Source organism: Ziziphus jujuba, chromosome 2, assembly GCF_031755915.1.
Source record: "Ziziphus jujuba cultivar Dongzao chromosome 2, ASM3175591v1".
Taxonomy (NCBI): domain Eukaryota; kingdom Viridiplantae; phylum Streptophyta; class Magnoliopsida; order Rosales; family Rhamnaceae; genus Ziziphus; species Ziziphus jujuba.
This window is the reverse complement of record NC_083380.1, coordinates 25,587,903-25,876,260: the sequence shown is the minus strand read 5'-3', so window position 1 is coordinate 25,876,260 and position 288,358 is coordinate 25,587,903. Positions and strand designations below refer to the sequence as shown.

General features: G+C 32.1%; 25 protein-coding genes and 4 pseudogenes across 34 annotated transcripts; 16 read left to right on the top strand and 13 right to left on the bottom strand.

Moving 5' to 3' along the window:
* The first annotated feature begins 12,534 nt into the window (after nt 1–12,534).
* LOC132799151 (stearoyl-[acyl-carrier-protein] 9-desaturase, chloroplastic-like) lies at nt 12,535–15,562 on the top strand. The gene is made up of 3 exons (XM_048473064.2): nt 12,535–12,693; nt 13,444–13,963; nt 14,957–15,562. The coding sequence occupies exons 1-3, from the start codon at nt 12,584–12,586 to the stop codon at nt 15,512–15,514; spliced, it is 1,188 nt and encodes a 395-aa protein (XP_048329021.2). The 5' UTR covers nt 12,535–12,583; the 3' UTR covers nt 15,515–15,562.
* Nucleotides 15,563–51,960: 36,398 nt separating this feature from the next.
* On the top strand, nt 51,961–55,003 carry LOC125422246 (uncharacterized). Its single transcript, XM_048472929.2, has 3 exons — nt 51,961–52,396; nt 52,933–54,468; nt 54,715–55,003. The coding sequence occupies exons 1-2, from the start codon at nt 52,084–52,086 to the stop codon at nt 53,097–53,099; spliced, it is 480 nt and encodes a 159-aa protein (XP_048328886.1). The 5' UTR covers nt 51,961–52,083; the 3' UTR covers nt 53,100–54,468; nt 54,715–55,003.
* An 11,810-nt stretch (nt 55,004–66,813) lies between these two features.
* LOC125422667 (acyl-[acyl-carrier-protein] desaturase, chloroplastic-like) lies at nt 66,814–77,273 on the top strand (annotated as a pseudogene).
* Nucleotides 77,274–92,301: 15,028 nt separating this feature from the next.
* LOC125422459 (acyl-[acyl-carrier-protein] desaturase, chloroplastic) lies at nt 92,302–98,611 on the top strand. The gene is made up of 2 exons (XM_048474205.1): nt 92,302–92,724; nt 98,054–98,611. The coding sequence occupies exons 1-2, from the start codon at nt 92,320–92,322 to the stop codon at nt 98,609–98,611; spliced, it is 963 nt and encodes a 320-aa protein (XP_048330162.1). The 5' UTR covers nt 92,302–92,319.
* A 9,233-nt stretch (nt 98,612–107,844) lies between these two features.
* On the top strand, nt 107,845–114,742 carry LOC125422455 (acyl-[acyl-carrier-protein] desaturase, chloroplastic). Its single transcript, XM_048474204.1, has 3 exons — nt 107,845–107,882; nt 108,358–108,877; nt 114,185–114,742. The coding sequence occupies exons 1-3, from the start codon at nt 107,854–107,856 to the stop codon at nt 114,740–114,742; spliced, it is 1,107 nt and encodes a 368-aa protein (XP_048330161.1). The 5' UTR covers nt 107,845–107,853.
* A 3,721-nt stretch (nt 114,743–118,463) lies between these two features.
* LOC107419189 (uncharacterized) lies at nt 118,464–121,510 on the top strand. Of its 2 annotated transcripts, none has more exons than XM_048473572.2 (5): nt 118,464–118,619; nt 119,918–120,120; nt 120,258–120,367; nt 121,113–121,255; nt 121,342–121,510. In XM_048473572.2, the coding sequence occupies exons 2-5, from the start codon at nt 119,979–119,981 to the stop codon at nt 121,382–121,384; spliced, it is 438 nt and encodes a 145-aa protein (XP_048329529.1). In that variant the 5' UTR covers nt 118,464–118,619; nt 119,918–119,978; the 3' UTR covers nt 121,385–121,510. The 2 variants fall into 2 exon arrangements, with proteins under 2 accessions (XP_048329529.1, XP_048329530.1); XM_048473573.2 differs by having other exon boundaries at nt 118,467–118,619; nt 119,967–120,120.
* A 400-nt stretch (nt 121,511–121,910) lies between these two features.
* Nucleotides 121,911–125,387, bottom strand: LOC107419203 (galactoside 2-alpha-L-fucosyltransferase). Its single transcript, XM_016027948.4, has 2 exons — nt 124,929–125,387; nt 121,911–123,528 (listed from the first exon to the last, which is right to left on the bottom strand). Exons 1-2 carry the CDS (start codon nt 125,176–125,178, stop codon nt 122,012–122,014), a joined length of 1,767 nt encoding a protein of 588 aa, XP_015883434.2. The 5' UTR covers nt 125,179–125,387; the 3' UTR covers nt 121,911–122,011.
* A 3,043-nt stretch (nt 125,388–128,430) lies between these two features.
* Nucleotides 128,431–133,642, top strand: LOC107419187 (ribulose-phosphate 3-epimerase, chloroplastic). 2 transcript variants are annotated; one of them, XM_048474036.2, is made up of 10 exons: nt 128,431–128,821; nt 129,981–130,095; nt 130,324–130,464; nt 130,550–130,663; nt 131,494–131,572; nt 132,154–132,263; nt 132,391–132,447; nt 132,740–132,809; nt 132,906–133,116; nt 133,405–133,642. In XM_048474036.2, the coding sequence occupies exons 1-9, from the start codon at nt 128,706–128,708 to the stop codon at nt 132,953–132,955; spliced, it is 852 nt and encodes a 283-aa protein (XP_048329993.1). In that variant the 5' UTR covers nt 128,431–128,705; the 3' UTR covers nt 132,956–133,116; nt 133,405–133,642. The 2 variants fall into 2 exon arrangements, with proteins under 2 accessions (XP_048329993.1, XP_048329992.1); XM_048474035.2 differs by having other exon boundaries at nt 128,433–128,821; nt 132,906–133,011.
* A 1,370-nt stretch (nt 133,643–135,012) lies between these two features.
* LOC107419192 (NEP1-interacting protein-like 2) lies at nt 135,013–137,946 on the bottom strand. Of its 2 annotated transcripts, XM_016027933.4 has the most exons (5): nt 137,433–137,943; nt 136,578–136,756; nt 136,155–136,238; nt 135,555–135,713; nt 135,013–135,301 (listed from the first exon to the last, which is right to left on the bottom strand). In XM_016027933.4, exons 1-5 carry the CDS (start codon nt 137,533–137,535, stop codon nt 135,179–135,181), a joined length of 648 nt encoding a protein of 215 aa, XP_015883419.1. In that variant the 5' UTR covers nt 137,536–137,943; the 3' UTR covers nt 135,013–135,178. The 2 variants fall into 2 exon arrangements, with proteins under 2 accessions (XP_015883419.1, XP_015883420.1); XM_016027934.4 differs by lacking the exon at nt 136,155–136,238 and having other exon boundaries at nt 137,433–137,946.
* Nucleotides 137,947–138,428: 482 nt separating this feature from the next.
* LOC107419199 (putative pentatricopeptide repeat-containing protein At1g74400) lies at nt 138,429–140,616 on the bottom strand. Its single transcript, XM_016027942.4, has one exon. It carries the CDS (start codon nt 139,999–140,001, stop codon nt 138,577–138,579), a length of 1,425 nt encoding a protein of 474 aa, XP_015883428.2. The 5' UTR covers nt 140,002–140,616; the 3' UTR covers nt 138,429–138,576.
* A 179-nt stretch (nt 140,617–140,795) lies between these two features.
* LOC107419193 (pentatricopeptide repeat-containing protein At5g61400) lies at nt 140,796–143,275 on the bottom strand. The gene has a single exon (XM_016027935.4). The coding sequence runs from the start codon at nt 143,125–143,127 to the stop codon at nt 141,193–141,195; it is 1,935 nt and encodes a 644-aa protein (XP_015883421.3). The 5' UTR covers nt 143,128–143,275; the 3' UTR covers nt 140,796–141,192.
* Nucleotides 143,276–143,442: 167 nt separating this feature from the next.
* LOC107419195 (pentatricopeptide repeat-containing protein At5g66520) lies at nt 143,443–147,301 on the top strand. Of its 3 annotated transcripts, none has more exons than XM_048473391.2 (2): nt 143,443–145,363; nt 146,720–147,301. In XM_048473391.2, exon 1 carries the CDS (start codon nt 143,607–143,609, stop codon nt 145,263–145,265), a length of 1,659 nt encoding a protein of 552 aa, XP_048329348.2. In that variant the 5' UTR covers nt 143,443–143,606; the 3' UTR covers nt 145,266–145,363; nt 146,720–147,301. The 3 variants fall into 3 exon arrangements, with proteins under 3 accessions (XP_048329348.2, XP_015883425.3, XP_015883424.3); XM_016027939.4 differs by lacking the exon at nt 146,720–147,301 and adding an exon at nt 145,789–146,398; XM_016027938.4 differs by lacking the exon at nt 146,720–147,301 and adding an exon at nt 145,755–146,398.
* On the bottom strand, nt 145,751–146,992 carry LOC107419197 (lignin-forming anionic peroxidase-like; annotated as a pseudogene).
* Nucleotides 147,302–150,672: 3,371 nt separating the features above from the next.
* Nucleotides 150,673–152,135, bottom strand: LOC107419186 (lignin-forming anionic peroxidase). Its single transcript, XM_016027925.2, has 3 exons — nt 151,872–152,135; nt 151,575–151,763; nt 150,673–151,230 (listed from the first exon to the last, which is right to left on the bottom strand). Exons 1-3 carry the CDS (start codon nt 152,133–152,135, stop codon nt 150,673–150,675), a joined length of 1,011 nt encoding a protein of 336 aa, XP_015883411.2.
* A 4,275-nt stretch (nt 152,136–156,410) lies between these two features.
* Nucleotides 156,411–158,087, bottom strand: LOC107419200 (lignin-forming anionic peroxidase). Its single transcript, XM_048474368.2, has 3 exons — nt 157,824–158,087; nt 157,492–157,683; nt 156,411–157,150 (listed from the first exon to the last, which is right to left on the bottom strand). Exons 1-3 carry the CDS (start codon nt 158,085–158,087, stop codon nt 156,593–156,595), a joined length of 1,014 nt encoding a protein of 337 aa, XP_048330325.2. The 3' UTR covers nt 156,411–156,592.
* Nucleotides 158,088–162,898: 4,811 nt separating this feature from the next.
* On the top strand, nt 162,899–165,606 carry LOC107434790 (nuclear pore complex protein NUP98A). Its single transcript, XM_048474158.2, has one exon. It carries the CDS (start codon nt 162,983–162,985, stop codon nt 165,266–165,268), a length of 2,286 nt encoding a protein of 761 aa, XP_048330115.2. The 5' UTR covers nt 162,899–162,982; the 3' UTR covers nt 165,269–165,606.
* Nucleotides 165,607–173,667: 8,061 nt separating this feature from the next.
* LOC107419185 (protein NEN1) lies at nt 173,668–178,290 on the top strand. Its single transcript, XM_048474059.2, has 6 exons — nt 173,668–174,049; nt 175,013–175,170; nt 175,703–175,749; nt 175,840–175,903; nt 176,649–177,352; nt 177,862–178,290. The coding sequence occupies exons 1-6, from the start codon at nt 173,770–173,772 to the stop codon at nt 178,091–178,093; spliced, it is 1,485 nt and encodes a 494-aa protein (XP_048330016.2). The 5' UTR covers nt 173,668–173,769; the 3' UTR covers nt 178,094–178,290.
* A 2,674-nt stretch (nt 178,291–180,964) lies between these two features.
* On the top strand, nt 180,965–183,323 carry LOC107419201 (two-component response regulator-like APRR1). 3 transcript variants are annotated; one of them, XM_016027946.4, is made up of 4 exons: nt 180,965–181,302; nt 182,172–182,333; nt 182,446–182,513; nt 182,833–183,323. In XM_016027946.4, the coding sequence occupies exons 1-4, from the start codon at nt 181,125–181,127 to the stop codon at nt 182,986–182,988; spliced, it is 564 nt and encodes a 187-aa protein (XP_015883432.3). In that variant the 5' UTR covers nt 180,965–181,124; the 3' UTR covers nt 182,989–183,323. The 3 variants fall into 3 exon arrangements, with proteins under 3 accessions (XP_015883432.3, XP_015883430.3, XP_048330017.2); XM_016027944.4 differs by having other exon boundaries at nt 180,981–181,302; nt 182,446–182,579; XM_048474060.2 differs by having other exon boundaries at nt 181,164–181,302; nt 181,417–182,333; nt 182,446–182,579.
* A 10,236-nt stretch (nt 183,324–193,559) lies between these two features.
* LOC107419202 (two-component response regulator-like APRR1) lies at nt 193,560–199,892 on the top strand. Of its 2 annotated transcripts, none has more exons than XM_016027947.4 (6): nt 193,560–194,798; nt 195,875–196,036; nt 196,171–196,304; nt 196,719–196,886; nt 198,063–198,198; nt 198,279–199,892. In XM_016027947.4, exons 1-6 carry the CDS (start codon nt 194,591–194,593, stop codon nt 199,226–199,228), a joined length of 1,758 nt encoding a protein of 585 aa, XP_015883433.3. In that variant the 5' UTR covers nt 193,560–194,590; the 3' UTR covers nt 199,229–199,892. The 2 variants fall into 2 exon arrangements, with proteins under 2 accessions (XP_015883433.3, XP_048329593.2); XM_048473636.2 differs by having other exon boundaries at nt 194,639–194,764.
* A 2,810-nt stretch (nt 199,893–202,702) lies between these two features.
* LOC107419191 (vesicle transport v-SNARE 13-like) lies at nt 202,703–206,226 on the bottom strand. 2 transcript variants are annotated; one of them, XM_016027932.4, is made up of 6 exons: nt 206,008–206,226; nt 205,773–205,892; nt 205,585–205,643; nt 205,157–205,345; nt 203,293–203,463; nt 202,703–203,112 (listed from the first exon to the last, which is right to left on the bottom strand). In XM_016027932.4, the coding sequence occupies exons 2-6, from the start codon at nt 205,864–205,866 to the stop codon at nt 202,960–202,962; spliced, it is 666 nt and encodes a 221-aa protein (XP_015883418.3). In that variant the 5' UTR covers nt 205,867–205,892; nt 206,008–206,226; the 3' UTR covers nt 202,703–202,959. The 2 variants fall into 2 exon arrangements, with proteins under 2 accessions (XP_015883418.3, XP_048330486.2); XM_048474529.2 differs by lacking the exons at nt 205,773–205,892; nt 206,008–206,226 and having other exon boundaries at nt 205,157–205,368.
* Nucleotides 206,227–208,661: 2,435 nt separating this feature from the next.
* LOC125422507 (phosphoribosylformylglycinamidine cyclo-ligase, chloroplastic/mitochondrial) lies at nt 208,662–211,708 on the bottom strand. Its single transcript, XM_048474425.2, has 8 exons — nt 210,964–211,708; nt 210,682–210,776; nt 210,496–210,597; nt 210,347–210,406; nt 209,715–209,887; nt 209,475–209,577; nt 209,196–209,354; nt 208,662–209,050 (listed from the first exon to the last, which is right to left on the bottom strand). Exons 1-8 carry the CDS (start codon nt 211,304–211,306, stop codon nt 208,886–208,888), a joined length of 1,200 nt encoding a protein of 399 aa, XP_048330382.2. The 5' UTR covers nt 211,307–211,708; the 3' UTR covers nt 208,662–208,885.
* Nucleotides 211,709–214,023: 2,315 nt separating this feature from the next.
* LOC125422666 (pentatricopeptide repeat-containing protein At4g02750-like) lies at nt 214,024–216,054 on the bottom strand (annotated as a pseudogene).
* On the top strand, nt 216,031–217,347 carry LOC132800763 (pentatricopeptide repeat-containing protein At5g61370, mitochondrial-like; annotated as a pseudogene).
* Nucleotides 217,348–238,668: 21,321 nt separating this feature from the next.
* Nucleotides 238,669–240,894, bottom strand: LOC125422521 (pentatricopeptide repeat-containing protein At2g13600). Its single transcript, XM_048474475.2, has one exon. It carries the CDS (start codon nt 240,885–240,887, stop codon nt 238,707–238,709), a length of 2,181 nt encoding a protein of 726 aa, XP_048330432.2. The 5' UTR covers nt 240,888–240,894; the 3' UTR covers nt 238,669–238,706.
* A 566-nt stretch (nt 240,895–241,460) lies between these two features.
* Nucleotides 241,461–243,183, top strand: LOC107419198 (pentatricopeptide repeat-containing protein At5g61370, mitochondrial). The gene has a single exon (XM_016027940.4). The coding sequence runs from the start codon at nt 241,461–241,463 to the stop codon at nt 242,937–242,939; it is 1,479 nt and encodes a 492-aa protein (XP_015883426.3). The 3' UTR covers nt 242,940–243,183.
* Nucleotides 243,184–248,065: 4,882 nt separating this feature from the next.
* LOC107419204 (probable xyloglucan 6-xylosyltransferase 5) lies at nt 248,066–250,074 on the top strand. Its single transcript, XM_016027949.4, has one exon. The coding sequence runs from the start codon at nt 248,501–248,503 to the stop codon at nt 249,878–249,880; it is 1,380 nt and encodes a 459-aa protein (XP_015883435.2). The 5' UTR covers nt 248,066–248,500; the 3' UTR covers nt 249,881–250,074.
* A 4,104-nt stretch (nt 250,075–254,178) lies between these two features.
* On the bottom strand, nt 254,179–255,937 carry LOC107419190 (uncharacterized). Its single transcript, XM_016027928.4, has 2 exons — nt 255,238–255,937; nt 254,179–254,521 (listed from the first exon to the last, which is right to left on the bottom strand). The coding sequence occupies exons 1-2, from the start codon at nt 255,802–255,804 to the stop codon at nt 254,441–254,443; spliced, it is 648 nt and encodes a 215-aa protein (XP_015883414.3). The 5' UTR covers nt 255,805–255,937; the 3' UTR covers nt 254,179–254,440.
* Nucleotides 255,938–257,430: 1,493 nt separating this feature from the next.
* Nucleotides 257,431–272,182, bottom strand: LOC107419194 (probable receptor-like protein kinase At5g61350). Its single transcript, XM_060815028.1, has 20 exons — nt 271,826–272,182; nt 270,884–270,985; nt 268,782–268,864; nt 268,540–268,624; nt 268,359–268,445; nt 267,499–267,560; nt 267,174–267,367; nt 267,021–267,081; nt 266,200–266,377; nt 265,833–265,871; nt 265,666–265,727; nt 265,392–265,428; nt 264,192–264,241; nt 264,036–264,105; nt 263,447–263,522; nt 262,449–262,528; nt 262,288–262,356; nt 262,146–262,182; nt 261,788–261,850; nt 257,431–260,123 (listed from the first exon to the last, which is right to left on the bottom strand). Exons 1-20 carry the CDS (start codon nt 271,883–271,885, stop codon nt 257,446–257,448), a joined length of 4,173 nt encoding a protein of 1,390 aa, XP_060671011.1. The 5' UTR covers nt 271,886–272,182; the 3' UTR covers nt 257,431–257,445.
* A 12,724-nt stretch (nt 272,183–284,906) lies between these two features.
* Nucleotides 284,907–286,656, top strand: LOC107406451 (uncharacterized). Its single transcript, XM_016013572.4, has 2 exons — nt 284,907–286,175; nt 286,404–286,656. The coding sequence occupies exons 1-2, from the start codon at nt 285,215–285,217 to the stop codon at nt 286,481–286,483; spliced, it is 1,041 nt and encodes a 346-aa protein (XP_015869058.3). The 5' UTR covers nt 284,907–285,214; the 3' UTR covers nt 286,484–286,656.
* Nucleotides 286,657–288,358: the final 1,702 nt, after the last annotated feature.

The following is a 288,358-nucleotide window of genomic DNA, read 5'->3' as shown; positions in this document are numbered from 1 at the left end:
GTACCTAGAGGAACGGAATTTAAGAGTGTGAGATGCTAATCATCTCAGTGAGCGACCCTACTACTATACCATATATTATCACAGTAATAAGTATAAATAATAATTATTTGGAAATAATATTTTCTCTCAAAACCCTTACAATTCTCTCAGTTGGAAAGGTTCCCCTTTTAAAACAATTCCACAAAACCCTTTATCCATATTCCCCGAAAACCAAGACATCAATTAAATACCAGAAGCGGTAACAATTATATTTTTAATTCCAATTCAGTTTCCAAACATTTTATTTTTAAAACACAGTTCTGAAAATCATTTGATGCACCCACTATATACCAGTGGCGCCAACAGTACCCAGCGTCCCAAGGTACCGCCAAACAGGAGGTTATAGAAAGAAACCGGCATACGGTCGCGTGGCGTCCCACTGCGCCGCTGCTAACCTGGTGTCCCGGCCAATGGGGGGTGGCCACCCTCTCCGATGGCATCCACAGGACACCCTCATAATATCACCTGCGCGCTACTCACACCCACCTGCGCGCTAATCATATCCGTGTGCACAATATCCATATCACATATACCATATCAAATAATCAGAACACCAGTACGTGCACGGTGCATCTAAAAATCATAAAATCCACAATTTAAATTATAAAACAAATTTCACATTTTTCATAAACATAGCGGGCATAATCCATCCGCTTGAACCGGGAAATTCTCCACAATTTCCTTATAATTAATACCATAAATCCCATGATTTTCAAATCCACCAACTCCCAAATCCATCAATTCAAATATCCACATTTTTTCCAAGCATAAATAATTTCTCGAAATATCATAATCAAATCCCATAATATTTTATGGGCATATTTTATAAAAATTGAAATCACCAATATAACCAAATATTTTTCTTGAAATATTTGAAAATCAAATCGTGCCCAATTTACCATTAAAACCACACCAATTTCAAAATCCTCAAAACCATAAAATAATTCCACATGGCATAAATTGTAGAATTCGCATTTTCTTAAATCCAATAAATTCATAAATAATTCTACAATAAATTCAATAAATATTTGGCACATAGAAATTAAATTCCAAATATTTAATTCACACATAATATATTCATCAATTAAATTCCCCAAAATTAATTTGAAGGTGGGTCACTCACCTGGAGCACGCAATTAACCCATGATCCACTACGGGATCAATTCTACGACTCACCGGTGCTCCTAGAACAAAATTCACAGACAGTCAAATAAATTAATATTTTATTCGGGTAAATAATACCCGGTACCCGGGGGGTCAAAACACAAACGATATCTAGAATTTACGAGTTATATACCGAATCGAAGCTCGAGTGATGCTAATCACAGATCCGGTCTTAATTTTCGATGATCGTACCCGACGGGGTCGGAATTTTATCGGGAAGCTTTTCGGGTTTCGGCTCTGCAATTCTCCCAAACCGTCGCGAATTGGTGGAAACGGAAGTCGGATTTGGGTTCAGGAGGGCGAACACTGCGGACTGGAGCTGGCCGGAATTTTCGGGTACTTGACGGAACAGTAATTTCCGGCGGGCCTCCACGTCACCGGCAACCGTCGCCGGAACAGTAATTTCCGACGGTGGCCGTTTGCTGTGAAATTTTGCAGATTTGTAGATCGTGAGGAGAGCAATCCAACGGGACCGACGGTGAGCAAAACGGAGGTCGGACGGCGGAGAAATCACCGTTTGAAGATTTTCGACCCCTCGCCGGAAAACGCTCCGATCCCGGCGCGTCGGTGGTCCGATGGCCGTGATTTTTGGTGGGAAGGCCGGACTTGAGGAGAGGATGCTTGGTGTATGGCGCGTGTACTGTATATCGGCCGGAATAGCGCCGATTCGCGGTGGCCGGCGGTGGAGGTGGAAAAATCGCCGCCAAACTTCGGACGTCCGATCCGGGCGCGTCTGGCGGCCGTTCGCCGTGAAATTTGGAGGTTTTGCTGGAAATGAGGTGGGCAATCTGGCTGGCCGGCGCGTGTACAGTAACTAGGCCGGAAAAACATGAAAATGACCGGCGGCCGGCGGGTCCTCTCTCTCTCTTTCTCTCTCCTCTCTCTCTTTCTCTCTCTTCTCTCTCTTTCTCTCTCTTCCCCGAGAGTTTTTTCAAAATTAAAACCCTGCGTGACACTGTTCATGCCACGTGGACCACTCAGAAGCTGACACGTGGCATTTCACTGTTCACGACCCAAAAACATTAAAATAATACGGTATCCGGTAAACTTCAAACGTCCATAACTTTTTAACCACATGTCCGATTTAAGCGTGCCGCTAGTCTATGAACTCGTATCGACGAGTACTTTACAACCATACAAGAGTCAACTCACAATTACATCACAAGAAAAAGTCAACTCCCGGCACCTTTTAGACAATTTACACTTCAACTTGTTTTGCCCATAACTTTCAAACCGTAGCTCCATTTTCGACGTGCTACTAGTCTACGAACTCAGGGCGTCATGCACTTCGCCACGGTACCCTGGTCAACTCGAAATTCCCACCGAGTCAAAAAGTCAACTTTTGACCCCTTTGGTCAACGGTCAACGTCGGTCAACGTGCACGGATTCCGGTGCGATTTGGGACGGGGTGTTACACCCGCTGTGTTTATGCAAAATGTGAAATTTGTTATGTAATTTAAATATGTGGATTTTATGATTTTTAGATGCACCGTGCACGTACTGGTGTTCTGATTTTATGTGATATGGTTAGTGTGCACACGGTTGTGATTAGCGCGCAGGTGGGTGTGAGTAGCGCGCAGGTGATATTATGAGGTTGTCCTGTGGTTGCCATCGGATGAGGGTGGCCACCCCTCCATGGCCGGGACACCAGGTTAGCAGCGGCACAGTGGGACGCCACGCGACCGTATGCCGGTTTCTTTCTATAACCTCCTGTCTGGCGGTACCTCGGGACGCTGGGTACTGTTGGCGCCACTGGTATATAGTGGGTGCATCAAATGATTTTCAGAACTGTGTTTTAAAAATAAAATGTTTTGAAACTGTATTGGAATTAAAAATATAATTATTACTGTTCTGGTATTTATTTGGTTGGGGATCTTAAATTGGTTTAATTTTCTCGTTACTTAATTATTCAATAAATTAATTTCCTTTAAATTAAAATTGTCGGATGCTTGACTTATTATATTCTATTTGATATTTAGTGAATTAATTGATGTCTGGATTTTCGGGGAATACGAACAAAGGGTTTTGTGAAAAGGTTTTAAAAGGGGAACCTTTCCAACTGAGAGAATTGTAAGGGTTTTGAGAGAAATTATTATTTCCAATTAATTATTATTTATCTACTTATTACTGTGATATTATATTGTATAGTAGATAGGGTCACTCACTGAGATGATTAGCATCTCACACTCTCAAATTCCGTTCCCCTAGGTCCAGGTTGGAGACGTTGATTGTCCGGGGCGAGCCCAATGTCTCAGTTCGTTGCCGAAGGTTTAAGAAGTTTTTCTTCCCTTTTTCCTCTCGAACTTGTATTGCTTCTTTATCTGTCATTTTATAAATTCCACATTTATCTGTATAATGCTCTGTATACTATATTGGACGTGTAGTTGTTCTTATGCACTGGGTTGCTGCTGTTGTTATTTTGAAGTGCTGTAAATTTGTGGAACCAACTTGTAGTACTGTGGGAGGAATAAGGGGACAATTATAGAAGTGCATTTTCAGTGCAGGGAATTTTGTTGTAAGTCCATCCCTTAGGGGAGGTTCTGCCGGATTTTCCATAGGAGGGTCTGGTAGGGTTTCCCTGGGATCAGGGCTTGTCTAGGGTTCCAGTGGGGAACTTTGGACGGGTCCTGACAGTCAAGCAGTAGGAGGTTCTTCGGGATTGGCCCAACCGTCTGCAAGATCGAGTCGAGGCAGAGAAAGGATGCCCCAGCAAACAGGTTAAGGTCGAGTGTTTGCTATGACGCAACAGGAAGCCCGGGCCACACCTGACGTTGTTACAGGTACTTTGAATATTTTTAGTAATAATGCACGTATGCTTATAGACCCGGGAACAACACATTCGTTTATCTCAAAGGAATTTGTCACTAGGGTCGGTATGACCCCTATTCCTTTAGGATGTCTATTAGAAATAGCCACTCCTGTAGGAGAATCCTTGTGGCCTAGCCAGTTAATCAAGGAGTGTTTCTTCTGCATCGAAGATCAAATGATGGAAGCGGACTTGATCCTATTGGATTTATCCGGACTTGACGTAATCTTGGGCATGGATTGGTTAGCAAGGAACCATGCTTCCCTAGATTGTTTTAGCAAAGAAGTTACATTCAGGAGGCCAGGTTTGCCTGAGGTGGTATTCCGTTGGGAAGTTGGGAGGCCTTTGCCAAGATTGATATCTACCCTCACCACCAAGAAGCTACTGAATAAGGGTTGCCAAGGATATTTAGCTCATGTGATAGATACCCGAATAAGTGGGGTCAGGTTGGAAGACATGCTCGTTGTGAGGGATTTTCTGGATGTATTTCCTGAGGAGTTACCAGGATTGCCTCCGGAAAGGGAAGTTGACTTTCCCATTGAATTAATTCCGGGTACCGTGCCTATTTCTCTACCACCGTATCGGATGGCTCCAGCGGAGTTAAGGGAGCTAAAGGTCCAATTGCAAGATTTGGTAGATAAGGGGTTTATTAGACCAAGCATATCACCATGAGGAGCTCCAGTGTTGTTTGTGAAGAAGAAGGATGGTAGTCTAAGACTGTGCATCGACTATCGACAACTTAACAAGGTAACCATCCCTAATCGTTATCTGTTGGCAAGGATAGATGATTTATTTGACCAACTCCAAGGTGCCAAAGTGTTTTCGAAGATCGACTTGAGATCTGGATATCATCAGTTAAGGATCTGAGAGTCGGATATTCCTAAGACTGCCTTTAGGATGAGGTACGGACATTACGAGTTGCTAGTGATGTCATTCGGACTTACTACCACCCCAGCAGCTTTTATGGATTTGATGAACCAGGTGTTCCATCCGTACTTGGATCGTTTTGTCATTGTACTTATGGATGACATCCTGATCTATTCTAGGAGCCAAGAGGAGCACGTGAGGCATTTGAAGAGAGTGCTCCAAACTCTAAGGCAGCATCAGCTATATGCTAAATTCGACAAGTGCGAGTTCTGGTTAAATCAAATGGGTTTTCTGAGACATATCGTGCCAGCCGAAGGTATCTATGTGGACTCTGATAAGGTGAAGGCAGTGATGAATTGGGAGCGCCTTACCACTGTGAGGGAAGTACGATGTTTTCTTGGATTAGCGGGATACTATCGTCGTTTTATAGAAGGATTTTCGAGAATTGCTGGACCACTTCATAACTTAACACGAAAGAAGGTTGAATTTCGCTGGACGGACAGGTGTGAGCAGAGTTTTCAGGAATTGAAGCAAAGGTTAACATCCGCACCTGTCTTAACTTTACCTAATGGGAACAAAGGTTTTGAAGTTTATTGTGATGCATCCCATCAAGGGTTGGGTTGCGTGCTAATGCAGAATCAAATGGTGGTAGCGTATGCATCACGGTAATTGAAGCAGCATGAACAAAATTACCCTACGCATGACTTAGAATTGGCGGCAGTAATATTTGCTCTAAAGAAGTGGAGACAGTATATGGGGCCACATGCCAAATTTATACCGACCACAAAAGCCTCAAGTACATTTTCACTCAAAAGGATTAAATATGAGGCAAAGAAGATGGATGAAGTTATTGAAGGATTATGACTGTGTGATTGATTATCACCCAGGCAAGGCGAATGTAGTGGCAGATGCTTTGAGTAGGAAGGCTATCGGATCTCTTGCTCACATTCAAGCCATCCAACTACCTTTCATGGTGGAGTTGAAGAAAATGGGGGTGTTAATGCATATGCATCCTTCGGGAGTTCTTATGGCTAGTTTTCAGGTGCGACCGGTGTTAGTGGATTGTATATTGGAGACTCAAATGGAAGATCCTAAATTGAGAACAATTAAGAGCAAGCTACAAGAAGGTCTTGATCCGGAGTTTTCCATAAGGAGGGATGGGGCCCTCGTGTATAAAGGATGACTTTGCGTTCCTGATATTCCAGAACTCAAGAAGGAGATCTTAGAAGAGGCGCATAGCTCGATATATGCGATGCATCCTGGGAGTACCAAAATGTACCGAACGCTTGTTAAGTATTATTGGTGGATTGGCATGAAGAGAGAGGTGGCAGATTTTGTATCAAAATGCCTAATTTGTCAACAATTAAAGGCAGAAAGACAGAAGCCTTCAGGACTACTCCAATCCTTACCTATTCCCATGTGGAAGTGGGAGGAACTCAATATGGATTTTATGGTCAAGCTTCCCTCTATACCTAGGAGATATGATGGTGTTTGGGTGATCATTGATCGTCTTACCGAGTCGGCACACTTCTTACCGGTACGAGAACGTTTCTCACCCGAGAGGTTAGCCCAGTTGTTCGTGCTACGTATTGTGAGTCTTCATGGAATACCGCTAGCCATCGTATCCGATCGAGATTCACGTTTTACTTCACGACTATGGCGAAAGTTGGCTGATGCATTAGGAGCAAGACTTAACTACAGCACCGCCTTTCACCCCCAATCTGATGGACAAGCTGAGCACACAATTCAAACATTAGAAGACATGCTAAGGTCTTGTGTTATGCAATTTCGCGGTAGCTGGGATGAACAATTGCCATTGATAGAATTTGTCTATAACAACAGTTATCAGGCGAGTATTGGGATATCCCTGTATGAGGCTTTATATGGGAGGCAATGTCGGACACCTTTGTGCTGGAGTGAAGTAGGAGAAGAGAGACTCCTTGCAACGAATAATGTAGTTGGATCTGAGTATTTAAGGATGACCTTGGACAAGGTGAAGATCATTAGGGATCGATTGAAGGTTGCCCAAGATTGACAGAAGAGTTACGCCAATGTGCGTAGGAAGGATTTGGAATTCGAAGTATGAGATTGGGTATTCCTAAAGTTATCTCCATAGAAAGGAGTAGTACGCTTTGGTCGACTAGGTAAGTTGGGTCCTCGTTATATTAGGCCTTACGAGATTACAGAGAGGATTGGCCCCGTGGCTTAAAGATTAGCATTACCGGAAGAGCTAGCCCGAGTGTACAACGTATTTCATGTTTCGATGCTACGGAAATATATTGCAGACCCATCACATGTACTCGAGACTCCTGACATAGAATTAAGGGAAGATCTTTCATATGTAGAGCAACCAATGCAGATTTTGGATCGCGAGGAGCGGGTGCTACATAACAAGACTATTCCTCTAGTTAAAGTTTTATGGTGGAATCATTTAATCAAGGAAGCAATGTGGGAGCCCGAAGGGCAGATGCGTGATCAGTATCCCTACCTGTTCTAGTGACGTGCGGAATTTCGAGGACGAAATTCTTATAAGGGGGGAAGGTTGTAACACCCCGTTCCAAACCACATCGGAATTCTTGCACGTTGACCGAGGTTGACCGTTGACCGAGTGGATCAAAAGTTGACTTTTTGTTCCAATTGAAATTTCTAGTTGACCGTGGTACCGCGGAGAAGTACATGATGCCCCGAGTTCGTAGACTAGTAGCACGTCGAAAGCGGAGCTACGGTTTGGAAGTTATGGGCAAAACAAGTCGAGGTGCAAACTGTCCAAAAGGTGCCAGGAGTTGACTTTTTATAGTTGTATAATTTTGTTTTGACTTTCATATGGTTGTAAAGCACTCGTCGATACGAGTTCATAGACTAGCGGCACGCTTAAATTGGACATCTGGTTAAAAAGTTATGGACATGTGAAGTTTTCCGAATACCGTAATATTTTATTATATCTGGCTTAAGTGCATAGTCACACCACGTGTCGACACCTGAGTGGTCCACGTGGGTGAACAGTATCACCCACGGTGGCTTTTATTTGGCAAAAACGACAGGGGAGGAGAGAGAAAGAGAAAGAGGAGAGAGAGAGGAAGAGAGAGAATCGCCGGCCACCAGAGTTGTCAAATTTTTCGGCCGATTCTTTCCACACGCACTGGCCAGACGGGAGCGCCTCTCCATTCCCGGCCAAACCCCAAAATTTCACAGCCAACCGACCGGCGAAGCTCCCGGATCGAGGCTTTTTCCGGCTGTGGCGCCGAATCCTTCAATCACCGAGATCTCCACATTCCGGCCTCCGTTCTTGTCACCGCCGATACTGTTGGAACCCTCTCCCCGCGATCTACAAAATCCCCAAAAATCTCAGCCACCAGCCACTGTACGCGCCGTTGGCGGCGACGGTTGCCGATGACCGCGATGGCTCGCAGGAGAAATCCCTGTTCCGGCGAGTACCCAGTCCCGTCTCCGGTCCCTCTCCACTAATTCCGACCCCCTAAATCCAAACCCGGTGTCCTTTTTCTCCAATTTGCGACGGTTTGAAAGAATCACAGAGTTGAATCCTGAAAGCTTTCCAACGAGATTCCGACCACCTTGGATCTGATCGCCGGGAAGTAAGACCGGATCCGTGATCCTCGTCACTCAAGCTTCGATTCGGTATATTACACGTCAATTTTGGTTGTCGTTTGTGTTCGGTCCACGCGTACCCATTTGGGTGTTACCCGATTAAAATATTAATATATTTAGTTTGGTGTATTATGATGTTTTAGGTGCACGTATGGGTAGTGGAGTTGATCCTGCGGAGGATCTTGATTGATATACGTGCTTAAGGTGAGTAACCCACCTTTAAAAATATTTTAGGGTAATTAATTATATTTATTTGGTGTTAAATTGATATCTGGAATTTTGCTAATGTGGTGGAAATTTAATTATAATTGTGGAAAAATATTATTTTATAAGTACGTATATGTTTATTGGTGCTAAACGGAATTTTGGGTTATTAAGAAATTTTCGATTATTATTTTATTGTGATTTAATTTTATTTATTACGCATGAGCAATGTATTTTCAATAATAAATCGTATCTGGATTTTAATATTATTTTTGGGCATAATTGGTTTAAATATTTTAAGAAAATTATTTGGTTCAATTGGTGGTTTAAATTTTATAATTATGTCCGTGGAATATTGTTTGTTGAACCTCCCGTTATGAGAAAAATTATTTGTATATCGTTATCGATGGTTTCGTACCAGAAATGTTAAAAGAAAATGTGGGATGGTGAATTTGAAAACTGGTATATTTCCTACGGTGATTTTGAAAAATCGGTACGGTAGTAAGAAATTTAATAATTATTTTAGACGCACTCATATAGTATTGGTGTTCTGGTTGTATATGTGGTTAGCGCGCAAGTTATTATGTCTCCCGTGAGTTGCCATTGGACCGAGGGCAGGTAAGTTTTATATAGTGCACATAGCCGTCCCCCTCCGTGGCCGGGATGACGGTTTCAGCAGCGGTACTGTTGGGGCGCCGAAGTACCGTATGCAAGTTTCTCTCTTTAATCTCCCCACCAGTTGGTGCTGGCATCACTGGTATATGGTGTGGTGGGTCAAGTATAAATTTTCAGATAGAAATTTCAAACCCCAAAGTGTTCAAAAATTATTTATTATATTTTATTACATTTTATTTATATTTGGGGTATTTATCTAGTGTTTACTAAATTAATTGATCTCTTAGTTTTCGAGAAATACGAATATCAGGTTTTGTGAAAATGTTTTAAAAAGGGAACGTTTCCAACGGAGTGAATAGTGAGGGTTTTGAGAGAAAGTATTATTTTCAAATGTTTATTATTTATTATTTATCTAATTGTTGGTATTAATTAAGTTCCTTTATTTGTTATATTATTAATATTAAAAGTGTTCAGTAGATAGGGTCACTCACTGAGATGATTAGCATCTCATTTTTTTTTTTAAATTCCGTTCCCTTAGGTGAAAGGGGTGGTAGACGTTCTTCCGGGGCGAACATAATCTCCGTCGCTGTCTTAGTTCGCGAAGTACCTTTGTCTTCATTTATTTCAATTGTAATATTTCTTTCATCCTTATTGTATTCTATGCTTAATAGTACTTCATGAAGCTCTGTATATTGTCTCGGACATTTATGTATTAATTATGCACTGGATTACTATTATTCATTTGGAGTGCTGTAACTTTGTGGAATCAACTTGTAGTATTGTGGGAGGAATAAGGGGATGAATATAGAAGTGTGTTTTCAGTGCAGGAAATTTGTGGTAAGTCCAACCCTTAGGGGAGGTTCTGCCGGATTTTCCATTGGAGGGTCCGGTAGGGTTTCCCTGGGATCAGGGCTTGTCTAGGGTTCCGGTGAGGAATTTTGGATGGGTCCTGACACTTTTGGCCACGTGGAGATTACTCTGGACCACCGAAAAAAAGCAGCTCTTAATCTGAAGGAAAATGCCCACTTGTTTGGTACCTAAGCTGATGACGTTTTGCAGGTCATTGATGTCATTGTTTTTTTTTTTTAATTTTTTGGATTTTTTGTTCACACTTAAAAGGAAAAAAAAAAAAAAAACCAATGGCTCACAAATACTAACCTTTAACCTAAGCTTTAAATGGATTTGGGATTGCCAAAAAGAAGGCCTAGACGATGGAAGCAATAGAAGAATATCTAGGGCTAGAACGATGGTGTGAGCGGGAGATGGTGGATTTTATTTGGGAACTTCAAAACGGTGAGAGATGGTGGATGGTAGATTTTGTTTGCAAATGTTGAAACGGTGAGATATGGTGGATATTATTTGGAATTTTGAAACGGTAAGAGATGGTGGATTTTATTTGAGAATTTTGAGAGATAGTGGATTTTATTTGAGAATTTTGAAATGGTGAGGTCTATGTGAAACAGTGGTGCGCGGGGGAAAGAAAAGGTTATTTTAAAGCAGAAAGGTTGAAAGAAATTTTTTTGAAGTTGCAATTGTCTCACATGTGACAGCGAAGTATCTGAGCCGTTCATTGGATAAGTTGAAATCCAATTACTGGATATTTTTCCATATTTTTGAACCGTACCATTTTGGTCAAGATTGACCTGATCATAGAAGGACTATATATATACATAAAAATTTACTAATTTTATTAAAATAAGCATATATACCTATCCTCCAAGTTTGTATCTATATTTTAATAAAATAAGATATTCTAACGTGATCAAATTTTTATATAAAATCATCATGATTTTTTTATTAGTTTTATATCACAACTAAAATTAAAAAAGACATATATAATTAATGTTGTAATAACTTAATTATTCAAGTTAATAGCAAAACTTAATTTTGAGTGACTTTTCTTCTACACAACCCATATGCATATATGCAATAATAACAAAACTTAATTTTGAGTGAATTTTCTTCTACACAACCTATATGCATATATGCAATATGTCATTCATTACACCACCAATATACAAAAGAACAATTCTAATATCAAGATGTTCTTATAGTTTTTCCATTAAAATTTCACTTTTTTAGTAGTTGAATTATTTAAAGATATGTGAAATTACTTTTTAGATTTAAATGAGCCCAAACAAAAGTCACTTTATCATCCTGATTTTAGCACATTATCTCAACTCACTTAAACAACCTAGCATTTTTAAATCTTAGACAATCAAACATTTTAAAATCTTAGTCTTGAATCAATACAAAAATTAAAAATAAAAATCCTGATTTTTTTTTTATAAGGATTGTTCTTATAGGAAAAAAATTGATATATATATATATATATATATATCAGTGCTGTCACAACACTGGTCACTCTAATTAATAGAACGCTGGTCACTCTAATTAATAGCTATACCAACTACTTACATAATTAAGAATAAAAAAAATTGTGCTGCCGATCATTTTTTGGGACTAAGTTTGAAATAATCCCCTATTCTCAGTATATATGAAAGAAATAAAAAATAAATAAAACAGAAAATAAAAGAAATAAAAGAAATCAACCACCTTAGTAGGCATCCTAACGTAGTAAATTAGTAATGAGTGCTAGAAAATAAATTATTGTCAGATCGATTGGTTAGAACTCACACAATATACCATTTAATTCCACAAAAGTAAATTATTAATATACACCAACATCTTAGTTGGTATTGCAAATAACATGCCACGCTCATCTTTTTATACAAGTGGGCAAATATAATTTTAGCTCCTCTTTTTGTAATTTTTTTTTTCTTGCATAAATACGTTTTTGTTTTGTTGAAAATTTTCACTATATATATTATTTATCATCCTTCATTTTTTTTTTTGTTTTCACTCAAATCTGTCTAGGCAAGCTTGGACATGTGTCGTTTTAGGTGTTTTTAGAAGTCAAACTATTAGTTATTTAAAAGAAAAAAAAACCATTTTATATATTTGATTTAACAAAATGAAACTTTTGATCTTTTTATTTATTTCCATTTATTATTTAAATTTATTTCAAATAGCAAGCATTTATGAATGGACATACTGTGAAAATTAAGAAATAGGTGTCCATGTTATATATCTAGCTAGCTAAGTCGCTGTGACGAAGACCCCTATCTTTAATATCTTTAAAAACAAATAAATAAAATAAAATAAACTTGTACTCGATTACTTGTATATATAGGTAGAATGAAGGCGTGTTGGTTCCATCCAAACCCAAAAGAGAAAGATTCTTCGATTGATCAAGGCAAAAGATTGAGTGTCAAACTAGCTATGAGTCAATCTCTTAATAAATGGCCAACTTTTTCTCCGCAACCAATCGCCACATCAATAATCCCATCTCCAAAGTTCTTCATGTGCTCCGCGCTTCACTTTAGCACCAAGTATGCTTTCTTTCATCTTATACCTCTCTTAATCATATTCATTTATTTTAAATCTATGCCGTATATATGCAGTCAGTCTATCATTAGACTATTATAATGGATTTTACATTATAATTTTATTAATTGGTCCTTGCATCTTTTTATATTTTTTTAAAAATTCATATTTAAAGATGTATTTGAAATTTTATATAAATATAGTAAAATATTAAAATTTTAAGATTTAAAATAAATAATATCTAAACTCATATAAAATTTAAATATATTATTAAATTTTAGTTATTGAAAAGATTTAATAGCTCATAAATAGGACAATGATGGAAAATCCATATTACTATGCTCTAATAAAATTTAATCCTCTACATGGAAAAATAATATTTTATCTATTATCTATCTCTGTACAGGGAAATGCTAAAGATTCCACAAATTCCAAGATTTTGGATTTAAGTTAAAAAAAAAAAAGAAAAAAAACACAAAAAATTGTCAGTGCATCAAAGCAAATATTCTACCTTTTTTTTTGGGGTCAAAATTACTATTGAGAGAGGAAGAAGATGTGCACACCTAGAATCTCGAAGTGAATGTATCCTCGGTGGTTTTGTAGGATCAAGCCTACGAGTACATTCTTCATAGCTCATGATAGTGGCAATGTGCACAAGAAAAACAAGCATATTTTTCTTTGTGTGTATAATTAGAGATATATAATTAGTTGATTGAGTATGATGCTAATTTGGTTGAATATATTATGTTTTACAGGGAGGCAGAAAATTTGAGAAAGACCTTAACCAACATTAGTCCTCAAGGTCCAAAGAGAAATGATCTCGTAGCTCAAGCTCCACCAAAGGAAAATTTCGATGAAATTTTCAAGTCCATGGAAGGTTGGGCTAGGGACAACATTTTACCATTGTTGAAACCAGCCAAAGAATGTTGGCAACCTCAAGATTTCCTTCCAGACGCTTCATCAGATGGCTTCTATGACCAACTCAGACAACTTCAAGAAAGAACTAAGGGAATACCCGACGAATACTTTGTGGTCCTTGTTGGGAATATGATCACTGAAGAAGCACTTCCGAGCTACCATTCGCGTATAAACGGAACGGAGATCTTCCACGACAAGACCGGGGTTGATGACACTCCTTGGGCTATTTGGGCAAGAGGCTGGAGTGCTGAAGAAAACAGGCATGGTGATCTCCTTAACAGGTATCTTTATCTCTCTGGCCGAGTTGATATGAAGCAAGTTGAGACTACCATTCAATATCTTATTGCTGCTGGACTGGTAAGTATTACAGTTTATATACCTCTTTGTAAGCTTGCTTATAACGTAACAATAAAATTATTTTCATATTTCATGGACTAATTAGCTGATACTATGATCCCTCAACACACACACACACACACACACACACACACATATTTATGATTTTGATTAAATTTAAAATATTCTGACTTTATTAACATCCGGATACAATGCCTATCCATATGTAATAAGGCGTACAATCCGGATTATTCATCACATGCTATCTCTTGGCGGAAACAGTCTACATAGCCAATCTCTAGGTGGAAGGAGATAGCATATAATTAATTCATCCATATTTATTGCAATCAAGATGAATAATGCGATTAGAACTATAAGTATGTACATATATATATATATATATAGTTATTCTCACATTAGGATATACAGTTATTTGCATATCAAGATATCATGATTTTTTCATACAGGGTTTATTGAAATAAGTATATTGTAAATATTCTCCAATTTGGAAAACTCTAACATTATTAAATTAGGAATTCTTAAATAGCATTGACACAACTTATTTTAAGTTTTTAGATTTAAATTTAAATAATTATTGATAATTCATCAAACTGATAAGCATTTGCTAATTAAACATTTAGTTCTAACTGAATCAAAGACTCCCTATTAAGAGACATACTCCATAATGTAATAATATATATCCATATATATAAATAGAGGTTATTTGCATTTTTAATACTCCAAATTCAGGGTATTTGACAATTTATATCTATTTTTTTTATTTATAATTTTGTCATAATTAAGAAACAAACGAGATCAAAATACTTTTATATAATTTGATAGGAAAATATTCTACTAGATGATGTAGTATACATGGTATGCTACCCGACGCTGCATCCCAAAACATATTATCGGATGTGATCGGGCAACATATCTTAGATTCTGTGGCGGAAAATGGAATTATATTATATTATATATAATTGCTAAATTTTAAAATTGTCTACCTATGTATAGGATGTGGGCATTGCAAATAATCCATACCTATGGACCATTTACACATCCTTCCAAGAAAGGCAAACGGCTATAATTCATGGGAACACAGCTAGGCTGGCCAAGCAGCATGGACATGCAAATCTTGCCCAAATATGTGGGACTATTGCTGCCGACGAGAAACGCCATGAAAGTGCTTATACCAAAATGGCTGGGAAGCTTTTCGAGCTAGATCCGAATGGGATGCTCATAGCATTAGCATACATGATGAGGAGGAGAATCGAGATGCCTTCTCATTTAATGTATGATGGGTTTGATGATCATCTTTTCAAGCATTTAACCCAAGTTGTGGCACGTATAGGGGTGTATAATTTGTCCGAACACAAAGCCATGTTTCAGCATTTGATGAGTAAATGGAAAGTTGAGAAGCTCAACGGGCTTTCTAGTGAAGGGCAAGAAGCTCAGGATTATGTTTGTGGGATAGTTCAGAGGATTACAAGGCTGGAAGAAATAGCTCCGACTAAGGCGACCAAAGAAGCTCCCACGGTCTCTTTCAGTTGGATTTTCAATAGAAAAGCCTAGCTATATATATATTTTTATATAACAAATTATGTGTTTGTTTTCTATTTTAAGCCCTAATATTAAATAATATATTATTTGAAACGTATCCTATAATATATTATAATATATTGTTCGATGAATTGAAGGATATAAATGGTTATTATTGCAAAATTATATATTTATTTACTATATATGTCTATGGGATTGCCATTTAAAAGATGCCTATGTCGGCTTATGTGCCAAGTGGTACCATCATCAAATCCAACCTAAAATGTTAGGCTTGAATTGAAATAGCAATTATCAGTGTGTGTAATAATTAAGCATTCGTTATATAGGCCTTCTTTATTTGGTATTTCTAATAAGAGATTTATTAATACTCCTTGAATTTGTTGCCATCTGTTCAGTCACTTACCACCTGGTGAAGACATTTGCCTTATTAAATACATTATCCAGCTCACCATTTTTCTATTGAAAAAAATAAAATTTTAATTAAAAATATTTATTCGTAACGTTTCTTATTCCAGAGTCTGTGGTTTTCCTCCATGTTTAGTTAGAGCTGCCGCTTGAAAATATCTTGCTGGTCATTCAACCCAGAAAGCATTACTAAAACTTTGGTTTGGTAAAGGGGATTTTTTATTTTTTATTTATTTTTTTTTTTTAGCTTTGTTGCTTCTCTTGGAGAAGTTTCTTCTTCTACTTAATTGATAATTTCTGTTTGTCTAATCTCAAATTTAATTGATAATTGTTTGTAAAAATGATAAAATAAGATTATAATATCTAGAGCAGACTATTCACCTAGATACAATTAAATTTAAAATCACCAAAAATAGAAACTCAAAAAATAAAAAAAATCCCAAATCTTGCAAATCCAAAAAAAAAAAAAATTATATAAAAAAAAGGAAAATACAAACCCCAAAGCTTAAGAAAATGTCGAAGTAAAAAGAAACTGATCACTTTCAGAAACCTCAAGAAAAGCCTTGGAAATCTGTAATATGACCCACACATTATGCGCTCTCTTCAACGTACCAGATTTTAGATAATACCCTCTATTTTCTTGGTCATTCAACCCAGAAATCTCGAAGACCAGATTTTATTTTGGAGACCCAAACTATATACCCTCTCTTCTCTTCCTCCGGTCTCTGGTTTCTGGAAGGAAGGTTTACATGCTTGAGGCCGTGCAAACCCAGAAGCAGAACTCTTCTTTGTTTGGTTTCGGTATTCCATTTTTTGTTATTGTTTTCGGCAGTTTCTAGAGTGATTGCACTATTAGTGATGCTGAACACTATAAATTGCCCTTTGGTTGCAACTTTTTTTTTTATAATAAATTTTTACCTTTTTAGAAAAACAAAATGATGAGTTGGATAATGTTAAATTCTACAAGGCAAATGTTTAACAGATGGTAATAAATTAGTTGGAGTGGTATCATATAATGTGGTAACAATTAACACCAACTCATGCAAGATTTTGCCCACGAGAAGAAACACCCTTCCACAGGCATTAAATGAAATATTTTACAAAGTTTCAATTTTAGAAAGCGTCTAAAATTGAAAACGTCTTATTGTTTTGATTTCCATATTTGCCTTTTAGCTTTTTGAACGTCTTCCACGCAGCTGCCAAACTTAATCCTTTTGTCATATATATATATATATACATCGGTATGTATCCTGATCTTGCCTATTAAAATTATTTAATATATTTTTTTGCTTTATATCAATACTAAAAACTGAAAAACAGAATATTAGATCATATGGCTTTTGTATTTATGAAGTTTAGATTTATTCTTATATTTAAATCCATTTCTTTCATATATTGGTGTATTTTTGTTTTTGTTTCGTCTATTATCATCTAATCAAGTAATGAAAAAGCTAAAAAGACTAGGTTTTATATATTTTTGTTTTCTAAAAAATAATTGTAATGTGATCACTTATAGAAGTTATCAGTAACGGTTCAGGAAAAAAAAACAAAAAAGATAATATTTATTATATTTTAATCAAAGAAGTAAATATGGTGTTTATTATATCTAATAAAAAAAGTAAATATTGAGTTAATTATACCTTTTGAGAATTCATTAAAAACAAAAAAGGGCAACACTTAATTACAAAATTTTTCTCCATACAACGAAATTTATAACTAAAAAAAGAGCAACATTTATAATATTTGCCAATGTCACATTAGCATGCTTCATTCAATTACAATAATCTTGACTGTTACAGTTCTTTGGTAGAACCATAGTATCAATTACAATTTCTGAATTTTCACTTAGATTTTGTCACAAATGTCCTAAAAATTATGGTGCCAAATAATCCCCCTCATGTTTTGCCCAAAACTGTGATGAGTTTTTCAATTTGTCACTCAATATTTTAGAAACACCCGTCCATAAACTTCAGATTCATACAAGTAATTGTCTCTGTTCATGAATAATGCAAAATGCAGTGTTTTGGCCTCCAGTTCTCTGAAGAAATATAGCAAATGTAATTAAAATATTTAAAATATATTTAAAAAATTGCAAAATGCAACGCTTTTTGCCTCCACCTTCTAAACAGTGCATTTTTGACATCATAGCAGGTCCAAAATTTTTCTAAGTAAAATGTCCTCATCTTCTCTAAACACTCACACACACACCCAAAGCACTGCAATCACTAATATTCCTTCTCCCTCAACACCATCCATTGCTCTCTTACTCCATTGCTTTCCTGCCTTCACTTTTGTTTTGCTTCTACTATTATGCTCTGATGCGCAACCTTTAAATGGTAGATTAAGCCCTAAATGATTGTGCTCACACTAGCCATACTACAAAAAAAAAAAAAAAAAAAAAAGGAATTAGCGACTAAGCAGTCATTAATGAAAAAATAATGATCACTGAATGGATAAAACAGTGACCGATATTTAGTTGCAGAAATGATACTAACATATACATGGAGAATTTTGGTTGACCTCTTATGGTGAGTACAAACTTGATCACAAATATTAATTTTCACTGACCAAAAACTATTTAGTAGTTAAAAACGTAAGGCAGGAAGCTTTCCCGCATTTTTTTTTTTTTTTTTTTTGTGGGAACAAAAAGTTTCAACAACCAACCCCTGTTGGTTGCTCAAAGTATTTATCAAGGACCAATATATTGATCACTAATAATATAAGCTAAATTTTTTTTTTTTTTAGGAAAAATAGCAAATAATGTTAGTACAAAGTATTCCACAACCAAATTATTTTGGGTCATCAAATGTTATATTTGTGACTGAAATATTGGTCACTAAAGAAAATTTATAATAATATAATATAAAAACAAATTTTATAATAGGTTTACTTTAATGCTGTTAGCCACCAATTATGTTTGGTGAGTAAATGCAATGGCGGGAAACCATCTGCGTGATTTTCCATTTTGGCGGGAAGTGAGAACCTTGACTAAATGTAAGAAAAAGAAACATGAAATTCGTAATTTAATGGTTTGAGCTACCATGTCAGTGGCTATTAAATAGGTCCAAACAGTGTTAATAATAATATTAATAAAATAATCCACAATGACCAAGTTTTTATTTGTAAAAATAATTTTTGAAGTTTAAAAATCTTTAGATCTTATACAAAATATTGAAATTTTAATTTCCATATAAAACCATATCTACAAATTGAATTAAATGCTTATAAAAAATATTGAAATTTTAATTTTCTTATAAAACCATATCGACACATTGAATTAAATGCTACAATTTGACCAAAAATATTTTAATTAAAAATATCAAAATGATAGCCAACAGTAATAAAACATTTTAATTTGCAGCAATAAATTATTAAATAACAACAACAAAAGATTTAGTATCTTACAAATGATTTTAAAAATAAAGTTTTTTCAATTAATAAGTGATGCAGAGATTTTCTAAAAATTTTCCATTTGACAATTTTAAAGTAATTGTTCAATTTTTTTTCCCTCATTCCCTATATTATATTTTTTAAGTAATCATTTTTAAAAATAAATATTTACTTTCAAAAAAACAGTTTTAATAATTGTTTTAGATTTTATTACATATATAGTCCCTAACCTATATTAAACTGCATTTCGCTTCCTTCAAATTTGTACATACATACTTACTTGACAATTTTTTCAATATTTTTGGATGAAATTCATTATGCACTAATGATAGTAGGCAATAGAGTTTAGGGTAAAATGATAAGAAAAAAATTTAAAATCAAAGTGTGAATCATGGTATACTCAACCACCTTGTTTAAATAAATGTTTCTTAATAATTGTATACTTGATTAAATTTGTGTGAAGTAATCATATTAACCATTATCCACACATATACTTTTAGTTAATAATTGATACTCTATATATAATTAATAACATTATTATATGAATATTTTATATTGAAGCATTTCTCATATAAAATATCAAAATTGACTTTTCTTAAAAAAAAATTAAATTTTTGCAACCAAATTGCAAATATATCCTTTTTAGGTGAAAAGCTAAAACCAATGAATAGTTTGATAACGCTCCACATAGACCCATAGATCATTTTATTTATTTTTTGCATTTTTGGTTACAATCCCCATAAAACCCTTTAGATGATAAAACTGCATCGGCCCTATTTCCTTTCTAAAACTCCCTTCAAGAGTTGTGCGGCTCATTTTGGATTGCCTCACCTCTCTGACCTTCTCATTGCTTCTATGACTGCTTAGATTGACATCTCTTTCAAGTTCCATCACAGGTGTGTTTCCTCTCCCAATTTCTCTCTGTGCTTTTTCTTTTCTCTGTTTCTTCATTTTTCTCTAAGTTGCTAATTCCATGAAATGTAGGTGAAGGATGGGTTAGTTCTTTGTTATGTAAGAAAAAGTGTCAGGACCCGTCCAGAATTCCTCCTCCGGAACCCTAGACAGCCCTGATCCCAGGGAAATACCACCGAACCTTCCAACGGAAAATCCGGCAGCACCTCCCTGTACAGCCCAGACCACCCGCATCAGGATATTGTCCTCTTTGGCCCAGGGTTCACACCCTCTCTCCCCCCTGGCCTCAAGGTTTTGCTCACAAAACGCGTCCTGAAGGGAGAGGTATCCACAGCCTTATAAAGACCGCTTTGTGCCCCTCTCCAACCGATGTGGGATGTTACAATCCTCCCCCCTTGGGGCCCAGCGTCCTCGCTGGCACACCGATCCGGGTACTGGCTCTGATACCACTGTACAGCCCAGACCACCCGCATCAGGATATTGTCCTCTTTGGCCCAGGGTTCACACCCTCTCTCCCCCCTGGCCTCAAGGTTTTGCTCACAAAACGCGTCCTGAAGGGAGAGGTATCCACAGCCTTATAAAGACCGCTTTGTGCCCCTCTCCAACCGATGTGGGATGTTACAAAAAGAGTCAACCGGATTTAATGAGCTGATAAAGGAAGGATTAAAGGATTTATTAGGGATGTGAGAGGAAGCAAATCTGTTCTTGGTAAGAGACATCTATAACTTCTTCTTCTTTTTTCCCTCTATGTTTGCTGTGGTGTTTTGTTAGAGATAGGTATATTGAGTGAGAGAAGTCTCTGTTCCTCAATGTTATTTGTTTTTGGCAGTGTAGTTGATATTTTCAAACAATAAAGTTCTAGAAATTTTTGCCACGTGTTGATACATAATTGCATTTTTATCTTTTTTCCTATGTTCTTAACATAATGTAATGAGTCTTCATGGATTGGAATTTTCTTGAACTGCTCTGTTGCTTTTGAAAAAAACACAAGCATCATAATTTGATTGATTGAGATTTTTTGTTTTTGAGAGATACTAAAGCAAAATGTAAAAAAGAAAAAAAAGGGTAACCGAAAATGGGAAAAAAACTTGAGTAAAGAAGTAAATATGGTTTTCCAACCTATTAACAAATAAGATAGTTTCTAGATTTTTACTATATTTTGGTGTTTTGGATTGGGACTTTTAAGAACTTCTAAATTGCCGGATGTTGAATAATGGACTCTGTAACCTATCTAATAATAAACGCATAACATAGCAAAAATCTAAATGAATATCAATATATAATGTTATTGCATATTGGGAATTGAATGGAGAAATAATTAGAATAACTCCTCTTGAATATATATAACTAATTGTCTAATTATTGTTTATGATCACCTTGTGTAGGCATGGTGCATAATTTGTGGAGATTGGAATACTTATGGCATCCTCCATCTATATAAATGTATATACATATATAAATATGTGGGTTTGAGAAATAGAATAAAAAGGGACTATAACATTTCCATAGGATTAGTGGTGATTGTTTCATTTATGCATATATACATGTATGTATATATATACGTATAACAAAAGAATTGAATGGTTAAGATTATTGACAATATCAATCCCTTAGATATAGTATTGATATTATTTTTTATGCTTGCAGGATGGTAATATAGGGGAAACAAAAATTGCCAAAATATTACTTTAAATATGCCACCTAAGAGATTAAGATATGTACACCAGGAAGAGAGACTTTGGTCCCTAGGAGGACACCATCACAAAGCGAGAATTTGGTTCCTAGGAGGTCTTCTAGGAAGAAAGCATCATCTAGAAGGACTCCATCGCCTATGGAAACACCATCCCCTAGAGGTCGACAACCTATGCAAACACCAGATCATTCCACAACACCAACGCCTAGTGAGACATTAATACCTAATGGTCCAAAGTATGTGGAAACACCAATTCCAAACATTACATAGTCTAGAGGTCATTCTACTATAGATCGTATAGATGAGAATACTGAAGATACACTTGTATTGATACGAACCTAGAATAACCTGCGCCTAAATCCGTATTCTATTAGCCCAGATCTAATTATGTTCAAGTTCTAATGGTCACCTTGACTGCGAACCAACTTGTGATTAGAAACCTTGGTATATAATAAAGATGCCACAATAGGTGATGGAATGCCTATTGATAAGTCAAACTAAAACACTCATTCACTAATGGTGTTTTAGGTGCTCAAAAGAACAAAGAGAATTCCATCTCACAAATAATTTTCTGTATAAAATTCAAGCTTGATTTCTGATTGAAAATAAACCTTCAAATAAGCTTTGAATGAACAAAATAAAATCCTAAAAGGATTAGAAAATTTTAGCCAACATAGAATCCAATTAGGAAATTGCCTAATTTCACACCCTTTCTTAATCTAATTTGGATTAATTAATTTCCTTAAATTGAATTAGGAATTAATTAATTTACAATGGAAATAATAAAATAATAACTTTCCTAAACTTATTTTTCCAGAAAATAAATAAATAAAAACCAGCAGGTAATTTCCTAAAACAAAAAGTAGAAATTAAATTAGGAAACTAGAATACTAGCTTTTTGACTAAGTTGACTTTAACCAATCTTTGACCAATTTGAACTCAAAATCAGCTTCTATATGCTTTGAAGGATGCCAAATAAGATTATTATGGATTCCCACACATTGCCCTTCTAACACCCCGTCCCGAACCATGTCGGAATTTTTGCACGTTGACCGAGGTTGACTGTTGACCGTTGACCGAAGGGGTCAAAAGTTGACTTTTTGACCAGGTTGGAATTCTAAGTTGACTGAGGTACCGTTACGAAGTACACATTGGCACGAGTTCGTAGACTAGTAGCACGTCGAAATCGGAGCTACGGTTTGAAAGTTATGAGCAAAACAAGTTGAGGTCCAAATTGTCCAAAGGGTACCGAGTTGACTTTTTATTCATGCAAGGTTGAGCTTTGACTCATGCATGGTTGTGAAGTGCTCGTCGATACGAGTCCGTAGACTAGCGGCACGTCCGATTTGGACATGTGGTTTGAAAGTTATGGACCTGTAGAGGTTTTCAAATACCGTATTATTTTAATATTATTTTTGAACGCGTAACGATGTGCCATGTGTGACTTAATGGAGGTGACCATTTGTCACCATGTTGAGAAGCCACATGTCAACCATGTGTAATATCAAGTTATTTTTATTATTATTTTAAATAATAATATTTTTTTATTTAATTATTTTTATTTTTCCTTTTTCCTTTTTCTTTTTCTTTTCCTTTTTCTTTTCTTTTTCTTTTTCTTTTTCTTTTCTTTTCCCCACGTGGGAAAACACCTCCTTTTTCTTTTCTTTTCTTTTTTTTTTCTTCCCTTCTTCCCCGAGCCATCAAAACACCAGCAGCTTTCTCTCCTCCCTGTCGTCTCTCTCTCTCCCGTGTTTTTAAATTCCGGCCACCCATAGTCCTCACGCGCCAGCCAGTGATGAGCGGAGGGAGGAGGCGAGCTCAGCTGCCAATTTTCACAGTCACCGGCCGCCGGACGCGCGCTTCTCCGGCCGAAAAAATTTCTCTCTCCTCTTTTCTTGTGTTTTCCGGCCAGCCCAGTCCAAATTAAACCTCCTCTCCCCCTATTTTGGGTCCTCTGAGTTCAAAAATGGCCTCCAATCTCAAAAATTTGAAGTGGTTTGCGAGATACGTGGAATTAAAAACCGGCCGAATCTTTCCGACCAAATTCCGGCCACCGCCGGTCAAATTGAACTCAATGGAGGTCGGTAATGTGATCCTCATCTCACAAGCTTTCCATAGACATATAATTTGTCAATTTTGGATAACGTTTGTGTTTGACCACCCGGGTACCAGGTATTATTTACCCGATTAAAATATTAATTTATTTGGCTGTCTGTGAATTTTGTTCTAGGAGCACCGGTGGGTCGTGGAATTGATCCCATAGTGGATCTTAGGTTAAATGCATGCTCCAAGTGAGTGACCCACCTTCAAAAATTATTTTGGACAATTAATTATGTTTAATTGGTATTTAAATTATGCTCATGTGGTACAATTTGGTTATGGTTTAAGTTGGTGGTTTAATTTTATAAATTATGCCCGCGGTATTTTTATGGTTGCATCTCATACTTTGAGAAAATTGTGGTTTGTTGGTTATCAATGTTTCGTACCGGTTTATTAAATAAAAATATGTGGGATGGTAAGTGTGAGAATTTAATGTATTTCCCACGGTAATTTTGGAAAATGGTACGGTTGGTTAATAATGTTTATTTTTAGACGCACTCAGACAGTATTGGTGTTCTGGTGTATGGACACGTGGTAGCGCGCAAGTATTATGTGGTTTAGCGCGCAGGTATTATTTCTCCCGTGGTTGCCATTGGACTGGGCAGGCAAGTTTGATATTGACCACAGCCGCCCCTCCCTTGGCCGGGATGATGGTTTCAGCAGCGGTACTGTCGAGACGCCGAAGTGCCGTTTGCAAGTTTCTCTCTTTAATCTCCCCGCCATTCGGTGCTCGGGACGCTGGGTATCGGAGGGCATCACCGGTATATGGTGTGGTGCGTCAGGTGTAATTTGCAAATAATGTTTCAAACCCCAAAGGTGTTCAAAAATTATTTATTATAATTTATTACATTTTAATTAAATATATTGGAGTATGTATTTATTTATTTATTGTTTATCAAATGGTTAAATCCCTTGGTTTTCGGGAAGTACGTACATTGGTTTTTGTGAAATTGTTTTAAAAAGGGAACATTTCAAACGGAGTGATTGGTGAGAGTTTTGAGGGAAATTATTGTTTCCAACAGTTATTATTTATTATTATTTATTTATTAATTGTTGGTATTTATTCAATTTCCTTAACTGTTATTATTATTATTATTATTATCATTAAAAGTGTTCAGTAGTTAGGGTCACTCACTGAGATGATTAGCATCTCACGCTTTTAAATTCGGTTCCCCTAGGTTCAGGTTGGGAGACGTTGATTGTCCGGGGCGAGCCCAACGTCTCAGTTCGTTGCCGAAAGTTCAAGAAGTATTTCTTCCCTTTTTCCTCTTCATCTTGTATTGTTTCCGTATCTGTCATTGTATAAATTCCACATGTATCTGTATAATGCTCTGTATACTGTATTGGACGTGTAGTTGTTCTTTATGCACTAAGTTGCTGTTATATTTTGAAGTACTGAAATTTGTGGAATCAATCTGTAGTATTATGGGAGGAATAAGGGGATGAATTTTTGAAGTGTGTTTTCAGTGCAGGTAATTTTTGATTAGTCCTACCCTTAGGGGAGGTGCTGCTGGATTTTCCATTGGAAGGTTCGGTGGTATTTCCCTGGGATCAGGGCTTGTCTAGGGTTCCGGGGAAGGAATTCTAGACGGGTCCTGACAGCTCTTGCTTGGGGGAAAGAGAAAAGCCAACTCAACAAAATACAGTAAAGTCAGCAAATAATATAGCAAACCCCGGCCATTTTCTCTCTCATGCGCACACCTCTTAGATGACTAGCAAAGCTTCGGTCTTGACCAGCTCCCATGACTTCTTAGTGATATCAAGTGAATTCAAGAAGATCTGAACCCATTTCCCGCTGCTCGGCATCCATAAATGCACCAATATCAGCTTTCACAAATTGTATGCTCAAAACATGCTTTATATCTTCGGGTATGGACAAGCCTTTTTGAGAATGAATTACCCCCTGAATAAAGGCAACAAGGTTATCCTTAAACCTTTTAGCTTTAGCCCTAGTGATCGGCCCGGTCTTCATCCATATCGGGTCAACACCCCAGCGAGTTGTCGGTTGTGCGAGTTCGGGCGGATTCGCATCATTTCCCTCCTCTTGAAAAGGATTTGTCCTCAAATCAAGATCGTCACCTGCACAAAAGGAGATAAATCAGCAAAATTAAATATGGCACTAACATTATACTCACCTATTAAATCAAGTTTGTAGGTATTCTCGTTAATCCACTCAAAAACTTGAAAAGGTATATCCATGCGCGGCATAAACTTTGGCTTTCTTTATTTTTGAAACCTCTCCTTTCATAAGTGCAACCAAACCAAATCTCTTGGCTCAAACACTATCATAACAAAATCTAAAAATATATGCTCATTATGGAAAAAATTACATTTTTTAAAATTAGCAAATAATTTCTTCCAAATTTTCAAATTCCACAAAGTAAAGCTTTCAAAAAGGCAGATAAAGTTCTATACAACGAAAATATTTTTAAATAAGCATCTTTATAATTCACGACCAGCAATAGTTTCTTACTCAATATGGCTTTATTAATATCCCCAAAACTCAAATAAATATTTTTATTTTTCCTTTCTTTTCTTTCTTTTCCTTTCTCACTCACGGTTTCATTGAATTTTGCATCAATCTTGGCTTTTTCTCCAATTTTCTCACTCTCGGGTTTGTTAAAATTTTTCCACTCAACCTGGGTTTTAGAGGACTTACCTTGGACAGCAAGATCACATTTCCCCTCTTGAATGGATGGGGGAACCGTTGGTGCCATACTAGCCTTCTTTTTTAGCCTCTTGGCTTCCTTCCTTTGTTGTATTTTTAGTTGGTCTTTAAAAACCTCCTTCGAAGTCAATGGCTTCAGCTTTGACCTTCTTACCTTTAAACCTAAAAACAATACAATTCTCTCGACCATAATAAGTAGTATCTTTTTTATCAAATTGCCATGGTCTACCTAATAGAATATGTCCAGCATGCATAGGCATAACATCACACAAGACAACATCCACATATTTATCTATGCTAAATTTTACTTTGACTTGTTTATTTACTTTCATCTCACCACTATCTTTAAGCCATTTTAATCTATAAGTATATGGATGTTTAATAGTTGGTAAGCCTAGTTTATTAACCACAATGTTACTAATTACATTTGTACAACTCCCACTATCAATTATCATACTATAAATCTTACCTTGAATTTTACATCGGGTGTGGAAGATGTTCTCTCCTTAAATTTGGTCCTCATCTTTGTATACAGTTAGAACCCTCCTTGCTACTAAAATCAAATCAGCCCTAGATGCCTTGAGAGTTTCGGATTCATCATGCCCATCATCTCTAACTTCTTCACCATCAATTTCGATTTCAGCATCACTTTCTTCACTTTCAAATTCTAGTTCGCCATTACCTTTCAGAACCATGATCCTCTTCCCTGGCACTTAAAACACACAACATCACAAGTTCTAGAAGGTTTAGGATCAGATTTTACCTCATTCTTTGGTGCCTTTGGACTCCCTTTTTGGCCGATTTGAACTTTCTTCACCTAGTTTCGGTACTAGATTTGAATCATAGATGGGATTGCTTTTCCAAGCACTTGGATTTGACCCCCCGCTGTTTGTAACTCCTCTAAACCATGAGCTTATGCCCCTCCTCTTGAATTGATGTTCTAATTTAATATCCACATACAACATCTCCTCCAATTCCACATATTGTTGCAATTCTAGTTGGTTAGCTATTTCACGATTCAAACCACCAAGAAACCTTGCCATGGTTGCTTTTCTATCTTCATTCATACTTAATCTCATTATAAGCATCTCCATCTCCTTGAAATAATCCTCCATGGATCTAGTTTCTTAAGATAAAGATTGAACTCTTTGATGCAGTAACCTATGATAGTGTGATGGTACGAACCACTTCCTCATAGCTTCTTTCATTTGTCGCCATGTAATGATCAAGTCATCACGAACTTTCCTTCAGGTGTTTTTCTCATTGGTCCACCATTGGAGTGCATAATAACCAAATTCCATTGCTGCCAATTTCACATTCATAGCCTCCGAATAGTTGTGGTAATCGAAGATCATCTCCATATGCTCCTCCCATTCAAAGTAAGCCTCCGGATCACTTTTTCCCCATGAAAGGAGGTATGTTTACCTTGATGTTGGCAAGATCATCATCTACCTCCTCTCTCCTATGCCTTCCATGACCTAGACTCTCTTGGACAGCAAGTGTTTCATCCATTCCTTCCTCGAAATCATCTTCAAAATTTTCCTCTTCAAACTCTTCTCTAGGTCATCCACAGCCTCCTCGACCTAGACCTCAACCTCCATGGAACTTTTACCTCAAATTTGGTCCACCATGAGATGTTTCTATTATATCCATCCTTTGATTTATGTGGTCAAATTAAGCATTCATCCACTGTAATTGTTCCAAGACAGCCCTCATGTCCATTTGCTCACCATTCCCCATAGTGCGGGAATCACCATGGAATCCTGCAGATTCTTCTTCATTGATTGTAGTGGTGGATCTCCTCTCCTCAACCTTGAATCTGCCATATTAGTATAAATAATGCAAAAATAAAATATATTCTCACCAGAAATCACTTCCTCACGGGTTTCACTCAATCAAGGTCTCAACACTCCTGTTTTCACCCTAGTTTCAGTTTTCATCCTCTTTTAAGCTCACACACTCTTGCATTTTTTCACTCAATAAATTATCTCAAAGTTCTAATTAAAACATCCACAAAACAGCAATTAGATCACAAGTATGTTTTAATTTAACTTATCAACAAAACAATAGCAAAAGCAAGCAATACTGAATGAATTGGCGAAATCTAGTTTTCGGCTTTTCTAGACAAAATAAGGCAAATTAACAAGAAAAATTTCGGAATCAATAAGAACTGGACCAGATGTAAGAAATTAAGGATTCAAGAATAAAAGTTTAGAAAAAGAGTTTCAAACACAAACAAGAATTAATTCGAACAAAATTAAAGAATAGTATTGGTTGTTGTTCTTGTAATTCAAATTTTGTATCAAATCCTTCAACTAATTTTAATCCAAATAATTTAAGCACCCAAAATTCAAATATCCAGCAACAAAATAATTCTCCAGCAACTCCAAATATTGAATAAATAATCAACAAACCGAAATTTTTTTTTCTCTTCTTTTTTTTTTTTTTTTTTTTTACTCACATAACATAAGACAACTGCAGTAGCAAGAATCAACACCAAAATTGCAATCCCAACACCAAACAATCACCAAACCCATGACCTCCAAAACAAAATACAAATTACGCAGTTTTTTTTTTTAATATATATATCTGTTCGGCTTTTCTTTTTTTTCTTTTTTTGAATATATGAATGCAAATATTTAAGACTAAAACAGAAAAATAAAAATAAAAAATTAACAAGAACAATAATGACAGACAACCAACAAACTAGGAAACAAAAATACGGTAAAATAAGGAAATCCTAATTACTAGGAATGGGGTTTTTTTATTTATTTAACTTTTATGATGCTGAAGGTGTATAGGATGGATGTAATATTAACCTAATGCTAAAATTGCATATTAACACAAAAACAAATAAATTAAATAAAGATAGATCAAACCTGAACAAAATTCGGCTCTAATACCAAATGATACGAACCTAGGACGACCTGCGCCTAAACCCATATTATATTAGCCCGGATCTAATTATGTTCAAGTTCTAATGGTCACCTTTATCCCAAACTAACTTGTGATTAGAAACCTTGGTATATAATAAAGATGCCACAATAGGTGATGGAAGGCCTATTAATAAGTCAAACTAAAACACTCATTCGCTAATGATGTTTTAGGTGTTCAAACGAATACAGAGAATTCCATCTCACAAATAATTTTTTGTATAAAATTCAAGCTTGATTTCTGATTGAAAATAAGCCTTTAAAATATGGTTTGAATGAACAAAATAAAATCCTAAAAGGATTAGAAAATTTTGGCCGACATAGAATCTAATTAGGAAATTGTCTAATTTCACACCCTTTCGTAATCTAATTTGGATTAGTTAATTTCTTATTTTGAATTAGGAATTAATTAATTTAAAATGAAAATAATAAAATAATAACTTTCCTAAACTTATTTGTCCATCAAATAAATAAATAAAAACCAAAGGAAAGGTAATTTCCTAAAACAAAAAGTAGAAATCAAATTAGGAAACTAGAATACTAACTTTTGACTAAGTTGACTTTGACCAATCTTTGACCAAGTTGAACTCCAAATCAGCTTCTATATGGTTTGTAGGATGCCAAATAAGATTATTACGGAGTCCCACACGTTTCCCTTGCTTGGAGAAAAAAGAAAGAGCCAACTCAACAAAATACAATAAAGCCAGCAAATAACACAGCAAAACCCGACCGTTTTCTCTCTTGTGTGCACACCTGTTAAATGACTAGCAAATCTTTGGTCTTGACCAGCTCCCATGACTTATTAGTGATATCAAGTGAATTCAAGAAGATTTGAACCCATCGCACACTGCCCAGAATCCATAAATGCACTAAAACTGCTACCTGGGTCCTATCAGCTTTCACCAATTGTATGCTCAAAACAGGTCTTGTATATTCGGGTATGGACATGCCCTTTTGAGAATCAATTATCCCCCAAATAAAGGCATCAAGGTTGTCCTTAAACCTTTTAGCTTGAGCCCTAGTGATCAACCTGGTCTTCATCCGTATCGGGTCAGCACGCCAGCGGGTTGTCGATTGTGCGGGTTCGAACGGATTCGCATCATGTATCCACTGGTATATTCGTAATCTATCATATATGTTATGTAAATTTAGAATCTATATTACATAGTATTATTAATTAACATTATTTCACTTTATAGGTCTAACGAAGAAAAATACACGCGGCATTACTCGAGGATTGGAAATTCTTAAAACAATGGCATCCAATACTAAACTTCGTGTCCGAGTAAGTGATGGGGATATGCATGCATATGGTGACCATTTTCTCCCTTTGCCAATTAGATCGGCATTGCTATGCATAACTTTGTTTCACCAAGATTGAAGGGATGGAAATATGCTTCTAATGATGAAAGGAAAATTGTCTATAAATATATTGCTATGAGTAAAACTTAGACTCTTATCATTAATATACCATATCAATATTATAATAACTAACAAGATTTTATTTTCATTCTGTGTATAAGGATCAGTTTGACATTAATCTGAATGATCCTCAATGGATAGAGATTGTTGAGAGGCATTCTCGTGATAGGTACAAAAACAATATGATTTATTGCAACAATCATTTCAAGCTGTGTAAGATGCAAGGCAAAGACCCATTGCAATGTAGACCAAAAAGACTATGATGTCAAGAAGATTGGGAGTGGTTGTATGCTCATTTTGAGAGTCTAGAATTTTTGGTGAGTTAGAACTATTTAAACTGTTTCAATTTTTTTTTTTTAAATTCATGTTTATAGCTGTATGATATTCTAACCCATTGATTTTACATATGCAGAAATGTTCTAAGGCAGGGCAATATAATAGGGCTAAAAGGCTATATAATCATCATGCTGGATCAAGATCGTTTATTATAAGAAGGGTAGAGCTAGTTTGACATTCTTCAGAAATTACTTTAGTTATATTTGAGAATGGATTATTCTTTCTTTATTATTTTTCCATATTATGGTAAATTGTTGGTTCATAAAGTGCTTGGTAAGTGAAATTGCCAATTGCATTAATATCTTTGATATCTTAGTGTTTACTTAGCAATTTTAAGGATGAACTTCTTGCTCATGAATCTTATTTCTATTGAAATTTAGTTGTCATTAGATGCTTTTGGATTTTTACTAGTTTTGGTCCTTTGATAGTTTATAATATTTACCATGTATCTATAGTAGAATTGGGTTTGAGCTTAGAATTCCATGGCTTTAATGACTATTTAGTTTCATTGCCATGATAAAAAGGCAAAAAAGTCAACAGTATCAACTAAACGGGACATTTACTATTACTACTTTTGTTATTCCTACAAACCGTTTATGCTTCGACTTTGTTGATATTGGATTTCTACTGCCTTGTACTTATAGTTCTTTGTGATTCTATTGATTTGTTGTTACCTTTGTTTGTGAGCTGTTTCTAAGCTATCAATCTTTGTGATTCATTGGAATTTTGAATTGAAGTTGGAGATTATGATTATAATGTTATATAAGTGTCTATTTATACATATATATACATACAGAAGGTTTAGTCCCAAATACGAAGGTGACTTTCCCTTTGTTTAAGTATGCAAGTAAAATTATCTTTCTTTTTATTTTGTAATCATCTCCAAATGAACCAATTGGTGAGATTGAGTTGTTTAAGAGAATACACTGGACACAAAAAAAAGGATGGAATATTGTTATAGCTTAATCAAGATATGTACGTTTTACTTGTCACTCCTTAACTGGTTTAACATACTTGTAATATCATATAATGACATTTTTATACCTTTCATGTTGTTAGAATGATATGGTTCAGCTACAAGAAGCACAAACGTAGCAGACACAAGATGATGCTTCTCTTGATGATACTACTGCACTGGATTTTTTGACAGAATCTGACTTTCGTGCAGAGGTCCTAGGTAGAAATGCTGTATTTATTTCTGGTGTTGGACTAGCTCCAAGAAAGAGCTACATCAGGCAGCTTAACTAACCTACCCCTCAGTTGGCTATACAATTTGAAGATTACAAGGTTGAGGTAAAAAGACTTGCACAAGTTATGGATCAATAGGCAGAACTCATTGCCAGACTTTTTGTATTATGGCATGTGAGTCAGCATCCTTCAAGTTCCAGCCAGCTGCCGCCTCCATCGTTGCCGCCACCACCACTATCTATTGCAACGATGACTTGATGTTATGGTTTCTGCTTGTGATATACATAGTATTAAAATTCACTTATACGTAGTTTTTTTATAGTGTACATAGTTAGAATGCAAAATATTTGCATCTACAGGTGAATTTTTGGTACTATGCATGGTTATAGACATTTGCAATCACAAGTCTTTTGCAAAACACATACAGTCACAAGTGTATTGTGACATTATAGGTGATGTTCAAAACATTAGAAATCAAGTTGTGTATATGTATATATAGGCACCTTTTGATATCCTACTTTATGTTTGTAGTGTAATTATATAAATGTATGCAATGACAATTATGTGTAGGCAACGACACTACTTTATAATCCTATAATTATGACATGGATTTTGACTAAATTTGATACTATGCCCTCTCCATAGCAGTACAACATTTAACTGCAATGTTTTAAAGGTTTATAAGGTTAAACGAACTTGAGGACAAAAATGCAAACTTAAATAAGTAAATTAAGGATAAAAAATGCAAAATAAAAAATAGTTTGTGGGATTCCATCTCTCCCCTGCATGATTTTAATTTTGTTTCTTTGTTATTTTTTGTTTTACATTTTATTGTTTTCAATAACAAGAATAAACATAATGAGAAAAAAAAAAAGCTTGTTTATATTAATGTTGTTTAAACTCGAGAGGAGGCAAGCTGCATTTTCTTTATTTTGCACTAGTTCTACCTCTTTTTTTTTTTTTTTCACTAACTTTGCTGTTATACTTATTTTTGAAGTAACTTATTTTTAACTGTTCATGGGTAAAATTATATGTATACACTAATATATATATATATATATATATTCTTTTTTTTTTTCCTTTTGTGCCTCAATGAATGCTTAACTTTTAACTATGAATTTATAATAAACGTGTTGTGAATTATTAATTGGTTCTATGCCAGCAAAAACACTTTTAATGTAATTGATTATTATTTGTCAAATCTTTTTGTTTTACTTAATATTGTTATCATTTTTTGTTTTCGTAAATTAGTGACACAATTATTACCGACATAATGTAATAATTATTTATGATTAAATATTTTTTATTTTAATAATTAATTATAAAATTTGCAAATTCTTGCTCCCTTAATGATTAATTGTGAAATTTATATTTATAAGTTGTTGGAAGATATTTTAATAGTACAAATAGTTTGATGGAAAACGTCTAACATTCATGGTCTTAGTGTAATTTTCTAACATCAAATTATAACAAACCGTATTACAAACTTTAAGGGCTTAGATGTATTATAACATTGTTTTTATAAGTAACTATATGTATATAGGGGAATGTATTGTGTACAAATTAGGGGTTCAACACATATCAGTGATTCTTAACTATTATTAGCTAATGGTAAATAATCGTTTATTTATATTAAAATAGATAGTAAAAATAATTATTTTTCAAAATTATAATATATTTGAAATAAAACAGTTTTTAACTATTGAATGATCCTTCAATTGCTAGTGCGATTTGTCAAACATATTTGTCAAATATTTTTTATAGAATCCGACCCCATATATATATATATATATATAGTCCACAATTTATTTGAGATACTATATATAAAATATGTGTTTATAGTTGGACATTAGATTTAACATAATAACGAAAAATCTATATGGCCGACAAACTATATAGAATCACAAACACTTTGGTTTTTTAGTACAATCACTAAAACTGGTTATTTTCTATTTAATTATTATGATTTTGATCTCTTTTTTTTTTTCTCAAGGAACATTTGTTATACTATTATAGTTTTTATCATACAAAGAAAGATGTTATTTACATACTAATCTACAAAGATACTTGTATATTTATATATATATATATATATATATTTTATCATTAGGTGTTTAAATTCAAACCCATGATCATGGTATCAAATAACTGCAAATGGAAATAAACTTTTCTGATACTTAACCACATTATAAATATATTTCCTAATAATTTACAATTGATTAATTAAGATGGACAAAATACATTTTTCACTTTCCATACATATAGCATTCATTGTTATTTAACTTATATATATATGGACATTGTTTTATAGAAAATGTATATTACAATAGTTGTCATATGAATATTAAAATTTTTATATGGTTAATTCTTAGGTTCATATGATTTGGATAAAAGAAAAAAAGAGAAAAAGAAGGACAAGAAAGAAAGACAGAGAAAGTACATGAAAATTTATATTGGAAAGTGAAACCCGAATATGAATTTCTATTTGGTGGGAAGTTTTGCCGCCTTTTTCCATATTTCCCATTTATTTCATTTTGCTAAAATCTCAATCTCTCTCTTATTTTAACGTTTTAGCCAAAGCAAATCCATATTTCAAAAGTTTTATGTGAAAAGTGTCCACCCCTCTATGCATCCATTTCGACCAGTAACACTCTTAACCTTTCTCTCAGTTTTGTTTTCTTCTTTTCAAAATATATTTTTCAGTCTCTACTGACCTCTACTACCACCTATTAAATTTCGTCCAAGTCTAGAATTTTGGCTGAATGAAGAAGTCATTCTTCGTATGTATTTTTGGTCAGCTTGTAAGGTATTTTTGTACATGAATGATTGGGTTTTATACATATCAAACGAAAGCAATTGGATTGAGGAGCTGGATGGGGAAGTAGATGGATGTGATGAGTTGAGAGGGAAAAGGTTCTTCATGACATAAGGAAGGCATTCTTGGTAAGAGAAATTTTCTTTCTAATTTTGTGGTGTCTTTCTATAAACGACAGAGTTCTAGTACTGTAAATATTGAAAAATATATCAAGTTTTTATTTTTGGGTTCATACCAAACTACATGATGAGTCAATAGGAAAACAAATATATATAACCTACATTCTTTGTTGGAACAACTTACAGCTTATCGCAGCATATATAGGATTAGGTGGATAGTTTTTGTTACTATGACTTATACAGATTACATTTTCAAATCCTATTTGGTTTTCATAATTTCTAAGCTTATATGTCATTTCCTGAAATTATGGTTTGGTTGTTCGTGGATGAGGTGATTTTTTCTATTTGACTTACCCTCCAATAAGATTGAAAAAACTAATTCATTATTATGGCAAAAACAGTAAAAGTAATGAATCTACACGAACTTGAGCCCAAAAATCATGTGGCAAAGCAATTGAAATCACCAAATGCAGGGATACTTGCCAAACTCCAAATTAGCTTGTAAACCAAGTCAACATAGAAACATAATAATGTTGTCCACATTCTCTTTAAAATATTATGTTGCAAGATAACTCTATATCATAAAGTTTAGCCATAACTTAATGCCGAGTAAGCTAGAAATTTCTATCCTTTTTTTTTTTTTTTAAAGAAAGTATATCTACATACATGTAATTTTCATATGCTAAATAAATATATATTAGCAGCTCTTGACATTGTGCTTCCACTACCTTGCTGTCACCTCCAATAAGGATCATGTTATAAGACAACACACTGGACACAAGTTTATTGTAGTTTTATCTTTATTATGAAAAAGTGAAGTTGATGATCAACGTTAATTCTAGATGGATATGAATATTCCAAAAACAAATATTAGTGCAATAAATAATGCTTAGTATACTTATCATTGTTCTTTTTGTTGTGTTTTTTTTAAATAAACCATTTCATGTCTTTAAGTACATGAATATTGCAATGTCCGTTCTCCTTTTGCTGTTTAACTAGCTTATTATTTTTTTCTAATTTCTTATCCTTTAACGTTAGCTTGCTGTGTATTGAGGATATTGAAATAGGTGTTGAGGAAGACGATGAAGCTGTTGAAAATGATAATGACGATATGATGGCAGCATTACGAGATGCTACAAGGTGACATGGATATTGATGTAGATGTCGATGAAGGTCACATTGGAGATCAAGATCATAACAATAAAAATTTTCAGGATTATTTGATGAAGTTGAAAGCGAGTTATATCTAGGGTGTACAAAGTTCTCTGCAGTGACTTTTTTGGTCAAGTTAATGCATATAAAAGCTTTAAACCATTGGAGTAACAAGTAATTTAATATATTGCTTGAACTTCTTAAGGAAGCACTTCCAGAGGGTACTAAATTGACAAAGTCTTATTACAAGGAAAAATGTACACTTCATGCACTTGGATTAGGATATGAAACAATTCATGCTTGTAAATGGGATTGTGCATTATTTTGGAAAGAATCAGCTGAATTGGATATATGTCCCATATGTGCTAAGCTGAGATACAAATTTCAAGGTGCTGAGGAGAAAAGGATGCCTCAAAAGGTGCTTCGATATTGTCGTATCACTCCAAGATTGCAAAGATTATTCGCATCTCGCCATACTGCTATTAATATGAGATGGCACAAAGAGAAGCATCTTAACACAAATGGAGTATTGAGGCATCCAGCAGATGGAGAAGCATGGAAGCACTTTGATGAACAATATCCAATATTTGCTATGGATCCTTGTAATGTCCGGCTAGGTACTGCCACTGATGGATTTAATCCTTTAAGTAACATGAGTACTTCGTATAGCATGTGGCTAGTGATGTTAGTGCCTTATAACCTGCTACCTTGGAAGTGCATGAAAGAGACTTTTTCGATGATGTCACTATTAATACCAGTCCCAAAGGCACTTGGAAAAAACATTGATATGTGTACTTACGACCTAAGATTGATGAATTGAAAGATCTATGAACAAATGGTGTCACCACTTATGACATCTCTAAAAAGGAGAGGTTTACAATGCAAGTAGCAGTGTTGTGGACAATACATGACTTTCCAGCATATGGAACACTTTTAGGATGGAGTACAAAAGGACACAAAGCATGCCCAACTTATAATGAAGATACTTCTTCCCAAGCTTTAAGAAGTAAGATTTGTTACATGGGACATCGTCAATATTTATCCATAAGTCATGCATGGAAAAATAATCGACAACATGATGAAAAGCCTGAATGAAGGTTAGGTCCAAGATAGTTTTCAGGAGCTGAAATATTACAATAATTAGATAGGACAATTGAGAGGAGACCGGGGAAACATCCTGACAATGTGGACAAAAAGAGAAAATGTGCTGCCTGTGAATTAAATTGGACAAGGAAAAGCGTATTTTTTGAACTAGAATATAGGTCTAACTTAAAATTTTGGCACAATTCAAATGTGACGCATATTGAGAAAAATATTTGTGATAATATAGTTGGAACAATGTTGGCATCAAAGGTAAGTTGAAGGATACTGACAAGGCACGTATGGATTTAAAGGATCTGAAATTTTGAAAAGAATTGCATTTACAAGAAACTAATGGTAAAATTTTGAAACCTTTGGCATGTTTTTCATTAACAAGGGATGAAAAACATGAGTTTTATAAATTTTTGAAGTCTGTCAAATTTCCAGATGGCTATGCTGCTAATATTTCAAAGAATGTGAACATCAAAGATGGTAAGATATTAGGTTTAAAAACTCATGATAGTCATGTTCTTTTGCAACAACTTTTTCTCGTGGGTATAAGACCTTATATTAAAAAGAGGTTTGTGCAACAATTATTGAAATGTGCATGTTCTTCCAAAATCTTTGTGCACGAACTCTATCTGTTTCAGACTTGGATATGTTACAAGAGGGGATAATACTTACATTGTGTAAGTTAGAAAGACTATTCCCTTCAGTCTTTTTTGATATCATGGTTCATCTAGCAGTTCAGCTACCATATGAGGCAAAAATGGCAAGGCCAGTACATACTCATTGGATGTATCCTTTTGAAAGGTAAAACCTTTGGTTATTAAAGTTGATCAATCAATTTACATTCTTTTATTTATTTTTTTTTTTACTTTTATTTTTATTAATTTGATCTTTTTCATTCATTATTAGAGCTTTGGGAACATTGAAAAAATATGTGAGAAATAAAGCTCATCCAAAAGGTTCAGTAGCAGAGGGTTATGTTGTCAATGAGGCATTAACTTATTGTTCAATGTACCTTCATGGTATTGAAACTTAATAAAGATTGTGCAAATCAGATTGCTTCGACTTTGTCAGTATTCACTCAACCTAATACGAACCTAGGACGACATACGCTTAAACCTGTATTATATTATCCCGGATCTAATTACGTCCAAGTTCTAATGGTCACTTCAACCCCTAACCAACCTGTGATTAGAAACCTTGGTATAATGAAGATGCCACAATAGGTGATGGATATCCTATTGATAAGTCAAACTAAAATACTCATTTACTAATGGTGTTTTAGGTGTTCAAAAGAATAAAGAAAAATTCAATCTCACAAAATAAATTCTGAATATTATTAATGGTGTGTTCTTCCTAAAAAAAAAAAAAAAAAAAAGCCCTTTTATCGGCTAAAAGAAAACAAAATAAAATCCTAAAAGCTAAAGGAAAAACCAGCCAATAGGATTAGGAAACTAAGCATGGTCGAATTTTCTCTCTCCTTTCCTAAACTAATTAGCATTAATTAATTCCTTTATTTGAATTAGGAATTAATTAATTTTTCAAATTAATACAATGAAAATAATAAAATAATAACTTTCCTAAACTTATTTGTCTAGAAAATAAATAAATAAAAACCAATAAGTAAAGGTAATTTCCTAAAACAAAAAGTAGAAACTAAATTAGGAAACTAAAATACTTTCTTTTTGACTAAGTTGACTTTGACCAATTTTTGACCAATTTAGGCTCCAAACCATATTCCATATGCTTTGTAGGAGCCAAATAGACTGATTATGAAGTCCCACTATCCTGGTCTGTATCGACTTCCACCACTTGTATGCTCAAAATAGGCCTTGGATCTTTGGGTATGGATCAGCTCTTTGGAGAATTAACTACTCCTGTATAAATGCTCCCAGGTTGCCTTTAAACCTCTTGGTTTGAGCCCTAGTGATCAGCCTGATCTTCATCTATATCGGGCCAGCACCTCAGTGGGTTGTCAGTTGTGCGAGCTCGAGCGGATTCTCATCACAACCTCTGAACTTGTTGGGGAAACCTCAATTTGTTGAACTGAAATATGATGATTACAAAAAAGCTCGTTGGTACATCCTTTATAACTGCTGTGAGTTGAACCATATATTGAGTAAGAACCAAGATTTATGTATTATTAGTTGAAGTTCAAAATAAGTAAATTATAAATCCATACTTCTAATTAAATTACATTTTTGCAGTGAGCACACCCAACTATTGCAAAACAGGAGTGTCACAAGTACTCTGCAAGTACAAGAAAAGGAATTTCCACAATGGTTTGAAAAATAGGTATGTATTTATTAGTTATGAAAGGTAAAATTCAAGCTTGATATGTAAGTATTGTTAATTACTAAAAATTACATTTTCAGAGATAAAATATTTGAGTAGATGTAAATATCCAATGGTAGATGATGAGTTGTACTCACTAACATGTGGTCCTTATTATGGAATAAGATCATATAGTGGATGTGTAGTAAATGGAGTTTGATATCGCATAAAACTTCGTGATGATAGGCGTGTCACTCAAAATTGTGGAATTTGGATTGTAGGTGATCATGATGGTGAATCTTGTGACTTTTATGGGTTAATAGAAGACATTCTTGTGTTAGACTATAAGTCCAAACACTTTGTTGTACTTTTTAGATATGCATGGTTTAACACAAATGTGAAAAAGAAAAAGATGATCACAGAGTTTCAAATCACAAGCATTAATGTCACTTCATATTGGTATAAGAACGACCATTTTGTCCTTACCTCACAAGCTAAACAAGTGTTTTACGTAAATGATTATAAGATAGGTCAACATTGGAAAGTGGTTCGAAAGGTGCATCACCGTCATCTATCGGATTTTCCAAACCGATTAGATGAAGTTGATGATCATGGTGATTCATTTGAAGTAGATGAATTTGATGCTTATCAAGAAAATGATTCAATGGACATTCAAATTTTATTTAAATCAATTAATATTGATCATTTTAATTATGAAGATATTAAACCAATAGAAATTAATTTGAAGAGTGTAACAAACTATGAAGGTCCAGATAATGAGGCAGAGAGTGAAGAAGATACAGATAGTAGTGCAGAGAGTGAAGATTATGAAGATGCAGATAGTGGCACAGAGAGTGAAGATAATGGGGAGTACAATGAGGAAACTGACAATGATAGTGAAGATGAGTTGTTAAGTAATGGTGAAACCGGTGAGGATACTGACTCATTTGCATAAATAACTTTTTTTTTTCTTTTTTCAGTTTCCTATGTAATAATTTCTATTCATGTTAAAGATGATCATGCTCCATTTCAAAGTAATTTAATATAACTATATGTTGCCTTTTTAATATAGCTTACTAGCATTTATATATATATATATATATATGTATATATTAAGTCTAGAATGTTCATATTGTCATCTAATAATTTTTTTTTTGTTTTTATTGTCATCACTTTACATATACTCTTATTTTTTAAAATTTTATCACACTATGATTATATTGCACCATGTTATCATCTTGGACATATTAGAAAGTTCCATCACTTTGCATGTACTAATACTTGTACTGTTATATTTTTGTAATGATTTTTATTCGTCATACTGTTGTATTTGTGTAATAATTTCTATTCATGTTTATAGTGATCATACTCCATTTTAACTAGGTTAATATAACCTTTGCTGTCTTTTGAATGTGGTTTATTTGCATATATTAATTACTTATATTTATATTCTTACTTAATAATTTCTTTATGTTTATGTTATCATCAATTTCAATATACTTTTATTTTTTAAGACAAGGGTGTCATCATAATAAAATATATTGCACCATCTTATCATCTTGGACAAGCACCTAATGAGAAGAGAACATTTTTTTTTTTTGTTGCAATTGATTACCTCTACAGTGCCGATCATGATCCTAATAGGATATTTCTTAAAATGAATTAAGAGGATTAGATATATATATATATATATATATATTTGTTTTTATTCCAATTCATGATAGTATTTAGAGTAACAGTGATTCTATTTCCTTCAATATTTTACCTTGTGCATGTTATTTTTAGATTGAGAATTACTTGTATATTTGTGTAGAGTTTGTTTTGATTGAAAATTAATTATGTATTTTCTGATTGAATTAATGCTCAATCATGAATGCTATTGGCTTAATAAAAAATGTTTTATTGGTGAAATTATTATTGCATTTTTTAAAGTTTATCTTTTTTTCCTAAATTTTACTATTGCCTCTATTTGTCAAATATTCACAAATGAATTTAGAGTTCTTGGAGAATTTCAATGGAAATGAGGGATATTTATTATAGAATACTATTGGAGCTGAATCATTTATGCACATTTTTCCCCAATATCAATCAATTAGTAATTTGTTTCTAATTTGTTTCATTTGTATTTTGTCTTCAATTTTTTTTAATGTTTTTTTTATATTTAAGAATGAGATGGTATGATTACAACAAACATGTGTGGATACAATTTATGGTATGACTATAATAAGCATGGATATTGGTGGGTGTTTTTCAAATTACATTGTAGCATCTCACAAGTATAAAGTATATTGTTTGCTTTATTCATATTATATATAGATGCTTTTTCTTCTTTAATATTTTGTGTTTGCAATGGAAATATAGTGTGATATCAACTTCATGTGTGTAATGAAATTTATAATAATATAATCAGTTTTATACTTATTGGTTAAACATATAATTGAAATTATATAATATTATTAATATTTATTAACATGCATAAGGATAATTCACTACCAATTTGTTGGTCACTCAAATTATATTTCACAAACCAATTCAATGGATACCAAAATAAAGGTTTACAGAAACCCAATATTGGTAATTGATAATGTCATTTCTATAAATGAATTTGGTTGCTGAAACATCTTCTTACTTCGTTTATCGTTATTGTCCAATTCTCAATCACTAAAAAATGGATATAGTGACTAACATTTTGGTCATTAAAATGCATTTCAAATTGGCAATAATTATTATTAACCATAATATTCGTTAGTGAGAAGTTTCTCAATGACCAAATAATAGTTACAGAGTAATAAATTTTGCCACCAAATGCAACTAGCCACTATACTGACCATGTAAGTGACCACAAAAATGTGTCACTAAAACATTATTTAAGGACCAAACAATTAGTCGTCGAAACTAATTTTATGTGACCAAATGACATTGCTGCTAAAACCATATTTTTGCAACCAACTACGTGGTTATTCAACAACTCTTTCAATGACTAGAACATTTTGTCATTGAAGATGGTTTTTAATGACCACTATTTTGGCCACGAAGATTTTAATAATTAGTCCCATAACATTTTTTGGTTACCAAGTTATAAGTTTTTGATGATCAAAGTATATGCTTAAAGTGACCATAAATAGTCACCAACACAGCATTGAGTGACCAACTATTGGTTACTAATATTTTATTATTGGTTGGTAAAAGCTGAAAATTGGTGTCCTTTCTAATATTCAAGGAGTTTTAAAGACTAATTTATGGTCACAGACTCCTTAAAAACTGGTCACTAAAATCTCAAAAGATTTAGCAACCAACATTTATTGGTCGTGAAATAGAATTTGTTATGACGTTAAAGCGACCACGTGGTGACCACGGTTTTTGGGTCTCTAAAAACCATTGGTGATGAAAATAGGATGTTTTGCAACCAAATTAATGGTTGTTAAGAGGCTTTTGTTTTTTTAGTACCAGCAACGGTGCCAACATCGAGCCTTAAATCTCGACGTGCAAGACTGCATCACACTGCCCCACCAACCCAACCTTCTCATTTCACTCTCGGCTTCATCTTCCTAACCCCATTATCCGAACACAAATCCATTTTGAACGAACCCAGATCGCTCCGATCTGACCTGGAAGTCATCAACTCCTAGGAACTCATGGTCAGACTCAATGCTGATAGTTTCCGGTTCTACCCAATCCCACCTCCTAACCCCTTCCCCATTAGAGACCCAATCGCCGCCGCCGCTGATAAAGAGAAGTTGAACCCCAATCAGAATCTCAAACTAATAAACGATGATGTATTAAGACCACCCTTGAAGAGGCATTTGCTGCATCTAGATCATTTAAGAATATATGCTCGTTTAGGGGTGAAAACAAAGTGGTGGTCTATGAAGACGTTGTGAGGTGCTCAAAGTTTGTGGCGGTTAAAGCCACTTTTTTCTTCTGCTTATTAATGAAGCTGTTGACAGGTCAAAGGAGCTGGAAGAATGCAGTCTTTCTAGCTATATTGACAGCTTGCACGTATAGGTGGCAAAATGACAGCTTGCAAGAGGAATTCAATTTTACTTTCTTCTCTTTGTTACTGCCATACTACACAGCCAATTTTACCACCTCCGGCATCTATGTATACATACTTCAATTCCCCATTCCATTTTGAAGAAGGTCTATCCCACTTTTTGAAAAGAAAAATATAGAAGCAAAGAGAGAGAAAGAAAATATTAGAGAGAGAATTAAGAAAGTGTTTCTCCAAAATATTTATGTCTTTCCTTTTTAAAAGAGAATGTGTGTTTTCTAATATTATAAGAGAGTGGGTATCGTCAATTGTGCTCTCCTTATTTTAGAGAGAAATTATTTTATTCTTTTGCTATAATAAAATCCTCCTACAATTGTCAATTACTTTATGTATATTTTATTTGAATATTTTTACACACAAATTTTTCATTTTTATAATTTCTACTTCCGCTGTAACTATGTGCCACACACCAAAATTTCCTAACAGTGATATCAAAGCCTGTTCATAAGCATCTTCAACAATGGCGGTGAAGTATAAAATAGAAAAGTTCAATGGGAATAATTTTTCATCGTGGAGAATGAGAATAAAAGCAGTTTTAAGAAAAGATAACTGCTTGGAGAAAATTGAAGAAAGGCCCACGGAGTTCCATGATGACGATAAATGGAACGAGATGGATAGAAATGATATTGCTAATCTATATCTAGCACTAACCGAGGAAGTATTGTCAAGTATGGCAGAGAAAAAGATGGCAAAAGAAATATGGGACACTCTGACAAAATTGTATATAAGGCCAAATCACTACACAATAAAATATTCTTAAATAGAAGGTTTTACACTCTTCTAATGATGGAGTCAACTATTGTGACATACTACATCAACACCCTCAATACTAAATTTTTACAGCTCACAGTAATGGGGCATAACATAGACACATGTGAACATGCCAAAATTCTACTTCAAAATCTACCTGATTCGTATGATCAACTCATTGTCAATATAACCAACAATATAGAAATTTTAGTCTTTGATGATATTACAGCTGCAGTTCTTGAAGAAGAAAGTCGATACAAAACCAAAGAAGATAGATTGGGAAGCTCACAACAAGTTGAAGCTTTGACAGTGACGAAAGGGAGATCAATGGAACATGCCCCTAGTGGGAGTCAAAATCAGAGTAGATCAAAATCCAAAAGTAAGAAGAATGTCAAGTGTCATCACTATGGCAAGAAAGAGCACTACAAAAAGGAGTGTTGGCATCTCAAGAAGAATGAAGAAGCCAAAGGAAAAGGTGTTGAGTCATCAACAGTTCAAGGTTATGTGGCAAGTACCTCAGACGATGGTGAAATTTTATACACTGAAGCATCAATAATTGCTGATGGTAGATGATGATTCGCTGATGTCTGGCTTATGTACTGAGGAACAACATGGCATATGACCCCCAGAAGAGAATGGTTTCACCAATATGAACCTATTTAAGGAGGATCTATGTTCAAAGGAGACGATCATGCCTTGGAGATCGCTGGTATTGGTACCATCAAATTGAAGATGTATAATGGCATAATTTGCACCATCTAGAAGGTAAGGCACATAAAAGGCCTAAAGAAAAATGTATTGTTTTTAGGACAGTTTGATAATAGTGGGTGCAAAACCCATATCCAAGATTGGATCATGAAAATAATTAAAGGTGTGCTTGTGGTGATGAAAGAGGAAAAGATAGCTGCAAATTTGTACATGCTTAAAGGAGAAACACAATAAGAAGGAGAAGCATCTACAGCATCGGGAAATTCTGCAGAAGAATCAAAGATAATGTGAAATCATAAAGTTGGCCACATGTCTGAACGAGGTTTGAAGATTCTCGCTGAACAAAAACTTCTTCCAGGGCTCAAAAAGGTTGCATTACTCTTTTATGAGCATTGTTTTACTAGTAAGCAGGATAGTTAGCAGTTTTAATGCTAGAAGCAAAGTTATCTTAAAGCTTATCTACTCCGATATTTGGCAAGCACCAGTTTTGTCCCTAGGAGGTGCAAGGTACTTCGTATCTTTTATTGATGATTACTTCAAGAGATGTTGGGTGTACCCAATCAAGAGGAAAGCAGATGTATTTCCAGTTTTCAAAATACATAAAGCGTGGGTGGAATGTGAATCTGAAAAGAAAATCGAATGTTCAAGGACAAATAATGGAGGAGAATATATTAGTAAAGAAATTGATAGCTTCTGTTAACAAGAAGGTATCAAGAGGCAATTCATGATGGTATACACTCCACAACAAAATGGAGTAACATAACGGATGAACAGAATCTTGTTGGAGTGGACAAGAGAGATGTTGAGAATTGTAGGGATGACCAAGTCATTTTGGGTAGAAGCAGTTAAAACCGCATGTTATGTGATCAATTGGTAACCATCAATTGCAGATGTATTTCCAGTTTTCAAAATACATAAAGCGTGGGTGGAATGTGAATCTGAAAAGAAAATCGAATGTTCAAGGACAAATAATGGAGGAGAATATATTAGTAAAGAAATTGATAGCTTCTGTTAACAAGAAGGTATCAAGAGGCAATTCATGATGGTATACACTCCACAACAAAATGGAGTAACATAACGGATGAACAGAATCTTGTTGGAGTGGACAAGAGAGATGTTGAGAATTGTAGGGATGACCAAGTCATTTTGGGTAGAAGCAGTTAAAACCGCATGTTATGTGATCAATTGGTAACCATCAATTGCAGTTGATCTAAAAATGCTGATCGAGATGTGGAATAGTAAGCCAGCTGATTATTTTCATTTACATACATTTGGAAGTCCTGCTTATGTTATGTACAACACCCAAGAAACATCAAAGCTAGATCCAAAATCTAGAAAATGTATTTTCTTAGGATATTCTGACGGAGTTAAGGGGTACTACATGTGTGATCCCACTACCCACAAGGTAATAATCAGCAGAAATGTAATATTTATAGAAGATAAAATATAAGAAAATGAAAATGGTAGCACTTCGAAAGAGAAACCAGAGATTACTATGGTTCTAGTCAAGGAAAGACAAGAACAAAACGTTCTAGATTCTTCTGAAGCAGTACAATAGCATGAAAAACAAGAGTAAGTTGAGTTTGCGACTCCACAAGTTTGACGGTCAACTGGGGAGAGAAGAAAACTAACTTGGCACTTAGGATATATTATGGAAGGAAATGTTACATACTGTCTTCTAACAAAAGATGGAAAGCCATCAACTTTCTAGAAGGCTACAAAAAGTCCAGAAGCTTCTCTGTGGATGGTAGCAATGCAACAAGAAATTGAAGCTCCCCATAAAAATAAGACATGGAATCTTATTCCACTACCATAAGGAAGAAAGCCTATCGGCAACAAATGGGTCTACATGATCAAACATGATAGCAATAACCAAATGGAGTGATATCGTGTAAGATTGGTGATGAAAAGATTTTCTAAAAAAGAATGTATTGATTTCAATGAGATATTCTCTCCTATTGTTCGACTTAAAATAGTTCGCGTCATCATGGCAATGTGTGCTACATTTGACTTGTATTTAAAGCAGTTAGTTGTGAAAACTGCATTTCTTCATGGAAAACTTGAAGAAGAAATTTACATGCTCCAACTAGGAGGTTTTGAAGAAAAAGGAAAAGATGGTTTGCAGGCTGAACAAATCTCTATACAGTCTCAAATTGGCACTGAGATGTTGGTATAAGAGATTTGATTCCTCCATCATGAGCCTTGGATACAACTGTCAGGACCCGTCCAGAATTCCTTCCCCGGAACCCTAGACAGCCCTGATCCCAGGGAAACCCTACCGAACCCTCCAACGGAAAATCCGACAGAGCCTCCCCTAAGGGATTTACTTACCACAAATTACCTGTACTGAAAACACACTTCAAAAAAAACATCCCCTTATTCCTCCCACAGACTACAAACTGGTTCCACAAATTTCAGCACTTCAAAATAAAACAACAGCAGCAACCCAGTGCAATAAAGAACAATTACACGTCCAAAACAGTATACAGAGCATTATACAGATACATGCGGAATTTATAAAAGGACAGATAAAGTAGCAATACAAGATAGAGAGGAAAAAGGGAAGAAAAACTTCTTGAACCTTTGGCAACGTATTACAACTGCAATAAAAGAATAGACGGGTATTGCCGAACTAAAACAGCGAGGAAGATCAAGTCCGCTCCGAGTGAACATCGACAACCTGGTACCTAGAGGAACGGAATTTAAGAGTGTGAGATGCTAATCATCTCAGTGAGTGACCCTATCTACTGTACAATATAATACCACTGTAAGGGTATATAAATAATAATTATTTGGAAATAATATTTTCTCTCAAAACCCTTACAATTCTCTCAGTTGGAAAGGTTCCCCTTTTAAAACATTTTCACAAAACCCTTTATTCATATTCCCCGAAAACCAAGACATCAAATAATTAAATACCGGAAACAGTAATAATTAATTTTAATTCCAAAAACATTTTATTTTTAAAACACAGTTCCAAAATCAGTTGATGCACCCACTATATACCAGTGGCGCCAACAGTACCCAGCGTCCCAAGGTATCGCCAGACAGGAGGTTATAGAGAGAAACCGGCATACGGTCGCGTGGCGTCCCACTGCGCCGCTGCTAACCTGGTGCCCCGGCCAAAGGGGGGTGGCCGCCCTCTCTGATGGCATCCACAGGACACTCTCATAATATCAACCGCGCGCTACTCACACCCACCTGCGCGCTAATCACATCACCTGTGCGCTAATCACACCCACCTGCGCGCTAATCACAACCGTGTGCACACTAACCATATCACATATAAACAGAACACCAGTACGTGCATGGTGCATCTAAAAATCATAAATTTCACAATTTTAAATTATATAACAAATTTCACATTTTGCATAAACATAGCGGGCATAGTCCATCCGCTTGAACCCGGAAATTCTCCGTAATTTCTTTATAATCAATACCATAAGTTCCATGATTTTCAAATCCACCAACTCCCAAATCCATCAATTCAAATATCCACATTTTTCCAAGCATAAATAATTTCTCGAAATATCATAATCATATTCCATGGGCATATTTTATAAAATTTGAAATCACCAACATAACCAAATATTTTCCTTGAAATATTTGAAAATCAAATCGTGCCCAATTTACCATTAAAACCACACCAATTCCAAAATCCTCAAAACCATAAAATAATTTCACATGGCATAAATTTATAAAATGCACATTTTCTTAAATCCAATAAAGTCATAAATAATTCCACAATAAATCCGATAAAGATTTGGCACATAGAAATTAATTTCCAAATATTTAAATCACACATAATATATTCACCAATTAAATTCCCAAATTTAATTTGAAGGTGGGTCACTCACCTTATACACGTATCTCAATCAAGATCCTCCGTGGGATCGACTCCGCTACTCGTACGTGCACCTAAAACATACACAGTACCAAACCATAAATATTAATATTTTATTCGGGTAATCCCCAAATGGGTACCCGGGGAGCGAACACCAAACGATAACTAAAATTTACGAATCATATACCGAATCGAAGCTCGAGTGATGCTATTCACAGATCCGGTCTTAATTTCCGAGGATCGTACCCGACGGGGTCGGAATTTCACCGGGAAGCTTTTCGGGTTTCGGCTCCACAATTCTCCTAAACCGTCACGAATTGGCGGAAACGGAAGCCGGATTCGGGTTCAGGAGGTCGAACACTGCGGACTGGAGCTGGCCGGAATTTCGGGTACTCGCCGGACTGGAGGTTTTGCCGGAAATGAGGTGGGCAATCTGGCTCGCCGGTGCATGTACAGTAACTCGATCGGAAAGTTTGAAAATTACCGGCGGCCGGCAACTCTCTCTCTCTCTTTCTCTCTCCTCTCTCTCTCTTCCCCAAGTGTTTTAACAAATAAAAACCCATGTGTGACGTTGTTCATGACACGTGGACCAATCAGAAGCTGACACGTGGCATTTCACTGTTCATCGACCCAAAAACATTAAAATAATACGGTATCCGGTAAACTTAACGTCCATAACGTTTTAACCGGATGTCCGTTTTGAGCGTGCCGCTAGTCTGTGAACTCGTATCGACGAGCACTTCACAACCATGCATGAGTCAAAGCTCAATTCCCCATAAACAAAAAGTCAACTCCGGCACCGCTTGGACAGTTTGGACCGCAACTTGTTTCGTCCATAACTTTCAAACCGTAGCTCCGTTTTCGACGTGCTACCAGTCTACGAACTCATGGCATTGTGCACTTCGCCACGGTACCCTGGTCAACTCGAAATTCTCACCGAGTCAAAAAGTCAACTTTTGACCCCCTTCGGTCAACGGTCAACCTCGGTCAACGTGCACGGATTCCGGTGCAATTTGGGACGGGGTGTTACAACAACAAACTTAATTCAGATCCTTGTACTTATTACCAGAGATTTGGTGATGGTGATTTCATTATTTTGCTGTTGTATGTTAACAACATGTTGGTAGCAGGCCCCAACAAAGATCGTATTAAGGTTTTGAAGGCATAGTTGGGTAGGGAGTTTAAAATGAAGGACTTGGGACCGACAAACAAGATTCTAAGAATGCAAATTTACCAAGACAAAAATAATAGGAAGATTTGACTTTCTTAGAAGAATTACTTGAAGAAAATTTGACAACATTTCAACATGCAAAATTGTAAGTTAATTTTTATCTTTCTTCCTATTAATTTCAAGTTATCCTTAAGTATGAGCCCTAGCAATGAAAAAGAGAGGATGTAAATGTCTCGAGTACCATATGCATCAGTAATTGGTAGCTTAATGTTTGTTATGGTTTGCATAAGACCAAACATTGCACAAGCAGTGGGAATGGTTAGTCGGTACATGGCGAATCCTGTTAGAGAGCATTTGAATGCTGTAAAGAGAATCCTAAGATATATAAAGGATATCTCAAATGCTGCATTATGTTATAAAGGATCAGATTTTATTGTCAAAGGCTATGTTGATTCAGATTATGCAGGTGATCTCAACAAAAGCAAGTCCACCATGGGATATGTGTTTACTTTCCATGGAGGACCTCTAAGCTGGGTTTCAAAACTACAATCTATTATGGCCACTTCTACAGCAGAAGTAGAGTATATCGCAGCTTCACAACTAGAAAAGAGGCAATCATTTGAAGATAACTCTATTTTGTGATAGTCAAAGCACTTTGCATTTAGTAAAGAATCCAGCATATCATTCGAATACAAAACACATACGAGTTCCATTTCACTTTGTTCATGAGAAGGTGGAAGAAGGAAGTGTGGATCTACAGAAAATCCATACTAGAGACAACCTAGCAGATGCTTTGACAAAGCCAAACAGTACTAACAAGTTTATGTGGTGTAGATCCTTTATTAGCATAGCAGAAACATAAGCAACATAGGTTTGAAATGGCAAGTAGAAAGGATAGAAGAGTTATAACAAAAATAACTTTAAGTGAGAGATATATAGCGGGTAAAGCCACTTTTTTCTTATGCTTATTAATGAAAGCTTGCAAGAGGAATTCAATTTTACTTTCTTCTCTTTGTTGCCGCCATACTACATCGTCAATTTTACCACCTCCACACCTAAATATACATACTTCAATTCCCCATTCCATTTTGAAGAAAGCCGATCCCACTTTTTGAAAAGAAAAATATAGAAACAAAGAGAGAGAAGAAAAATATTAGAGAGAGAATTAAAAAACGAGTTTCCCTTAAATATTTGTGTCCCTTTTTTATAAAAAAATATATTTTTTCTCCTATTATAAAAAAAATTATTGTCAATTGTGTTTTTCTTATTTTAAAAAAAATTATTTTATTCGTTTGCTACAGTAAAATTTGTATACAATTACTAATTATTTATATATATTTTATTTGAATATTTTTACACATAATTTTCTCATTTTTATAATTTCTACACCGGTGTAACTGTGTGCCCCACATAATTTTCTCATTTTTATAATTTTTACACCGGTGTAACTGTGTGCCCCGTATCATCAAAATTTCCTAACGGAAATACCTTCGAGGCTTGCAATGCGGCTCAATCGGCTTTACAAGCAGCAGGAGTTACAGTCTGCGAGAGTGACGTTTCGATGGAGAGAGGGTTTAGAGATGACCTTGTGGAATTTATGAAAAGAAAAGGGAAAGAAGCTCTGGTTCCTCTGAGAGTGTTCGTTAAAGGGAGTTACATTGGTGGTGCTGAGGAGTTTTCGAAGATTGCTGAAGAGGGTCTTCTGGTAAGATTCTTGAAGGATTACCCAAAAAAAGAACTGGGTCTGTGTGCGAAGATTGTCGGGATGTTAGATATTTCCCATGTTTTCGATGCATGGAAGCCGCAAGATTGTTACGGCGGTGAAAGAAGAAATGGGTCAGAAACAAGGGAGACTGTTTCCATTAAAATGTCAGGTTTCTTGGTATTGCTATTTGCTCATGATTTTGATTGATGTTCAAGGGAATTACCTCTATGAGTTGTTGTACTTAAGCTTTACTTAAGCTTTCTTAATTATTTTTGCTTCAGCATTAGTCGTTTATGAAATTATGCTAATCAAATTTGTTGAAAAGTATGTTTTTCAATACTTGTCTATTTAGGGTCACATTCTTACAAGAGATAAATGGAAGGATGAGGTTATAATCAGAGGAGTCTATGGAAAGAATTAATTATCATTGACCACGTATATTACAAATATATAAACTAGTGGAATTTACGAAAGTACATTTTATTAAAAATAGGCAGAGGCATGCAGTAGATGATAAACAAAAGGAAGTTAATTGTTGCTTTCAAATAGTTAGTTTCTGGAGGATTATATGACTAATTATGATCTAAACACTGGTTACGATATTTGTATACAATATTTGCAGATAATTTTTCAGACCTATTTGGTTAATGGAGATTTTACAAATTTTTGGGATCAATTACTAATAACTTCTTGTTGTTGATGCAGTTAACCAAGCTTTCCAGTTTTGTTCAATAACAAGTGTAACATTATTGGATTGTTTCACCATAGCATGGATCATAACTTTGACTGGGATCTTTATTGGCACTCGATATTCACTGTGCCAGTTGTTGGTGCTGCTGTATGCATGGTCTTGGTTTAGTATTCCTGTTTGATGCATAGGTGGGCAGTGGAGGTCAATTTCTTTCCACTTTCAAATTTGGTTGGTTATTTGAAAAAGGTTATGAAATTCAACTTGATGGAAAAGAAGAAAAACTACACAGCCCCCGACCGGAATATTTGTTCGTTTATGTAAAACTGAAGTGAATCACTTACTAATCTTTTAGGTGGTTCAAGACCTCTTCTTGGAGATATAATTGTAATCATAGCAACACGTTGCATAGCAGTGAGCAATGTTGTTGAGGTTAGTTAATCCTTTTCTATATATGATCTCTCTGGTTTTTTAGCAAGACATCAGCAACTATTTAGGTGAGACATTAGTAAATTACAATATTCACTTGATTTGATTAGTTTTATGCATTGTTTGGTATTATCTGAAATTTTTGTCTCCTTTAGTCTGCTTTCTCTACTTAGAGTTTCCTAGATATTACAGGAGTTCCGTGCTAAGAGAAAGGATTGTATTGAACTTGTTTCCATGAGTGGTGTTTTTTGGATTTATGGTTTGTCTGAGATGTAGCCTTTTTCTTGCAAGATATATAAAAAGACAGAGCGGCTTTGGAATATAATTTTTATTTAACATTTCCGTTGGAATTTCTGTTTTCAGCAGAAATATTGTTTTCGCTTAACATTCACTTTTAGATCTTTATTAGAGCTAAAGAATCTCGAGTCGGTCAAGTGGTCTGCAGAAATTGTAAGTTACTGAACCTTGCATGATCATGCTATTGCCATTATTACCGGAGCTTACTTGTGTTAAAAAACAAATGCTAATAAAATGGATACAATGAATAACGACTTAGAAGCCTACCTAAGACATGGAATGCCAAAATTATATAGATTTCCCTTCTTTTTGAAAAATAAAAATAATAATAATAATAAATTCTGGGTCCTTGCTTTGAAGTGAATGGTTTTATTTATTTATAATTGTTTACTATCTTGTACTTCGGATATAACATTTGCTGGCTATATTCTCTCAGGCGTTTTAGCGTACATACTTGGTACTAATTTCATTTTTTGTAGTGTACTTTGCTTTCTAATGCTTCTTTCACATTAATACATGCCCTTTTGTGGATCACCATCTGGAACTCTATTACTATATTGATGGAGATATTTTAAGGATTGCTGGGACATGTGATATATTTTTTTGGCACAGCAAAAGATTTTCTGTATTTGTTTATTCCTGTCAGTCTCTTACTTCATTGATCCTTGCTAGATGACTTTTGTTTTACAGTGATTGCTTTATTGAGGTCTTTATGTATCTTTGATATCTTGACAGTTTTGCTACTAGTCCAACCACCAAAGATGACACATTACATTGTTCATGAGCACTATATTGATGTGGAGCCTCCAATCCTTAACAGAGTGAAGGTTAGATTGTCGTGCTACTAATACTGCAATTGTTATGAGTTCTAAGATAAAATATTATTGAAGCACATTTTTCATATTTTTTTTCTTACTTTGGGTTAAACTTTTTGGCAGAGACTATGATATATACTCATTTCCTTTTCTATCCATTGGAAATCTATAAGATATCACTTTATGGTACTTGCTCAATTTCACATAACCATTTCACATTTTCTTTTATGTTTATTATTATTCATTTTAATCGTTCAGGTATTTATCTACTGCATATTTGGGAATGTAGGGCTCTTTGTGTGTTATAAAGAAGCTCATGTGGTACTTTCAGAGGATAGAAGGCATTCAAGGAGAATGCTACAGCATTACAACATCAAGATGATTTAGAGACCATCCAAACACCATCCCTGTTTTATTTTTATTTTTTTCCTCATTTTAGTTTAGGCTTATTGTATTTAGGCACTTCGTTTGGTGTATTTAGTGGTGGAAGTTTAATTTAAAAGATATTTGGTGGTAATAATAGATTATTAATTGTATATAAATTGCATCATTTCAGTTTTTTAAAAAAATTTAGTGCTAAAATAATTAATTAGTGGATCTAATAAAAAAATATTTTATTAAATAACAATTGGTGTAGTATCATTTGTTTCAAAAAAGGTTTAACACTAAATTAAAAAGATAGTTTCTATGACAATTTAAATAAGTTAATCATGGTTAACTTTGGGTATGTTAGTGTCTGTTCAATGATGTAACAAATCACTTAGTGTCACTCAAATTGTAATAATAGGTTATTGTGACAAGCCATTATAAATGTTGTAGATCATACTGTATCAACTTTAAGTTGTAATTGAAATATTTTTGTGTCAAGACATTAGTTGTAACTGTAAATAATAGTGTCCAATATCAAATGTCAGAATTACATACAGTGACTATAATTATGTAACTAAATTTAGATGCTTGACTGTATTGTAGAATGCAATTAGTAATAATATACCATATATTGTGACAATTTTATGGCTTATATAGTGACATTTTTGTCTTAGCTAATGTGATCTAAACACCGACAATATGCCTTTGGTCACAAATGTGTACCCTTGCAGTTACAAACAATATTAGTTGACACTGATTCCTCATCACCGATTCCTCATTAGTGTCACATTTTTTGTGTCAACGTTGTTACGCACGATTGTTGTTACCATACATAAAATTGTGACAAAAAACAAGCATACAGTGGCAAAAATGCTACCTAAGTGTCAGGACCCGTCCAGAATTCCTTCCCCGGAACCCTAGGCAGCCCTGATCCCAGGGAAACCCTACCGAACCCTCCAATGGAAAATCCGGCAGAACCTCCCCTAAGGGATTTACTTACCACAAATTTACCTGCACTGAAAACACACTTCTAAAAACATCCCCTTATTCCTCCCACAACTACAAATTGTTTCCACAAATTTCAGCACTTCAATATAAAAAAATACAATAATCCAGTGCAAAATAAATACAACAAGAGTGAAAGAAATAGTACGACTGCAATAAAAGAAGAACAGGGTACTTCACGTAGTAAAACAGCGATGAAGATCAAGTCCGCTCCGGATGAACACCGACAACCTGGTACCTAGAGGAATGGAATTTAAGAGTGTGAGATGCTAATCATCTCAGTGAGTGACCCTATCTACTATACAATATAATACCACGGTAATAAGTAGATAAATAATAATAAATTGGAAATAATAATTTCTCTCAAAACCCTTACAATTCTCTCAGTTGGAAAAGTTCCCCTTTTAAAATCTTTTCACAAAACCCTTTATTCATATTCCCCGAAAACCATGACATCAAATAAATACCAGAAACAGTAATAATTATATTTTTAATTCCAATACAGTTTCCAAACATTTTATTTTTATAACACAGTTCTGAAAATCATTTGATGCACCCACTATATACCAGTGGCGCCAACAGTACCCAGCGTCCCAAGGTACCGCCAGACAGGAGGTTATAGAGAAAAATCCGCATACGGTCGCGTGGCGTCCCACTGCGCCGCTGCTAACCTGATGTCCTGGCCAAAGGGGGGTGGCCACCCTCTCCGATGGCATCCACAGAACACCCTCATAATATCACCTGCGCGCTACTCACACCCACCTGCGCGCTAATCATATCCGTGTGCACAATATCCATATCACATATATCATATCACAATAATCAGAACACCAGTACGTGCACGGTGCATCTAAAAATCATAAAATTCACAATTTAAATTATAAAATAAATTTCACATTTTTCATAAGCATAGCGGGAATAATCCATCCGCTTGAACCGGAAAATTCTCCACAATTTCTTTATAACCAATACCATAAATTCCATGATTTTCAAATCCACCAACTCCCAAATCCATCAATTCAAATATCCACATTTTTTTCCAAGCATAAATAATTTCTCGAAATATCATAATCAAATCTCATAATATTCCATGGGCATATTTTATAAAAATTGAAATCACCAACATAACCAAATATTTTCCTTGAAATATTTGAAAATCAAATCGTGCCCAATTTACCATTAAAACCACACCAATTTCAAAATCCTCAAAACCATAAAATAATTTCACATGGCATAAATTTGTAAAATGCACATTTTCTTAAATCCAATAAATTCATAAATAATTCCACAATAAATCCAATAAATATTTGGCACATAGAAATTAAATTCCAAATATTTAAATCACACATAATATATTCACCAATTAAATTCCCCAAAATAAATTTGAAGGTGGATCACTCACCTTATGCACGTATCTCAATCAAGATCCTCCGTAGGATCGGCTCCGCTACTCGTACGTGCACCGAATCGAAGCTCGAGTGATGCTAATCACAGATCCGGTCTTAATTTCCAATGATCGTACCCGACGGGGTCGGAATTTCGTCGGGAAGCTTTTCGGGTTTCAGCTCCGCAATTCTCCCAAACCGTTGGACTGGAGCTGGCCGAAAAACTGGGTACTCGCCGGAACAGTATTTTTCGGCGAGCCGCCGCGGTCACCGGCAACCGTCGCGGGCGGCGGCGCGTGCGGTGGCCGTTGGTCGTGAAATTTTGCAGACTTGTAGATCGTGAGGAGAGCAACCCAACGGGACCGGCGGTGAGCAAAACGGAGGTCGGACGGTGGAGAAATCACCGTTTGAAGATTCCCGACCCCTCGCCGGAAAAAGCTCCGATCCCGGCGCGTCGGTGGTCCGATGGCCTTGATTTTTGGTGGGTCGGCCGGACTTGAGGAGAGGATGATGGGTGTACAGCGCGTGTGACAGGAAAATGGCCGAAAAAGGGTCGATTTGCGGTGGCCGGCGGTGGAGGGGAGAAACTCGCCGCCGAACTTCGGAGCTCCGATCCGGGCGCGTCCAGCGGCCGTTCACCGTGAAATTTGGACGTTTTGCCGAAAATGAGGAGGGCAATCTGGCTGGCCGGCGCGTCTACAGTAACTCGGCCGGAACAGTGCAAATATTCTGGTGGCCGGCGGTCCTCTCTCTCTCTCTTTCTCTCTCTTCCCCGAGAGTTTTACCAAATAAAAACCCTTGTGTGACACTGTTCATACCACGTGGACCAATCAGAAGCTGACACGTGGCATTTCACTGTTCACCAATCCAAAAACATTAAAATAATACGGTATCCGGTAAACTTCAAACGTCCATAACTTTTTAACCGGATGTCCGTTTTGAACGTGCCGCTAGTCTGTGAACGCGTATCGACGAGCACTTCACAACCAAACACGAGTCAAAGCTCAATTCCCCATAAACAAAAAGTCAACTCCAACACCCCCTGGACAGTTTGGACTGCAACTTGTTTCGTCCATAACTTTCAAACCGTAGCTCCGTTTTCGACGTGCTACCAGTCTACGAACTCGGGGCATCGTGCACTTCGCCACGGTACCTTGGTCAACTCAAAATTCCCACCGAGTCAGAAAGTCAACTTTTGACCCCTTCGGTCAACAGTCAACGGTCAACCTCGGTCAACGTGCACGGATTCCGGTGCGATTCGGGACGGGGTGTTACAATGATACCTTATCATCTTTGATTCCATTACCATAATTTTTGGCTTCCTTGTATAGTAAGTTTAGACTGTTACTCTTCTTGTATATGTGGTACAATTGTGCAGACATACCTCGGTCAACGTGCACGTATTCCGGTGCGATTCGGGACGGGGTGTTACATAAGTGTTGTCCCTTTTTTTGTAGTGATATTACTCTCCATAGGTAATTTGTTAAGGATATAGACTAAACAAAGTAGTGTAAATATAAAATAGCAATGTCACAATTATATTCATCTCCTTATAAATTTCAATTTTGTATTTGTAAGACTTTATCTTAAGCCATGTACTAGAATTTGCTGAATAGATGTATTTTTAAAGTTTTTTTAGCAACCTGGACCTCAACTTAGGGCTCATCTTTATCCCAATCTTCACTGTTTGATTAAATTTCGAAGGATCTAGTGGGACTTCTTTAATCTATTCCATTTCGTCTTCTTGGACCTTTACGATAAGGATCCCAAGTTTCTTTACTTGCTGTTTGTCACCATAAGCATTTCTTTCATGGCTTCAATGTAATGACCATCATGGAAGAAAATACTATAACATGTTAATTGTCAAAGGCATTACTACTCTACCAACAACCTAGCTAGACTCGCCATTGAGTGCAACCAAGTTGGTCTTGATCTTCTCAATCTTGCTATCATGGAACTTCATTTTCTTGAGTATGAAGAGAAATAGGGAATCTGGTGACCTTCCATTATTCATAAAAACTCTTTTCACAAAACAGTCGATGATAGAAAGTTCCATCACTAGGGGATCATCATGTGGCATGTGAGGGCCCTTGGCATCTTGATCGATGAAAGTTATATCTGGTATGTTCTTCAATCTTTCCCCTACTATTCTTATCAAAGCTACTTCGGCCAGCTTAGCATGGCATTTTCTTGCTACCATCATCTCTTCTCTGTTGGCTGATCTCTCATGGATTTATGAATTATCAGTTGTCCGATACTATTGTTCTCATTGTCATTCCTCCTACTTAGATGACAAAATTCATTCTTCTCCAGCTTTTCATTCCTCCTGTAATTTTGGGATTTCTTTTCCTTAGGTATGAATTGTTTGAGGTATCTTGTCTTAATCAAGTATTTAATTTCCCAATTTATCTGCTGACAATTCTTAGTATGATGCCTATAATCGTTATGAAAAACATAGTACTTCGTGTCTGTCCCTCAACCTTGGATCCGTGTACATTTTCCTCAGCCATTTCACATATTCCTTATCTTTGAGATATTGTACCATGTTGTCCACAAAAATGTTAAACAAGTAATATTTGAAAGGGTCAATGATCTCCTCATCACCATTGTGAAAGATATTAAGATAAGCGATTGGCTGAAGTTGACTTTGAGGGGGAGGTTCCATCTGCAGTCGATAGAGCTAATATTGATGTTGAGACTGACAATATTAAATTTGATTAATCCAACGCTAATCGTATTGTAGCTATGGCTTTGTCATTCTCGTTCTTTTTTCTCTTGGTGCCAAACTAACCAGATCAATTGCCTTCGTATCCCTTTGGTTTTCCTTAAGCCTTTCCTTCTTAACCTCGTACTTATTCTCTTCTAATTTGATATATGGATTGGTTCTTTCCAAGACCCCAATCATCATAGTTAAAGTCTTCATCATGAATGAATCATACAATGGTGATTCCTGCGTAAATCCTTTTCTAAAGGCTTCTATTGCAACTACCTCATTGCATCTAAGAATATTGATCTTTTCTCTGTTGAAACTTTGTGCGAAACTTTTCAAACTTTCTCCCTTTTTCTGCTTGATATGAAATAGAGAGTTAGCCACTTTCTAAGACCTAATATTTGATGCAAATTGGGCTTTAAACTCCTTAACTAATTCTTCAAAAAAGTTAATCGAACTTGCTTCCAACCCATAAAACCATGTCAAGGCGAGGACCCTTAAGATTAGTAGAGAGCATCTTGCACATTATGGCATCTCATTTTTTCTCAAGGATACCGAGTTGCAACATTATATTGTACTATTGCTAGACATGCTCCTTAGGATCAAACAGTTCATCAAATTGTTCAAATTTTAGAGCCACAAATTGAGATGGCAACGACTATGCATGTTGTGAAAGGTCTCTGAACCAATTTTAAAAGCCATGCATCATTGGTCTAACCTCTTCATTCCTCAATCTATTTATTTCTTATTGAATTAATTCCTTCAAATTCCTCCATCGGCCTGTAATCATTTTTGCCTTGCTACTCAATGCATTTTGCCTTGTTCTAGGATTCCTTTAAACTTAGGATGTTTTTTCTCTTTTATTAGTTACCAAGCCTCATTCAAGTCTGGATGGTTGTTCTTTAGGTCAGAAAAGGCTGCTTGAGGGTGCTTCCACCAATTGTGATCTTTAGACAATGGAGGTACCAAATTAAGATTCAAATCTAGTCCTAAAGGAATTCGATCAACTAAGGTTTGATGTTGAACATGGTCTTGATCAATTTATGGGAAGAGCAGTCTAATAAGTTCCTAATTTACTCAATTGATCTATTGGTTGCTGGTGATCACTAAATTCAGCTCTTCTCGTATATTTGCACATACAATTTGTAAGGTTGAGAGCTATTGTTCCAACATTGTTGCTAGGGTTCCCTCGTTGATGTTATCTGGAGTTGACAATAGGAAAATTATGGATTGTACTTTTGAACCTTTTTTTGGGTTATTGTTCGTCTCAAGTACTAATCATAGAAAAGAGATTATGAAGAGTACCCTTATTCAACACGTAAAACTGCAAAAGTATATTTTTACACCTTGTTTGTATGACAATACCAATTATGATTCCTATGAAATAAAACTCACCTAAAGGTCACTAGGGTATTGATGTGGTGTGAAATGGAATAAAGCTGCACCACATTACTTAAGGATGTCACCACAATTAACATCACTATGGTCGGGCACAAGTGAAAGTACTTGTTGGTGTTATCTGAAGTTGACAATAGGAAAATTATGCATTGTACTGTTGAACCTTTTTTTTTTTTTTTGGGTTATTGTTCGTCTGAAGTACTAATCATAAAAAAGAGGTTATGAAGAGTACCCTTATCCGACATGTAAACTGCTGAAGCATAATTTTACACCTTGTTTGTATGACAATACCAATTACGATTCCTACAAATTAAAACCCACCTAAAGGTCACTAGGGTATCAATGTGGTGTGAAATGGAATAAAGATGGACCAAGCTACTTATGGACATCACCACAATTAAAATCACTATGGTTGAGCACAAGTGAAAGTAGCTGGAACCCACCATACCTTATTTGCTTTAGGACTGGTGAAAGATACTTCAATACTTAAGCGAAATAATGTTTCGGATACTTATAGTTGATTCCAAATCTAAAGAGAAAGTAATATGTAAAAGAATTTACCTATTTGCTGAATTCTCACTTTTTATATAGGCATTGGGATTCCGGGTCCTCAAGAAATCTAGCACATCAAACCTTAATAAGCTTTGACCATAGAGCCTTAAATTTAGGAGAGTTACCTTATTTCCCAAATCCTGATTTACTTTTCACAAGCTGATTTCAGCAACATAAATTCCATAAGAAAGGTTCATGCACTTTCCTTAATTATGACATGTAGCATATTTTCTCTACTTTAGACTAATAGAAGTTTATTCTAGCCGATTCGAACAAATCAAAATAGGTCAAAAATATAAGCTGATTCAAGCTAGTCTTAAGCTTGAAGAGGCTCGACCAAACTAAGTCAAGGCACTTCTTACGGAGCTTCATATTAGTCCAACCTAAGTATATTCAAGACTAAAATATAAGAACCTTAAGCAAGACTACCTTTTGTCACTTGACCCAAGGCTAGGACTTTTATCCTCAGGACAAAAGTGACCCACAGAATAAGAATCCATCTAGTGTAGGAGGCTTTGGTTTGAATTAAAATTTTTCCATCCAACTTTGCATCCTTGTCCTTTTTTCCTCAATACCAAACAATCACAACATCTTACATCCCTCCACTTTTAATTCCTCTTTTTCAATCATTCCAGTTTTACATGATACCAAACATAACCTAATACCATAACTTGATTTGAACCATGTTGGGCTACTATATTGTAGTCTTCTTGTCATCCTAACTGTCCACTAAGGGCTTATTCCCCATGTTGGTAGTTCAATCTAATTGCATGTCTTTCTTTTGAGAAAATCAAGTGTAACTGTTGTACTTAATAAAGAAATTCTTAAGCACACATTGTGTATATATATAAACATATATATAAAATTTTGATTCAATCAGGATATATTGATTTTATAAAATTAAGATACAATATATAAAAGTCAGGCTGAAGTGAAAATGAACAAATCACTTTTGACTCATTTTGTGGTCAACTAAGAACGAGCGATCTAAATTGGCCAAATGAAACTAACATATTCTTGAACCCAACCTGAAAGAAACAAACAATCACAAATGGTGAACCAAACACAATCGAATCTTACTATATTTATTTTGTTTTGTCAATTTTTTTTAAATTCTTTATTTAATAGTTTTGGTTAAAATTTTAAAATGTAAAATATTTTTTTTCTCATATTAAAGAAAAGTAATAAATGCCAAAAAATATGAGCCATCCATGTCATCTCCATTCAATCTAAATACAACAATTAACCTTACCCACTAATCTTTAAATTTCACAACTTAAGGTGTAACACATTGCCTCCACTGGTAGACCTGTCACTCTTTTACGATCAAAACTTCTCAAAAGGTTACCAATCATTGGATTACTCTTCCTTGAGTATGCTTAACTTGGAATTTTTTTTGAACCCTATAGCCAACCGCTTTGAAAATGCACGATGGTATAAGAATGACTATCATTATATTTGAATCATCCCCTGATTCACATCCTGATGATGTGGGATTTGTGACATTAAGTAAGTAGTTCACACCATGGAGATGTGGGTTAGGGACACCAAGTAATATGTCAATGCCTTGAACATGCTTGCATTAGTTATCACAATCCATCCTCTTAGAGCTCAGCATCCTCACTGGCATATTTCCAACCGAGTATAGACTCTGATACCCTTTGTAACACGCATTGCCTCCAATAACAAATCTGTCACTCTCTATCGATATTGATTTCAAATTATAAATTCAGTATGAGGTTTTTTATTTAGACCTTCCCAATAGATCATCCATTTTTAGATTACTCTCATCTGAGCATTCTTAAATTCGGAATTCTTTTAAACCCTAAAACTAACCGCTCTGAAAGGACCTCGATGTTATGATAATAATTATCAGTATACTTAAATCATCCCATAATCCACACCCGAGTAATCTGATATTAGATATTAGGTAGTCTGTCAGTTCTCTCCACTCACTCACACTAATTGTTACATAAGGGTATTCTCAACCCTATTGCATATAAGAATTCTCTTATCAAATATTTGCTGACTTTATTATATTTGAAATTTTTATATGCTAATTGTTAAGGATTGCTACATCTCGTTTAATATTTTAGATTTAAATATTAAATCTTAATTATCATTTTATACTTTGCCACTAAGTATCTTTAATTTAATTAAATAAGGAATACCTCATAAGAGATTTATATATATAATTATTTTTGTTTCAAAATATTCTCGTATTATAAAATACAAAGACACATCTATCTTTTTAACGATATGTGTTACAAAATAATGTACGTCCTCAAAAGGATAGGTGTGCATTTGTAAGTTAAAAACTTGCATATATCTACACCCTAGATAAGATATATGCACACACATAGAAACTCTTCCATTAAAATCTTTCTTATTAAATTTTGAATTACTTTAATAATACATATATAATTAATTTTCTGATAACCTAATTAATAAAGTTAAGGAATATTGGTACATGTTGTGCCTTCAAATTTTATCAAAATTGATATTTTACACCCTAAACAATTTTTTTTTCTATATTTTGCACCCTAAACTCATACCATTCTTGCACCGTTCCGTCCATCTATTAAAAAACCAAATAGAATGGGTCATCTGATGCGCACAGGATGCTCAGATAAGGATATGTAAAGTCATTTCACATTTATCTAGAAAAAATAATGATTATGATAGAAACCAGAACTCTGGAACTTCTGGTCCATCCATTGTCAACGAGATTACGGAGAAAAATGTAGCAAACGCCATTGGAACGATTGCCCATTCCAGGAGGACCCCTGCCCCATCCATTTTCATCCCCAACTAAAAATCCCTCAAAGAAAACGTCCCACATAAAAACCTAAGTCCGTTCTGCAATGGATCACTGAGGCCGAATGCCACTGCTGCAAAACTCGATGAACCCGAAATAGGATTAGATTGAAAAGACCCAACCTAAAAAGAAGTGATCGAAATCGATTCGAAAGAACAGCTGCACGATCTGCTAGATGGAATAAGCCAATTTTTGCACATCCCTTGCTTCATTCACAGAAGGCATCGCAAATCTGATCTAGAAGCACCATATCGGTTCCTCCATGCCTAGCATATCAACACAGATCCCTCTTCCCAGTTTTCCCACACTAATTGTATATATTATCTTCCATTAATTTGGGGTTTAAAACTTGTATTTAAGAAAAGGTTAATTGATTCAATCATATTTCATTTACAATTATGTTGGTTATATTAGATGAACACAAGAAATTCCTTGCTAATATGGTTTGGGTGCACGAAGAGAGCTTCCTATGCTTTCTTTCTTTCATTCTTTCTTTTCTTTTTCTTTTTTTTTTTTCTTTTTTTTTATTATTATTTTTTTTAATAGATGAAAATGAAAAAGCACGTATTTAGCTTTGAATAAGCATTATGTGCATGTCACTTAACGCTTTCATCATGATTTTTTATTACAGAGACGAACGATGTAAAATTTATGCGAGCTTGATATGTAAAAATACCGAAAAAAAGAAAAAATATTTAAAATGCAAAATGTTGCCTACTAAAATTCAAAATGCAACCACGTGAAATCCTCTAAAGTAAATAACAAAACTTAATGCTAAGAGACTTTTCTTACACGACCCACTCCATATGAATGATGTGTCATCAATTACACAATCAACATTTATAACATGATAAGATATACACTACCGGTACTAGTACTGCTACACCTCTGAAAGCTATGCCTACTCATAATTAAGGAGAGTTCTTTATGAGACAAATTAGGAAGAAAGAAATTGCGCCGACTTTGTTTTCTCCAACAAAGGTCTGATTTTGAGTAATCCCCACTATCAATTATATATAAAAGAAATAAAAGATTAGAAAAATAAAATAAAGCAACCATCTTGATTGGTTGCTATTTTGATAAGGTATAAATATTATTAAGTTTTAGAAAATAAATGATTGTCAGATTGATTAGTTAGAACGCACATACTATACAATTTAATTAGGTCCATAAAGCAAATAATATGCACCAAAACCAAAAATGGTAAGAAAATAGATATCTTCAAAAACAGTTTAGTGATAAAACTATTATTTCTGCCAATTTGATTAGCCACATATACAACATCATTTTACATAATTGGTTTCTTTGTTTTGGATTTTTTTTTTTTTTTGGGGCATACGTATATTTTTATTTTGTTGCAAATTTTCACTATATACACATAGTTTTTTGCGCTTTATTTCTATTTCATTCAAAACGATCTTATCAATCTTGGAATAGCAATACTTTGACATGAGCCCTGTTGGTCCTTTTTTAGTAGTCAAACTATTAATTGTTATTTTATATATTTGATTTAATAAAATGACACTTTTAATTTTTTTATTTATTTATATGTGAATGATCCATTCATCTTAAATTTATTTTCAAATAGCAATCAATTATAAGTGGACATATCATGAAAATTAAAAAATGGGTAGCAATGCTGTATCTCTAACTAACTCCCTCGGACAAATTAATGCCCCCATCTTTTAATATCTTAAAAACTAAAAAAATAAATAAATAAATAAATAACAAAACTTTCTACTTAAATTACTCGTAAAGCAAATTTTATTTATACCTTTTCAATTTTGTTATTATATTATTTAAATATTACATTTTGAAAATTTATTATCAATCTTTTTCAAAAATTAAAATTTTTTATTTTATGATTGAGTAAAATTGTAAAAAAAATAATTTTAACCTTTAATAATTAAAATTAATTTGTAAAAACAATAAAAATTGACATATTAATCTCTTTTAATAATTATAGAAAATTCAGAAAAGATAAATAATAATTTTTATATAAGTGAAATAATAGCAAAATTAAAAATTTGTGAATTAAATTTTCTATATATATGTAGAGTCAGGCCATTTCGTTCCATCCAAAACCACAAGAGAAAGATTGATCAAGGAAAGGCGAAAGAATGAGTGTTAAACTGGTGAGGAATCAATCTCTTAATAAATGGCCAACTTTTTCTCTGCAGCCAAGCATCATATCAACAATCCCATCTCCCAAGTTCTTGATGTCCTCCACTCTTCACTGTAACACCAGGTATACTACTGACACCTGTACTTTCTTTATCCTGATCAAGTCTCTCTTAATTGTTTTCTTTTCTTTTTTTTTCTAATCTATGCTATGTGTGTATGTGTGTATATATATATATATATATAATCTTTCTAAATCATTGTTGTCTGTTTGATAGATACAAATATAAAAAGCTATTATCAATAATAATTTTTAAAATTTATTATTGATAATAATTTTTATTTTTAACTGTATATGTAAATTTTTATAATGTGAATATTTACACATTATATAATTATGTTAAAAAAAAATATCAATCCCACATCATAAGGGGCACACCATTAGTCTTTGATTGATAACAGATTAAATATTCCACTCTATTTTAGTTTAATGTCGACAAAAATTTGACACTAAAATTTGATGGCACTTCTCTTATAGTGTAACACGGTTGAAGAGCTCTCTCTCTCTCTCTCTCTCTCTCTATATATATATATATATATGTATATTATTTTTGTATTGAAATCTATATATAAAAGAAATCTATGTTATTATATCTAAATAAAATCGATTTTTTTTTTTGGTACTTTACTACATAATGAATTTTTTACACCGACAAATGTTAAAACTTCAAACTTCAATGAATTCCAGCTAAGTTTTTAGATTTAAATTTAAAAAATAAAAAGAAAATTATCAATGCATCAAATGACTAAGCGTTCTTCCTGGTTCATTTTTATTTTTTTATTTTTTATTTTTATCAACGTTACAGTTGGGAAAGGGATTTCAACTAGACTAAAATTTGAACCTAGGATTTGGATGTATTTTAAATCACTACGCTAAGTCTATGAATACATTCTCCGTATGTTGTTCATGATGGCGGCAATGCACATAAGAAAAACTCACGTATTTTTCTCTTTTTGCATAGATATATAATTGGAGCTGATTAATTAACCAAGTATGTTGCTAATTAACTTGGTTGAATATTATGTTTTATAGGGAAGCAGAAAGACTTTAAGAAACATTAGCCCTCAAGGTTTGAAGAGAAATGATCTTGTAGCTCCAGCTCCACCAAAAGAAAATTTCGGTGAAATTTTCAAGTCCATGGAAGATTGGGCTAGGGACAATATTTTACCATTGTTGAAACCAGCCAAAGAATGTTGGCAACCTCAAGATTTCCTTCCAGACGCTTCATCAGATGGCTTCCATGACCAACTTAGACAACTTCAAGAAAGAGCTAAGGAAATACCCATTCGTGGTCCTTGTTGGGAATATCGTCACTGAAGAAGCACTTCCGAGCTACCATTCGAGTATAAACGGAACGGAAATCTTCCATGACAAGGCCGGGGTTGATGACACTCCCTGGTCTATTTGGGCAAGAGGGTGGAGTGCTGAAGAAAACAGGCATGGTGATCTTCTTAACAAGTATCTTTATCTCTCTGGTCGAGTTGATATGAAGCAAGTTGAGACTACCATTCAATATCTTATTGCTGCTGGAATGGTAAGTACTAGAGTTTATATACCTATTTGTCACTTGCTTAAAGCATAACAATTAAATTATTTTCATATTTCATGCGCTAATTAGCTGATACTATGATCCATCGATACAAACATATATATGTATATAGATATATAATTTGAATCAAACTCAAGATATTCTGACTCTATTAACATCTTGACACATGACTATCTATAAACAATGAAATGTATAATTCTGATTATGCACTTTACTACATGGGAATAGGGTGTATATTAATGAATAAAATCATGACATCCTGATGTGCAAATGGCTATATATTGTGAACATGACTATATGTACATACTTATAATCCTAATTGCGTTATTTAACTTGATTGCAATAAAATATGGATGAGTTAATTATATGTCATCTCTTTTCACCGAGAGATTGGCTATATGGACTTTTTCCGCCAAGAGATTGAATGTAATCAATTTATATATATTTTATTAAAATGAGGATACTGCCAAAATTCTTTAGTTAGGAAACTCTATTAAATTAGGAATTATTAAATAGTAAGCGCTAAGGCTGTCACATTTCATTTTAAATTTCTAAATTTAAAATTAAATAATAACTGATAGTGCAACCTGGTAATAAGTATTTGTCAATTAAGCATTTGGTTTTAATTGAATCAGGACTCCCTGTTAAGAGGCGGACTTTCATAATGTGATAATATATATACATATATATATATATATATAGGGGTTGTTTGCATTTTTAATCATTCAAATACAGGGCACTTGATAATTTTATCTCTTTTTTTTTTTTTTTTTTTTTTGGCAATTCTTTCATAGCTAACGAGCAAAGGAGATCATGATACTTTTATATAATATGATAATTTGTGTATATATATATATATATATACGTATATGTATATTGTTATATTAGGAAAATATTTTCCTAGGCGATGTAGCACATATGGTATGCTCCAAGATACTGCATCTCAAAACATGTTACCGGATGTGATCGAACGACATATCCTAAACTTCGCTGCTCAGGAAAATGAAATTGTATTATATTATATATAATTGCTAAGTTTTCAAATTTGTGTACTCTATATATAGGATTTGGGCATGGCAAATAATCCATACCTATAACCATTTACACATCCTTCCAAGAAAGGGAAACGGCTATAATTCATGGGAATACAGCTAGGCTGGCCAAGCAGCATGGAGATGCAAATCTTGCCCAAATATGTGGGATTATTGCTGCGAACGAGAAGCGCCATGAAAGTGCTTATACCAAAATGGCTGGGAAGTTTTTTGAGCTAGATCCGAATGGGATGTTCATAGCCTTAGCATACATGATGAGGGAGGAGAATCGAGATGCCTTCTCATTTAATGTATGATGGGTTTGATGATCATCTTTACAAGCATTTAACCCAAGTTGTGACACGTATAGGGGTGTTTAATTTGTTCGAACGCAAAGCCATGTTGGAGCATTTGATGAGTAAATGGAAAGTTGAGAAGCTCACTGGGCTTTCTAGTGTGATAGAATATTAGATAATGATCTCCAACCGGGTTAGGTGTAGCTTTGTATTATCCTATTAGCTGTACTATTTATCTTTATCCATAGTGATATATTAACTCACGAGAGTTTGTATCTATCTGGTAACTTGTATAGGCTTTAGATAAGTCTCCCATCTTTTGTATATATTTCTGGACCTTGCACATGAAATACAAGTCAATTAACTTCGGTTATTTCATTTATTTTTAATATTTTACATGGTATCAGAGCCTTTTTATAGCTCCAACGAGTTATTTCTTTTGATCCAATGGCCAATAACTCGTCTTCCATTATGTCCTATGCTATCATTCCTGCTCGTGCTATTCCCACTTTTACAAATGATAGCCTCCCAACTTATAACTTTCCTTTTCATTTGGAACAATATAATTATCTTATTTGGAGATCACAGATGCTACCTGCCATCATTGGAGGTAACATGGAATCGTTCATTGATGGCAGCTTGCTTCCTCCACCAAGTACTCTTATGGTCTCTTCCACTAGCGGTGGACAAGTTGTGCAGACTCCGGCACCAAATCCTGACTTTTACAAATGGAGAAGACTAGACCAAGCTCTTCTTGGATGGATACTATCTTCCATCTCGCCAGAAATTCACACACAGCTAACTAAGGCTTCAACAACACAAATGTCATTAACATCTCATCAACTTTGGTGTTCCATTGAATATCTCTTTAGCAACCAATCACGAGCAAAAATAATGCAATTGAAAGTCCAATTTCAAACAACAAAGAAGGAATCAATGTCCATGACAGAATACTTCACTAAACTAAAAGGCATAGCAGACTCGTTAATTATGGCTGATTTTCATGTTTCTGATGAGGATTTTATTATATAGTTGTTAGCAGGATTGCCATTGGAGTATGATGCAATTGTAACAAATATTAACTCCAGCTGTATGCCTCTTGATATTGAAGAGGTTCAGTCTCTCTTGTTGAATCAGGAAGTGCACATCCTTCAAGCCAATTCTTCTGAGATTATGTAAGCTCGGATTGCTGATAGACAGGGAAGAAAATTTGTTTCTGGCTGAAACATTAATTCTGGGCGAGCTATAGATACTACCCATGGCTTTGATTATAATACAAACAGTGGGTCTTCAAGTATGAGAGGTAATAATCCTACACGTGGTCGCGGTAGAGGACGTGGAAGAGGGGGTCAATATAATAATAATAACAGAATTTTTTGTCAAATATACAAACTCCCAGGACATGGTGCAGATAGATGTTGGCATCGGTATGATGAAAGCTTTACTGCCCAAAATAATAACAGGGCTTTCTATGCCTCTCCTGATGTGGTGGCTAATCTTGAATGGCTAATGGACAGTGGTGCAACTAATCACATTACTTCTGATCCTTTAAATATCACCAAAAAAAGTGATTATCTTGGAGATGACACACTTGTTGTTGGTAATGGTCAAGGTTTTCAGATTAAACATACTGGTTGTTCAAGTTTTAATACTCATTCTGGTTTACTTAATTTACAAGAAATATTGCATGTTCCCCATATTACTCAAAATTTGTTGAGTATTTCCCATCCAACTAAAGATAATAATGTTATTGTGGAGTTTAACTCTAAGTTTGTTTTTGTATAGGACAAGAATTCAAAGAAGGTATTGCTTCAAGGAAGGATTAAAGATGGACTCTATCAAGTGTTGCTGCCCAAAATTTCTAATAATTTTTCTAGGACTTCCAGTTTGTTTCTAGCATCTTTACATAATAATCCTGAACATTTTTATTCTTTTCATACTAAGTTTCCTATTTCTCAGTTGTGGCATTATAGACTTGGTCATCCATCATCTCTAATAATGAATAAAGTTGCTTCACCGTACAATAATTCTTTTTTTGTTAGTTCTTCTTATGATTCTTTTTGTACCTTCTGTCAATTAGACAAAAATAAAAGGCTTTTTGCCCCTTCCTCGCATATTGTTAGTCATATTCCACTAGAATTAGTTTTTTTTCTGATGTGTGGGGCCCAACACCTGTTGAATCATTTGAAGGATATAGATATTATATTTTATTTGAAGATAATTTTACATGTTTTTCTTGGATTTATCCTATGAAATAAAAATCTAAAGTAACCAATATGTTCTTTTATTTCAAAAAAAATGGTAGAAAGTTTGACTAATAAAAAAATTAAAGTGTTCCAAGCTGACTGGGGAGGAGAGTATCGTCCTCTTAAAAATGTTTTACACAATTTCGGAATACTTTTTCAATATCCATGCCCTCACACTCATAACCAAAATGGCAAAATAGAACGTAAGCATTGTCATATTACTGAAACTGCTTTAATTTTGCTTGCTCAAAGTTCCATGCCTTTTTCTCATTGGTGGGATGCTTGTTCAACTGCCACATTTTTAATAAATAGACTCCCTACTAAAGTCTTCAATTTTCAATCCCCTTTTCAAAAATTATTTCATAAAAAATTTGATTTTTCCTTTCTCAAGAGTTTTGGTTGAGTTTTTTCCCTGCTTAAGATCTTATCGCTCAAGAAAAATTTTTTTCCATTCTGAACGATATGTTTTTATTGGTTATAGTTCTTCTCATAAAGGATACAGGTGCTTGAGTTTAGTTTCTGGCAAAATATATATATCCTCCAACTTCATTTTTAATGAGTATGTATGTCCTTTTTTTCAAAAAGCTGGGACCCATAACCAAAAATCCTCTCCTACTTCTTCTGTCTCTCCTTTTTCTATTTTACCTTTTAACAATTCTATGTAGGACAACACGTTTGGGGCATGAACACGTGAGGAACCTTCTTCAGTCATGCCAACTTTACCATCTTCTAATCAGTCCCATCCAAAAACAAATAAAGAAATAGGCTCCATGCCTAACATTTCTTCCTTGCATCATACCTCCTCACCTAACCCATCCTTTTCACCACCTACCACAACCTCCTTTTTAGGTGACCCCCAAGCCTCCATTTCACGTGCTATTAGAATTCTACAAATAGTCTCTCCCCACCTACTCCCATTCATACCTCCCCACCCACTCCCACTCATATCAACTTTCATCATTCCACTCCATTATCGGGTCATCCTATCAATTCCTTGCAACCTACCCATTCAATGGTCACCCGTGGTAAGGCAGGCATCTTCAAACCAAAAAATTATTCAGCAACTCTTCAACCTGCCTCATCAGCTGTTGAGCCACCATATGTTGAGTTTGCCTTTTTATGTCCTCAATGGAAGCATGCAATGGAACTTGAGTTTAAGGCTTTACAAGACAACCGAACCTGGATTCTAATGCCCCCTCACCCTACTCAGAGGTTAGTTGGTAATAAATGGGTCTTTAAACTAAAATGCAATCCTGGTGAAACGATCCTTCATCATAAAGCCCATTTAATGGCCAAAGGGTTTCATCAAAAGCTGGGTCTTGATTTTTCTGAGACCTATAGTCCTATTATTAAACCTTCCACTATCCATGTTATTCTCTCCATTGTTGTTTCCCATGATCGGCCAATATGTCAACTTGACGTTAATAATGCCTTCTTGAACGGCGTTTTAACAAAGGATGTCTACATGCCACAACCCATTGGATTCATTAATCCTGCTCACCCTCTTGCTGTCTGCAAACTTCAACGGTCTCTTTATGGTCTTCGCCAAGCTCTGCGTGCTTGGTATGATCGGTTAAAACATACTTTGACTACTTGGGGTTTCCACAATTCCAAGCTGGATTCTTCCCTTTTCTTTATCCATAACACTTTGTGTGTGGTCTAGGTACTTGTCTACGTTGATAACATCCTTGTTATTGGTAATAATATTTTACCTCTTAATAAGTTCATCAAAAAGTTGCATGACACCTACTCTTTTAAGGATCTCGATCCTTTGAATTTCCTTCTTGGTATCCAAGTCTATTGGAGCAAGCATGGTTTACATCTTTCCCAACATAGTTACATCAATGATTTGCTTAGTCAGGTCCAGATGATGAATTGTAAGGTTAGTCCATCCCCTACTAGTACTTCTACTCAATTGGCTACCTCAATTGGTACTGCTTTTTCTGATTTTTTTTAATATCAGAGTACAATTGGTTCCTTACAATATCTTATCGTTACAAGGCCTGAAATCTCCTTCATTGTTAACAAACTTAGCCAATTCATGCATGCTCCTATGGATGTCCACTGGTCTGCTTGTAAGAGAATCCTCAGGTATCTACAAGGCACGAAACATATGGGATTATGGATTCGACCCTCTGCTAGTCTTTCTCTCACCGGATTTGCTGATGTCGATTGGGCATCCAATCTTGATTATCACAAATCAACTAATGGCTATTGTATCTTTCTTGGCACTACACTTATCTCTTGGTCTTCCTGAAAGCAGAATGCCATCGCTCGCTCCAGCACATAATTAAAGTACCGCGCTCTTGCTCATGCTGCAGCTGAAATTTCATGGCTCCAACAATTATTGAAGGAGTTACAAATATGATCCTCCGCTACCCCTGTTCTTTGGTGCAACAATATGGGCACTGGGTCCTTAGCTGCTAATCTCGTATTCCATAGTCGCACGAAGCATATTGAAATAGATGTCCATTTCGTTTGAGATCAAGTAAAATGGTAGCAATTGGATGTGCGTTATATTCCTATTTTTGAGCAAATTGCTGACATCTTCACTAAGGCCCTATCCACTGCTCGATTCAGCCTTCTTCGAGACAAGCTCAATGTTGTCTCTCCCCCATTTTGCTTGAAGGGGGATGATAGAATATTAGATAATGATGTCCAATCGGGTTAGGTGTAGCTGTATATTATCCTATTAGCTGTACTAGTTATCTTTATCTACAATGATATATTAGCTCACGAGAGTTTGTATCTATCTGATAACTTGTATAGGCTTTAGATAAGTCTCCCATCTTTTGTATATATTTTTGTACCTTGCACATGAAATACAAGTCAATTACCTTCGATTATTTCATTTATTTTTAATATTTTACACAGTGAAGGGCGAGAAGCTCAATATTATGTTTGTGGGTTAGTTCAAAGGATTACGAAGCTGGAAGAAATAACCCCGTCTAAGGCTACTAAAGAAGCTCCCGAAGTCTCTTTCAATTGGATTTTCAATAGAAAAGTCTATCTCATGGATTTTATGATGTATATATATATATATATATATTTATAATAAGTCTTTTGCATAAAAATTATGGCATTATGCTTAAAAAGAAATTATAATATTTATATATATTTAGTGCAGTTGTATGTGTTTGTCTTTTATACCAAATGTCTAATGTTAAATTACATATAACTTGCATGTATTTTATAATTATTGTGCGATGTTAGGTGTGATATTATAAAAGGGACAATGTATCATGTACATTATAGAAAAATTATATATCTATTTATTATATATGTGTAAGGAATTCCCATTTAAAGATGCCTATGTCAGCTTATGTGGCAAGTAGTACCATAATCATATCCAAACTCTAATTTATTATATCAATGTATGAAATAATTAAGTATTTGCTACATAAGCCTGTTAGGTATTGATAATAAGAGATTTATTATCCTATGTATAAAAGTTCAACTTTCTTGTTCCTATTCCTTTTGGGTCTCTCTGTTTAAAACTCCTTGAATTTGTACTTATGGGAAAACCAAACATAGTTTTTTAGAACGCCAGTGTTATTGCCACGAGAAGAAACACCATTCCACATAAATTAAATGCAATATTTACAAACTTTCAATTTTACCCTTGAGCAGGCTAATAGAAGGTCTCCTTGTTTTGATTTCCATATCTAACCCTTTGCTTTTTGAACTTCTTCCATGCAGCTACCAAAATTACCCCTTTTGTAATATATATATATATAGTTCATTTATGATATGGATGTTCGAATTTTTTTATCATACAGATCTCCACAAAGATGAAGATTTTTGAAGAAACCACCATCAATACTATCACACAAATGTGAACATTGACAACGGTTTTTTCAAAAACTATCATTTTTTGTAGACATCCGCATGATAAAATATGCGGACATCCGTACTATAGAATCTTTATATATATATATATATATAAACATCGTTATGTATCCCATTCTTGCCTATTAAAATTATTTAGGATATTTTTTGCTTTATATCCATTCTAAAAACTTTAAAAAATAGAAGATTATATCATATGGCTTTTGTATTTATGAAGTTTAGATTTATTCTTATATTTAAATCCATTTCTTTCGTATATTGTTGTATTTTTTTTTTTTTTTTGGTTGGTTTTGTCTCTAATCTAGTAATGAAAAAGCTAAAAAGACTAGGTTTTATTTATTTTTGTTTTCTAAAATATAATTGTAATATGATCACTTATAGAAGTGATCAGCAACAATTTAGGAAAAAAAAATACATTTATTATATTTAATCAAATAAGTCAATATGGAATTAATTATACTTTTTGAGAATTACTCTCCATAGATAATTTGTTTAGGAAACAAACTATAGCAAAGTAATATAAATATAAAATAGCCACGTCGCAATTATATTTATATCCCAATAAATTTCAATTTTGTATTTGTTAGACTTTATCTCCATTAGAATTTGTTGAGGAGATGTACTTTTAAAGTTTTTTTGCATAAGTTGTTATGTACGCATCTATTATTTACCGTCAATTTTTAAATATTTGTTATAACATAAATTGACTTGATAATATTTCTTAAATGTTTAAAATATCTTCTTAAATAACATATGTGTGTTGATGTTTTTTTGCATAAGTTTTTTTGTGTGACCTTAATGTTTTAGGAGCACGTGTGAGTTGTGGAAAGGATCCCGTGGCAGGTCTTGGTTGATAAGCGTGCTCCAGGTGAGTGACTCACCTTCAAAATCTATTTTGGGGCCAAAGAAAAATTATACATATATTTTATATTGTTGAAATTATGGAAAATAAAGGGGAATCCCTATGGCCAAGTTAAATAGTCAATGATTGCCTCTTCTTTAACGAAAATCAGATGAGGGAAGGAGAACTGATTAAATTGGATATCTTGGACTTTAAGTAAACCTAGACATGGATTGGTTAGCTACGAATCACATCTTCTGAATTGCTACCATAAAGAAGTATTGTTTAAGCAATTTGGCCTACCTGAAGTGGTGCTTCGTGGAGGAGTTAGGAGGCCTTTACCGAGGTTAATTTCTACCCTTGTTGCCAAAAAGCTATTGAATAATGGTTCTCAAGGTATCTAGCCTATGAGCTTGATATCCAAGTAGATAGTGAAATGTTGGAAGATGTGCCTGTAGTGAAAGACCATTTGAATGTGTTTCCCAACAAGTTACCTAGGTTGCCATTGAAAAATGAGATCGACTTTGCCATTGAATTGGCTTCAGACACCGACCTATTTCGTTACCGCCGTATCGTATGGCTCTGAAAGAGTTAAGGGAGCTAAAGGCTCAACTGTAAGATTTGGTGGATAAAGGATTTATTAGATAAACTGTATCGTCATGGAGAGTACTTGTGTTGTTTGTGAAGAAGAAGGATGGTAGTCTAACGATATGCATCGACTACTGACAACTTAACAAGGTATTTTCTAAGATTGACCTAAGGTTTGGGTATCACCAATTAAGAATCCAAGAATCAGACACTACCAAGATTGCATTTCACAATCGACTTCTGCTTTCTAGCCTTCGTTGAGACTGAAAGGCTAGAGTGTAAGATACTCAGGATAGCATCATAGTTTCTTTGTAAGAGCAGAGATCTAGAGAACTATCAGATTTCTACCCCAACTTGATTGTTAATGGGGTTAATAACAAGAAGAGGATTCTTTGGACCTAGTCAGATGTTCAAGAGTAGTTATTTTCGTTTCATAGAAACTAAGATCTTGATATTTTATTTTCTTGGAGATTTAAGATATTATATTGCTAGTGTTTTATAAATCTTGGTGATAACTTAATCTCATAAGGAATATGATTTTTGGGGCATAGTTATAATATAAGAGTATTGAATGTTTTCCTATGATTTGAGGATTTAGTAATTAGTTCATAGTATTGGTTATGATGCTAGAATTAAGATTTAAATTCTTTATTGCTTGAGGTATGGATTTTTAGAGTCTGTTGAATTGAAAGAATTTAGGGCTTTTCAAGAATGATATTTTGGATGTTCAAAGGATTCAGACTTGATCTTATAGATTCTTTCTCTTTGGTGATGATAATCTCAAGGATTATGCGAGGCTTCATAAGCAATTTAAGATCTTCCATTAGAATAAGTGTGAGGATTTTTATTTTATGATTTTGGTGAATTTGGTTTAAAGAAAGATGTTTGTCGAGGGTAAGAAAAATTGGATAATCAATAAGGAGCAACGATCTTATAATTATAAATACTAAAAGTGTAATAAGAGGCAAAAAGAATAATCTCAGCCTTAATTTGGTGATATTGGTATTTGGTTTGGGAAAATTAGGTTTAAGTTCTAATCTTACCTTTTAAATTACTGGTTGAGTTACGATAGTCGATTGTTGATTTAAGGATGCATGCTTGAGAAGCAATTTTTAGTTAGCTTTCAACTACGACCAAGACTTATCGATCATGTTCTTGTGGCCCTACTTGAATGTCCTTATTTAATGAGCATGAGAAGGAAAGTTGAACAAGGGGGAAGTCAGGCTTCACTATTAGAGGTGATGGAGCTCTGGTGATTGGTTATAAACTTTATGATCTAGCAAGTGAAGGCAGAGAGACAAAAACCTTCTGAACTTGTACAGCCTTTACCGATCCCAGTATGGAAATGGGAATGCGTTACAATGGATTTTATATTTAAGCTTTCTCCCATAATTCAGACATAATGGTATTTTGGTGATAGTGGATCGACTCACCAAGTTTGCAAGTTTCCTATTTATTCGAAATAGGTTTTCCCTTTAGAAGTTAGCGGGACTCATTATGAATTATATAATGAGTTTGTATGGGGTGCCCGTATCGATCGTATTTCATAGGAAATCTATGTTTTACTTCGAGGTTTTGGAAAGGATTAATGGAAGAACTAGGTGTTAAATTGAATTTGAGTATCGCTTTTCACCCCAGATTGATGAACTCTAAAAGGATTATTCAGACCTTAGAGTACATATTGAGGTCACATGCATTACAGTTCAAGGAAAAAATTGGAATGAGTATCTCCGGATTCAGATGTCACCTTACGAAGCATTGTATAAGAAATAATGTTAGATTTCTATTATGTTGAAATGCAAAGGACAAAAGGAAACTTCTAGGTTATGAGATTGTATATCAATATTATGCCTACTAGGTTAAAAATAGCTTAGGATAGGTAAAAGAGCTATGCAGATGTGTGTACAAAGGATCTCGAGTTTAAGATTAGTGATCATGTAATTCTTGGAGTTATCTTTGTGGAAAGGAATCGTACGTTTTGGCCAACAAGGAGCTAAGTCCTCGTCACATAGGTCCCTACGAGATTATTGAAAGGATTGGTCCTGTGGCATACAGGTTAGCACTATCAGAAGAGTTAGCCCATGTATACAATGTATTTCACATTTCAATGTTACAAAAGGACATTGCTGACCTATTGCACGTGCTCGGGACTCACGACATCGGGTTGTGAGAAGACCTATCATACGTGGAAACCAGAGGCCCAGATGCACGATCAATACCTCATCTGTTTCAGTGCCATGTGAAATTTCCAAAAAAAAATTTTGTAAGGGGAAAGGTTATAACACCTCGTCCCGAAATACATAAGAAATTTCTCAAGTTAACCGAATTTGACCGAATTTGATCGTCATTGACCAAGAGGGGTTAAACTTTAACTTTTTGATTCGGATGGAATTCTGCATTAACCGAGGCACCATTTCAAGTATGCATTGTTCTGAGTTTGTAGACTAGTAGCACATTGAAAACGGAGCTACAATCTGAAAGTTATGAACAAAACAAGTTGAGGTCCGAACTGTCTGAGGGTGCTGGAGTTGACTTTTTATTCTTGCAAAATTTATCTTTGACTTATGTATGATTGTGAAGCACTCATCGATACGAGTTCATAGACTAACGGCACGCATAATTTGGACATATGGTTTGAAAGTTACGAACCTGTGAAATTTTTCCGAGATAGTAGTTACTATTCATCGACCTGTGAGTGTGTGAACAGTGTCACCACGTGTCAAAAATCTGCCAATCTGTGAGTGTACAGTGACACCCATAGGAGGCATTTTGATTGGCTGAAAAAGGGGGAAAAAGAAGGGGAGAGAAAGAGGAGAAAGAAAGAGAGAGAAAAGGGGGGAAAGAACCAGCCACCTAACCACCACATGCGCTACACCCCTAGGGTGTGTTTGATAAACAGGATTGGCCAGGATTGGATGGGATTGTGTCCCAGTCTGATGTTTGATTTTACAATTTGAGATCGGGACGACTAACCCTAAACAGTGTTTTAATCCCAATCGATCAGGACTCATCTGACTCGTCTCTCCCCCTGGGTCATTTTTGTCCCAAACTCAAACGAAGCTTAGCTCACTCTAGCTAGTGTTCTCTCATAGAAGTAGATCCTTGGATCGTGTCAACAATCGAAGGAGCTCTCTTCCTCGGTGAACGATCGTTTCTTTCACCGGAGGTTTGCATCTTCCGAGAAACAAACACGGCCAGTGAGTATGGTTCTTACTTTGCTCTATCTCTATATCTGTTCCAGCTGTTTCTTGACCTTTTTATCCTTCTTCCTTACATTTTGTGAGCTTTCTTCTCCTTTCATTTGAAATGAAAGCCGATCTTACTTGATCTGGAAAATTTAAGGCTTCAATTTGCAAGGACCCCAAATTTCCATCACTTTTTAAATCCCTACCAAATTTGCAAGGACCCAACCCTCGGGATTTTTTGCTTATTTATTTCTTTTTCGAATTTTGACTGTTGGGACTTGTAATTTAGATGCTTTTCTCAAATGGGTTTCTTTCAACTCGGGGAAAGATTCAACCTTTCATTTTAATTTGAAATATCAGGTCTACTTCTCAATTGGGTTGTGTTCAATCTCTGCTTCCTCTTCACTCAGCGGTATCTTATGCTCGGCTCACCTTTTGCCTCAGTATCGATTCCAGGAGCTCAAGGTCATTGTCTCAGGGTATGCTCTGCTGTGCAAACCCACAAGTTTGATATCTCCAATTTTTGTATTTAGTATCTATAAGCAACTTTTCTCTATAATGGTTTGATATTTGAATAAAAAGTTCTTATGATGATTCACTGAAATTAGTGACCTTTTTATGTTGGTTCATATGGATAAGTAAAAGTTTTCCATTGCAGAGCATCAATCTGACTCTTATGTGCTTGTTGGGTTGCTAATTGCCCTATATCTGTTACTTTCATGATGCTTTTTTCTCTAAGTCCAACTTCTTGTCTGCAAAGAAAGCTAAATAAAAGCTTGGAATAGATATTAAGTCTATATTATTCTTGTTAAATTTGAGATACTTAGCAGCTCTAGAACTGAGCAAAGACCTCCTGAAAATAATGATTTAATCCAGTGTTCAAGATACAATATGTTAGGATTTGTAGTTCTGATTATTATATATATATATGAAGTAATAGCGTAGAAAGTTTTGAAAAATAAATTCTAACCGTTAGCAATCGGCTCATCATAGTATGGAGAAAAAATGTGCTTCTAGTAACTTATGCACTAAAAACCGCTTAATTGCATATTTTCCAAGAAGGTTTTTTCATCTAAGTTGCAGGACTAAAAACCACATATTTATCAAAGGAGATTTATGAAATTAGTGCCTTATGTGATAGTTCTAGGGTGCTATAATCGCAACAACATTCTTATGATTCTGGAATGATAAAACTTCAGTTCCAAATCAAATGCAGAAAATGTCACCATGACTTTGATTTGTAGCTATTCCATTGTTTGTGTGCTCTTGAAGGATTACAAGCCCCTAGGCCATGGCTTTTAAGTGGTCGGTGAGATTATGGACTTGGAACAAAATGGGAAAGCTGTATGTTCTGGTTGTAATTTGTTAGCATTTACCAATACTTCAGTTGAAAAGGTTGAGGAAAAAAGAAAAGAAAAGAAAAAAAAATTGGATATGAAAGGGATGGGACCCAACCCGATGATCAAATGCATGCCATTCTTGGAGGACCCATTAATGAGGAAGAATGAAAGCATATTTGACCATCTTTACTTTCGGAGTAAGTTGAATTTTTTTTTTCTTTTGTTCAATTTACCTTTATCTAAATGTGTTGGTGAGCTGACTAATTCTCACGCATTTATTAGAACATGTCCCTAAGTTTTACCACTTCATAGTTCATATCGGTTTAGTTTACTTGTATAGATTATCATTCTAAATGACTTTCTCTATAATCTATTGAATTTATCAAATTTTTGTTTCAGATATGTTGCTTATGTGCATCGATGCTAATATATGTGCTCTATTTTCTTTTGAAAATATTCAAAATTAGGTCTCAGTGTGTCGTGATAAGAGATATTGAAGTCGAGAAGAATATAAAGTTTGATATCTCATAGAGTTTGATATCTCTGAGAGTTCATCGCCCATACATGTGCTAACTGGAACAATGAGTGCCGCAATGGTTTTATATTAGGCTGTTTATTTGGATTACTGTCATTGAGTGTATTAACGTGTTTGTTATATAAGAAAATTATCCTTGTAAAATCCAATATATACATATGTATGCAGACAAGTATGTGAAATATATGTTATCAACAAGTTCTTAATTAAATATAATATTAATTTTCTTTATTTGTAGTTAATTGTTAGTTATGATTTAATATATTATAATTTCATTTTAATTGGTTTTGAAAACCATATATTAATGTAATTTGTGGGTGTAAAATAAAATTACAATTTAATTACAATGTAAAAAATATTACAATTAGAAAATTTCATTAATTATCTTTATTTTTAATTAATTGTTATTTATAAAGTGTTATGTTATAATTTAATTTTTATTCATTTTTAAAATTATAAATTAATTTAGTTTGTGGATGTAATAAAAAATTAAATTGCATATGTAAATACAAATATATAAATTTACAATATTAATTAAATATATTATTTTTTTATTGTAATTATAAATAGAATTTTAAAATTTTTCATTTCAAAAAAATAAAAAAAATTATAAAATAGTCCAATCCAATCCAATTCTACATCAAACATAGAACAACTAGTCCACCATTTAGTCTGAAACTATACCAAATATAAGACTGCACTATTCTATCATGTCCGATCCGGACCTATCCTGTCCGATCCAAACCTATCTTGCATACGAAACGCACCCTTAGGAAGCCCACTTGAAAACCGGCCGGTCACCCAATACCCACAGCTAGATCGCAGGCGACGCACCTAAATTAGGGCTTTTTCCATCGGCGGTGCCGTTTCCTTCTCCGTCGATTTCTCCCAATCTAGCTACCCATTTTTTACACCGCCAGTCCCATTGGCTTATCCATCTTTCGATCTATCTTCCCACCAAATTTTACGGCCATTGGCCACCAGACACACCATCAGCAATGAGCTTTTCAAGTGGGCACGATGGTTAGCCAAAAAACACAATTCCGGTGATCCCACCTACCATTTCCCACTAAATTAACCTCTCTAAATCCAAATCCGAGGTCCTTTTCCCCCAATTCTTGATGATTTGTGAGATTTGAAGACTTTAATTCCGAGAGTTTTTCGGTGAGATTTCAGCCATGCCGGTCCAATCTCTAGAAGGTGAGACCTGATTCTTAATCCTTATGTTGTAAGCTTCAATTCAGCATATCATTTATGAATTTTGGATATCGTTTGTGTTAATTCCCCCATTACACTTGTATAAATTACTCGATTAAAATATTAATTTAATTGGTGATGAGTGACCTTGATGTTTTAGGAGCATGTGTGAGTTGTGGAAAAGATCCCGTGGTAGATCTTGGTTGATAAGCGTGCTCGAGGTGAGTGACTCACCTTCAAAATCTATTTTAGGGCTAAAGACAAATTATACATATATTTTATATTGTTGAAATTATGGAAAATAAATTGTGTAATATTTAAAAGAATTCCATTTGAATATATATTGTCCTTTTATGGTGAATTTCAATATATGTATGGCTGCCATTGATATTTGGGGTTAATATATTTGGTGTTGATTGAATATGTGAAAAATTATAATTTATGTGCTGAATATTTGTTAAATTCTATTTGAAATTTTTTTTATGCCAAAAATTTGGGGTGGAATAAAATATATGTGCATATGAATTATATTTTGATTTTGAGGAAATTTGAATTTAATTTTTTATTACGTTATTGTTGAGAAGATTTTGGGATTTTGATGCATAATAAATTTGTTGCATGGATTCAAGAATATATAAATTTCATGGGGCTTAAATATTATTTTTGAGTGGATTGATTTCACGAATTTGAAGAAAAAAGAAATAAATAAATTTATTATGCATTGAGGCGAATTTCGAAAATTGTTTTATGACATTGGAAAATTTTGGATATATATATATATATATATTTATATACCCCGTTGGATTTATGATTATGTATTGACTTTATGCTACTGGGATTTTGGGATATTTGCATCAATGAAATTATAATGGATTTTAACATGAATTTATGGATGTGGAGAGAGATATTAAATCTAGTGAAAATGATGTAATTTTGGTATTTGAAAATGGTATTTATATATATATATATATATGGTTTTTAAGATGCACTACGCAGTATCGATGTTCTGTAGTTATGGACATGATTAGTGTATGGATGGAGTATGATGAGCACGCAGGTTTACATTCTCCCGTGGTTGCCATCGAACTGAGGGTAGACAAGTTTGATATTGACTATAGCCGCCCCCTTCCATGGCCGGGATTGAGGTTTATAGCATTGGCGCTGCTGGGATGCCAGGGCAGCCAGGATACATGTTTCTCTCTTTAACCTCCTAGTCAAGCGATGCTTTGGGATGCTGGACACAGTCGTGCATCACTGGTATATAGTGTGTACGTCAAGTTATTTTCCCGGTCCAAGTTTCAAAAATTAAAAGTTTTCAAAATTATATTTGAAAATAAAAGTATTTAATTATAATTTTATTATTCATTTAAATTGTGTCCAAAAATATATTTTACCATGTTCTCAAAGCTTACATAAATTTAAAATTTATCAAAAAGATTTTCTATGGTATCTCGTATTATTTTATTAAATTATTGAGCATAAATTTTATAAATTATTTATTGAAATCAATTTTGTTTTATGTTAAACCCCTTTATTACTAAATTAATTTGTTGCATATTATTTGCATTTTATTTATTTATATTCCTTGATTATTCCCTTGGCTTGATTAATAAATGTCATGATTATATGTTGAATTAAATATTGGCTTGGTTAATTTATTTGTGATTGTATTTTATCTTATGATAATTATTATAAATTCAACTAATTGTTATTATATAAATCTTGAAGTGTTTAATTTTAGATTCTAAAATTATTTGTATTCTATTTGTTTTATTGGTTAATTACTTTATTGGTTTTTGGGTTGTATAAAATGTTGGGTTTTGTGAAAGGCTATTAAAAGGGGAACATTTCCAATCGAGTGAATCGTAAGGATTTTAAGGAAAAATATTATTTCCTAATATTATTAATTAGCCAAATTTATTACATTATTATATGACTATTATTATTGTAGTAGATAGGGTCGCTCACTGAGATGATTAGCATCTCATATTTTTTTTTTTTTAATTCGTTCCTCTAAACCCAGGTTAGTAAATGTGATCATTCGGAGCAAGTTCGACGTCTTCATTCGTTACTGCACTCCAAGAAACCTTTCTTTCTTTTCCTTCGACCTTGTAAATTTTTTTCTATCTGGTGTTGTAAGAAATCCTATTCTCAACTATAGATAATGTGATGCTTTGTATACTGCATTAGATTTGTTAATTAATATTGCATTTATTCCTTGTTTGTTATTTGAAGTACTGAAAATTGTGGAATCAAATTGTAGTAAAGTGGGAGAGATAAGGTGGTGCATAAATAAGTATGTTTTCTGTGTAGGTAATTTTGTGATAAGTCCAACGCTTAAGGGAGATGCTCTCGGATTTTCCATTGGAGAATCTGGTAAAGTTTCTCTATGATCAAGGCTTGTTTAGGGTTCTGATAGAAATTTTGGATGGGTCCTGACACATAGCCATTACTGGCGTAAGCTTAAGCCAGCCCTAAACCTAATTAGTAAAGTTAAGGGAAAATTGTACTTAATAACATGAAATTTATGGTTTAAGCAACTTTAGCTTTGAAGTTTTAATTTCAACGATTTCAATCCTAATTTTCAAAATTATTGCAAATTAGTACCATGAAGTAATAGTTTTATTAAAATTAATGGTGCTGATATGTCATAGTGATATCAAAATTTATTTTTCAAAAATAAAAAATTTGTTTTAAATAATATATAATTTATTATTTTTCCATTTTTTTATTTATATTTTTTTATTTAGAAAATTGTATCTATTTAAACAATTATAACTAAATATTTTTGGACCTTAAAATAGACAAAAAATAAAAATTAAAATAGAATTGGAATTTTTGGTCTAATAAATCTATTTTTATTAGACCAAAAATTAAAAATAATTTTCTATGCCCAAACAAAAAAAAAAAATTCAAAAACTTAACAAGTTTTTTGTCTAATTTTTAATTTTTTTTTAATTTTTAGTCTAATAAAAATCAATTCATCCTAATGTCATAATTTATTTTTTAGAAATTAAAAAAATGTTTTAAAAAAATTGAAAAAAAGACATGTGTTGCTTTTTTCATTTTATAGACCAAAATGATTTAATTTTTCCATTGTTGAAAATTTTTTCCATTTAACCAAATAAATTACAAAAGGGTCACAAGCTAATCTTAAATGGTTTGAGATTAGCTCTGATCGACTCGGTTCAAAAAATGAAGCTTAAAAAATATGCAAGCCAATATTGAGTAGGTGGTACGTAGTTCATGAATAGTACAAATTTATATGTGTATGCATATTTATATATTATAATATTAATTTAATCATGTAGAATAGTTATAATATTGATTTAATAATGTAGAATGCTTATAATATATATATATATCTATATGATATAATAGATATTTAATTTATAAAATAAATGGAATGTGTTAATAATTTAATGACAAAAATTAATAAATTAAATATTTAATTTGTTTTAGAGTTATAAATTAAAATAAGTCAAACCGAGTTAAGCTTGAATTTTTTATAAATGACCTCATTCAACTTTGAAAAACAAATTTTCAAAATTTGACAAACTTGATCATTCTAAATCCTATACAGTCCAAGCTGTGAAATCGTAATACCAAGCTTAGCTCAGTTTATTTGCACTGTAATTATAGAACAAAACACCAATATGAAAATGAATTAAGGTCTATTTTTCATTTTTAAAAAATTTTCCATTTTACCAAAAAAATAAACCATTCAAAAATGGAAAAATAATAATTACACCAAAACATTAAAGAAAAGACAAAAAAAAAAACCAAAACATTGTTTTATTTTTTGTTTTAAATTCTTGGTTTAATTTTTATTTTAATATTTTGGTGTTATTTATTATTATTAATTTTTTTTTTGGTTTGGGCATAAAAATTAGTTTTTAATTTTTGGTCTAATTAAAATAATTATTAGGCCAAAAGTTCCAATTCTATTTTAAGTTATAAAATATTTAATAATGATTATTGATATTTAATTTAAATATAAAAAAGAATGGATATATTTTGTCAAATAAAAAATCATAAATATAAAATATAAAAGTAATAAACTGACATTTTCAATTTTTTAAAAAAAAATATATATATATATATATATATATTTTTTTTTTTTTTTTGAAAAACTGTAATTCATCATTCCTCCCCCCCCAAACAAAAGAAAAAAAAAAAAAAAAAAGAAAGAGTAGGTGAAAAGAGTTAGTGCTCATCGACCTTCTTTTTGTTGTGTCAAGTAAATTGATTCCTTTCTTACGAAATTTGAGTTGGAAATGCTTTAAGTGCGTATCAATACTTCTAAGTAAAGGAGGTTTTCGGTTTTGCCTTTCCTCTTGGGTTTTATCTTCTTATATAGTTGAAGTTGAAGGTATAATCTGTATTTTCTTTTTTCTAAATGTAAAAAAAGGTAGTATCTCATTGACATTGCAGCGATGTAAATGAAAAGCGAAATAGTGGAATACTCGGGAAACGAATTATCCGAAGTGGATTGAACGCGGCCATTAGGAAAGTAAAGCACATATGATATATTATATTCATAATTTTAAAATTTACAATGGATTTAAAATCAAAATCAAAATCAAAGTCAAAGTCGCTAAAATTCAGACTATAAAATTAAAATGGCATATAATTAAAACTCTAAGGTGCTAAAATGTGATCTTCACTGTAGTTAATGTTGAGTCTTTTCTTACACGACCATGTTCAAGTGGGCCATGTGTCATCAATTACACAACTAATATATATTAATACGATAAATTATAGGTTTACCAGTATTGTTATGACAGCTATACCAACTCGCATTTAAGGAGAACCATTTATAAGACAAATTTAGGAAGAAAAAACATTGCACTGCCATTGTTTTTTCCTGACGAAAGGTCTCATTTTGATTAATGCTTTACCATCAACATATTTTATTTGGTCAACCTCTACCATAAGTACATAAGAAAAAAATAATAAAAAATATATATATTAAGCAACCGTCTTAATTAATTGGTATTTTGACAAGGCATTAAATAATAATAAGTTATAGAAAATAAATGATTGTCAGGTCGATTAGTTAGAGCAGCTTTAGTGGCTAATTATATTTTTATTGTTACATTAAAAATATGGACAGAAATTATAAAATATGTTTATATATAATTGTTCTGTTCATAAATTTTATCAAATTGATGTGATAAAAAAATAAATATTGTAAAAAAATTATTTCTTTTAAATGGTCTATCAAATAATATCTCTAATTAAAATATTACTTATCAACATATTTTTTAAAAGAAAAAATATATAATTTTTGAATTAAATGCCTATCTAATAGATATTTATGTTATATACACAAAGACACTTTTTCAACCTATCTGCCATACAAATAATTATTCACAATTTCATTGGAAATGCTTTTAAAAATGCACATAATATACAACTTAATTAAGTCCATAAAGCAAATGATATACACCAAGATAAAAAATGGTATGAAAATAGATAACTTCCAAATTGCTTAGTGGTAAAATTACTATTTCTACCAAATAGCCAGCAATATATGTAACATCTTTTTATAATTGGCTAAATATAATATTTTGCCCCATTGTTTTGGATTTTTTTTATATAAATACATTTTTATTTTGTTCAAAATTATATATATATATATATAGGCATATAGTTTTTCTCGCTTTATTTTTATTTCATTCAAATCGATCTTATCAATCTAGGAATACGTTGACACAGGTAGACCTGGCAATTTGAGTCATGATACGGCGACACGACTCGAAAATGACACGGAATAAATGTGTTTGGGTTTATTACAAATAGGTTCGGATCATAATCGGGTCAACTCGTTTAACACGAATATTAATCGTGTCATTTTCAGGTCGACCTGTTTAACTCGAAATTGACCTATTACAATCCATTTATTAAACGTGTCAGTTTCAACCCAACACGATTATACACCTATTACAACCCATTTAAATTAATTTTAAATTAATATTTTATCACTAATATAATATTTAATAACTAAGAAATATTATAGATTAAAAATTTTATAAAAATAATTTTCTATTACTAATTTTTTAAGAACAAAAAATACATCTTTAATAAAACAAAAACATAAAAATAAAAATAAATAATAAAAAAAATTTCGGGTTAATAGGTTAATTTTCGGGTTAACGGGTTAATAGGTTAGTTTTCGGGTTAATAGGTCAATTTCAGGTTAACAGGTTAATAAGTCAACACGATCCATTAAAATAATCGTGTTAAACGAGTCATGTCGTGTTGATCTCTTTATAAACAGGTCGGGTTAGTATTTTAGGTACCTGACACGATTAATAAATGGGTCGTGTTCGGGTTAGGTATTTTTGACACGATTATTAAACGGGTTGACACGAACACGACCCACAAACACGAATTGCTAGGTCTAGACACAGGGCGAAACTAGCCCATGGCCTTGGGGCCAATCGCTCACATAAGGTTTTTAAATTTTTTTTTTTTTAATATATGTGGTATTTTTCAAATTTGTTAGCATAATAGTTGTAAAAAAATTTTAAATAATATATTTGCCCTTCCTAAATTCAAGTACAATATCTATATCAACTATTTTTACTCCAAGTTACAATATTTAGTTTTTTTGTTATTAATTAGGGATTTTAGTTTGTTTACATTATAATTATAAAATTTAGTTGAAGTGATGAAAAATTTGATATTATTTTTTTATTTATGGTATATTTATGGTTTAATGAAAAGTATTAACATTATTTCCTTCTATGATTAATATTTATTTTAGGTAGTATTTTGTAAAATTTTCATCTTTCATTACTTTGTTTGGTAGTTTATTATCGATATTTTATCTGTGAAATTATTTTTCATTTGATTATCATTTTTTTTAAACAAATATTTTAGTTTTTGTATGTTATCAATCTTATTCACTAAAGTATATTCTCTTGTATTATTCTAATAGACTTTTTTTCCGTTTCTTTTCCTTTTTGAACAAACTAAGTCAAATTTTCTAATATATTAATCTAGATGTTAAAAAAAAGAAAAATCATATGAAAAACTTAATTATCAATTTTTTTTAGTGATAAATATAATAGAAAAACTATATTATTATCATCAATAACAATTTAAACATTCAAAAAAAAAATGTAACTTAATTTAAAGATTCAAAAAGAAAAATGGTAACCTTCGCCCCTCTAAAGATGAAATCTTAACTTTGCCCCTGCTTTGACATGTACCCTTTTAGCCTTTTCTTTTTGTAGTCAAACTATTAATTATTTTATGTATTTGATTTAATAAAATAACACTTGGTGTATTCAATTTAGAATTTGAAGGATTTTAAAAATTTTTAAAAGTTTAGAAATATTCGATTTAGATTTTAAAAAAATCCAAACAAGTTTAATGATATTCAATTTAAATTTTAATGAATTTTATAAAAATACATTAAAATCTAAATGTATTCAATTAAGAGTTTGTAGAATTCCTTTAAAATATATAGGTATTTAAAAAGTCATTGATTTTAAAAAATTTTAAAAAATGATGAATTTTAATAGATTTTAAAGGATTTTAAAAGAAAAATTGTGAAAAAAATTGTCGATATGAAATCTAACCTTTATCTTAAAAATTTTGTTGAATTCTTATAAGTTCTGTATAGAGTCTATGGAATTGCATAATAATCTATCAAATCTTTCAAAATCTATAACTCATTTTAAATGCATCAAACTTATTTTAATTTATATATAAATAATCCATTCATTTATTTAAATTTATTTTCAAATAGCAATTAATTATAAGTGGACGTATTGTGAGAATCAAGAATCGGTGGCCATGTTAGATCTCTAACTTAACTATCTACGCCAAATTAAAAAATCATGGCATGTTTGATAACGTAATGAAGTCAAAGAACCGGTGTCCCTTATCTTTAATATCTGAAAAAATAAAATATATTAAAAAAATAGAAATAAAACTTTCTACACGATTACTTATATATATATATATATATATATAGGTATATGTGTGTGTGTGTGTGTGTGTAAAGTCAGGGTATCTCATTCCATCCGAAACCAAAAGAGAAAGATTGATCAAGGCAAAAAAATGAGTAGTGTTAAACTAGCGATGAATCAGTCTCTTAATAAAGGGCCAACTTTTACCCTGCAGCTAAACACCACATCAACAATCCCATCTCCCAAGTTCTTCATGTCCTCCACTCTTCACTTTAACAACAAGTATAATACTTCCACCATATACTTTCTTTATTCTGATGAAGTATTTCTCAATCATATTCTTTTATTTGCTAATCTATGCTATATTTATATGTGTGTTTATGTATGCTACATGTCTACATAAACTTTTTTTTTAATTATTATTATTACTTTATAAAATAACGGATTTTTTATACCCGCAAATGCTAAAATTTCAACGAATTCAAGCTAGGCTTTTAGATTCAAATTAAAAAAATTGTTGGTGCATCAAATGGCTAAGCATTCTTCCTGGTTCATTTTTATTATTTTTTTAATATTTATTTTTGTCAACATTACAATTGGAAGAATTTCATGATGGCTGCAATGCACACAAGAAAGCATACATATTTTTTTCCTTTTGCATGTGTGTTATATATATAATTGGAGATGACTAATTAACCAAGTATGTTGCTAACCAATTTGGTTGAATATTATGTTTTATAGGGAGACAAAAAATTTGAGCAAGATCTTAACCAACATTGGTCCTCGAGGTCCAAAGAGAAATGATCTTATAGCTCTGACTCCACCAAAGGAAAATTTTGATGAAATTTTAATTTTCAAATCCATGGAAGGTTGGGCTACGGCCAACATTTTACCATTGTTGAAACCAGCCAAAGAATGTTGGCAACCTCAAGATTTCCTTCCAGAGGCTTCATCAGATGGCTTCCATGACCAACTCAAACAACTTCAAGAAAGAACCAAGGAAATACCTGACGAATACTTTGTGGTCCTTGTTGGGAATATGATCACTGAAGAAGCACTTCCGAGCTACCATTCGCATATAAATGGAACGGAGATCTTCCATGACAAGACCGGGGTTGATGACACTCCTTGGGCTATTTGGGCAAGAGGGTGGAGTGCTGAAGAAAACAGGCATGGTGATCTTCTTAACAAGTATCTTTATCTCTCTGGTCGAGTTGATATGAAGCAAGTTGAGACTACCATTCAATATCTTATTGCGACTGGTTTGGTAACTACTCTTTATATACCTCTTTTTCAGCTAGCTTTAGGAGGCTCAACAATAAAATTATTTTCATTTTTAAAAAACTAAGGTACTATGATCCATCAATACAAAATCTATCTATATTTATATATATATAATTTTTCTGTGATACATGCCTGATACTAAACAATATTATGGTGCATACTTAATGTGTACAGTAACATAGCTGTGTATATATATATATATATATATTGGATTGTCAATAATAGTAGGCAACCAACGTCTATTGTAACACCCCGTCCCAAATCACACCGGAATCCGTGCACGTTGACCGAGGTTGACCGTTGACCGTTGACCAAAGGGGTCAAAAGTTGACTTTTTGACTCGGTGGGAATTTCGAGATGACTAGGGTACCGTGGCGAAGTGCACGATGCCACGAGTTCGTAGACTGGTAGCACGTCGAAAACGGAGCTACGGTTTGAAAGTTATGGACGAAACAAGTTGCGGTCCAAACTGTCCAAGGGGTGCTGGAGTTGACTTTTTGTTTATGGTGAATTGAGCTTTGACTCATGCATGGTTGTGAAGTGCTCGTCGATACGAGTTCACAGACTAGCGGCACGCTCAAAACGGACATCCGGTTAAAAAGTTATGGACGTTTGAAGTTTACCGGATACCGTATTATTTTAATATTTTTTTTTTGGGTCGTGAACAGTGAAATGCCACGTGTCAGATTCTGAGTGGTCCACGTGGCATGAACAGTATCACGCAGGGTTTTAATTTTGAAAAACTCTCGGGGAAGAGAGAGAAAGAGAGAGAAGAGAGAGAAAGAGAGAGAGGAGAGAGAAAGAGAGAGAGAGAGCCACCGCCGGCCACCGGATTTTGCCACTGTTCCGGCCGAGTTACTGTACATGTGCCGGACAGAAAGATTGCCCACCTCATTTCCGGCAAAACCTCCAAGTTTCACGGTGAACGGCCGCCGGACGCGCCCGGATCGGACGTCCGAAGTTTGGCGGCGATTTTTCCCCTCCACCGCCGGCCACCGCGAATCGGCACTGTTCCGGCCATGTTCCGGCCACACGCGCCTGACAGCCTTGATCCTCTCCTCAAGTCCGGCCTACCCACCAAAAATCACGGCCATCGGACCACCGACGCGCCGGGATCGGAGCGTTTTCCGGCGAGGGGTCGAAAATCTTCAAACGGTGATTTCTCCGCCGTCCGACCTCCGTTTTGCTCACCGTCGGTCCCGTTGGATTGCTCTCCTCGCGATCTACAAATCTGCAAAATTTCACAGCCAACGGCCACCGCCGAAAAATACTGTTCCGGTGACGGTTGCCGGTGACGTGGCGGCCCGCCGGAAAATACTGTTCCGGCGAGTACCCGAAAATTCCGACCAGCTCCAGTCCGCAGTGTTCGACCTCCTGAACCCAAATCCGACTTCCGTTTCCGCCAATTCGCGACGGTTTGGGAGAATTGCGGAGCCGAAACTCGAAAAGCTTTCCGGCGAGATTCCGACCCCGTCGGGTTCGATCACCGGAAAGTAAGACCGAATCCGTGATCCTCATCACACGAGCTTCGATTCGGTATATAACTCGTAACCCTTAGATGTCGCTTGGTGTTCGCTCCCCGGGTATCCATTTGGGAATTATCCGAATAAAATATTAATATTTTTGGTTTGTGCACTGTGGTTGTTTAGGTGCACGCGCGAGTAGTGGAGTGGATCCCGAGGAGGATCTTAGTTGATTTGCGCTCTCCAGGTGAGTGACCCACCTTCAAAAATTATTTTGGGCAATTAATTAAATTTAATTGGTATTTAATTTAGTATTTAATTATGCTCATGTGGTGTGGTTTAATTATGATTTTAATGCGGTTTAATTTAAATTATTTGTTATGCATGAGCAAGGTATGTTTCGGTATTAATTTTACGTGGTTTCAAATGTGATTTCTCGGGCATAATTAGGTTAAATATTTTACGAAAATATTTGGTTATATTTTATAAAATATGCCCGTGGTATTTTTATGGTTGCATCTCGTATTTCGAGGAAAATTGTGGTTTGTTGATTATCGCTATTTCGTACTGGGTGATTGGATAAAATATGTGGGATGGTGTTTTGTGAAATTTTGGTATACTTCCCACGGTGGTTTTTGGAAAAACGGTACGGTTGGTTGTTATTGTTTATTTTTAGACGCACTCATACAGTATTGGTGTTCTGGTGTATGGTGTATGGACACGTGGTTTAGCACGCGGTTATTATATGGTTTAGCGTGCGGTTATTACTTCACCCGTGAGTTGCCATTGGACCGTGGGCAGGCAAGGTTATTGTTGCGCACAGCCGCCCCCCTCCTTGGCCGGGTGATGGTTTTTAGCAGTCGGTACTGTCGGGACGCCGAAGTGACCACTGCAGGTTTCTCTCTTTAACCTCCCGCCAGTCGGTGCTCGGGACGCTGGGTATCGGAGGGCATCACCGGTATATGGTGTGGTGCGTCAGGTGTAATTGTCGGTGTAATTGCAAATAATGGTTTAAACCCCAAAGGTGTTCAAAATTTATTTATTATAATTTATTATATTTTTATTATATATTTGGGGTATGTATTTATTTAATTGTTGTTGTTAAATTATTTAATCCCTTGGTTTTTTGGGAGGTATGCACATTGGGTTTTGCGAAAAGGTTTTAAAAAGGGAACATTTCAAACGGAGCGATTGGTGAGAGTTTTGAGGGAAATCATTATTTTCCAAAGGTTATTATTATTTATTATTAATTGTTGGTATTTGTTCCACTCCTTAATTATTATTATTTTATTATTATTATTAAAAGGTGTTCAGTAGTTCGGGTTACTCACGGAGATGATTAGCATCTCACACTCTTAAATTCCGTTCCCTTAGGTGCAAGTGGTGGTAGACGTTCTTCCGGAGCGAACCAAGTTTTCCGCTGCTGTTGTGTTTCGAGAAGTTTCTTTGTACTCTTTCATTTCAGTGTATTATTTCTTTTCAGCCTTGTTGTATTTCTGTTGTTTAGCACTTCTTAAAGCTCTGTATACTATTGGAATACTTCTGTTTTATTTATGCACTGGACTGTTGTTGCTTTGAGAAGTGCTGGAATTTGTGGAATCAGTTTGTAGTTGTGGGAGGAATAATGGGATGTTTTTAGAAGTGTGTTTTCAGTGCAGGTAATTTGTGGTAAGTAAATCCCTTAGGGGAGGCTCTGTCGGATTTTCCTTTGGAGGGTCCGGTAGGGTTTCCCTGGGATCAGGGCTGTCTAGGGTTCCGGGGAAAGAATTCTGGACGGGTCCTGACACTATTCTTAAGAAGATAGATGTATAAAAAAATTTACTTGCTTGTCCACAACCATGTAAATCTTTTGTTGCACACACTCAATAGTCTTCTTTAGCAAAATCCTATATATATATATATATATATATACATTTTATGCATACCATATGCACATGCAATATCCGAGATTGGCTACTTGGACTTTTCCATTGAGATATTGCATGTAATTAGTGCATATGGATTTTACTAAAGTAAAGATATCATAATGTGATAATCTTTTCTTATATATAAAAATCAATTAATTTTATCATATAAATTTAATAACACAATAAAATCTTACTTAGAAATAGTGAATTTTATAAAAACTTGGCAAACTATAAATTTGATCTTAAAATGATCTCATGCTGGAGATCTAATGCTGGGGAGAGAGAGAGAGAGAGAGAGAGAGAAAGGTTATTTGCACTTTTAGTCCCTTAACTTTAGAGTGTTTGACATTTCTATCTTTGATATTTTTGTTTTTTTTTTTTTTTTTTTTGGTAGAAAGGAAAAAAGATTAGGATAGAAATGCCAATTTTTTTTTTCTTTCTTTTATATTTAGAGTGAGGGATTCAAACTCAAAATCTTTTTTTTAAGGAAATAGTAGCTTTACCAATAGATTGTCTTCAAAAAGATTAACGCCTTATAGTTATAAAGGACTGAGCGTGCAATAACTGAAACTTTTATTGAGGATATATAATAATATTAAAGTTCAAGAGCAATCTATAAACATTAATAGGCATCTTCAAGCATTAATAAGGATGTCTGTTACGTTGTTTTTCGACTTTAGTTTAGGATCTCAATAAGATATTATACATCAACATGTAGATACCCTTCTAAGCTATTTTTGGACTTTAGTTTAATATCTCAATAAGATAATATATATCAAGATATAGATGGTTTATACTATCAAGTAGCTTTAACCGGTAAGTTAACCTACCAGTATCCCTTACCTATCCACATTTACCTTGGCAGCATCACACTAGTTCACTCCTGATAGTCACAATCCACCGTAGTGTAATATTAATTGGTCTTGTCCCTTTTTATCCTGCATTCTATAGGACTCACAAGTCTTATAATGTACGTTCTTTGGGGTCCACCATGCTACAAATGGTATGGTGTTTTGTTAAGACTTTTTTTAAGATCATCCATCCTAATATTGCTCTCTCTGAAGTATACTTAATCCCAGAGTTATTTTGAATGCTGAAACCAACTGGTTAGGTCACCCATCATGTGATTACTCCAACTAAAGTACACTTACCTCTACAGTTCTTTTGAAATATGAAGTCAATCATTTTGAAAAGCCTAGATTTTTTAAGAAAATATTTACTTTACATTTGAAGCATCATCATTCCACACCTAGATGATATGGGATTTGGACACTAGGTATCTTTTGCTACTAAGGCAACCTGTCAATGCCCCACATCTGCCCACACTTATCCTGACAGCATCATACCGGTTCACTCATGGTCGTCATAATCCATCCCAGTATATTGTTCGTTAATCTTGTTCTTTTTTGCCTTACATCTTTCAGGACTCACAGGTTTTACAAAATACATAAAGTAAAATACTAAAACTTTATGAAAGCTAAGTGACCTTTATATGTATTCAAATGAACCTTAAATGCATATTTAAATATCAGCTTCCAAAGCAATTCAAATGCTGACAAAGGAGATTGTGAGAGTTTTCTCTTATCTAAAAGCATTTTTATATCTATATATATTGGAAAATATTCTATTGGCAAAGTTGGGCAATGTTATATTGCCTGAGATTAAATGTAATTCAAGTATTAATGAATATATATATATATAGTTGTTTTCTATTTGATGATGTTGAGCATGTTATGTTGTCTTACTATCACTTGATAACATGTAATCTACCGAAAATTTCATTAAGTATTATATGTAATATCATGTGACAGTCGGGCTACACAAACTGTCCAATATCGGCCAATAGAACATTACACAAACTATCCAATATCGGCCAATAGAACATTCTCCTATATGTATATATATAATACTTAATGAATTTTAAAATTACACGATTGTACAGGATATGGGCATCGCATATAATCCATACCTATGGACCATCTACACATCCTTCCTAGAAAGGCAAACGGCTATAGTTCATGGGAACATGGCTAGGCTGGCCAAGCAGCATGGAGATGTAAATCTTGCTCAATTATGTGGGACTATAGCCACAGACGAGAAGCGCCATGAATGTGCTTATACCAAAATGGTCGGGAAGCTTTTCGAGCTGGATCCGAACGGAATGATCATCGCCTTGGCATATATAATGAGAAGGAGAATCGAGATGCCATCTTATCTAATGTATGATGGGTATGATGATCATCTCTTTCAGCATTACTCTGATGTTCTAAGGCGTATCGGTGTGTTTAATGTTTCTGACTACAAAGGGATGCTGGAACATTTTGTAAGTAAATGGAAAGTTGGGAAGCTCACTGGGCTTTCAAGTGAAGGGCGTAAAGCTCAGGAGTATGTTTGTGAGTTAGATAAGAGGATTACAAGGCTAGAAGAAAGAGCTCAATCCAAAGCTATCAAAGAAGTTGCCACTGTTTCTTTCAGCTGGATTCTCGAAAGAAAAGTGTAGCTCATGGATTTTGCGACACATATATAGATTGATGATAAGTCAGTTATGGAATTATCAGTTCTTGATCTGATAAAAGATTAAGTATATAACATAAGAAAATATTGCTAAAATGAGTGTCTATCCCCTCTTATAATGTGGATGCCTATTTTAAAGACAAAAGCATCCAAGAACATATTGTGTGGTAATTTGAGATGTCCATATTAGGATGAGGAAGAACCACCCACAGTAATATATATATAGATATATATGGGATTCCATGTAAAAGATGCATATGTGGAATGATTAAGTATTTGTTACATGAGCCTTTCTTATTTGGTATTACTAAAAGACTTATTAATCTATATCTAAAAGTTCAGATTGTTCATGTTTCTTGCTTCGACTGTTCGTGTCTCTTGCTTCTATTCCTTTTTGGGTTTTGTCCATTTAATACTTTTTGAATTTATACTTTGGGATTACCAAATGAATTATATCAAATATAAGACTTTTACCACCGGCTATCCCACAAGGACTTGACATATCAAATATAACATTTGTATTTTCGGAGAGCATAAATGTTATTAATAAAACATAAATATATTACTAATGTATTAAAAATTGTCCTTGATTTTTAAATTGTTAGGTAGGTTGCTCATTTTTTTAAATATATATAATTTTCTTACCGTATGACCATTGGCTCATTTTTTTTATACATACATATGTAATATCACATATATCTTGGTCAGTCTCTTGCAAAGTTTTTGGTGTATAGTGCTAGAAATTTATAATGAATAAAAAATTATTTCTAGAACATTATGATTGTTGATGGATATTTTCTATATTATAGACCTAATCAATGTGTCTTTTCAAATATATTGTGTTTTCTCTTAAATCACTGTATTTGTCTGTCATATTTGCTTTTGAATCATTATATCACTTTTTGATATCTTTATAAAGTCTATAAATATCATATGAGATTATTGTTGAAGGCAATGAAAACAATAAAACATATATATAGAGAGAATTCAAAACTTTATCCGGTTCGTTTTTTCTTAAATTTAAAGTGCTATTATTCAAAAAAGTTATTGTTGTATCCTATGAGAAAATCACTGTAAAATTACGAATAACATAGAAAACCGAATATTATCTTGAGGAAAGAGAGTTCAACTCTTACCTCAATAAATATATAAAGATCAAGTTTTTATGAATTTTAATTCTAACACAATAAATATGAGTTCTTCTTCCTTATCTCACAATAATTGCTATATATTATTTGATATACTAATATACAAAGATTTATCCATATTTATATTTATTTTGTAGATATATACATATATGTGTTTTGTTTTTCCTGTGTTTGTTAATTTCCTAGCAATGTTAAGACAATATAAATTTTAATAAATAAGACAAAAATGTTATTTTATCTAACTACATTAACCTTAGCCAAATTTCTCACTAAGGTTGCTTCCATTCTTAATGAAAATAAGACTAATGTTGAAACTGTAGCAGCAAAGGATTTATGGCACCATTCAAACATTCTATGTAAAAATTGTATTCTCAATAGTTTAAGTAACACACTATATAATGTATATAGTAATTTTAAAACTACAAAAGTTTTATGGTAATCTTTGGAGAAAAATATAAAACAGAGTATGCCAGATAAAGAAATTCATTGTTGGTAAATTTTTGGATTTTAAAATGATCAGTTCAAAGCATGTCATAAATCAAGTCCAAGATCTCCAACTCATTTTTCATGAAATACATACTTAAAAATTGAAATTGGTGAGTCGTTCCAAGTGGCTAAGGTAATTGAAAATTTGCCACCATCTTGGAAGGATTTCAAAAATTATTTAAAGCATGAATGTAAAGAGATGGAAATTGAGGACTTAATTGTGAGATTTAGAATAGAAGAAGATAATTGAATTCCTAAAATAAAAGTAGAAATGCGATGGAAAGTAAGGCAAACGTAGTGAAACAAAGGCATACAAACAACAAGAACAAGAAAAGGAAATTTGAAAATTGAGAGGGTCTAATGGTGGTGTGTTTAAAAGGTTCAATGGAAAATGTTTTGTACGTGACAAGCTAGAGCATCATGCTAAGGATCATCATAACTGTAAAGGCCAAAAGAACAAAAAGAGGGAGACCATTCACGCCAATGTCACTAAAATTGAAAATCTCTCCAATGATGTCAGTGAGATGAATATTTCTACTGTTGTTTCTGAAGCCAACTTGGTAAGGAATCCAAGGTTATGGTGGTTGTATATTGGGGCTACTAGCGATATATGTTCTAACAAGAATATGTTCACCATTTATCAAATTTTAAATCATGATGAAGAACAACTTTTCATGGGAAATTCATCTACTTCTAAAGTTGAAGGGAAAGGAAATGTTCTTGGCATTCTAATATTTGGCATGGTAGATTAGGACATGTTAGTTATATTACTATAAAGAGATTAATTAATTTAAATTTAATACCAAATTTCAATATTGATTTAGATTACAAATGTGAAACTTGTGTTGAATCTAAATTAACAAAGGTACCTTTTCATACCATTGATAGAAATACTCAATCTTTAGATTTAATTCATAGTGATATATGTGATTTAAAAATTGTGCAAACAAGATGTCATAACAAATATTTTATCGCATTTATTGATGATTGTACATATTATTGTTATGTGTACTTATTGAGATCCAAAGATGAGGCTTTGGAAGCATTTAAACTTTATAAAAATAAAGTTGAAAACCAATTTAACAAAAAGACTAAGGTGTTAATAAGTGATAGAGGTGGTGAATATAATGCTCGTTTTGATTTATTTTGTTCTGAACATGGAATGATATACTAAACCACTGCTCCATTTTCGCCCCAATATAATGATATTGCAAAAATAAAAAATAGAACTTTAAAAAAGATGATGAATGTTATGTTGATAAGTTTTGGTTTACCTCAAAATATATGAGGGGGAAACATTGCTTTCTACAAATTTACCTCTTAATTAAACACCTCAAAAGAAAACTAATATGATGCCTTATGAGTTGTGGAAAAGGTAGAAAGCCTATCTATGAATACTTGAAAGTGTGGGAGTGTCTTGCTAAGGTAATAATACTTGATCCTAAAAGAATTAAGATAAAACATAAAACTGTTGATTGTATATTAATTAAATATGCAATTAATAGTAATGCTTATAGGTTCATTGTGCATCCATCAGAAATTTCCAATGCGCATGTTAATACAAGTATTGAATCTGGAAATGCATATTTTAGGAAGATGTATTTCTTTGTAAAATGGTGTGTGATCCAAGTTCTTCAAAAAGAATTTACGATGAGAATGAAAATCTAGAGAAAATGGACAGTGAGTTATGATACAGCAAAAGAATGAAAATTTCAAAATCTTTTGGTTCCAAATTCTTAACTTACATATTAGAGACTAAACTAAAAATTTTTGAAGAAGCTATGTCTACATCCGAATCTCCTTATTGGAAAAAACCAATTAATAGTGAAATTAAATCCATCATGCAAAGCCACACATGGGAATTAGTAGATCTTCCATCAGGAAGTAAACTTTTAGGTTGCAAGTGGATTTTTTGTTTTAAAAAAAAAAGATGATAGTTGATGAATCAATTCATAAACATAAGGCTAGATTAGTACAAATGGCCACAAACAAAAAAAGGTGTAGATTATTTTGATACATATTCACCAGTTATAATAATTATTATCTATTTGAATGTTAATTGCTATTGTTGTATTAAAGAATTTAGAAATATATCAAATGGATGTAAAAATGACATTTTTAAATGGTAACTTAGGTGAAGAGATTTACATGAAACAAAATAAAGTTTGTACACTTGTAAAATTATTATATGATTTAAAAGAAGCTCCGAAACAATGGCATGAAAAGTTTCATAATGTAATGAAGTCAAACAAGTTTAGAATATATAAATATCATAAATGTGTTTATGAAAAAGACACTAAATATGGTTATATCATTGTGTATCTTTATGTAGATGATATGCTATCCAGAGTAGATCAAACGCGGCCATTAGGGAAGTAAAGCATCTTACAAATTATGGTATTGATATGATATTATATTAATATCAGCATTGTTAATTTTAACAATACTATTATTTGAAGACATTAATTTACAACTATTTTAAAATTTCAAAACCAAAATCTTTAAAATTCAAACTAGGGATGTCAATTTGCCCAGTCCATCTCCAAAACCGTGGTGCACCGCCCTTAACGGGACGGTTTTTCCCCGAAAATTCGGGGATGCGAGGCAGACTTGGGGCAAATGCCTAAAAATCGAGTCGGGGACAGGCCGGGGACGGAGAATAATAACCCCGCCCCGAACCTGCCCCGATATATATATATATATATATTTATTATTTTTTTTATAAAATTTTATTTATGTAAAATCATTTTCTTTTTTTTTATTATTTATTTTTCTAAATATGTATTTTATTATAATTGTAAATTTGTTCCTTGATTATTTTATTATATTTTTATTGCATTGTAGTCATTTTTTTATATTTTAATCATAAAATAATTTTTTTATATAAATTTTTAAAAAATATATATCAATTTAAAAACAAAATGGGGAAAACCGTCCCGTCCCGTCCCTGTCCCGCAAAATCTCCGATCCCGCCCCTCACCTAAAAAAATAAAGAAAATCACGGGGATGAGATGTAAAATTTCCCACGAAAATAGAAACGGAATTTTAAAAATCGATCCCGCCCCGCCCCATTGACATCCCTAATTCAAACTATAAAATTAAAATCGCAAAAAATTTAAAAACTTTTAAGGTATTCAAATGAGAGTTTTCTTACACGCCACCTGCACGTGGGCTATGTGTTATCAATTACACAACTAATATATATTAATACGATAAATTATAGGTCTACCAGTATTGTTATGACAGCTATACCTTTTTTTTGCTATGCCCCCAGGCCCCCTCCCCTAAACTCAACCTTGCTTTTTTAGCTCTTTTGAGGGGGGTTCTGGTGCTCTGCCAACCAAGATATCACTCAGTCCCTGGTATGACAGCTATACCTACTCACATTTAAGGAGAGTCGTTTATAAGACAAATTTAGAAGGAAAAAAATTGCCCTGCCATTGTTTTTTCTGACAAAGGTCGAAGTAATGCTTTACCATCAACATATATATATATATATATATATATATATATATTATTTTTTTTTGGGTAAACCTCTACCATCAGTATATAAGAAAAAGAAATTAAAAAAAATGTATAGTAAGCAACCATCTTAATTAGTTGGTATTTTGACGAGGCATTAAATCATAATAAGTCATAGAAAATAAATGATTGTCAGTCGATTAGTCAGAGCAGCTTTAGTGGCTAATTATATTTTTTATTGTTACATTCAAAATATGGACTCAAGTTATAAAATATGTATATATATATATATATATGTGTGTATATCCAATTGCTCTGTTAATAAATTTTATCAAATTGATGTGATAAATATATATATATATATATTGTAAAAATATTGTTTATTTTAGATGGTGTGTTAGATAATATTATTCACCAAAATATGATTTTTCAACATAATTTTTTTTTAAGAAGAACATAAATAAATTATTATTTTTTAAAATATATATATATATAAACACACATAATTAATTAATTAAGATTTAAATAGAATAATTAAAGAATAATTTTTAAATTAAATGCATATATAATAGAGATATTTATGTCATAGAGACAAAGAAGCCTTTTCAATCTACATGCCATATAAATAACTATCCACAATTTTATTAGAAATGCTCCTAGAATGCACATAATATACAATTTAATTGAGTCCATAAAGCAAATGATGTACATCAAAACCAAAAATGGTAGAAAATAGATATATTCCAACCCGCTTATTGGTAAAGTTACTATTTCTACCAAATAGCCAGCCAATGCCACATTTTTTTATAATTGGTTAAATATAATTTTAGCTCTTTTGTTTTCGATTTTTTTTATATAATTATATTTTTATTTTGTTGAAAATTATAAATATATATATGTACACATATAGTTTTTCTCGCGTTATTTTTATTTCATTCAAATCGATATTATCAATTTAGGAATATGCTGATATAGGACGGAACTAGCCAATGGCCTTGAGGCCAATCGCCCACATAAGGTTTTTAATTTTTATTTTATTTTTTTATATATGCGGTTTTTTTGAATTTGTTACCATAATAGTTGTATAATTGTCTTAAACAATATATTTTCCCTTCTTAAATTGAAGTACAATATCTATATAAATTATTTTTTATTCCAAGTTACAATATTTACTTTTTTTTATTATTAATTATGATTTTTATTTTTATTTTTTTACATTACTAGTATCTATTCCTATACGATGCACAATATGGATAAATATAATAGGTGATTTAAAAAATAATTTATTATTATATAACATATATATATATATATATATATTATTGTATATAATATATTATATAGACATGTCGTGCATTCCTAAACCCTTATAATAATAATAATAATATTATTATTTAATGAAAATTAAAAAACAAAACAAAACATGTTCATCCATTAAAATCATTTCAACACTACTAATTTCTGATTTATTATTAAACCTTAAGACCTTCCAAAATCTTAGGACACGAACTTTGAACGTCCATTGCATATTCTTAGCATTGATCTGATTGACAAAATTGACATATCATGTCATATTTGAAAACTTATTTAAAAGTTTTATTATTAATAAGTATATTTAGATTTTTTTGTTTTTTTTTTTCATTCTATACTATAAAAATTTGTTAAAAAAAAATTTTTTTTTTTCAATTTATACTATAAAAGTTTATTAAAAACTAAAAGTTTGACCTCTATATATAATACTATTCAATTATGGAATTCAAATTAAAAAATGTTTACCTATCTAATTTTTTCTATCTATGAAATTTAAATTCAAATTTAAATATATTTATATAATTGAATTGAAGTTCAAATGTATTTAAATAATATTTTTCATCTATAAAATTCAAATTCAAATTCAAAAGTATTTTTTAATTCTTTCCAAATAATGAATTTCTATATATTAAAAAATCATAATATAATTTATTTATTTATTTATTATTATTATTATTATAAACACATTTTTACCTTATAAGGTAAATTATTTATGGATTCAAATTAAAAAATATTTATTAATTTAATTTTTTCATCTATGCAATTCAAATTCAAATTTAAATTCAAATGTATTTATATAATATTTTCCATCTACGGAATTAAAATTTAAATTCAAATGTATTTTTTGATAAATAATTTATTTTTAAATCCTTATAATAGAATTTAATTATATTTATTATTATTATTATTATTATTATTATTATTATTATTATTATAGCCTAATTAATAATAATTCGATTTAGAAAGAGATGTATATATATACATACCATATACATACAGTTTCACAACCATAAGTGTTGACTTATACATTAAGATATAGATCAGCATCGAATTATATATAACTTATGATATATTGTATATATTTTATTTCAATATTACATGTAATTTGATTATGACCTACTTTAATGTGTATGACATTATTTATTATAGTAAAATTATATATATAATATTATAAATATATATTTATTGTTTATTTAAAATTTATTTCAAAACAAAATTTGATTTTATATATATATATATATAAATAAATATATCTGGGTACAACTATAAAAAGTAACAAAATTTTATACTTTTTCAATCAATTGTTTAATATTATATTTTTAAATACAACCAATAAAGATAAAAAAAATTTATGATTTTAAATAACTGTTCCATTTGATATTAATTAATATTTTGATAGGATAATAAATTTTTTTATTGATGATTTTGAAGGAAATTAGAAAGGATAATATATTGATACGCGGCATTGATTTTTCTATTTTTATATATTATATAGATATTATAAATATATATTTATTGTTAATTAAAATTTATTTTAAAATAAAAATTGATTTTATATATATCTAGGTACAACCATAAAAGGTTAAAAAGTTTATGCTTTTTCAATCAATTATCTAATATTATGTTTTTGAATATAATACAACAATAAAGGTAAAAAAATTTATAATTTTAAATAACTGCTCTATTTGTTATTGATTAATACTTTAATAGGTCATAAATAATAAATAAAAACGAAGATGATTTTTTTTCATTAATGATTTTGCAGAAAATTTGAAATGATAATATGCTGACACGTGGTATTGACTTTTTATTTTTATATATTATATAGATAACCAATGAAAATTTTGATATTATTTTTTTTATTTATGGTTTAATGAAAAGTATTAGCATTATTTCCTTTTATGATTAATATTTATTTTAGGTAGTATTTTGTAAAATTGTCATATTTCATTACTTTGTTTTATAGTTTATTATTGATATTTTATCTGAGAAATTATTTTTCATTTGATTATCATTTTTTCAAACAAATATTTTAGTTTTTGTATGTTATCAATTTTGCTTACTAAAGTATATTCTCTTGTATTATTCTTATAGACTTTTTTTTCTATTCTTTCCTTTTATGAACATACTAAGTCAAATTTTCTAATATATTTATCTAAATATTAAAACAATAAATTATATGAAATTTTACAAAAATTTAGTTATCAATTTTTTTAGAGATCATAAATTCAATAGAGAAACTATATTATTATCATCAATGACAATTTGAACATTCAGAAAAAATAAAAATAAAAAATAAATAAATGTAACTTGGCCCCCCTAAAGATGAAATCCTGACTCCGTCCCTGCTTTGACACGTGTCCTTTTAGCCTTTTTTTTATAGTCAAACTATTAATTATTTTATATATTTGATTTAATAAAATGGCACTTTTAATCTTTTACTAATTCATAAATAAATAATCCATTCATTTTTTTAAATTTACTTTCAAATAGCAATTAATTATAAGTGGACTTATTGTGAGAATCAAGAATCGGTCTACCCTAACTATCTACGACAAATTAAGGCCCTTATCTAGTTATCTTTAATATCCTAAAGAATAAAATAAACTAAAAAAATAAAAATAAAACTTTCTATGCGATTACTTCTATATATATATGTAGAGTCAGGGCATCTCATTCCATCCGAAACCAAAAGAGAAAGATTGATCAAGGCAAAAGAATGAGTAGTGTTAAACTAGCAATGAATCAGTCTCTTAATGAATGGCCAACTTCGACTCTGCAGCCAAACACCATATCAAGAATCTCATCTCCCAAGTTCTTTATGTACTCCACTCTTCACTTTACCACCAAGTATATTACTTCCGCCATATACTTTCTTTATTCTGATGAAGTCTTTCTCAATTGTATTCTTTTAATCTCTAATCTATGCTATGTTTATATGTGTGTTTATGTATGCTACATATCTACATAAAATTATTATTATTTTTTTTTTACTTTATAAAATAATGGATTTTTTATACCGGAAAATGCTAAAACTTTCAAGCTAGGTTTTTAGATTTAAATTAAAAAAAATTAAAAAAAAAAAACTGTCGATGCATCAAATTGCCAAGCATTCTTCCTGGTTCATTTTTATTGTTTTAAATATTTACTTTTGTCAACATTACAATTGGAAGAATTTCATAATGGCTGCAATGCACACGAGAAAACATATATATTTTTCTTTTTGCATGTGTGTGTATATATATATATATATATATAAATAATTGGAGATGACTAATTAACCAAGTATGTTGCTAATTGATTTGGTTGAATATATGTTTTATAGGGAGGCAGAAAATTTGAGAAAGAACTTAACCAACATTAGTCCTCGAGGTCCAAAGAGAAATGATCTCATAGCTCCGGCTCCATCGAAGGAAAATTTTGATGAAATTTTCAAGTCCATGGAAGGTTGGGCTAAGGCAAACATTTTACCATTGTTGAAACCAGCCAACAAATGTTGGAAACCTCAAGATTTCCTTCCAGACGCTTCATCAGATGGCTTCCATGACCAACTTAGACAACTTCAAGAAAGAACGAAGGGAATACCCGATGAATACTTTGGGGTCGTTGTTGGGAATATGAGCACTGAAGAAGCACTTCAGAGCTACCATTCGCATATAAACGGAACGGAGATCTTCCATGACAAGACCGGGGTTGATGACACTCCTTGGGCTATTTGGGCAAGAGGGTGGAGTGCTGAAGAAAACAGGCATGGTGATCTTCTTAACAAGTATCTTTATCTCTCTGGTCGAGTTGATATGAAGCAAATTGAGACTACCATTCAATATCTTATAGCTGCTGGACAGGTAACTACTCTTTATATACCTCTTTTTCAGCTCGCTTTAAGCTCAACAATAAAATTATTTTCATATTTAATAAACTAAGGTACCATGATCCATCAATACAAAATCTATATATATATATATATATATATATAATTTTTCTATTCAGCATGCCTGATATTAAACATGCACATTATGGTCATACCTAGTATATACAGTAACATAGCTATATATATATATATATATATATATATTGGATTGTCGGTGATAGTAGGCAACCAACATCTATTCTTACGAGGATAGACGTATAAAAAAAATTTACTTGCTTGTCCACAACAATGTAAATCTTTTGTTGCACACACCCAATAGTCTTCTTTAGCCAAATCCTAAGTATCTATATATATATATATATATATATATATATATATATCCATAAGCACATGCAATATCCAAGACTGGCTACTTATTAGTTCATATGGATTTTATTAAAATAAAAAATATCATAATGTGATAATCTTTTCTTATATATAGAAATCAATTAATTTTGTCATATGAATTCAATTACATTATAAAATTCTATTTAGAAAAAAAAAATTTATAAAGACTTGTGTGTATATATATATATATATATATAGAGAGAGAGAGAGAGAGGTTATTTGCACTTCTATCCCTGAAGCACTTTTATCCCTTAACTTTAGGGTCATTGAAATTTCTATAGTTGATTTTTTTTTTTTTTTTTGGCAGAAAGGAAAAAAGATTAGGATAGAAATGCCCCTTTTTTTCTTTTTTTCTTTTTTTCTTTTTTTATATTTAGAGTGAGGGATTCAAACTCCAAAATCTTTTTTTCAAAGAAATAATAGCTTTGCCAATAAATTGTCTTCAAAAGGATTAATGCCTCATAGTTATATGTAACACCCCGTCCCGAACCATGTCGGAATTTTTGCACATTGACCGAGGTTGACCGTTGACCGTTGACCAAGGGGTCAAAAGTTGACTTTTTGACCCGGTTGAAATTCTAGGTTGACTGAGGTACCGTTACGTAGTACACGTTGGCACGAGTTCGTAGACTGGTAGCACGTTGAAAACGGAGCTACGGTTTAAAAGTTATGAGCAAAACAAGTTGAGGTCCAAACTGTCCAAGGGATGCCGAAGTTGATTTTTTATTCATGCAAGGTTGAGCTTTGACTCATGCATGGTTGTGAAGTGCTCGTCGATACGAGTCCGTAGACTAGCGGCACGTCCGATTTGGACATGTGGTTTGAAAGTTATGGACCTGTAGAGTTTTTCAAACACCGTATTATTTTAATATTATTTTTAAACGTGTAACGATGTGTCACGTGTGACTTAATGAAGGTGACCATGTGTCACCATGTTGAGACACCACATGTCAACCATGTGTAAAAATCAAATTATTTTATTATTATTTTAAATAATAATATTATTATTAATATTATTTAATTAATTTTATTTTATCTCTTTTTCTTTTTTCTTTTTCTTTTTCTTTTCTTTTTTCTTTTTTTTCTTTCCCCATGTGGGAAAAAAGGGCCAGGGGGCCCGATCCTCTTCTTCTCCTTCTTCTTTCTTTCTTTCTTTCTTTCTTTCTTTCTTTCTTTCTCTCCCGACCGTCCCTCTCTCTCACCGTGTTTTCTTTTTCCGGCCACCAGAACCACGCACGAGCCGGCCACCATCCAAGCCCACACGCCGGCGAGCTCAACAGCCAAATTTGGCTGCCGGCCGGCCGGCGAAGTCGCGGCGGCGAGGTGAAATTTTTCCGGCGATTCTCGCCGTTTCCGGCCAGCCCAGTCCGAATTAAACCTCTTCTCCCCCTATTTTGGGTCCTCTGAGTTCAAATATGGCCTCCAATCCCAAAAATTCGAAGCGGTTTGCGAGATACGAGGAATTGAAAACCGGCCGAAGCTTTCCGGCCAAATTCCGACCACCTCCGGCGGAATTGGGGTCGATGGAGACCTGATTGGTAATCCTCCTCGCTCAAGCTTCGATTCGGTATATAATTTGTCAATTTTGGATAACGTTTGTGTTTGAACCCCCGGGTACCGGGTATTATTTACCAAATTAAAATATTAATTTATTTAACTGTCTGTGAATTTTGTTCTAGGAGCACGGGTGAGTCATGGAATTGATCCCATGGTGGATCATGGTTTAATTGCGTGCTCCAGGTGAGTGACCCACCTTCAAATTTATTTTGGGAATTTAATTGGTGAATATATTATGTGTGATTTAAATATTTGGAATTTAATTTATATGTGCCAAATAATTATTTGATTTATTGTGGAATTATTTATGAATTTATTGGATTTAAGAAAATGTGCATTTTACAAATTTATGCCATGTGAAATTATTTTATGGATTTGAGAATTTTGAAATTCTTGTGGTTTTAACATTAAATCGGGCATGATTTGATTTTCAAATATTTCAAGGAAAATATTTGCTTATGTTGGTGATTTCAATTTTTATAAAATATGCCCATGAATTATTATGAGATTTGATTATTATATTTCGAGAATTATTTATGCTATTGGAAAAATGTGGATATTTGAATTGATGGATTTGGGAGTTGGTGGATTTGAAAATCATGGAATTTATGGTATTGATTATAAAGAAATTGTGGAGAATTTCTCGGTTCAAGCGGATGGAATATACCTGCTGTATTTATGCAAAATGTGAAATTTGTTATATAATTTAAATTTGTGAATTTTATGATTTTTAGATGCACCGTGCACGTACTGGTGTTCTGTTTATATGTGATATGGATATTGTGCACACGGTTATGATTAGCGCGCAGGTGGGTGTGAGTAGCGCGCAGGTGACATTATGAGGTTGTTCTGTGGTTGCCATCGGATGAGGGTGGCCACCCCTCCATGGCCGGGACACCAGGTTAGCAGCGGCGCAGTGGGACGCCACGCGACCGTATGCCGGTTTCTTTCTATAACCTCCTGTCTGGCGGTACCTCGGGACGCTGGGTACTGTTGGCGCCACTGGTATATAGTGGGTGCATCAAATGATTTTCAGAACTGTGTTTTAAAAATAAAATGTTTTGAAATTGTATTGGAACGAAAAATATAATTATTACTGTTTCTGGTATTTATTTAATGTCTTGGTTTTCGGGGAATACGAACAAAGGGTTTTATGAAAAAGTTTTAAAAGGGGAACTTTTCCAACTGAGAGAATTGTAAGGGTTTTGAGAGAAATTATTATTTCCAATTAATTATTATTTATTACTTATTACTGTGGTATTATATTGTATAGTAGATAGGTCACTCACTGAGATGATTAGCATCTCATACTCTTAAATTCTATTCCCCTAGGTCCAGGTTAGAGACGTTGATTGTCCGAGGCGAGCCCAACGTCTCAGTTCGTTGGCGAAGGTTCAAGAAGTTTTTCTTCCCTTTTTCCTTTCGAACTTGTATTGCTTCTTTATCTGTCATTTTATAAATTCCACATTTAATTGTATAATGCTCTGTATACTGTATTGGACACATTTTATTTATGCACTGGGTTGCCTTTGTTTTCTTTTGAAGTGCTGAAATTTGTGGAACCAATTTGTAGTAATGTGGGAGGAATAAGGGGATGAATTTTTGAAGTGTGTTTTCAGTGCAGGTAATTTTTGGTTAGTCCTATCCTTAGGGAAGGTGCTGCCAGATTTTCCGTTGGAAGGTTCGGTGGTATTTCCCTGGGATCAGGGCTTGTCTAGGGTTCCGGGGAAGGAATTCTGGACTGGTCCTGACATATATGTAAAGGACTAAACATAAAATAGCTGAAACTGAAATTTTCATTGAGGATACATAATAATATTAAAGTTCAAGAGCAATCTATAAATATTAATAGGCATCTTCAAGCATTAATAAGGATGTTTGTAAGCCTTCTAAGTTGTTTTTGGACTTTAGTTTAGAATCTCAATAAGATAATATATATCAAGATATAGATACCCTTTCAAGTTATTTTTGGACTTTAGTTTAGAATCTCCATAGGTTAATTTGTATCAAGATGTAGATGGTTGATACTATCAAGACCTCTTTCATAAGAAGGGTATTGGTGTTTAAACTTCCTAAGAAGTCACCCATCTAATATTGTTCCTATAGAATACACTTAATTCCAAAGTTCTTTTGAATGCTTATACTAATCGTTTAAAAAAGATCACGGTTATTAAGAGAGTGTCTACTTTACATTTATAGTATCACTATTATACACCTATATAATGTGAGATTAGACATAAAGTAGCTTTTACCAACAAGGTAACCTACTATTGTCCCATATCTACCCACATTTACGTTGGCAACATCACACTGGTTCACCCCTGATCGTCACAATCCATCCTAGTGTATTATTTACTGATCTTGTCCCTTTTTACCTTGCATTATTTAGTGCTCACAAGTCTTAGTCTTACAATACACATTCATTGGGGTCCATCATGCTCCAAATGATATGGAGTTTCATTTAGACTTTCTAGGAGGTCTTCATCCTAATATTACCCTTATTAAAGTATGCTTAACTCTAGAGTTCTTTTGAACGTTAAAACCAACCACTCAAATCACCTATCCTATGATTACTCTGACTAAAGTACGCTTAATTTTAGAGTTCTTTTGAATTATGAAGTTAATCATTCTGAAATGTCTTAATTGTTAAAAGAATGTCTACTTTACATTTGAAGTATCATCATTCTATACCTATATGATATGAGATTTGGACACTAGGTATCTTTTGCTAGTAAGATAACCTGTCAATACCCTGTATGTGCCCACTTACCCTAACAACATCACACCAGTTCACCCATAGTCATTATAATTGACTCCGGTATATTGTTTACTAATTTTGCCCTTTCTTGCCTTATATCTTTTAAGGGTCACAGATTTTATAAAGTATATAAAATAAAATACTAAGATTTTATGAAGGTTAAGTGGCCTTTATATGTGTTCAAATAAACCTTAAATGCCTAATTAAGTATTAGCTTTGAAAGCAATTAAAATGCTAACAAAAGAGATTATGATAATTTTCTCTTATCTAAATTTTTTTTTTATATCTATATATATTGGAAAATATTCTATATTGCCTAAGATTAAATGTAATTCGAGTATTAAATGAATACATATATATAGTTTTTTTTTTTTTTTTTGGAGGATGTTGAACATGTTGTGTTGTCTTACTATCATTTGATTACAATAATCTACAGAATACTTCATGAAGGATTGTATCTAATAACAAGTGATACTCGGGCTACACAAACTGTCCAATATCGGCCAATAGAACATTCTCCTATATATATATAATAAAATATTACTGTGTTATTAATTTTAAAATCACTTGTATGTATAGGATGTGGCCACAGCAAATAATCCATACCTATGGACCATCTACACATCCTTCCAAGAAAGGCAAGCTGCTATAGTTCATGGGAATATGGCCAGGCTGGCGAAGCAGCATGGAGATGCAAATCTTGCTCAAATATGTGGGACTATTGCTGCCGACGAAAAGCGTCATGAAAGTGCTTATACCAAAATGGTCGGAAAGCTTTTTGAGTTGGATCCGAACGGAATGATCATTGCCTTGGCATACATGATGAGAAGGAGAATCAAGATGCCATCTTACCTAATGTATGATGGGTATGATGATCATCTCTTTCAGCATTTTTCTGATGTTTTGATGCGTATTGGGGCGTTTAATGCGTCCGACTACGGAGGGATATTAGAACATTTGGTGAGTAAATGGAAAGTTAAGAAGCTCACTGGGCTTTCAAGTGAAGGGCGTAAAACTCAGGATTATGTTTGTGAGTTAGCTCAGAGGATTACAAGGCTGGAAGAAAGAGCTCAATCCAAAGCTATCAAAGAAGTTCCCACTGTTTCTTTTAGTTGGATTTTCGATAGAAAAGTATAGCTCGTGAATTTTACGATACATATATAGATTGATGATAAGTCTATTATGGAATTATCAATTCTCGATCTGATAATTTTATAATATAAAAAATATTATTAAAATGAATGTCTATCCCCTGTTATAACATGAGTACCCCATATTATTAAATATAAAAGCATCCAACATCGTAGTATGAGGTGTTCATATTAGGATGAGGAAGAAACACCCACGGTAGTAAGTCTAATATATATATATGGATTCCATGTAAGAGATGCTTATGTGGGCGTACGTCTCAAGTACTACCATCATCCCATCCACCCTAAAATGTTAGGTTTGAATTGAATTTGCAATAATCAATTTCTGTAATGATTTGTTTTTAGTGAATAGTTTCTGTAATGATTAAGTATTTGCTACATGGGCCTTCTTTATTTGGTATTCTATAATAAAAGACTTATTAATCTATAGACAAAAGTTCAAACTGTTCATGTTTCTTGCTTCTATTCCTGTTTGGGGTTTATACATTTAATACTTTTTGAATTTGTACCTTGGGATTACCAAATATATTATAACATATATAAGACTTTTAGCCCTTTTGTTTTCGGATATTGGGTCAGAGAATTTGAATTCTGAAGCACTGTATCAAAATTATAATTATTTAACACCTGCTATCACACAAGGGCCTGGCAAACTTAGAAAAATTTTCAAAGACCGTTCAAGATAAAATACTTAGAACAACAACTAAAATCACAAACATATATATTTTTGGAGAGCATAAATGTTATTAATAAAACACAAACATATTAATAATGTATTAAAAATTGTCCTTGATTTTTAAATTTTTAGGTAGATTACTCATTTTTTTAAATGTATATATGATATATAATAATTTTTTTTTTTTTAACGGATCTTCACATAATTTTTCTATACGGAGATTAAAAAAAATGATGGTTTTAGACTATATATATATAAATATGTATATATGTACATATGTAATATCACATAATTTATGTTCCATATTATCGCACATCAATTCTGCTCTTGGGTGCGTACAGGTATCTATAAATGTACATCATGAGTCTCCCATCCTCTTAATTTTGCCACCAATAAAGCTTCCTTGTAAGTTTGACACTTGCATTTTGGTTATCCTCTTATAAAGTCTTTGGTATATATAGTCTCAAAATTCGCTTTTCTAATATTTTCTTCTCAAAAATTTTATTGTGATAGGTATAGTTATAATAAATTATACAAACTTCCGTTTGGTGTGTCGCCTATATCAAGCTGTAAACATTTTTAGTTCATTCATTATGATCTACAGGAAACTTCAAAAATAAAATTTCATGGTAGATTCAATTATTATATAATTTTCATTGATCATTTTACAAAATTCAACATAAATTTGATGTTTTTAAAGTTTTACAAATTTTATGTATGGTGTTCAGAAATTTTTTCAAACATCAATTATCTCCTACAATGGAGGAGACTTTACAAAATAAAATGACATCACTCACTTTTTTTTTTTGGGGGGGGGGGGGGGGGGGGGGGGGGTAAAAATGACATCACTCACTTTCTTACCATTTCCCGTGCACCTAAATAGAATGAATATGCGGAGAGGTGTCACAGGATATTCAAGAGACTAGATTAACAATATTATCTCTCATGCAAAACTTCCACAAAAATTTTAGTTTTATGCATTCTCTCCTGCTGTGTATCTCATTAATGGACTAACAACATCAACTCCCCAAAACACCTCACCTTTCAAAAGAAATTTAATAAATCACAAAATTATAGTTTTTTTTTATTTTTTATTTTTTCTAAAATGTTTGGTTGCTTTGTTGGTAAAACTTATAACTTACATAAAGTCACTGAAGTGGTAGAGGGTAAAAGCTAGCTGACTTCTTTTTTTCCCCCCTCAAATTTAATCTTGATCATTGGTGAAATTTAATGGTCAAAATTAAAATTCTGGATTTTATTAAATTACGGTTTCTATCTAACCCTACTATAAATATCATACCAAAATATGAGATAGCAAAATTTTTCTCAAATTTACTCTTGATTGTAGGTAAAATCTAAGTCTGAATTTTATTTAAATATAGGTTCCTATAGAGCCCACTATAAATATCATACTAAAATATGAGATAGCAAAAATACATAAGTATTACATACATGTATAATGTTTTTTTTTTTTTTTGTATTTAATATGGAAAAAAAAATTTCAGTTAAAAAATAAGTACACGGAAAGTTTATAAATTTGGTATGTATATGTATAGTAAGTTATAAATTAAAAATACAAGACCTACAATACGAGTAGTATATACATATTAAAAATAGTTGTTTTTAATATATATATATATATATATATATGATAAAAATATAACTCCTAAGAAGATAATAATAGCTTAATATATTAAAATAATCAAAATAGTAAATAATTAAAAGAAGAAAAGAATAAAATAAAATAGTTCTTTTATACGGATTTTTATGTAGTTTTGAAAGAGAAAAAAATAATAATTGAAAATATTTATTTTTTCAAAAATACATGGGTTTTTCACTTACTTGATATGGTAATATATTTGATACGTGATTAATACTTTTTCCTTCAAATAAATTATTATTATTATTATTATTATTTTGTCAATTTGAAATCGATACAACAGATAAGAGTTAATTTTTTTTTGAAAAATTGCATATGTATGGGTATAATACACAAATTTAATAGCTATGAATTATATCTATTTTCTATCAAAGATATTCTAATAGTTTTTCCAAAAGCACTTGAATTGTTGCAAGAGTTGAGACTTAATGATATGTTGATAGATTATATGAGTTTGGTAACATATTAAAATCTTAATAGGATAAGGTGAATCCTGATTGCGTATCATTTAAACCTCAGTCATATGTTTAGAAGTGCTATTTTAATTTAATTTTTTTTTTATTCAAAGTGAGCCTTATATGAACTCCTGTGCTAATGGGGTAGTTTTGTAACATATTACCTTGGATAAAAGAAAATATACCGACTATGGAGATTATATTACACTCCACACTTCATTTTTATGTTTTTTGATTTTAGAGGTGGGCAATTTAAATTCGAAATTATTGTCCAATAAAATAATATTTTTGACACTAATTATCCCCACATTAGCCTCTACATATCAAATTTAAACTTAAATTATTAAAATCAAAACTCATTTGCATATAATAAGCTTTTTTAACAAAAATAATAAGTTAGAATTTACATGAATAAACCAAAAGTACAAATAACATATTACGAAATTAATCAAGATAAACATTTAATGCTCATAGCAAAATAAAATAAAAAGTAAAAAAATTAAAATTCTATAAGGATATATAAAAATATAATGTGAATTTGCAAATTTATTTTTTTTTTTTTGAAAAGATTTGAATTGCCAACTTAAAATGTAAACAAATATATATGAAACGATTTTATCAAAAAATATATATATGAAAGGAATTGTCAAAATTTTAAAATATATATATATATATATATATATATTTATATATTAAAATTCAAATTAAATATACAATACAAACTACAATTTTTTATTATCTATTCCATTATAAATTACAAATGTAGGTTAAAATATTATACTAGATAGTTTGTAGTTATTTTTTGCATGGCCTAATAATTTTTTCTTAACAAAAAGTATTAAACATATAAGAACTAATTATTAAACATACATATGTAATGCGGCAGTAAACATCCTGAAAAGATAAATGAAAGACTAAATGTACCTAAAAACTAGGTAAATAAAGATGAGATTCACATGAAGGGCAATTGTGTAAATTGATTGCCAGAAGACCGCTACATGTTCTCGGCTTCCAACCAAGCCCGAGTAGAGTCACCCTTTTGTGGTAGAGCCCTTTATCGAAATCTTAAGAGGTAAAACGATTCGAGCTTAGATTTCTGTATTGCTAACTGGGGTTCTTTCTTTGATTGTTTGTGGTTGAAACTGTTGTACAATATATATATATATATATATTTTTTTTTTTTTTTTTTTTTTTTTGAGTTTGATTGTGCAATGATCAATAACCTCAAGCTTTGATTTTTTGTAATTATTTGATTATTTTACTTCTGGGTTTGTTTATTATGGACATCTATGAGTTAAAAATCAGTGCTTGATCAACTATTAACTTTCCAACACTAGTTTTAAGCACCAGTTATTTTTTTTTTTTTTTTTTTTTTTTTTAAGTTTATGTACTGGGTATTTGGATGATGATGAAAGTTTGCGTCTTTGTACGTTTGTTTGTTTATTTTTTGAATTTTTTTTTTTTTTATGTTTATGTTATCATTATGAATGATTTGGGTTTTTACTTGTTAAAGGGAAGAAAGTGGATAAAATATGGGAATTTCTTCAAGCATTTGACTGTACTTTCTGATGCATCATATGAAATCTTTAGATTTCTAGCTATTAGAACTCAAAAGATATCATTATAGTTTGGGCTTTTCGGCCATCTTCTTCAAATAGTTGTTAATTATATGATAAGATGAGACTTGAGAGCTCTTAGTCTGTCAGTGCATTGTTTGTGTGGAGATAGAAAGAGACTTTAGTAGTCACATAATATATTGCTGAATGAACCCTGGAAACGGAGTTTTGTAATTTTGAGGAAATGGTTGTATTTCTTATGATTAATCCTGTAATCTCCACTAGCATGATGTTGCATATATGGTTCTCAATTGGAGAAAAATTTTCAATAAAAGAGAAGTAGAAAAGATTGTATGCTAGTGGTATTTGTAATCCAGAGTTTTATCTGGTATAGGACTGAAAAACCATGGTTATCCAGTAGTCTAGCTTATATGTTTTTTAACAGTTTATGTTTTGAAGTCTAAAGTTGTTTTGAAAAATGGTCGATAGATGCGCATTTCTGAATGGTATGTAAAGTTTATTCAAGACTTTTAGGAAACTGAAAACAATTTTTGTATATCGTAGAAAATGCATTATCCGTGATCCATATTTTGCTGTCGTTTGCAGAAATTTGTATGACAAGCTGTCTTCATGATCTCAAAACTATTTTCAAAACATAATTTTGAAAAGGAGTGCTCATGTTAACATCTTGTTTTCTTAGTGTCTTTGCTCATTCTTTGGGCTTTTTGGTGAGATGTGGTTTTATAATCTGGAACTACTTGGATGTTTTAGTTAACACTATTTTTCCTCATTCTTCCTCATGGCTCTCATTCAGGTGTGTAATTATCTGGAATCACTTGTACTTTTGTTCGTCGTGGATTTAGGTTTGCCAACCAATGGGAAAGGACTCAAAAGCAAAAGATTCATCTAAGGGTAAGGGAAAACAAGCAGCATCCGGAAGTGATGAGAATGCTTCGAAGGGTAAAGGGAAGGGTGGAAAGGGAGCAGATGGGCTTGGAACCTGCACATATGTCAAAGGTTTCTTCTTTTGTATTTTACGAAGGCCCTTGTTTGTGGGAGCATTTTGGTTATTTGAAATATGTTATAACTTATCTCTTTCTTCTTCATTTCTTTGTTATTTACATGTTCGTGTGTCTGGCCTCGATTTGTTTCAGCAAGGCATATCTTATGTGAGAAACAAGGGAAGATTAATGAAGCATACAAGAAGCTTCAAGATGGTTGGCTTAGCAATGGAGACAAGGTCCCACCAGCTGAGTTTGCAAAGGTGAAACTTGTCAATGCTATCCTTCTTTTTTTATTATATGTTTTTTTCTACTTCAGTCGTTCTACTTATTGTTACTATTATTTTTATTTTGTATACCAACCTGTAATTTTGTTAAAAATGATGCATATTGGTGATGATTCTATCAAGACATATAATTGAATTGAAGTAGAAAGGATTCATTTTAGTTTAAGATGTCCTTTGTTTTTCTTTTAAGTTGTGAAGTGTGAAGATTTGATATCATGCTAACCAAGTTTCTTTTAACCATGTTTGGAGTAATTTAAGTATAGGTTCTTGGTTCTTGAATGACTCATTTAAAGTATTGGGGAATCTACTGGAAGATCTTTTCAGAGATTAATAGTTATACCATAGTAAACAGTATGATAGCCATATGCAAATCGTAGGTTCTTGGTTCTTGAATGACTCATTTAAAGTATTGGAGAATCTACTGGAAGATCTTTTCAGAGATTAATAGTTATACCATAGTAAACAGTATGATAGCCATATGCAAATCCTATTATTGTATATTTGTTGGGGAGATAGTAGGGACTAGGTAGGAGTTAGTCAGGCTTGAGGCATTCATGCTGGTTGTTGTTTATAATGTGCTCTTCTCATGTCATACAAATTGCCAATAAATGGTTGGAAGAGTTACAATTTTTGTATCCAAAATCTAAGAAAGCAATGAAAGTGGGTTTAGTTTTCAAATTTGAGTTGTTATGATGAAAATTTGTGTGCTTTGTATTTGCAGTTAGCTCAAGAATATTCAGAATGTCCATCAGGAAAGAAGGGTGGTGATCTTGGGTGGTTTCCTCGTGGTAAGATGGCAGGGCCTTTTCAGGAGGTTGCCTTCAACACACTTGTGGGAGCTACAAGTGCACCATTTAAATCAACGTATGGAATTTTCATACGCAATTTTATTCATGTTTGTAGTATGAACTTCTTTTCTACTAATCATTCGTTGTTTTTTAATTATGCAGGCATGGCTACCACATTATCTTGTGTGAAGGGAGGAAGAACTGATTTCTTCGTTAGATTTCGGATGATTTGAAATGGAAATAATAGTTTGTGTAGTTTGGTTTGGTATTGGAAACTAATGTTACCCTTATAATTTTCGTGAAGGTAATCGGAGTTGATATATATTTATGATGTGTTAGGACTTTATCTTTCAAAATCCAAAATTTGGAGAGAGAGAGAGAGAGGGAGAGAGAGGAAGTAACTTCATTTGCTAAGAACAAACAACAAAATCATCTGCAATAACGCTGGTGCACGGTAGTGTGCCCCTAAAACATTTCCAAATACATGTTTTATGATTGCATGACACTGGTTTGTCAAATACAATTACATTTCATCATTTGAAAAATCACTTAACTCGTAAGAAATTCAGGTTTAGCAAATTTGGTGGTTAATGGTGTTTACGGTTAAAAATTATGAGTTTTCATCCATAGAAACTATACCAGTCCAGTCTCTTGGTGGTATGACATGTGCAAATGAACTGTAAAAAGAAAAAGATTATTGTGTAAAAGATGTTCTCAGTGGCCACCCACAATAGAAGAAAGATAAAAGTGAACTATTTCTGATTTCATTTGTACACACAAAAATGTAACATTATTCAGGATATAAAAGATACAACAAAGAAACATACAAAGCTTACAACTCGTCGTAATGATCAACCAACTTAAGACCCCAGCTCATGTCCTCACAATGCCTCACATGAGGAACCAAGGCTCCTGTATCAGTTCCTCTTTTAGCCTTGCAGTCATAGAAGGGAGGTGCATGGAAGCAAGGCTCCATTGACATTGCTCGTCGGCAAGGAGGATCAGGGGCTGTTCGATTCTCCGGTTTGTAGAGTATCCATGGCTTCAATCCACCAAGACTCTGAGCTACGTAGCCAAAGGTAGACCATGAGCTAGTGACCAACACATCGGTCAAACTCAGTAGATACATTTCCGCCAATGCCTTCTGGTTGTGCATTTGCTTCTCGGTTTGTTGATACTCCTCGTGACTTGGCTGGAAAATTCCAATCACTTCCCCTCTTACAGTTGGATACTCCCAATACATGTCTCGTACCTTCTCAAAATACCCAGAGGATAAGGATGTCATCAGCACAGCTTTAGATTTCAAAGGACCAGATGGACTGCTGAAGGATTCCTGCTTGTTAATTTCTGGCAGCAGATTCTCCTTAATGGTACAAGCCAAGATCTGATCCAACACATGTTGGAATGGACCAGTCCCAGTATCAAAGACCCTGATCTGGATGCCCATTCTTTCATCTGCATTAGCTAAGTAAGCTTTATAATATCTGGTAATTAGTCCCCATACCGTATTTGAGGGGTGTAAAAGATATCGACCCAAAAAGTGGAAGACCGTATCCTTATTTGGGAAGAGATAGCTCAGTTCTTGCTCAAAAGAAGGGATCAAGAAGAGAGATGGAACAAAGTAATTATCTGTTTTCATGATCAACCAAGGTATCTTTTGAAGGAAGGTTTGATCTTGGTCGCAAAAGAAAAGCTTATCCTGATCATCATAGTCATGGACAAGATGGAGGTAAAGAAAAGTCGGTGCATGTTCATCTTGAATGGAAAAGCTGTTATTCTTCAGCATCTTCCCATAACAGTGAGGAGATTTTTGGTCCAAGCTGGCAAACTGACTTTTTAGGTTGAAATCTGAAGGAAGAAACCAAGAGGCTTCTGGAAATGGTTCACAGAAAAGATCCGGCATGTCAACTCCAGGGTCAACAAGTAGAACCCGATTTGTAAGGAGAGCATAAAGAAATGCAGAAGCTAGAGTTAATATCCTATTTCCTAATCCACTATAGGAAATCCATACAACATAGTTGCAATCTGAGGCACCAGTGTAATGGCCGGACTTGAGAATTTCGATGGTTTTGTTATAAGACTTAGTATAAGGTCCACATCGTTTGTGCAGAGCCTCATAATTTCTTAACCTGGATACAAGGTAAGAAGAAGGTTTGTATGATGTTTCTTTGCGATATGAAGCTGACTGGTACCTGCTAAGACAAGAGCCTTCATCAAATCCAGCAGCAAGAAGGCCACCAAGCAGTTTATCCTTCGGCACATTAATCGACCCAGTTCCAAGAAGGCCACTGAACAGTTTATCCTTTTGCACATCAACAGAACCAGAGGGATGATCTTCTGAACTTATGACTGAAAAATTATAAAAATTAAGAGGTAAAAAACTCACTTACTTGAGAAATGACTTTACCATCATCATAAGGGAATTCATATAACTTAAGAGACAGAATATCAGATTTAGATGGATAGAATTTGCATGTCAATTGTTACAACAACAAGAGATTCCTTAGGAAGTGAAAAATAATAATTGCAAAAGAGAAAATTCCATTTAAGGCGCCCAATAACTTTCTCATGCAACCATATCTATCTCAAACCATTCAATGTTGGCAACTGCGCACATTAATTGATTTTAAAAAAAAAAAATTAAAAAAAAAAAAAAAAAAAACCTTAGTTGAAAGAGAGGTCTAATAACCATAAACATCCTTCCAAGAAAAAGGTTAGACTAAGATGTCTGGACTTAAAAGGGACCGTCTGATGCATTAAAGAATATATTGCGGTTAGTTCATAAAAATCATAGATAATAAATATTCAAGAATATTCCAATGATTCTACTAGCAATTCCACAATTTTTGAGACTCGAATAGAGCAGTCAGTCACACAGCATTCATAAGAAGTTGGCAGAGGGAGAAAGTAGGCTTATTGTTCAATAATAACTTGTAAAACTGCTTCAGAAACTTGACAAAAATTATCAGTCCCAAAATCAACATCTAACAGACTAATATAAAGTCCTAGAGATTCAATATATGAAGATAAACATTTTAGTTAACATGCAAAAGAAAGAAAGGAAAAAAATAATTAAATAAATAAAATTTCAGGGATATGCCATTTTTAAACGTCAATTATAAGTGAAAATTTCCCAAAATTGACAAAGACCTCAAATTACAACTAATACAATCATTAAAAGCAGAAATTTATAAAAACGGTACGGAAGATAAGAAATGGCAAATAAGAGCAAGAAACAAGAAGAAGAGGGAAACAAATTTTAAAAGCTGAAGCAGGCATGTAAAATTTCAGAAAGTAAAATCTTCAACCACCAAAATGGATCTTCATATTTAATCATCCAAATCTTCAATTATTTGAGTCAAGTTGAGTTCCACACAACAAAAAAGAGATGAGGGTTTCAGATAAAGATAGGTTAAGCTTACTCTATAACCAATGAAATACATCTCAAACACCTGGACTGCATTTAAAAACTTCAAGAACGCCAATGAAAGAAAGTCTTTTTCAGCATTTCACCACTAAACCTTCCACCATTCCAACCAGCACAAGCAGTAAAATCAACAATCAGATTAAAGATTCAAACATGAACCATAAATTCACTGCTGTCAAGCAGCATTATCACATACAAAATCGAAAAACTGACATAGACAAAACCAGAAACACATTGGGGTTTTTACATAAAACAAAACTCACAAAGAAAATATAATCCAAACCCATGAACCAACATCTACAATGAACCAAAAATCAAGTACCTTTATCAGGTTTCAAGTGGAGAACACTAGTTTCTGAAGCATCCAAGACACCATCAGAAGGTGGGTCTTTAAGAACAACAGAAACTGAGAACAGTACTGAAAACACCATCAGGCAAACCACAAAGATCCCCATGATCCTCATCACACTCAACCTCAGTTTCCTATCTGGATCCCTCAGAACAAAGTGGGCAGCGAAGTCAGAAAGACTTTCCGTGTCATAATCATAGGTATTCTTCTTCAACCTCTTCATTGTGATGAAATCCTCATCTGGGTATTACAGAAAAAACCAGTTCAGGAACAATTTGCGCAAAATGTGTGGAAGTTTTAGGCGTGTTGCCAAAAAATAAAAAAAACAAACAAACAAAAACAAGAGCGGTTTCGTGTGTGTCCAGTGCCCAGAACTGGGTTAGACCGTCTCTGGGTTCAAAGGTTTTTGAGCAAAGATTTTACAGAGACGATGGGCATGATTGTATGTGGCCTAGGTTCAATAAAATCATTGCAATCTGATATGTAACCAATGGAAACAAGACAGGTAAACCCCGTAAATTCTGAAATAAAATCTTTCCTTTTCGGGTTTTCCTGTTTTGTCGGTGACGTGACAGTGACTGCGTAAGTTTAAAAAAAAAAAAAAAACAAACAAATTGAAGAAGAAGAAGTCATTACTTATTACATCTCTTTAATATCTAAACTATATCTATAATTAATTACCCTAAAAAAACAAAAAACAAGATCTATAATTTTATTTTGATTTTTAACTTTTTTTTGTCACTTTCATATTTAAATGTAATTTTTTTTCCCTTTTTTTGTGTTCTTATACTATTTCTAATTTAGTTTTAACAATTTTTAAGCATGCAATGCATTTGTTGCAGCATATATGGATTTTGTATTAAAAAAAAAAAAAAAAACAAGGGTTATCACCTCTCTTTAATATCTAACTAGATCTATTATTAATTATCAAAAAAAAAAAAAGAAAAACTAGATCTATACTTCCATTTTGATTTTTAACTTTTTTTTCACTTTGATATTTAAATTTAAGGGTTTTTTTTTTTTTTTTTTGTTGGGTCTTCTTAAACTATTCCTGATCTAATTTTAACAACTTTTAAACATACAATGCATTTGTTGCAGCATATATAGATTTTATAAAATTGTCTGATTTTGTAATTTGTTGTTTAATTGTTGTAATAAATAAATAAATATATGTATATATATATATATGCCTTAAAGTTATTAAAAGTTAAACTAAAATAATTTTAAGAACTAAAATATATTAAAAACTTAACCTAGAGACCAAAATGTTATGGGAAAAAAATCAAAAAACAACTTGTAATTATAGACATAGTTCATAAACTAACGAAACCAATAATCTAAGTATATTAAAAAATAAAAAAAGAATAGGACAAAAACGAAAGATGAAAAACAAAAGAAAATAAGATATTTTGTCTCTTGTTTTGGAGTTTGAACAACAACTAAATATTTTATGGGTTTTATTAGATTAGCAATTTGACTGATGTTTTAATTATTTTTGTGATTAAGATAAACAGAGATTTCGAGGACCATGCTGGAAACAACGTTTGCCATTTTTGGCTTTCAAGTATTTCACTTCATTAATTTTCTAACTTCCTTCGCTACTATTATATTGAAAAATAAAAATAAAACCCTTCCTTTCCTACTTTTTATTATATATATTATATTTATATGTACATATACACATTTCTAGACATGCATCTTTTATATTTGCTTATATGTTATTAATTGGTTGTATATGTTTGAAGGAGCTTAATTTGAAATGTGGATGGCACACATGTATAAAAAAGGAAAGAAAGCTATTATAGCACATACTTAGAAATAGGTGAAAGACAAGTACAAACAAACAAACTTTGGGTACACTTGAAGATTTGATCAACTTAAATCAATTTTACATTTTCATGTCTACATATATATATATATATATATGTCTACATGTATATAATTAATATGGTTAAGTTATTTTTTAATTTACAATGAGCGATATAATAACCTAATAAATTGTATGAGTAATATAAATTAATTATTTAAAATTGAAAAATTAATTGACATTATTACCAACTTTAATAGTTTATTTTGCCATAATAAATTTGTATGTCTATTATATATAAATAGGCTGCATATTTTATTACTAATAATAACAAATTCAAGATAAAAATGGTTAATTTCAGTAGTTAAACATTTTTATCTATAGTTAAATAATTTGTTTTAAAAAAAAATAATAATAGATTCAACAATAAAAATATACATACCTATAATATTATAGGCATACATGCCGATTTATTGTAACAAAATATATATATGCAGAATTGTTTAAAATTAGATATGGTTTCATTTATACTACATAGCTTCTTCCTTTTTTGTGTATATTAATTACCAAAAAACATTTTTTTCCTTTTTTTTTTTTTTTTTTTTTTTTTTTTTTTTTGGTTTTGGTGAATGCGTAGCATCTAGTTCATGAGACGTTTCCCTATAAAATATACGCATATCTAGCCTTTCGCATTTCCCAAGGGGTGTACAACACAATGAATGAGATCACAACTTGAAGGCAGCCATTGAAAATCCTTTTGATCTTTATTTTGGTTATAATACATCAATTCAATACCACCATTATATATTTCATCACCCAAAAAAAAAAAAAAAAAAAAAACACAATTATATAGAACATCACCCGCATAGACTATCCAACAGACTAAATATTTATTACAATACATCCTTTTTTAGCTTGAATAACAAATAAATTAACAAAATAAAATATTTTTTTCTTTTTATTTTGTTAACATTATACTAAAAAGGAAGGAATTTCATGAAAATCAAAATTAAACTTGAATTTGAAAGTGTCTTCTTAATGATTTTCAACTAGATTAAGTTTATAAATACAAGTAAAATAAACAAAAAACCATTAATTGTCCTTGCTTTTTATTTTTTCCTGTATTTAAAATTCTATATAGAGATCATAAAGATAGGGTAATCCAAGTAAGTGCCAACTCCACATTTATATTTGCAAAATTGTCTATTTAGAATCCAATTTAATGACAGATTTTTTTGTTTTTTAAAACCAAGTTGATATGGAATAAAAGAAAACAAAAAAATATATATGCAATCAATAATTCCATTTTAATTCCTATCAATTTTGTTTCCCCTAAAAAATAATAATTTAAACATACATTATCGATACAGTCTACCAATATATTGAAAGTTAGGTGGTGACTTGTGACATTGTTACAATTATAACTTTGTATGTATATATCTTATTCAATTTCTGTTTTTTTTTCTTTTTTCTTTTTTTGTCTGTTCTGCAAGAAAACCATATGGAAATAATATGAAAACAATAATATTGCTTTGTAATTAAAAAAAAAAAAGTTTAAAAATTTTGTTAAATTTGTTAATTGTTTCTGCAAGAGGTATGGGAGTGAATATGAGAGGACAAAGCAAAACCAAAAGGGGTCTCTTACAAGTCAGCAATGATAGAGCTCCAACCATTGCAGATAAGAAAATCTCCACCAGAAAACCGAGGTGACACGTGTCACCACGCAACCATATTTTCCTTCAAATTTCTCCCATTGTTTTAGCGTCTTATGTTGAAGAATAGGTTGGTGGGAAGCAAAAGAAAGGAAAAAGAAAACGAGCCAGAAAAGAAAATTAAAAGACCAACCTCTCTCTCTCTCTCTCTCTGTCTCTCGCTCTCTCTCTACCTAACCGTTGAAGCCTCAAAGAAGACACAGAGCTCTTTTTGGAGGTAAAAAGAAGAAGATGTCAACAACTTCTTTGTGTTCATCGACTCTCCAGTCACAGATTAGTGGATTTGGTGGGGGTCTCAAGCTTCAAAAACCATACCTTTCACAACCCAGTTCGTTTACCATCACAAGGTATTGTTTTTTCTTCATTTCTTTTGTGTTTTTTTTTTCTTTTTTTCCTTCTGAATTTTCATTGGGTTTTTTGTTGTTTTCTTGAATTTTGAAGTTTGGGATTGGAAATTTTGTGTCCTTGGGTGGAAACCCAGTTCGGAAAATGTTAGAAAAAGTTGGGAAATTTGTTGGATCATTTAAGATGTTATTGCAAGGTGTTAGTTGGTGAATTCCACTCTGTGTTAGAAATTATTCAATATCGAAGGAACTGTTAATGAATTAGTATGCGGTTTAAGGACCACGTAAGAATTTAGATACTTCTTCTTGCTTTCTCTGATTGTAAATTTTTATTAAAATTTAAAGCGGGTTGGTATGTATTGTAAGAGAAAAGTTCTTGTGGGAGTTAGGTATTTGCTCTTCAAGCTCTGATGAACTGATATCTCGAACTTCATGCTTTGAGTGAAAAAGAAAATTCTTGTCATTTTAAAAGTTTGACGTAACTTGCGGAGTGGATATTCCCTTCTAATTGAAACATAAGAATATATTTAATAATGTGAGCTTTTAGTTGTTTGTCGTGGCTCATGGATGATTGAGAAGATGGATATATGGCTAGAACAGATGACAGTCCAATTCTTGATGGTCACTTATCTTTTTCTTGGTGACTAGGAGCCCTTCTAGACATATGGCCTGTACGACAGGATTTAGCCCTCTTTGCATGCCAGAAAACCTTCCAACCCTTGTTTGGGCAAAATTAATTCCACAACATTGATATGACATCTGGAGAGTTTACTAGTATGCTAGTGCTCAAAGTGTTGGGACACTTATTTTTGAACTTCTCATAAATTATGAGTTATAGTATATGTTTTACCACTTGGAAACTTTGTTTGTGGCTTTTGTTTAGTGTTCCAGAAGTAGTTAACCAAAGGAAAAGTTTCATTTTCTAGATACTATACCTGCTCATAAATCTTTGGTAGTATATCTGTATTATCCTCATGATTGAATGTTAACTCATTTGTAAACTTAAAAGAAAATCCTGCTTATTCAGGTTATGCTCTAGGTGATTGATTCTTTTACCGTTCTTTCCATAAAATAGGACTTAGCTTGGTTTTTTGAGCTTATTTGAGGAATGTACCTGCTAAAATCTGATGCATTTTTTATTCGTGTCTATGGATAATTTCAGGAAGAAATTTATGACTGTGGTGAAGGCTTCATCTCGGGTTGATAAGTTCTCAAAAAGTGATATCATTGTTTCCCCATCCATTCTCTCTGCTAATTTTGCAAAGTTGGGAGAGCAGGTTCTATTTTTGTAGCTTGTAACCATAACTCTAGTTTCTGTGCACATCTGTGTGTGGACACCTAATCAAATCAGTATTACTGCCTGATTTTATTTTAGTATACATTTGTTTCATCATTGTTGTCAATGCACCAACCTGAGTTAGATACTCTTAATCAGTTTTGCTGATTGCAATGAAATCTCATAAAGGTTTTCATGGGTGTTGGAGTTTGACTCTCACTTGATCTAGGTGAAAGCAGTGGAGTTGGCTGGTTGTGATTGGATTCATGTTGATGTAATGGATGGTCGCTTTGTCCCAAACATCACCATTGGACCTCTTGTGGTTGATGCCTTGCGCCCTGTGACAGACCTTCCTTTGGATGTGCATTTGGTATTATACATCCTTAGTATTTTTATTGGTTCTTTCAAAATTGGATCCACAAGAATCTTTCTGATTTGAAGTTGGAGCATTGCAGATGATTGTAGAACCTGAAAAGCGTGTGCCAGACTTTATCAAAGCAGGAGCTGATATAGTCAGTGTTCATTGTGAGAATTCTGCCACCATCCATTTGCACCGGACAATTGAACAAGTAATATTTTGATCATTCTATCTGATGTATTGTCTCTCAAATTAGCTTTTGATATTTTCTTTCTGCTGAGGTCTCATTAAATGTAGGATATGATAATGCCATGAAATGAATGTGGATCACATATCAGCAAATCAGTTTCATTGACCACTAACTTGATTAGGATTTCTATATTTGTTCAATTAGTTTGAAGTTAGGCAACAGATTAAATGGATAGAATTTTAGATCTAGGCTTCTAAATAATGTCATGTGCAATATAGAGAATGACATGTTTGGTTTTCAGCATTCTACCCGTTCCACAAAAAATTTTGATCTTTTGAATTAATATTGTCTTAAAACTATATGTTACTTGACGTATTATATATTGTACAAGGTGCAGTCAAAGGGTCCAATCCTAGAAATAAAAAAGAATGTTAAATTAAATCAGATCCTGAATGCAACTTGGAAGTGCTACTTAAAAGTTAGATTTCTATATGCTACTGTTCTTTCTTCATTCTTATAGTTTGCCATCCGATAAATTCTGGTGATTTCTTTGTAAAGAGTAAATGCCACTAAGAAAGACATGCTACAACAATGAAGTGTAACCTTGAGGGTATATATTAGAGCAAGCAAAATGATGCAGGCAATTTAGTCGGAATATTTCTGTTTGTTTGCTTGAAGCCTAAAAGCTTATGGTACAGAGGAAATACTTAGTGAACTACTTAAGTATTTGCCTGCTATATCTTTGACTTGTATGCTAAAATTTGGAATGTCTTATCTTGTTTCTATTGTGCGTCCCTTATCAACTGATTGTTCACTCCTCTGACAGCGATGTATCTTTTGTTATAATTCAGATAAAAAGTCTGGGAGCTAAAGCTGGAGTTGTCCTAAATCCTGGCACCCCACTAACTGCAATAGAATATGTCCTTGATGGTGAGAATGTCTTTGCATTAACTTACTACTTCAGAACTTTAGAGAAGTAGAAATCTGATTATGCCTTTTGGATGTTGAGAGGGTCCTTTCCTGTTGATTTAGACCTTCCTGCACCTTCATCCTTGTCCATAGATTAGGCTACAAGAAGTTTGAAGATATTGAATGTAACATTGTTTCCTTTATGTACCTTCTGAAGCAAGGAATTTGCATCTTCATGACATTGAATGACGATGATTGATATAGTAATTGCAGAACTAATGTTGGTTAAAAGTTGACAGCACAGGTTAGATGGTAGATGGAACTTTTACTACTGTAGATATTTAAATAAAATTGAAAAAGGTAAGACGTTTTAATTTGGTTATACAACTGTGGAAAAGTTTTTTGTCTTTTTTGAAACCCAATGATCTTCATGTTTGAAAGAGAGTAGTTCAAACAAAAACGATGAGTGATGTTTCATAATTACTCATGTGGTAATAAAAATCAATATCACATAATAACTCATATAGTAATGAAAACCAAAATTATTTGGTTTTCATCTGTGCAAATGAAATGAAGTTGATCATCTCTTTCGCATGCTGCAGCGGTTGATCTGGTTTTGATTATGTCTGTGAACCCTGGGTTTGGTGGGCAGAGCTTTATCGAGAGCCAAGTAAAGAAAACCTCTGACTTGAGAAGATTATGTGCAGAGAAGGTATAATCTCCAACTCATCTATAGTTTTTTTTTTTTTTTTTTTTTTCTCTCTCTCCTTGGTTGAAACTTCAATTTATATATCTTGAATGTACTTAACAGTTGTTCTTAATTTGATTGTTTATTGCAGGGAGTGAATCCATGGATTGAAGTGGATGGTGGAGTGGGTCCTAAAAATGCATACAAGGTCAGAGGCTTAAATGTTAAATGTTTTTTGCCTTTGTTAACCAGAAACTGGAGGAACTCTCTTCCAGATAAGCGGGTGTCCTTAAACGTAAACATAAAAGGCAAAATTGTCATTTTTTTCAGTGTCCCTTGTCCTCAAACTTATAGCATCTATCAGTCACTTCATTCTTAACAGATAGCATATTGACTCCTTGAACTGGGATAGATTTTTAAAAATTACTCTATAAGAGGATGCCACAATGTCTTTCGTTTTAATTTTAAATTCTTAAATTTCTATCTATTTTTCTTGGCAGGTTATTGAGGCTGGAGCTAATGCTCTTGTCGCTGGTTCTGCTGTCTTTGGTGCTAAAGATTATGCTGAAGGTATAGTCAATGGAAACCCTTTATTACCCAAATAAGATCTGTAACCTAGAAGAGTTAAGGTACTTATATAATTTATTGGCTTAAATTGACTAACAGCTATACGAGGAATCAAAACCAGCAAAAGGCCGGAAGCAGTTGCAGTGTGAAATGTCAAATGATCCTATTATTTTCAAGTTATGATATCTCACTTATTCATTGCCATGTAAGTTATCTTCTCATTGAGTTTCATATATGATTTTCATGTGGTGACTGGATTCCAGAAAATGATGCAGCATTCTAAGAAATCCTCAAAACAAATGACATAAAAGTAAGCATGCTGAAGATGTTACTAAATTTCCATCAATCATTATAAATCTGCATGATGCACGACTATGAATATGAATATAGACTATTTTTTAGTAACTGTAATTCTAAGTAAATTGAAGATGTTACTAAATTTCCATTAATCATTATAAATCTGGATGATGCACAACTATGAATATGAATATCGACTATTTTTTAGTAACTAATGTTCTAAGTAAATATTGTGAGCATGATTCTGAATGGTTATTGAATTTAGCAACTAATTATTATCAATTTAACATTGTTTTTGCAGATAAGTATGCATGAGTTGAAGAGCTAGCGATGGCAACTTGTAATCTGATATGCTGTCAATGTCTGCAGCGTCTCATTTTGTTAGAGATGAATTAATAATAAATCATGTATGTAGTAAGATGGTCTCCATGACCATGCTTTGTGTATGATAATCATTTATAGGGATTCAATGATTTGAATTTCAGGCCTAATTTTCTGTAACAAATGATTTCAATCTATATAAAGAATGTTTTTTTTTTTTCTCTGTCTCCCTTTTCACTTTTTCTGTTTGTGTGAAGCTAATTAGGATATGAAAAGTGTTTTAAAGAACATAATATAAATAGAAATGCATTTGTTCTACTTTTGAGTCAAAATGTTACCATCCTCTATAAGATACAATACCACGCTATTCTGTCTGCAACATCTGATTCAAATTACCGTTCCTACTTTTCTCCATACAATCAAGTATAATGAGCTTTGAAGCTCAAATGAAGATCAATGTTTTTTTTTTTTTTTTTTTTTTTTTTTTTTTTTTTTTGGTGAGAATACAAAGCAACCATTTATCGCTCACGTTTCATTATGAAAAAGTAGGTCTTAACCAGCAGAGGATATGCATTGATCTAAGCGGTTTTGCTTTCTATAGAGATGGTCCATAAAAAATAAAACACCAACTTTTGCTAAGAACTAAAACACCACCTTTTGCTTTGAACCCATCAATCAAAGATCAAAGAGTGACTTGAACAGAAGAACGAAAGAGAGAATTTGGGTTTTAAAAAAAATATATATATATATATCATTTAGATATATTTCCCAGACATAAATTAATTTGACATTAGGTTTGTACATCAATATATAAACCAAACAAAATAATTTTTTTTATTAAATATAAAACAGAAGATTAATTTTAAAATTTGTAAAAACACTTAGGGAAAAAAAAACAAAAACAATAATGGTAGATTACCAAGTTTATTCATCAACAAATGATGTGGCAATATTAAATGTTTTGTTTGGTTTTCATTTACCCATCAACAGGCACCAAAAAATTTTACCTAATGATAGGACAAAGATTTATCTTATTAATTAACAAAATATATATAGTTTAAATATCAATAAGTAAATAAGGATAACTCAATACAAAATAATAAAACAATACACCATCAATATATATAATCTAAATATCAATAAACTACTCGGTATTATTGTTTAAATTATATGGATTTTTCAACACTAATACATTGCCACATCCTCAAGGATTATTATTATTGCTATCTTTTTTTTCTTTTTCTTTTTTTTCAAGGATTGTAGGTTTCTCGAAAATGAGAAAAGATGTCATCCATCAAACTTGCTGACAATAGTTTCTGATAAAGTTTGGTACTTCGTGTCTATAAGATATTTTTGTATTTAATCCTAAATTTAACTTTTAGGATCATGAAATTATCTCCCGTTTTTGAGAAGCTGCTCAAGTACATAACAAACAATAACTAAATAGAACATCTTTTGCCAAGGAAGCAACTTTCTAAATTTAAACCACCACAGTGTGCATTGCCAATATTGAATTCCATCATCGAAGGGAAAACACAAAAAATTAAAATAAAATAAAATAAAAAACCATGCCTGAACTCACTTTCGATGTAGAAAATGCATGACTATTGATACAAATTTACAGAAAGCTTCCAACTACTGTGCCTAAACTGGAACAAAGTCATGAAAATTTACAATGAAGCAAATATACTACACTAATGGAGCTAAAGACATCTTGAAGATAGCTACAGGCGTATGGCGTATTTCACATATTTCTACACATACTGTCTGCATAAAGGACATGAACCATGTCTTACTAGCCACTTATCCACACATGCCAAGTGAAATGAATGGTTACACCGTGGCAAGCACCTTGCAATCTCTCCTACTTCTAGGTCCTGTAAAAACCACATTATAATGGAATAGGTTATTGCATAAATAATTGATAATTAAAACAAGGGAAAGTGTCTTTTTTGTTTATGTTTAGATGCAGTGAATATTGATTTTACGTATTTAAATTGGGATATCAATTTTCTTTTATGCATTCTCTCTTTCATAAAATGAAAGTCAAAATTTATGAATATGCTATCATCACAAACACAAACAGCTATAAGAATAAGAAATTGAAGCCTTCATAAAAATGATTATGACCTGCAAACATATTGTACAGCAGATACTCTGAGCCGCATCACTTTCTTCCAAAATCTGATGACTTGGCAGTTTGTTCAACACATCCACTGACAACCCTCTAGATACAACTCCCCCGTAAACATCATGAATGTCGTCATAACTAATATTGGTAAAGCTAACCTGTTTATTGCAACAAAAAATAAGAAAAAGGAATCAAGAGAAGAAAAACATATTTTCATTTCACAATCTCTTTTTTTTATAACTAATATTCTCTGAACTCGATACACCTACTCCCTACTGGCTTCAACTTTCAGGGTTTAGAGTACCTTAACAAGGTATAAGAGTATCATTGTTTAATTGATCATGTGTTATGTTACATAAGTTCGATATACAATGTTGGAATCAATTCTTAACCGCTTAAAATTTTTGGGATTGATGGTAACTTTACATTCATGAAGAATGTGACAAGATGCAACCTAAAAAACTGACTTCAGAAGGCGCCATAGAGAGAGAAGTCATCTCACTACCTTCCAACTCTATGGGCATTTGAATGTGCAACAACAATCCCAGATGCTTCATATGACATGAAGAAAAAGTAGGAGCAATAAAAAGGGTAAAAACCTGCCAATGGGCATTAGTTAGCATTGCTGGTGTAAAGTGTTCGTCTACAAACCTCCCACGTAGAAGCTCCTCTGTAAAATCCGCCTGAACCCAAAAGGTAGAGTATTGGTCTATGTCTAGATAATTAAGATGAGACTACCACTTAGGAAACTGATGAACACTGTCATGCCATACTATAAGTGGATAAAATTGAGATGATGATCTTCCTACAAAATGTTATTTGGAAGTTCAAATATCTAGTTGGCTATAAGTAAACTAAACCCCACGGTTAATGCTCAGATTGGTTGAAAGATTTGTTTTTCAAATTATGGCCTACTTCTATCAAAAGAGGCAGATAAAGTCCAATCTCTTGGCAAGATACAAATCATAACTGTGCAAACAGAAAGCAAGGATAGGAGAAACCAAAGCGCCTTATATACTAACCATGGATGATGAGGTTCGTGAGCCAGATCGATCCAGAAACAAGTAAGCTCGGGAAGCCTCAAAAATCTCAACAGAAAGTACAGCCCCAGCAACAGCACCCAGTCCAGCTCCCCGGAGAACACCACTATCGGAAGCCTTACCAGCAAAAGCACCAGCAATAGCTCCGGTAAAACATCCAGCTGCAACACAACAGAATAGAGATCTCTCAGCACACATGGAAAACAACCCTTAAAAGTACAATTATATAAAAACAATTAAATAATGCAATAATAGTACTTGCAGCAACCTTCAACCTGCCACAATATATGAAAAGACTAGAAATCCGTATCACCCAATTTAATGAGTCACAACTAACATGCATTCAATTATTGAGAAATATAAATCCTTACCATCATGATGGAAGGTAACAAATCAAGCAAGTTATAAACGATATCCACGATTGGATTTCCATGTTCCACATTTGAAAACCAGCTGAATTTCTTAATTAAATCCATCATTTCTTGTAATTCATCTACAAACTACATCAGTCCTTAAAGTTGACAAAGTGTTGTTCGTCCAAAAAACAAGATTTATAGAATCACTGAGCAGGACTTAAAAGTCAATTTGTAAAGTTGACTTTAAAAACAATGTCTATATTCTCATCAATTCCTCATAGACCTATAGATCCTGGTCTGTTGCTCAATCTTGATTGTTAACAAGAACCATAAAACCCAAAACAAATTTCACCTACCTACTTCAAGAAAACCATAACCCCACAAGCTGGAAACAAATTTCACATAGAACCCACAGCCTAAATCCATGCATTCTCATTGAAAAACCACTACAAATTCAAGAAAAAATAAAAAAATCAGTTACCGAGAGCAAAGAGAAGAATCACAGTGCCAGTAATGACGGAGACAATCAAGCGTGCAACACGTTTGACAATTCCACACCCTTCAAAACCACCACCGATATCCATAAGCAGAAACTAGATCAAAGAAACTGGTAATAAAGAATGTGTTGCAGCAATGGAATAAAACTTCCATATACATATATATAAATATATATATATATATATATCAAGGATCAAGAAGCAAAAGAATGGAAAACCCAGTTCATAACTTAGGAATTTATATAAGGAATTGGATAAAAGATCAATTTTTTTTTTTTTAATTCTTTTTCCCTTTTTCTAGATTTTAGGGTACCAGAGGTATTCGGGATTTGAGGATAAGAAGAAAAGAGATTTGGGGGAAATATTTGTTGAAGGGAAACAGATGCGGAGATTTGAAGGCTGTGTTCAAAAGGCAAAGGTCACAGCTTTGACGATTTAGAAATAATATTCAAGGAGACCCACTCGTTGTTCATTTTCTTTTCTGTTTATCTATTTATTTTATCTATTTTTGGTTAATTTTGATTTTTCTATGACCTAAAGATTGATTTCGCTTCATAAAAAAATTTAAAAAACAAAAAAATATATTGATTGCGTTACGACAAAAAGTAAGAAAAAAAAATTGGATAAAACTGTGACAAAAATGATTTATTCTCTGTATTTTGAATGACAAAAATTATTTATTCTCTGTATTTTGAATGAGTCTCAGTTTGTTTAATAAAAAAAAATATAGATAATAAATTGTTCAAGATATTTGACAGGTGGGTTAGCAACCAATTTGATATTTTGAGTTTAATTTTAAGGGTGGAAATTACAGCAGTTAAAAGTCTTTAATAGAAAAATTGAAACTTGGACAAACTTGAATATAAAATTTTGCAATTATCCCAATTGAATTAATAGATATATGTAAATAAAAAAGTTGTCGAAGTTGTGACCTTGTGTTTTCTTATATTATTCCCTGTTTCATCATCAAATGTCAGACATGAAAATGTTAGGCATTTATTCACCAAAAAGGAAAATTTTGGGCATTTATACAATTGGAGATGCTCTAAGCTTAAGAATAGATGCTTGAACAATCTTATAGATTATAATAATAATAAAAATTACAATTCAAAGTACAACATTTTTGTCTTAACCCTCATTTAGGCTTGAAATCTGTGGAGAATATCCATAAGCTTTCATGCTGATAATCAAGTGCTTGAGAATCTCATATATTTCAGTCCTCAAAGTATGATCATCATCTGAAGTAACAAATTCAGTAATGGAATTTCCAACTTCAATTGAACTGCAACCAGGAGACCTTCTTTGCTTTATCTGATCTCTTACAATTTTCTTCCTGTCCCACATCCCTTTTGAGGCATACAAGTTGGACAAAGCAACACTATCTCCAACATGGCCAGGTTCCAGCTCAAGCAATCTGCTTCTCACTTGTGCACCAAGTTCAATGTTTCCATTCAGGCTACATGCTCCTAGCAGTGTCCGCCACACCACGGCATTTGCCCGAACTGGCATTTTGAGAATGAAGTCATAAGCTTCTTCTAGGAGTCCAGCTCTGCAGAAGAGATCCACCATGCAGCCAAAGTGTGAATCTCTAGGCTTTATACCATAATCCTCTGTCATGCTTCTAAAATGCCTTTGCCCTTCTTCCACCAACCCTGCATGGCTGCAAGCCATTAAAACTCCTATAAAAGTAACATCATTGGGGACTATCAAAGAACTTCCATGATCATTATAACTCTTTTTTTGTTTTTTTCTTGTTTCTTTCATTTCCGCAAAAAGCTTGAGAGCTTCTTCTGCTTGTCCATGCAATGCATGACCCACAATCATCGATGTCCAACTTGTAATATCCTTTTCCTGCACTGTATCAAACAATCCCCTAGCAGCTCCAATGTCCCCACACTTTGCATACATGTTAATAAGAGCATTCTTCAAGCATAGATCCGTGTTAAGTTGATCACTAAGACGAACATAACTGTGAATCCTTCCTCCCATTTCCCGTGCTCCAAGATCAGCACAGGCAGAGAGAGCAACAGTGACTGTAACTTGATCGGGTTTAAGATTGTCCATTTGCATCCGTCTAAATAGCTGAAGAGCTTTATTAGGCTTCTGGTTATCAACATAAGCAGAAATCAAGGCAGTCCAGCAGACTATATTTCTATTTGGTATTTGATCAAACATTAGGTGTGCATCAACAAGATTACAAACTGCAGAGTACATATTTATAAGAGATGTTTGGAGGTGAATAACAGATTCAAACCCAAATTTTATCAAAAAAGCATGCAATTGTTTTCCTACAAGTAAAGAAGATTTCTGGGTGCAAGCTTTGAGGACAAACAAGAGAGAATAGCTATCTATTGTAGAAAGACTGTTTCTCACCAACTCTCTAAAAAGCAATATGGCTTTGCCAGTGCAATTGGATTTAATATAACTCTTAAGCATTTGGTTTGCTTTGGGTGGCTTAAGGTGGGCATGGTGTATGGTTTTATGTAGATGATATGAGGCAAATAACTTTGCTACCTTATTTTGGACCAAATGGAACTTTCTGAGGAATCTCATGGTCTGTCAGTGCATTAAAAGCATCGTTATTTATACTCTAAATGGTCACTCTGAATTTAATAGCAGTCTTGAAATGCCATATGGAGTTGGTCCCAATCCGAAGGGCGTACTATATGTCTAAAGGCTATGGATACAAATGATAAGGGCCTTAAAGTAGACCGTAGAACTATTCCTTTAAGCAGAACTTAGCCTAGGATATGCTACAATACATGTTTCTTTTCCTTTAAAACTTTATTATTTTTGGTCTGGAAGTTACAAGCACATGCAATATAAAATGCTTGTGAGCACATGCAATATAAAATGCTTATGTCAGAGTAAGAACATTTTAAAACTTTATTTTTTTATTTTATTTAAAAAAACATTTTAGTAGGCTTTCAAGAATTAAAATGGAATTCAAAAGCAGAGCACCTAAACTTTGAGACCTATATTATTATTTGCATAATGGTCAAAGGGGCTGATTGTACCATATATTCTTTGACAAGATGAGGAACAATTGCGGGGGAAAAAAAAAACACAGGTTTGGATCATTACTGGTTAAAAAAGTCTTTTAACATTTTCGTATGTTCTGAATATCAAATACTGAATGTGCTTCAACCAATTTAAAACATAGAATATACACTGTCATTGGTAATACTCCAGCTTCTGCATTGTGACAATAAGCTGAGATATTAAGTGTAAAAGAAAGATTATTTTGTTTTAGGGACTCTGGGTAGCCATCCTCCAAAAGAATTAATATAGCAAATCATCAGGTCAAAAATCGTACCAACTTTAGCTGGCTTACTTTACAAAAAATGTACAGAAAGCTCCTGAAATATGATTAGTCAACTTTTCATATGGTTTATTTATGTTGCCTGTCGATCAAAATGCTAGAAAGCTTCTTCAGGCTTGTAACTCACTCACAAGAATTAGCATGGCAATCTCTTGGTGATGCCACTGCCCATCTCAACAGAGAGAAATGATTGTAGCCTCCTCGTCCATTTGTGGAGCTAAGCCCCAATGGAGGACCTAATTCATTTGTATCTTCTTATGAAATGTCTTAGGCCATTCAAAGAATCTATATCTTCCTGCTGATAATATTGCTTGTCCAAAGCTTGATATATCATCCCATTCCTTTGCCTTTTACAACCACATTAATTTCCTGCTTTAGATTCTCCCAATTCAACACACCTAAGCCGGCAAAAGAAATTCCATCTAATCATTGGAACACCTGAGGAATGATTTTAACTCTACATTTGCTCTATAACCCCGAGTTAAGATCAAATCTAGAACTGCATTTGGCATGATACCTATCTTTATCATATCTGCATGCAGCAGCATCACATTAAGTTTATGCTTGGCTTGGAATTGCCCCTTTAGAATGACAATGTAAGTGAGGACATCTGGTCTTAAACCATAGCATCTCATGTCCGAGAAAAACTTAGTTGCCTTGAAAATCTGGCCATCTTTGCACAAACCTTGAATTACTGCTGTATACAGCACATGATCTGGGGAGCAAAAGCAACAATCACTTTTGCTGCCTTCACTAATTAAAGGGTTTGATCTAGTTTTCTCCAAGAAAAGTTTGATTGCATCAGAAGTTCTTCCATCCTTAAAGAGCCCATCTATTAAGCAACTAACGGTTAAAAGATTGGGGGTGAGGCCTACCTCTAGCATCTCTTTCTGCAGCCTTAGAGCCTCTTTCATGTTATTATTTTTACAATGCCCGTCAATCAAAGCAGTAAAAGCTACCACATCAGGCAAAAGGCCCTTAATTACCATTTCTGAGTACATACCCATCGCAGCGTTCATGTTCCCTGTCTTGCAATAACCATCAATCAATGTAGAGAAGGTAATTACATTGGGTTCTACACCATTTTCCGTCATTTGAGAACACACCTCTAGAGCCTTCTCTAAATTGCCTTCTTTACAGTACCCATCAATCAACGAATTATATGTCACAGAATTTGCAATCACACCTTCTTCGTTCATTTTTAGCAACAAGCCATTTGCTTCTTCAACTCTACCCACAACACAGAGCCCCTTAATCAGTATGTTGTAAGTGAAAACATCTGGTGGAATTCCATGCTTCTCCATCTCCAAATAAAATTCCATTGCCTCATACAACTTTTCTGCCTTACAGTGTCCATCAATCAAACAATTAGACACAAATATATTAGGACGAACACCAAACTTGGCCATAGATGCAAAAAAGTTCCTCGCAGTTGTAAGTTCACCTACTTTGCACAGTCCATCAACTAGTATACCAAATGTTACAACGTTTGGCCGCACTCCATCATCTAGCATATTGCGGTATAAGGCAAGGGCTTGTTTGATATTGGCCAATTTGCAATACCCATCAATCAAAGAATTGTAAGTATACAAATTGGGCAGCACACCGGCTTCCCGCATTGCCTCAAACATACTTTCTGCTTCCACCATTTTACTCTTACTGCATAATCCATGAATAAGAGTTGTATAGATTACAACCGTCGGATAAATCCCTCTCTCACCCATTTCATCAAACAACTCACGGGCATGCAAAACATCACCTTTCTTGCAACAGCAATCAATCAACACACCATAGCTTACCACATTTGGAGAAAATCCGCGAGAACCCATTTCCCTGTAAAGCTCCCACATTGAATCAAACCGAGCCACCTCGACCAACCCACCCAATAGAGCATTGCAAGCCTGAATCGCGGGCAAAGCTCCGATCTTGTGGTACACCCACAAGCCTTCGTCGACCAGACCCATCTCAGATAAAGCAATGATCAAACTTCCAAACACGTTGGGAGTGAATCTCGAGCTCTCTAAGCGGCTAAGGGCATTGAATGTCAGGTGACAAGCACGACGGGGTTTGCAGAACTTTTGGAGCTCAAGGATGAGGTCTTTCAGCAAGTACCGTGCTTTACAGTACAGCTTAGCCCCCACTAAGAAATGAACGATCGCTGAATAAAGCTGGGGATTTGTTCTGGGTCCAATTTGGTTAATTGCGAAATTGAAGGACTCGAGGGCTTGCCTTGGGGTTTCGCAGTTGAGTATAGTATTTGTCAAATCATTTGAAGAAGAAGAAGAAACTGGTTTTGATAAGGTGGGTGAGTTCCTGGAGCAGAAGGGTATGTGTTTTGGCGGCAAGAGCTTCAACATTTGCGCATTGCTCAGATTAGAGTTTTGCAAAAGCCTCTTGGTCTCTGACCCGACCCTCCTATCAACCCTAGTTTAATGGACTCAAAAACACAAAAATGCACTTTCTTTATAATTTCCAGTAATTACCAATCCCATGCCTGTAGTTAGATCCAATTGTTAAATTATTAATATTATTATTTTTTTGAAAATATTATTTAAAATAAATGGGATTCTTTTAGAAAAATATAAATAAAAAAATTTACTGAAATATGAATAATAAATTAAAGTTCTGAATTTTATGGAAAAAAAAAAATTGAAGTTTTGAATTCATAATGTATTGTTTGTATAAATTATTTAAAATCTATATAAGTATTTTAAAAAATTTAGGAGAAATAAAAGAGTTTTGACATTCATAGTTTTTCTTGTTTTGTATTTGCTTTGAAGTTTGTTTTTGTGGAGTGTTTTTTTTGGTTCTGAGAGAAGATAAACAGCGCTTTTAAATGTTGGTTGAGAAGGCCATTCCCGCCAACCCAACAGGCTCCAGAGCTCTTCAACAGCACCTCTTCTCTCTATTACAGAGCTGCAATTCCATCAGAAAGCTTGCCCAAATTCATACCCAGATAGTCATTAATGGATTTTCCCAGAAAAGTTATATTCTTGTTAAGCTACTCTCGTTCTATGCCGTTTCTGGTTATCTCCAAAATGTATCTAATCTAATTCAGAATATTGAAAACCCAAGTACTACCGTTTGGAACCAGATTATTAGAGGCCATGCTCGAAGCTCAACGCCGCATAAATCGGTTGAATTCTTCAACCGGATGGTAGAGACAGAGGTCGAGCCCGATGAGTTCACGTATTCGTTTCTTATCAGTGCTTGCGCGAGGTGTGGATTGTTGAGAGAAGGTGAACAGGTTCATGGGAGAGTTTTGGTGAATGGGTATTGCTCTAATATGTTTGTTCAAACGAATTTGATTAATTTGTATGCCATGGCTGGAGTCGATAGCAGTATTATTTATGCACGTCGGGTATTTGATGAAATGGGTCAAAGGAATGTTGTTAGCTGGAATTCATTGCTTGCGGGTTATTTTAGGTGTGGAGATGTTGACAATGCACGACGAGTTTTTGATGAGATGCAGGAGAGGAATGTTGTATCGTGGACAACTATGATTGCGGGGTGTGCTAAAAGCGGGAGGAGTAAGCAAGCTTTGACTCTGTTTTGTCAGATGAGAAGGGCAGCCGATGTTAAATTCGATCAGGTAACTCTAGTGGTAGTATTATCGGCCTGTGCTGAATTAGGGAACTTACAATTGGGAAGGTGGATTCACCAGTACATAGAAGAGAAATTGCGAATCAGAACCCAGCCATTGTTGGTGTTTCTGTACAATGCACTCATACACATGTATGCAAGCTGTGGTGTAATTGATGAAGCCTATAAAATATTCAAAGACATGCCAGAGAGGAGTACTGTTTCTTGGACAAGTATCATCACTGGGTTTGCAAAACAGGGGCGTGGGGAAAAAGCTCTTCGTGTCTTTCAACTAATGCTAAGTTCTGGAGCGAGGCCTGATGAGATAACATTCGTTGGGGCTCTGTGTGCTTGCAGCCATGCTGGATTTGTCAATGAGGGCCGTCATATTTTCAAGTCTATGACTCAAACTTGGGGAATCAACCCAAGGATTGAGCACTATGGTTGCATGGTTGATCTATTGAGTCGTGCTGGTTTCTTAGATGAAGCATATAGACTTATAGAAACCATGCCCATAAAGCCAAATTATGCTGTGTGGGGTGCTCTCCTGGGTGGTTGCCGGCTTCACAAGAATTCTGAGCTTGCATCAAAAGTTTCTCAAAAATTAACGGCCGAACTTCACCCTGATCAAGCTGCAGGCTATCTTGTGCTGTTATCACATGTATTTGCTGATGCTAAAAAATGGCTAGACGTTGCTGCTGTGAGGCATAAGATGGTTGAGATGGGTGTGAGAAAGCCTCCCGGTCGAAGCTGGGTTCAAATAAATGGAGTTATTCATGATTTTGTCGCAGGTGACAGTACCCATAAGCATGCACCTATGATCTATAAGATGCTAGGTGTAATCACTTGGCAAACCCAGTGTGAAGGCTACAAACCAGAGAAATCATATGCGTTGTCATATGTTGAAGATTGATGAATTTTAGAGATGGTTGGAGTATTTTTTTTATTCTTTGGACATGATATACATCCCAGGCTGCTTAAATTGAACTGCCATGCTAAATTACTACCAAGGTATCTGATTCTTCTTTTTTGGGGATAAAATCTAATTTGAGAATCAATTACTGCAACGAAGGCTATATTAAAACTATACATCCTTTTCTGCTATTTATATCTCTTCTTTTTGTTTGTGCTAAGGGTTTTAAATTCTGTCTTGCATATTCCCTATAGAATGGACAGTAGCCTATGAAAGGTAGATATGAATTTAAAAAATAATAATTGATCTCATAAATATTGTTTACAATTGTTGGAAAACTTGAATACATATGATAGACAAGTATCTATTTTTCTCTTTTGGAACAAAGTGTTGAAGAAGATAAAAAAATAAATAAATAAATAAAGAATTTTTAACATATTTATGTATATATATGCATTGGCAAACCCAGTAATGGGGGTCGAATTTTAGTTGACAGCACTGCAAATCCTTCTAATCTGTCCAGCTGAACCAGTGAGAGGCTCAATATCTCCCATTTTAGCCATGGCAGAGGCAAAGTCGGTCAAAAAAGCTGATGGGGTTCCTGCTATACTCAGATACAAAGCTATCCGTGGATCCTCCACTAAACAGAACTTGATCTGATTCAAGAAGACCCTTCTTCTGAATCAAGTTCTTAAAGTAATTATTTTCAAATGAATTTGGCATCACCAAGTCAAGTGATGCCAAGTGTCCATTATCGGCATCAGCTGGAGTACAACGACGTCTTCGAGTGGTAGCAAATCCAGCATCGATGTTGCTGCCGTTGGTGTTAATTCTGTCATGGAAGGTGACATTGAGCTTGTCCAATTGTATGTGAACCTGACAAAGCTACCATGTCCCTTGCACTGAGACCTTTAGCAGCAAATGCAGATATAAGAATTTCAAGGCTAGCTCTGAAACTAGGAAGATCACTATTAGCTCCACCAAGGCTTGCTGTAGTAGAATCTCTTCTTCCAAGCTTGACTGTCCAAGAGGGACCACCCACCTATACATATACATGTTTGTAGGCCACTAATATGTGTCTGCTTATGCATATATATGAATCGAAACTAATATACAGTGTTTATTATCTACTATATATGTGAAAAAGTTTACATACTCACTGCAACTGATGCATCTCTTGCTGCAACTGAAAGGATGAATGAAGATACAACTCTGGGGCATAGTTTCTCAAGCTCAGATTTTTCAGCTTCTATAACTTGATAACCTCTTGCACCACTATTAACTAATGCACTTTGTTCGCTTCTGATGGAAGAAGATTCTTCAAGTAATATTGATGCATCACAACCCTGCATTAACAAAAGCCAAACATTTGAACGTCATAAAACAAGGTTGTTATTTTGAAACTCAACGTCTTAGGTGGTATGAAAGAGACTCATCATTTCATTAATTTGTAGGTACCTACCTGAACGAAGCAATCATGGAAATGAAGGCAAATAAGAGAAGCCGCCATTCGACGTTCTTGTGAAACTGCTGCTCTAATGGAAGTTCGGATAGTAGCGACAGCATTTGGGCAGGTTGTATCATAAAATGTAGAAGATAGTTGGGCTTTGGAGGTCGTGCTTTGAAGAAGCAAAAACAAGAACAAAACGGATGCCACACACCATGCATGGGAGGACAAAAGAAGAAGTAGTGGTTTTAGAGGACAAAGATATACTGATCAAAGCCATAATTTGTTTCTAGCTTTCTCTCAGTATTTTCACGTATATATATGAAATTCTAAGGCAGAAAACACTATTTGCAAGAGTAAGTTTGTTCAAGTGGAGTACTGAGAGATATTGATATATAGAAAAGGGATTTGAAAATGTGATTGAAAAAGTTTAGAACTCTGAATCAATATATAATAGTAGTAGGAGAAAGTCACTAGGGGTTTGTTTGTGTAGGTCAGTACTACTTTGTGCTGTGACACGGTTATATGTAATTATTATTCGTTGTTGAAGACTATTAGGTGGCCATAGACAACTGGTTCTCTGATCTTCTATTCTACCTTTGGTTGACAACTTTGACATGCATATATACACCCATGAAGGGATTTTTATATTATCTAATAGTTTGCTTTGAAATTTTCAATTATAAAAATATATATAATAAGTCAAATATAGTTATCATGTTACAGAATCCAAGGCGGCCGAAGTCACGGTCTAGTTAGCAAATGCTATATATTTTTATTTTTTATTATTCAAATTTAATTTTGTGACAAGATGATAATATCGATAATTATAAAAAAAAAAAAATGTTACAGACCCCAAGTTTTCAACAAAAGCTGAATACGTAGGAGACCTACAGGCATTGAGCCATATTTTTGCTATATTTCCCACATACAATATTATTTTTTAAAAGATTTACTTATTGAATTTATTAAAAACTGCTTTGCTTTTCGTTATAGCTTGTGAGGAAAGGATGTCTAGGGCATTTTTTAAAAATAAATTTTGTTTATTTATAATTTAATTAAAACCAAAATAAGACATATTACTTAATATATGTTGAATATATATATATATATATATATATATACTATTACTAGTAATAGAGTGTTGTATCTATCTAGCATAATCTGGACCACAACGTGCAGTAGAAATGAACTATATATATATATATATATATATTCATTTGCGATATTTTACATGTATATTTAGTTTCTATTTTATACAATTTTGAAACCTTGTGACTTTTCTTCTCTATAGGGGAGTTTTTCAAAACACAATGCCTAAACAGAAAATCATAATTTAAATTGCAAAAATGTCTCCCTATGTCATTTTCTGTTCATATTTTACAACTCTATTGCCAGATTAATTTGCCATTCTCCATCATAGTTGGTACAAAAACCTAAATCTGATTACCAAAAAATAAATAAATTATACCATTTTTATTTTTTCAGAAAAGTTGTAAAGTATTTCAAATGGACTATCTTTCTAAGTTTAATTGGTATAATAAATTGAAGAGAAGACATTTCAAATCCAAACATTTATAGTAGAGACTGGTGAGCTACGAAAAGTCTCAACTACTTCGCAAGAAAGAGTCTTTAGTTTAAGTTTTTGTTTTATTTTATCTTATTATATGTATATATTTAAAAGTTCTATATTTATACTTTTCTCACATCAATACAAATTCTTATTAATAATGTTAGTTTATACATATGTGACTAATTTAGATACTGAATATTATGTGCAGTTACTAATTTGGTATTCTATGTTTTTATTTGAATGCACTTTGTAGGTTCTACTCAATTTTTTAAAAAAGAGATTTGAAAATGCCATTTTGTATGGAATAGAAAATGGATATATTAAAGTATCTCGGCTATATGGATTGCTATATTATTCTTGTCACGTTTAAAATATATATATATATATAGGTTTAAAAAAAAACTCTTCAATGATTTTGTTTATCTGTTCGAACAAATTGATATGATAAAAATTAAAATAAGTATTGCTAATAAGATTGTTTATTTCAAAAAGTTTATCACACAGCGTGATTCAATAATTTAATTTTTTTTTCAATGTTTTTTGAGGGAAAAATAGTTTTCAATGAAAAATAGCGCTGTGCATGAGTTTTCTTTTTCTTTTCTTCTTGCTCACGATGGGGAAAAGGGCACTCAATGAAATACAGTAACAAAAATTTTAAAAGAAAATTTATTGATAGTTCAAGTCCATTGTTGAATTTAGATATATTTCAAAAATTTGTCACGTCTCTACCCATAAATTTCATATAATATTTTTTTCTTCTTTCGGCAATCGGACGTATTCTTCAATTGTGAAAAGCTTTGGCAGTCAGCGGCAACTGGGCTTTTCGACAATGAGTAAAACCATCATTAAATTTGTGTTTCCAATTTGTATGTTGAAACTTCAGTTTGGGATGGCTTTATAAGTGTATCATAGTGCTGAACCTTTTTTTTCTTTTTTTTTTTTTTTTTTTTGGGTTTATTGCTATTGTGTATGATTTTAATCATTAAGTTAGGAAAAACCATATACGCTCTGTTTCAAAATTTTCTTTTTTTGGCTTATATCTTTGGAGTGTCAACTGGATTAAACGTTAATCTTTAATGACTAGAATAATAATAAACTAACAAGAAGGCACCATACTTATAGTAGCTCATCTTAATGTGAGAATTGCATCCATTTTGCTATTGCAGATTTTGCATTTTAGTCAAAAGAAGAGTATAAGATAATCTTATATATATATATATATATATTGATTAGGTTAATAAGTTTTTATCTCTAAAAAGGAAGAGATATGTCATGAATTCATAATCTTATCAATATGGATATGAGAACATACTACTAGGCCAAATTCACTCATGAAACAATCTCTTGTCTTTTTTATTATTCTTGTCATATTTTTTCAAAAACTCATCCTGAATATACCTATTTATAACCGGATAAAGATTGTGTGTATTTATCCAACTGGTCACAAAAACTTATTTCATTTTAGAAAGTAATTTTTTTTATTTATTATTATTATTGTTATTTTGCAAATGTTTTATAATGATATAGAATCATATCAATGGTGAACAAAAATGGAGTTAAAAAAATGTTTAGAAAATAGGGTTTAAATACAATAAAAAAATTTCAGAAGACAGGGTTTAAATACAATAACTCCGGAGTAAAACATTAATTTATCATCTAATTAAGAAAGTAAAACATTAATTTATCATCTAATTAAGAAAAACTAATATATATATTTTTGCCTGGATGTGTAACTTGCAACCCCGGCAAGGTCATCGAATAGTTCGACTCGCGAGAGCTTGGCCCCACTTATCTGCCTACCACAAAGAATACATAGTAGGAGATTAACACATAACATGAACATCTAGTTATTGACATTATTGGCTAATTGTGCATGCAAAGAGGCAGACAAGACATAACAGGAGGTAAAAGGGCCATGGAAGACCAACCAATTGTGTCTATATATCATATATATATATGTACATATATATTCATTTTCTAAAGTTGTCCTTCATATACCACCCCCCCCCCCCCCCCCCCCCCCCAACAAAAAAAAAAAAAAATACAATTTGTTTGTGCTGGACCTATACTCGAAATATTTATCAAGTTATATGACTCATTTAGAGAATGCACCGACTTACGATATTTTTAATATTTTTCTCGGAAAATAAAAAATATAGAAAACTGAAGAAATAATTAATTTTTGATCTCATAAATGTTCTATTACAACTGATGGAAAATCAAATCAAATTAACATATGGTAGCTAGACAAGTATCTAAATTTTCATTTTTTTTTTTCTCAAACAAATAAGTGTGTTTACTAAAATACAAAATTAAATAACAACTTTTAAACATGGATAGGTATATGCATTGGCAAATTATAACCCAATAAAAAGGGTCTAATATTTTTAATCGACAGCGCTGCAAATCCTTCTGATCTGCCCAGCTGAACCAGTAAGGGGCTCAATATCTCCCATTTTAACCATGGCAGATGCAAAGTCAGTCGAGAAAGCTGAGGGGTTCCTGCTATACTCAGATACAATGCTATCCGTTGATCCTCCATTGAACAGAACTTGATCAGAATGGAGAAGACCTTTCTTCTGAACCAAGTTCTTGAAGTAATTATTATCAAACGAATTCGGTGTCACCAAGTCAAGCGGTGCCAAGTTTCCTCTATCGGCGTCAGCCATAGTACAACGGCGTCGGCGAGTGGCAGCAAATCCAGCATCGATGTCGCTGCCGTTGGCGATAATTCTGTCGCGGAAAGTGGCACATTGAGCTTGTCCAATTGTATGTGAACCCGACAGTGCAGCCATGTCCCTTGCACTAAGACCTTTAGCGGCAAATGCAGATATAAGAGTCTCGAGGCTAGCTCCGAAACCAGGAAGATCACTCTCAGCTCCGTCAAAGCTTGCTGTTGTAGAATCTCTTCTTCCAAGCTTCACCGTCCAAGAAGGTCCACCCACCTATACGTACATACTTGTTTTTTCAGCCACTAATACGTATATATTATATATATGATCATAATTAACATATACTGTATTTTATTTATTGTCTCTACTATACTTATAGTCAATCTTTTTTCATAATACCCGGATGAATTTTGGTGCTGATTCACCTAAGTAACATGTTGTGGGATTTTTTTATTATTTTTATTATTTATAACATGTTACGTGACGTGAGTTTTTTTCCCACAACTTGTTGGGTAATACGAGTCTACACCAAATCCCATCAACATGTATAAGCAACAGACTATATATATATATATATATATGTATGTATGTATGTATGAAAAGGTTAGAGTGCTCACAGCAACTGATGCATCTCTTGCTGCAACAGAAAGGATGTCAGCGCAAGATACGACTCCGGGGCATAGTTTCTCAACCTCAGATTTTTCAGCTTCTATAACATGATAACCTCTTGCACCACTATTAACTAATGCACTTTGTTCACTTCTGATGGGAGAAGATTCTTCAAGTAATATTGATGCATCACAACCCTGCATTAATAAAAGGCAGACATTTAAACATCATAAAGAAAGGTTGTTATTTTGGAACTCAATGTCTGAGGTGGTGTGAAAGAGACTCATTAATTTGCAGGTACTTACCTGAACGAAGCAATCGTGGAAATGAAGGCGAATGAGAGAAGCTGCCATTCGACGTTCTTGGGAAACTGCTGGTCTAATGGAAGCTCGGATAGTAGCCAGAGCATTTGGGCAGGTTGTATCATAAAATGTATAAGATAGTTGGGCTCTAGAGGTCGTGCTTTGAAGAAGCAAAAACAAGAACAAAACAGAAGCCAAACAACCTGCATGTGAGGCAAAAGAAGAAATAGTGGTTTTAGAGGACAAAGCTATTCTGATCAAAGACATTGTAATTGTTTCTTATCTTTCAGTATATATTTTCACGTATATATATATGAAATTCTAAGGCAGAAACACTATTTGCAAGAGTAGTTTGGTCCAAGTGGAACGCTGAGAGATGTTGATGTATAGAGAAGGAATTGAAATTTGGGATGGAAAAAGATTAGAGCTCTGAATCAATATAGTAGTAGTAGTGGTGGTGGTGGTGGTAGTAGTAGTAGTTTGTTGGGGTCTTTTCTATGTCTATGTAAGGACTGCTTGGTGCTATGACGCGGTTATATATAATTATTATTCGTTGAAGATTATTAGGTGGCCATGGATGACTTTCTCTCGTCTTCTATTCAACCATTGGTTGACAACTTGACATACCGCATGTAGACGTCCATGAAGGGGTTTTATATTATTTAATAGTTTGCTTTGAAATTTTCTATTATCAAAGCGCCTAATGCTTTGATATTTAAAAATAAATAAATAAATAAAACTTTTTAATTTAATAAATAAAGTAATTAATATTGTAAAAATTAATTAAATTAAAATTGCAAAAAAAAAAAATTATAGTTAACGTTGCAACAAAAAAAAAAAAAAAAAAAAAAAACACAATTATACGACACTTTCCTTACCATTGCCAAATAATTAAAGAAAAACTTTATCAATTTTTAATTTATATTGCTAATTAATATGTTAAATTATATTATCAAAATCTTCATATACTTTATTTAACTTCTTAAACGCAGCTATTGAATGAACATAAATTTTTTTCTCTTACAAAACAGATAACAAAGTGACAGTAATACTCTATCTAATATGACAATTTTTATGGTAAAATAAAGAACATAGGGGACGATTTTTATGGTAAAAAAGTCGCCTGATATTTTGAAATTGAAAAATTAAAATTTTCAAATTCTATTAATTTAATAAATAATTAAATTGCAATTGCAAAAAAAAAAATTCAATAATTAAGTTAAAATTACAAACACAACAATAATTAAAATTGCAAAAAAGTAAAAAATACCATAGGCAACTTTTTTTTTTTTAAAAGCGTCGCCTATTATGTATTTAATTTAAAATAATTATATTATCTTATTTTAATAGATTAAAAATAAAAAATTTAAAATTTAAAATCAAATAAATTAAATTGAATTAGTAGATTAATTATTTTTCTGTGTGCTGCTAATTAATATATTCAATATTTAGATACATTTAAATGAAATATAAAATGCATGAGAATGGTAAAGTTACATACAAAAGCTGACATTTTTACTTACAAAAGAGACACCTAAGCTTTTTATTCATAAATAAAATAAAAAAATATTATATGCTTCTTTAATATAGTTATTCTTTTTTACACTTCTAAAATTAAATAAAATATATATAAATTATAAAATATAATTATAATAGCCGACACTTTCGCCACAAAAACATCATCCAATATTAATTATTTTTAGCGATACTTTGTTTATAAAAGCATCGGTTAATGTTTTTAATCATCAATCCAGCAATGGCTAAAAAAAGCGTCACTTATTTTTGTTATTAAACGATACTTTTTCATCAATATTTTTTGAAAGCGTCCTATATTTTTTGTATTTTAGCACAAAGCTATTCTGATCAAGGCCATTGTAATTGTTTCTTTTATCTTTAAGCATTTTCACGTATATATATGAAATTCTAAGGCAGAAACACTATTTGCAAGAGTAGTTTGGTCCAAGTGGAACGCTGAGAGATATTGATGTATAGAGAAGGAACTGAAATTTGTGATGGAAGATTAGAGCTCTGAATCGAGATATGGTAGTAGTAGTCCGATACAGTTGTTGGGGTCTTCTCTAGGTCTCTGTAAGTACTGCTTGGTGCTATGACCCGGTTATATATAATTATTATTCACTGAAGATTACTAGGTGGCCGTGGATGACTTTCTCTCATCGTCTATTCAACCATTGGTTGACAACTTGACATGCCGCATATATAAGTCCATGAAGGGGTTTTATATTATTTAATAGTTCCATGAAAGGTTTTGTATTATTTAATTGCTTTGAAAATTTTCTATTATAAAATATAAATAATAAGTCAAACATGGCATTCCTTATTGTGCATTATATACAGGCCACAAATTTTCAACAAAATCTGTATATGTAGGACCTACAGGCATTTAGCTGTGCTTTCTCTTTATTTTCCCACATACTATTTTTTTTTTTCGAAGGAATTAATTTATTCAATAAGTTAAAATGTTCTCTAGTTTTCTTATGGTTTGTGAGGAAAGGATGCCCAAGGCATTTTTTTAAAATAATATTTTGTTTAGTTATAATTTAATTAAAAACTAATAAAACATATTACTTAATATATATATATATATATATATATTCTGTTACCGATAATAGAATGTTGGGTCTAGCATAATCTGGACGACAACGTCAAGTAGAAATTAATGTATATATATACACATTTGCAATATTTTACATACATATTTAGTTTCTATTTAACATTAAGTACCATAAAATTTAAATCGGGTGGGACATATGTATATGTATTTGGTCAATTTTGAAACCTTGTGACTTTTCTTCTCTATAAGGGAACCACACTAAATTATTGAATTGTGCTCTCTTTTTCTGTGGAAATTTTCAATAAAAAAGTTGTAAATGATTCAAAATGGACTGTCTTTGTAAGGTTAATTTGTATAATAAATTGCAGAGAAGAATTTTCAAATCCAAACATTTACATAGTAGAGACTTGAGAGCTTTCAAAAGTCTCAACTATTTCACAAGAAAACAAGTGAAAGAGTCGTTAGCTTAAGTTGTTTTACATATATATATATATATATATATGTAAATTCTATATATGCATATAAATTCTATATGCGACTTTTCTCACATCTATACAAATTCTTATGAGTAATGTTAGTTTCTAGATAAGAAACTATTTTAGGTGCCGACATTATGTTCAGTTACTAATTTTGGTTTTCTATGTTTTTATTCAACTGTACTTTGTAGGCTCTACTCATTTTTTAGAAAAAGAGATTTGAAATGCCATTTTGTATAGTGTAGAAAATGGGTACATTAACCTTTCAGAGATAGGTCAAACCATATAACACTCTCTTTCAAAAATTTTCTTCTTGGCTTGTATCTTTGAAGTGTTATCGATTAAATGTTAATCCCTTATTGCAAGAATAATAATAAACTAGAAAACAAGAAGGCACCATATTTATAGTAGTTCATTTTAATGTGAAAATTACATGCAGATTTTCATTATAATCAAAAGAAGAGCATAAGATAATCTGACATAACATATATATATATATATATATATATATACATTATTAGGTTATAATAAGTTTCTCCTTTCTAAAATGGAAGGGGTATATATGTCTCAAATTTATGATCTTGTCAGTATATATATAAGGAATATAGTATTGAACCAACCTCACACAAAGTAGTTTCTCTTTTGACTATTCTTTTCACATTTTTTTAAAAAACTCATCCTAAACACCTATTTATAATAGGACAAAGATTTTGTGTCTCTATCTAGTTAGTAATAGAATCTTACTTCATAAAAAGCAGTTTTTTTTTTTTTTTTTCTACTCAGTTATTATTATTATTATTATTATTGCTAATGTTTTAAAATGATATGGCACTATATCAATAGTGAACAAAAATAAAGTTAAAAAAATAAAAAATAGAGAAGATAGGGTTTAAATACAATAACTCTCAAGTAAAACACTAATATGTCATCCAAGAAAAATTAATAGATATATTTTTTCCTGGACGTGTACCCTGCAACCCCTGTGAATCGACCGGACAGCTTGACCCGCGAGAGCTCGACCACGTAACTGATCTGCCTAGCACAAACAATATGGTTGAGGTGATTAGTGTAGATATGGTAGGCTCTTAACACATAACAGGAACATCTAGTTACTGACATAACTGGCTAATTGTGCATGCATATATCATCCATGCATACAGTAATTCCACTATACATATATATATGTATGAGTCTTTTTCCTTTCAAAAACAATATATGTATAGCAGCTGCACGCCGTTCACCAACTCATGTAGAGGCAGAGAAGACATAGCTGGAGATAATAAAAATGGCCATGGAAGACCAACTAATTGTGTGTATATATATACATATACGTATATATATATAATTAAAGTTGTCATTCATACAACCATAAAAAATAAAAATAAAAACCCAATATATTCGTGCTGGACCTATAATCAAAATACTATTATACACATACTTACGATATTTTAATATTTTTCTTTGAAATTAAAAACATGAAAAACTGAAGAAATAATCAATTTTTGATCTCATAAATGTTCTTTTACAATTGATGGAAAAATAAATCAAATAACATATGGTAGCTAGACAAGTATCTAAATTTTCTTTTTTCTCAAACAAACAAGTATTTTTACTAAAATACAAAATTAAATGAAGAATTTTTATACATGTATAGACATGTGTGTTGTCTAATATTTTTAATTGACGGCACTGCAAATCCTTCTGATCTGCCCAGCTGAACCAGTAAGAGGCTCAATCTCTCCCATTTTAACCATGGCAGATGCAAAGTCAGTCAAGAAAGCTGAAGGGTTCCTGCTATACTCAGATACAATGCTATCCGTTGATCCTCCACTGAACAGAACTTGATCAGAATGGAGAAGACCTTTCTTCTGAATCAAGTTCTTGAAGTAATTATTATCAAACGAATTCGGTGTCACCAAGTCAAGCGGTGCCAAGTTTCCTCTGTCGGCGTCAACCATAGTACAGCGGCGTCGGCGAGTGGCAGCAAATCCAGCATCGATGTCGCTGCCGTTGGCGTTAATTCGGTCGCGGAAAGTGGCACATTGAGCTTGTCCAATTGTATGTGAACCCGACAATGCAACCATGTCCCTTGCATTGAGACCCTTAGCGTCAAATGCAGATATAAGAGTTTCGAGGCTAGCTCTGAAACTAGGAAGATCACTATTAGCTCCCTCAAAGCTTGCTGTCGTAGAATCTCTTCTGCCAAGCTTCACAGTCCAAGAAGGTCCACCCACCTATACGTACATACATGTTTTTAGGCCATTAATATGTATATATATATATATATATATAAATGATCATAATTAATAATTTTCATTTTGTCAATTGTCTCTATCATATTTGAAATCAATCTCTTATCCTTACACCTTAATGAATTTTGGTACTGATTCACCTCACGGAAGTTGTTGGATGTTTTTTTTTTTTTTTTTTTTTTATGTTTAATTTTTTGTACCATGTTGCATGGGGTGAGTTTTTATCCACAACTTGTTGTGAATAATCTAAGTCTACACCAAATTCCATCATGGTCTATAAGAAGGAGAGTATACATATGTATGAAAAGTTTTAGAGTACTCACTGCAATTGATGCATCTCTTGTTGCAACAGAAAGGATGTCAGCGCAAGATACAACTCCGGGGCATAGTTTCTCAACCTCAGATTTTGCAGCTTCTATAACATGGTAACCTCTTGCAGAATCACTATTAGCTAATGCATTTTGTTCGCTTACGATGGAAGCAGAATCTTCAAGTAATATTGATGCATCACAACCCTGAGAAAACCCAAGTTAAAGATTATTAACCATTAATTTAGGGTCCTTATCTCCAAACTCTCCAAAAAATAAATAAATAAATAAATTGTCCTGATTTGTGACTCATTTATATATATATATATATATATTTAATTACGTACCTGAACAAAGCAGTCATGAAAATGAAGGCGGATTAGAGAAGCTGCCATTCGACGTTCTCGGGAAACCGCAGCTCTAATGGAAGTTCGGATAGTAGCGAGAGCATTTGGGCAGGTTGTATCATAAAATGTAGAAGATAGCTGAGCTTCACAGGTTTTGCTGTGGAGAAACAAGAACAAGAACAAAACAGAAGCAAGACGACACGAATGGGAAGCTAAAGAAGAAGTGGTTTTTTTGGAGGACAAAGTTATACTGATTAAAGCCATAGTGCGTAATTTTTCCTAGCTTAATTTCAATATTGATTTTCACTTGGTGAAAATACTGAGACTCAGAAAACACTAAAATTTTGCAAAAAGTAGTTTGATATTGAGAAAGGATTGAAAATATGATGGAAAAAAATATGAGAGCTCTGAATCAATTTATAGTACGTAGTAGGTGATAAGTTATTAATGGTGAGTTTTGTGTAGGGTCACCATTTTGTGCTTCTACGCGTTACAAGTTATTATTTGGTGGCCATGGTTGACTTATTCTATGAGCTTCTAATTGCTTTGGTGGACTTGAATGCATGCAAATAATGCTTTTCATTAATTGTTTGCTTTGAAATTTCTTATAATAAGTCAAAGATATGGTATTCCTCTCTTTATTTTTTTATTTTTATTTTATTTTATTTTTTTTGTTCTGCTGAAAAAAGGTGTGGTATTCCTTGTGCATTTTGCAGAACCGGAACTCTAGCAACTAAAAGTTGGAATGTTTAAAAAAAAAAAAAAAAAAAATTGGAGTTGGGTAGTTTCTTTGGCCGCTGATAAATATTTATATATATATATATATTATATAGAGCTTTGTTATTTTGTTCCCATCCATGATTATTACTAGTATAATCAGTTGCTAATATGATCAATTTTTAATTGAGTAAATATCTAATTCGAACCAATTTAACGAAGGTTATTTAAAGGTGATCAATTAAATTGTTATGTCAAAGTGGATCGCAAATAGCATATTTGTACTATATATAAAAGGAAACGGTCAACTTTGTAACGTCATGACTTTTCTTCTTTGACCATATCTCACTACCAATTGCAATGTCTATACTGACCAATCATAATCGAAATTTACCAAAATATCCTACTATTTCAAATGTTAATCGAAAAATTTTAGATAATTTTTCACTTATCAAAATTTCGATTACTGGTTAGTTGATATTATTTTTTTATTTTTCATCTTTTATAATTATAAGGCATTATTAATTTATATTCAATTATAAATGATTATATGCTATATTATTTATTTTAGAATTTTGATGAAGTTTTTAATCTCTGTAGCATTACTGTAATTTTATGCCATATTATTTATTTTACAATTTTGATGAAACTTTTTAATCCATATAGTATTATTGCAATTTTATTACACCTAAAGGTATGATTAATTTGCTTGTTAAAATTATATTCTTTAAAATAATGGATACTGTTGGAAATATTTTAAAGAGCTATCATGAATTCCCCATGCCAAAACAGAAATGAAAAAAAAAATTGAATACTAAATGGTAGAGAAGATTTTTTTTCTTTTTTTTTTTTTTGGGAAATAAAAAAGAAGAGAGTTTTCTATTCTAATATCCACGTGCAGAGCTCGCAAAGTCTCAACAACTACCTTGATCCAAAAAGAAAAAAATATCATCAACTACACTAGAAGAAGTGAAGAGTGTTTTTTTCTTTTTCTTCCCCACACCACCCCCCCCCCCCCCCCCCCCCCCCCCCCCCCCCCCCCCCCGGCTCTTAAAGTTTCAATTCTTATGGCATTGATAAAGTTAATTACTATATATGTATGTAACTATTTTAGGTGTAAAAAATACCACCTCCAACTTATATTTTTGGTATGTTTTTTTATTCAATGGGCATTGTAGGTTCAACATACTCTTTTTTTTTTGGCGTACTCTACTTTTCTACAGAGATTTTGAATGACATTAATTTCGTACCTTATATTTGATATACAGTATTTATGTTGTATATGTTTGTTATCTGTACAATATTGTCATCATCTTTCATTTTATTTCCAGGGAAGTATTATACTGTAAAAATTCAATTCAATTTGATCGTTTATTTCTAGGGAACCATTATGTTTTGTGTTCGAACATAGAGGCTGCCTGTGCCTGGTTCTCTTCTTATCAATGTTGATGGTGCTTTATCTGTTGAAAGAGACACGGCTTCATGAGAATGAAGTCAATTTAGGTTGCCATGCGTTTCTAATAGAAAATATTGAACTTTTGTTTGATGGTTTTAGGGGTAGTTTTTTCTATTTCTTATGCGCATAGGGACTCAAATCGAGTAGCGCATGTTCTAGCTCATTTTGCTTTGTCTCTTGATGATTTTAAGTTCTGGATGGAAGATAATCCTTCATAGTTATCTCCATTAAGAAAGGATGATGCAAGTGTTAGGTTTTTTTTATGTTATTTTCGAAAAAATAAAAAATAAATAATGCTTATGCTTTTTAATTATCTAATAGATATTTAATCATTAACATAAAATATGGTAAGTTTGAAACATCAAAAGAGGAGAAATTATTATAAATGATTTAAAAAAAAATCCTCAAGATGAGATTGCAACAAAGCATTACCTATCAAAAAGATGACTTGCTAGAAGAATGTGAATCTGATAAACATGAATGGCGTATTGGCCATTAGTGTGAGATTGTTTTACTATTGCTATGGTGCTTATTATTTCATGGCTTGTACTTTTTATTTCAAAAAATATTTTTAAAATAAAAAATATATTGGATAATCTTATAAAATAGTGAGCTTGGTTTTTTTATCCAACTCCAATGATACTGTTTATCGCACTCTTTAATTTTTCAGTTCTCAATAAATAATTAATATTAACTTTTCTCTTTATTTTTTTTTTTCCATCAATGACTTCCCTATTTATATATATTTATATGAAATCAAATAAATTATACTAATTGTGCATAGAAAAATGTTGGTCTAATATATGCATGCACTAAAAACTTTATATAGAGATTGAGTTAGCTTTCTACATTTGAATAGTCAAATCCTACTTTTTATTTTAATTTTTCAATTTAAAAATTACATTGAAGTTATAAAAAAAATATTTTGACTCTTTAAAATAGAAAAAAAAAAAAAAAGCGTGGTTGAAAGTGCTCTAAAGGATTACAATATGCCAAAAAAATAAATTTTCAAATATGTTTTGAAGCTGAAAATATATATGTTAGAATATTTTTACATTCATTTTTTTGTGTTTATTTTGTTCAAGAGAATTGTTATTACAAAATTGAACCAATACTTACTACTTGATTTTGTTATTTGATTTATTAAGTTTGCTGTTAATTTCATATAATATATATATATTTTATCTTTGCCCATGTATGTTTAATAATTTACTGTAATGATTATTGATTTTAAGTTTGAATTTGAAGGTTAAATGCATTAATATATGACGCTTCTATATTCAAAATTGTAACTTAATACTTTATTTATGGTATTTGTATGAAAAAGAGAAACTATCCTATAGGATGGGTACACCACATCAGCCATAGGTATGTCCAATTATATCATGCCAATTTATCATACACGACATATCATTCATTTAATTTTTTTAAAATTAATGTAATTAAACTTCAAATTAGTAAACTTTTTGTTGTTGAATTAATTAATGTAATTCCTTTATTTAATTTCTTTATTAATATATTTAGTTTCCCTGTAAAAATTAATTATATCATTTACTTTATTGTATTTAGAAAAAAATATATATCATTTTCCTTGTTTAAATTTTATTTTAAGGAATAACAAACTTAAAATATATTAATATTTAAAAATTGTTATTATGCGTTGCGTATTCCGCCAACATAGAATAAGATAATTCTTTATAAGAAAACTAAATATATTAATAATTTATATTAAAGGAATTTGATTTATTAATAAATAACTTATCAATTCAAAATTTAATTCTATTGAATTTTATTTTAACTATGAAGATTTTCGTTGCTAAAAATATTGTAAAAACCTTTTACCACAACAAATTGTGATTAAAAATTCTTAGCTATGGAATTATAAGGCACAATCCTAACAAAAGCTTTTATTGTGGCTAAAATCATTTAGCCACAAAATGTAAATTTTTAATCACTATTTTTGTTATGGTTGATACTTTATTTTTATAATGATTTTAGTGTGTTATTTAAATACATATGATTTATTTGAATCTTATTTTAAAATTTTGTGTTTGGTAAATAAAGTAAAATAGATAAGGTAGGGTAGAGATATATGAATTTTTTTGGAATAGATAAGGTGTAGATTCTAAGATTGTAATCGGGGATTCTCTAAAAATACTTGAAACTATATTTTTCTAATAAATATTGATTTTTCTTTTAGCCCTCTTATGTTTTGCATTTTTTTTTTTTTTCACAAAATGGGTAACGTGATTTCCTTTTTCAAAATCATATAATTTGTGCAAGTAATATATATGTATTGGTACAATTGAAATTAGTATACCTCATGGTCTACGGTTTCAATCTCAATTTGGGCTCCAAATTTGTAATAATAAAATATTTAATATAAAAATTAAATATGTGCAAATCAAGTATTTAATATAAAAGCTACTCCCGCGGAACCCCATCACGAAGACGATTCATTGCTGCGGGGCTTAACTTCAACGCAACGCGGCTCTCCTACAATAATATCTCAACCCAGTAACTTGTGGATTTATTTATTTATTTATTTATTTTGTGAGTTGTTTGCAAGATTGAAATATAGAATTTTAAAATGCAAAATATTTACTATAATAAATGAGTATTTTATATTATAATTTTTTGAGAAATATTATATTATTGTTTGACATAATAAAAGATAAAATAGTATTGGATATTTTATATTGGTATAGCGATTTCCATATTAGTTTGAAAGTTTTTAAATTTTTAATTTTATTTTTTAAAATTACTAGCAACGGAAGACAATGTATTTATGGCGGTGCGGGTGGCTTAAGTTAAACGCAACGCGGCTGTGACACAGCCCCAGACTGTATAAAAAGAAGCGACTCCTCTTCCTTCTTCTACTACTCTCTCATTCTCTCAATATTCTCTCAAAAGATCGAGGCTTGGGATATTCACAACCTCTTAGTTACTGGTTTGCAGCCTCATAATTGGTGTAAGGAAAGGAAAGATGTTTGGTTCTACGAATAACCCTTTTATTGGGCAGTCATCTAGTAGTCCATTTGGGTCCCACTTGAGCAATGCCACAGCCAACAATGGTTTTGGGGATCAAACAGGCAGTTCCACAATATTCGGTGGTAATTCATCAACTGGTGTTTTTGGTGTAGCCCAATCTTCATCTTCTTCTTCTTCACCAGCTTTTGGAGCCCATGAGTCCACAACACTAACAACAACAACATTTTGTTGTTTTGGTGGTGGGTCACGTGGTGGGGGAAGCCGAGTGACATGTTATGCACCAACAGCACCTGAACCAGATAATGGTGGAGCAGTAGCATTAGGAATGTTAGTGTCAGTATCAGCCATGCCTGTTTATAAACATAAAAGCCATGAGGAGCTGAGATGGAACGACTATCAGTTGGGAGATAAAGGTGGAGCAGTACCAGTAGTAGAAAAGTTAGAGTCAGTATCAGCCGTGCCTTTCCATAAAGATAAAAGCCATGAGGAGCTGAGATGGGATAACTATCAGTCGCGAGATAAAGGTGTTGATACTTCGTCTACTCGGATAATCCTTCCTTCACCGACATTAACATTGGGTCAAACATCAATTCCTTCTCTGTTTCCCAATTTAAATGCTCCAACGCAGCGGCCTCCAGGTAGTTTTACAACTTCACTACAATTTCCTCCCTCCACTGAATCTCCATCATCATCATCATTTGAGCAATCAGTGATTACTCCTACTCCTACTCCAGTTCAAGGATCAATCCCTGCATTTAGATTTAATTCTAGCATCTTCAACCCCTCCTCTACAACTTCAATTGGACCACGCCCCCCACGCCCCCTCCCACTCAATGCTGCTCAGTCGTCTTCATCAACTACACAGTCAAACTTCCTTTCGGCTTCTTCACCATCATTAGCTGGTCAAACATCTTCAACTCTGTTCTCTAATCTATATGCTCCAAAAACTCAACATGGTAGTTTTGCAAATGGTAGTTTTACAACTTCAGTAGAATTTCCATACAGTTCATCCCCATCAACATCTGTTTCACCGTCAATATTTGTTTCATCAAGCCCACCGTCGTTGATTGTGCAATCAATTGGACCAACTACAACTAGTATCTTCAATCCCTCTACAACTTCAATTGGACAATCTACCTCTTATTTTGGGCCAACTACAACTTCTTCCTTTTTCCCATCAAAAATATTCGACACTGACTATCCTTCTACTGGATCGGGCACTCCACCAGTAAGTACTAACATGTTTTCAAGCACTCCATCACTAAGTGCTTCTTCACCCGCCCAATCTGTAATTTTTGGTGAGAATAACTTTGAACAATTGTCTGCCACTAAAAGATCTGCTGTTATACAGCCAGACCCAACTCCAGTTGCAACACATCCATTCGGCATACTACCAGCAATACCTCAAATGTCAATTAATGATTGTGGAGTTCAATATGGAATATCTAGCATGCCTGTATTAGACAAAACTGCTGTTGCAGCTCCTGCTAGAATATCATCATCATTATTAACTTCTCGACTACACTTATCACAAAGGCGAACCAGGTGCATGCATGCAACCAAATATCATCCTAAGAATGATGGTCGTCCAAAGTTTCCATTTTTTAGTGATATCGTTGATGAAGAAACAGACTACATACCAAAAGCACTTGTCATTTGTCCTAGGGATAACCCAAGAGCAGTTGTCACTTGTCAGTTGAAATCTACTTTTGACAAGGCATCCCCAATAAAAGATACTACTTGTACACCAATGGAGGAGAATGGAAATAGTTTTGCAGCTGATGCTGCTATTGTGGTGTATGAGCATGGTACTGCAGATATTGATGCATTAATGCCAAAGCTGCGACCAGGCTCTGACTACTACACAGAGCCAGGAATCCAAGAATTGGCAACCAAGGAAACCAGCGGCAGAGGATTCTGCTGTCATGTCAAGGATTTTGTGATCGGACGACACGGTTATGGTAGGATCAAATTCTTTGGTGAGACAGATGTGAGAAGGCTTGATATCGAATCACTAGTTCAGTTCAACAACAGGGAGGTGATTGTTTACATGGATGATAGCAAGAAACCTCCTGTTGGGCAAGGCCTTAATAAGCCTGCTGAGGTAACACTTCTTAATATTAAATGCTTTGATAAAAAAACAGGGCATCAGCATACACAAGGACCAAAAATTGAGAAATACATGCAGATGCTGAAGAGGAAAGCTGAGGAACAAGGTGCTGAATATGTCTCTTATGACCCCATGAAAGGGGTATGGAAGTTCAGGGTCAACCACTTTTGACGAGTGCAATTGCTGATGGGTAAAACCAGTCAATAGGTTTATTGGTTTTTCTATTTGCATAGAATTTAGGGGATTTTTTTTTTGTTGGGTACTGTACATCACGGAGTAAACGATGAGTTTTGGGTTCTAGAATATTTCTGATCAGATTTCCTTTTCTGTTAGTTATCTCTTGGTTGGCTTTTCTTAGTTCGCTCTTGGTTGGCTTTTCTTTGGTGTCTACTTGCTTTGGATAATGGAATAGGAAATAGATTGGATGGACAAATTTGGGCAGTTTAATGATTGAAATTTTCTCTTTTGTCTATATTCACAAAAACAAATTTGGGGAGTTGCGTTTTAGATCCTTAAATTTAGAATGTTGTAATTTATGTCTTTCAATTTCAATTTGTTGAATAATGATCTAATGCAAAATTTTAAATTAAATGATATGAAAATGCAAATTTATGAAACTAGAGGCTTTAAATACAATAAATTGGACCAATTCACTTTAATATTGGTGAAGTGAGAAACAAAATAAAACTATATCAAAAATGCAACAAATTGAAACCGAAGGTTCTAAATGCAACAAATTCTGTCAGAGTGCAATTTTTCCAAACTAAAGGGCATTAAAAATTGCAATCTAACACTATATAATATTAGATCTGAAATCATTTCGAGCTATCAAAAACAAATCATAATTCCTGAATTTGATGGTATGATTTAAAGCTGAGGAGTTTGTAGTTGTTGTATACATTTTAAACCAGTGTTTGATATGTGCAAAATATGGTTTGTTTTTTCTAGAATGGTGAAATCTATAAAAGCTTCAATTCCATATTTTGTATAACTCAATATTTGAGTACATTAGAAACTACATACCTAGAAGAAAATCTGAGAATGGAATTTCAAAACTTTCTGTTAAAAGTAGTTGAAAGAACATCATAGGTAGGAGAATAATTTAACAAAGGTCATAACAGAGAGAGAACGTTGTTGGTAAACAGTAAAAATCAGTTTAATTTATTTTTATTTTTATTTTTAATTTATTATTATTATTATTTTTTTGGCTATGTATCACATACCTAACATTTTTATTCTTTTGCGAAGTAAGTATACATACTAAGCTATTGATAAGAAATTAATCGCATTGTACACTTTGTGAATTTTTTTTTTTTTTTGGTTATTATTTTTTGATGAAGTATATACTTTGTATAAATTGAAATTACACATCTTAATTGTTTAGACATGTCCGATTAATTCAGTTCTAGCTGTGAACTTTTGGATAGACAAAGATTCAACTCTGAAATTGTGTTACTACTTTTTCATGTAATATAACAGAGAGATTTTATAAGCATAATCTTCAGATTCGTTCAGTATTCCATTTTCAATTTAAAATCTGTTTTATTTTTACTCCTCAATTATTTTAATCCTTTTCTGGTTAAAACTACTAATTAAGGGTTCTTTGGTACTTTCAACACAAAAACAAATTGGCTAAGGGAGCAACTTTTTGCTGATATATGGTATATTGCATGAGAGCAAAATGCATTATAACAGTAAATGTTGTTTCCTTTTCTATTCCTTTTTTTATCCATTTCCACCATCTTCAAAGCTCAACAAACGTTGTTTATTCATACATAGCCTAGTAAGCGTTTCTTCCAAAATTTTAAAAATTCAGAGACACTAGCCTTTGAATTACCTTTGTCATCGTAGGTGATTTATATGTATAAATTCAGTTCTAGATGTGAACTCGTGTTTCTTTTACTTGTTAAAATGTAAATCCTCCCATTGATAGAAAAATGTTCACCCCTAAGAGTTTATAACAAAATTTCGATTTTGAAGAGGTAGACTTTTGACTTGATAATCAGAATAACAAGTAGTTAAGATTTCAATAAGTACAACCTCAGCCTGGATAAGAGAGGACATGTTAAGCTCTAAACCAGCATACTAACACAGAACTCTAAGCCCATTGAATAGGTAAAAGAATTTAATTTATGTAAACAACAACCTGTAAAATTTCTATTCTTTCATTTATTTCTTTCTTTGTTTCTTCTTCTTCATTTCAACATTTCATTTACTGCTTTTTCATGTAAATATATTTACTGCTTTTTCATGTAAATATATATGACAGAGAGAGATTTTATGATCAAAGCAGACTTTCCTGATTTTTTGAGTGTCTATTTTCGATTTGAAATCTATTTTGTTTCTATCAACGTGTTTTGATTTTTCTGTTCGAAAACTTGTAATAAAGGGATATTTGGTATTTTTAGCACGAAAGAAAATTGGAAAATGGCACCACTTTGTGTTGCTGATATAATGGTAAGAGGATAATGCATTTTTAAGAGGAACTAGGAGTTACATTGGGTTTTTAACATTATTAAATTATTGGAATTCTTTTTATTAATGCTACAAATTTAACATTTTACTCAAATCAGATTAAATGAATAAAGATAAAAGCATAACTGTATTCACTTTTCATTCCTTCCATTCTCTTCCTCGTCCATTTCCACCGCCTTGGAAGCTCAATAAATCAAGGTTGTTTCTTCCATATATTCCTAGTTTTCCGTCCAAAGCTTCTACATATCAACGAAACTAGATTTTCAGATGATGTGTATGCTCATATTTTATGGCTTTCTTTCTATAATTTATAGGCAGCAGGGGAATTCGTAGTTGTTCTCTCTTCTTGTCAGTCACTTCTATCTTCTAATTTTTACCTCAAATTTTTGAATAACCAAGCACAATAAAGGATTTCAAAATCTTGTCATATCAGTTACTTATTATTACTTTTTTTTTTCTTTTTCTTTTTTTCCATTTACAACTTCTTTTGGGTTTTGCATCTCCATGAGAACAAAAGCTCACTGACTTGTAAAGGTTATATTTTTTATGGGTTAATGCTTGTAAATTTTTCTTACATTCTGAAAATGACTGGATGTGAATAGCAGCAAATGGCTACTCGAAGATAGAAAGGGAAAATCAAAACAAGAAAATTTTGACCATAATTACAATCGGTTTTAGAGTTAGAGAGTCTAGCTTTTTTCTCCTAAGGACCAGATAAAAGAAAAATAAAAACTTTTAAAGAGAGAAACTCACGGCAATACTAGCTTGGAAAAAGTGTGTTAGTTTTTCTCTTTGAGGTTAAGATTTGTATGAATGAAAATTGCAGTGAGATTTCAAAAGGGTCATAGTTGGAATAGATAGGAGGGAATGAAAAAGGAAGAGGAAACGCCCATGAAAAATCATCAAGGTAACTGAGCTGTTTATGACGCGGCAACTTATTTTATATTAAAGATGAAGTAAATAATTAATTCCATAAGGATATGTGAGTAGCAGCCAAATTGTAATATGAGAAAGTCAGACTGCAACAAACAGAAAGTACGATCTTACAAATATGTTCAGCTATATAACAATTTGCAGTTCCTAGCTAGCTATTTGTTATGCAATTAGAACAAAAATAATAGCAATAAAATAAAACAAAACACATACAATTTAAGTGAAAAATCATTAATAGGAAAAAAATATGATAAAAAAAAAAGTAAAGTTTTTATTTATAAAGATTAGTATAAAGGTAAGCAAATAGAACTGCAAAACTATCAGCTCTTGACCTCCGCTACCATCACAGAGTTCCATTTTTTTTTCAAAATAAATTCATTATCGCACTGCAAACTTTTCGAATCAGATCAATAAGAATTCGGATCATCAATTCTGACACTGTCATAGCTTCAAACAACCTGTAAATTCCTACACTTTCTTCGATTGTAGGTGCCATCCATATAAGGATTTTATTACTCGGATGGATTAAGAAAGTCCATTCAAGATTTGAACATCTCATACTAAATGTGTTATGTCGAGAATGCTGAAAGCAATATATCAGTGAAAAGCAGGGATGTGATGAGACTGCTGATATTAATCAATGCCGACTCTAGCTCCTTTTTTTTTTTTTTTTTTTCAAAAGAATAATTACTCTCTAGAATAATATAGGTGATATATCATATTTAATAAATTGACGTAATATAATTAAATTAATTTAATAAATATTCGGAATATAATTGAACAAGCCTACGTAATAGGCTTCTCATTAACAAAAAATTTCTCAACTCAACAATATATTAGATGAGAAGTTAAATTATATGGGACAAGCTAGAGTTACAGCTGCGAGTGCCGAGTAGTTATCACCAAAGCTACCGTGGACACTACTGCCAATACTGACGATTGTGTTGTTTTTGAAATTGTAGCTGTTGATTTATTTGCTGCACTTTACTGCTGCATATATGCAGTGTGGTTTTGTTTTCTCCATCTACATGCATGGTCCTTTTGGATCATTTTTTTCTCTTCTTTGCTTTGTTTCTCCTTTTTCTTAATTTATTTTTTATTTTTTATATATAGTCGTGAGGATGACGACCTTTACCATCAAAATTGTACAAAGATTTTCCATGGAGTTTAACAAACTAATCTCAGAACCACTAACTCATTAATTATTAAAGTCGAAGCAGTAGACATACGTGCACACTTATATGCACGTATGGGTAGGGTTATGTGTACCAAGGCCTTTAACCAGTAGGTTTAACAATCATTATGATACTAAAATGGTTTAATCCAATGGAGAATAAAAAATGAGAAGTTATAATTTTTTTTTAAATCCACAATCAAATTTTAATGTGTGATCTTTTTTATTAGAATCTGTCATTTCAATGGCCATATTTGTCAACAAAAGTGATAAAGTATAATAGAATCGTTTATCAGTATTAGTCAAAAAGTCAAATAGAATGAAAATGTAACAAATTGAAATTTAAAAACTTAAAGTACAACCTTGTAAACTTGAAAGCCTAAAGTACAATTATTCTAAACTAGAGAGAACTAAATTGCAGTTAATCTTTTTGTTTTTCTTTGTAAAAGATTTTTAAGTGATACTTTCTAAAATCAAATCAAAAGTAGATTGAATCTAAGGACGATTTTGAAAGGAAGCCTCTCTGATCGTTGGATTTATGCTTTAGTTTATCAATAGCCTTAATTGATAATAATTGTAAGATCCTTAAAGTAGCTTAACAAGTGACATGGCCATTTAAGTGATTGTTTAGATAAAACAAAGAGCCCATTAGTATACCCTATAAACTAGGGTTTGCAATCTATTACTTTATTGCTTTTTGGCCTTAAGAAATATAAGATTTTATATATTATTTTTAAGAAATTCAGAATCTCAATGAAAAACATAAATATTTTGAGAAAAAAATGAAAAAAGTGAGGTTTTCAAAGTGTTTTTCAATTAACCTTATTATTATTATTTTTATCAAGCACACTCACAAACAAATCATAACAATAATAATTGGAAATTCTTGTAGATTTTGAAGTTATTTTTTTGTACTCCTAAAAAGTTAGCAATGGATAATAAAAGTAATAACTATTACATGCTTTATTCAATTAATCGATCCGATCTCCACTTTTTTGATTCTTTCGTCAACCAAGTGAATTCAAACTTACTACAGTAAGGTCTCTTTTTTTCACTACTGTCACATTAAACAATATCTTTTTCTCTCTTTTTTTTTTTTTTTTTTTTTTTTTTTTGGGGGGGGGGGGGGGGGGGGGGGGGGAACAGAGAAATAATTCAACAAGAAACAGGGGTCACATCCATCCAAAAGGGTTTCAGAGAGCCATGGTCGCCCTTCCTTTACCCAAACCACAAAATCAGAAGAAGAAAAAGTGAAATTAGCCTGCCTATAAGCTGCTTAATTGGCAGAAGAAGTTTTAAATGTATAGTTTACTGTTCTGATATAAGTTAAATATAAGTTATGTTGTGTTGGGATTAACCTTCCTAATATAAGGTGAAAATGTATAACGGCTCATTGCCAACATATCACAATCATATAAAAGATTGCTTTTAAAAAAAGAAAAAAAGAGAAAAACCAAAAAAGCAACTTTGACATTAGACTAGACAGATAAAATACATTTGGTACATAAGATTTTACTGTATTGTATCAGAATATATTATATTATATTGTACTATAAATTTTAGTTAAAAAATGATTATATAAAAAGAGAATTGATTTTTATTATTATTCATCTCAAATTTTAAAATAATTACACTAATTAAAATGGACAAAAATTTATATTTTTTATTTATCATTGTATAATTTTTTATAAGTAATTACAATATTAAAATAGAAGATTAATTTTCATTATTATTCACGTATTTTTCATAATAATAATTATAGTAACTAAAGTGATATAATATTAAAAAAGAAAAAAAAAAGAAAAAAAAAAGCTTTTACATTAAAATATAAAAGGTATCCCAATTAGTTTGATAATTGTATAGAGTTTTACCTTCTTTTTTTTTTTTTTTTTGTCTAAAGAAATGAAAAGAAAAAAAAAATATGCAATTGAAACAGGTCACTAGAGAAAGGAAAAAAATGGCGTTGGGCAACCATTGTTCTATTGGAAAATAATATTAAAATAATTAAGAAATACTGTAATATTGAAAAATTAAAATCTACAATACTATACCTACTCACCATGGCAAAAGGAAAATAGGAATATTTGAAAAATAAATACAGAAAAAAATAATTGAAGCATGAGTTGGTCAACTTAGCAAGGGGGGTTGGGTCTAATAGTGCAGGATATAAGGTAGGCAAGCACGCATTTTGTGCAACTTTGAAAAGTGTGTTTGGCCTTTGCACTAAAGTTGTACTGTATTGTTTATAGCAATACAGGATGGTTTATGCATAGTGCCAAACGCTACCCATAAAGGTTAAACACCACACTGCTCCAAATTTCAAAAAGTATATTCTCTGTACAAACAAAGAGTATAAAGTAGAGTAGGGACAAAGGCAAAGGCAAAGGCAAAGGCAAAGGCCCTCTTGTTCACTACAATTATAGGTTTGCTAAATTGGTTTTTCTCAAGCCTTCTTTGTAAATGCGTGCGGGGATGGAAATAAATTTGGAATAATTCCTAATCCCACTACTTCATTTTACTTCCTTCTTGGATTTGGATTTCTTAAATAAATTATTAATCCATCTACTCTACCTTGTTCATGTTGGAGTCCCGGCCCATTTGACCTTGATGAATGGCCCATTGGACTTGTTTGATATATTTTAATATATCATTGTATAGTAGAACAAGAAAAAGCAAACTTAATAACCTATCAATGAGTTGCTTAATTAGCATAACCACGTTTAAATATACCGGTTAACAGAATCTGCTTCCAGAATAATGCTTCCTAATTTGGTCAATTCAAAAAAGCAATCATATAATGTTATGAAAACGATGGATCCTGAATCAAAGAAATTGAATTCTTAGTCACTAACCTGAATAAAGTCATGTAAAACCCATATCCCTCCCAAACAGCAAACCAATTCAAATTTCAAAAGTATATTGTCTGTAAATTATGATGGATTTTTCAGAGGAGTTGAGACAAAAAAAAAAAAAGCAAAGGCAAAGACCCTCATGTTCACAATAAGCATAGCTTTGCTAAAATGTCCCTTGCCTGCCGTGGAAGGAGTTAGAGCCTGGCTTTTCTCTACCTTTCTTTGTAACTGCGTGCAGGCAACGAACTAGAATATATTCCAAATCCCACTAAATATACTTGGATTTCTTATAATAAATCCATCCACTATTGGTTGTTGATGTTGGAGCCCCGGCCCACTAGAGTTGTTTGATTTTATTTTAATATAATAATTAAAAACTTAATTCTCTTAAACAATTATAAATTCTTTTATAGAAAAAAAAAATCCATTATAAATTATACTTCTTTTGGTATATAGTAAATTACAGTGAATAAAATGCAGAGGAATATTGAAAATGAATTTCGGATCACAGTGGTATAGACCACTGGCTCTTAGCCTATATTTAATTACAAGTGGAAAAAAGAAAAAATAGTGAGATAGAAAACAAAACAAAGAAAAAGTTTGAAATGATATAATGTAATTAAATATGAAGAAAATCAAATAATAACATCTAACTGTTTTGTAAGCAATTTGGTATCGGTAACTCTAGTATCATTCCTTTATAATTTTACAATTTATAATGAAAATTCACTATTATCTTTTTTATTCATTCAAAAACAATATATAAATATATATATATATATATTGTCCGTCTATGATGCGGACGGTTTTTATATAGGCCACAATATTAGTGATGGTTTTTCATAGTATTGGTAATGATTTTCTAAAAAATCGTCGTTAATACTATAAAAAACCATCACTAATACTGTAATCCTCATTCCTCATCATAAAATTTCCGTATATATACATATGAATTAAGAAAAATTAAGAAGTTTTAAAAAAATTTACATTTTGTATTTAAAAAAAAAAAAAAAACTAAAAGCGGGTCAGAAAATGGGCCAATAAAGGCAAACATCAAGAATTTCATTTAATAAGGAAACCACCCCACGAAGCAACCCAAGATGTTTATAAAAAGTCGACTTGGCGGGTTTTCATCTTCAATTTTCAAAACTAACCCTTTTTTATTCTTCTTCTTCTTATCCTCTCTCTGTATCTAACTTGGTAAGTAAGTCTTTTTTTTTTTTTTGGTTTACCATCAAATGGGTCAGAGCGAAGACCGATCGGAAATCGCCTTCTTCGACGTCGAAACCACAGTGCCGACCCGACCCGGACAGGGGTTTACCATAATTGAATTCGGGGCGATCCTGGTTTGCCCAAGGAAGCTGGAGGAGCTCGAGAGCTACTCCACTCTGGTACGACCCGCCCACCTTTCCCTCATCTCCTCCTTGTCCGTACGCTGCAACGGCATTACCAGAGACGCAGTCATTTCGGCCCCTTCTTTCCTTGAGATTGCCGACAGGGTTTACGACATTCTCCAAGGTTTTGTCTCTTTTTTTTTTTTTTTTTTTAGAAAATTATTAAAAAAAAAAAAAAAAAAAAAACTGATATTGTCATGGACTAAGGGAACAAGGGTAGAGCTTAAATTCTGTTTAGTTGCTGAGAAAATGAAGGAAATTAATATAAAATGTGAAATTTCATTTTGTCCACTCCAGGTTAAGAAATCTTAAACTTTTGGAGTTAACAGAACTTTGTAAAATTAGCTTTGATAAAGCTCTCTCTTTATTCTCTTTCTCTTTTTGCGAGAACTTTTTGTTGTTGAGTCGTCGTTTTCCTTATATTTGACTGAATAGCAGCTAGGTTTAGCCAAGTGGGTCTTGGTTTTTATTTATTCTTCCTAAAGAGGGGAAAAAAAAAAAATTTGATTTTCATGGACCAAGGGAAAAAGGATAGACCAAGGGAACAAGGATAGAGCTTAAAATTCTGTTTGGTTGCGATAAAATGAACGAAATTAATATAAATTTGATTTTATGTTCCCACTCCAACTTCATAAATCTTAAATGTTTGGAGGTAACAGAATTTTGCAACATTCGCTCAATCTCGCTTTATTCCCTTTTTTATTCTTGGTTTTCATGGATTCTTTTTTTTTTTTTTTTTTTTTTTTTTTTTTTTTTTTTGTGGGGCGGAAAGAAGAAAATTAAAATCCACAAGTAAATCCAGACAACTATACTGGGGTTGATCCTGCAAAATTATTGTATTTTATGTGAGTATAAGAAATGAAAGGCGAAGTTCTTATTGAAAACAAATCAATGCTTGTTTGACATTTTATTGGCTATACGATGGAGCATTATGCTTTGTATTTATTATTATTATTATTATTATTATACTTATTATTATTATTATTATTATTATTATTATTTTCTGTTAAGTACGCTGAATTCTTTTTCTTATTTCTTTCTATTTGTTTTAAATATGATATGATTGTTTTTGGTGGGTTATGTATAGGGAGGATATGGGCAGGTCATAACATAATCAAGTTTGACTGTGCTCGGATTCGGGATGCATTTGCTGATATTGGTAGGCCAGCACCAGAGCCTAAGGGTATGATTGATTCATTGGCATTGTTGACTCAGCGGTTTGGAAGGAGAGCTGGTGACATGAAGGTATCTTTTAACTCTTTCTCTTGCTTTAAGTGAAGTTGTTTATTTGTAAAATGTGGTAAAATGAAAAAGGATAATTACAGAACTGATCCAAATATGCTTTTGGTTGTCTTAATTCTGCTAGTGTAAAATAACATCAAGAAGGTTACTGTCTATGGTTTTTTTGTGAGACTTTGACTAAATTGATCGCATTCACATAGATAGGTTGCATGGATGGATTGGAATCTCAAGTGAGAGTCTGTTTCCCATCCTTCACCATAACTTGGAATTTGCATCTTCTGTTGCATGTAATTGAGGTTCATGAATGAACAAACAAATAAAATATGAACCTTTCTACATTTTGCGAATTCAGCTAGTTGGCACATACAAGGTCTTTTCTGTGAACATATAATATTATCTGTGTCTTGTGTTTTGTGATTTCCCATTATTTTTTGTGGCTTCAAGTTTTGGAATTTTGAGGCTGAATAATAGTGCAGTTTTTGTAACTTTTAACTAATGCTAACATATGAATGCTGATACATTACATATATTTTAGATGGCCACTCTTGCAACCTATTTTGGGCTTGGACAGCAGACACACAGGTACATTTGCAAACCTATTTTGTAGTGATATTACTTCTTGTTTTCAATTAGGTTTCATTAAACTAATCCTTTCTTTAAAAAATTCTTTAGGAGCTTGGATGATGTCCGCATGAATCTCGAAGTTCTCAAATATTGTGCAACAGTTTTATTCTTGGTAACTTTATAATCAAATATTGTGCAACAGTTTTATTCTTGGTAACTTTATAGCTTTAATAGCTATAGAAATTGCCCATCCTTGAGTTGATAATCCATTACCGTGCTTAGAGTTCTTTTGGTTGGTTTCTCTTTTTCACTTTACATGTGTCTTCTTTGATGGTTTATTTTGGTCTTTATTGCCAGTCATCAGATAAGCTGCTAACGTAGTGTTCCATCTCCAGACTTTCTTTTACCTCTGTTATTGTCTTTCATATGCTTGTCTGTTATTGCTAGGAGTCATATAGGACATTCCATGGTTCCCAAGTGAACCAGAATTCCTGTTTTTGCTTTGCCCATATTTTCTACAGTCTGTTTCTCAATTCTCCTCTTGGACTTATTTGGCTGAATGCATTTAATATACGATTTCCTATGTGATATGGGAAATCATATTAGCAAGTTAACTTCTGAAGCATTTTTTTCTTGACAACTACTGAAATACCGAAAACTGAGTAGGCTAGGCCTCATGTAAAGAGACTGATTGGATTGTTAATATTAATCAGTTGTCATATTTGGCTGTACTTCGGCAATTTACTTGCTTGCAATTCTACTCGACCCATTTGTTTTTTGAAACTAAAAATTTGTTCTTTGATTGACAAGGATTATCATCCTGGTGCCTTTGAACAAGAGTTTAGTCCTGAAGATGATAGACTGTCAGGTCTTATAAGATTGGTTTTGTAATTAACTGTAATCTGGAATAATTACAGGAATCTAGCCTTCCAAATGTATTGACAACGAACAGTTGGGTTTCTCCAAATGCAATTACCAGAAGTCGTAGTAATTGGAAATCATCTCCTGAGGCAGCTGGCACAAACAGGAATACCTCCTCATCAAATTTAAGCTCTGGAAATGCCATAACATCATCTTCTAAGGATCAGGGAGAGGCCATTGATATGGCTGAACCTAGTAGCACTTCTCGTCCAGAGACTTTTAACATGACCCAACTTAGACATGAAATTCCAGCAGAGTGCCATCAGCCAAATGTTTCCATGGAAGAGAAATCCATTTCAGAGTCATCTGAAATACCTTCCTCTACTGCTGTCTATGAGGGTTGTGACAGCTCTACTGTATTTCTAGGACCTGATGCAGTTTTTATTCCTTCTATCAGTGCTTCCCTAGTTCCATTATATCGTGGGACTCAAAGGATAAAGTTATTGCACAAAGATATTGCTTTACAACTTTGTTGTCATCATCTGAAAGTGCGTTTTGGAATTAATGCGAGGTTTACTGATAATGCTGGCCGTCCACGCTTGAATTTTGTGGTTGACGTACCACAAAGTCTATCTAGGGTTCTTGATTCATGTGATGACATTGCACGGAAGTTTTATTTGGATTGTGGCGGTAACTCTGATTGGAGGCCTCTTGTGACTCGAAAAGATGGCTACGTCAACTATCCTACTGTGAGGTTGCAGTAAGTATTTCACCTTGTTGTTCACTTTTCCTCTCCCTTGCAGTTTCTCTGATAAGGAAAATAGCATTTTAGCTGTTTAAATAGAAAAATGAAAATTAAAGGTCCCAAAATATGTAATTGGTATGCATTAACTAGTTGGTACCCTTGGTTGTTCCTTCTCTTCCATCTGAGTTTTATTAATCAGTTGTGTCTTTTCAAGGAGCATTTCCAAGTAACAGGGATTAAAAAGTTAGATCGTTTGGCCTTGTTCATTTAGTTGGTTATTTTAAATGTAGAGTTTGTAGATGTGGTGGAACATTGCAAGCTGACCCGTTGATATTAGTTATAAACTCAAAAGCGTGTCATACTTTCTTTTTTTTTTTTGGGTAAATAGCGTGTCATACTTTGTTTGATATATTCATGTTCTTGCCTGGTAATGTAAACTAGAGTCTTATAAATATATTTTCCCTTGTTGATATTTCTTTGATCGGTACCTGAAATATTATTTGCTCTTTTTTCTGGTACTGCAGCATACTAACTGCAGTATGTGGACAAATTGCAATATATGCAACTGAGATCTATCAAAAAGAATGTTCTGGTTCTGTGCAAAGACGAGCATTTAGTAAATTTGATGCTTCAGAACTTATGTCTTTGTTCCCGAAAGGGACCTTCGTCGATGCATTCTTCTCCTTGGAGTCTTATGATTATCAGCAAAGTGCAGGACTTCGGTTGGTGGCAAAAAAATTGATTATCCATTCGTAATAGATATAAGAGATATGGGATCTCTGATTTATTTCTTTGTAAAACTTGTAAGTCGATTACGTACAACATAGCTTCTTTTATTGGTCAGTGGTTACAATATTTGGATAGGAAGCTGGGAATACTGATGTATATGAGATATCAATGCAAAAATTTGATATTCAATTTATATGGAAAGCTGATTTGTAGAGGTTTATTTATTTTGCTTCTTTGAATTCTTTCATCTAATATGCAGCTTATAAATATGCTTAAAATTGAAAAAAAATATTCAGACATTTTCCCACGAAGGCTTTTCTCTTCTTTTTATTTTTATTTTTATTATTATTTTTACAGATGGTATAATTGTTTTGATTGATTTCAGACCGCCACTGACAGAGATACTCTTTGACTGGATTTTAACATCCACAATTTTATAGATTTTTAGGTTGGATAATCTTTTGAACCAAACAAAAATATTACCAAAAATAAATAATAAATAAAAAAAGGGTATATTGTGAGCCTATCTTTTAGCCAATTTATTAAATTTTTATTGCATTATTTATTGTCTGCCCGTACACTCGGTTTAAATGAGTATGATAATTTAGAGTTTTTAACATGTTTGAGGTAAGGAAGGCAATTTGGAAATATGTAGAAAGGAAGAAGATAGTATTGTTTCGATAAGGCACGTAATTATACGAGAAGGTGAACTTTTTAATGGAAAAATAAATTAAAAAAATATAATTTAATCAATAAATTTTGTAAGTATCTTGGTAATATTAATAATATTAGTATTCTAAATATATTATATTTAAAAATAGATTTTTCCTTCAAGCCAAGCCAAGGACAGAAATGGAAAACATGGATATTCCTCTGGTTTGATAAATTTGCATGAATGTGAAAGTTCTTTACTCAAAAAACAATTCAAAAATTAATCAAGTGCAAGATGTCTAGTTCAAGGTGGGCCATGGTTTGCATTTTTATCTGATCAACTTGAGTTTAAAAAACAACACCCTATCCAGACAAACCAGGCAAATGAAAGTCAAGCTCTGTATTAATTAACTTTAACCTTTTTTGCCTCTTCCACAAAATGAATATGTAAAATATCACCACCATTCTTTATTCCAAAAGGGACCATAAGAAAATGATTGATACTCCGAATTCATGTCCTATAAAGATGTAAAGTTCTTATCATTTGGATCTGACTCAGTCTTGGAAGAATTCTCAATCAAAACCATAATAGCTATGGAATATGTAGCATAAATTGAAGTTCAAGAATTGCACTTTATCATAGTAATTTCAAGTTAGAAATAATAAAGAAATATAGGGAACGTTCTGTCTCTATTTTTCAGTGGCTAATTAAATATTAGCGTAATTGTTTAGGTTCATTCAACTTAAAGATGTGCCAACAAAAACTTTGGTGAATTCTTTCCGGTAGTTTATATAGCTTTCAGGCTTAAAGTGATTGGTAAAGAATATTATATCCTTTTCAAAGCAATGTGTCAAAGTTGGAATCTAGGTGTATGTTTAAGTTGTAAAGCATTTCAAATAATTTAAATACAAAATATATTTATATATAATAATGCTATTATGCGTAACGTCGTCCACATCATATGCATTTGGCTACAATTAAGCACATATAAGGAGTATATATATATATATATATATATATATATATATATATATTTTTTTTTTTTTGGCTAAAGTAAGTGTTTATATGATGTGGGTGACATTGCCATGATAGAAAAATTATATATATATATATATATATGAGTACTTTGAACCATCGTCGCAAAAAACAATTGATTTAGAATTTGTTTAGTTCAAATAAACCAACATCCGCTGTATGCCCTATTCGTATAAATATTTTCAAAACAAACCCTGAACTCTTAGGTAATGTTTGGTTGTAACAAAGAAATTACAATAGGAATACAATTAATATTTGAATAAAACCTTCAGGAAATGTAATACATGAATTAATTGATTCCATTATTTAGTTGAGTCTTAGAAACAATATTTTTTAAAAAAAAATTAAGACTATAGTTGAATTGATTGTTAATATTATATTTTTGTATACAGTATCATATACTATTTAGAAATCAATACATATAATATGACAGCCTTTTGGTACAGGGTAACACCCATGAGACAACAGTTTGTAATCTTTCTTTTCAATGCTCTAACGTGGATATGATGAAACTTGGGTTTAATCTGAATTACTAAGACATGGGAAAGGTGAAAAGACAGCCATGGGGGAGTGAAATAGAATATGAAATCGTAAGCTCCCAAGCAGGGGAGGAGAGCAGGGCTCTGATGGTGTGTGTGTTGAAGAATGAGCCAGCGACTTATAGACAACGGCTTGGTTAAGGGAACCCACTGGAGCCGTAGCAAAAGCGAGTCTTTATAGAGCAATTGTCATTGCTTATGGATCCCAACATAGTGGATCAATAATGAAAAAAAGTGTTTGTGATTGTTCTATAACAAATGAAACAAAACATACAATAGAGTTAGGAGAGTTATTGTATGAGGCTGACTTGGGATGCATTTTATTTGACAGTTTTCTGGATGTTAAATACTATTAGATGGGTGACCTTTTATTGGCATTGGAAGCATATCACATTATGGCAAGGTAACGTTTCACAATTTAACGAGTCTTCCACTTATTTGATGGGATGGTTAGGAGATATTTATGGTTGATTATTTCTATTTTTTCTTTTTTCTATTTTTATATTATATAAAATACAGAGTTTAATATACATATATTAATTAAATAAATCTATTCAAAAAATCTAAAAAATCTATGTTAAACACGTTAACAAGTTGGAACTTATGATTGATCTTGTAAGTTTTGACATGGATAAAAGTTACTTGTTTCTTAAGGATCGCAGAGGGAGAGAAAGTACAAATTGGAGGAAATTTAAAACAATGAGGTTGGCCAAGTAGGCCTAACTATTTGGCTGACCACACTTTTGGTTGGGTACTACATATAAGTCCTTGAAACTTAGCGGCTTATAAGTGGGTTTGTATCCTAATCTTAGTATTGATTTTTGTTTTTGCAATGGAGAAGGGCAAGCAGATTGACATGAGCAGCAGGCATTATGGTTGTATCAGCTTTGATAAAACCAACAACTTTAGCGCTTACATTGATTGTAGTAAGCTGAAAATTTTGCTGTGTGACCCTGATGCTGAAAGCTGTAAAGAGATCACCAAGTTACTGACAAATTGCTCCTATCAAGGTATCAATGCCACCACTTTCTTTTGTTTTCAGTTTAGCTTTCCTATGTTTCTTTTTGGTACAGTGCTCATCAACAATGTCATTAAAAAATAAAATTTTCTAATGCTTTATGCAGATACATGTTTCAAGTTCTAAAATCATTCTTCTTCTGGGGAGTTACAGAGTTTTTAACCATAGTTTATCAGAGAAATATATTAATCTGGAAAAGTCTCAAACCCATGTTCTAATAAGATAATTTTTTTCTTAGATTAGTAAATAGTTTCTGAATTTTCCTGATTTCTCTCAGGCATTAGTTTGTTTTGGAAAATATAGCAGTTCTTCAGAAGAAGTAAATTGGTGATTTTACTAGTTCAGCAGAAGAAACCTTATAATGATTCAGAAGACTGTTTAGTTTGCAAAGTAGTTATATATGAAAGTTTGGTGTAATTGGTGTATTCCCTAGTTGGGGCAAAGTCTACCAACCTTATGGTTCAAAAAAGTCTATTCATTAGAACTTCCAGGGATATTTAGGTAAAGGTTGATATTTTCCTCTGCATCAGTACAAATTACCCCTAAATATTTTATTTCACATATCTATGTTTCGATATAACTGCATATAAAAAAACCTTATAATTCATTTACCATCTCAGAGATTTTTTTTTTTTTCTTTATTTTTAAGAGTTTGGAACCAATTAGGGAAAAAAAGGAAAAGTTTCAATAAAAAGTATGTAATGGTATTTATTTTCTTTTTCTTTCTTTTTCCTTTCGTTGAGGAACCAAGTATGGTATTTGAGCTAAAGAAATCTTCATAAATATCAAGCTTTTCTATTAATCCTTACACTTCTTTAGCGAATATTCATATTATGACTCTAGAAGCCTGTTTTGATACAGTAATTTCAGTTAGATCAGCTATGGAGGTGATTGATGCTCTGAATTCTGAAGGGTCGTACATTGACCTCATACTAACTGCAATTGACCTTCCTATAGAGACAAGCATGAAGATGTTGAAATACATAATGCAGGATAAAGATTTCCAACACATTCCAGTAATCAGTAAGCTTGCTAATCTGTTCTTTTCTTCAACCATATATGTAGATTCTTCAAAAAAGAAAGGAAAGGTAAATTTTTATTATTAATAATTTTTTTTTTCAAAATCTTTTTCTAGTGATGCCAACAGGAGATGAATTCTTTCTTATTCACAAATTCCTCAAACTTGGTGCAACTGATTATCTGGTAAAGCCCTTGTGCAAAAATGAGATATTAAACTTGTGGATGCACGTGAGGAGGCAGCGGGGAGTGGTAGTTCTCTTTTTATTATCGTTTATTCATCTTGACTATATATCTTTTCTGCTAAGCAAAACTTGATCTTGAATCTGACTTTAAAATTATGTGGCAAAGATTTTCTTTGAAAGATTCTGGTTCTTATACAAAACTTAAACTCTAGTATGTACTAGCACATCAAACATTATTGTACAAAGTCATTAGCTTGAGATTTCAACAATGAACTTACAAGCATTCAGTAATATTCTCAATTGTGCTACTATTTTCTTAGAGGCATGGACTTCCCCAGAAGAATATTGTAAACTATGGCTTCGGTCAGCTGGTATCAAATGAAGCCAATATGAGCAACAGCTTGTTCTTAGTCACAGATAACAAGCTTCTTCAGACTACAACTCACCACACAAGTGTTTTGTCAAAAAATCAGTGAAATACCTGAAATTTTTAAGAAGGCGAAGTTCAATATCCTGTAAATTACAGTAGAAACATAAGCATTGAAGAAAGTTATGCATGTTTTTGATATTATCAGACGTTTACTTGCAAAAGGGGGCAGGGAGGGAAATATTGTTGAAGGAGAAAAAACTTACTAGAAAAATGTTATGTCCAAAATGAAAGTGTCAAAGAAAATCTTTCAGATTTAGTTTCCTTTTCAATGTATGAAATTTCTTTTGAAACCTCGATTGTCTCATATTCTGTTTCATAAGAGTCATTTATGCAGTTATCCTTAATTTCAGAGAACAATGCAGAGTTCATAATTTATTGTTTTTGACTTGGGCTTGAAAGAAAATGGCAAAGCATATATTAGAATTCATATGTAGCATGGCTTATTAGGAAGAAATCATGTTGCAATCTTGAAGGCAAGTAAAACTACATATAAACAACTTCTGAAGTCTTAAGAGTGATTGAACAAGCAAAAAACTCCCAAACCCGGAACATTTTCGATTTTCTATCGTCCTAATCAACTAGAATCATGCATAATCTGCAAAACCAGTTGAAACCAATCACGGAGAGGCTAATAATCATCTGCCTCATCTTATTCACTTTTCATGTCCAAACGACACTTTTAATCTCTTTGGAAACTAATTTCTGTAATATTTCATTTGCTTTCATGGTACTTCTTGTTCCAAGCCTAATCAGTAGGTCAGAACCATTTCATGCACATAAAGAAATTTTGCTACAAAGCATTCTTTTCTTGCCCAATTGAGATATGCTTTCAACCTTACATTACTACCATTCAGAATCTCAGATACTCCAATAGGACTAATCTGATAATTTAAAATTCCTGCTCGAGCCAAATTCAGAAGACTTGTTATCATGGCTATATGTCAATTTTTCATACGGTTGGTAATAAGTTTTAACCTTTTTTCCATTATTTATTTTTTGGATTAAATCATTTTGTTGCCCTGAGATTTGACTTAAATTCAGTCATACACCACTAAATTCAAAAATATCATCTACATCTCCAATGGTTTATACCCTTTGAGTTTAACATCATTATTCTCTATCATTTGCAATCCTCTAGGTGTATAATTGACATCTCCAAAATAATTAGAAAGAAATAAAGCCAAATTCCATAAGGCTGGAGAAGAATCCCTTATTATTTGATTTTTTTTTTTCCCCCCTTTTAATTTTGTCAAAACATCGTTAGTCAAGTATAGAATGAGTCGTGTCCCTGTTCTTCCTCCTAAAGGCTTTGCCATCCAGATAAGCACAATATGGTAGGTAATCCATAAACTCTTGCCATTCCTTACCACAAGAGGAAAACAATAATAGATCTTAATTTTCTAGCCTAAAAATTAGGTAATTAAGCATATCAAGTGTCTAAATATTTATTTATTTTTTCATCAATACTTATTTATTTTTTGAAGCTTAAGTTAGAAATAAATCACTATTCATTGTGTAGATTATGATACACTTTTTTAGTCAATATTAAACTCATTACAACTGAAAAGGGGGATCATTCAAACTTCTAGATCTAAAGGAACATTCTCATTTGTTTTTACCACTAGATTAAGCTTGTGAATAAAGATTATGATACATTCATCAATACCAAATATACTTAATAACCAAATAGTAAAAAAATGAAGAATCTTATGAGGTGTTTAGGTAATGACAAAATTAGTGGGAATTTAAAACTTTCTAAAAAAGTAAATTTTTTTTTTATTTTGATAATTTTTAAAATGAGGAATTTATAGGTTACAAGAGAAAATAAATTTCACAATGTGGAAAACTGAGATAGAAAATACCCTCCCACATAGATATTATTTTAAAATTCTCTAGAAAATTAGTTTTACATATTTTTTTAAATATAATTTTACCTTTTAATTTTAATACACAAATTTATTTAATTACTTATAAGTCCTATTTTCTTCTATAATCAACCAAACATTACAAAAAAAAATACTAAGAAAACTCATTATCAAAAAACTAAGTCTTAGCAAACTAATTTTTGGGAATCAGTTTCATTCAATATTTTCCATTTTACCAAACAAACCATTAGAGTAAACTAATATATAGTTTTTTTGTTGACAAAGTAAATTAATAATATAGTTACTTTAAAACAAAAGATGTTATTTATTGCCACTTATTATGTTCCAATATTTGTCTTAATTGAAAGCTAAATTTTTTATAATATATATATATATATATATATAATATTCAAAGGAGGTGCTACGTAAATGTTATAGTCAAACAAGAATTTATCATTGTAAAGGATGTGTGGTCCTTACGGATATACAATTTTAGTCAAGAATTTATGTTATAAGGAATTGGTTAAACTCCTTTGTGAATATTTAATTATATTCTCAAGTAAATTGCTCAAACTTCCATTTTCAGTTACAAGTTTTTTTTTTTTTTCCCCTTTATACACTTTTTATTTTTTAATAATTGCGTATACTTTCTTTATAGTTTGAATTCTCTTTTACAAACTTTGATTCTCTTAATTAGTCAAACTTTGTGTAACTAAAAGTTATAATGACAAGCTAAATGTCATTAAAAAAATTATTAATGACATTTTTAAATCTCATTCGAAGATATAAAATATCACTAAATAAAACTAATTATTTTGTGTAGTAACATTTGAAATTGACACTTAAAAATAAATATTGACAATTAAAAATGTCACCAGATGTTACATTAATTCATTATTAAAAATAACACAAAAAGAATATTTATAAAGTACTTAGTGCATATAGCTTTAAAAAAAAAAAGGTACTTAGTGTATCTAATGAAATTTTATCGTCAAATAATATTAAATCTTGTATAACCAAACTAGCATCTTCTTTTACTTCATAATCCTCTCCTTTAGCTTCTCAAGGAAGGAGTTGTCAACAGTCTTCTTGTTCTCACAAGTTATGTAATTGATATCTTTCTGCCCTTCTTCATCCTACTCATATAGTTTTTCAAGCTAATCATCTTATTGTCACTCCTGGTGGAGTAAAACTGTAGCAATTCAGCCCATTTTTTCTGCGTCATAGAATTCTCATGGAAACCAAGTTTTAGGTTTTTTTTGGAAGAGTAAAAAAAAATCCATATTTTTGTCCCAAATAGTTTTAAACCTTAACATAAAACTTTTATATACACTAAATTCAATATCCTTGAGAGTTCTTTTGTTACTGTATCATGGATATTCATCTTTATTGAAATAAACTTTGAGAATCGTCTTTAAATTATATTGGGATATGGATACCTGACATATACTCTTAGCTCTATTATTCCTCCTTCTCAACATAACCATTTCATTTTTAAAAAAATGATCCAATCAAAGCTTGATGTGCATTGCAAATTATAAAATATACACTATAATATTAGTTTTAAAAAAAATTAACCAAATAATAATTAAAAAAAATTGGTAGTTTGATTTTAGAAGCTTTTACATAATATCATGAGGCCCCACGAGGTCCAATAAGTGGAAAATTGAAAACAGTTAAATCACATTTCCCATCCCTTAGACTCTCATTGCAAATTGTTATTGCATCCACATTATCAATATTTTTAGCTCCTTGTTTCGCTAGAAAGTAAATTGGATAATGTTTTTTTGTGTAGTTTCATGATAGCAAATTTTAAAGGGTAGTATATTACAGTGACATTCTCTACTGCTTTTGTTAAAACGCTTCTAACCATACTTGCTGAGAAAGAAAAATTACAGTTTTAGTTAGTTATAATATCATGACCATCCATTTTTTATATTCATTTTACAAATTTGCAATGAAAATTATCCAGTTAATTGTTAAAAAGCATAGCATAGTAATATTTTAAGACTCAATCACTTAAATAATTTGAAGGATATTTATGATTGGACCTCAAAACATACTTAATAAACAATAACACTCAATTTTATATCAAATAAATGATTTTAAAAAATGCATATTAGAGAAATAGTCAATAGTGGGAAAGCAAATGGAAATAAATGCTTTCACAGAGGAGTCTCTTGGAGACTGAAAGGTTTGGTTGGCCAATTGCCATATTCTAGTTCCACCACTTCATATTGAAAAAGTCTTTTTTAGAAATAGGGCTAAAGTTTTATTATGTGTAAATATATAATAATGCTTTGACAAGGAAATCTTTTGTAGATGGAAGTATTCAATTGATCAATGATCATATTCTAGTTCTACCACACCATATTGAAGAATCTCTTTTCAGAAATAAGACTGAGTTTATGTTACGTGTAAATATATAATATTGTGGACAATTCAAAATTGAGAAGCCAATAAGAAGACTCAAAAAAAAGTTTTTGTAGTCTCTTAAAAAAATTAGCAAGAAAATACAAATGAATAAAAAACATATATCCATCAAAAAATAAAAAATAGGATTTGAATACATCTATCCATATTTTAATTCCATCACTCCACATTGAAAAAGCCCCTTTGAGAAGAAAGGTTATGTTATGTGTAATATATTGTTTTTTATAGCATGTGATTAATGCTATAAAAGATATATTATTGCATTTTAAAAAATGTTATGAAAATCCACGCTATAGAAAGTTTTACTTTTTCATAGTATTTTGTGTTAGGCTAAATGTTATAAATAACCTTATGATTTGTATTTTAATAGCATTTGTAAGTGCTATATTAATTCAATTTAATAGCAATTCTAATGTTATTATAACTAAATTTATTTGTCAAAAATCAAAACAAAGTAAATTCATTGTGATAAAATGTTATTTTTGTAGTATATCTTGGAAATTCTGATTATTTTTAGGTTGTGTTTGCATGCTAGATATTTTACCTCCCAAAAACTATATGGTTTGACAAGTTTTTACTCTCATCTCAATATTTTCATTTTTTATCAGCATACATTTTGCATTTTTTTGAAAAAGGCATTAATCAATTGTTGATGTCCACTGCAAAACATGCATTACACATTATTTTTCAAAAAACTAAGGGGGATGTATTCAATTTAGAATTTGAAAGATTTTAAAAGTCTTTTAAAGTTTTGAGGTATTCGATTTAGATTTTAAGAGAGTCCATACAAATCTAATGATATTCAATTCAGATTTTGATGGATTTTATAAAAGTTTATTAAAATCTAGATGTATTCAATTAGGACTTTATAGAATTCTTTTAAAATCTGGTAGTATTTAAAAAGTCATTGATTTTAAAAGATTTTAAAAAAATGATGGATTTTAATGGATTTGAAAGGATTTTAACAGGGAAATTGTGAAGAAAATTGTCAATATGAAATCCAGCTTTAAATCCAAAGATTTCATTGGATTCTTATAAAATCTTTATGGAGTCTGTAGAATTTCATAACAATCCATCAAATCCTTTAAAGTTTATAATTCATTTTAAATCCATCAAACTCTAAATTGAATACATCCCTCTAAATAAATAAAAAATAATAATTTAAATGCAAACTAAATAAATAAAAAATAATAACTTAAGTGTAGAAGTTCCTTTTGTAGGATATTATAAGGTTCAAGCGATCTAAGGAGTTGAAAATTAAACACAATTAGTAATTGTGTATTGTGAAAAAATAATTATTAAAAAATATATTTAATTCATAATTATGAATATAATTGTTAACATGCAAATTATATGGATATCATTACATTTACATTATCATAACATTGCCATAACATTCCCCTTTATATGTAAGTTTAGCCTCGTTGAAATTTATTTTGGATCTTATATGTATGCAACAATATTTTTAAAGTTTAATTAAAAAAAAATAAAATTTAGCCTATTCCTAAATTGTTGATATCCATGGCAAAACAAGCATTATATCTATTATTTTTTAAAATATCAAGCAATAAAAAGTAATAATAATAATTTAAGTATAGAAACTCTTATTGTATATTATAACAACCATACGGTCCAATGAATCGAAAACCTAAATCAAGTTTGTTATCTATTAAACTTTCATCTTAAAGCATTTAATTATCAATTACTCTTGCTCCTCATTTGGTTAAAAACAATAAATTTTGTAGTGCTTTTATGCATATGTTTTATAACATATATTTAGAGGGGTAGCAAGTGGCAATGATATGGTTTGCAGCTATTGGTAGAAAATTTCAAACCGTATGAGTTGAGAAAAAGAAATTCTCTCTATTGTTAGAAAATAGTTAAAGGAACTAAAAAAAACAAGGATGCTCATAATAATTTTTTTTTTCTTCTCCCTAATAATCAAACAATACTGAGATGTCTTCTCTAACAAGTAAGGTTTTTTAAGTAGGTAATTACAATATATTGATTATCCATTCTTTTTGCTCATTTTACAATTAACATATAATTCTCTGTATATATCTGTAAAAATCGTCCACGTAGATTTAAATAATAAGAAATAGGATTTGACCAAACTGAATACACTAATCCCCCAAAAAAAAAAAAAAAATCACAATCATAGTAAACTACCATTATTTATATCAACCTATATAAACTTTGTTTATCGTCTTTAAGTTATGTTTGCATATTAGGTCTTTTACCTTCCAAAAAATATATAGTTGACAACTGTTTATTCTCATCTCTATTTGTCCATTTTTTGTCAACATACATTTTGCATTTTCAAAAAATGAGCTAATCAATGGTTGATGTCCACTACAAAAAAGACATTATATATAATTCTTAAGAAAATAAGCAATAAAAAATTAATATAATAATTTAAGTATATAACTCTTATAGGACATTATCAGACCAGCGGTCCAATAAGTAAAAAATTGAAGAGTATTTTGACAAATAATTATTGAAATATATATTTCATTAATAATTATGCATATCATTGTTAAGTTGCGAACTAAATATGTTGATAAATTAATTTTTTCTTTCAAAAGTTTAAAATGATTAAAAAGTAAATTTTCATTACATTTATATTATCATAACATTGTCATAGCATTACTCTTCACATTTAAGTTTAACATTTTTAAAGTTATTTTGTATCATTGTACGCATTCAATAATATTTTTAAATTTTAATAAAAGAATTAAAAATGTAGTCTATATTTTTAAATTGCTGATATTCACTACATAACATACATTATATATATTATTCTCAAAGAAACCTATTGATAAAAAATATTAGTACTAATTTAAGTATAGAAACTCACTTTTTTAAGCTTATTAGAAACTCACCTTTTTTAAGCTTATTTTGTATCGTTGTATGTGTTCAATAATATTTTAAAATTTTGTTAAAAACTTAAAATTAAGCGTATATTTCTAAATTGTTGACATCATAATAAACATGATATATATTATTCTTAAGGAAACCAAGTGATAAAAAAGATATTAATAACAATTTAAGTATAAAAACTTTTATAGGACATTATAAGACCATGTAGTCCAATAAGTTAAAAACTGACTACATTTAAATTAAATTTTTATCATCTTTTAAACTCTCATTATATTCTTTATTGTAGCATTCAGATTATCAATTACGCTTGCTCCTCATTTGGCTAGAAACAATAATTCAGTAGTACATTTTTATATTTATTTCATAACAACAGATTTGGATGTGTAGCAAGTCACAATAATATTGTTTGCTATTTTTGGTAGAAAACTTTGAACTATGTTAACTGAGAAAGAAAAATTACTTCTCCAACAAGGAAGGTTTTTTTAGTTGTAATTACAATATATAAGCTACTCTTTTTTCTTTTTTTTTAATGCTTTTATGCCCATTTTATAATCAACTTCCAATTCGTTATATATATATATATATATATATATATATATATATATATATGAGGAAAACCATCCACCTAATTAGAATGATAAGAATTAGGATTTGACTCCAAGTAACATACATTCTTTGATCAACATTAAAACAAAAAATAATAATTATATTGGACTACTTTAATTTACATCAAGCTATGTAGGATTTTATATAGAGATTAAAAAAAAAAAATTACCAACATGAGGAACACAAGCACAAGCCTGCTTTAGTAACTATAATTCTTAAAAAATATTCCATCCATAGTAACATAAAAAAATATACATCCGCATAAAAAAAAAAAAAAAAGAGCTTGGTATCTACAATTTGTATAGGATTTTACCCAAAAAAATAAATAAATAAATAAATAAAGAAAGAGAGAAAAATTATCTCAAAACCGAATTATAATTTATAAGAAAGTTTATCATTAATGAATATAACAACAAGCTATGAAAGAAGAAGAAGATAATTCAAGAACAAAACCAAATAACAAAATTAACAAAATCATATGAATTGCTAATCTAAAAATCAATAATAAATAACAAGAAAATCAACAAAATCAATTGAATACCTCACAAAAACAGAGTGAAAAAGGAAGTCTTCGCAAATAAAAAGTCACAGTTGAATACCTCAACTAAGTAGAAAGTGTAATGAACACAAAAACTGAACCAAAAAGAAATTATCAACAATAAGTTAAAAACACCATGAACTTGGAAGCTAACATTACTTAATAATTATGTGAAAATAAAGAAGATAATTGAAAAAAAAAAATCAAGCAGGAAAATGAAAATACCTTGAAATTTTGCACTCGTAACACTTTGGCGAAATTTGTTTACTTAAAATTTTATGGAATGTATTATTTAACATCCTAAATGTGTATAATGGGTGTTTTTATGGGTTTTTTCATAAGAATTGTTGGATTTTGAGCATTTTTTAATCTAATTTGATATTTGTAAATGTTAATTTATAAATTATACAATGTCATTCAATATTATTACATCACAGGTATTTTTGACATTGTAAATAATTAAGACTTGTTGATTACCAAATTTAAGGTTTGACCAAGAAAAAAGAGGAGCGTACGAAAAAAGAAAAAAGAAAAAAAAGTCAAAGTTATGTGCATTTTTTTTAAAAAAAAATTAAAAAATAGAAGAAGATATATATATATATATATATATGACAAAGCTTGAAATTAAAAAGGGAATTTGTTAATTTACCCTTATATTCTCCTCATAAACAATAACAAGTTCTATCAGTCAATAGAACTGGAAAATCAATACACATGAAAAATCAAACATACCACCATTATTTTATTATTATTATTATTTTCGGGAATCAAATACATCACCATCCATTTGTGAATTCTACTTCCAAAATCTGCTTTTCATTGAATTTAATTATATCCAATATATATATATATATATTAACAAATTATAATGATCTTCCCTTTAAGTTTGGTCAAAATATGAACAATCCAATATGCCACATGCATTTCAATCATTCTATCAATTCTATTACAAAATATTTTTTTTTATTAAATTTAATTTTGCAATATTGAAATTAATAAATTAATGATCTTACCTTTTTAAGTTTGGTCCAAATATGATAACTTACTTTTTCCGTTGGTTCAAATATGTGTAAGTTATTATTTTCTCGTAGACTAATCCAAAATTTGAATTTCTACTACGAGTACTAATAATGATGATGATGATATGAAATAAGAAAGTTTCATCACCCCAAAGTTTCAGTTCTTAATTATTCGTTAAAAACAAGAGCTTCAAGGCTATAGAACTATAAAATAATTTTCAAGGGTAATATAGCTAAAACTACTAGCATATCAGTAATATTTATATTGTTGTTTCTAAATGTGCTTGAAAAGTCCTTATGTACACTTTTTTCTTTTATTCTTTTTTTTGTAATCCAATTTTTTCCCTCTTTTTTTTTTTTTTTTTTTTTTTTTTGGTTCAGCTATAATTTTAGGATTAATAATTTTCTAATCTTTAAAAAGAAAAAGGAAGTGTGACTCTTTTATTTATTTAATTTTTTGGATAATAAAGGGACTATAACTTGAATCCATGACTTGATGACATGTCACATAGCCAACCCACTTCTCAAGGATTATGATAACTAAAAATGCTATCATATCAATAATATTTATATGGTTGTTTCTAAATGTGCCTATAAAGTTTTTCTATGCACATTTTGTTTTTTTATAAATTTATAATCTAAAAGGATGTGATTCAAACCTATAATTTCAAATATATGAGTGTGAAAGGCATGCCAAAGGACCAGCCTTACTTATTTATGAATTATCAAATTTGCAAGTGTATTGAGAAATATTATGTAAATAATATCAAATTATATAAAATGTATAATTATATTTAAATATAAAAGTTTAGTTACAAAATCATTGTTTCTTCTGGTAATCCTGAAGCTCCAATCCCTCAAACTCATGGATATGGGAAGGGAAAAAAAAAAAAAAGTATAATTATTATTATTATTTTTTAAAAAAAAATTTTTCCTTGTGAACATAATTAAAGAAGTAGGGAAAAAGAATAAAAAAAAAAACACGTGGAAACAAATGGTTGGTGACAATTTGCAAAAAGAGGATCAAGAAGCTGCTGGCGTATCTGCCACATTTGGGCATTTTCTTATTTTTGTTATTTTTGTAATTTAATTTTATTATTTATATATATATATTTTTTTTATTAAATAAAAAATCCAAATAGGGAAGACTTTTCCTTTGCCTTTCCCTTATTAGAACAGATCTCAAGCTGACGTGGCTTCCTCTCTATCTCTACCAAACTATCCGCATTTCACTTTTTCTTTTGTGCACTTTTTCTCTCACCTGTCCCCCCTAACCCTGCCACGCCCTCCATTTACTAACCTGCGCAGATATGCTCACTGCATCCACCTTCCCACAAACTCCGACCACACCCAATCACAGCCTTCCATTTTACCTTCTCTCCCTATCCTCCTCCGCGCATTTTAGCCTCCATCGGTATCGCTTTTATAAATAAAATAAATATCTTTTTATCTGTTGGATTTTTTTTTATTTTAGCCATTGGTATCCCTTTTATAAATAAAATAAATATCTTTTTATCTGTTGGATTTTTTTTTATTTTCTTTAAAAAAATATTTTTTTATATTTTAATGGACAAGAAAAAGCTGTTGATTACGAAAAAAATTATTATTTTTTTTTTTGCGAAGAAGGCTTTTAGATTGCTTTTGCTCTGATTTCTCGCTGCCGGGTCGGATTTCTGCACCGCTCTCTGCTAACGTGCGCCGAACTCCGGTGATCCCCGAATCCGGCCGTTGATTATATCAGAGGGTCCCGCTGGGGTCTTTGCGTATGGACCGTCATGATCGACTGAGATGATGAGGAGCTGATTTTTATTTTTATTTTTTTTTTCAATTGTTTTTTGTTGGTTTGTCGGTTGTGGTTTGGGATAATGTGCGCCGGGGGTGAACACCTAAACATCAGTTCTTTAACAGCTTTTCTAAGTCTTCTCCCTACTGGGTGTCTGTGGAAATGTACGGACGGGTGGGTTTTTTGGATTCTCCAATGGAGTTTCTGACCACTCAGAACCCTAGAATATGAAAACCCTAACTGGTAGATAGGATATTTTGTTAGAGGTTGTACCAAAAGGTCTTTTCATGGAAGTGCTTTGATATTTGCTTCTTTTTCTTTAGTGGGTTGTTTTTTTTTTTTTTTTTTTTTTTTTTTTTTTTTTTTTGTGATTGCAAGCTTTTGTTTATGTGAGTTGGGACTGAGGAATAGGGGAAGAGGTTGTGATTTTGGGGGGGGTTTATGTGGTGAGTACCAAGGAATCTTGTTGTTGATGGAAATTTGAAGCTTTTGGACAGCGTTTTGAGTGGTTGGTTGGCTTAGCCATGGAGGGTAAGGGGCTGAATTTGAACAAGAACTGTGAAGGTGGGAGCACTGGCGGCGGAGGTGTTGGTGGTGGTGGTGGTGGTGGTGGAGGTGGAGGCGGCGGTGATGGGTTCATAGATAGGAGCAAAGTTAGGATATTGCTTTGCGATAATGATTCCGAAAGTTCCAAGGAGGTTTTCACACTTCTTTTGAGATGCTCTTATCAGGGTATATATGTATATATATGAATTGCTATTCTGTTAGCTCTTGTTTTGCTTAGTTATGTTTTGTTTTTGTTTGATTATTACTTAACATGAATTGGGTTTTGTTTTGTGTTTATGGAGTTTTGATGTGCATGTGTGGATATGATTAGTTTGCTGTGGAGTATGGTAAGGCTTATTCCATGTCAGATATAATTTAGGAAGGAGGGTAAAAACTAAAATTTTCTATTTTGTTGGTTTTTTTTTTTTTTTTTTTTTTTGTTATTATTATTATTTATTTAGAAAAAGGTCACTCCGAGTAATTATCATATGTGGATTACTTGCCATTTGTTGACTATAATAGATTAGTTTACTGTGGAGTATGGTAAATCTTATTCCATGTTAGCAGTTAAAAAATTGAAAATAATTTGAAGGAAAAAAAAAGGGGAAAAAAAAAGATAAAGTGGAATTATCGTATGTTGAATCTGCGTAATCATTTTATGTGAATTACTACTTGACATTGTTGATATAATAGATTAAATTTGGACATATTTTGATATTTGTTCTTTTTATAGAATCTATTTCCATCTAAAGGTGTACTTAAGAAATGTTTTATCCCGATCTCTTTGTGGTTATTTTCCTTTGCTCCAGTTGAGAAAAGTTTTAGATGCAAATTTGAGAATTGACTTGTTTGACATAAATAATTTAACACTAGGCTTGTTTCAAGAATGTTTACATGGCCGTTGTGATTCAGTAATGGCCCCTTGAGTTTGGCTTCAAGTTGGAAACTGAAATTTGACAGCAGCAATGCCTTCTACTGGGTTTGCTTCTAATGAGTGGATAAATATCACTTACTATCTTATTTACAGCCATTTATAGGAAACTGGCCTGTGGTTAATATCTTTTCATATTTCTATTTGTGTCCTTTGCTTCTGTTGGTAGAATTTATATACCTCCTCTTATATTTGTAGTATGTGTTACTTATATCCTTTTATCCTTTGTATTGTTTTTTGAATTTGCATCTCGAAGTAGCCCTTTTGTTGTGATGTCCTTCTGAACTTCTATTATGTATTTCTTAATGACTCTGGATTTTTTGCTTTACAGTGATTTCAGTGAGGTCTGCTAGACAGGTCATCGACGCATTGAATGCAGAAGGTTCAGATATAGATATCATACTTGCTGAAGTTGACCTTCCAATGACAAAAGGCATGAAACTGTTGAAGTATATTACTAGGGATAAAGATTTACGACGCATTCCTGTTATCAGTAAGTCTCTTCCCCCCACTCTCCCCACCACCCCCCCCAGTCTTCTTTTATCCCACTTTCCCTATCATTGACGTTCTCTCTTCAAGGTATATTATGCTTGTTTCCTTATTGTAGGTTTTATTTTATTTTACTAGTGATGTCAGCACAGGATGAGGTTTCTATTGTTGTTAAGTGCTTGAGGCTTGGAGCAGCTGACTATCTTGTAAAGCCGTTACGAACCAATGAACTTTTGAACCTGTGGACACACATGTGGAGAAGAAGGCGCATGGTCTGTTTGTGTAAATATGAATTTCCCCCCCTGTTTTCCTGTTCTTTTAGACATTTCTTGGTTAATCAGTTTTTCTTCATCCCAATCCAATTAGACAATTTGAATTAATTAGAGTACAAATTTAGGGAAGTAAAATAGACAATAGAATAATCATCATGGGAATATTTCTTGGAGGTGGTGCGGAATTGATGTGCTTTCCAAGTCATAGTATCTTACTATGAGGTTCTGACCTGAATGTCATATTATGATCTACTCTTTGGCTCGTCTAAATTTGAATATTATGGTGGCCCATGCTGATTTGAATGTCATTACAATTAGGAATGATACGTTTGCCTCGTTAAAATTATGAAATTTAGCATGGCCAGTCATGTCTTGCCAAATTGGTATTGATATGCTTTTATCTATATTTGACAGCTTGGACTAGCAGAGAAGAACATCTTGTACTATGACCTTGAGCTTGTGGCATCAGATCCTAGTGATGGCAATACCAATAGTACTACTTTGTTTTCCGATGACACAGATGACAGATCGCACAAGAGCACTAAACCAGAGATGGGAATATCAGTTCCTCAGGAAGATGAGGTGAGTATAATTTGAAGTTTTAGCTCAACCTATATAAGAACAAAATTGTACACCCTGGGAGTCAATTTCCTTTTCCACAATAGACTTGGAAAATGTAGAAATTCTTGATGATTATATTTCTTTCCGGATAATCATTATAACTCTTTCAAAAATGTGAAATTTGAATGTCATATTTATATGTAAACCTTTTTTTTTTTTTTTTTTTTTTTCCTTTTTCCTCGTTTGTTATCAATCACAGAAAATAGTCAGGCTTCTTCCGTGCATTTTGACAGCACATAAGTGTACATGCATTCTCACTTACATGTGCATGAAGTAAATTCAAAAGTCAAGTACACATGCATATATGTATGGTTTTTTTTTTTTTTTTTTTTTCTTTTCCCTTGTATGTTTTCTACATTTTAGCCTATACTGATATAAAGTACTGGTTGAAACCAGCTCTGCTTCCAATCTGTAATTCCTGGAGAAACTGACCCTGTTAATGTTATTTATGTATCATATATATGTATAATCATATTGTAGAGCATAAACTCAATTTTAAAATCATCAACTAGTCTCCTTTTGCTGTCATTTTTCAATATGAAACTCCATATGGATAAAATTTGGTTTGAAAAATAAAAAGAGAATATATTATGATTGATGCAAGGGACTTCTGAACTTGAGAAAATAAGTAGGTGTTATGATGCATCTCTTCATAATAAACAGGTTAGTCGCTGTGTTGTATAAAATTTGGTTTGAAAAATAAAAAGAGAATATATTATGATTGATGCAAGCAACTTCTGAACTTGAGAAAATAAGTAGGTATTATGATGCATGTCTTCATAATAAACAGGTTAGTCGCTGTGTTGTGTTGTTTGGGCATGTTGAGAAAATAAGTAGGTGTTATGATGCATCTCTTCATAATAAACAGGTTAGTTGCTGTGTTGTGTTGTTTTGGGCATTGAGCCAACTAGACATGTGAGCCATTACATCATGGGGCGTCCACTCCCCAATTAATGAGTATTGAATTTGTTTTGCAATCCTCTACTAGTCTCTGCATTCAGAATAGGTTAGTTGGTGTGTTCAAATAATCCTTTCTTGTCCCTTCTTTTTTAAACTATTGGATGTGTCTGCAACTCTCAAAGAAAACCAACAGTATTCATCGAGTGTGTGCATGTGTTTATATGTTCTCTTTTCCAGTCTGCTGCTGCTACTGTAGCTCCTGCTGCTACTGTAGCTGCTGTTGCTGCAGCTGCCACTGCTGTTGTAGAACCTCCATTCACCAATTTATTTGAATATCGGCCTGATGTGCCAGGAATTACTGATCGCCGAACAGGTGAGTGGCTCACCATCTCCATATGTCTTTGTCGCTTGAAAGCTTTTTTATTTATTCATTTTTTATAATTTTACTTGCAGGGCAATTTTGCAGTGGCCCAAAAAAGAGTGAGCTAAAGATTGGCGAATCCTCTGCCTTTTTTACCTATGTCAAATTAAGCACAAAAAACAACACTCAAGCAGTTCCCCATATTGAAGTCAATGCCACTCAAGATATCAGGGCTGATGGGAAACATCAGGAACTTGATAACCAAGCTCTTGATGATCCCCATGTACATGAAAATGGAGAGGCACGGGAAAGCTATTCACAGGGAGATGACTTGCCAAGCAGTAGTAGCCTTCCAGATTCGCTTTCAATGGAAAGGTCTTGCACCCCACCTGAATTGACAAAATTTGTACATGAAAAGAATTTCAGGGAAGATAAGTTCTCACATGTGCCCGTGCCTCCTAGAAATGAACCTCAACATGATGTTTCTGGGTTACCTGCACCGGTCGCTTATCCATATTGTATGTCTGGGGTTGTAAACCAAGTTATGATGTCATCAACGCCACAAGCATATCAGAAGAATCTTCATGACATGCAAAATCATGCTACTGCATCGATGATGCCACAATACAATCATCTTCCACAATGCCCTCCTCATGTATCTGGGATGGCTTCATTCCCCTACTATCCAGTCAGCATATGCTTACAACCTGGTCAAATGCCAACTAACTCATGGCCATCTTTTGGAAGTTCTTCTTCTAATGAAGTGAAAATAAACAAAGTTGATAGAAGAGAGGCTGCTTTGATAAAGTTCAGGCAGAAAAGAAAGGAACGCTGTTTTGATAAAAAGATTAGATATGTTAATCGAAAGCGCCTTGCTGAAAGGCGGCCTCGTGTGCGGGGACAGTTTGTGAGGAAGGTTAATGGTGTAAATGTGGATCTTAACGGGCAACCAACTTCTACTGATTATGATGATGATGAATATGATGATGATGAGCTTGCATCAAGGGATTCCTCTCCTCAAGATGGTGCATCTGAGTACTAATGTTTTATGGCTTGTTAATGAGGGAAAGATGCTTAATTCCTGGATATGGTTGCCATTATTTAAAATTTGCTGTGGAGCGTCTGCATCTTTAGATGCTCTGCATGTGGAAGATTGGCAACTGATGCTGCATTATTACATGGAAGAAAGCATCATTAAAGGAACGCGGATAAAGTGTGCCATTTAATTCCAAGAATTAATATAATCAAAGTGGATCACATCATTATAAAACATCCTTTTGTAACCTCAGTTTCAGAATTGCTCAGAATATGCACCACCTGAAGCGCTTCGATGTTATGTTCCACACTTAACAATGGGCTTCGATGTTATGTTCCACACTTAACAATGGGATCGCAAGCAGATTGTTCTCTGAATCATTTCCTTGTTCAAAAACCAGGCAGGTAAAAATGGGTTAATCTACCAACTATTTTCTTAAGAATTTTGAAAAGTTGATAAATACAAAATAAGTTTTATCTTGTGTGGAATTTTCACTCAAATTTTTAAAATATCAAATCCCATGTATCTCTTTCCTTCATTTTCTGTAGCTCGAAACAAAACATTAATTATGCATGTAGTTCTTACACCCTATACAACAGACTAAGCAAATTTCAGAGTTACAAGATGTATTTAAATATATGGTATGACCCGCATGCGTGCAATTCTATTATGCTTCGGATGATGGTTTATTTAGTTTTGAAGAGATTGGTTGCTTTTGTAGCTAGTATAACTAGTTAGTTAACTTAGCATAAAAATAAGTCTGGATTAAGCTTGAATTTGAAGAATGACCTTATAAAGCCTGGATTTTTATTCAACTGCAACTTATTTTTGATGAAAATATGAGATACGGTCAAGTGGTCGATGGAGAATTCTTAGCTCCTTTCCGTCTTGACTCTTCTCTTAACCGTAATTTGCTCTGCCTCCCCAATGCACAGTGCACCTTTTGTTGTCGAGGGATATCTTGAGGATTTCGTTTGAAGAAAACACTTCTAATCCTTCAAAAGCTTGGGTGGTGTCATAAATTAATGGTGCTTTCCTTTTCTGTTCTTTTGGGTTCTTTTTTCCTTTTTCCTTGCGATGACTCACTTTTGGGAGTCCCTTAAGACTTTATATTGCTGTCATTTGGTAATGTGTTCACTTTTTGTTTGCTTGCTTCAAATGTTGGATAGTATTTGTCAACAAACTTTAAAGGATTTGAAAAAAAAAAAATGAACAAACCAAATCAAATAGGAATTGTGTTAGATTTTGGTTTTTGGTTATTTATTTTAAATTTATAGTTATTTGAGATGTTTAATAAATTTTATAAACTTTAACATTTGAAGTAAATTACATACAATTAAGTAGAAGAAACCAAAAAATAAAAATAAAAAAGCCAATGCATTACCAAACAGATCCTAAATAGTTTGTAGTTTTTTATTTTTGTAATAAAAAAAAGACTTTGAATATGGTAGTTTATGAATAGCATGGAGATTTTTTACTAGTACTCTTGTACATGCTATGGTAATCGTAGTCTTAAGTTGATAAGAAAGCAGTTTATATTTATAGGTTTGATTCAGTAGTAAAAGTCATTGACAATACATGTCCAAATTTAGATTTAAACTTTGGCCTAGCTGAATTCCTTTTTTTCCCAAGTTACAGTGAGTTGTAGCATTCATTTAAAAAAAAAAAAAAGAAAAAAAAAAAAAGAAGGGATTTACAAGCAATGGTTACTTTGAATCCTTGCTTTGCCATTGGCCGGGAGAGGTTGCGGTGCCCACAGTGTTGTCTCCTATAAGACAATTGAGTTGTCTAAACTCACTCGCTATAAGGAATTAAGGTAAAATATATATATATATATATATATTATCTTAAACCTTAAACAACATCCATATTAAAAAAAATATTAGGAACATTTTTCTGATTTTTGTTGACATCTGCTTTGTTTCATACTTCAGTCCAATAAGCGGCCGAAAAGAAATAAAAACAAAAAACAAAAGTCCTACAAAGACATAGTGAATCAGAACTAGACTTGTTAGGTGTGGTTGAAGAAATCAAAATGATGGTAAGATTCATGTTCAAATATAATCAACCTTTTTTAGTTAGGCACAATCCAGTCTACAAACCTATTTATTAAGAGTACATTTATCGATTAATTGGTTTATATTTAATTACACTTATTCACTTGAAAATTTAATTATTTATTTTTAAATTATGTTAATATCTTAATAAATCAAATAATAGAATATATATTCTTACAGATAAATTGGTAATCTGCATATTGCATATAACATTACTGCCAAAGGAAAAAGGTTCTATGCAATTTTTTTTTTTTCTTACATTTCTTGGAAGCTAAATATCTTTTAGTTTTCTTCTTTATATAATCTGCTTTTATAACCTTCAGTCTAATGAGCGCAAAATAAAAAATCAGTGACCGTGTAGTTTAGGACAGAGTGAGGAAGTGGATAGTTGACGAAATGAAAACAATTAATTGATTGAGGATTCATATTCACATTTTACATGTAATGCAATGGACTTTCGTCCATGCATGTTACATATTGAATGTGGATTTTGTAACGTGATACATACCTATATATAGAGAGAAAGAGTCAGATAAATTGATAGTTTTAATATTTAATTTTATTTTATAATAATTTAAATCACATCAAAATTTAAAATTTAAAATTTAAAATAGTAAACTATAGATAGATTGATATATCAAAATTCTATTTAAAAAAAAAATCATATCAAAATCCAATGATTAATAAATATAGTTTGAAATTTCAATTTTTATTGTGATTTAAAAGCTAAAAAAATTAAATACTAACGTTAATTCTGGTATAAAAAACATAGTTCTCTCTCTCTCTCTCTCTCTCTATATATATATATATATATATATATACACACACACACATACACACATATACTCCTTTGTGTTGTTCAATGACATGTAGAAAATTATAGCAACAATATTTTAGCTCCTTAGATTCTACTTTTACAAAGGGTTATTTTAAAAGAATCCGATTATTGTAAATTTGTCAAACATTTCATTTTAGATAAATAGTAATCCATAATCTATTTTAGAAGTCTAAAAGCAGCACAAAAGTATGCTGAATGTCTAAGTCCTTTGAAATTTCACTAATGCTACAGATACCAAAATGTATGATTAATGTATGATTCATCACCAAAATGTATGATCTATCAGCGATCAAACTAGACATTCAAACACATCATTCATCTCCATCGCAAGCATTCAACCAAAAAAATTCCATTATAAAATTATTATTCAAACCAAAACTTTTTCCACTAATTTCTGGCAGAATATGTTAATAATTTTAAAGTGCCAAAAACCCCCAAGGAAATGAAGTATAGAAACTTCATTGTCGTTCAGCTTCATTTAATGCTTGTATCGAATTTAGAATTAATAAGGGAAAAAAAAAGTTTCATCAAATTGTGATTTTCAGTCCCACAAAAGATTATCCATACAATACATTGAGAGAGATGTAATAAATTTAAGAGGATATAATGATTTTAGATAAGAGTGGTTTCCTGTCCTCTTCACAATTAGCAACCATTTTTGCTAGTTGCTCAAATTGGACCAAAGAAATAAATCAGAAAATAAAAATATAGAGGTTAACACAAAATGGAAAAAATAAAATAAAATCCCATATAAAATTCAACAACAGACAGAAACACCAGCCTGAGAATGCTGAATGTGAAATCAAATGCTATATTTGCACAATGGAGGCCAGCACAACAGACTAATGAGTAAGCTTATAATAAAGGATGAATAAAATTGCAAGAACAAGGGCAGCAATAACAGAGCCAATTATCCACTTGTTCCTGCTCATCCTTCTTGACATGGCTGTCAATATTTTCTTGCTCTTGCTAACATTCTCATCGACCCCGTGAAGCTGCAGAATTATGGAAACATCAATGAAAATGCTGCATTCATCATCCCATTTGACTATTTTATCGGTAGAAATTTTGGCTAATGGCAATGGAACTAACACTGATAGTACATGCTACAAATTCAGTAAAACAACAGAAATATCGCTGAATACAAAGGATAAAAAGAATAGGTAAAGGCATACCGTCTTGTGGGCATGCAGAAGAGATTGTCGTTGTTGATGCAAATCTTGGAGAATTGAAACACCAAGTTCCTCCGTCTCCAGCATTGTTCTTCTACTCTCCTTAACTCTGTCAGTGGACTGATTTAATCTCTCTGTTGACATCAACAATCTTCCTCTCTGGTCGTTGGACACCTGTACCAGGATCCACAGTTGTCCACAAAAAATATTAGTTAAGCAAAGGGGTAATAATTAAAAATATCCTTTTCCATGACAAGTAATGATCAAGAAAGCTATGAAATACATGGAAAAAACACAAAAGCACAAAACTGACTGAATAATGGATTTGAAAAATAATCATAACCAAAATTACAGAAGTAAGCAGGCGAATGGACAAAAATATAGAAATGAGCAATTTCAAAACACAAACTTTGCAAACTCAATTTAGGGAGAAGTATCAACTTTGCTACAAGTAACTCATATATATATATATATATACACACAAACACACACACACACAAAAGGACCAAAAAAAAATGTCATAAAAAAAAAAAGAGTAGGAGCAAAAATAGGTAACCGGCTTCAGATTTCTATATTGCTTTAGTTTTAGGCAACATTCTAGTGTGGAGAAATTGAATCATCCCTAGTAATTCCAGTACATATGTCATACCTCACGAGGAGCCACATAAAAACTGAACCCCATTTTAGATTTAATAAATGCATGTATAACTCCTCAAGCACACTCACCATTCCAAACCTAACTAAAAATGTGTTTGATTGCCCCATAACAGGATGAGCAAAATTAAGCACAGAATAAGGAAACTACTAGTGATTTTTCCTCCTTTTTAATGGAAATGCTATCATGTTTTTATGCTAAATATCCATAAATAGCTAAATATCTCAGCCAATTTCCACTATTTACTTGCATGAAAAGTTACAATCTGAGAGTACACGTTTAGATCAAGTATTCTTTTGGTTTCGACTCTTTATCAGCTGACCAATTCCTTTATCATTTATGACATCTAATCATATATTACATTACAAAGTTCAGAAATGCAGGCTTTGTAATCATGCATACATAATATTAAGTTATGGGAAATGACAAGAGCAACACTGAAACTTCAACAGAAATTGAAAGCTACAATTGGTAATAAAGTAAAAAAATATCAGTGGTCCCATGCACCACATGCATTCTATTCCATTAACACCCAAGTTGGCATGGTCAAGATTGAGGCCCTAAAATCATACTGCAAGAGAATCCATTTAGAGGAAAACCACTATATTATTACTTGGTAGCTTTAAAATCATAACTGATTTATATAATCAGGATTTCGAAAATCTGGAATATATACCTGGAAAATGGCCTACTTAGATTTCATTTTAATTATTTTCCACAACTCCAGAGAGTGATCATTCCAATTATTGAAATGCTCCAATGGAGTGCAAAGTTTAGAATATTGCCCAAATAATTGGAATAGGATAATGAAACTGAGTAGTTATCTAGCTATAAAATCAGAACATAGCTAACAAATAAAAGGAAAAAAGAGTAAGAAGATCGTTAAATTAGCCACATATCAATCACAAAATACTTGTACGGGAACTTCATTAAGAGTATCACTGATTCTCCTATAGCAAAAGCGGACATATAATAATTCGACTTAAAATAAATGCCGATAAAACTTTGAAGGAAATGCAACAAAACAACAAGCCCAACTTTAACATAGAAATATCCAAATCCTAAGCAAAGGTAGATATCAGATTTGATAATCCAACAAAGGGCAATAACCAGATCACAAGAATTTTTTAACTAATACCAAACTACAGAAAATACAAACAGCATAATAAGGGCAAGAAATTGGAAAAGGATTCAGTGTTGATGCAAATATACCGACACTGCATCTTTCATTCCTGACTCCAACAGTTCATCTCGGGCTGCTTGACTGGCATTGGAAGATGAGACTCTCTTAACTTCGTTTTTCAAATTGTTCAAATCAGTTTTGTATTCTCTGAGCTTAGCCAGAAGAGTTGCCTTAACACTTGGCTGCAAACTCCTTGCCTCAAGGTCCATTTTCCTAAGCTGAAAATTACCCACATTGCAATCTTGGTCCAATATTACAAAAATGCAGTACCCAAAAAACAATAACCAAAAATAAATAAATAAATAAAAATAAAAAATAAAAAAAATCTAATATACATTATAGAATGTTATAGAATTTGAAATCTGATTATAATTGAGAATATTATTTAAATAAAACTATAAAAAGAAGAGGAAGGAAAGGAAAAAATAAATGAGGATCAGAGGGACAGTAAGCGTACCAAAGCATCAGCATCGTCCAATCCAGCTTTGATTTCTGAAATCCTTTGCTTTTTCTGCTCTGTAGAAACCAAAAAGAGATGGAAAACATAATACCCACAAAAATAAATCGGACAAAATGTAATCTTTCTTCTTCTTTGAAATAAAAAATTGATTTTTTTTATTTTTATTTTTGTTGGGGGTTTATTACCTCCTGCAAGAACACTGGCTGCCGTGCACTTCCGCGAGAGATTTGCCGAGACCTCGCAGTACTGGCGCTCGTAACCATCGAATACCTCACTCATCTTTTCCCAATTTCTATTGCCCCCACCTGAAACCCCAATTTACAGAAAACCAACCCAAATTTCTCAAAAGAAATTCAAAATTTAACCAAAAAAAAAAAAGATTCAAATTCGAGATGAAGCCGATTGACGGAAAATACGTACGGAAAATGGAGATTGATCGGAGAAGAAGGTGGTTGGTCCCTGGGGAAGCGAACGATATGGAGACAAAATGGGGGTGAATGTGGAGGAGGTTAGGTTGTGGGTGGGTCTTGTTGGTGTTGGTGTTGGTGTTGGTCCTTCCCTTTGGATTCGAAATTTGGTCAACATTAACGGGTCACTGTCGAGGAAGACGCGGGTGTTGTACTTTGTTTCCATTGCCCATTCTACCCAATTGCTCCTTATTTTTGTTTCAATTTACATGTCTTTTTTTTTTTTTTTTACAATGACAATAATGCTAAAAAAAAAAATGTTTTATATATATATATATATAATTGTTACATTATTTATATAGGCTATATTAATTTTTTTAACCAATAAAGTCAAAATGATAATATAGTTATCTAACCATAACATTTTTCTTAATATTCTTGTAGGTTCATTTATACCTTTATTATTTATGTTTTATTTTTATTATAATAATTTTTCTTTGCACCAGTATCTTTTGTAATGTCAACATTTTTGTATTTTTTTTTTTCTGTAATATGAATTTACGGTTCAAAAATGTTTACGTAGTAAATTTCCTCTTCGAACTGTGATATAATCATGGCCGCCTTAGGGCATAGGCCTCTAAGACATTGGGCCCAAAAAATATTCCATATAGTATATATATATATATATAAATATATATGTATTTATTAAATAAAATATAATTATTAGTTTATTTTGGAAATATAAAAATTTTGACTTAAAAAGAATTATAAATTATTTCTAATTGATTATTTATTTTTTAAGTGATTTTTAATTGATCATTTATTATGATAATTATTTTTATTTTTTAAAAATAACATCAATCAAGTTCAATTAAACTTTTTATACCTATAATTGATTAAATTTTAATAATAAAAAAAGAATATATATGTTAAATATTCCTCTTATGCATTTTTTTCTCATTTGTTTATGTTTTTTCTCATTTTACTTATTTTTATCCTATCTTATTCATTCATCTTTCATATTTATTTAATATTAGCATTCAACTTATATAATTTACAATTTTAATCCAAATGGCTCTAAAATAAAAAAATAAACTTGTCAGTTATTATTTATTTTAATGAATTTATATTATTCATACTCATAATATTTTTAATTTTTTTGTTTTCTATAAATTTATGATTTTAATTATTTACTGTTCATAAAAAAAAATTAAACTTTGTATTTCTCTAGTTTCTGTTTTCATTTTTCTCCTTTATATCTTAATTCAAATAAATTGATACGATTTATTTTAAAAATTAAAAGTCAAAGAAAAAATAAATCCATAAATAAAAATAGCATTTGAGATACTAAACTTTATAAAATAAAATAAAAAATTTATTTTCACAACGCATGAATTTATTATTTTTTGTTAATATAGCTTAAGTGGAAAGGAGATTTTAAAAATTGAAATTAATAAAATCTTATTTATATTCAACTAAGTTTTACAAAGATTGAACAATTTAATAATTTTATCAACTAAAAAATATTTATTATTAAATCTTAAATATAAAAATTTAATTAGTAACTTTGCACATATAGATTTTATATCAAAAAATCTATTTTATTAAAAATAATATTTAATTAGAACCCTAAATATTGTTTTTTAGAGTAGTGCCTCAAAAATTATTAAGACATAATTAGATTCGAATATTTTATTCTATTTAATATAATTTAGCAGTTAAAAAGGTTGCAATTAAAAGGTTTTGAAATGACGTTACACTTTACAAACTTACGAGTGTTGATACTAATTTGATAGCATAGAGAGTAAGTGTAAAAATGTTAAAACTACAAAGGCATTGGTATGTAATAAACTGTATCAAAACTCAAAGATAGGTATATATTTATATATCCTTTTATTAAGTTTTGAAGATTTAAATTGCATTAGTTGCTCATTAACCTTGCCTTTTTTAGGATATAACTAGCTCACAAAATCCATGACATTTTTAATGCAAGTTTTTGAAGCAATTCAATGTCTACCATCATATACACTGTATAAGTCTAACCAGAATTTAAACATCTACCAATAGGTTATATGTAATTTGCACTTTTAGAGCTGGTTATAACTTCTCACAAATGGTACAAGAGCACAACTTCTTGTGTTACATGTAGCTTGGGTACAATGTTTTATTGATGGTTCAGGGTAAACTGTCTTTATAAATCAAACTTCTCTTTATATCTTTTGAGTAAAACAATATTTTCTCTCTGTGGATTTTAAAAATTTAAAAATTATTTAAAAATTGAAAAAGAAAATAACAAAGTTAAGCTAATTGGTTTAGAAATTAGTAAATATTTAAAATTAGTCATATTTTAATAGTACTGGAATAATGATCATATTGAAAAAATGATGAGCACCATCTTCTTGATTCTTCATCAGCTGTTCCACGAGCAGACTCCATTTCCAATATAATATGCAAAAGTCCCTTTCTCCTGGATATCTAAGACCAAAGGGAAGATCCCAGAACTCAATGCACATAATTGCATCCACAACAACCCAAATTAGCTGTGCAAAGCTATAGATGGTACCACTAGCACCAATTTTCACAGAGATTACCTCTGTCTTCTACTTCCATTCATTTAGCTTACACCAGCCACCATTGTAGAAACCATACTTGATACACATGAAGAGATGAATAAAAATGGCAAATATTCATAGCTAAGTTTATATCCCTGCTACAAAATTCACAAGATCGATCTTAGCCACAAACTTCCATTGAATTATGTATTATATATTTTGTGCAACTATTGTCAAAGCTACAAGTAAATTGTCAGGCCGCGACTTCCTTTATCTCGATGTCCTTTATCTCAACTCGGTGGGAAAAACACACATAAAAAGCATTATATGATACTTAAATTATTGATAGCTCACCCCTTCGCCACTTGAAACCTCACCTATGCGGTATGCTTCTCCATTTGCATCCTCAAGTATTCTGTGGGATGCCTCTGGGCTCACAACTAATACCATTCCAATACCCATGTTAAAAGTTCGCCTCATCTCATCATCTGCTACTCTTCCAGCCTAGTGTTAGAAAGCAAACAGAATAATTATAAAATGGCTACAAGCTAAAACACAATAGTCAGAATTGAAAGAAATAGTATAAGCAACTAAAACTATAATGGAAAATGAAAAAGTAGTAAGATTACCAAACAAAAACGCTTCTTACCTCTTGGATCCATTTGAAAATAGATGGGACTCTCCAAGAGTCCTTGTAGATGATAGCCCCGAGGCCCTTTGGAAACACTCGAGGTATATTGTCAGTAAAACCACCCCCAGTGATATGGGCTATCCCTTTCACACCTCCTTTACTAATTATATCGAGTACCTATTTTAAATAAGAGATCGAAAGGAAAAATAATAAAATAAGAATAAATGAAGATTTTCCAAAATCTATAGAACGTGAGACATTATGAATATAATAATGCAAAGAACGGTAAAGCTTAACCTGCTTAACGTATATTACAGTAGGTGCAATCAAAGCTTCTCCTAATGTTTTATCTTCACCAGGAAGTTGGTCCTTCAAAGAAGAACCACTATGAGCCAAAACTCTAGAAAGATATTCAACCAGAATTTCCATCACATAACAGGGTATAAATAATCAGAATGCAGAAAACATTGTTTGAAATTATCAATCGAATACCATAAAATTAACTCAAAGTAACCATTCTTTCAAATTTCAACCAACCTTCTCACAAGAGAGAAACCATTGGAATGTACTCCACTGGAAGGTAGGCCAATGAGAATATCTCCTGCGACAATGTTTTTCCCATCTATGACAGAATCCTTTTTCACAGCACCAACTGCAAAACCACTGAGGTCATACTCACCATCTGCATAGAAACCTGGCATCTCTGCAGTCTGGAAAAGATCGGAAAACCCAATGAGTTCTACCTAAGAGATTAATATTTTGTATGTGTTCTAAAATGAGATCAAAACCTTAGAATACACCCCGCTAAAGTTAACAGAAATCTGATAAAAGAGGAAAATACAGTGGTTATATTAGATAATCTTTATGCTATGCAATTATGTGAATTTCACCAAATCTTTTATGGACCATGTAGTCCTTATTCTAAGAAAAATATGAAGTTGATGAAATTTTACTAATTGGGACCATATATATCAATCTCAAGCTGAAGCCCAAATAGAAAGCAATTCAAGCATAAAGTCAATATGAAATTGCAATATCCAATATTTCACATAAGAACTTAAAACCAACCAAAGAAAAAAAAACTCCAACAAGTTCCCTTTCATTAATGAAATATTGAAACAGCTAAAGTGAAATGGGACAGAAAATGTGGGGATCATTATTTGGATTACCTCTCCTCCTAAAAGAGCACAATCTGATTGCTGGCAACCATCAACAATGCCTTTTATAACCTTACAAGTAAGAAAATATAACTCAAATTAGCTACTGCGAAAGTAGTTTTAAACAATTGCAAGCAACTGATACAAAATTTGACGTCTACCTTTTCAGCAAGATCAACATCAAGGCGACTTGTAGCAAAGTAATCAAGGAAGAACAATGGCTTTGCTCCAGAAGTAACAATATCATTGACACTCATTGCAACCTGAAAATTTTAAGCAAATTAAAAAGCCAATTGACAAATAATAATAATTAAAATAAAAAAAAAGGCTTCGATTCACTTTTTTACCAAATCAATCCCAATAGTTTCATGGATTCCAGTTTCAAAAGCAAGCTTGAGTTTAGTCCCTACACCATCTGTACCAGCAACAAGGTAATGATCACCTGTTCATCAAAATGTTTGATCAGCAAACTAAAGCAAACTAAACAAAATCAATGCAAACCAAGATTATCATCAACCATTTTCCCAGCGACCCATCACCGTAATATTCACCAAAATGAATAAAGATCCAAACTTTATGAATCATATGAACTGAAAGTCATTCAAAACAAATTGAACTCCATGTCCTACCAAAAGGGTAAAGACCCCCAAATCCTCCAATCCCTGGAGCCATCTTTGCGATTCTCCGAACGAGTTCCGACCCAGCATCGATATCCACACCAGCATCCTTATACGTAAGTCCACCATCCGCGTTCTTCGACATCGAAATTACACTTCGGCTCCGAGAAATTTTACTCACTCCGAGGGGTTCAACGACCAATGAAAGCGGCGAGAACTGATTGGACGGAGACCCAGATGAGAATGTGCAAATATGGCAAAAATGAGGGTGGTGGTTTGGATTGGGTCTGCTAAGTCTAATGGAGTCTACCACGCAACGAGAAAGGTCTGCGCTTGATTTTAAGCTCATGTTCATGGTCGATAAACGGGTTGAGAAAGTAAAGGCTGCGAGTGTTCGGGAAAGCTGTTCAAGAGACGATCGTTCTGAGTTCAGGAAGGAGGTGGTAATAGTGTAGAAACCTGAGATTCAGAAAGCTGGTTGGCAACAAGCTAAGCCAATCCTCCAATCGACCAGTCTAGCCAACCGCTGCTTGCGTTCAAGCGCGAAGAATACTACGAAATCACTGCCCCGTCACCGACCCAAAAAGCAGGAACCCGGTTTGAAAGAGTCCTGTTTATGAACTCACTTCCCGTCGATCTTTCCCACCTTCTTGTCGAATGGGGCAGACTAGGACTGTGACGGTGACGATGACGACGGAAGAAAGATAAAGTTTAGGGCTTTTGTTGCAGTGTGTTGCGGTTCTTTTTAACGTTTAAAAATAGACAATGAAATACAAATATAATTAGGCAAAATAAAAAATTAAAAAAAATTAAAAACTCTTTTTAGAAGGTACACAGCAAATGAAGTGTAACCATGTAGCAATATTTGATAAATTTATATTTAGTTATATTTATTTTTTAAAAATTTTATTTATGCATAGCTGAGTGTGATGTATTAAAATCTGATATTTATTCATATTAGTTAAAATTTATTTATCAAGGACAATTTTATTTATCAAAATTTTTTATTAAAATTTTAATAATAAATTATATTGTAATTTTTTAAAAATTGTTAAATTGATATTGCTCTGTATTTATAAAAAAACAAATTACTAAAAAAATATCGAATCATCAAAAAACATCTTATAAAATACTATTTATCATCATTGTTAAATGATTATCAAAGAAATTTAATATCAAATAGTAAATAAAATGTGTACTGCTAAATATTCACTTTTAAGGTTTCAAAATAAATATTCCAACCAAAATTTATCTTATAGGATGATTGTCATTATACTAACAAGTAGCATAACTCAAAAATTTTGATCACTCTAAATTTACTCATTTATTAAAATGTAATATTTTGTATATTTCTTGCCATTTGGTAGACTTATTTGATAATTTAGCATTAGTTACTCAAAATAATAATAAAAAATATTATTTGTTATCATTGATAAATGATCATCAATGAAAAATTACATGCCAAATAAAAATTTGAACGATTACTAATAAAAAATTATTTTGTAAAATTAAGTATTGAATAAAAATTTATCACATAAAATGGTAATTGTCATCAATAATGATGAATAGAAAAACTCAAATAATAAAACCTATCAACAAATAATGTTGGAGGTATTAAATAAATTAACAAATTAATAATTGTATTGATTAATATATTAATATAATCCTTACCTAAGGTTACTTTGATTGGCATTACCCCTAACAATGATATTCATGATGAGTTTGAGACACCAAAAAAATAGAAAGGATAAATAAAATTATATATATGTCAATATACTAATACATAAAACTTGTATATGTGGTAGATATATTTTGTATCTTTAGTATTATTCTTATAAAAAATAAACATATTTAAAAAAATCACAACAAATTAAAAATCTTTTCAGGCAATAGAAAAACTTAGATTCAACAAAAATAGTATGTAAAAAAAGAAAATTTACTTTGCACAATCATGTTTACAATTTTTTTTTTTTTTCAATGAATGCTTAGAATTTGAACTTAGAATGCTAATATTTTAATATAAAAAAGTGCTACACTTTTAAAAGGAAAAAAACGTTTTAAGAAGATAACAATTTTAAATTTTTTTTATAAATTTTAAAAATGCTATACTTTCGTTTATTACTTATAAAGGAATTCAAAATTATTCTAAATTGTTGAAAAATATAACGGAATTCAAAATTATTCTAAATTGTTGAAAAATATAATATTTTCTTTCTTTAGTATTAATATCCAACCTTACCATATATTTTTTCTGTTAAGCAATTTATTTACTGTTTTAGATACTTACTAATGGATAATATATCAACAGTTGTTGAAATAATAAATAAAAAAATACATATTCATCCTTTATAAATTATTATTAGGTTTAGAGATACCAAATTTTTTACAACCATAAAAGGTTTGCTCATACCAGTTTAGTATTTGTATTTTTTATTTTTTATTTTTATTCTTATTATTGTTTTGCCTTAGTCTTATCTAAAGTTTAAAAATGTTGAGAAACCAAATAATGTTTTTTTTTTTGAAAATGTACATACTCATCACGCTACTAAACAAATGGAATTTAAAAGAGGGGGATTAGACCCTCAGAATCATTCAACACACTATCAACAGATGTAACAAATCTAATATTGATTCCGAACTTCACCAATAACAAAAAAAACATGTATGACACTTACCAATGACCTTTCATGGCCATGTTCAATAAGAATCCGACTTTCAAAGGAATCAATTCCATTTCTTTGATCAAGAAGCGCATTTTGTCATTTCAATGAAAAAGCTATGTATATATATATATATATAAAATAAATGACAGAGAAAAACAAGAACATCTAGAATTCATTCTGTAAGGCATTTGAAGATAAGCCTTTTATGTAGTAATTTTAGTAGATTTTAGCAAGCATCTGAGTAACAGTAAATTTTCAAGCACATAAAAGAGAGATAGCCAGCTAATAAAACATGGTCAACGAGATTATGATAAAATAATATTAGAATGACCATCCACTATTGGTATGGAAACACAATCTCCTTGACCAATGGAATTAATATTTCCATTTAGTTGTTCTAAAGTTGCTATTATGCTAAAATGAGGATGGGTTTATCTCCAACAGAGAATACATGAACTCTGTTGTTAAGCTCGACCCAACTGCGCCAGGGACCCTTTTTCACTTCCAAAGTCTCTCTGTCTCTTCCTCCAGCATATATGTTAGACAAAATTACATATGCAGATATTGGCTTAGGATTTAACCTAAAAATCTTCTGTGCTACTCTTTCTCCGAGTTTCATGTCCTTCCAGAGCCAACAAGCATTTAGTAAAGCAATCCAAATAACTTCATCTACTTCAATAGGCATTACTCTGATAAACTCTACAGCTTCCTGTAATCGGCCTGACCGACCAAGAAGATCTACTATACATGCATAGTGTTCCAAAGTTGGTTTCACTTTGTAGCATTTTTCCATTGAGTGGAAAATTCCCATCCCTTCATCAACTAGACCAGCACGAGTACAAGCACACAAAATGCCAACAAAAGTTGCTCCATTAGGTGTGATGCCTTGCTGTAACATATGCTCAAAGAGTAAGAGTGCTACAGATCCAAGCCCATGATGTGCATAAATAAGAGCTGTCCAACCTGCCACATTGGGTGAAGATACGCATACAAACGCTGTCCTTGCATCAGTGATGCTCCCACATTTCGAGTACATATCTATGAGGGACGTACCAACATAAACGTTTGATTCAAATGCTGTTTTAGTCAACTGGGCATGGAGTGATTGACCTAGTTGAAGAGACCCAAGGCATGAACGTACATGAAATACAACAGAAAACGTGGACCTTGTATGGTCTACTGTAATTTGTGCATTGTTAAATATAGTTTCAAAGCCTCCTCAAGCTGATGATTTTGAGCATAACCCGAAATCATCGAGTTCCATGTCACAGGATTTCTTTACCCTTTAGTTTCTTCGAAAAGAGTCAAAGCCTTATCAATTTCACCGTTTCTGGAATACACGAAAATCATAATATTGGACGAAATGATAATTCTGTGTGGCATTTTCAAAAAGAGTTTCTTTGATTCCTCAACTTGACCACTCATTGCATATCCTTTAATCATCAAATTGTAAGAAACTGGATCCTTGCATACCCTTTGATCATCAAATTGTAAGAAACTGGATCCTTTTCTTTCAGTCTATGAAAAACCGTTTCTGCATCTTTAATTTTATCTGAGGATACAAGACTCGCAATAAGCGAATTAAAAGCATTCAAACAGGGATTTCCTATACTTTCATAAGCTCTGGGCACATTCAATAGCTTCACAGTTACAATAAAATTCAATTAATGCACCGCCAATTGAGTGATCAAAGTCAAATCCAAATTTAATCACAAGACCATGTACCATCTTCCCTTCAGTCAAAATTCCCAAACTCCCAAACTCCCACAAACCCTAATGGTAAGAGTCAAAAGTAAATTCATTAGGCATCACCTCCCCATCCCTCCTCATCCACCTAAACAATTCCAAAGCTTTCTCACACCGGTATATATTTGTTGTCGACTTTCCTTTGGGCAACCATGAAAAAGTTCGGACCCATGGATTCAAGCCTTGATGGTTTCATCCATCGCTATCGAATTTAGTGCTTAGCTAATAATCAGGGACCTTTATGCAATACCCATTTCCATTTTCTTCGAAATCTCTATGATTTAAGAAACTGAGATCCCACTGTGGGATACTGGGATTTGCTGTGGTCTGAAAATATTTGTTTAAAGAGAAAGAAAAATGGGAAAGAGAATTTTTTCAGCTTAGAAACAGAGTGGAGGAGGTGGGTTACCGACCAATTCTAGTGCCCTAACTGCTAATGGAAAAATCAATGATTTGGATATTGGAGTTACTTTTAGATAGTAATATAACATTAATCTCATCTTATTATCCATTTCTGATGAATAAAGAGGTTCTGTTTAGTGCACCAAATGACACAATATTAATCTGTAAATACATATAAATCAAGTCAATATACCAGGTTAAAATATCTTAGATGAGCATATCTTAGATGAGCATCCATAATTGCAAGAAAAGATTCCAAGAACTCATACTTCTTTTTTGCTTCAACATCCATCAGTGCGTTTACCTGCGGTCCTCAAATCACACAGAAACAGATAGAATAAGGAAAAAAAAAATGGATAGCTGATTTTGAATATAGAAGACATATTAGATTGAAGCGGCTTTTCTCAAAAGCTGATTTTGAATCTTGTAGATCCTGTCATAATAAGGAATAGTGAGCTCTCTATTTGAACACTGAATAAAGCCAATGATGGCCAAGCATTATTTTTATTCAGGTACCATAAGCCAAGATGCCTATTTTTATTAAAAAGATGCAAAATAAGGAACAGTGATCTCTCCAATGCTGGCAATGGAGACCAAGACTTATGATATTGTAGCTGAGGCATTGGTTAACATGGGGAGAGAAGATAAGGCAATAAGCATTATTAAGAACTTGGATAAGTACAATTGCCCCTTATACAGGTTCACAATCACAGCTATTGTCAGTACACTTTGTGCCAAGGGAAATGCTAAGAAAGCAGAAGGTGTAGTCTAGCACCATAAGGATAAGATTTTCGGGTTGGAGCCTTGCCTTTATAGAAGTCTTCTCTATGGTTGGTCTGAGCAAAAGAATGTGAGAGAGGCAAGAAGAATTATCCAAGATGAAGTCAGCTGAGATCAAGCCAAATTTATTTTGTTAGAACACATTCCTTAGGTGTCTTAATGAGAGAAATGTCCAACACAATCCGTCTGGCCTTGTGCCTGAATCTCTAAATGTTATGATAGAGATGAGGTCCTATGGGATTTCCCCAACCTCCATTAGCTACAATATATTGCTATCATGTCTAGGGAGGGTAAGAATAGTTAAAAAATCTTGCCAAATTCTCTACAAAATAAAAGAGAGTGGTTGTTCTCTGGATTGGATGAGCTCTTATCCAATTGTTAGAGTATTGAATTTAACCAAGACTTCTGGTAAAGGAAATAAGATGGTGGATGAGATGATTGAAGAAGGATTGGTGCCTGATCATAAGTTCTACTATAATTTGATTGGTATTCTCTGTGGAATGGAGGGGCCAGAGTATGTACTTGAGCTGTTTCGCCAGATGAAAAGAAACTCATTGGGTGAATGGACCAATTTATGATGTGCTCATACCAAAGCTTTGTAGAGAAGGGGGACTTTGAAAAGGGTAGAAAGCTTTGGGATCAGGCCATGAATATGGGTGTTAGCCTTTGCTGCTCGAGCAATGTTTTAGACCCTTCAATCACTGAAGTTTTCAAGCCAACAAGGAAAGTGGAAAAAATCAATCTTGTGAACTGCACTTCATCCAATTTAAGGAGAAGATTTAGAAGAATGCGGGACAAGCAATGAAGAAGAAACATAAGCAGATGACAATGAACAAGATGGAAAAGAATAAGAGGGATGAGAAGTAACGGAAGCATTCTGGTGTAATCAAATTGTTATCCATACACTTTGTAGTTCTCTACTGCTCTTACTGTGTTTGTTGTGCTGAGCATATATTAAACTGTGAATGAAACACCTTAAAAGTACTCCCTGAGCATAAAACTCTTGGTAGTATTTATAGTTATAATATGACAAATATAATTTCAAATGTTCTTGGTTGATGGCTTCTTTCATACTTATGGCAAGAAAGCAGCTTATGACTAACTTACTTATTTACTTGTCTGTTGCAGTTTTTTTCTTACATTATTGCATTTCTAATAATATTTTCTTAGGCCAAAGTACTCTTGCATCCCAAACAAATACTCAAGGTCCAATTTGATTTCTCTGTGAATTTAAGACAATATTTATACAAGACCATTGACAAGAGAGATGGTGAATCCAGAATAATATTTCCAAATTGACCAATGAGTTGTTGCTTGCTAGCATCTTAGAACCGAATAGAAACGAACCCCCTAAAGTTGTCCATAAGATAAGTTGGGCATGCAAGAAGGTCTTGAATTCAAAAAACATTGCTTAGTCAATTGGTTAAGCTTAAGCCTTCATTTCCTTTTTCTTAGTGAGTAGCCAACCGGCCGCCATACTTGTTTGTGACCACTTCAAAAAATTTAAAAATTCTCTACTTTTTATGTCTTTTATGGTTTATATCTTGGTACATGGAAGTTTATTACTTTATAGTACAGTTTGGGCAATAATACTAATTTTCCAAATTAATATTTTTGATTCATTGAAATATAATTTTGAAAATTAATTAATTGGTATTAGCCTCACATTGATTGAAGATAACAAAAGTACATGATTTGTACATGTATAAATTGAATTATTGAAGTAAGAATTTATAAAAAGTCCCACATCGAAAGCACATGAAGCAACTAAAAGTTTTTTGCATATATAAATTGAAGCTTTGTTGGCTTTGAGGACACATATATCTCTATACAACTACAACACAATAGACTATTTAGTTAATTTTTACTTTTCAATCTACTATAATTAGTCAATTGTTCTTAGCTAAAATTTTATTTTAAAAGCTATTTGACATAGCATTTTCAAATATTATAAAATGTGCATTTTCAAATATTATAAAATGTAATTAACATTGCAAGTTATGAAATCAACCAAACATAACATTTAGAATTGCTATTAATTTAAATTAACTTATAGCTTACAAATGCTATTAACGTACTACCAAATATAGCATTTAGAATTGCTATTAAATTAAATTATCAAAGAGCTTATAAATGCTATTAATATACTAATCATAACTTTTATAATCGCTACTAAAATAACATAATTGCTATTAAAATAGCATAATAACATAGCACAAATGCTATTAAGTGGTTAGTTATGGTATTTAACATAACTTTTTAATAATGCGGTTATTTATATCATTTAGTATAATGAAAAAGGAAGACTTTTTTATAGCATAGACTGTCATAATATTTTTGAAAATGCAACAATATATCTTTTATAGTATTAATCACATACTACAAAAAACAATATATGTTGCAACTATATATATAATATTTAACATAACTTTTCAACAATGCGGTTATTTATATCATTTAGCATAATGAAAAAGTAAGACTTTTTATAGCGTAGACTGTTATAATATTTTTGAAAACGCAACAATATATCTTTTATAGTATTAATCACATACTACAAAAAAAAAATATATATGTTGCAATTATATATATAATATTTACACATAACACAGGGCTCTTTCAATGTGGAGCGATGGAACTACGATATGGATGGATGTATTAAAATTATATTTCTTATATTTTTTATAGATATATGTTTTTATTAGTTTGTATTCTTGTAAATTGTTTACAGAGACTGCAAGAACATTTTTACTAAGCCTCCTTATTGGCTTTTTAATTTTGAACTGCCACAATGTCATATGTTTATACATAATAAAAACTCAACCTTATTTCCGAAAAGGGGCTTTTCAATATTGAGTGGAAGAGGTTCTTCAATATTGAGCAGTGGAACTAGAATATAACCATTAACCAACCGAATACCTTTGTTTGTAAGAGACTTCCTTGTCAAAGTATGGATGGATGTATTAAAATCCTACTTCTTATATTTTTGATAGATATATGTTCTTTATTAGTTTGTATTTTCTTGTAAATTTTTTATAGAGACTCCAAGAACTTTTTTACTAAGCCTCCTTATTGGCTTCTTAATTTTGAACAGTCCACAGTATAATATGTTTATACATAACATCAACTCATCTTTATTTCTGAAAAGGAGCTATTCAATATTGAGTGGAAGGGGTTCTTCAATATTCAGCGGTAGAACTAGAATATGGCCATTGAGCAACCAAACACCTTTATTCCTAAGAAACTTCCTTGTCAAAGCATTAAGTTGCATTTGCACATAACACAACCTTAGCCTCACTTTCGAAAAGTACTTTTTCAATATGGAGTAGTGGAACTAGAATATAGTCATTGTCCAACCTAACCCTTCAATCTCAAGAGACTCCCCTATCAAAGCATTCATTTTAATTTTCTTTCCCAACTATTGACTATTTCTCTAATATGTGTTTTTTAAAATCATTTATTTAATATAAAATTGAGCGTTAGTGTTCTCAAAGTATGTTTTGAGGTTTAATCGGAGATATCCTTCAAATCATTTAAATGATTGATTCTTAAAATATTACTATGCTATGCTTTTAACAATCAATTGGATGATTTTCCTTGCACATTAATAAAATGAATATAAAAAATGGATGGCCATGGTATTGTATTGTAATCGACTCAAAATGTTGCTTGTTGGAGAATGTAGCTCTTCTTTCTCAACAAGCATGATTATACCTTTCAAAATTTGCTGTCATGAAACTATACAAAAAAGTATTACCTAATTTACTCTTTCTAGCGAAACAAGAAGCTAGAATTATTGATAATGTGGATGCAACAAGAGTTTAAAAGATGAGAAATTTGATTTAATTGTCTTTAATTTTCCACTTATAGGACCTTATGGGCCTCATGATATTACGTAAGAGCTTCTACAATCAAACTATTGATTTCTTTTTGTTTTTTAATTATTACTTGGATAAAAGATGAGAAATTTGATTTAATTATCTTCAATTTCCACTTATATGACCTCGTGGGCCTCATGATATTACGTAAGAGCTTCTATAATCAAACTATTAATTTCTTTTTTTTTTAATTATTACTTGGTTAATTTCTTTAAGAATAATATTGTAGTGCATGTTTTATAATTTATAGTGCATCAAGATTTGATCGGATCATTTTTTTGAAAATGCAATTATTATGTTGAAAAGGAAAAAGGGCATGAGAAAAATAAAGATGAGGGTACATGCCAAGCACCCATACTCTTTGTGGGGGGAGAAGACATTGCATTTAAACACAATTTAGGGATGATCCTCAAAGTTTATTTCAACAAGGGTGAATATCCAAGATACAATAATAAGTAAAGCCTTGCTAAGGTTGAATTTAAGGTACATAAAAGTTTCATGTTAAGGTTTAAACCTTTTTGGAACAAACTATGGATTGTCTTCCACTCTTCTTAAAAAACCTAAAAATGAGTGTTAGTGTTTCTTAAAACATGTTTTAAGGTCCAATCATAGATATCGTTCAGATTATTTAAGTGATTGAGTCTTAAAATATTACAATGTTATGCTTTTAAGAATCATCTGAATGATTTTCATTGCAGATCTATAAAAGGAATATAAAAAATGGATGGTCAAGGTATTGTAACCAACTTAAAACATTGCTTGTTGGGGAAGGTAGCTTTTTTTTTTAAGCAAGCATGGTTAGAAGCTTTTTACCAAAAACACCGGAGAATGTCATTGCAACATGCTACCCTTCGAAATTTACTGTCATGAAACTATAAATAAAACCATTATCAAATTTAATATTTCTATCGAAACAATGAGCTAGAATTATTGATAATGTGGATGCAACAAGAATGAAATGCAATAAGAGTCTAAGGGATGAGAAATTTGATTTAATTGTCTTCAATTTTCCATTTATTGGGCCTCATGATATTATGTAAAAGCTTCTACAATCATGATATTATGTAAAAGCTTCTACAATCAAAGTATCAAATTTTTTTTTTAAATTATTACTTGGTTAGTTTCTTTAAGACTAATATTGTAGTGCATGTTTTATAATTTACAATGCGCATCGAGCTTTGATTGGATCTTTTTTTGAAAATGCAGTGGCTATGTTGAGAAGGAGGGGGAAGAATAGAGACGAAAATACATGCTAGGTATCCATACTTTTTGTGGGGGTAGAAGACATTGTATCCAAATACAATTTAAAGACGATCTTAAAAGTTCATTTCAACAAGGGTGAATATCCAAATATAATAACAAGATAACTCTACTGACGTTGAATTTAGCGTACATAAAAGTTTCATGTGAAGGTCTAATGTTATTTGGGATAAAAATATGGATTTTCTTTTACTCTTCTTAGGGGGTGTTTGTTACATGGGACTAGCCAGGACCGAATAGGTTATAGTCCCAATCTGGTATTTGGGAAGAAAAATGGAGGACGGGACACACTTATCCTGTTAACCAATTTATCCGCTTCGAAGGGGACAAAGCTGACCCACCAAAACACCTGGGTCACTTTTGTTCTACCCTCTCTCAAAGCTTTCGTGAATAACCTCTCGTCCTCTCACACGAAGTTGCTTCTGCCGGACCGTTCGCCGCCTCTGTTCAAGATCTTGCTGGATCGTTGGCCGCTTCTCTTCGGCTTGAAACCCTCGGTGAGTCTTCTTCTTTTCTCTGTTCATTTTTGTGTTCTTCATCTTTGATCTGGTCAGTTTACTTCTTCTTCTTCTTCGTCGATCTAATCTCTGCTTCTTCTTCTTTATCTTCTTCTTCGTTTTCCTCTGCTTCTTCTTCTCCGTTGATTTGTTTAGGGATTTGGTTCACAATATTTTAGAGCTTCCATTCCGCACCAATTAGACTAAAGATTTGTAAAATTAGGGCTTGGATTTGTAAGGAAAAGGCTTAAAATTGGGATCTACCTACGTCTACAACGCTTTTCTACGAATTTGAACGGTAAAGATTGTCAAGTTTTGCCGTTAGGCACTTCTGGTGGTTGTTGTTTTAGGTGTTTCTGGCAGTTGTTGTGTATATGATGGAATGTGGAAAATTACCCATATTTATGAGACTTGTTTAGTTTTTGTTCAAATAAAAAAAAGCTTATATACTGTTAATTTGAACTACATAGAAATATGTTGCTCGGTTGTAATATGTTGCCTCTTCTTCTTTAATAAATTACCCATATTTATGAGACTTGTTTAGTTTTTGTTCAAATAAAAAAAAAAGCTTATATACTGTTAGTTTGAACTATATAGAAATATGTTGCTCAGTTGTTTTAATTCCCCTTGCAATCATCAGAATATGCCAAAACTTAGGTACATTGCAACTCGATACTGGTTTTTTGTTTTTAATAGTACTTATATGAAGAAACAGACCACAAAAAAAAAAAAAAAAAAAAAAAAAAACAGAGAAAATGGTGAAAATGGAAAAGATGTTTAGCATGTTTTAATATCATATGGGATGGCACTTGCCTTTTCTTACTTCCCAAAAGAGACTTTGTTTAGCTACTATTCTTTTATCAAAGTTTTCATCTGTTGTCTTATTCAACTTGTACTCTTATTTTATCCCTTTTAACAAACCAATTTTTTTTTTTTGTCCCAGTATCATCGTATGATTAATATTTCCTCAACAATTTTCAAAAGTTTTGCATATAGATGGTGATTGGTGGATAATAATCTTCCTTCAGTTTAGGAATTTAAAGCATAATATCAAAAGCATTTGCCTTTTAACATAGTTTTTACCCAATTTTCTTTGCCCTTTAACATAGCTATTCTTCACCACCACAATATATGTACAAACCACATAGAAAGTTTGATATTCTTCAATCTAAATGACAAAATAAATAACTGATCATAAGCTGTTTTGGAATATATGCTACAGAGCCACCATACCATCTATGCTTTTTAGCTTCTTCTTGTTGTCATGCCTGCACATTCATTTTATTAAACATGGCAAATGAGATTCACCCTGATATATGCTTTTACTATATACTTCTTTCTCTACGCGAAGAATTCATACAGATAATTAACATATACATATTTCATGTACAATGTTAGAAGGAACATAAGACTCCAAACTTTAAAACCACAACCAATCCCTAACCCTTTCATTTCGGTTCACACCAAAAGGAGCTGCTCCTAAAATCTTTTCTTTCAATCCGAGATACTTTACATTCATATACAAATGTAAACCCACACTACGAAAATTTCAATGCTCTACACTAGCCATAGAAAAATTGCACCTTAGTTTGATTATTTATGCCTTCATTAATAAGATGCATATATATGAATTGCACCTTAGACAGGCTTGCAAGTTTTTTTTTTTTTTTGGGGGGGGGGGGGGTGTTGAAGTTCTGATTTTGGTAAGTGGGCTAGACTGATTTCGGGGTTGTTGTTATGATGTCATTATGGAATTTTTATTAGGTACCAGATAGTTGAGAATTTTGTAGGCTTGCTGTGAGAGATGATAATAACTATCCCTGTAATGAGAAATTGGAAACACCATTTTTCTTATCCCATGGACTTGGTCTATCCAAGTGGGTTTTGGCACTAAGCCATACTAAAAGAGTAATTACTAATATGTATAATCATATTAAAAGTTTGGGAATTTAAACTAGAAATTATTGTCAAAAAAATATATATATATATTCTTCTAATTATTAATGTTTGATCTTTTGCTTTATCATAATATGGTCTGAGTGTCAACATCATGTTGAGTTTTTCATATTATATTTTGACTTTATATAAAATCATAATATTTTAGTTGGATAATTATAATATATATATATATATACATTCTAGTTATACAATTCTGTTAATGTGGCTGTCCATCTATAAAGCCACAATATATGTGATTTCTTTGTTCAATTAGAAGATTATTGACACCTGAGAAAATGATTTTTTTTTATTTAGTTTTGATTTTTTTTTTCTGTTAATGATGATTATGAAAATGTTGACATCTTTCCTTTCATGTTTGAGATGAGTCCAATAAGATTTTGAAGAGACCAAATGTTGAGGGTGAATAATGCATCAACTACAAATTATGTTACTTAACAATTTATTGATTTTTTTTTTTTTTCTGTTATGGGATGATTTGAACTCAAAAGACTCAAAAAAATAACTATGCTTTTTAAACATATCATTAACTAAATTAGATTATTATGTAATTCTGGTACCAGGTTCAAATATTTTGGGGTAATAAATGTTTCACAATACCGTTTCACATTTTGAAGTAAATGCATGTTTCTGAAGACGGAGAAAGAAGAGAGAAACACAAATACATTGATTTATGATATAATCTTTTGTAACATAAAAATATTCTTTACATGAGACCAAAAAATATTCATGAAAAAAATTAATCACAGTATATGTGCCGGTTTTAAATCCATGATCATCCTTCAACCATAACTAGTATATTTTAAGGATACAATTATTCATTCGGCTCCATCATTAATAATAATAATAAAAAAATTGATGATATATTTATATATATATTGAGTTTGAAGAGTTTAAAAAAACTTAAATCCACCTTTTACTTTGACCTTCCAAATATATATAATGTTTATTGTGAATGCTAATATATAAATATATTATTTATGGAAGATTTTTGTTTGCTGTGTATATTCAATTGTATTGGCAATAGCAGCTCAATTTAATGTGTTTCTTATAATTTTTTTTTATTTGTTTTTTTTTCTTTTTGTAGAGATGGATGGAAGAAAATTAGTTGTAATTCAATCTTTTTGTTGGGGCTTTATGTTTATCTTCTTTATGTACATGTATGTAGCGTGGCGAAGGAGAAATGAGAGAGGTGTTAGGAATAGAATAATTAGGAGTACCGAATTGCGTACATCTTTTATAAATAGTTTGTTGGATAATGATGTCACTTGTATTAGTCAATTGAGGATAGATAGGAGAACATTTGTTATTTTATGTCGGTTATTACGCCAAGATGGATATGTGAAAAAAGATGGTACTGTTACATTGAAAGAGCAAGTGTGCATATTTTTGCACATAATTGCTCATTATACAAAAAACCATACAATTATCAATCGATTCTATAGATCAAGGGAGACAATTAGTAGATATTTCAATTCAGTATTGAATGGGGTATTACGCTTACATTCCATTTTGTTAAGGCATCCTGAACCTGTGTCGGATAATTGCTCGGATGATGGATGGAAAATGTTTAAGGTACGTTTGTGGACTAGTTTGGTTATTAATTTTATAGTTAGATTACTTGTAGCATTATCTTACATTTGTAAAATTGTTTGTGTAGTATAATTGTTTGGGAGCATTAGATGGAACTTATATTAAGGTGAAAGTACCTGAAATTGATAAGCCAAGATATCGAACAAGAAAGGGTGAGATAGCAACAAATGTCTTTGGTGTATGTAACCTGAATATGGAATTTATATTTGTATTACCGAGTTGGGAAGGCTCCGCTTCGAATTCTAGAGTACTTCGAGATGCAATAAGTAGGCCAAATGGATTAAAAGTACCAACCGGTAAGACTAATCCTTAAATATTTCATCGATTAGATTAACATTGCATAAACTAACAGGAGATATTTTTCTGTGTTAGGTTGTTATTACTTAGTGGATGCTGGTTACACCAATGGTGAAGGATTCCTTACACCACAGAGGGGAACAAGATATCACATTTCCGAATGGAGAGATGGTTGTGCACCCATAAATCATCAAGGGTATTTCCACATGAAGCATGCATTAGCTAGGAATATCATAGAAAGATGCTTTGGGGTTCTTAAAATGCGATGGGCAATTTTAAGAAGTCCATCTTTCTACCCAATTACAACACAAATCAAAACCATTACTGCATGTTGTCTGATACATAATCTGATTAGAAGAGAAATGACACTCGATCCTGGAGAAGTTGAATATGATAGGATGGAAAATGTGGACATTAATGAAGAGGAGGACATCATAGGATCAATTGCTTCCTCGGATCAATGGACGAATTGGAGATATGAGTTAGCTAAGCAATGAGTGGAGAGGTTGTCAGGATTACTAGTTGATGGTTATGTAAAAATTATGCTCTAACTGCTTATTTAATATTGTTTATTAAATCTTTTGGATAATATGTATGAAGACAAACTTATATTATATTAAGTGCAACATTTGAGATTTATTGTTATTTTGTTTGCATCTTGTTTTGATAATGTTGGAATCATGAAATATTTATTTGAATAGCAATGGAAGCTGGAGGTAGCAGTAACGATAATAGGGGGGGTGAATCCAGGCGTACATGGAGTAGAGATGAGGAAGAACCTTTACTGGTTCTTTTAGATGAAGTTGTAGCTAGTGGGCAACATTGTGACACGGGAGCATTTAAACCTGATACACTTAATATGATTAAGTGGCAACTGGCTGAAATGTGTCCTAACTCGGGATTGCGAGCAACTCCACATATTGAATCGAAGCTGAAAAAGTGGAAGAAGCAATATGGTATCATATACAACATATTGAACAAAAGTGGATTTGGATGGAATGACACTCTTAAATGTGTGGAGGTTGACAATGACGATGCTTGGAAAACATATGTGCAGGTTTTGAATTTGTTAGGAAAAATACCTTTATTGAATTTTGTGTTTCTTATCTTAAATCTATAATGTTTTTACTAAATGATGGTTTTTTATTTTTTTTTATTTTAGAGTAATCCAAGTGCAAAAAGTTGGAGAGGTAAACATTTTCCGATATATGAGAGGCTTGCTAATATTTTTAGGAAGGATCGGGCAACAGGATATGGAGCACAAACTCCAATTGATTTAGTTAATGATATAAATATGGAGCCTAACAATAACCAATATGATGATGTGTGTTCTCCAATGTCTGTGAATCAAACACATAGTCAACTGCCCACACAATTCCAATTAAGAGGTCAGAGGAAAGCTAAATCGAAGGATGTTAACATCGTTAGCAGGTTAAACTGTGCAGCAGATAAGTTTATTGATAAATTGGCTACACAGTTAGACAAGTTGGAGAAGTCTGATATCAACTATCCACAATACTTAGCTATGGAACTTGACAGGTTAGGATTCCCTATTACTGACAATCTGAAAATCTCTAAGGCAATAAAATCGGATCCATCGAACGTTGAGGTTTTCAAGATTATTAAAACCGATGCTCAAAAGATTGAATTTGCTTGTTGATTTTTATATAACTAAATTAGTGTTGTTGTGCATTATATATTTATGGATATGTATGAGAGAATGACAACTATGAACAATTGGAATTGAAACTTATGGACATATATTGTAACGTATTGGATATTGGTTTCTAATTATGCATGTACGGATAATTTTATTATTATGTCTTATGTTTTAGAATATTAACATGCACTTTATTAATTTGGTTAGTTGTTATTTTGTTTAATAATATTACTATATTATATTGTCATTTATTATTATATGCAGGAATATTGAATGGCAAAGAGAAGGGTTTATGTTGTATTTAAAGGTAGACAACCAGGGATATATAATTCTTAGCCTGAATGTCATCAACAAGTGCAAGGATTTACAAATAATTTATATCAAGCCTATAATACAATTGAGGAAGCTGAAATTGCATATGTTGAGTTTGTAGAACAAACAATGAGGAATCATAATGAAGCAAATCCAATACAAAATACCACCACCGCACATACACGTGCTCAATTTCACAACGAGTGGTGTAATGGTTTTATATTAGGTTGTTTATTTAGCTTACTATCAATGGGTTTATTTATTTATTTCTTATATAATTAGATTATCTTTGTAAAATCCAATATATATATACGGATGCCATACTTGTTAAAAGTGCAACTACATGTGACATTTATTTATATATCTATATATCTATATGCATGAATTGGAGATGGATATTTTTATGCTATCAACAAGTTCTTAATTAAATATTATGTCAATTTTTTTATTTGTATTTAATTGTTATTCATGATTTACCATGATTAGTAATTTTATTTAATTGGTTTTGAAAATAATATTTTAAGTAGTTTATGGGTGTAAAAAAAAATTACAAATGTATTATAAATATCATTAAATTATTTTTATTATTAATTAATTGAACATATAAGTATCTATACAAAAAATATTAAATATAATTAATAATAAAACTTTAATTAAATATAATATTTAATTTTTTTGTAAATATAAATATAATTTTAAATCTTTTCATATTTAATAAAATAAAAACTATAATTACAAAATAGTCAAATCCAGTTCGATCCTGCACTAAACATGGGACAAATAGTCCACCATTCAGTCCAGAATTATGCCAAACACAGTATTGCACTATTCGATCCTGTCCGATCCGAATCTATCATGTCCAATCCGGATCTATCCTGCGTACCAAACCCCCCCTTAAAGAACCTAGAATTGAGTGTTAGTATTTCTTAAAGCATGTTTTGAGGTCAAATTGTAAATATCCTTCAAATCATTTAAGTGATTGAGTCTTAAAATATTAAAGGGGTGTTTGGTACGCCTAACAAGTCCACAGGACAGGATCGAACAGGATGGGACATGATAGTTAGTGCAGTACTATGTTTGGCATAGTTCCGGACTAAATGATAGACTAATTATACCATGTTTGGTGCAGAATCAGACTGGATATGACTATTTTGTAATTATATTTTTAATTTTTTTTTAAAAAATGAAAATTTTGAAAGTTAAATTTATATGAAAAAAAATTTATTATATCTAATTAAGGTTGTACATTTATATATTTATATATACATGCAAAATATGCAAAATTTGTTGTGTACGCCCACAAATTATATCAATATATAACTTTAGAAATAGCTTAAAATTAACTTAAAACATAGTATGCCATAAATAACAATTAATTAAAAATAAATATATTTTAATGGTATGCATAAGACAATTGAATATTTTTGTCAACCCATATATTACATTAATATATTGTTTCCAAAACCAATAATCCCGATTACAACTAAATATACAAATAAATATATTACTTCTATAGAAATGGTGAATATAACAATATATGTATGAAGTGGCTGGACCATTTTTAGAATGTTTTTATTTTATTGGAATATTTATTTGATTAACTACTTCTGGAAAAAGTAATTATTATTTGTATTTGAATGAAGTGACTAAATTTCTAATTTAATTGGAAGAATTACTTAAAAATCGTTTCGATTGATAAATTTTTTTCACATTCATCCATCTTTTTTGGATATGAAATGTAGTAATAAGGATAATTCCCAATGTAGTAATATTAAGCTACCATCAATTATGGTTGGTAATTCATGAAAAGAACTTTGGAAAATTATTTTAATGGTTTTTAACTAGTCTTGGTTTTTTTTTTCTTTTTTAATTTCTTTTATTCTTTTTTTCTAAGAACAGGGGTTTTTTTCAAGCAAAAAAAGAAACAAGAACAAAGCAACCAAATGGGCTTGTATATATGAAATACAAAATATTTATTACAAGTAAAAGGAATCAGAGGAACCAGATTTCAATAATTCCAATCATAGCCATGCAATATCAATTATAAGAAATAAATCCAAAATCTCAACATTTTATAAAATATGTCAATCATATACATATTGTAATTGTCAAGTCCCACATCAGTTGGAAAGGAGAACGAAACATGGCTTATAAGCGTGTGGATACTTTTTCCTTGCAGACGCATTCCCATGAGGGAAAGTAAAACCTTGAGGTATGCTTCCGCTGCCAAAGAGGACAATATCTTGGCTGGGCCTGGGAGGCCCGAGCCAGTGGGACTGGCAGGTAGAGGTTGTAAGAGGATTCCTCAGGTCCAAAGAGGACAATATCTCATGCAGGTGGTCTAGGCTGGGCTGTTACAGATGGTATCAGAGCCAGTACCCGGATTGGTGTGCCAGCTAGGACGCTGGGCCCTAAGGGGGGAGGATTGTCAAGTCCCACATCGGTTGGAAATGGGAACGAAGCATGACTTATAAGCGTGTGAATACCTTTCCCTTGCAGTCGCGTTCCCATGAGGGAAAGTAAAACCTTGAGGTATGCTTCCACTGCCAAAGAGGACAATATCTCGGTTGGGCCTAGGAGGCCCGAGCTAGTGGGACTAGCAGGTAGGGGTTGTAAGAGGATTCCCCAGGCCCAAAGAGGACAATATCTCATGCGGGTGGTTTGGGCTGGGCTATTACAGTAATTACTTATTATACATACTGTAATTATTTATTGTGAGAAGAATAAAATATCCTTGATTTAGGAATTGTCGAAGTACACTTAACACCTGAAACAGAGAGGTCATAATGCCTCATTTTCTCAAAAAATGGTCCAGCAAGACAAATGACATGATAATCCCATAGAATTACTCCACCTGCTCTGTTGCTAGCTTTTTGTCCATAATTGAATCTACAATGCCGTGAATGCACAACAAGAACCAATATTTTATTTTAAACTCGGAGAGTACATGATACAATTATTCAATTCAACCAAATCAAAATCACCACTGCAATGATAAATCTCCAATAGATGTCAATGAAGAATAGATAGCGGTGGCTCCTATGCTTCAACCCAAGCAAACTGTAGTACATTATATATATATATATATAATATAAAATAAAAAATAAAAGTTCTAGATTTAATTAGTAGATTGTAGGACAATATTTCTCTATTTTGTTTCCGCTTCTCCAAGTGTAATTGTCATATAATAGGTAATAATATAAACACATTCTGCACTTGCCAAACATTTATCACAATAGTGATTGTTATCTTACCTATTCCTAAAAAGGCTTCAAGATTAAAGGTTTGAAAACAAAGTTTTTTTTTTTTCCCTTAGACATATGTTTTTGTTATAATAGTTTTCGACTGGATGATATCAGACAACAGTAAATTCCCAATTACATGTAATCCATATGAAAATTAAGAAAAAAATTGGATTGAATACATCCAATATAAGAGAGTGGATAAATAGAAACAAATAGGAGAGTGATGGGCATGGACAGGGGAATTGAATAGAGGCTAAAAAACGGGAAAAAAAAAAAAAAAGGCAGCAATGCCCATATTCATCCCCAAAGCTGGATGGCAATAAGCCAAAACCAGCAATGGGATAAAGGAAAATGCAAATTAAGAGTGAAGACTCTCCATTTCATGTTTATCTTTAAGCCACGCTGTGAAAGGCTACAGCTCATAGCATGGATTTGATTCAAAGAGAGAAAAGAAAGTGAAAGACTGAGACGTCACATGAATTAGCCCCAATTTATGCACCAATTTACAATAAAACGAAGAAAAAAGAAGCAGACGAAGGCAGATCGAAGAAGAAGAAGAAGAAGGGGAACGGAGAAGAAGAAGAAGAAAAAAAAATTTCCTAGAAATATGTAATGCCAGATAGAAGAAGAAGATGAAATAAAATCGCAAAAAATAAAAGATATATGCCAGATCAAAGAAAAGGAATATGAGTAGATCTAAGCCCTAAAAAAGAAATAAACTGAAAAATGAAAAAGAAGAAGCAGATGAACAATGAGAAGAGGAAGAAGAAGAAGAAGGAAAAATCACGGATTCAAGAAGAACAACACTACCCATGAGCTTGATCTGGCCAGAGATACGCAGGAGACACCAACAAGAGCCTTCGATGAGCTTCGGACGAAAACTTGATCCAGGGGGAGGGACGGGTCAGCTTAATCCTCCTCTAGGCGTATTATTCCACTATAGCAGTTAAGTTATCCGCTTCTTTATTTGCCTCTACCAAACACCGGATTGGGACACAATCCTGTCTAATCCGGTGAAACAAACACGCCCTAAAGCTATTTTTTTAACAATCATGTAGATGATTTTCATTGCAGGTTTGTAAAAAAAAAAAATATAAAAAATGGATGGTCACAATATTGTAACCGACTCAAAATGTTGCTTGTTGGAGAAGGTAACTTTTCTTTCTCAGCAAGTATGGTTAGAAGCTTTTTACCAAAAACACCAGAGAATGTTACTGCAACATGCTATCCTTCAAAATTGGCATAAAACTGTACAAAAAGTGTTACCAAATTTACTATTTCATTCAAAACAAGGAGTTAGAATTATTGATACTGTGGATGCAACAAGAATGAAATGTTAGAATTATTGATAATGTGGATGCAACAAGAATGAAATGCAATGAAAGTTTTAAGGATGAGAAATTTGATTTAATTATCTCCAATTTTCCATTTATAAGACTTCATGAGCCTCATGATATTGCGTAAGAACTTCTACAATCAAACTATCAATTTTTTTGTTTTTAATTATTACTTGATTAATTTCTTTAAGACTAATATTGTAATGCATGTTTTATAATTTACATTGCACATCAAACTTTGATCGGATTATTTTTTAAAAATGCAATGGCTATGTTGAGAAGGAAAGGGGGAAGAATAGAGATGAGAGTACATGTCAGGCATGCACACTACTAGTTGAGGGTAGAAGACGATTTAAAGACAATCTTTAAAGTTCATTTCAACAAGGATGAATATCTAGGATACAATAACGAGAGAACTTTTGTTGACATTGAATTTAGCATACAAGTTTCATGTTAAGGTTTAAACCTATTTCGAACAAAAACATGGATTTTCTTCTACTCTTCTTAAAGAACCTAAATCTGACTGTTAATGTTTCTTAACGCATGTTTTAAGATCCAATCGTAGATAAATAATTCAAATTATTTAAGTGACTAAGTATAAAAATATTACAATGTTATTCTTTTAATAATCATCTGGATGATTCTCATTGTAGGTTTGTAAAATGAATATAATAAATGGATGGTCATAATATTGTAACCAACTCAAAATATTTTTTGTTAGAGAAGGAAACTTTTCTTTGCCACTAGTTTATTAAATGTATTAAAGTGGTAATTTAGGGACTTTTCAAGTATCATTGTATTATAATTTTTATAATGTTAATCAACGTTTTGAAATGCTATGAAATCGTTTCAACATAACACTTTCAAATGATGTAAAATGTATCTATCATTGTATTTACAATATCTATCATTGTATTAATTATAACATTTAAAAATGTTGTAAAATTTATTTGACATAGCATTTTCAAATATTATAAAATATATTTAATATTAGATTTGGAAGTGTAATGAAATGTACCAAACATAGAATTTAGAATTGCTATTAAATTAAATTAACATAGTACTTACAAATGCCATTAATGTAATCATAGTGTTTATAATTGCTATTAAAATAACATAACAACATAAAACAAATACTATTAAATAATTATTTATAGCATTTAGCATAACACTTTCTATAAAAGAGTAGGATTTTTTATAGCGTGAGCTGTCATAACATTTCTGAAAATACAATAATCTATCTTTTATAGCATTAGTCATATATTATAAAAAAACAATATATGGTGTAGTTGTATATATATATATAATTTATAAATAACATTGTCTTTTTTTCTCAAAAGGGCGCTTTCAATGTGTAATGGGGGAACTACACTATAAATAGATGTATTCAAATCCTTTTTTTTTTTTTTAATGTTTTTTATGGATATATATTTTTTATTAGTTTGTATTTTCTTGTTAATTTTTTTAAGAGACTCCAAGAACTTTTTTGCTAAGCCTCCTTGTTGGTTTCTCAATTTTGAACTGTCCACACTATCATATATTTACGCATAACACAAACTCAGTTTTATTTCTGAAAAGGGGTTCTTCAATATGGAGTGGTGGAACCAAAATATGGCCATTGACTAACAAAACACTTCCGTATGTAAAGGTCGTCCCTGTAAAAGCATTGTTATATATTTATACATAACACAACTTTAGCCTTACTTTTAAAAAGTACTTTTTCATTATGGAGGTTGGAACTAGAATATGGTCAATGGCAACCTAACCCTTCAATCTCCAAGAGACTCCCTTGTCAAAGCATTCATTTCCGTTTCTTTCCCTACTATTGACTATTTCTCTAACATGTGTTTTTTAAAATCATTTGTTTGATATAAAATTGAGTGTTAGTGTTTCTCAAAACATGTTTTGAGGTCCAATCATAGATATCTTTCAAATTATTTAAGTGATTGATTCTTAAAACATTACTATGTTATGCTTTTAACAATCAACTAGATGATTTCCCTTGCAGGTTTGTAAAATGAATACAAAAAATGGATGGTCATGCTATTGTAACCGACTCAAAACATTGCTTGTTTGAGAAGGTAGCTTTTCTTTCTCAACAAGCCTGGTTATAAGCTTTTTACCAAAAACACCAGAGAATGTCACTGCAACATGCTGCCTTTAAAATTTGCTGTCATGAAACTATACGAAAAAGCATTACCGAATTTACTTTTAACAAGAAGCTAGAATTATTGATAATGTGGATGCAACAAGAATGAAATGCAACAAGAGTTTAAAAGATGAGAAATTTGATTTAATTGTCTACAATTTTCCACTTATAGGACCTCGTGGGCCTCATGATATTACGTACGAGCTTTTACATCAAACTATTAATTTTTTTTAATTATTATTTGGTTAGTTTCTTTAAGAATAATATTGTAGTGCATGTTTTATAATTTACAGTGCACATTAAGATTTGATTGGATCATTTTTTTGAAAATGAAATTGTTATGTTGAAAAGGAGAGGGGGCAGGAGAGTACATGTCAAGCACCCATACTCTTTGTGGAAGGTAGAAGACATTGCATCTAAACACAATTTAAAGATCATTCTCAAAGTTTATTTCAACAAGGGTAAATATCTAGGATACAATTACAAGAGCACTCTTGCTAACGTTGAATTTAGTGTAAATAAATTCATGTTAAGATTTAAACCTATTTGGAACAAAAATAAGAATTTTCTTCCACTCTTCTTAAAAATCCTAATACTGAGTGTTAGTGTTTCTTAAAGCATCTTTTAAGGTCCAATCGTAGATATCCTTCAGATCATTTAAGTGATTGAGTCTTAAATATTGCAATGTTATGCTTTTAAGAATCATCTAGATGATTTTCATTGCAGATCTGTAAAAGAAATATAAAAAATGAATGGTCAAGGTAACAAACTCAAAACGTTGCTTGTTGGAGAAGGTAGCTTTTTTTATTTGCAAGCACGGTTAGAAACTTTTTACTAAAAGCATCAGAGAATGTCACTGCAACATGCTACCTTTCAAAATTTATTATCATGAAACTATAGAAAAAACCATTATCGAATTTACTTTTTCTATCGAAACAATGAGCTAGAATTATTGATAAAGTGGATGCAACAAGAATGAAATGCAATAAGAGTTTAAGGGATGAGAAATTTGATTTAATTATCTTCAATTTTCCACTTATAGTACCTCGTGGGCCTCATCATATAATGTAAGAGCTTCTACAATCAAACTATCAATTTTTTTTTAATTATTACTTGGTTAATTTATTTAAGACTAATATTGTAGTGCTTGTTTTATAATTTGCAATGCACTTCGAGCTTTGATTGGATCATTTTTTAAAAATACAATGGCTATGTTGAGAAGAAGAGGGAAGAATAGAGATGAAAGTACATGCCAGGTATCCATACTTTTCATGAGAGGTAAAAGATATTGCATCCAAATACAATTTAAAGACGATCCTCAAAGTTCATTTCAACAAGAGTGAATACGTAGGATATAATAACAAGATAACTCTTGCGAACTTTGAATTTAGCATGCATAAAAGTTTCATGTGATTTGTTAAATAGTAAATATATACAAAACTTATTAAATGGAAAATATACATATGTGTATATTATATATACATGTTGTTGCTGCTATAATTGACATTAATTTATTGATCTTGTTTGATGATTTCTTCTTCTTCTTTTTTTTTTTTTTTTTTTTTTTTTTGTGTGTGTGTGTGTGTGTGTGGAAGATCTTGATTGATGATTTGGTAATCACTTTTTCGGCCTCACAATCCACATGCTTACCACGATCTTAATATTTGCAGTAGTACTTCAAACTTTATTAAAACATCACAAAGTCTGTTAGTAATTAAACAAACAAAAAAAAAAAAAAAAAGATTTTCATTTTTATTGTTTTTTACCGAGATTTAATTTTCTATATTATTATTATTATTATTATTGAACAAAGAAAGACTTCCATAATCAAACCAAAATACTAAAAACACCATCTTTAATGGCAGATAGTAGCCTCACAGGGCAATCCCCCATCAAACTCAAAAAAATTAGAAAGAGATAATGCATGGTAAGCAAGCAAATTTGCCACCTTATTGGTTTTCTATGAAAAAACATGCACTTAAAACTACCACAATAGCTTAGAACTTGCCAGGATCGATCTCAAGATCACTCCAAAACTCCCAGAGTGGCCCCAACTTGAGAAAGCTCCATTCGGAAATTCACAGCAAATTCGGCAAAATTTCCACTGAAAAATGGATCTTTCCAAAAATTTCACCTAATTTTGCAAGAAAAATGCAATATAAATACTCCCACAACAACACAACATCCAAATAACCACAACATCAACAATAATAATCAAAGCATCGGTCTGTGACCCGAATATCAAATTCTAACATCTTTGATTCACCTCAACCAAAATTGAATCAACATCTCTACAACTACATGCATGGAAACAAAATATTACAGATATAGAATATTACACGAATATTACAAAGTATGAAAATATAGATATAGATGTAGATATAAGTAAGAAAACCAATCAATACGGGATATCGTTCCTAATACTTTGTTTGCACGCAAGCTTGGGAAGTTTGAGTCTTGAGTTGCCATTGAAGAGTTGACAAACTTTAATGTTGGATCCACTGAATGAAAGAGGTTCGGGTTGATCTAAGGTGAGCTTCCTTGAAATCTTGTTTGTTGGGCGCAATAGGAAAGCGGAATGAAATGAAAGGTTCATCAACAAGGCTGGTATTCTTTCCATTATTCATTCGAAACTAATTAATGGGAATTGAATCAGTACTTAAAAGTTTTGTGTCTCTTTCTGGATCCATGATAAATTATGTTTGATAGTTTTTGGCTGTGTAAAATTATAATGAACTAGAACTTAGTCTGAGGCGCTAGAAAGGGATGTAGTTATATATGGTTCATGGATACATATGTGGTTGATATATTTTTTAGCTCTAGTATTATTCTTACCAAAAATAAACATGTTTTTTTTTTTAAAAAAATTACAAATAAGTAAAAATATTTTCAAGCGATAAAAGATCTTTTATTAAAAAAAAAAGAAAAAAAACTTTACTTTTATGCACAATCATCTTTACAATTTGATTTTTTTTTTTTTTTTAATGAATGTTTAGAAGTTGAACTTAGAATACCAAAATTTTAATATAAAAAGTGCTAAAATTTTGAGAAAAAAAAATTAAGAGGATAATAATTTAACAAATTTTATATAAATTTTAAAAATGTTTTATTTTTGTTTATTACTTATAAAGGAATTCAAAATTATTTTAAATTTTTGAAAGAATATAATATTTTATTTTTTTAGTATTAATATCTAACCTAATCAAATCAATTTTTCTGGTAAGCAATTTATTTACTATTTTAGATATCGCTAATGGATAAAATATCCACAGTTGATGAAATAATAAGCAAAAAAAATATAGATACATTCTTTATAAATTATTATCAGAGATACCAATTTTTTTTTTACTACCATAAAAGGTTTGCTCATACCAGTTTGCTTACTTTTATTTTTCACTTTTATTATTATTATTGTTTTGCCTTAAGTCTAAAATGAGGGGGATTAGACATTCATAATCATTCATCACACCCATCAACAGATGTAACAAATCTAATCTTGATACCGAACTTCACCAGTAACAAAAAAATATGTATGACACTCTCCAATGGTCTGCCATGGCCATGTTCAATAAGAATCCGACTTTCAAAGGAAACAATTCCATTTCTTTGATCAAGAAACACGTTCTGTCTCCTCAACGAAATATCTATTTATATATATAACGCACAGAGGACAGAGAAAAATAAGAATATCTAGGATTTGAGTTTAAGGCACTTGAAGGTAAGCCTTTTAAGTAGTAATTTTAGTGACAAAAAGAGTTAGCTTTAGTGATTGAGTACTTCTACCTATGCCATGAAGGCATGGGTTCAAAACATATAAGGGATGGTTTATGGGCATTTTGTAATGTTCAAAAAAAAAAAAAATGGTAGTAATTTTAGTAAAAAGTTCTCTGCTTGTCGTATATATTCTGCTAGCATCTACGTAACAGTAAATTTCCATGCACATAAGAAATAGATAGACAGCTAATAAAACATGGTCAATGAGGTTATGATAAGATAATATTAGAATGAGCATCCATTATTGGCATAGAAACACAATCAGATTGGATAATAGAGTTAATATTTGCAGTTAGTTGCTCCAAAGTTGCATCTATCATGCTACAATGAGGATGAGTTCTATCTCCAACTGAGAATACATGCACTCTGTTGTTAAGCTCAATCCAACTACGCCCAGGACCCTTTTTCACTTCCAGGTCTCTCAGTCTCTTCCTCGCTTCCATCTTCTCACTCCACTTCCCAAGTACAGCATATATGTTAGACAAAATTACATATGCAGATACTGGCTTAGGATTTAAACTAAATATCTTCTCTGCTACTCTTTCTCCAAGTTTCATGTCCTTCCAGAACCAACAAGCATTTAGCAAAGCGATCCAAATAACCTCATCTGCTTCAATAGGCATTACTCTGATAAACTCTACAGCTTCCTGTAACCGGCCTGACCGACCAAGAAGATCTACTACACATGCATAGTGTTCCAAAGTTGGTTTCACTTTGTAGCATTTTTCCATTGAGCGGAAAATTCTCATCCCTTCATCAACTAGACCAGCACGAGTACAAGCACACAAAATGCCAACAAAAGTTGCCCCATTAGGTGAGATGCCTTGCTGTAACATATGCTCAAAGAGTAAGAGTGCTACAGATCCAAGCCCATGATGTGCATATCCATAAATAAGAGCTGTCCAAGCTGCCACATTGGGTGAAGATATGCATAAAAACGCTGTCCTTGCATCAGTGATGCTCCCACATTTCGAGTACATATCTATGAGGGACGTACCAACGTAAACGTTTGATTCAAATGCTGTTTTAGTCAACTGGGCATGGAGTGATTGACCTAGTTGAAGAGACCCAAGGCATGAACATACATAAAATAGAGCAGAAAATGTGGACCTTGTACGGTCTATTGATAATCTGTGCATTGTTAAATATAGTTTCAAAGCCTCCTCAAGCTGATGATTTTGAGCATAACCTGAAATCATCGAGTTCCATGTCACAGGATTTCTTTCCCCTTTAGTTTCTTCAAAAAGATTCAAAGCCTTATCAATTTCACCGTTTCTGGAATACACGGAAATCATAATATTGGAAGAAATGATAGTTCTGTGTGGCATTTTCAAAAACAGTTTCTTTGATTCCTCAACCTGACCACTAATTGCAAACCCTTTAATCATCAAATTGTAAGAAACTGGATCCTTTTCTTTCAGTCTATGAAAAACCATTTCTGCATCTTTAATTTTATCTGAGGATACAAGACCTGCAATAAGCGAATTAGAAGCGTTCAAACATGGATTTCCTATACTTTCATAAACTCTCTTGGCACAATCAATAGCTTCACAATGACAATAAAATTCAATTAATGCACCACCGATTGAGTGATCAAACTCAAACCCGAATTTAATAACAAGACCATGTACCATCTTCCCTTCACTCAAAACTCCCAAACTCCCACAAACCCTAATGACAGAGTCAAAAGTAAATTCATTAGGCATCACCTCCCCATCCCTCCTCATCCACCTAAACAATTCCAAAGCTTTCTCACACCCACCAAAACCACTCTTTGAATAGCCTGAAATCAACGTAGTCCAGGCCACAACATCCCGTTTCGGCATTTTCACAAACACATCCATCGCATCACTCAACAAATTACATTGCACGTAACCCACAAGCATCAAAGTCCACAACACATCATTCCCAGCATACAGCTCATCAAAGACCCGCTTAGCATTCTCAATCTGAAAGGAAGTAGAATAAAAGTACAACAATGCACTTCCTACAAGCTCAAAACTCTCAAACCCAGATTTCAAAATCAAACAATGAGCAACCTTTCCGTCATCCAGCGACCGGGAACGCGCACAGGCACTGAGAGTCGTTGAAAAGGTGGTCTCATCTAGTCTTATATTGCTGCGATGCATGACTGAGACCAAAGATAAGGCATCATCATATCTTCCCCACTTCGAATAGCCAGATATCATAGTGTTCCAGGACACAAATGTTCTATACGGCATTTCATCGAACAGGGCCCGAGCAGTATCTAAATGACCCTTTAGACATTCTTTCCTAATGGAAATATTGGTTTGGACTACGTTGAATTGTTGGGGTTTTGCAGTTTTGGAGAAGAAGGACAATACGCGGAGTTTCTCCTTGACTTTTCCTAAGAAAGAAGAAGTTTTCATCACCGTCAAGAGGGACACAGAGCACAGAAAGCGGGAGAGAGAAAGATATGAGACCAGCACGACGTCGTTCTTTTCCTCAGTTGGCAGTTATATCAGAACACGTATATGTTTTTGGTTTACTTTCCTTTTATATATTCTTTTCTCTTTTATTTTATTTTTTTTTAATTTTCCCCCAAACACACCCATCTCAGGCAACTGTGAAAAACTTCGGACCCATGTAATCAAACCTTGACATTTTCATCCATGGCTATCGAATTTAGAGCTTAGCTAGTAATCAGGGACCTTTATGCAATACCCATTTCCATTTTCTTCGAGATCTCTATGTTTTAAGAAACAGAGATCTCTCTGTAGGATACTGGGATTTGCTGTAGTCTGAAAATATTTGTTTAGAGAGAAAGAAATGGGGGAAAGAGAACTTTTCAGCTTAGAAACAGAGTGGAGGAGGTGGGTTACCGACCAATTCTATCGCCCTAGCTGCTAATGGAAAAAGCAGTGATTAGGAGTTGGGGGTTACTTAAATGTAAAACAATTTAGAGAGTAATATAACCTGTTTGGTGAATTTACTGAGTGAAAATGAATTTTATAATGAAGCCAACATGGCGAGTTTTCTTCCTACGAACTATCATCCAACAGAAGTACCGAAACCTTTCATGCATTTCCCACTCTATTTCGTTGCCAACTCTGTCGGCAAACGAGGTTCAGGAGCTCTATGGCATTGTTACGACCCCCATTGGTGGTCTTGATGATTTGGAATCAAGTTTGAGTAATTTCACTGCTTCTTTATCATCTTCGCTTGTTACCCAAGTCATTGATTCTTGCAAAGCCGAAGCATCCACCAGAAGATTGCTCAGATTCTTTCTATGGTCTCGCAATAATTTGAAGAGCAACTTGGAAGACAAGGATTATAATTATGCAATACGGATTTTTGCCGAAAAGAAGGATCATACTGCATTAGATATATTGATTTCGGATCTTAAGAAGGAGGGTCGGGCAATGGAGACCGAAACTTATGGTATTGTAGCTGAGGCATTGGTTAAGATGGGGAGAGAAGATGAGGCAATAGGCATTTTTAAGAACTTGGATAAGTACAATTGCCCCTTAGATAGGTTCACAATCACAGCTATTGTCAGTGCACTTTGTGCCAAGGGACATGCTAAGAAGGCAGAAGGTGTAGTCTGGCACCATAAGGATAAGATTTCCGGGCTAGAGCCTTGCATTTATAGAAGTCTTCTCTATGGTTGGTCTGAGCAAAAGAATGTGAAAGAGGCAAGAAGGATTATCAAAGAGATGAAGTCAGCTAGGATCAAGCCAGATTTATTTTGTTACAACACATTCCTTAGGTGCCTTTGTGAGAGAAACGTTCAACACAATCCGTCCGGCCTTATGCCTGACTCTTTAAATGTTATGATAGAGATGAGGTCTTATGGGATTTCCCCAACCTCCATTAGCTACAACATATTGCTATCATGTCTAGGGAGGGTAAGAAGAGTTAAAGAATCCTGTCAAATTCTCGACAAAATGAAAAAGAGTGGTTGTTCCCCAGATTGGATGAGCTATTATCTAGTTGTTAGAGTGTTGTATTTAACCAAGAGATTTGGTAAAGGAAATAAGATGGTGGATGAGATGATTGAAGAAGGTTTGGTACCTGATCGTAAGTTCTACTATGATTTGATCGGTATTCTCTGTGGAATGGAGAGGCTAGAGTATGCACTTGAGCTATTTGGCCGAATGAAAAGAAGCTCACTGGGTGGTTATGGACCAGTTTATGATGTGCTCATACCAAAGCTTTGTAGAGGAGGGAACTTCGAAAGGGGTAGGGAGCTGTGGGATGAGGCCATGAATATGGGTGTTAGTCTTTGCAGCTCGAGCAATGTTTTAGACCCCTCAGTCACTGAAGTTTTTAAGCCAACAAGGAAAGTGGAAAAAATCAGTCTCGTAGGCTGCACTTCAACCAAAGTTAAGGGGATGGCTAAGAAAAATACAGGACAGACAATGAAGAAGAAACATAAGAAGATGACTTTGAAGAAATCGGAAAAAAAAAAAGGAGGATAAGAAGTAACAGCAGAAATTCTGGTGTAATCAAATTGTTATTTATACGCTTAGCAGTTCTACTTCTCTTTGCTGTGTTTCTTGTGCTGAGCATATAAAAAATTGTGAATGAAACACCTTAAAATTACTTCCCAAGCATAAAACTCTTGGCAGTATTTACTCTTGGTAGTATTTATTGTTAGAATATGACAAATACAATTTGCAAATGGTTAATGGCTTTTCTTATAATTATGGTGAAAAACGTGCTTATCTACTTGTCTTATGCAGCTTTTTCTTTTACATTCTTTCATTTCTGATAACATTTTCTCAAGCCAAAATACTCTTGCATCCCAAACAGATACTCAAGGTAGGGTTTGATCCCTCTTTGAATTTAAAACAATATGTATACTTAACCTTTTATAAGAGAGATGGTGAATTTTACCAGAAGAATATTCCCAAATGGACCAAATGAGCTTTTATTATTATTATTATTATTGTAATAAAATGGACCAAATGAGCTGTTGCTTGCTAGCATCCTAGAACCACATAGAAACCCCCTAAAATGGCCCATAAAATTAGTTGGGCATGTGAGAAGACCTTCAATTCGAATAACATTTCCAAGTCAATTGGTTAAGCTCAAGCATGCCTGTCTTTCCTCTTAACGAGTAGCGAACCCACCATACTTGTTTTTGACCGTTTCAACAAAATCCAAAAATTCTTTTCTTTTTGTCCCTTTCATGGTTTACTTCTTAATGAATGCATGTTTATAACTTTAAAGGACTTTCATCCATATGTCAAATCCCATTTTCTTTTTATTTTCCTTCTTTTTTTTTTTGGTTAAATATTATCTTTCTTTCTTGTTTCTGTCATCTTTTTCCCCATCATTGCGTATTCAGATTCCCGTTAATTTATATTTTTGGATATTAGATTACAGATGTCATATAAAAATCATGACGATTTTTCTATCCATCAAAAAACTATGAAATTTTACCATTTTCACAATTTAAGGGCACCATTAAAATAATCACAATGAAAAAAAAAATGGTATATGTATTACATTAATTATTGATTCCCAGCAGAAGTAAACTGAACTTCAAATTCAATTAATGAGACAGAATGACAAAAGTTTTCATATTTTCTTGAAAATAAAATATTAAATAAGTAGATAAAATAATTAAAAGTAATGTAGCAGCTGATTATATCAGTAGGTGACAAAAAAGAGACTTAGCACATGGCACATGGACCGTGATGAGCGTCTGAGATGGGATCTTGTGGGCTCCCCGTCCCAAATCTCAACAATTAGAAACATTATAAGGACAAACTAATTAACATATATATATATATATATAAAAGATAATATTACGGTGGATTGTTTTAGATTCATATTAAAGTTGATGGTTTTTTATTAAAAATATCGGTTTGTGTTATTTAGATATAATAAAATATTGTTTTTTAAATGTTAATTTTGATACAGATTCACATGTAGATGATAAATATTATATTTTTTTTCGATATGAATATATTATTTATTGGACTTCCTATATACTGTAATATGAATTTTATATTGTGGTGGAGTGTGGGTTTGTTGTGTAGATATATTTTATGAAGGGGTGTCGGTTTTGAAACAAAATTGATTTTTTTAAAACAGTATTTAGTATTAAATATTTTATATTATAAAGTAATTTGATATTTTTCTATAACAAAATAATAATATTTATTCAAAAACTTACTAAAATTTTAAATAAAATGACATATATATATATATATGGATATTTATCATTGTATATAAATTAGTTAAAATTAATAAAATAATAACAGTTAATGATCAAAATTTTTATAAGTGTAGAATTATCTATAACAAAACTACATAAAAATACATGGGGGTTGTGCGTACCTGAAGAGTGGATTACACGCGCCTGATAGTAGAGTGGGGGTTTGCATGTTGTTTAGTAGGTGTTTAAAGTCCAATCCCGCGTTAAATAGAAATTAAGAAGGAAAGGAAACAAGAGAGAAGGTGCAATCCACGCGTGGCGGCCAGGAGTGGCAAAAGTGCATGACAGTCCACAGACACTGGAGAGAGGCTCCATTTGGACTTTGACAGAAGGATCTTATTCTGGATTCTATTTTTAAAAGCTTGTTAATTAGGACAATTTTTAAGAATTTTAAAAATTATATATTTTAAAATACTCCAAAAGTCTAAAATACTCTCTAAACACACACAAACAAAGAAAAAAAAAAAAAAAAAAAAGGTCTTAAATACTCTGTATCCTCCACTTCTTAAAATTTTTATCAAGGAATGGGAAAAGAAATTTCATATGTTTTCTTTATGTAATGTTTTTTATCCTAAATATGTGTATTTATAGATTTTCTTTTTTTAAAACTTTTCTCCAATTTTTTTCTATTCGCCATGTAATGTAAATTAAAATTCTCAATGCTGATTTTTCATAATAGATTTTTCGAATTTCAATGTAGCTTTATTTGTATATAAATAATTTAATTTTTGAATGCATTGACCAAAAAAAAAAAAAAAAACAACCTTTATTTAAAATAAAATAAAAATAGCAATCATAATGGAGCATCAAGTTTTGGATACCAATTAATAAGATATCATTGGATTCGCTTCTCTATATAATTAATATACTATTTCAAAATTGCCATATCATTTATTATAATCTACTATTTCAAAATTGCCATATCATTTAGTATAATAAAATGTGTACAACTCTTATATGTATATAGAAAATAATATTATATATAAAAAATAATATAATAAGCAACTTACAGAAAAAGATTGTGAGGGATAGCATTTATAGTCATTAAATTTATATAATTTTCATAATCTGATGATTTTAAATGATGTTTATTATAGTTCTTTTTTATCAATTTCTTACTATATTATTTTTATTTATATATGGTTTTAATAATGCTAGACTTACCAAAATATTTATCAAACTTGTTCAATAAATGATTTAATAAATAATGTGATAATATTTAATTAATTTATTTTTTAATTCCTTTTTTTATTTAAATATTTATTAATTTATATTTAAATTATATAAATATGATAATTAATAATGTCTTAATATGTATTTTGGTAAATAAATTTGATCAATATTTTAATATCTGTAGCATTTTGTATATATAATGATTTTGTTATTCAAAAATTCCGAATGTTCAAAATTTATGGTGTCACCACTAAAAGGATGCTTTTTGTTATTTTGTTACAATTAACAGGATAAATCATGAACAAAAATTTGTGAAAGAAATTTTTTTATATATCTATATATAAAATATATACACACACTTGGTAAAGAATCTTTATAATCTGAATTGTTTTTCTAACAAAATTAAGAAATTTATGCTTACTACTGAAATTAACATTTATTCTCCTTGATATTTTGAAGAATGTCAAGAGATGAATATGATGAATGTGGCTAGCAATGAACATGTAAGAATCTTTCTATAACCATAAATGTAATTTATTGGACTTGAAATTGATGTCATACTCAAAATTGTGAAAATGATAACAATACAGAAAGATTAAGTTGCTTTATCTTTATCTTCTTTTTGTTTTTGTTTTTTATTATTAAATAAAAGAGAAGGACATATGTGTGGAAAAGCCAAAACAGATCATATATTTAAAGACTATTCAAAGCATATAGCATAGTTGGTTGAAAGGGTGGAATAATACAAACTAGCTTATTGGCATAATGGCTTTTCCTTTAGCCAATAAGCATAAAAGGATAATTTTGTCCCCAGCTTCTTTTCCTTTAAATTTCAAACGGTAACATTTTTAGAGAAAAAATAACACTTATTAATGATGACATAATATTCACTACATCCTCATGTTAAAAGTTAAATGAAATTAACCACATCATGTTGAATTTTGATGATTAACTATGTGATATTCATTATATTAGCTATTATAATGAACATCATGTATTGGCTATGACATAATATTCACTACATCCTCATGTTAAAGTTCGATGAAATTAATCATATGATGTTAAATTTTGATGATTAACTATGTGATGTTCATTATATCATAATAAATAATTACGAGTTTGTATCTTCTACTCATCAAATCTTCGTAGAATTCACATATACAATTAACATGAATAGGTTTTTTTTTAACTAGTGAAATATAAAAACATGAAAATTATTATATGTATTTTTTTTTCATTTTATTTCAAAAGATTCTTTAACAGAATCATATATTGTCCGTACAAGGTTTTTACTCAGAACGTAAGGATCAGTTTGATCAAAATTGGACTAAATCTAATATGATATGTTTACCAAAAAAATAAAAATAAAAAGAAAGAAAGAAAGACTATATCTAACCTAAATAATATAATTATAAATTAAAAGTGAACTATGAAAAAAACAAAAAAAGGAGACTATATCTAACCTAAATGATATAATTATAATTCAAAAGTGAAAATTTGAAAAGAAGGGATTAAATTGAGACAAGATCCTAGTAATTATTGTAGTGTTTTTTTCTTTTTTTGGTAATTATAAATGATATAATTATAATTCAAAAGTGAAAATTTGAAAAGAAAGGATTAAATTGAGAAAAGATCCTAGTAATTATTGTAGTTTTTTTTCTTTTTCTGGTAATTACTAATTGTCATAGTTATTGTAAATAAATAATCCAAAAATATTTTAACTTAATTGATCATATTTTTTTAAAAATTTAAATAATAATACAAGAGCTACTAAAATATTTATTAAATTTATTTATCAAATTAAATGATAATAATATTTAATTAATTATTTTATAATTCACTTATTTATTTAAAATTTACATAATTAAATTATATAAATATAATAAACAATAATATTATTATTTTTTAACTCAGCTTGTTTATTTTGGCCAAAAATTAATCAAAATCATGGGTTAGTAATAGAAATATCCAAAAGAATAACCAAATTATAATCAAAGGATTACATATATATAACACATTGCCCTAAATCAGCCTTACACGTATTTTTCAAATTATTTTACACTTGATTCCGTTGATCATGACTAAAAAAGAAAGTTTAAACTAAAAAAATAAAAAAAATCCACCAAGGGCATAAAACCATTAACTAATCCATTAAAAAATAAATAAATAAATACTAATTGGAAAATATAAGAAAGGCATAAAAAGAAAAGCCATATTATAACAAACAGTCGGTGTGCGTTCCCACACAACACGTCTTCTCCACTCTCTGTTTCTTCTTCTTCTTCTTCTTCATCTCCTCCATGTCCAAACCTTCCCATCCCACTCTCTCCTGCACCTCCATTTTCTCTCTCCTCTAGGGTTTTGCCAACCTCCCCTCTATTCATGTTTGCGGTTCCCAAAAACCCACTGAACCCATGTACTAAAGCCTCGACCTTTTCCATCCATGGCTAACGAATTCACTGCTTAGCCATAATTTTAGGCACTTTTTTCCAATACCCACTTCGATTTTCTGCGAAATCTCTGTGTTTTCAGAGACAGAGATCTCTCTGTTTGTATACTGGGATTTGCTCATACCGCATATATAAATATATTGACGTATACAAAATTATAGTCTGAGATAGTTTTTAGAGAGAGAAAGAGATGGCGAAAGAGAATTTCTCAGCTCAGAAAAGGAGCGGAGGAGGAGTTGGGTTGCCGACGAGTACTGCCGCTCCGGCCGCCAATGGAAGAGCTCGAGCATTCGCGTCTTTACCTCGTGGCCGTCAGATCCAGAAGACCTTCAATAACATCAAGATAACCATTCTTTGCGGCTTCGTCACAATCCTCGTCCTTCGTGGAACCATCGGTGTCGGAAACCTGGGAAGCTCCGACGCCGACGCTGTCAACCAGAACATAATCGAAGAGACCAATCGGATCCTCGCGGAGATCCGATCCGACGGTGACCCGAACGATCCGGATGAGCTTACCGAGACCGAGATCAACCCCAACATAACGTTCACTCTCGGACCCAAAATCACCAACTGGGATCGAGAGCGAAAAGCCTGGCTCGATTCCAACCCGGAGTTCCCGAATTTCATCAACGGTAAAGCTCGAATCTTGCTTGTTACTGGGTCTCCTCCTAAGCCTTGTGATAACCCAATTGGGGATCATTATTTATTGAAAGCGATTAAGAACAAGATTGATTACTGTAGGCTTCATGGGATTGAGATTGTTTACAATTTGGCTCATTTGGATAAGGAACTTGCTGGGTATTGGGCAAAATTGCCATTGATTAGGAGATTGATGCTGTCTCATCCTGAAGTGGAGTGGATTTGGTGGATGGATAGTGATGCATTGTTTACTGACATGGTGTTTGAGATCCCTCTATCAAAGTATAACAATTACAATTTGGTGGTTCATGGGTATCCTGATTTGATGTTTGAACAGAAATCTTGGATTGCTTTGAATACAGGTAGTTTCTTGTTTAGGAATTGCCAGTGGTCTTTGGATTTGTTGGATGCTTGGGCTCCAATGGGTCCTAAAGGTCCTATTAGGGAAGAGGCAGGGAGAATTTTGACTGCAAATTTGAAGGGAAGGCCAGCATTTGAGGCAGATGATCAATCTGCTTTGATCTACTTGTTGCTCTCACAGAAAGATCAATGGATGGATAAGGTGTTCCTTGAGAATTCTTACTATTTGCATGGTTACTGGGCTGGGTTGGTGGATCGGTATGAAGAAATGTTAGAGAAGTATCATCCAGGATTGGGTGATGAGAGGTGGCCGTTTGTGACCCATTTTGTGGGATGCAAACCTTGTGGGAGCTATGGAGATTACCCTGTTGAAAGATGCTTGAGCAGCATGGAGAGGGCTTTCAATTTTGCAGATAACCAAGTCCTTAAGCTGTATGGGTTTAGGCACAGGGGCTTGTTGAGTCCAAAGATCAGGAGGATCAGGAATGAAACAGTCACTCCTTTAGAGGTTGTTGATCAGTTTGATATTCGAAGGCATCCGGTACAAGGTAGCACTGGATCACGGAGCTAGTGTGTAATACGTCTTTCATTGTGTGATAATTTGGTAGGTAATGATGTAATTTCATCAGTTAAAGCAGATTTAAAAAAAAAAAAAAAAACAAAGAAAACTCGATAACAGTTCACTTTTACGTAAGTTTTGTTTGTTCTGTTGTCTTTTGTACTGCTTTTGAGATCTCAACATAGTAGAATTCTTTCATATATTAATTTGGATCGCCTTTGCATTGTGTTTAATTAATTCCATAAAGGAATTTAATTTATCAGTTCACTGTAAAAGGTCAATTTTCTTAAGGCATGAAGCAACAATATTTCTGTTTGATGCTCGCCTCTTTTGGTTGAGTTTTTCCTAGCAATCTCTTCTCGCACAGAATGATGAGTATTGTAATTCGAGGACGTGCTATCGTTGATTAATTAACTTTTAGCAGTAGGTTGCTACTTAGCCTAGGAAACTTCGGTCTTCATCTAACTTTTGTAACTTTATTGAAGATTTCTTATTGTTAATCTTGTGGTTTAATTTTTTTATTATAAAGTTTTCTTACTATTCATTTAGAGTTGCTACATTTCTACTAGTACTGTTATATATTTTGGTATCCATCAGCTTGAGTTATGTGAGTTATTCTATGTGATGGTACAGCCATAATAGATAGGACTCAAAGAGACGCATTTCTTTGTTAAGTGGTTTCTAAATCATAGGAAACATTCAGGAAGGGTCCTTTTTTCTGTTTCTGCATGAACATCAACCTCTCTAGTAAATTTGCTGAGACTAGCATTTTCAAGAAGCTTATCTTTTTTGAATTTCATTCAAAGCACAAGTCCATGAATACCTGTAAGATAAATAGATTTTGGTTCAGGGCTGCATGACCCTTTTTAGGGGCTTTATATTCACAGTAACTGCCAACATATTAAAAAGAAATTGGAGGTGGGAGGGGTGTGGGCGAATTGGCTGTACACTTGAAAGCTGATACAATTTTGGTCTCTGTATGGGATTTTACTTGGTACCTAAACTTGAGCCTTTCATTCGTTTTTGGTAGGTTGTGTTAGTTCTAGCATGCTATCCATGTCTCTTTTTCAATAACTTGACTAAATTTTTTTAATCCATGCTAGATAGTAGTTTTCATTTAGTCAGATTTTTCATTTATCCTTTAATTTTTTAAAGGTAGAAGCTTATGTTAATCTTTTGCATGAGGATGATAGATAAAACCGAAACATAAATTTGGAAGATAATTTTAACTGGACTGTTGATAAAAAAAGTATGGTATAAATGGCCAAAATTATACTTTGGTTGATACATTATTGTTCATATAATCTGGGGATGCTGCATGGAAAGTGAACTTTAAAGTAAAAAGGAGAGGTTATTATATAAGTTCATTTTTAGGGGATATTCTTTGGTTGAAATCTTACAGGTTCAGTTTATAAGTTGTGTTGATGAAGATAGCAACCATTATAGGGCATTTTGTTGTACTTTTTATGTATTCCTGCTTTGTTTTCGTTTTGCAAGTGTGTGTTCCCAGGAGAGCTAAACTAAAATGCTTCATATTCTCTTCCATATTTTAGGACCAATCATTTATAACATGTTCTCTCTTTCTATATTGCTGGTCTCCTTATTTGCTTTAAGGAAGCGCAAAAGCGGCAAAAGATGCATATTTCATTTTGTTTATAGCTTGACAATTAAGCAGATGAGAATGATATTGTGTCTTCTATGTTTCCATTTAATTCCGGAAGATGATGTTATGTAAGTAGTAAATCACCATCCAGACCGTCCACATTCCTGGATTTCCTCTCCAATGAAATAAGTGTCATAACATTATCCTTGTTTCTTTAGGCTAAAAATAAATTATTTTCTATTGTTTGAAAAAATTTGTGAAGAAAATAAAAGATATAGCATACAAATAATGTTCTCGTTTTCACAGAAATAAGAAAGGATTTCATTTTCTTCTGTGTTTCTAGAAAGGATTTCATTTTTTTTTTGTGTTTCATTTTGTCATTTTCGAAACGTTGGTCAATTTTCTTGTCATGTTTATGTTAGCCTTGTAAATTGCCTTTGAAGGCGGTTTTGCCTACAGCTCTGGGTTTAGCGAGGCATCAGTATTTGGAGTTCTTTATGCAGATTGTAACAGAATTGCTGTGGCAATCATCTGAATCCATGATGATAAGTCAAAATGAAATAAATTTTAGACAATGTTGAGTGATGAAAATCTTACATTGAATCTTATATGATGTTGTATACAGTTAATCACTAAAGTAGTGAAATGTTCCAAATGAGATCTTTTGCAGTCGCTAGTCTCGCTACACACTTGCCTTGAGAGAGAAGTATTTACATGAGTATTATTAAAGTAGTAAGATTATTAGCAATTTATTTATTTTTTTTTTTTTGGATAATATTATTAACACCTCATATGGTATTTGGGAAACTTATTCTACATTCTGAACTATGGTAATATTGGCCATCAATTTTGAGTGAAATAAACAAGGAAACGAAAAACAAAGCAAAATAAAGTAAAAGTCCTCTCCCTCGCCCAAACACCTAGAATTTTACAAGCCCAATTCCCCAAGCTGAAGAGGGCACCAGTTTTGTTTGTTCTTGAACTATATTTACATTTGTATTTTGGTCCTTAAATTATTTTCTATGCTATTTTGATCTCTAGATTTCAATTTTAGTTGTATTTTGATTTAATTTAATTCAATTTATCTTTGGCAGTTTTGAGATATACAGATTGCAACATGAAAACAACGCAGTTCCAAAATTTAGCAAAATTAGACAATTCCTTAGGATTCTTGCATATTGCATCAAGTACATTGTACACTTTAAAACTCTTAAAAATTATACTGAAAAATAGTTAAAAAGAATAAAATATAACAAAAGCTAAAGTTAAAAGGAAGTAAAGTGCCACAAGAAAAGACTTAAAGATCAAAGTGCAAATATAAACATAGTTTAGGTATTGGTAGAGATAATAACCCAAAGATAAAAGAGAGGAAAATGTAAAACTGGCAATAGGTCTTTTAACACCTTTAGAAATAGATGTCAATAACATTTCTAGCACAATATATATAGTTGATTTTCTTTATCAACTTTAAAAATTAATACTTGATTTTATGTGATTTGATTTTTGCATTAATATACTTGATTCATTTTCAATGAATGATGAACAACATACTTTAATTTTTGTAACTTTGTCATATTATTATATATACATAATTTAATAAGGTATTCAAATTATATAGACCAAATTGAACCAAGTTCTTCGTTCACCAAGATCCAAACCCAAGAAGTGGGGAATTTGCTGGGGCTAATCATTTTGTTCGGTTCACAACGCACCTCTATTGTCTATAGCTCATTCACAACAAAAACGGCTAATTGATGGTAGGCCATTTCTCTAGCCTGCAATCGTAATCTCTCAAAAAATTAGAACAAAACCATCAACATTATTCTCCCAACACCCCTAAAGTCATTAGCAGCCAAAGCGTCAAAATCCTCACACGTTATGGAAGAATTATTGTTAGAACGTTTCTCCTCCTTCCTTAGCTAGCCATGTACAGCTTCCAACTATAATAATAACTAATAGAAAAAAAAAAAAAACCAATTTCTTCGTTACTTTAAACAATGAGCTTAACTCAGTCAAGGGACATCCAAACCCATATACGTTGTATATGGGTTGTCTCATTATGGTTGTTTGTTATGCCTAATTTGACTAAAAAGAGCCATCCGTGTCCATGAAGGCGGCAACAAAATCAACCCAATAAACAGTTGAGAAAAACAATAATTTGGAATTATATATATATTTATATATATATATATATATATATATATATATAATTAGTTTCTTTTCAGGACATAAAAAAATGCATTTAAGATTTATATGAACCGTGAAGGTTCACTTTGCTCTCCTAGTGTTTTAATGTTTCAAAAACTTATATAAATACCAAATACATATTTAAAATCCAATGCTTGAAAAAATCCAAAGGCATTACGTGCGGTCCTTTTGTGTGTGTGTGTGTGTGTGAGAGAGAGAGAGAGAGAGAGAGAGAGAGAGAGTGGAAACTCGACCATAGCCTCCACTTTAAGAAGCCAGAAATGACTACTATTTTCCTCCTTTCCTCCCAAATCTGGTTTATCATTTTCAATATATTTGTAAGAGTACTTACCATTGGAAACCTATAGTGCAATGCATAGTGCATACATACATCTAAAATCCTAACTGGGTAGCTCTGTCCATTACAAGAAAAACTGCAAAACCAATGCCAAGAATTCGATGTGTAAGAATGAACCTGAATACAAACGAATCTACAAGACCATATGTAACAAATGAATAATGCAACTCCTCATCTATGCTATACTATTTATCTTCCAAATCTTGGGTGTTGCTTCCGTGTTTAGCCACATCCTTATTTCAAAGTGTTTGCAGAGACTTTAGCAAACCCGAGTGACAATGAATTATAGGGATAAAGCATCAAATAGTAAACAAAAACACATCTGTCTGTACATCTAGGTTTAATTACCCAATGTTTGCAACTCTAGTTGCAAGATTGACCTAACTATAAAAACTACCAGTTCAACAAAGTTTTCATGTCCTAACTATCTATTAGCCGGAAGTCTGTGGTGGGCTACCAGTACTTCATTCAACTCAGCAATTTGATGCAGTAGTTGAAAAATTTTCTGCAAATGATCATATTCTGTATTTAGTACAAGGAAAACATACCAACAGAAGATATAATGCAGTTATTAAAGTTAATGCAATCAACTTATCACACCAAATATAAAGGAAAGAGAAAGAAACATGTTCCAATTGCCAATAACCCAATTGAAAAGATATACACTCATATCTTCCTTTTGATTCCTAATGATCTCTTTAAAAATCCTCACAACAAGGTCTAGCTAAGGAAAACCTTTACATATTATAAAAAATAATAATAAAAAAAAAATAATTAAGATGCCCTGCAGCCTGCAATAACACTATTTGTTAAATAACCAAATCTCGAAACAAGCTATAACCAAGACTAATCACAAGGATCTGCCTACCAATATATTCTTAAACCAAACACTTCTGAATGTCCACTTTTTTGACTTTTCTAATAATGCAATTGTTACCTTAAATGTGACTTCTATATAGTGTTGAAACCCATTTTTCCACTTTTCTTTTTTGTTTTTGCTTTCATTAGATATTATCACCGAGTCTCAACCAAATGAACCCTCAACCTAATAAAGCACACGAAGTGCGCCAAAATCGTTTCTAGGTGACTAGTTATTGCCAAGCATATGCATTTGGGTCATTATAAACAAGTACCTAATTCGCATTTCAACAAAAACCCAAAAACACAATCATCAAAGTCATTGAATCAAACACCTTATACAGAGGAACCAATTAAGCTAACCTGGTCCTTCTGTTTAACAAGCTGCATTAACTTTTCCCGACTCCGCCGCTGACGAGACCGCATGTACAAAGACCACATCATCATCGCCATACCTATGATACCTACGAAAGTAGAGCCAAAAGACTGAATTCCCCATCTATATCCGATGAAAGACGAGGCAAATGCAAGAAGCTTCGACCGCAACACCTCAAAACCAAAACCCACCCAAGTGTTCGCCTTGGAACCAGGTTTTTGTACCCTGGTTTCCAATGGCAGCGGAGATTCCGGGTCTGAATATTCAGCATCGGAGGGCGAGAACGATGACGACGACGAAGATGCTAACGGAGAAGACGAGGAAGACGATAAAGAAGGCGATAAAGGGCGTTGTTCTTGGAGGGGAATTGGGTGTAGATTTTCGTGGTTGATGGGAGGGAAAACAGAGCAGTCGTTGTGGTTGAGAGAGTCACGGATCAGAACCATAGAGGAGTGTTTGAAGTGGGTTTGGTGGGGATTGGAGGTCTGGATGAGTTGGGAGTCATTTAAGTCTTGTGGAATTGGAAGTGGAAGATGAAGATGGTCAGCTTCCATTTTTCTTCCCACACAGAGAAGAAAGGAGTTTGCTGCTCTGTCAATTTTTTCTCAGAAGCAATTCCACAAACACGTTTGCTGAAAGCTACATGTTGAATGAGAATCGAGGGCCCATGGGATTTCTCTACACACTACATCTTATGTCTCTTTCCCACCACTGGTGCATTATATATATATATATATATATATATATATATATATTCCATGTCATTTTTTCATTAGGGCATCGATTTTTTATTGTAATTTTATTTATCAGTTTTTAAATATTTTTTTTAAAAATTAAGATTTAAAGATATATTTAGAATTTTAATAGAGTTCAATTTGCTTTGTTAGGGTAAATCTCAATCCTAGTAAAATTCAAGAATTGATAAATTTAGTATATTGATTGTTTATATATATATTTTTTTAAAAAAATAACATGTATATAAGGAGAGGAAAATTCCCCCGGATTTTTTTTTAAATCTTTGTTTTTGCAATTATATTTTTCGTATTTTTTAAAAATGATTCCAACATTATTGCAGTTTACATCTTTTTTGTGTATGTATATATTTTTGAAACTTTCAACGTGTAAATTGTTAAAATTTTAACGTATATCATGTATAATAAATTCAATTGTAAATAATATTGTACATGTTTGTTTATTCACTCAATTTGCATGTAAATTTTCTTTTTCTTTTTTTAAAAAAAAAATTCTATGAAAAGCAGACATAACATTGCAATGAAATTGAAATGTAAATTCATGTATATATTTAGTCTCTTTGAAATAAAAAAAAGATATATAAAATATAAAATATAAACCTTAAATGAATTATTAGCTCTTTAATTGTTATAACATAAAAGACAATGAAATGGAATTCTTGAATTTGATCAAAATTTGAATGATTTAATATAGACAATAACTTCAAAACAAATGGATCTTTAACCATCTAATTAACAATATATATATGTGTGTGTGTGTTTCTGCCTGACAATAGTAAAGTTAATATCTTCTCAAACAATAATCAAGAGTTTGAATCCTCATTTTAATAATTATTAAGAATAACATGTACACTGTATATGATTTTTGAATAGGTACAAGTTATGGTCTTCAACCATCCCTAATTCTATTAAATCGTCATTGTTTGTATGTGCAATTTAATATATATATATATATATATATACAGGCATCCATAGACCAAGATGATTGGCAAGTATTTTGTTTCATAAAACACTTCCTAGCATAATTCTTTATATATAGACCTTCTATGTGAAAAAGGAATTCAGCTTAAAATAATGTTTTATGTAGAACTCCTTGTAGATATCATATTGTACTATATATGATTTACTATTGCAACCATCACAAATAGTTTGCCCAACCAAACAGAATAATATAAAGGAAACCACAATTGTTTCATTGTAATGAATTTTTGTATAAAAATAAAAAGAGAAGTCCTACACGTATAAAAGTTCAAGTTGAAAATGCTCATAACCCTAGACAACTGGAAAAAAAAAAAAAATTAAAAATGAAAAATTCTTTACTTCAAACAGGTATGGAGTCTCATATATTCCCTCTTTTCCAATCAAACTCACAAAGTAAATATCAAGATCAAATATATTGAGCTATTATACCAAAACAGAAACCAATTAAACTTTGTACCAACTTCAAAGATTAGCTTTTTGATTCTCCTTAACTATCTCATTCTCATCATAATCATCATCAGCATCATGATCAACTTCTTTTAGTTTCTGTACATCAATGATATTGGCAGTTTTATCTTCAGGAGGATCAATCTGAGAAGAAGCCTCTTGAAGCTGCAAAGCGTATTCCAAATTCCAAAGCACATCCCCCATTGAAGGTCTATCAACACCATGTTCAGCAAGACATTTCTCTGCAGCTTCCACAACTTTCTTCAAAGAAGCAGAACTTATACTAGTAGCAATAAGAGGGTCAACTATCTTCTCTATATTCCCATTTCTATGCCATTTCATTGCCCACTCAGCCAAACTCACTTGTTCTCTCGGCAATGCAGGATCTATAACGCGTCTCGCGCAAAGAACCTCAAAAAGAACAACCCCAAATGAGTAAACATCTGATTTCTCTGTCAGTTGCTGCCTTCTGAAATATTCAGGATCCAAGTAACCAAAACTACCTTTCACTGCTGTGCTCACATGTGTTTGATCCAATGTTGGTGCTGCTTTCGACAATCCAAAATCCGAAACTTTGGCAACGAAGTTGTCATCCAATAGAATGTTTGTTGTTTTCACATCTCTATGTATGATCCCCTGTGCTGCACCAGTGTGGAGATAATGCAGACCTCTAGCTGCTCCTATGGAGATTTCAAGCCTCTGTTTCCATGAAAGATGAGGCAAATTCGAGCCGTAGAGATGGTCTCGAAGCGGTCCATTTGCCATGTACTCATAGACAAGGATCATCTCCGATTGTTCATCACAGAATCCTACTAAAGAAACAAGGTGGCGATGGCGAAGTTTCGAAAGCATTTCGATCTCCGTTCGAAACTCGTTGATTCCTTGCTCTGAGCTCGGATTCCCTCTTTTAATGGCTAGTTTCGTACCATCTTCTAGCACACCAAGATACACTTTTCCAAACCCGCCAACACCAATTACCGCCTTGTCATCGAAGTTCTGTGTGGCTGCTTGTAATTCACTGAGTGTGAAGTATCTGCCAAAGCAACCAGAGGAAGAGAACAAGCTCGAATATGTGCTTTTGCTCTTTCGCGACCCGAAAATGCTTGATCTTCTTGAACTGCTTTTGCTCGACAGGAAATTGCTTCCTTGGCTTCCATGGATTGGTAGAAGCCAAGAAGTGATGCTGTTTCTCTTTTCCCAACCTCCATGTGGTTTTCTTTTCCATCGAACACATACAATTCCTAGCAAAAGCATTGCCGTGACCGCCAGTGATAGACCAATAGCCGCAACTATTTTCATCCTGCTCATTCCTGATGATGATTCCGATCCTTCGGAAATACCATCCAAGCTGCTGTCTTTGTTGCTCATCTTCATCACCTCGAGTCCATTCAGAATAGCCTGTCCGATTCCTGAATGGATATTGGAATCACCAACCTGAACCATGATGGTTTGGTTAACAATGGAGGATTCCAAAACAACAAAGTCTCTGTAATAAGCTGTGGATAGTGACCCTGTGAGTGCTGAAAGATCAAGATTCGAAATCGCCATGAAACTGTTGATGTACACATTGAAGTAGAGATTGTTCATTGCCTTGCTGATGATGTCACAGAAATGCAATCTGATCAAATAGTCAAAACCATTCTCCACATTCATCTTCCATGTGAGGTTGAAATTGGATTCCATGGTTTCAGAATCCTCCATTTCTTGTACCGATGAATAAACCAAGCTCGGCGCAACCAAAGGGTTCGAACCATTCTGTTCCGGGTATTTGATAGTTGTTGGCGAAACAGAGACGTTCTTAGTGCCTTGAGGGAAAGAGTTGTATGGAGAATCGGATTCCCAAGTTCTTGAAAGCGTATCATCTTTAGGAGAAATGGTTGGACCTCCAACGTTCAATCGGTAATTGACTTGGAAAGCGTGATCGTGATCAGAAGAAGAAAAGCCATTTTGATAACCAACTGAGGGAATTACAGCAGAACCGTCAGCAACAATGTTGAGAGAATCAGGAGCTGAAACGACTTCAATGCCATTGATGAATGCGAAAGAATTCTTCGCCGGTTTGAAAATCAGAGAGAACCTATCGCTATTAGCTTGAACAAGATACTCTTTATAAACATAAGATTTACCATCTTTAACTGAAAAATTCTCCAAGAGAACAAAACTGTCTGTCGAAACCTTAAACACTGCATTGGTTAGATTATATGTTGGATGCGGAAGTGGGTAGAAGTAAAGGCGAAGCCAGTGCTTTCCTGTTTGGGAGATGTGAAAAGTGTATGTAGATTCTTGTGTGAAGATTCTAGCGGTTTGATAAAGAGGCAGAGAAGAAGAAGGAATTGAAGAAGAAGCTGTAGCTGTAATGGAATCAGCTGAGGCTTCAATGTCTTCCTCTGTGGATAGAAGAGAAGAAGTGTCACGTTCTGATTTGAATGTTCTGCCATCACTGAGCTTGGTTTGTTGTGAAGAACCGCAGTCGATGAGATAGTTATCAGGAGGAGAGAAAACCACGCTTGAAGAAGAAGAAGAAGAAGAATTAGTTTTAGCTTTGGTTAAATCAAAGTTGAATGATGAGAAAATGAGGAGGAAAATGAAGGAAAGGGAGGAGATTGGTTGAGGCTTAATGAGAACCCCATTTTTTTCTCCCCCCATTCTATGATATAATAAGGTTGGAAATTTGGTAGAAGAAGAAGAAGAAGCTTAACGTGAAGCCATTAATGGAAGTGAAGGTGGAAGAGTAGTAATAAATATTCAGAGTTAGGTTTTTGCTTTTGTTGTTGTTTTCGCTTTTGTTTTTCAAAAGGGTGAGAGAAAGTGAAGGTGGGTCTAGAGGGAATTTTTCGAATTTTTTATGAAAATATTAATTAAAAAAGGTTGATCAAATCTGTTTGGGAAGAGAGAAAATGAAGAAGAAAGAGAGAAAGAAAAAGAAAGAAGAGGTTTTTGTTGTTGGAAGCAAGTAAGGAGACGAACAGAATTGAAACGTGCAGAGGTGCTATGGATGATGCATGAAAAAAGAGAGAAGAAGACTTGGTAAAACAAATAGCAGCGAGCTATGCGTTGGACCTTTAAACCTACTAACATTGTCTGTCATATTGTGAATGAGACCAACTAATTAATTTAAAAAATAAAATAAAACCTAATTTCTTTTTACTTTCCAAACCGCGTGATACCCACATTTTCACTTTCTTTGTTGCCCCCCAAAAAAAAAAAAAAAAAAAAATTCCAATTTCAAACACTTTAAATTTCTTACAAAATTTGATAACAATTACGGTTAGCAAAACTTAAAAAATTTGATAACAATTACTGTTTGCAAAAGAATTAACCTAAGGCCTTGCTTGTTTTGGTTTTCTGCTTTGATAAATATGGATCAAATGGTTGTAATTTAAATTTGGATTGGTTATGCTTGGATTATGACTTATGGTTAGAAAGATGGTTTTGAAATGGTTATTTAAAACAATAAGTTAATAACATATTGTTGTGTTATAAACTGTTTGTTCTAGCAAGACACAATTTCCGTTGTTGCCTTCCAGTTGGTTGGCTTTTCCTTTTCATTTCACTGGACAAATCTATATATTCTATATTAAATAACTAACGACAATAATAATAAATTATTAACATAACTCTTCTAAATTTAAATAGAAGAAAAAAGTGAAATGAAAACCAGAAGGCTTATAATTTAAAATAATAATTAAAAATGTAAATCAGTACTCAACCTTGGATGGTATGGCTCTTTGGTCTGTCTTATCTTTATTGAAGGAAATTTTGAAAAAAAGAAAAAAAAAATCAAATCAAATCAAATCAAGGTTGAACATAACAAAAAAGATAGGAACCACCTGTAGTACCATTAAAAAAAAAAAAAGAGATAAAGAACCACTTGAGGGGCATCTGCAGAACTAGTACTCCTTGCTGGCCAAATCAAACGAAGCCTAAGAAACAAAATGTAACCGTGTAGTTTACCGACAAACTCATAATTAAAACCAAACTGTTATTAATATCACATGAAAAACAAGAGAGATATAATAAAACGACAACATTGTTGCATGGATTTTTAGTGGATTTTTGTGTCAACTCCAAAAATTCAAATCATTTTTCAACTCATTTCTGTTCATTAGTTTATTTTTTTAATTCCAGAAGTAGTCCAGCAGATTTTATTTAGCTAGCAGTAGATAAAATATAAAATATTAAAATTGTTTTAGAATTTAATGAATTTGGATTATCCTATGCTGTTACAAACAAGAAGATAGAGATCCACAAAACATGATTGTGGACCAAAGAATATGGACTGTCTGTATTAAAATGAATTTAATTTCTATGTTTATATGCATGCAATCACAGTTGAAGAACAATGAAACAAAATTACAACTTATTGCAGCCGGCAACCTTGCTCTTCTGCTCTGAGATAAATCAGTCCACGGCGTATCCTCTGCAAAGAAAAAGAAAGAAAAAAACACAAAAAAGCAATGAGAAATCAAGAAGAAATTAACTGTAAGTTTAGTTTCTTCTCTGCTTTTCATTGTCATTATTTTTTCGATGTGCTCATAAAGCTCTAGAAGTAAGAAATACAATAGAGTTTGAAGTTAAAAAAAGTTGACAAAGCAAATTGGATTTTAAGTGGCTTGGTTAAATTTAGTTTCCTAATTAGTTTAGACTCCTTTCATTATAATATTGTTCTTTGTTATCATAGACAGCGCACTCGATTATTACTAACAATTGAATACCATTTTTTCTGTCTACTCTACATTTCTCTTCCTGGTCCTGGTTCATCAACTTTATGTCAACAAGAATAATTAACAATACAATTCTTTACACCTACTACCATATGCTTGTGAAATTTCACGTGGATAAACAAAGATTCATTACCTCTCTTGTATCTTTTATGCGCAGTAGCTCCAATTTTTCTAGGGGTCTTCGATTTGTTAGGGTAGTGACCTGCAACCAAGCGTATGATAATACCAGTTCAAAACATGATTACATCCTCACCACTACTATTATGCTACAAATTATTAGAAAACAAGGCTTACCCAGAAACTGAAGCGCTCAGGATCTTGAGGGGACGGCATCATTGATTCCACATTATGAAGTTTCTCAAGCTTTCTTGGATCTGTATAGATATTTTTTATGAACCTCAATAGCAATTTACAAAAATGCATCAAAATTTAAAGTGCAAACCGTCTAAATGCACTCTGGCATACTTTTGTTCTGTTAAACTTTGTTTTCGACTTCTTCGTTTATTATTACAATGCTCAATTACATACTATGTATACAATAATGAGGTTTTCTCTTGGGGCCCAATCAAAAGTAGTTCCACGTGTTAGGAGTAGAAGTTTCCTACAGAAGGAATCTAATGGCACCGAATAAAAAAGAAAGGATACTTCAGTAATGCAGCCATTACAGTCTTAGAAAAGAAAAAAACAACATTGTTAATTTTCAATTAGAAAATAGTATTCATTTAAAAAACTAAAATAGTATCAAGTAGTTCCCTGTTAATGAGTCAACTACATTACTAATGTTTTCTAATTTGTTTTCCTTCTCACAAGGGTAAAACCATAATCAATGTCAGTATAGACCTTTTTCCTACCAATTGCGAGAAAGAATAATGCAAAACAAAGAGACTGTTCCTTTTTCCCAAGGAAAGAAATTAAGAAACTTGGATAACAGTGTTGTTGACCCAATTACTAATTTTTATACGTTACTAATTAGGGTTTGTGGGTTTTGAGTCATCTACATTACTAATTTTTCTAAGCTATTTTCCTTGCCACAAGGGTAAAACCAAATCATCGTCATTACACACTTTTTCCTACCAATTACGAGAAAGAATGATGTGAAACAAAGAGACCACTCCTTTCTCCCAAGGGAAGAAATCAAGAAACTTGGGTAGCAGCATCACTGACCCAATTTTCAAATAGACGATTAACATGTAATTTTTAAGATGTGTTTTGTGAGAAAATATGGGTAAAACAGAAATTTAAATGCCACACTTATTTAGTAATTCCCACGATATCATCCCTCAATTTCTTACCATATTGTGCCGCTTCTTTTGCCTTACTTATCCATGATTGTGTGTATTCTGCTGTGTTATTTATCAATTCCTGCAACTGTAAGCATGCAGACATTAATCCACGAAACCAAAACGAGTACAAGACAGGAAACTACTCTGTATCTTCATCCAATGAACATGCTATGGATGGAATATCAATACACAGATCACAAGGTCTAGTAGTAGGAATAACAATCACAAGATGACACCTAATTTGGCAAAAAATTCCTACTTGACCCATTTTAAGCATCTTAAATTTAATAATTAACATTTTGACATCTGAAATCACACTTATACATTATAATAACTACTTCCTTGAGAACTCTCTTTCCCCTATTCCTTAAATGACCTTTTATTGGTAGGGATGTTAACAATACAAAATTCCTGCAGTACCTGGTTTCTCATTAGAGTCAATTAAACCTGTATTTCTCGTTAGAGTCAATAACTTCTTAAAGCAGACCAAAATAAGCAGAGTAAAATGCCCTATGCTTCTATTTAGCCTTCCCTTACAGAACAAAGACACACTTGCATGAAGCCAGACAAATGAGAAGCTGAACTTCCAGAGACTCACCTCTGCTCTCTCTATTGACCCTTCCGCTGGACAAATATCATTTACCCACTCAATCTCTGCAACACGATACCTGTATAACAACTTAGATAGCTTAATAACCAAGCAAAACACCTGCAGATCTCAAGTGGGTAAAGAAATCAATGAAAGACGACTTACCCATCCTGATCCCAAGACCGGATTATGCGAAACCGGCGACGACTTTCAATCTGCATTAGGTTGTAGATCAATAAATTCGCAAACTGATAGCTAGAGAGGAACAGTTCATTACTCCATGACAAATATATGTTGACATCGAATATATATGTTATAGAAGAATTCTTTCTATTGAAAAACTTCAATTGCTTAAAGACACTATGCGTCTGAAAGTAAAACATATTGTGTCTGATCACTGGCAAGTAGAGGTGGCAATACAGGTCATGATACGGTGACACGATTTAAAAATGACACGAAATAAATGGGTTTGGATTTATCATAAATGGGTTCAGGTCATAATCGGGTCAACCTGTTTAACACAATTATTAATCATGTTATTTTCGGATTGACCCGTTTAACTCGAAATTGACACACTATGATCCATTTAAATTTAATTTTAAATTATAATTTTAGCCATAATATATTATTTAACAAGTAAAAAATATTACAAATTTAAAAACTTTATAAAAGTAATTTTTTTATTATTAATTTTTTAAAGACAAATTTTTAAAAGTAAATTTTTTTATTAATAGGTTAATTTTTAGGTTAACAGGTCAATATTCAGGTTAATAGGTTAACAGATCAACACGATCCGTTAAAGTAATCGTGTTAAACAGGTCGTGTCGGGTTGACCTGCTTATAAACAGGTCGGGTTAGTGTTTCAGTACCTAACACGATTAATAAATAGATCGGATTAGGGTTGAGCATTTTTCACACGATTATTAAACGGATCGACACGAACCCAACACGTAAACACGAATTGCCACCTCTACTAACAAGTAACCCAAACCATAAATAAGCATTAAGAACAAAAATATAACTATTAAAAGGGTTCACTTATTTATTTACTTTTTTTTTTTTTCTGGACTTAGCCTAAACGGTACACCATTTGAAACATCGTATTATAAGGTTTTGCATGAAAAGTTATGAGAGAAAATATAGTTCAAATAATATATATATATATATACTTTCCTCCAATTGAAAGGTTGTTCATTGTTCTGAAAATGATAGCAATTAAACACATAGACTTGACAGGCATGTAGTAGGCAAGATGCCCTACTAAATGCATAATTCAAATAAATAAAAATAATTAGCACATAATTCAAACAATTTAGACAAATTATACTCGTGTTGATCTAGGTAAACAAAACAATGATGTCTAACCTCTAGATAGAAACGTCCATCTGGAAGTGGCTCACATCTGCATATATGACCAGCACTTGAAAAATAAATAACAAAAGATAAAAGTTGACTGTACAGAACATAACATGTGTAGTGGTGCTCAGAAACAAGTCAAAAGTCATATGCTAGGAAAATTATAAAGAACATGTAATTTCTAATTCTATATTTTATATTCTATTGCATAATATAAAAATAATAGAAATATATATACATTTCAAAATAAAAGTGACAAAAAGAAAGGATGAAAAAGACCTACTCAGTAATCTCCACTTCACAAGCAAAATCGGCTATGGAACCTGTTGTAGAATCAATGATAACCTACATAATTAATAGACAGCCACAACCAGAGACAGTGAGGGGCTTTAGTTCTGATATACCTCAACAAGGAAAGGGGAAAGAATAACACCAGTGACAATAATCTACCATTCCCATCCGATGATTTCCTTCCATTATCCTTCTCACCTGTTGTTCATAATAAAATTAATCTTACAGAATATGAAATTCCTAATTAAGAAGAAACTAAATTGCAGGCAATAGGATGGACTACTTCATTAAAAAATCCAAGCTCTTTCCACTTACCCGTGAACCATTGACTGCAACTTAAGGCTTATTATAACAGAATAAATATGCCAATGGTCTACAATTAATAGTGTGAACAGTGGGCTAGTTAATACTACAAACTACTTTTGAACATCAGAATGTACCTATATAGAAGCAAAAGTTTTCCAACACAGTGGGCTACTTATATCTAAATGCAGGTGGAGGATCATAAAATTATCAAGCAACTCACCATAAGTCTATACCGAGGTTCAAATATATGCAGTGGAAATTTCTGACATGGGAGGACAACATCCATGACAAAGAGAGGCATCAAATCAACACCAAAGCTTGTCAAACTTTCCTGCTCTGTTTTCCTTTCAGCATATTCCTCCGGGAAGTTCTTTTGTATTATGCTGTTCAGCGTCACACTGATAAAAAGCAATATCATTGTTATCTAATGAAAAGTTGTGCAACAGAATACAACAATTCTAAGTTTGGACATCGCATGTCTCTCCAGATGTGGTGAGGCATGTACTTTCCAAAAACAAGCCCTACAACATGTGAAGAGGCATACAACCATAAGTTAATCCTCAACATAGAATAACAGACAGAAAAATAGCATAAATTCTTGGAAAATTTGATAGGTCATAAATTAAACTAAGGAAGAGCTTCAGAAAATATTTTCCTTGCTCACCAACTAGCACCTGTCTAACAATGCATGCAAGGTTAAACAAGATAGCATTTAGAATGGCCATAAGACAAAAGAATTCCACTATAAAGATTGCCCAGAATTTATCAACGGCAATACTTCTAAATAGTAACATGCATCATTATGGAGTCAAAAAATTATTGGACAGCGTTGGTTGAATAATGATTATGGTTGTCTACATAGTCATCATATTAACCAACAACATCTCATATAGATGGGATCTATGCCTAGATGGCTACTCCTGGACAAAGCAAAACAGGCCCAGTAAAATTGCTTTTTTTTCTTTTTTCTTTTTTTTTTTTTAACATGTTACTTAACAGATATATGCATCTCAGCTAACCAATACCAAAACAACAACTTGCCTGATTGAACATGTCCTCGGACTAATGAAAAGAACTGTTCTGCACAATGGACATTTGTTACCTAAAAATGTCAACACAAGTTAGTAAAATAAATAAACAGATACACTGATGAGTAGATCCTTCAGAAGGGGTCACCAACAACCAAACACTCACTACGATCCATTGACTGAAATAAACATGAACGGCAAAATGAATGGCCACAAGGAGTTGTGATAGGTTCATAAAGTAACTTTAGGCATAATGTGCAATCAAAGTCATCAGTGCGTTCTGCTTTCCTATGGCTTCTCTTCCCCATCAAACAGACTTGTGATCTCTCCAAATTCTGAAGAGAAGCCTTAAGAGAATTGCTACAGATTACCAGAAAAAACAAATATAATGTCAACAAATGGAACGAACCATATTCAGCAGGAACAGCAAGCTATATACTCAACATCTCTAAACTTTAATTAGGAAGAATGTTTACAATTATGATTATTACCTAAAAGGGTCAATCTGAAGACCAGAAAGAATAACATCCCGAGCTGTCTCATATTTCTCCAACTGCCAACTCAGAAAAAGGTCATGTTAATGGAACAGAAATCAAACCCTACCAAAAAAGCATGAGGATTGAAAATTTTTCAAAATTACATGAATGTGATAATATCTTATCCTAAGACATAGCACAATAGAAAATTCTGAATACAAGTGCTCATGGGTCATATTCTCGGGTGTAACCCTTTCTAAAGGAAAGTATCAAGATACATCCCATTAACTTTCCTAGGATGCTTCCAATACCCTCCACATTTGATCAATTCTACCTCTAGGCTCAATTTTTGGTACCTCAGTTATCATGTTCTCATCCTTCCATACATATTACTGCGAAAGGGAAAGAAGATCAAGACACACTTCAGTTCAAAGAATTACAATTATTAAATTTGCCCAGCAAGGAGTTCCATTCTTTTCTTTTCTTTCTTTCTTTCTTTATTCTTTTTTTTTTTTTTTTTCCTTTGTTTTAGGAAGAGTAGAAACATTCTAGGCAGGAAAAATAGCTTCCCTAACCATGTTCGATAGAAATTAATCACTACCCCACAACCAACCCTCCCCACAGTTATTTTGTGTACCATTAATATGGAAGCGAATTAAGCATTCCACAGAATATATGAAGTTTCTTGCCACATTCATATCGATATTGCATAAAAAGAGTATGCGCATTAAAAAAATGGATACATCCACATAAAGTGCAAGCGTACAAGTGCTAATGCACTCACAGCGACACACAGCTCTAAAGTGCCCAGAAATTTTAGTTGGGATATACAATCCCAAGAAAAAGGGGAAAAATAGAGGAAACTAACTTCTTACCAAAATGAGAGCAGTGGCCATTAAAAAGTAGGATTTTACAGCATTGCGGCGGAGGCCAATCACCTTCTCTGCATCCTTTAAAGCAAGCTGAAATAATTTTAAACAATTTTTTAGAATGAAGTCAGAACTGTTTGGTTTGCCCTGGAATGTTTTTCCTTGATTATGAACCAACTTGACTTACTTCAGCATGTGTAGTAGGATCCAACCCACTCAATGGTTTATATTCAGAAGCTGATGCAGGTCTGTCTTTCAGGAATTTACTAATCCTGCTTGAGAGAATGTATCATAAATTAATAAATACAATTTATCCAGGCAGCGAAAAGAAAGGTAATTAAAAACTCATCTAGAAGAAAAAATAAAAACAAGGCAATAACAATCAATGGACAGAACAAATTTTAAGATAATCACTCAATAGCATTTAACCTGATATAAGCAGCACTTCGGTTGCCAAGAATAAGTGGATCACATTGTTTAATGTTGTTAGCCCTTGAATAACAATTTATGGCCTGGATAAGTAACAAGATTCATAAGCATAGAAATGACAAGAACCAACACCAAATATGCAAAATTTTATATGAAAACTAACTTGTAAAATCACACTACACTTTTTTCAAAGTTCCATGATATGGAAAATCAATAAAGCAATCAGCCATCTTCACCACATATAAAACTTATGTCATTTATCTATCCTACAATACTTTTTTTCTAGAGTAGTTAAGCATGCAAAAATTAGGAGAAAATCAGCATCAAAGAGGCACAAGGATCCGTAAGAGTAATACGCCATCCAAAAAACCACCTTAAAGACTCAAGTTATGAAAGAAAACCACATTGATGTCAAGAAAATAGTTTCCACAACCACAGATTAGATGCCTCTCCAATATTCACTTGTGTGAGGGCTATAGATACAAGGCTTTCAAGCTTAACACCATATATCCATTTTCTTTTAAATTTTATGACATTCTGCTTTATGACATTCTGTTTGACTTTTGTCAAAAAGCGGTACAGTATTTTCAATTCTGTAATCAGAAAAATGCAGCCTAATCAATCCTCTGAAACAAGCTAACTTCTAAAACACGAAAAAATAAATAAAAAAAGGACACCCTGAAATATAGCTTAATATTCTCCATGATCGTTACATGCATACTCTATATAGCTTAACATTCTCCAAAATCCTTACATGCTTTAGCAGACTGTAAATATTCGTACTCTGACATTCTCCCCCAATCAATAAAAATTCTCACTCCAAATCGGTCATCTATCCCATCTAGAAACAATTTACTATACATAAAGACCTAATATATATATATATATATATATATATATGGAAAACAATACCACTTTTCAGACTAGAACAAATAAACCAAGCCTGAAAGAGGGCATACATGCTGGTCCAAATTTGGTAACTGTCTCCACAGAAATTTGTGAATAGATACCTACTAGTTATAAGTTTTTGATGTATAATATGTGAAACAGAGAATTACCTCTTAAGGGGTAAACACATAAATACTTTCTCTCTGCTTCTTGTCCTACTCCTCTAAGAATCTCTTATCAACATCTCCCTGACCATAAACATCATATCAAAGAGAACTAAGTTATCATCAACCTTGGCCATCTAAGGAAATCCACAGATAGAATGAAGGATCAAAATAAAACTTCTACCATCCAGACAACTCTAAAAATCAGCCAACTGCTCACCAGTAAGCTTGAAAGAATCTAATCCTTTTTCTACAATTACTAGGAAAACTATAAACCCATTATATCGTTATCAAGGGCTAAAGTATAGTCAAAGAAAAAAAAAAAAAATCCATGTAATTGATGACTGACAAGATTTGGACTCTCAGACTCTCATGTCATGGGAAATGCAATGTTTTAGAGTATTAGAGCCTCAAAAAACATTAAATAGAAAGATCTACTCCCGCTCTGCCCTGTCTCTTGTTGCAATAATAAGGCCATTATGCAAGCTTCAAATAGATTATTAAGAATTTAGATCTGGTCCAGATGAAAATGATGGTTAAATTCATACCTATCGATCCTGTGTCTTGCAGCTGCAAGATAGTAGAAGAGGTTTACCATGACATCCATTAGTATGCTACATTTCTCTTTAACTCTTAAAGCAGAGAGCATACATTGTCACAAAACAGAAAAAGCTGCCTGGATTCAGACTGCTGGTACGAACTAGAGCATAGAGAAATACTAAACAATCAGATGCAACAATTCCAAAGAGCCTTCAATATGACCCAAGTAACCAAGCATTGACCCATAAAAAATCCCAGAAAGGCAATGCATGCATTTCCTAGCCTCCTGGAGATTTCATGGTAAAAAAAAATATTGTAAAAAGAAAAGCAGATAAGAACATAAATACGAATGCTTGATTATACATCCACATTCCAAGTCAAACCATCTGTATACAACAGGGGGAATTTCTAAAGCTACATATAATGGAAGTGCAAGTAATGACACCAACAAGAGGGAAAAATAATAATAATAATAATAAAAATATAAAAAATAATTTACTAAGTTGGCACCTCCTCAAAACGATTCTCTCGGAAAGCCAGGTTTCCATTCTGCACAAGACTGAAAACGTGATTAAATGTGTCCCAAGGCAATGCTCCCTCTCCTTCATTTGCCTGTAGTTCAATCAATATTTTTCCCTTATTTACTATCTCCATAACATTGACAAAGACAAAAAGGAAAAACAAGTAGGAATGCAATTGAAATCAAAATTCAAGCTGCAATATTCTTTCTTATGCAGAGTCCACAAAAATATGAACCTCCAATATACATATATACCAACTAAAACAATAAGTGCCTTAATTTTTTTTTTTTTTTTTTTAAAGCTAATGTACCTTAGGTACTGTCTCCAATCTCCATTATGGATGATTCTAATTTTGGGAAAGAGGAAGGAAGGAAAAAATTTCAAAAAAAAAAAAATTCATAAAAACAATTCACCTTTGACGTACTTTCTTTAGGTTACGCAGTGATAATAGCCGTCAAAAGAAAATTTCAGTAACTAAACACTTGAAACTATCTCAATCTAATATGCATATAAAAATTCACCTTGGCCAAGGAAAACAGTTGTACAACTTATGTTTACTCAAACCTGGAAGCCCGGAAAAAAAAAAAAAAAAAAAAAATCTCGTTTTCCCCGCTCCCACACAATGAATGATCAAAGATCCTATTTTTTTTTTTTTTTTCTCTTTTCGTCTTTAACCCCCAAAGAAGGAAAAAGGAAAAAGGCAAAAAAGGAAATTCCTTTTTTTTCCATTTACTATTTTTTTTTTCTCAGCAACCAGTCACTCCACTGAACAAAAACCAATGCAAATCGGTTCAAAAAAAACAGTAATCGCCTTTAAACCCAATATAGACCAACATTAGGACAACCAAAAAAAAAATCAATTTCGAGGTTCAATTAGTTGGGAAAGCAAAGGGGAACAAAATAAATAAATAAAAGCAATAGAGAAAGAGACCGAAATAATGTAGTCGTCGACATCGGGAAGGGCATCATGGGAAGAAGAAAGCGTAGACATTGAAAAGGAGAAGACAATCCAGGCTCAAGGCTCACCAAGTGTGATGTGGAACAAAGACGAAAGAAGAAGAAGAAGAATATAAATGGGATGGCAAATGAGTGTAACAGAGAGAGAGAGAGAGAGAGAGAGAGAGAGAGAGAGATGAGTAGTTGGGTTATTGGGTTTTGCCGGTCAGCTTGTCTTGTCCCTTCGTTTCGCGCACGGACCATATTCTTCTACGTGTTCTCTCTCTCTCTCTCTCTCTCTCTCTCTCTCTTTCCCTTTTCCCTTTCGATTTCTTCTTATAACTCTCTTCCATTAGCTTTCAGGTTTTTCTTTTTTTCCATACATAATACTATTTTATGGTTTTTTATATTAAACAATAAACAAAATTTCATTTACACCTTTTTTCCAATTATCTCGTTTATATCCCATGTTTTTTTAAAAAAAATTTATTATTTATCTCTATTTAATTTTTTAAAATTTAAAAAAATTACTTTTTATCAAATTTTATCAATTAATTTCAATTTAAAGATTAAAATTATATTATTTATCATATTATTCATTCATTTAATATTAATTTTTAACTTTTTCCTTTAAAAAAAAAAAAAAAACTGGCTAAAGCTTTAATAAGTACAAACAATTAAATAAAGTTAATGATGATTTTTCTAAAAAAATATATCTATAAACAATTAAATAAAGTTAATAATGATTTTTCTAAAAAATATATCTAAATAGAATTACGGCAAAATTAAAATAATGTAAAGGAAATATGCCCTTTTTATATAAACCACTTGTGGATCATGATGATTTCATCATTATCTCTCTACTTACCTTGTGGATGATCTCAAACCGTTGGATCTTGTTACTTTATATGGAGCCACCGTGGTTGGTATTGCCATTTTGGCATAAAATACTTTTTTTGTTCTTTTTTTTGGCCTTTCCTTTGGTTAATTACAATTTAGTATACTCTTGTCTGTAGCGTGAAGAATTTGATATTTCTATCTTCATATTTAAATCCTTAATTTTAAATTTGTTGTCTTTTGGTTCAATTGATTTTTTTGTTTTTGGTTTTTTGTTTTTTTTTTTTTTTTTGGGGGCAAAAGGTTTTATCACATTTAATTAATAGTAAAAATACAATTTGATACAACCGAGACATTTTATTTATGTAAAAAAAAAAAAGTATTTTAATTGAAATATTTTAAATCTAGGGGGTTAAAAATGAAAGTTCTCCAATCTAAAGCCTATTAAAATGCAATTAATTATTTTTTTTGTTTTAATGAAGTGATATTTAATTAACAACATGTACTGTATATCATAATTATTTATTAATTAATTTGATAATAATTTATATAAAATAAATATGGATAAGATAATATTTAAAGAATAAGAGGATGTATTCAATTTAGAGTTTAATAAATTTAAAATGAATTGTAGATTTTAAAAAGGATTTGATAGATTGTTATAAAATTTTATAAACTCCATAAAAAATTTATAAAAATAAACAAAACTTTTAAGGTTAAGGTTGGATTTCATATTGATAATTTTCTTAACAATTTTACTTTTAAAATAATTTTAAATCTATTAAAATTCATCATTTCTTAAAATATTTTAAAATTAATAACTTTTTAAATACATATATATTATGCTATAAAATTTTAATTGAATACATTTCGATTTTAATAAATTTTTATAAAAATTTAATAAAATCTAAATTAAATATCATTACATTTGTATAAACTCCTTTAAAATCTAAATAGAATACTTCTAAACTTATAAACATTTTAAAATATTTCAAATTTTAAATTGACTACACCCTTTAAATAAAATTAATATCTATTAATAAAATAAAAATAATGCTAGGGGCACCCAAAAAAAATTTAGGATTTTTCCAAAAAGAAGAAAAAAAAAAAAAAAAAAGGGATGATGTGTGCAGCAAGCGATAGGGTAACATTACATTTTGATTTTATCTGCTTTGCCACATCAACTGGTATGTAAAGTTATTAGCCAAAAAAACAATTGGAATCTAAAGTTGTAAATACTGTAGTGCAGTGCATATACCATTTATGTTCGACAAAACTGGTAGGTTTTTTAGTTATATTTATTTGCCCGCAGGGAATTTGAATGGATGTTTAATGTAAGTTTTTAAGACAAATCATTTCTGTACTTGGAAAATATTCTTTCTCTGATCTTAATTCACTGTCTAAAATTTTCTTTGCAGAGTGATGTAATAGTCAAGTTTACTGTTTTCTCAAATAACGTTTCTATTTAAGATAATAATAATAATAACAATAATAAAACCTAGGTCAATTTATATATATATATATATATATATAATGGAAATTCTATGGTGAGTACTGTCCGTATAAGGACTGCAGTATTAGTGACGGCTTTTCATAGTATTAACGATGATTTTTTAGAAAATCATCACCAATACTATTAAAAATCATCACTAATACTATGGTCCGCATGAGGACCATCCACACCATAGATGAATTGATATATATAAAACCATTCTACCAAAATTATACACACAGCTCTAAAGAAAAATATTTTTGTCATCTGTGTCTGAGCATCATCAATGAATGGCATAAATCATTTTAATTGATTGAATTTTTGTTTTTTTTCCCCATTTTTTGTTGAGATTAATTGATTGAATCTTATGATTTATGAGTTGAGTTTTCTATATACATTTTTAGTCTAAAAAGTTAAAAAAATATTTAAATAAAACCAATTAATAATCATTTACCATAGTTTTATATCCTACTAGTGATGACTAAGTCTTTATAAATTATGTCACTGTGAAGATGATTTAGATAGTAATGTCTATATTCCTATGATGTTCTGGTTCCATTGACCCCAAATGATAATATTAATAATAATAAAAGTCTTTATAAACCATAAAGAATAGGGGAAAATGAATGTTTAAACGTGACATCATAGATGGTTTTTTAAGATATCTTTCTGGAAGTGTAAACTTAAAAGTGTACAATGACAATGTAATAAATGGAAAATTAACAAATAATCAAAACTAAAATTAATAAATAATATCAAAACTTTTTGCCATTTGTCATCAGTTGTGATAATTATTAATGGGACCATTACTAATATGATAATTGTTAAATACATTTGATTATGTAATAATTTTTATTTTTAAAATATAATTTAAAAAAATAAAGTTTGTTAAATGTATATTAACAGTGACCGACAAATAATATTTTTTAACATTTAAAATTATTTAAAACTCCTTAGCTAGTAAAATTGAAATCCAAAAAATATTCCTTTTACTAAGTGCATCAATTTTAGCATAAAAAATTACTATAATCAGCTCAAAAATTGATTAACCGAAGAGAATTTGTATGGGTTGTTTGTTTTCATTTTAAGAGAGTTAGTTATATTATTATCTTCAATTTCGAATGTTAATTCTAAAAATAACAAAAATAAAATAAAAATAAAAGGATGACTGTTAATTCTAATTGAAACACAAACACATTTCCTTCTATTATAAACATTCACAAATGTTTTCTAAAGGAAATAATAGTTTTGTCAAAAAGATTTTCTCCACGTAAACAATAATATATATCTATTTCACAAGTAATAAGTATTTTTAGAAAAAAACAAAAAAGAATATGTATAAATGTTCTCCTAGTAATTATTCCTAGGATACAAGCTGATATGGAAATTAAAATATAATTTATATTATCTTATTATAAATTTAAATGTTCACTTTTCTATTTTTAATTTTTATTACTAAAAAAAAAATTTTTTTTTTTTAAAAATAGCATGTAAAACAAAATGAATTAGTCATTTTGTGTCCCATTTCTGTTATCACTTGTGTATTTATATATATATATATATATATATATATAAGGACTATTGATATGTTGGAAAAATACTTTCATTTTATTTAAATTGGAAACCATAAAACATAATGTTAAAGATTGCTGCATCACTTTTTAAATTTTAAATTTCATATTATTAATTGAAATGATGTTTCTAACTATTATCACATTAATATGGTTTTAAATGGAAATATATTATGTTCTCAAAATATAATAATTCTATGAATATCTAATATATATATATATATATATATATATATATATGCTTATGATGTCAAATTTAGGGCAAAAATTGGAAAAACTGAGATGGGGTTTTAGGGGGAAATGTATAAAACAAAGCCGTCTATTGATACCATTGGGGAAACGGGGATTGGCAAACGGCAACCATCATAAGTTGAGAAAAGACTCTGTCTTTACAAACACCAAAAGACAAAAATTTGATGAAGCTTTTTGAGCAAGAAAACAAGAAAAAAAAGTGGGGCCGAATTGAGAATTTAATGTCAAGTAGAGGTTGAGGATTTGTTTTGTGGGTGTTTGAAGACCCCAAGAAGATACTTCACAGAGACAAGGCCACGTTTAATTGGTAGTATCCACAAATCAGGGTTAGGTTTTATCCAAACTTTTGGTTTTGTATTATGCAGGACCCAAGGAAGAGAAGAAAGCACACGCCCTTTATGCCACCTATATCTTCCTTGTCTTAATCAATTTTTTGGGACCCATTTTTGGATATCCACAAATTTATGCTTTCCTTATATCTTTATCCGCTTTGTTGCCTTTCAATTCTCAGTTTTAGTTGTATCATCAAAGCTTTGAATGCAGTTTTATTATAATTTTATATTTTTATCTTTATTTAAAATTATTATTAAAAATATTTATTAATTAAATATATTTTTGTTCTAAAATATAAAATTAAACATTTCAAATATATCTATAAATATATGATTAAATATTTTAAAATATGCGATAGAACATTTTTAAATATAAATATCTCAGATGGGTTTAGAAGTATACAATTGAATTAAAAAGTATACAACTGAATGTTTTTAGATACAAATATGTTAAATATGCTCAAAAATATGTAACTAAATATCTCAAATGTTCAAAAGCTTAAAGCTAAACACTCCAATAAATATATTTTTTTATTGTTTAAAAGTTTTTCTATCAAAAAAAAAATTATGAAATTTTCATGACTATCAGTTTCGTCCAAAAGTAATGTAAAAATTTTTCATGGAGTGGTATTTAATTTGTAAGCGATTTTTATTCGAAAAAAAAAATTTGTTTTCTGACTTAGTTAAAACTCTACGAATTATGGATATTTTAGATATTAAAAATATTATACAAAATTATTATAATATTTATTATTGTAATATTTTTTATATATTTAATTAGTAGTATCTAAAGAATAATATTGTATAGAATTCTTTTAAAATTGTGAAAAAACTTCTTATGCTAGTAACCAAAAGAAGGAAATGCACCCACTTGCTTTGTTGTGCTAGTCCGTCCAAATATGATAAGCATTTTCCAAATAGAATACCTAGTTTTAAAGCTAATTACCATAAAAATGAAGGTAAAAATATATATGTTACCGTTTGGTACTTCTTAATTTGAGAAAATTACATTTTCGGCTTTCAAATTTAAAAGATTAAAATTTAGGTTTTCAAATTTAATATGTTATATCTTGGTTGAATTGGATTTTTAGGCCAACAACTTTTAGTGGTTTAAAAATATCAAAATGCAAATTTTTAAAATTATGGAGTCTAAATTGCAAAGATAAAACTATAGTACCTAAATTGCACTAAAATTGAAAATTTAATATTGATTGCATAGGATGAAACCATTAATCTTTTCTTGCCAAAAATTCCAATTAGACCATTTAACAAATTGAAATTTGACACTTTAAACTCGAAGACTAAAATTGTGGTTTTCCCAAATTAAAGAGTAGTACATAAAAAAAAAAAAAAACAAAACAAAAAAACAAAAAATGATGGTTTTGTTTTTACTTTTTGCATTAAATTTTTGCCTTTTTGTCTAATTTTGTGAACCGTCGAATTTTTCCTAGCGTAATTGGTAGTGTATGTCCTATTAACTATTCATGTACTAAAGAAGATGATGTAACAGAAAAATGCCCTAAACTTTATTTAGGGTGTATTTTATTTATAGTAAAATATTATTTGTTTGTATTTAAATTTGAATTAGTTTTAATTAGAAGAGATATTATATTTATTCTCATTTATTTTAATTTATTATTGGTTAGTCTAATTAGGAAATTAGGAGATTAGAAAATTGGGAGATCTTTTCCTTTTTTTTTATTTTCAATTTATTTCATTTTATGCTTTTATATAGATGTAATTGGTAATTGGTAATTGTAAAAGGACACTTGATTATGAATAACAATATTTTTTAGTTTTTCTCCATTCTATCAATTTTTTGGCGTTAGAATTAACAAGTCTTTGATTTTATTTTGATTATTCATAAACGAATCAACAAATTTAGATTATTGTTGATGTATTTATGAAATTTATCATCTTCCACGCTTGTGTGTATAGCCCAATAGAGAATAGCAAAATTATCACATTGTTTCAATGATAAATCATGTGTCTTGTTTAGGGAACATTTGAGTTATGATCCAAGTAAAATGTGATGCACATTGGAAACAATAAATATATATAACTTCTAAACATATGGTGTTGATATTGAAACAATAACAAAGTTAGATATTTCTATTAAAATAATAATAATAATAATAAAGTTAGATAAGCAGATATGGAAGTTTGTGATTGCCATTGTTTCAATTCATAGTATAGACGAGTTGGAATCAAAATCAACTTTTCAATCACATATTTGGTGGCTGCTTCTAATCGTCTTCTTCACCTTACTAGCGGCCTTATTAATTAATCCAAGAGTTGGTTCAAGCATAGCAAAAATGGCCGTAAAGGATCTTCATATTTGTTTGATGTAAAGCTTAAAGATTTTGTCTATAACATTCTAAAAGGCATTTGCAGAGCGGCTGTTCAAATACTCAAATTTTCCCTTTTTAGCTTTATCTTGCCCATATAGACCTTGTTTACATGTCCGTCTTAGACTCGATTGAATTTGAATTTTTTTTTTCCTTTTTTTTTTTTTTAAATAATGGGTTGGAAGGATTAAATTAATTATATGTGGAAATTTGAGAATTGGAATTCAAAAACTATGTTAAAAAAACAGTTATATCAATCACTGAATAAATTAATTATATGTGGAAATTGGAGAATTGGAATTCAAAAACTATGTTAAAAAAACAGTTATATCAATCACTGAATCATTCTTTCAAAATAAAAATAATAATGACAAAAAGAAGAATTGAATAATAAAACTACTATTTTCTTGGATAATAATTTAAATTTGAATCACCCTATTTCAATATCAATGTTAAAAAAAAAAAAAAAATTGTTTGTTGATACATATATATATATATATATATATATATATATATATATATATATATATATATATATATATATATATATATATATACACGATTAGAAAATTTATTAAATCCAAACTCTGAATGATTTAATTCATAATATCCTCGTTAAAATCTTATTGTATATATATTATAATGGTCATTTACATCTCATCCTGAATATATATATATATATATATATATATATATTTAATTATTTATATAATAATTTTTTATCCATAATATCTCGATCAAATGACTTATCAATGGATTTGAGAGAGATGAATTAATAAGGCGACAATTGTTAGATAAAATGAAATTTGGTGATTGGTCCCGAACTTACTTGTTCCTGGGCCCATGGCGACCTTCAGCCGCCAAGGACCTGGGAAGCATTGGGCTATGAGTAGATCCAAATGGATAGCCCATAAGAGGATTTGGGCTCAGACTCTCTCCACTTTATACAATAAAGATTATAGGCTCAAATTGATTAGAAAAGAGACTTCAAACTTCAAAGTGCATAATTATTATTATTATTTTTAAAAAGCTACTATTTATATTTCTTTTTATCTTCAAAATTTAAAATTCTAGCTATTTCCTTATATTCACTGTTTTCTATGGAAAATGCAAGTTAATCTCATGAAGGAACTGACTAATATCATAGGCAAAAATGCATAAATTAAACTCCACCTATTGAAAGCTGAATATTTATATATTTTAATAACCATTGCACACTAAAAGAGTGGAAAAGAATAGAAAAAGTACCCCCCAAAAAAAAAAAAAGGAGGGGGGAGCATGAATTATGGGCTGATATATTTTTTATTTTAAGACTCACTTTTTCTTTCCCTCTTTTTTTATTTAATGGGAAGCAAGGCTTTTGGGCCCTCAATTTTGTGTTTGATTTTTGGGTTTCAATATATTATGGGCTTTGATGAAATGATAAAGTGAAGCAAAAACTATATTTAAAATTCGAAATGTATAGACTTCTTCCATGTGTATTTTTTGTGGTTTTTTGTTGGTTTCTTATAAGAACTTTATGCATTCAAATTTTTTCTTACTTACAATTTTATTTTCTTTTTTCAGGCCATTTAAACACCCATCACTGATAGATGGTCACCAAGAGTTCCTCCAATCCAACCAACGGTGTGCACAATGTTGACTATGCTAAAGTTTCAAAATAACATAAAAAAAAATTTGATAGTTTACATGTATTTAAAAAAAGAAAAAAGAAAAAGAAAAATCAAACTACCAACCACAATGTTGTCCGCTTATCCTTTTCGCTCAAACTACAATATAAGTACTTTAAAAATAAACAATTCTTAAGTTATTTATTTTATGTTAAAAATAGAAATACTAACTTTTAAGTTCATTAGACTGCAAAAACAATATTAACTTGTTCCAATTGACAAAAACTGAAAAGAATTAGGGCTTAAGCCACACATAAGTGAAAAATCATATTTGCTAGAGAAGCCTAGTCCTCTATATCTCAGTGGATTCAAAATCAATTTGGAGAACTTTTTATTTATTTATTTATTTTTTCCCCATATGTGGTATTTGATTATATATCTCAGTGGATTTAAAATGAATTTTTGGAAACTGTTTTTATTTTCAATATTTCATATGTATTTTGTTTAGTAGGTTATTCAAACAGGTATCGTTTTCTTTTGTGGGATAGATGACCAAACCACTACATTGTATGTCTACTCCAAAATAAACAAAATTAAAAGAAGTTGAATTAGCAAATACTATACGGTTCACCAACTCCATGTACAAGTTTTAGACGTAATTAAAGAATAATTTGACCTAATCTTTTTATAAAAGAAAACTATAATCTATTTCCAAAAGAATTCTCACATAGATAACCTCAAACCTAGAGACTAGTATAATAGTTGACATTCATAATATCCTTTTTTAACTTTTTTTTTTTGGTCATGAAAATTATAACTTCATAATCAAGCACATTTTTTTTGTCTTCCTTTAGTGATTATGATAACTAGGGGGGGTGATAAATGGAATTAATAAATCGTATTATTTGTTTCCACTCGTTTATTAATTGTGTCAAATTAATGCCAAATCGGAATCCAAATCTGAACCAGTTTAACATGAGGGGTCAAAAATTTGTTAACAATTTTAACAGGTCAATTCAAGATTTCAATTTTTTTTTTAAAAAAAAAAATTTTCAAATTATCATTAAGTTAATGAAATTGACAACTATTTAATAATTATATTGATTAATTAAAATTTATAACATGTTGTTTTCCAATTATATTATATGTTGTGACACAAATTATTATCCCTAATGACTAAAAAAAAAATTCAAATTATCATTGAGTTAATGAAATTGACAACTATTTAATAATTATATTGATTAATTAAAATTTATAACATGTTGTTTTCCAATTATATTATACGTTGTGACACAAATTATTATCCCTAATGACTATGTATTACATCCACCCGACCCATTCAACTTGGAAGTATAAAGACCTTTTTATGTGACATACTAGAAGTGTTTTTCTTGTCTGCTTTGTTTTTGTTTTTTTGGTGGGGATAGATGACCCACTCATGTATATATACAAATACTGACATCTATTGCTTAACCAAAACAAATAAAAATAAAATCTAAATTTAAATTAAAAAAGTCTAATTGATTTTCAAGTATAATTAGTATTGCAGCCATAAAGATGAAACTATGTAATCAGTAATCACTTTATTATAAATCAATAATTATTTTATATTAATAGGATTTCATTTCAAATCCTAACTGAAGGTTTTCAATCTTGTTTTGATGGAACATCTCATCTCCATGAATTACATACCTACAACAAGAAAACTTTTAAATATATTATCAAAATTAAATATGTATATGCTGTATGTATATATATATATATATATATTTTTTTTTTTTCTTTTTGAATTTTGAGCAATCTTTAAAAGATGTTTTAGCATTTTAAATCTCATTATATACAAATATATACACACACATGTGGAAATATGCAATAGAATAAGACTGAGTCAAGAGTCATTTTGTTTTGTGGATGTGATTGTTTTAAGTCATCGATGCAAAGTTCCAACTAATTATAATCAATTATCCTTCAAAAATGGAACTAAAATATTATTTCAAAACAAGATTGATCTAAAATATATAGTATAAGATATTCTGATAATTTTAAATCACAACTGCAGATTCTTGTCCTATGGAAGGTAGAAAGTAAGAACAGAACAAATAATTTATTCATATGGATTATGTTTTGAAACTTCAAAAAGGATAAGTATAAGATATTTATTATTTATTTTTTTGAATTAACTAAAGGAGTGCTTATGATTATTAGATTATAGACAATGGATTAAGGTGTGTTATGTTTGTAAGCTATATAATTAAGGTAGCATTAGCATTTCACCCTTATCGAACAATTCCATTGGTTAATGCCAAGTCCAATTTAGTGTTGCATAATGGACGAGAAAACAATAATTTTATCACTAAAAATATTCTTTAAAAAACAAGTAAAAAATTGTAAAATAAAAATATATATGTAACTTGGTTTTTTGTTCTTACAATGATAAATGTTACCTTAGACAAATAAACAATAAAGGACTTCTGGATAATTTTTTAAACTCAAAATGTAGGGATGAGGGTCCAAGTCCTATTGTTAGCTACCCAAATAAAAGCAATACTAATTTTCTCTCCTTTGTACACTTATAATCATTGAATTTGATACCCAATTTGCTGTCACACATTGTATTATTGGCAAGCAAACTAAATTTTTTTTAAAAAAATGTATTATGAAGAATCAATTATGATTTCAAAATAATTGTATTTAGTGACAATATATATATATAAGATTTTTTTATTTTTATTTTTTAAAGAGAAAAGCAATTCATTAATTTACAAAAAGGAGCAATTAAAAAAAGAAAAAATTAGGTTAATATGTAGCAAAATACTAATTATAATTTGGTAGGACAACTTAGGCAAATAAAAACGAAACCCATAACAAAAAAGATAGCCACCTAATGAAACCTTGATCCCTCTAATTAAATGACAAACATAGCAGCTTATGACCTTAAAAAACCATAAATCAGTTTGCAAATAAAATGCTTTGTTTTTCTAATAGCATCCCATTTAATTTTTTTCCTCCTTTTTGCATCTTAATTTTTTTGCTAGCCTATTACATTGGATTTAAATTCTTGCTCCAAATCCTCTTTTAATTTTTTGCTTCTTAAATCTAATTTTTCAGTTAGAATGTCAACCAAATACAATATTGACACTTCACCAAAGGAAGCAATTAGAGAACCATCTTTTTATATTCCTTCCAACTTAATCTATATGTATATTAAATCCTTTTATATTTATATTCCTACTAACTTGATCAAATATTAATAAATGTCACCTCATTTTGGGAAACCTTTTTAACTAAAATCTCAAGATTAGGAGTCTCCATACCTGCTGCATGATACCTCATCATCATCTTTATACCTTTAGGTTGTGGGCCCATTGATCCCATCTAACCCAAATTGGACCCCACCACTACTCCAAAATTGGCTTGGCTTGGGTTATTAACTAGGCTTGGCTAGACTTAACTTCTATGTGATCAAAATTTTATAATAATACCATGTCATCTATATATTTACATCTATAATAATACCTTAAATAAAGTAGACAGATTTTACAAATTAATTATTGAATGTTTGATATGAGTGATTTTTTTTTTCTTTTGTTGGGTAACGGATATACAATATTCACTGTATTCGTTTTTGTATTGTATTGTACATGAATTATTATCGACATTATATAATATGTCTATCTAGGATTATAAATTAGATGGTATATATATAAGCACCAATCATTATGACAAAAATGGGTAAAAAAAACAAAAAAAGGGTAAATGTCCAATGGACCGACCTTTCCATGTAAGTGATTTTCTTGTCAAACAGATGGTTAGGATTTTTAAAAAAAGAAATGATGGGTTGATTATTAATTCTTATAATTAATTATTTGATAGAAGAAGGTAACCCAACTTTCATCTATCCCATCTGTATTTAATCCAAATTTTTCAATTTTCTTTTGCAGTTATTATTATATTTTTTCTTGCAAGCTAAGAATCACAGTCACTTACCAGCAGTTACCACGTGGAACATATCAAAATATAGAGGTTTTTTTTTTATTATTATTATTATTTTTTTTTAAATGAGAATAAAAAATTATAGTTATAGCTTTACTTTAAACAGCATGATTCCCAATATCTATTTTTTCCTCTTATTTTGGAATTTCAGTTTTTTTTTTTTTTTTTTTAATTTGTGCTGAATTTTCAATTACCAATTGTACATTATTCTCTCTGCTCTAAAATGTAATAGTTTTTAAAGATTTTCCTTTTGGTTTTCTTCCTGAATCAACACAAAAAGGGAAAAAGATTAGAAAATCTTAAAGCAAAAGATTAGTATTAAGATTGAATGGATGAAGAGCCCACAAGAAAAGATGAATATATATTTTTTTTCAGTGGACTGAGACAAGCAAAAACAAATGAAAATGGTGTGAAATACAAGCAACCCAAAAAAGAAGCCCTTTTTTTTTAGCATTGATGAAAAGCCAAGCCATTAAAGAAAAATATTATTTTATTTCCTTTTAAAAAATTTGTACATCAAGAAAAAGGTGTTCCTTTTCACGCCCTTCTTAGCCAACTAGAGAAAAGGTGTTTTTGAAGATTACAATTCAAAAAACTCCAAAAGAGTCCAAAGAGTTTTCTTTTGATAAAAACAACATATACTCAAAGCAACGACTCCAACTCTCCAAACTTTGTTAGCTTATTAGTTGTTGGCCAATCCATTCATACAAAACACCAAACTCCATTGTTCTATCTCTCTAACCAACCATATTGTACATTTTAGAAAGAAGGGAAAAAAAAAAAAAAAAAAAAAAAACCTAATTTTATTTTTATTTATTCCTTTTTTTTTAAAAACTCCAAATTAGGAGAAAACTTCTATGCGTTACAGTCTCTTATACCTTCCCTCTCATATACATACACACACCTATTGGTGACGAACCCATTTTTCTATATCCCCATCTCCCTTGTAATGCAAGAGAAGAAGGAGAAGAAGATCAAGATCAAAAACCAAACAATTCCAATGGAGAAAACTTTCAAGATTATGAGAAAATCAATCTACACTTTCCTTCAGAACTACCACCATTTCACAACTCTAGCAGCTCTTCTAGCTCTGCCTTTCTCTGCTTCAATCCTCCTTTCACAAGCTTTTCTGCCTTCTTCTTCATCTTCTCTCATCCCCACCATATACAGTCGCCTCCAAAACCTCTTCGATGCAGCTGGTTTCCCACCATCTTCAGAATTCTTCACTATTCTCAATCTGAAACTCTCCCAGACAATCTCTTCCTCCATTTTCACATTCCCTTTCACTCTCACTTTCCTCCTCATATCCAAAGCCTTTGTCATCCAATTCTTCAATAACACCCAAAAAAGACAACCTCTTTCACAATCCTTTTTCTCAACCATTGCTCTTTACAACCCACTTCTCGTTACCTATATCTGCAACTCAATCTTGATCCTCTCAGCAAATGCAACGGTTTTCACAGTCCTTTTCTTTGCATTCAATGTTCTTGATGGGTTTGGATTCTATTCATCAAACAGCCTTCTCTTCCTCTCAGCAGCTGCTGCTGTTCTATATTCCATAGTCCTTGCAAATGCTCTGATAATTGGCAATTTGGCACTGGTTTTGTCTGGGATGGAGAGGTCTGGTGGGTACATGGCAATTCTCAAAGCATGTGTTATGATTAGGGGAAGGACTTCAACTGCTTTGTCTTTGGCTCTGCCTTTGAATTTTGGTTTGGCTGCCATTGAGGCATTGTTCCAATTCAGGGTTGTCAGAGCTTTCAATGTTGATGGGAAATTTGGGCCTTCGATGGTTTTTGAAGGTGTTTTCATTGCCTATTTGTATTCAATTGTGGTTGTTCTTGATACAGTTGTGAGCTGCTTGTTCTTCAAAAGCTGCAAGGTTGGTTCTTTGATGGAGGATCAAGAAGGTATCAATGCTATAAACTCATCCTTTAATGGCTTCAAATATGAAGGTTATGAGGAAGAAAACTGTGGTTTGAAGAGATTGGAAGAAATTCTTTAGAGTTGAAATTGGGAAAAATTCAATTCTAATTCTTCATTTTGTAAAGGGAAGCACATAGATTTCAAAACAAAATGATTATTTGTTTCTTTTTTCTTTTTTTTTTCAAAAAAAATGTTGGTTTCTCTTGTGCTAGGAGACCTACCAAGGCAAATTCCTCGTCTCCAAACAAACAAGATCCAAAATTGGTATAGGACCTCAAAAGGAAGCAAATAGTATAAAGAAAATTGTACACAATGTAGTTTCTTCTTCTTCTTCTTCTTCTTCTTCTTCTTCTTCTTCTTCTTCTTCCTCTTTTTTTATTTTTTATTTTATTTTTTTATTTTTTTTGTCAATTAGATTGGCATCCTTTGTAGTGTTCATGATATATTCATAAGCTCTTTGAATTAGTTTCGTGTTTGGGATGTAAAATGAAATAACAAGGTTTTCATCAGACTCCTTTTTACGCAAAAATGAAACACATATAAAAATTTGAAATTACAATTTTAATGTTTAGTTTGTTGGATTAGAGCTTTACTTTTCTACCTCTTTTCATAAGTTTTAACTTTAAAAAATAAAAAAAATAGAGGATATTGACATTTTATGGACTTTTATGCCTTCTGAAAGATATCGACATTTTATGGACTTTTATGCCTTCTGAAATATTGACATTTTAACTTTAACTCATAAAAAATTAAAATATATATACATAGATCCATTATTTTAGGTTATGGAGTTTTTTTGGATTTGTACCAAAAAAAGTTAGGATTCATTTTGACTTTGTATTAGAAAAATGTAGACCAAGCCGTCCTGAGAATCTGGAAAGTTATATTTGATAAGATTTATTGTGGACAAGGGAATGCAAGTTAAGCATTTTACTCCACCTTCTAAGAACAGAGTCCATGGGAAAAATGAAAAAAATATTAAATTCTATTTTATCATATTTTTCAAAAATTTTCTAAAACTGCAGCACAAATACAAAATATATTGTAAAGTAATATATATATATATATATAGATTGCAAGGAAGAACAACAAATTTGAGTTTACAAGAACTAATAAAAATAAAAATAAAAACCATTTCAATGAAATTAATAGATTTCCTGAGTTATCTTATTTGATTTCTGGAAAATAAGCATGAGCATAGACCCTTATTTGATTTCTGAAAAATAAGCATGAGCACACGTCAATCCTATCATGTTATCTATCCTAATCATTCTATCCTAATATTTTAAGACATATATTAATTAGTACAGTAATAAAATATATATATATATACATATATTTTGTTGTTTTACAATTTTTTTTTTGGGGAAAAAGCATTGTATATATGTACCTTAAGTTCTTACTTTTAAAAATTGTATCTGTAGCTAATAGAATATGGTTGTTTTAAACAATTTAATAATAAAATCTCGGTTAGTGGGGTTATTTGAAAGAGGGTTTGCTGTAAGTTACTTTTTTTTAAAAAACAAAAATTGAGGATATAAAATTGTATGAAAATATTTATTTATCTAATTGAATAGACAAATTTTTTTAAGAAGATGGAATTGGATCTCTTTAATTTTGGTAGGATTTATGCCAAATCATTGCTGTCAAATAATGAAAGAATTACTTGCCAAAGAAAATATGAAAGAAATTAAATTTCATTGAAATAGTGTTAAGTTTCTTTTTTAGTAAGGCTAATCTTATTTTGTACTGTCTTCTTCACATACCATTTTTATTACAAAATCCTATAACCATTTATCGGAACATGTAATTTTCTTAATTGATTAACTTTAGTGCTAAATAAATTTTAATAGGTTTTATCAAAATTTATTCCTTATCTTTTTTTGGACATAAAAATTGATTCCTGTTTGAAGACAGAATTGTCATATATCGTTCCCTTAAAATAATTAATTAATTGACATAAAAGCTTTATCCTCTCCATTTCATAGAAATAGAGAGTAATCAAAATCCAAAATAATGAGGGTTATACTATAATTTTTTTTTCTTTTTTTCTTTTTTTCTTTTTTTCTTTTTTTCTTTTTTTAAGTTTTGCTAGAAAGGGTTAAACTAGAATTTAATTCTTTCAAAATAAGAAAAAGATATGTAATCAATTTTCTCAAATTTATTT

Coding starts and splice junctions, on each gene's coding strand:
- LOC132799151 (XM_048473064.2), top strand. CDS start 12,584: ATGAGTCAATCTCTTAATAAATGGCCAACTTTTTCTCCGCAACCAATC. Junction 12,694..13,443: donor GCGCTTCACTTTAGCACCAA/GTATGCTTTCTT, acceptor TATGTTTTACAG/GGAGGCAGAAAATTTGAGAA. Junction 13,964..14,956: donor ATCTTATTGCTGCTGGACTG/GTAAGTATTACA, acceptor ACCTATGTATAG/GATGTGGGCATTGCAAATAA.
- LOC125422246 (XM_048472929.2), top strand. CDS start 52,084: ATGGAGAGAGGGTTTAGAGATGACCTTGTGGAATTTATGAAAAGAAAA. Junction 52,397..52,932: donor TGTTTCCATTAAAATGTCAG/GTTTCTTGGTAT, acceptor TTGTTGATGCAG/TTAACCAAGCTTTCCAGTTT.
- LOC125422459 (XM_048474205.1), top strand. CDS start 92,320: ATGGAAGGTTGGGCTACGGCCAACATTTTACCATTGTTGAAACCAGCC. Junction 92,725..98,053: donor ATCTTATTGCGACTGGTTTG/GTAACTACTCTT, acceptor ACGATTGTACAG/GATATGGGCATCGCATATAA.
- LOC125422455 (XM_048474204.1), top strand. CDS start 107,854: ATGTACTCCACTCTTCACTTTACCACCAA. Junction 107,883..108,357: donor ACTCTTCACTTTACCACCAA/GTATATTACTTC, acceptor TATGTTTTATAG/GGAGGCAGAAAATTTGAGAA. Junction 108,878..114,184: donor ATCTTATAGCTGCTGGACAG/GTAACTACTCTT, acceptor TTGTATGTATAG/GATGTGGCCACAGCAAATAA.
- LOC107419189 (XM_048473572.2), top strand. CDS start 119,979: ATGGGAAAGGACTCAAAAGCAAAAGATTCATCTAAGGGTAAGGGAAAA. Junction 120,121..120,257: donor AACCTGCACATATGTCAAAG/GTTTCTTCTTTT, acceptor GATTTGTTTCAG/CAAGGCATATCTTATGTGAG. Junction 121,256..121,341: donor AGTGCACCATTTAAATCAAC/GTATGGAATTTT, acceptor TTAATTATGCAG/GCATGGCTACCACATTATCT.
- LOC107419203 (XM_016027948.4), bottom strand. CDS start 125,178: ATGAAGAGGTTGAAGAAGAATACCTATGATTATGACACGGAAAGTCTT. Junction 123,529..124,928: donor CCACTTGAAACCTGATAAAG/GTACTTGATTTT, acceptor ATAATTTTTCAG/TCATAAGTTCAGAAGATCAT.
- LOC107419187 (XM_048474036.2), top strand. CDS start 128,706: ATGTCAACAACTTCTTTGTGTTCATCGACTCTCCAGTCACAGATTAGT. Junction 132,448..132,739: donor GTCCTAAAAATGCATACAAG/GTCAGAGGCTTA, acceptor TTTTCTTGGCAG/GTTATTGAGGCTGGAGCTAA. Junction 132,810..132,905: donor TGCTAAAGATTATGCTGAAG/GTATAGTCAATG, acceptor ATTGACTAACAG/CTATACGAGGAATCAAAACC.
- LOC107419192 (XM_016027933.4), bottom strand. CDS start 137,535: ATGGATATCGGTGGTGGTTTTGAAGGGTGTGGAATTGTCAAACGTGTT. Junction 136,757..137,432: donor GATTCTTCTCTTTGCTCTCG/GTAACTGATTTT, acceptor GTTGTGTTGCAG/CTGGATGTTTTACCGGAGCT. Junction 135,714..136,154: donor TAACTAATGCCCATTGGCAG/GTTTTTACCCTT, acceptor TGCAATAAACAG/GTTAGCTTTACCAATATTAG.
- LOC107419199 (XM_016027942.4), bottom strand. CDS start 140,001: ATGAGATTCCTCAGAAAGTTCCATTTGGTCCAAAATAAGGTAGCAAAG.
- LOC107419193 (XM_016027935.4), bottom strand. CDS start 143,127: ATGTTGAAGCTCTTGCCGCCAAAACACATACCCTTCTGCTCCAGGAAC.
- LOC107419195 (XM_048473391.2), top strand. CDS start 143,607: ATGTTGGTTGAGAAGGCCATTCCCGCCAACCCAACAGGCTCCAGAGCT.
- LOC107419186 (XM_016027925.2), bottom strand. CDS start 152,135: ATGTCTTTGATCAGAATAGCTTTGTCCTCTAAAACCACTATTTCTTCT. Junction 151,764..151,871: donor TCCACGATTGCTTCGTTCAG/GTAAGTACCTGC, acceptor TTATTAATGCAG/GGTTGTGATGCATCAATATT. Junction 151,231..151,574: donor CAAGAGATGCATCAGTTGCT/GTGAGCACTCTA, acceptor ATGTACGTATAG/GTGGGTGGACCTTCTTGGAC.
- LOC107419200 (XM_048474368.2), bottom strand. CDS start 158,087: ATGGCTTTAATCAGTATAACTTTGTCCTCCAAAAAAACCACTTCTTCT. Junction 157,684..157,823: donor TTCATGACTGCTTTGTTCAG/GTACGTAATTAA, acceptor GGGTTTTCTCAG/GGTTGTGATGCATCAATATT. Junction 157,151..157,491: donor CAAGAGATGCATCAATTGCA/GTGAGTACTCTA, acceptor ATGTACGTATAG/GTGGGTGGACCTTCTTGGAC.
- LOC107434790 (XM_048474158.2), top strand. CDS start 162,983: ATGTTTGGTTCTACGAATAACCCTTTTATTGGGCAGTCATCTAGTAGT.
- LOC107419185 (XM_048474059.2), top strand. CDS start 173,770: ATGGGTCAGAGCGAAGACCGATCGGAAATCGCCTTCTTCGACGTCGAA. Junction 174,050..175,012: donor GGTTTACGACATTCTCCAAG/GTTTTGTCTCTT, acceptor GGTTATGTATAG/GGAGGATATGGGCAGGTCAT. Junction 175,171..175,702: donor GGAGAGCTGGTGACATGAAG/GTATCTTTTAAC, acceptor CATATATTTTAG/ATGGCCACTCTTGCAACCTA.
- LOC107419201 (XM_016027944.4), top strand. CDS start 181,125: ATGGAGAAGGGCAAGCAGATTGACATGAGCAGCAGGCATTATGGTTGT. Junction 182,334..182,445: donor CCAACACATTCCAGTAATCA/GTAAGCTTGCTA, acceptor ATCTTTTTCTAG/TGATGCCAACAGGAGATGAA. Junction 182,580..182,832: donor TGAGGAGGCAGCGGGGAGTG/GTAGTTCTCTTT, acceptor CTATTTTCTTAG/AGGCATGGACTTCCCCAGAA.
- LOC107419202 (XM_016027947.4), top strand. CDS start 194,591: ATGGAGGGTAAGGGGCTGAATTTGAACAAGAACTGTGAAGGTGGGAGC. Junction 194,799..195,874: donor TTTGAGATGCTCTTATCAGG/GTATATATGTAT, acceptor TTTGCTTTACAG/TGATTTCAGTGAGGTCTGCT. Junction 198,199..198,278: donor AATTACTGATCGCCGAACAG/GTGAGTGGCTCA, acceptor TTTTACTTGCAG/GGCAATTTTGCAGTGGCCCA.
- LOC107419191 (XM_016027932.4), bottom strand. CDS start 205,866: ATGAGTGAGGTATTCGATGGTTACGAGCGCCAGTACTGCGAGGTCTCG. Junction 205,346..205,584: donor TGGACGATGCTGATGCTTTG/GTACGCTTACTG, acceptor GGTAATTTTCAG/CTTAGGAAAATGGACCTTGA. Junction 203,464..205,156: donor GAATGAAAGATGCAGTGTCG/GTATATTTGCAT, acceptor ATCCTGGTACAG/GTGTCCAACGACCAGAGAGG.
- LOC125422507 (XM_048474425.2), bottom strand. CDS start 211,306: ATGAACATGAGCTTAAAATCAAGCGCAGACCTTTCTCGTTGCGTGGTA. Junction 209,888..210,346: donor GTGCTCTTTTAGGAGGAGAG/GTAATCCAAATA, acceptor GATCTTTTCCAG/ACTGCAGAGATGCCAGGTTT. Junction 209,051..209,195: donor TTTTCAAATGGATCCAAGAG/GTAAGAAGCGTT, acceptor TTCTAACACTAG/GCTGGAAGAGTAGCAGATGA.
- LOC125422521 (XM_048474475.2), bottom strand. CDS start 240,887: ATGAAAACTTCTTCTTTCTTAGGAAAAGTCAAGGAGAAACTCCGCGTA.
- LOC107419198 (XM_016027940.4), top strand. CDS start 241,461: ATGAATTTTATAATGAAGCCAACATGGCGAGTTTTCTTCCTACGAACT.
- LOC107419204 (XM_016027949.4), top strand. CDS start 248,501: ATGGCGAAAGAGAATTTCTCAGCTCAGAAAAGGAGCGGAGGAGGAGTT.
- LOC107419190 (XM_016027928.4), bottom strand. CDS start 255,804: ATGGAAGCTGACCATCTTCATCTTCCACTTCCAATTCCACAAGACTTA. Junction 254,522..255,237: donor TTGTTAAACAGAAGGACCAG/GTTAGCTTAATT, acceptor GATCATTTGCAG/AAAATTTTTCAACTACTGCA.
- LOC107419194 (XM_060815028.1), bottom strand. CDS start 271,885: ATGTCTACGCTTTCTTCTTCCCATGATGCCCTTCCCGATGTCGACGAC. Junction 266,378..267,020: donor CCGAGGACATGTTCAATCAG/GCAAGTTGTTGT, acceptor GCTTTTTATCAG/TGTGACGCTGAACAGCATAA. Junction 262,183..262,287: donor GCATAAAAGATACAAGAGAG/GTAATGAATCTT, acceptor TTGATGAACCAG/GACCAGGAAGAGAAATGTAG.
- LOC107406451 (XM_016013572.4), top strand. CDS start 285,215: ATGCAAGAGAAGAAGGAGAAGAAGATCAAGATCAAAAACCAAACAATT. Junction 286,176..286,403: donor TTTGATGGAGGATCAAGAAG/GTATCAATGCTA, acceptor CTCTTGTGCTAG/GAGACCTACCAAGGCAAATT.